Raw genomic sequence first — 265372 nt, 5'->3', positions numbered from 1 at the left:
TGAAAACCTAAAGCAGGTTGGGAGTCTTGGTTCTGCATATAAATCTTACTAGTGCAACAACAGATCCATGAAATAAAACAGAACAATGCTGACAAAAAAAATCATTTATTTCAGTAACTTAAATCGCCAAATAAATAAAAAATATTCACATTTATTTTGAATCTGATAAAACATGATATGTGGCAGAGTAAAGATTACAGATAAAGTCTAAAAGTAAACCTCGTTATAAAGAATTGGGTAAAAGAAGCTTCCCTGCTTTTATTTTGAAGGTCCGCTGTGTGGACCATTTTCCCGTTCTTTTCCCAGGTTCTGATGAAGCTGACACCTGGTGGGCAGCGCAGCAAGGTTAGCCAGGGGGAACGTCTCTGGTTGATTCTGTTCTTCATGTAAGTCAAAATTATTCACAAAGAAAATCCAGACATAAACAAAGATTCTTCTGATTACTGCGATCCTTTCATCAGACACATGGGGTGTCCAGTTAATATGGAGTAAAGGAAGAAGAATCATACAAAATAGAGAAATACACGAATAACTAAATAAATTCATTAATTAATAACAGGAGATTTAAACGCTGACATATAACCATACCTGGGTTTTAATTCTCTTAACTTTTACATGAGAAAAACAAATATCAGGGCTGTTTATTGTTAACATGGAGAAAGTGTCAGACATGTGGACTGAGGGTGTGCATGGATGAATGCTGATTTTAATAAATAATAATATTAAAATCAGCTTTATTTCTTGTTAAAAGCGCCTTCAAGAGGGAAGCTTAAACTTCCCAAATGGGCCATGGAATAAATCACTCAACAATTTGTTGGGTCGTTTGTTTTTTCTTTCCTTTGCTCTGTGCCAATCATCTTCTTGGCCAAACCGATGATGCTTCTGGACAGAGGCGGAGCAACAGCGGAACATTTAAGCGTCTCCTTCTGGACATGAAGGTCAAAGTTCATGAAGACGAGCAGAGCTGCAGTCCAGACAAACTTTGCTTTTTTTCCTTCTTCCACACCTGAGTCAACCAGCGGTGAGTATAGCTGATAATACTGATGGTGCTTCTTGCCATCAACATCAAACTGAAACATTCCACTGAGCATCAAACTGAGGGGGAAATCATCTTTTGTCATTTGTCTTGAAACATGGAAATATTGCAAAAGTGGAATTTCTTGTTTACTTGCAGTAAGAAAAAAAAAACATGTATAGTTCAAAAGTTGGTTTTATTTCAATAATAATAGTTTCAATAATATGTAGTTTAAAGTTCTCAGTGTTTAAAGTTCCTCAGTTTATGTCTCTGAGGAGATTAAATGTTGTCCTTATAACGTGTCAAAGTCCACAGGGAGGTTCTCCAACGTCTTAGGGACCGGTGTCTGAGTTTCGTCCAAGTTCTGTCGTGATGGTCTTGTCAAAGTTTGTCCAGGAGAAGTCGAAGTCTGTCCAGCATCTGGATTAAAGCTGTAAACTCTGATGTGTTTTCTGTGGATGAGAAAACACAGCAGAAAAACATTTCTCTGGATAAGAAATCATCCAGAAAATTATCTCAGTCTCAGTTATTTCTCTGGACCTCTTTGAACTGAGATGTTTCAGTTGGAACCTCTTGGTGAATATTATTTCTCCAAAAAGGGTGACAACACGGTCCAGACCAGGAAGCTTAATGCAGTTTATAGCACCTCTTTCCACACTGTTACTCACCCATCACCCCATTAGGACAGTGCCAAAGTCAAATGGATTAAAGATTAACCTGAAACAAGCAAATGATCAAAAGATAAACACGGCTAACATCAGATCTCTCTCTTCGAGGACTTATCTAATTTATGACTTGATTTGTGACAATCAGATTGATTTGTTTTGTCTCACAGAAACCTGGCTACAGCAAGAAGATCATGTTAGTATGAATGAGTCAACCCCTTCCAATTGTTCAAATTTTCATATTCCTCAAAGTACAACATGATGTGGGGGAGGAGCAACTATTTTTCATTCAGATTTACTAATTAATCCTGCAAGTATAATAACTGCATAGTTTTGAGCTCGTGGCCCTTCTGTAAAATATTCTCCAAAAACTAGAAACATAAGTAAACTCATTTAATGCTAGCAGTCAAGTATGACTGAAAAACACACAAATAATCTTAGATAACGATAACAGATATGCAGTGATACACTAAAGAGATCCGGCTGTTTATAATTCTGGGCCTTTTAGAGGTAGGTTTGGGTTCTCAGTTCTGGACCAGAATCAGAACCAATCACATGTTCCTCTTGCATCACTTTCATGTTCTCTTCTCTTTCTCTGGGCTAAACTGGATCATTGAATATAAATAAAACAGTGGAAAAATTTTTTTTTGTACTATCTTTATACAAATATGTTTCAATATATTTCTCTACTGTTTTACTTCATTGTAACTGAAGTTTAGTTTGTTTTTATTTGATCAAGTCAGATTAATTCTACACTGTGCTCCAGATAGACAAATAATAGTGTAAAGGGAGAGAACTGGTTGGTTGGTAACTAATAAAATGACAGAACAGAACTGTCTAGTCTATATCTTTTATTCTGATGTATAAAGTTGCATCATGATCTGGAAAACTGACCTGATGTTAAAAAAAAAAGTCAAATTATGTTTTTGTTGGAAAATGTTTTTCCTCATCATAATTTTTATCATATTTTGCGCATATATTTTTCTCAATATATTACTTATTTGTCACTTAGTCATTACATTGCTTACCAATTGTTGTTAATGTTCTTATATATCCTTCGTTTCCAGAGAGTATAACTGTGGACAAATATAACTTTGCTCACTGTAACATTTAAACATTTTTTTAAAAGTAATTAGATCATTTTCTGTCTATGATTGACTTCTGCTAGGCTAGGGATTTTTGCTAGATTGAAAAAGCATCTGCTCTCGATCTTTTATGCTGTTTATAAGCACAATCTTTTCTAATGGTTGTTAAAGAATGTTCTGATCTACGAACTTTATGTAATTCATTGTATTTTCTCCTTACTGCAAGTAAAACCCAATGAAACAACTGAATCTGCCTTTTTGTCTTGATTTGTCCCAAATTTTAAGTATATGAAGTACTTTCACATTTTGGATGTTTTTTTTTTGTTTTTTTTTGCCTTTTTGTTTTTACAAATTAGTCATGAACAAAATGTGGCTTTTTTGACAAAGAAATTTACTTTTTAGTAAAATTTTGTAAATTTTCACAACTGTGATCAAATTTAATACTTCTAGTGGGCGTAATACATCTTGTTAATGACAAAGACACTTTTAGAAAGAATTAGTAGTAAAATATTGGACATGTGACTATTCCAGAAATAAAACGACTGAGCTAAAAAGATTTGGTTATATATTAAACTAACAAAATGTTATAGATAAGAAATATTCAAGGCAACATTCCTGACACTGTTTTACCTCATTGACAAGGAGTTTTTGAGGTTTGGTTGGGTTGGCGGGGGGGTGCTGTGTTGTTTCTTCAAAATAAATCATGCGAGTTGAAGATTTCAAAGTCAAATATTTTTAACAAATGCCAACATTAGCAGGGAAACGTTTCCCCGGTTCCGACCTCTATGAATACTGCAATAAAGTTGTATTACATGAGTAAAGTACGAGAATAAAGCCACATTGAGAAATAAAGTCAATATTTCGAGAATAAATAAATCTTCCACCTGCACCTTTTAAATAAATATTAATAATCAAAACAAGACAGCAGGTTCTCCTTACATGAACCATAAAATGAGTTTATTTCACTGGAGGTCCAAACGTGTTTCTGTGTTGCCCCAGGATGCATAGAAGACGTCATTGTCACAGAAATTCAGATTCTACTAAAGGAAACCAGTGTTTACAATCTCTATGTTCATTTGCTCAACCGCTTTATTAGACCAGATTTTCTCTAATATGCTGCTGTGGGAATGGGGCAAAGCATCTTTAACTGACAAAAGGAAATTAAGAAACAGAGGCGTTTTAAAAAAATAAAGTCATTTGCTTTTCAACAACGGACCAGTTGTGGCGTTACATTAGAAGAAAGGAGAGTAAGGCTACTGGTATCAGTTGGTTAAATCCTTGAGTGGGAAAAGAAAACATGATGAATCTAATCTTTGTTACGGTTTGTGCAGTTTACAAGTGGAAATCTGCTCCTGTAGCAGAATACAAACTTTGTTCAGTGGCCAGATTATAGTACAAGCTAAAGTATAGATTGGACTCCAAAGTGGACCAGCATAACCTTCCTTCAGCTAGATTCAACAAGACAAGAGGAAGTGACCAGCATCTGGTGGTTTCTGACTGGTTCACCAACGTTTCAGTCCTCTGGAGTCTGTGTGGGAGGAGAATGGAAAACAGGATGGAGAGGGGGGAGCAACATCTTAACATTCCATTTTTAGAAAAACAAAAATCAGAAACTAGAAGTCCATTTAAGTCTGTGTGTTCTGCTCCCTCAGAGGGGCTGTGGTTCTTCAGCCACTTTGGGGCAAGGGAAGCAGAGGCTCACGGGGAACTCAGGGTGGTGGCTGTCTCGTTGTCCCAGCCTCAGTTTAACCTCTGGACGATGACAGCGTTCAGCAGGTTGGCCTCCTGCAGCGTCTGGCTCTCGTCTACCAGCTCCTTGTTGGGGAAGGTTGTCATGAGAACGAACTCTCTGGCAGCCATGGCGGGTCGGGCCAACACCACGAACTGCCGCAGGTCCGAAACCCTGAGGAACACCGGCAGAAACGAGGAAAACTAACATTAGTTTAGAGAGAAAAAGATAAGGAATGCTTTATTATTTGAGTTTTTCATCAGTTAAACGCCCATGCATTTTCCTCTGTAACTTACTTCTTGTTCAGTCTCATTGTTATAAAGGCTTTTTTAATCTTTGTTTCATTACACATGTTCCAACTTGTTGCTATGACAACTGAATTTTCCTGTTGTGGGACAATAAAGGATATTTCTGCTGACGTTATTTACCCAATAAAGACATCTAGTGGAACACAAGAGATATTTGTTCTAACAACCTTTGACTTTATGTAAAAAAGAAAAAAAAAAACTTGCCCCTCTGTGAAACTGTAATTGCCCCGCTTGATTAATCACTGTTCAGTTAACAGTGATTAACCTGGCTTGTTCCAGAAGCCTCCGCCTCCAACCCTATAAGTGTTCACCTGTGGGTGTGGTTGAACCTCTGGACCAGCTTGCCGCCGTCAGCCAGTCGGATCTGAATGTTAGTAGTAGGTTGAGAGGGGTCAAGGCTGACGGAGGAACTGGCTTGGGCCTCGTTGGCGGCCTGGTCCTGCTGGGAGGTGGGTGGAGCTGAAATCAACTCTGGAGTGGCACTGGAGAAAAAAGAAAAACCACAGCGATACAATTATCAGACTAAATCCATAAAAACTGTTGATATCCAGCCAAATATACACATGGTTAGAAATCTCACCTTCCTAGCTTCTGTCCTTCACCTTCGAATGCTTTAAAGGCGACCTTGGGCTTAGCAAAGTCCTCGTCTCTGTGGTCCTCCATGTCCAGGTTGACCTGGCCGCCCCGAGCACGCTGCCTCAGCTCCAGAGGAATCTCCCTACACGAACACATCAATGTGACTGATGCTGGATCTGATTTATCCACTTAGGACACAGGTATCAAACTCCAGTCCTCAAGGGCCGGTGTGCTGCAGTTTTTGATGTGCCACAGGTACAAAACGCTGGAATGAAATGGCTTAATTACCTCCTTCTTGTGTAAATAAGATCTCCAGAGCCCTGCTAATGATTCTATTTAGAGGCAGCACAGGAACATCTAAAAGTCCTCCAGTTTGAAACCCCTGGCTGAGGACATACGCCCTGTAAAGGTTGTTCTCACCCTCTTCTGATTGCCTCCAGGAAGTTAGCGTTCCCTGGGTCATTGTAAGTTCTAAGTTCGCCGTTATCCAGGCTGAAGCCCGTCTTCCACAACTTCAGAACCACATGTACCTAACACAAAAACACAAAATCACCCTGGGGTTTAATTCTGATGCATTTTTTGGGGGGGGGGGTGAGGGAGCATAATTATTGTAGGGATGCAATAATTGCAATTTGAACACCAACAAAAATGACCACATCATAGACATTAGTTGGGCAATTTCAAAAATGTTTTTGATAAAAAGTTTTGGCACTAGGATGAGGCGTTTTTGGCCATATTGAAATTAGTGGATTTTGCAAAACTGCAAGTGGTACATTTTCTGTTTTGGATTATTAGTGTTCTCTTCATTGCTCAGAAAACAGCCTTTGTTTGTAAGGTGGATTCATGTTTGTTTGCATCCCAGAGGATAACTGGGATCTGATTGGCATGGTAACACCAAGGTAAACACAGCAGGAAGTGAAGGGAAGGAGGATCTGCGCTCACGTCTTGCTGGCTGTTCGACGCTTGCCTCTCTCCAGCTACGTAGGTTGACTCCTCTTCTGGAGCGGCGCCCAGTCTGTAACCTCCGCCAACAAAAGCCTAAGAAACAACACCAGGTTATGAAAACAGAATGAAAGACAAACAGAAAACAGACAGTAAAAATGTGAGTAAACTGGACCTTTGCTTTGCTCGATTCTCCGAGTCCTTTCCCAGTCCGGTCCAGCGGCACGGCTCCATGTTCTCTAGCCCCTTTGAACAGGTCCTCCACGACCTCGTTCGAACTCTTCTTCTTTGGCGGACCAACGATCTGTTGCCCGCTGCGCTCTGATCCCCCCGCAAAAAACCTGTTATGATTGAGACAATAATAAATCTAAATTCTTGTATTTCACAATGATATAAACGATGCGCTAAATGCCCACCTCTGCAAAGCGAGGGAGCTTCCTCTGTAAATTTGAGTTTCACACAAAACTTTGTTTTGTCAAATCATCAGAGTCAAATGAATCAGAAGGAAATGATTCAGTTGTTAGCCTGGCCAGAGCAAACTGCTCCATGGGAAAACATTTTTTTCAGGAGCAAAACATGAGTTTCCATGCTTTTCAAAGACTATTGAGTAAACAAACTAACAACTTCATGTGTGAATTTAATTGCATTTGTTTATTGAAAACACTGCTATCGCAAAATTGTCTTTGTTAAGACACTAGCAGAATATCAACGTTTTGCACACATTTGGAAAGAAAACGCAACTAGTGCAGAGAGTGTTGAGTGAGACACAATGCTGATGTAGAAAATGAAATGGTCATAATTTTGAGTTATTTTGTTGAACATACACAGCATTTCAATGAATGAGCACTTTGATGCTTTTTTGGCAATTGTTGTATATTAAAGGGTCAGTTTAAATTTAGATGATCAGAAATTTCAGTTCAATGTTGACAAGATATTTAGTCAATGTTGACTAAAAGTATTTAGACCACATTAGATATCTTGATCTGGGCTCAGAGTGCATTAAAAGTAATAGAAAATAAAACAGACAGTCTTTGGGTTATTCCACAAAGGTTGAAGTTGTCAGCAGCACACAGAACTGGTTTGGACTGACATACTTTACGTATTTCAAAAGGAAGAAAAAAAACATAATTCAGGTGAGCAACTATTATGTTCATTGTTTAAAAAAGTGAATAAGCAGCTAGTCATACCCCCTCAATTCTGAGATACACAATACAAAAAGTACAGAAAACACCAGTAAACAAACACACCCAAAGGATGACTACCTTTGTTTCCAACAAAAAGAATGATTTAAGCCTGGTATAAGACCATAAAACCACTTCAAGAGTTTAGATTAGTAAAATATTTGGTAACTATTTCTGGACAAAATGTTTGTTTCGTGTGCTGATTTAATCAAATAGCCATTAAATCCTCCCTCAGCCGTTATAAAGCAGCCCAGCGGATCACCCTGGCAGAGGAATCTGTTTATGCAGCAGAAACTCCAGCGGCTCCCTGTGAATGAGGTGGGGGTCCAAAATGGTTTGGTGTTTTCTGGAACCAGCTTCCTAAGGTGTGCCTCTTCCTGTGTCGGCCTCAGTCAGGATGGGGATGCCAGAGAGCGCTGCTATGAATGCAACAGCCATTTATAAGGGAAAGTGCAAATTGCTTTTCCCTTTTTTCATCTAGAACTTATCAAAGTTTCTGAAATATCCATGTGTTTATTTTTATATTTAACAGTAGCTATGTATCCGATTGTTATTTGAATATTCAATACAATTTTAAAATGTTGCAAAAAAGAATAAAAAGAAAACAGGCAAATTAAGTGTGTTTCCATTAATTGGAAGGCGGGATTTTGTCAGATGTTGATGTTATGCATCAGGTTTTCTGAGGGCAACCTGCATGACTAATGTCTAAAAGCTCCAACATGAAGAAGATATTAAAACATACTATGGAAAATATACAATTCATTGATTGTACATTTAAATGACCGCATCATAGACATTAGTTGGGCAATTTCAAAAATGTTTTTTGATAAAAAGTTTTGGCACTAGGATGAGGTGTTTTTGGCCATATTGAAATTAGTGGATTTTGCAAAACTGCAAGTGGTACATTTTCTGCTTTGGATTATTAGTGTTCTCTTCATTGCTCAGAAAATAATTCTACCTAAAAAAAATTAAAAAGCGATTATTAATTCACTTACCTCTGACCCTCCTCTTCATCACTTTCATCCTCTGCCTCATGCATCAAATCTCTGAAGGAGGTCACCCTGGGCTGACTACTGTACATAAATGGTAGTTTTTATATTGTAAAATTACTAAACAATAACAATAAAATTTATACACGACTGAATAGAACAAATGCTGAAGAAAGTAAAAAAGATCCCACCTTGGCCCAGTAGATCGAGACACGGAGGAGCCGCCCTCAGGCTGAGGAAGTGTGATAATGTCATCATCGTTTCCATCTTCAAAGAAACTGCCCAATGCAAGCTGGGGAGAAAAAGTGGAGATGGAAATGAGACTCAGGAATGCTGCCAGGCGGCTTTCACTCAGCACCTGACTGGTGAACTAGTATCACTGTCCTCAGTGAGACCTGAAACTAACATCTGTCCTGGGTCAGGGCGGATAAAGAAAAACTTCACTTCAAACTTTCATTCCATGGTCTACTGGTTCTTTATGCACAGTGAGCAACACAAGGCTCTCTATGAGCCAATATTATGACACCCAACATTGGAAAGCTGAGACATATATTGATCAATGGATTCCTGAAGACTACTATTAAACCACCTATTCTCATATCAAACCAGGGATCTGCAACCTGCGGCTCTTTGGCCCCTTCACCCACTGCTCTTCAAATATGAAATATTTTTCATTAGAAGGCAAAAAAAAAATGTGGTTTATAAGTTGTTTTGTAGGTATTATACAGTCTCTCCATATCAAAACAGAAGGACACCAATCGTCTAAGGCTTTTAAAAAATAACTAGTGGTACACTTTGCTAGTTATCTTTCTTTATTTGACATGTTGATGGGCAGGGCATATTCACTTGTTCTCATATGACAAAATAGAGGGGTTTTTTTTGTTGTCATTTTTAAGAGTCACTTTGATCAAAAGTATAAAGATTTTTGTTGAATTTACTTTGCTTTCCACTGAAGCTCAGTGTGAACATTTACTTTTCCCAATGGTTTTCTTGAAATAAGTTAATTTCCTAGTGGTTTTCTGAAGATGAGTTAATCTTGTGAAATCAAACCTTGTTGACTCAAAACTAACATGAGACGCTTGGTGCGTGCATTAACTTCCATTCCTCAAATGCATGTGGTTGTGCCTGCATTTTAAGGAAATCAACTTAAAAGAAAACTATCAGAAAAAAATATATGTGGAAAACATCTGTTGTGGGCTTCTGTAGACTTAATTTAGTACATATTCAAAACAACATTTCATGTGGCTCTAGACAGGTTTTTAATTTTGTAGCAATAGGGGAAAGGTGGTTTTTGAAAATATTGCTGACACCTGGATTTAACAAACTGTTAGCTAACACCAACACACACAAACATGTTTAGATCTTTGCCTGCTGTGCATGATAACACTGCTGTTGACCACTGTGGGAGGAACAAGTTTATTTTGTCTGTACAGTAATTAACTCAGATCTGATCATTCAGGCCAGAAATCAAAACCAAGTGAAAACAAAGGCACCTTTAGTTGCTGAATGAAACTGAAACTGCTGGGATAAGACTGAGCGCCACTTTAGGTTTAACAATTAAAACCGAGAAGCAAAAACAAAAACAAGTTGATTTATCTAAAGTTTCAAACATCAAATCAGTAGCTGTGGTTGGTCTTGGTTTTTATAACTCAAATGCTTTCACAAAAATGCTGCCAGGTCTCTTATTTTTCACTAAATAGTTTTTGACACTTATTACATTACTGTCAAAGAAATTCTGACTGAACTAAGCCAACACAGTTTGACAATGCCCCTAAGAAAACGTAAATATCTGTTACCCAAAGTCTGCTTTTGTGCTCACATGACTCTGACATGTTTCCTTTTCCATCTATGGAGTCGCTTTTAAGCAGAAACTCGAGATTATTTAGTTTCTCTAAATAACCTTAATTTGGGTATCTTATTAATATGTCTGTAGCCATAAACACAATGTCATTTTTTGAATTCGATTGATGACTCTGCTTTCTTTTCAGATTACAGGCTAGCAGCTTGACCCTTACTGCGTCAACTAAATTTAATCCAACCAAACCTAACAGGGGGCTAACGCTGGCTAGCACGGCTCATTGGAACCACGGCAGACCGGCTAAAACTTGATAGAAAGAGCCCCGTATATAGACGAGTACAGCTGTTCATACAGCCGTGGATGTAACCGCTATTTGGCTGTCCGACAACATCTCTGTTGGTGTCTGAAATCACTCGGGTCGGTATTGTCCAGGGGTGACTTGCACAAATGACTGGCGACACAGGCTAACGTTAGCCGGTAAGCTACACATCAAACACCGTTTAACCGCAGTTTGCTCCTGACAGAGCGCGGTTCTGCCCGACACAGTCGTAGGAAAACCCGCTGAAAATCCCTACCTGCAGGTTCCAACCGGCGGACTCCAAGAAAAAGCGGGCCCTCTCCTCCTCCACACCGGTAACAGCGACGAACTCCCTCACTGACTCCTCTTGACTCGCCATTTTGATTTGCTCCTTCAACGAGCCGTCCGCTTCCACCTGAGGAAACAAGCAACAGTTGTTCGTTCCTGTCTGATTTCAAAGTAGAAACAATAACCAAGAAATATGACTGAACCATAATTAAATTAATAAACCTGAAAATATATAGAAATTTAAAAAGTTTTTTTCCACATTAAAACACGCTCAAATTTCTTATTTCCTAAAGTTCATGCATATCATGTCCAGGACTTACTGAAGCAAGCATTGATAAAACCACAAGGGGGCAGTCTAAGCACACATTAGACAGACCAACCGAACTTTGACATCAGTTCAGATACTCAAAACTAAACATGTTGAAAATACAGAATGTCTGAACCTTATTTGTATTAAAAATATATACTTCTAGAAAAACTCCAAAAACAATGACATTCTTCTTGGTTAGGTAAATTTAAGGTTTCTGGAGAAGAAGTCATATGGGATAGTCAAACCTCATATTCAGGAGGAACAGTGTGGGTTTCATCCTGGCTGTGGAACACTGAATCATTTCTACACCCTCAATAGGATCCTGGAGGGGACATAGAAGTTTGTCCAATCAGTCTGCATGTGTTTTGTGCCCATCACCTGCAATGCATTTCATTGTGTGATTCTGGTAGTCATGGGCATATTTGGGAGTATGCCATAGTATGCCTAGGTACACCTGCTAGGTATTAAGGTGCACCGAGCAGCCGGTACACCTTGATACCGGCTCCTAGGTCCCTACATCCAGGGTCTGAGTTTAATTCACATTGCTAACAGTAAGATTTGCTTACATTGAGAGTACACCTTAGTCAGGTGTTTCCTACCAATTCAGTTTCTAAACTTCATGGACAGAGTTTCTGGGTAGAACCAAGGTGCTGAGCAGATCTGCTTTGGTGGCCTAAAGATCGAGTGTCTTGTTTTGCAGATGACATAGTTCTGTTAGCTTCATCAGATCATGATCGCCAGCTTGGACTGGGAGTGGTTTGCAACCAAGTTTGAGCGGCCAGGATGAAAATCACCACCTCCAAGTCCAAGACGACTGTTTGGAGCCAAAAAAGAATAGAGTGTGCTTTCTGGCAAGGTCTTGCTCCAAGTGGAATAACTTAAGTATCTCAGAGTCTTGTTCAAGAATGACAAAACAATGAAGTGTGATATTAATAGGTGGCGTTGTGCTGTGTCTGATGGTGATGTACTGGTCTGTTGTCGTGAAGAGAGACTCTCATTTCAGGGTGTAAGTTCCTCATCTGTGATCAAGAGCTTTGGGTGGTGACCGAAAAAAAAGACTGTGGATACAAGTGGCTGAAATGAGTCTCCTTTGCAGGGAATTTGGGCTCTCTCTTAGAGGCAATATGGGGAGCTTGGTTATCTAGGAGGGATTCAGAGAAGAGCAGCTACTTCTCTAAGTCGAGAGGAGGCCGTTGAGATGGATCAGTTAGGATGGACACCTCCCTGGTTAGTACACTAGGGAGGTGTACTCCTGGTGGGTATTATCCACCAGGAGGAAACCAAGAGGATTACCCAGAATACACTGGAGGGACTGTGTTTCTCGGCTGGCCAGGTAGTGTCTTGGTATTCCCTCAGAGGAGCTGGCCCAAGCGGCTGAGGAGAGGAAAGTCTGGGTCTTTGTGCTTAGATAGTGGATAACTTCATGATGTGTTTTAGTCTACTTGTTTTGCTTGTATCACCCAATTCATTTATTTATTCAAGCTTTGGTATAGCGCTTCTATGTCAACTCAAAGACAGTTATCTGTCTCTCATCATGTTATTCAGAGACTGTCTCTAATTAACAGATGCTGACTGAGAGTGAGGCCCCTCATCTGTTCCAAAAACTGTCCCAGCAAACACAAGGCTCTGATTTTACTAAGATAAGCAGATGGTGAGAGTATTCCCACAAGAGTTATATCTTAGGACCTCTTTTTAAGGTGGCTGCAGGTGGGGTGGTCACATGTCATAGAGCAGTAGCTGAGACAGATTGAGAGCATCTTCATTGTTTCAGGAGGGGAAAAGACTTGGTGGAAATTTAGAGCAACCTGCTATTGGTTGTTTGATCTTCAACACTAATTAATCTGAGAAAACCTTGTTGGCATTTCACCTTTGATGGCACCACGCACTGTCTCTTAGCACATGCAAATACAAAGCAAGAAAAAAAATGAACAGTGAAGATGGGTAAGGCTTAAACAGTAGGGGTTATGTTTTATATTCCCTCTGGGTGATTTTTTTCCCCTCTTTCTTTAAGGTTTAAATGAGCAGACAAAAACAAGAAAGAGATGAGAAAGACAAAGCAAGAAGAATTCAGATAGAGGAGAAGGTGATGTACCACAAACAATGTCACGCCTTCTGGCCTGAAAAAGACTCATTAAGGTTTAAGTAACACAGCATACACAGTTATGAGTCAAAGAAAATCCACATGACAGGTTGAAATCAGGGAGACGTTCCTCAGGTAAGCCCTGCAGGCATGTGAGGCAGGATGCTAATGTTTGCCTTCCCATGAAACCTGAAGCTGGAGTGTAACATTACGACAAGTGTCCTGTTCCAGAGGCTCAGAGGTGGAGAGCTGGAGTCATTTTGAAGAGAGACTCATGACAAGGCAAGTGACAAGAAAAGCCACCAAAAAATGACTTTCTATCAAAACAGCATTTAAACTTGCTTATGAAGATCAGATGAAAAGTTGTCATTCACATGTCTAAGAGGTTCATTGATGTTTTACTTGGCTGTAGAAATAAGCAACAAAAAGCTGTTTCTTTTATAACAAAAAAATGAAGCATGTAGATTCATTTAAAAATCATTAAAATATAATAAACACACACAATCCATCAAAATGAAGAGCAATTTACTGTACAGAAAAGGAATCATAACAGCATAAAAATAGCATGAAGTCACTAAAAATAGCACATTTTCATCCAAAGGAATGCCCAGCTGAGTTGGATCATTACAGACTATTTACAATGTATGGAAATACAAGAGTGGAAACAGACATGTGAAATACCAGCAGAAATGTCATTTGAGATGGGTAGAACTGTGGAAATCTCAGCACGGGTGTTATTTTAACAAAAATTATTTTCAGCATTTAAGACTAAACATTGTAACCTTAATGACAAAATATTCCACAAGCTATTCCACAAGAACAAGTTATTGTATTTCTGTACCCTGTATAAAAAACATAAAGGATAACCAGAGTCAAGGAGAAAAAAACAGAACTGGTATAAAAATGCTTGAGAAAGAAGAGACCGTAACAAAAAGAAACTTAAGAAAAAATCCACTTCAGTGAGATAAACCCAGATTGAGCCCTGAAGTGACGGGAGAAAGCGCTGGCCATGCTACCTACGAAGATCAGGTTTCAAGTCTTGCTGTAATTAAATTTAGCTCTGGACTTTGACTATGCCATCAAAACGCTGGCTTTGTCAGATTTTAATTTGTCAAACCAAAATCTTTAACAATGCAAAACAGTTTGCGCTGTTTTGCACTGCTTCTGTGCTACCATGGTACAAAATCCCAAGTTTACTCGGCGTGAATATTTATCCAGACATTGTATCTGGGCTCACGACAGGCGTTCATAACCACATTCCAGAAGATAAATGATGAAACATACAATCACACTTTTTGTCTTTAAATCTTATTAGCTGCATGCAGTAGGGTTGTTTCAGTCATCTTCTTACGTTTTGCAACAAGACCTCGTCTAAGCCCCGCTACTATACTTACTACTCTGGTTGTGTCAATGTCAGTGGCTTACTTTAAAGAATGCAGAAGTGTACTGACAGTATGACATCAGTATTTCCCTTGGGAGACATTTTTAGACGGTTTGACAGACAACATCATGCAAATCCAGGTAAAAATGCTTCAACAAAGGCGACACTGGAGGGGCCCTGTCAGTCTGGGTGCTCTTCCTAGCCGTCATCAGCCTGACCACAAGCGCTAAACTGCCAGTCATACTCTTCTCAGGAGCTAGTGGATTTGATACTGCTGCACCATGATAAAGGTGACCTATGGTGGTTTCCTGTTCCATTAGAGTGAAGGACCTCCGGTGCTGCACAACAGTTTAAATCAAATCCTGATGAGCAAACCGAACAGAGTACAGAAATTATATAAACTTAGATTTAAGTTTATTTGTCAAAATAAAAAAGGACCAATAATATGAAAGTTTTTCATAGTCATCTTAAAGAGTTTTCTTAAAGGGGCAGTATTATGTAAAATCAATTTTTTTGAGCTATCAATCCAGTAACACTGTTGTTCCCTCATCAAAAACATACATGGAGTGTTGCCTTGAATCTTTCATGCATGTTTGAGAAATCCTCTAATTTCCCGTGGCAACCATTCAGCAAGGCAGAACGCCTGGTTGGTCCTTGTTTTATATTCTTTTTTTTTTTTTTTTTCAAAAATGTCTGTATGTTATTTTGAAAAAAAAAAACCAAAGACAAAACAGATGGTGCAAGACTAGGGACATTTTTTAAGAGCAATTTTTGGCAAATTTACAGTGAAATGTAAAGTAAAATGTGATTTTAAAGCTGTTAAAATTTTAAACCTGATAAAATTATTTAAAAAAAAGGCTACATGAATTTATGGTTTTAATAAACCATTGTCAAGCTAAACTTAATATTTAACTATTAAAATCCCTGTTTTAATCCCTAGCCCCCTGAAATATATAGTTCAAACGTCCGTCATGTTTAACTGTTTGCCTCAAATGATTAAGTGATGCAGATCAATAGGATTAATAGTTAGAACTGATTTGACCGTTTCCATAGCAACGATCAGAAGCAGGACATTACCCCAGAACTACAGTGAGCTCATTGTAGCGATGACCTCACTGTCTATGACACAGATCTATGTCATAGATCAAAGAACATCTGAGGTTATAAATGCTTCCATCTCAAAACATCAGGTAGTAGACAAGCAGCCCTTTGACTATTAGCCCTGTGTGTTTTTCAAGAGATTTTCAAATGGAGGAGGTTTTAGTAACGATGTTTTTTCCCTGGTCGTTCGGAACTGGATATTTGGTGACCACGGGAGTGAGAAAACTATTTAACAAACTCCTTCCAGACATTGAATTTGATATACGAAGTTATAAGGACGAGACTGAATATGATGAAATAGATGCTTATCTTTTCAAACCTTCTTGGGAAGTGAAGCAAACTTCCCGGGGTGGGGAAAAAGACTCAAGAAAAAAAACGGAATATCAAGTAGATGCTGAGCTAGACGCTGCCCTCAGACGATACAAACGGTTGATTCTCGGTGAAAATGGGAAAATTGAATGTGAAAACTTGACTCCGACAGAGACAAAAGCAGACTTAGAGGATGGGACATATCCGGACAGATATGTCCCAGACAATGAAAGTATCGACGAGATCTTGTCATATTTCAGTTAGTTTGGTTTCAGGATTTAAAGGTGAATTTGTTAAATTTAGATTTAAAGGTGAGTGTGCCCTTTTTTAACTTTGAGCCCCTGACGTCAAAAGTTACTAGTTACTTCTCCAGTTAATATGGAGACACAGACACATAATATGCCTTATTAATTGTCATGAGGACACCGGTGTCCTTATGGACCCACTGACATTCTGTCATTTTGTTCCAGGTTTAGATTTGACCACTAATGAATAACGGCCCTCAACAAACTCACAACGGACAAAGTGTTTTTTAAAAAAAGTCTCTCCAGGAAGACACTGATGCAACTCGCCAGGTTTGTGTGCAAGATGTGTAATTGAATATAGATCCACTTAAAAGGTAAAGCCAGATATTACCCAGCCCAGACGGTGCCTAATTACTCTCTGCCTCTTTCAAAGAACTAACAGCTTCTGTAGGTAAAAGGAATCTTCCTTCTCAATCTCTAAAGCTTCCCTTGGGTTCTGTGGGCAGGGCAGATGTACAGACCATCTTATCTGTAGCTTTCTCTACATTTAATTCAGCCTCTGATGTTTACAGAAAAAAAGAACATCTTCTATCAACAGGAAGGAGGTGCCAGGAAAGGAGGTTATTATCTCCACAGCCATTATGCTGTTAGTTTTAGCGTCCATGTTAACAGATGCTTCTCAGCACGTGCTCATTTATTCCAAATAGTCTCAGTTTTTTGTCTCTTCAAAAAGAAAGAGCCAGCTCTGTTTCTCTCTCATGGCAGCAGACAATCATCTGATACGGTCAGCCAAAGCGGGTCTGCAGAGACTGGGTTTAAGCTACTGACCCACATGCAAAGAGAGTCCATGGATCAAGTGTGAATTAAATTGCAAGAACTCTTCAGGATAGTGTTGGAGATCATAAAATATATAATGGCATGCTATGGCATTAGCTTCTACAGCCAACATGTTTTGTAAAGCAAAATGAAAGGATTCTCCTTATTTCCTAGTGCCAGCGCCAGATTGATGGCTGGTTCCAGTCTTTTCTTTCTGGGTCTTTCTGTAAGATGTCATATGTTTTCTCCTTAGCCCAGAGTTACTAAAGGTCAAACACTCACCACTCCCTCATTTTAACTCATTGAACAGATATTAATGAAACTCTCCAAAGAGTTACGGTCAATTGATTGGCAGCAGATAGAGATGTAAGTTTAAAAGGATAAATCAATCAAGTTTATTTGGTAGGAAATACCACCCAGTCTGCTACTTTGTGCACTTTGATTCTAAATTCAATGCAGATCTTCATACTTACCTTTGAAGCGATCTTTAACATCAGGTGACAATTTTTCAGAGACTTTCTATAGACTTTGTGTTCTTTTTTTGGGGGTCAATTTACCTGATGGTGACTGAGCAGAATGGGGTTAAGGCCTAGTTCAAACCTCCCAGTCCACACTAATGTCCACTTGATAGCCACTTTCAGTCTTTGTAACAGAATCTATCATCTGTACCTGCTAACGTTTTCTAACTGCTGCAAACATCATTGTGCTCCAATCTGTCAGATCAGATACCAAAGCAGATTGGGTGTGTTTAGGGTCTAAGTCTTCAACGGAATTTGGAGGAGTGAATTCAACCAAGTGGAGGGTTAAAGAAATAATTACAATTTAATAATTAAATATGTCCTCCAACTCATAAATTTGAATGTGCTTGCAGTAAAACATAAGAAATAAAATCCAGCATAAATTAAACTCAGTGCCTTAGAAAGGCATCATTATTCAGTTGATGTAATTTCCTAGAAGATCCTGGGAATTCCCATTTTGGAGCTAAAATTGGATTTCCTTTGTGAAACTGTGTTATATTTGGTATCATTTATGTACTCAGATAAGTGAATTGTTACAAATACTATCTTTTTAACAGACTGCTGGTAAAAAACTAAAATTAAAATTTAAAAAGTAGTGAAAACATTTTTAGCTACAGGTGTAGCTAAAATTGTAAGCAGCACTTAAGAAAACTGCTGAATTTTTAGGTAATTTGACCAAAACAATCCAAACTATAATAACTATATTTTATCCAATCACATTAAGCTAATTTATCACAAAAGCTCAGTCTGCTAAAATGATGCGTATTCCACAATTGTCAGATTTGAATTTGTCAAAAAACAAAACAAAAAAAACTATTTAAAACCAGCTATGCAGTGCATTTCATCCATCATTATGTCACATTATGATTATGCTAACAAAAGTATGTCCAACATAACAAAATGATAAAAAGTTTGTCGATGCTAGCAGCAACATAAATTATTCTCATTTACCTGTAAAGTCTATGACTACATCTTACATTTGCAGTTACTGGCAGTAAATATGTTTACGTCTGCCTCACAGTGGAGCCTACAGGTAGAGAGAAGAGGTCTGAGAAATCATTAGCACACCAAGCCCCCTGGCTCTGTGTGCTGCTGTTAATGGCCACTAAATCTAAATCAGACGTTGTAAAAACAGATAATAAAAACCACTATAAATGAATATTGAACCAACAGGGCTCTTTGTTTGTGTTTTATTATCCCGCCCCCCACCCCCACCAAACACACACACACACACACACACACACACACACACGCACACTTTAAATGCCTGACATTTGCTCCACATACACACATCTCTCTCTGCTTGGCGTAATACTGCATGACAAACCACTAACTGCCTTCCAGACAATACAACCTTCCTTAACCCCCTCCTCCACCACCCCCTGGCCCTCCCTCACCACCCAACACTACATCTTTCCAGTGTTTCAACGATGGAGAGGCAAGGGTTACCGTAGTAACCACACGCTCCTCTGGATGCAGGAGCTCATCTGGCTGTGTGGCCGTCCATGCCGTGCCTGCAAGGAGCCTGGCCCAGATCGGAGTTGACATTTGGCAGCCTTCAGGGTCTGCTGAGTGTGTGTTGGTGAACAATTGTGGAGGGGGGGAGGTGAATCCAGTCTGGTTGCCTTTTATTTATTTATTTTTTACTACTTGAGACGACCGGGACCCTCTGGGCACATCAGAGATGATCACAATCTTTGATTTTGTGAGACATGTTTTTTTTTTTTTTTTTTTTTAAAGATTTTGCTAAATATATGAAGCTGAGTGCACTAACTAACAGCTGGAATGAGAAGTCAGGATGAAATGTGAATTTCCTAAGTAGGTTTTTGATAAAGAAAACGAGGCTGGGACGGGTTCTGTGTTCTTCCCGATCCACGATTCCCTTTTCGTTCTTTTTGCGTGAGAGCTTACGTAAGATGCAGACAAGGCTGAGCCTTAGAAAACCAGAGTGAGATGAAAAAAGGAAAGAGAAAGAAAGAAAAAAAGAGAGAGATTGAGAGAGAGAGACAGAGAGAGAGAAACAAGCCAGGAGTGATTAACAGGATTATGCAGATGCTTGACTGGTGCTAAACCCTTACAAATCACTCTCCTCTCAGATGAACAGGTCTGCTACATAACTAAATCAATTTCTACCTTGCAGAGGCTGCAAGATCATCATCCAGTCACAGATTTTGCCCTTTTTTAATCAGAATGGAACATTTTGGAAAAATGTTGTAGTTTTAGTTCTTTAAAGGGGCAGTACTATGTGTTTTCCAGCCACTTTGTGATATTTTTTAGCATAATAAAGTAACTATGTTAACTTCATCATTATAAAAAATAAGGATCAAAATACGACTTAAAAGAAATTTGACTTTATAATTTAACACCTTGAAATTGGGCCCCTTCTCTTTAAGAAACTCCTGCTCCTTCTGACACTCCGCCTTCAGGAAGTCGTCACAACATGGCTTCTCTATTGATCCTTTAACAACATTTTTGCTGGAAGAAATGACAAGTAGCTCCGCTTCCTGTGCAAGATGTGTAATTGAATATGGACCCAAAGAATCAAAGCAACACTCTAGGTGAGTTTCTGATGAGGCAATAACATTACAACATGATGTACAGCTCAAAAAGTAATTTTTTCATTTACTGTCACTTTAAAAATGTGAGCTGAGAAAGGTCAGATTTTTGCCCTTTCTTCTTGAAGAATATGTTAAGCTAAGTCAGACCAGATGAGAGGATATAATCAGAGATCCAATTATTCAGAGCCCAGATTAATTGGATCTGGGTTCTGGACTTTGACTGGGCCATTTTAACAATCACAATGCTTTGATCCAAACTTGTGGTTAGGGTTATTTTCGGAAGGTTGAAGATAAGCTAATTTGCAAATACACTTGTGGTAATGTCAAAAAACATTTTAAAAAGTTTAAGGATGTGAATCATCCCCCCCATGAGCCAGATATTTTACCTCTATAAAATTGTGTTTCCCTCTCTCTCCCCTCCTGATATGTTTAACGACATTTGAATAGCATGACGTGTCAAAAATAACAGTGGAGTCCAGCGCTACTGAGTCTCGCTGGCATCATTCCAGACGGGAGAACTGGGACGCGGAAAGCGGGCCAAAGTTTCAGACGTTCCGCGCCAGCCGGCGCGGAGAAAGCGATCGCCGGTCTGTTGGGCGAGATAAGGAGGAGTCAGACGCTCGGCCCCAAACAGTCATGAAAGAGGTTTTTAGAGGCTGAGTCGGGTTTTTTTTTCCACCCCTCCGCCGCAGACACACCAGGCATCACACACTTCTCTGTCTTCATCACACACTTCTCTGTCTTCATCACACACTTCTCTGTCTTCATCACACACTTCACTGTCTTCCCACCGCCTCGTCTCTGATTCTCTCTGAGACAAAACAAGACCTTGGGTATGCTGACACTTTGTGCTGCCGGGTTATCGCTGGATGTTCACAGCGCCTTCAAACTTTCTGTCATCCTCCCCCACGCGCTTCCTCTCTGCCTTTTTTATCTGCTGGGATTTGACTACACGGTTGCGTGACAGCTCCCATTTTGTCTCGCCGTCATCAATGAGGAAAAAAAAAAGAAAGAAAGGAACATTGGAAAGCGTCATTAAATATATTCTTTTATAAACGCCTCCGACATCTATGGGTTCACCTGCCTGTCAAACTCCACCGCTTGGGTTTGATCAGCAACCAGACGCCCCGCCCCCCTCTGGTCCTGGTTTCCTTCAGGACCAGAGTTAGCAGAGGGGAAGTGATGCCAAGCAGCTTCCTGTCCCGTGAAGTCATGCCAGTCTGGGAGTCCCTCTTTGACGACTTATGGATGCGTTAAATGTCACTGTTTGCGTCTGGAAATCTTAGCACATGCGCACAACGCTGGAGGGCAAAAACTTCCCATCCTTAGCCGCCCTGCCACAGTTTAACAATCCCATTAAGAAAATGAAACCTGCAGATGTATTATTAATTCAGTGCAATGTGCTGCAGCAAAGGGGAAATAGTCCAGAAAAAAATTTACAGAACAACTCAAAACTTCATTTGTTTTTCTCTCTCTCTCTCTGGACGGTAGACTCGTTGCCATGGCAACCGACTGACAACAGCTCCATTAGTGTTTCAGAATCTAACACCAAAAAACAATGCAAACATATCCCACAAAAACAACAGAACATTCAGTCCATTACAGTTTATATGTCGATCTTCTTTATGGTTTAAGTGAATTGAAACACCAAATTTTACAGCGAATGCGTCACGTGTATCAAGTCCATGTTAGATTGTCAAAGTCAAGCTAGCGTAACTGACCTACTTCCCTCTCCCTCACTATTTTTTTTGATCAAAACTTTTTTCAGTTCTTGTTTTCTAGTTGTTGACGATTTGTAGCAAACTGTTGGGTCTGTTTTTCTTTTATAAATCACATTTAAGTTTTAGCGTGTTTTATTGACAACTTTCTCAGCTAAAACCAGTGGTGGTCGGTGAGCAGTTTCTTGCCATCCTGCAGGACACAGTGAGGCAGAATATCTATACGGGTCTTAAGGAACATAGACGAACATCTCACGCAATTAAAACATTACGAAAAAGTTCCATATGTTTTGTCCTCTGCAACTTCATATATTTGTGCCAATTCAAAGGGAAAAGTGAGGCTGTTTATGAAATATTCAGTAGAAACGGCATGCAATCGATGTTTTATTAAAGGTCTCAGGAGGTGTCCTTGTGTGGCATTTTTTGTTCAGAGTCTTTGATTTACATCATGCAAGAGTAATTTGCACGGAATGAAAATAAAATGTAATTTCCGATGCTGTAGATGTCATTAGAGCAATATGATTTTAATATTCAATATTCCACCAGGCCTGCTGAGCTTTGAAGCCTTTAGAATCCATCCCCAACAGAAGGTGCAAATGTTTTGACATTTGTAAAAATTGTCAGTGACATAAACCAAAATACAATTGCAACCCAAAAATAATCCAAATACAAAACCAAAGTGACAGATAAAGCTCAAAGACACATTTGTGTTTTATCACACCATATTCCATTGAAATACTTTGTTTATATAAGTACAAAGAAAACTTTGAGGTATGAACAATTCAACAGAGCATGGAAAGGGTTATGAATAGACCAAATATCTTTTTTTTCTGCAACTGTGTGTTCTTTTATATCTCACTTCAAGCCACATACGACTTCGAGCTCTGAGCATTGGACTAGAGTCTAGTCACTAGAGTCTAGTCACTATACGGAATACGTGAAGTGCTCTGTAAGCACAAATCACAGCTCAAAACCTGCAGTGTGAGTCAGAATAAAAACTGGGCTGATTAAAATATTATCCACTCACACAACAGATTTGGACCTGTTGTCACATTCTGACTGATGATAACACAAGCTCAAACAAGCCTGTTTGTCAGAACACTTACTCCACAGAGGGAGACTCCGTGCCAATAGCCAAAGAGGAACAATGTGTGTGGCATGTGTTAATAAGATTGTGCTGCATTGGAACACAAGAAGAGTTGACTCAAAAGGAAAAGAGATTGGAAGTGTAAACTAAAAACAGGAAGTTTGAAGAGGTTTCACAAGTGCTGGATCCACTGTGTGTTTTTTGTTTGGGTTACCGATGCTGAAAGATAAGAGATTGGGTGAACTTATGGAAAACTCCAAGTTACCTGTGACGCGCCTTTTACACGTGACTTATTTCACCTCTCCGTCATAGTGACGGCCACAGGTGATTCAGCCTCTGAGACAGCGGAAGGGTGTGTGTTTTTCTGGATGTGCTACAATTTAATAATCCTGGTAAAAACCAGCCTCTTGTTCTTCGTTGTGCTTCATCCATAGCGTCTGGACGCTCAGCTATTGAGATTGTTCACCGATTGGCCCTGATGAAATTCTAAAAGGGAAATCTAGCTCAATGGGAGAAATAATGACTTACACGGTTGTGTCCTGCCCTAATGTTTGGGTCATAGTCTCAGAGACTATGGTGCGGACCAGCCTCATAGTCACTGAGGCTCCAAACCAAGAGCGCTTGCTTTGGAGGCCTGTATTTGAAATCTATTAAGTTACATATTTATAAATTATGTTTTGGCATCTAAATTGTTGATGTTCTATTAAAGGATAGTATCAGCAAGATTCCAAAGTTTCCACCACCATTTTTTTAATGAAAATACTGTCTTTGAAAAAAAGTAACCAAACTTGGTCTTGTTTGATCATTAAAATATAGAAAAATAGATTTTAAAGTTAAGTGTAAAAAAAACTCTTGAACTTCCAGTGAACATCAGAATGAGCTCCTATATAGTGCCAAAGTTGAATGGTTGGGACACCACAACAAAATGGCAACACTTACATAAAAACTAGAGCTCTGAGTGGCAAAGGGTTGAACTCACCCTGAACCCAGATTTCCTCATTCACCGCTGTTTTAAGTAAACTTTTCTATTTTTATCTCTTGTTCTACTTGTTGTACTCAGTCTTCTTTGTCAATTATCTCTAGTGCCACCTATTGAATAGGAGGCTTTACCACATACCACATGCTTTGTTGGGCCTGTCCAATGCAACATTTTATTGCCGTTTGGCAATACAGGCTAGAAAATATATGTGACACAAATGTGAATGAAGTTATTCAGTATCCATCAGGATGCTGAACCCCCCCTCCCCCAAAAAAAAAAAAAAACCAAACAGAAATCTTACTTGTTTTAGAAATAGTGTCCCTCAAGCTATTAGAAATTTGTTAATTTGCTAATTTGAGGAACAACAATAAATGTTTGCGTCTATATGAGCCTTGAAAATGGCACAGTGCTTGAAAATATAAACTAAGCTGCAACAGCAGTTCTTTCAAACCTTGCAGCAACAACTGCCATCAGCCTGCGATTATGGGAATCCATAATTGAGCAATTTTCCTTTTGGAAAAATCCATCTGCTCTTGCAGACATATAATTTCATCATTTCTGAACAAAGGGAAGAAATAAAAGAGCAGGAATATTTAGCTCTCAGACAAACAAAGCTAAACTGTTTTAGATGTGAAGAACAATATCCTCGATTCAGAGACACATCCAAACAGAAATGACTTTGGCCGTCACTGCGTCACACACATGCCGGCATCCACACGCTCTCTGGTGAAATTCCACACCAGCCGTGGGTTCTTCCTCAGATTACACTGTGGTGCATGAATAGTTCTTGCAACACCGAATAAAGTCACTTGAGAAACAACTGAGCCCATCAAGAAGGTTTCTATCTGCTGATCATCATTTCAGATTTTTCTGTTTTTGAAAAAATAACAACTTGGCGAGAAATAACAAGCAATAATGTTTAAAACAGCAAACATTTTTGTTTCAGTCCCAACGATATACATGTTCATGTGCAACTTTGTCTTACAGATAACCAAATGGACATACTCATTCATTTTTGTGGAAATTCCCCCATATAGCTTACTTATACCCATATCTAATTATTTGTGTGTCCCCCCGACATACAGATGTCTTTGTGTGAAGGGGGAGGATTTTGGTAGAGGGGCAGATCACTAACGTTAGCAAGTTAGCTTTGCTGGCATCACTGACACATAACTTACCTTTCCTTGTACTGCCTTTCTAAGTGAAAGTTTGTTGTAGTCCCCATTGTCTCTGAAACTCAAGCACAGCAAATGTATGTCATTGTAAATTTGTACAACATTTTGCATGTTTCAAAATATGTTCTTTGATTTGCATACACTAAATTTGAAATAATACACTGAAATGATCCAGGAGTAATCCAAATTCCTTTGAGGCCTCATGTGCATCAATGAAAACATCAACATCAAATGCCAAATTTGTTGAATGATCAGGACTGCAAGCCTAAACTTGAGATAAGTTTGTCATTTTTTCACATTTTTGGGAAATGTCACAAAGAATGTTGGTCTTCTCCAGAAGTGTGCTGGAGCTGGATGGGGATAAAAGACAATGGATTATATGGAAGCAGGTCGGATACATGTAAGAGGATTGGTCATGTGTCCAATACTATGTGGGGAAACAAACAGATGAACAATCAGCCAGCTGTAAGCCCGAACTCAACAACGGTTATTATAATCTGCCTTCATCTCCTTCTCCACAGTCAGCAACCTATCCTTATCGCCCATTGTGTTTCTGGTAACCTCCACCACAAACCGAAGTAGCTGTCCTTCGTCAAATCTCATCAGTTTAACCTGAGGAATTTTTCCTCAAATAAAGTTTCTCTGATGAAATGCCTTTACTTTCTGTTTAGTAGCAACCCCCTCCTTTCATACATCAGCCAACCTCTGTATCCTCTCAACCCCCTCTTGCTGGCCAGCAGACAGTACAAAAGAGGTTTACTCTAATCATTTCTATAATCACCCCCTGAGCAATAAATACCCCCCTTTTCTGTCCAGCATGATACAGAAAATTGTAGGTCATCATCTTAAAGTCTTTGCAAGCTGAACCAGAAGAAACAGGCGTCTTTAAATTAAATCTGTGGCAAAAAAAAAAACAAACAAAAGAAAAACACTGAATGTTTAGAATTGTGAAAAGCTATCCTTTGCATACATTAATAACAAAGAATATAATTGAAAGTTCAGATTTTTTTATTGTTTTATTCATCAAGAGGAATGTATAAATGTATCGAGGATCTATTGTGCTTTCATCAACCACATGATGGTAAATACTTGTCAAAAAGAGAAGACATTAGATAAGTAATGCAGTAAATAAGTTTTTTGATGTATGGTCTTGAAATTGCCCATAGAACTAATTTTAATTTTGAAAATAATAATTCATCAATCATGCATCACTGATTATATACAGACAACTTTCCACTCAGACAAAATTAATTTTTATAATTTTAAAAATTTGTACAAACACTGTATACCTACAAACAATAAAGGGATGAATGGAACCAACTGAAAACCCCCAATTAAATCAAACTAAATCTTTCTGACAAAGATTTCAGTTTATAATGATTAAAGTTGGATACAGAAGACTCAAAGTCCATGACCCAAAGTCAGAGTGTCTGCATAACTTTTATCTCTTTCTCTATGCCTACGTCTACGTTCTCCTACTGCAAGGAGGAAGACCGAAATTTATCACTTGAGAAGATCCAACTGAAGGCCCCTTTTCAGGATTTATAGACGTATAGACTTTTCAGGACAAAACGTTTGCATTGATCCCCAACTTCCTAAATCTAACCAGGGATCAGAACCCTGATCATCACAACATAAACAAAATAAAACCAGAACTTATAAAATTCTAACTGGATTTTTTTTTGCACATGCATGATCCTCACAGTATGGTGAGTCTGGGTGGCTTATAATGGATACCCAATCCTTGCATTATCATCCAATCCAGTGCAAGGATTGGATATCCCTGAACTGGTTAGCACAGGGAACTGGTTATGGTAAGGGGTTAATAGTAAAGTGAACTAAACCTTAGCTATTGAATATTTTTTTGTTAAAATAAGTAGGTCTTCCAATAATTTTTTTGTCTGAGAAACTCTAAATTTCATTAAGTAAAGTGAAATCTACATTCCAAGAAGTGACAGCTTATAGATAAAAGCTGCTTTATCTTTAGAAACAAGAAGCCTGTCTCCAGTCAGATCAGCGTTTGCAGTTCAAAGCAGGTATGCAGATGAGTTACTGAAGATGTGTGGAGTCTAAAAGCAGCAGAGGCCTTTCATCTGGACTTATTTTCTCGTTTGCCTGGGTTCTTTGGCTTTTTATGTGTGCATGAACACTCATATACACAGACACTGTTGTACTAGGGTTTTATCATTTGTGTTGTGACTGAGCAGACAGATGCCTTGCATGTGCACTATTGTTCAAGCAGCAGCTTAAACAACAAAACAGGCTGGGTTTATTTCCACATTCTTCCTTTCGTGTGTAAGAGTTGGGTTTGATAAATTGAGTTCCTATGTTATATGAGAGAAAAAGAATTTGAATTCTCAGAAAATTCAGTGAGCATCTTCAGTTTGACCTTCTTCAGCCATTCCCATACTAATCCTTTTACACCTCAATGTCATTCTCCACCTCTCTGACTTCAATGATCAATTATCTTTTCACAAAGGCTTCCACCGTTCACCCGATCCATAATGTCTTTATACACAAGTCAAAAGAAATCAGTCACGCTATCAGGGAAAGAATAGTAGAATAAGATCCCAATAAAATAGACCGAAGCTATAAATGTCAAAAAGTCTGGAGAGCATAAATATTTTTGCAAGCCGCTGATATTCATACTCCTTACATAGCATACCTCTACCACTAACTTTCTCACTTGCTCCAAACCCTCAGGCCAGAGGATGTAAACACATCCCAGCTTCTCCTCTCCACCTGAACAGAGTTCATCAGCTGCTCCTCCTCTCAAAGCCGCTGTCTCCACAATTCATCCGGAGGCTTTCTACACGTCCATAAACGAATGGACGGACCGCACACATCCATATCTCAAAACTGCTTATGGAGTCAGTGTGAACATATTTCACAACTGAAGTCATATGGCTGAATTATGGCAACCATGCGACTGTCTCACAGGCTGCCACGTTTTATTGGCAACACTTGCATCGACATACCAGCATAGCGAGAGGCTTATGGATGTATCGCAAGTTCTCTGAGTGACAGGAGGATATTAAGAGCCTTGTGGGGTCTCACCTCGTCAAATTTAAAAGCTTCCCAGGTTTGGCACTCAGCTAGGCTATTATCCTCAACTGCAAGAAGCCTCCCATCCCAGACCGGACACACTCACACACTTCCCCCCCCGTTAGGACCGAGAAAGGGCTTTTATTGGTTGGTGTAGCACCTTTTAGTACAGCAATTTGGAAGAAAAAAAAAAGAAAAAGAGGAAAAATGGAGTCCAGGATTTTTAACTAGTTTGAAATATTTCTCCAGAAAAAGTAGAAATGCCTCTCACTTTCTAGTTATATAAGTCACTTTCCTATTGCTTTTGTACATCTTTCCCATTGCATTTCACAAATAAATAAAAGCAGAAGCGTTTATTCAGGTCTGAACCAAACACACTTTAATAATGCACTATTTTTGCCCCTCATGCATGCTAAATTTCAATCCAGTCTTGCAAAAATCCTCGGCTCATTCCGGCGACCTAGTTTACAGCTCCCGCCTCAGAGACACGGAGAGTTGGTGCCTTTTGAAGATGCGCTGAGCAGCTCAGCATGACAAGCCCATTAGAGAGCCGCGGGAGGAGAACCCGCTCAATTACCAAACGGTGAGAGGAAAGCAGTGCACTCCATTCACTTAAACGTGGTTTTTATGCCTTAATAATAAAAATATATTCATGTTTTGATACACGGTTATGTACTCTCTCTCAGTTCCTGTTGGAATCTCATGTGTGCCAAAATTAATATGATTTAGCACACAGAAGCGACCATTTCACAGGCAAACTCACACCGGATGGAAGCTGCAGAGATTTACAGTTTAACCCATTTCCCTCATCTCAAATCTCTAATCAGTTCTTCTCTTCAGAGTAAGAAAATCATTTTGCGGAGCAAATGTTACATTCATTTTCAAACTCAAGTGGCGACCCCAGAAAATTTGTATAGGTGAGGCCAAACCAGACCAGTATGACTTTGGAGGGGGAAAAGCTAAAAAGCAACAAACAAAAAATTATTTAGTTAGTTATTTATTTAGTATATATTTATTTGTTAGGTTTTAGATTTATGTTGTCATTGAAGAAGATGACTATACGTTACTATGACATAGAGAAGCCGATGGAGGGACCAGCATTTTTCAAGAGGGGCCCCAGGCTCCTCCTGCCAACCCTTCACCAGAATGGAAACAGTTTCACAAAAGCTGAGTGAAATTGAAATGGAAAAATGAAATTCTACAAGAAACTCCTAGCTTGGCTGATACTAAACAAAAACTAATAGATTATTCCTTTAACATTTAACCGGTCCAAAGTTTGCAACGTTTGTGACCTTCGACCTGGCCCGTCAGCACAGATTTCAGCGTCAGGTTAACACATTTTTTTTCAGTGGCAAATAAAATCTTTAACAAAAAAAACTGTTATGCACAACAAAAAGTTAATAGATACAAACATATTTAGCAGCTCTTACTCGAAAGCAGAGTTGGGTGTCCCCTCCTCAGACGAGGACCCATGTCCAAATCTTGTTGCTAAACTAAAAAATAGTTTTGGACTAAAAAACAATATCTATCATGGAGCAACAAAACTCAGTTAGTTTTAAGTTTCAGTTTGATCACCAGCAGGGTAATCTTTAGGTTTTGGGAGTTTTGCACAGGAAACAGGACAAGTTGCTGCAGTGATAACATTGTGGCAACCAAGCATTGACAGCGACGCTGCGTTTGGTTCTTTGAATGCCTGCTGTCTCTGCATAACAGTGGATTGTTCACTCATTAATAGAGAATCCAACAGGTTGGCTTCAGCCGAACCGATGATTTGCTACTGCAGCAGGAAATCTGATTTGAATTATGCGTCTCTAAAGCAGTCTTGTTGGAAAGTTGAAAGTTACAATCAGACAGCATCAAATGCAGCCAGTGACTGACTTTTTTCACAGCAGTGACGGTGCAGTCAGCTCCTGCTGCTCAGCGACTTTAAAACTGATCCACAGGTGAGACAAAGTTCCTCTTCTCCGCATGCGGGTCACAAATCGTTCATGCAGATTTGACCCCTTATTGGAGCCAAATTTAATTAGTGTCATAAACAAAAAATAAAAAAATAAAAACATTTGAATTAAGCGTCAAAACCTACTTCGTGAATGTAGCCAAAAATCTTTGAGCAGATGGTGTATTAGACCTGGTTGGAATTTGGGATTCAGGGCGAATTATGCACATTCTTTTCAACATTAATGACGTGTTTTGTTTATGCTGGTATTAGGAGGAGGTTTTTTTTTCCTAATTAGAAATACAACAGGAGCAGTTCTTGAATTCTAATGGGAAAGTAGCATGTTTTTTGCCAGCCAAGTTCATCATCCAGAATGTCTGCCATGAAAATAAATCTATACAAAATATATCTGTGAGCTTTTTTTACTTTAGTGTTTGATTGCTCAAATTAGAGCGTTGTACCACTAAGGTCTTGATTGGCTAATAGCAGCTAGCACTGCCTTGCAACTTGAACCCTCTCAACTGTAACTTAATTCCCAAATCTATCTTTGACTTCTGAGGTAAATCAAAAGCAACATAATTCAAGCAGAGTGAATATTGCATGCATTATTATTGTTGAAAAGATGTTTGTTGCTCAAGGTATGGTTCAAAGTAGAGAATTAGTCAGTCAGTATCTACTGACAGCATTATTTCTCTTTGGAAAAACCAGAAAGAATTCTCATTTGAGAATTTTGTTCATCTTATTTAAAAAGAAATATTCCCACAAAAATATTACACTCACACTTTGGAATCATGATGCCTTTCCATTCAATAATATTTTGTAAGCCATTAAATCACTTTGAGCTGTGGTTATTGTGACCCCCCAACGAGAATCGGTCCTGAACTTTGAATACTGCTGCATACTACCTTTGAAAAAAACAAAAAAAAAAAACTGAACTGTCCCTTTGAATCAATCAAGACTTTGAGAAAGCAGAAGACTGCAACATTGCAGAACCACATTGCTGTACATTTGTACTTCATTAGCTCCAAAAAGAGCATTTCACTGACTCTTGACCTGAATGAATAATGAAGAAGGATCTTAGGTCTGCATGCACACACACTTGGACATAGAAACCCCAACAACATGCGACGAGGCCGTCCACTGAAGCGATCAGTGCATCTGTGCCGCACTAATCACGTCACAAACATGCACATGCACGCACCCCACTGCAAACACAAAATCTGTTCAACAATGCCAGTGAAATATTAATCAAGGCTTGCATTAGGAGTCTTTCCTCGGTGGGGTGAGGAAAGAGACCAAAAATAACAACAGGAACCTCAATATCAGTACTTTGATGTTATTTCTCATATTTCCCGCTCTTGCTATAATTTAGCAAAAGTCTTCCTGCAGGAGGGAGCCACATGAGACAGCTGGGTGAAAATGAGGCTGCGTGTGTTGAAATAGAAAAAAACGGAACCATGACGAGTTGCCATGACAGCTTGCTCTTAATCTCTTTATAACCCGGAAGAAATTGCCATTTCATGAAATAGATTCCTGAAAAAAACCGGAGGCGCAACTGTCAGCGTTGTCTCAACACGCGCAGATTAGATGTGACACAATATTTACACACAGCCTGTATGTGACAGGAAGCTGCAGCTCAAACAACAACATCCCTCAGTGTGTGTTTCTGGAACTCTGCAAGGATGGATCGTATCTAACAGGCTTCACTGCATCCAGGAGAACTTGTACATTTTATCTTAAAATGAACCAAAAGTTTAAAAAAAAAGCATTAAGGAAGCAGAGCTTAGCATAAACTCTTCAGCCAATGATGACTTAGAAAACTCTCTGGGAGCACAGAGCATATCTGAGGATAAACGCCTCACATGGTTTTTATTGCTTATTTGTTCCTTCTTTCTAGCACCAACATCTCAGTACTCTGAAATCAGGATCAAACTAACTTTCAGGATGACATAGAAGGTTGTTTTAGGTCAGTTTTTCCTCAAAATTGGTGAAAATTTGTTCCGCTGGTCAATTTTTTCCCTTACAGCACATGAAAAATGTCTTGCCATACAGTCAGCTAAAAAGTAAGCATTAAATAATTCTTATTATTGCGTATTGTTATCGGAACCACAAATAAATCCATATCCACTCTACTGCAGTCTGAGTTCTGGTTCTCGTTGGTGTTGGATTCATTGCAGGTGTGGAACTTTCACACTTTAAAAACTGAATTCATTTCTTTAAGCAACGTTGGTCACACTGGCAGCTAAAACCAGCTTGATTTTACTTGAACAAAACAAAAAGAAGTTTCCTTAATTTAGAGGAATCCTTCAAGGTGACAAAGGTGAGCAACTTTTTTTAATATTTCTGTCTTTCTATTGGACCTTCTTGAACATAACTTTCATGATGCACTAAATCCTCACTGGTGTAATCACGCTGCAGTTGGCAGGTTGTTGTCTCTGAGTTATTTTCCCATAGTTCAGTTCAGTTCAGATGACAGCTGCTGATGACGGTTTTTACTGAATCCCTAAATACCAGCTGTGGCCCAACGGTCTACTGAAAGACAACTGGCACACACACGCACACACACACGCGCACCCCCCCAGCCCCCCCCCACACACACACACACACACACACACACACGTTCTATTGCACAAGCGGCCTCCGTGACCAATCGCCGTAATGACTCTAGGGACACATGAGGAGTTTGAGGAAATTCTTTGCCAAAACATCCAGATTATTACATCTGCAGCCACCAGTATTACCTTGATATTAGATAAAATAAATTGAGAAATAGCCTTTTATGATATTTACACCACTTTAGGTGATTAGCGAGGGAGGAATTAACCATTAATCCTGTATGGGATGGCTGGAGTTTAATTCTTCTATGACCCATGTTGCAATTCCAAACATTTTTTTATTTGTTGAAAGAAATGCACAAGGAAACACGGATGGAGTGTCTGAGACCTCTAACCTTCATAAACGACCTTCCTGCAGTAATATATCTGTTATGTGCATTTTTGCTTCTTCAGTTCAGATTCAAAATCCATTTTAAAGTAAGAATAAATCACACTCGTCTCAGAAGTCTCTCCTGGCTGATAGGATCATTCCAGTTTGATGCTTTGAAATCTGCACAATACATTAAAGGGGCAGTATTATGTAAAGTCCACTTTTTTTTTTGCTTTACATCTTGTTGTGTCATTCCCTCATCAAAAATATTCTTGGAGTGGGACCTCACTGGTGTAATTCAGTCCCTAAAACAGCTAACTCAATATTTTTGACATTTTCTAGAGAAGTAAACTCAATATTATGTAAAGTCTTTAACCAGCAAGTTTGTTTAATTTTTTATTTTTTTTATTCGTCTTTGTAGCATAGCCAGCAGAGCTATGAATGTTAACAAAGCAGCACAGTGGCTGGTGTTTTTGGTCAGTTTTCCTATCAGACATGAGGTTAGGTAAACATTACACTTCCACTGCCAACTGTCTTTCACTTTCTGTCTGGCTGAGAGCAGCCAGTGTTCCTTGGCAGCTTCCACCGGTGGGTAAACTCCATGTTTCCACTGATTGCTGCTGTGGAGCTGCTGGCCAACAATTCTGCAAAAATGAAGCTGAAATTCCACTTTGAGCACATCTTTTTTTAAAAATTCAACCTTTTTTTGTAATAATTTACACAGAGTGAAACTAAAGTTAATTAATTGTGTTTTTATTTATTATTTTAATCGGGAACTGCCTTATTCAGAGAGAGTTTATCTTCTTCACCTCATGTCAGTGACTCCAGAGTGAAAGAGAATCTGTATGGGAGCAGGGACCGACGGGTCCAACAGCAGCCTGGAGGCCATGTCTGCTTGGTGGGTTCAAAGGAGTCTGTTGTCATGCTAAAGTCCAGCAGATTTGTTTACATCGTACTTGGCAAAATCGGAGGGCCTTCAGGTCCATACAGCTTCTGGCAAGACTCACTGTGACTCCAAGAAGCATGAATCATGAAAATACCACAGGGGGGAAAGATTAACAGCAGCAGAGTTGGGGGGGAAGGACATTTTGCAAAGATGAGAGTCAACATAATAACTTTCTATGTACACTGTATAGAGTCTGAATGTGACGACTGAAAAAAAAAATCTGTCTTCAAAGACGTCCTGTGTGCATGTCACTGCACATAAACAAGCCTGAGCGTTTAGTTTTGAGCTGGCCAGAAAATTAGAAACAAAAATTAGCCTCTTGATGTAGCGTAGCATCTATTTCTGGCAGAATTTCTTCAAAGCTAATTCCTATGTACCAAACTGTGAGGCAGCATGATGAGGAGTCTGACACAAACAGACAATGAAATGATCTAAACACTTTGGATGGATGGATGGATGGATGGATGGATGGACGGACGGACGGATGGATGGATGGATGGATGGATGGATGGATGGATGGATGGATGGATGGATGGATGGATGGATGGATGGATGGATGGATGGATGGATGGGATGGATGGATGGAAAATAACATCTGTAATAGATTGTGAAATAGTATTGAATTGATGAAATGACAAAATTTATACTCAAAGTGAAGATTATTGTTTGTTTTTAATCTAGAGATGGTGACAGGATGGGGGGGGAGCATGGAGCCTTGACAGCAGGACAGTTGGACTAAACATGCAGGCAGAGCTAAAGTGAAGAGGTTCAGATCCAAGAAGGAACAGCCCAGACAAAGTCCAGACATAAATCCAACTTGAAAACTTTCAAGGTGAAAAGCAGAAATCAGTTTCCTTCTGTTGCACAAGGATGCACCACTTTGGTCTGACACATAAATCTCAGTGAAATATAATGATTGTTGTAGAGTGTCAAAATGGGATAATGTGTATGAATACATTTCTAAATCACAGAATACATTTCTGAACCTGTTCTTGCTTTCTTTATATCTGTGGTTGGATGAAAATGTAATCAGGTGTTAGTTGGACATTGGTCCACAATGACAGAAAGTTAATTCCCCGTTATGACATTCATCTCTGATGCAGAGCATCTTAACAACTCCCCTCCGTCTTGCCTCTGCATGTCTTGCTTTAAAAAAAGTCGCTTGTGGTTTGTTTGTTCCTGTGTGTTTTCCAAATGCGGCCATAGGTGTGATGTCACGAAGTTTGTCACTAGATGATTTCTGTGCAGCCTCCCACGCTCTCATGGTCCTGTGGGGAAACTCAGGACTAATCATCCGTCTGCTGACAGACGATCTGTCAACAAAACATGAAGAAATCTGTATTACACAACGCTCCTGTCCTTTACCATCAACACAAACAAAGGCTTACTTACACTGCTGATGCCACTTAATAGTTTTTGATCAATTTTCTTTTTTGTGTCAGAATGTTTTCAATTGTTCACATAAAAAAGTTGATCAGTGTCCAAATGAACCTAAGGAATAAATGAAAAATCTGAGTGTCGGGGGCCTTCAGTCACTGTGTCCAGGGTTCCTCTGGTCAGTTCCTTTGATTTAATTTGATTTATTTAGTTGGAATAATGCACATCAAAGAAAGTCTCTGTAAATGTCCCAGAATTAGTAAAAAAGGCTAATTTTCATCTTTAGTTATTTGAGAACCAACGCTCAATGTCCTTGCTACAAACTGAGGCCATGCAATCTAGTTTAAATTGATTTAACTACACCACTAATCACTTTAAAGCTGCAGTGTATAACGTTTATAAAAAAAAAAATAATAAAATTTCTTGCATATTTTCCCAAAACGGTCCCTGTGTTGTGACAGGAACCGTTTGACACACATAATCTCTGAAAACATCAAGCTCCTCTGCCCTCTCCCAGTCCGCCCAGCACTAACTAGAAACAACCAATCACAGCTAGAAGGCGGGCTTTAATGCTGTCAATCATTCATCTGGTTGAAACACCGGAAAATCTCTTCAAAATCAAAACAGCTACAGGGGTCAAGGCTGGCTCAGGTTGGGGTCTGAAGGAATCCAACCTGGGTTGGGTTTTATTTCCCCAACAATCTATTTATTTCCCCAATAATCTATTGTTATTTCCCCAACAATAAATGAAACTATATATACATAAATATATAAACGCCATAAAAATTTGGAGTGGCACAAAACTGATCATAGCTCTGTACTTAGTTCTAAGGGATGAGTGAAAACTGACAGAAGGGGTTTCTAGCTTGTTTCTCCCTCTCATCCATATGACCATATTTACACTAAGAGATTCACCCAAAATCTTGGGAATGGGGATCATCCTAAAACCACTCTGAGCGTGGATGCACTCAGGCGATCCAACAGAGAGAGAGAGAGGAAGAAAGGCAGATGGGTCCGAAGCAATAACGGATGTAAATGCATCGCTCTGCAACAACACGCTAAGCTAACACAGACAACCCAGTTTTGTTTTCCCATGGGATACACACTCAGTCTCACAGAGAGAGACACACACACAGCTACACACACACGTCAAAAACCCAGAGATCCCATCTGCCCTGACGCTTTAATCAGCTTATCACTCCCTGCTCCGTGGCCATTCAGGCCCTGACATAGTTCTGCTGCACACAGGAGTCAAGTATACTTGTCCCACTGCTGCAGCCTGCATCAGCTGTCGCGAGCAAACCCTGAATAAAGGGAGGCAGAGAAAACGGGAGTGAATTTCAGCCAAAAATCTCAGAAATCTATAGATTAATTTCAGAAGTTTTGTAGAAAAAAACTCAAACATTTGAAAAGTCAAACAATTTCCAAGAAAAAAGTCAGAAAGTTAAAAATAAAATTTCTGAGACTTTTGAAGTTTTTTCTTCAAAAAAATGATGAGATCAATCTCAAAATGTCTCAGTTGTTTCTCCTGACTTTTCAAACTCAGAAAGTTTTTTTCCCTGAAAGCTTCTGACTGAGATCCAAATTTTTTTTTTGTTTCAAGCAAATTTGTAATTTTTCCAACTCAGAAATTTCCAATTTTCTTTCAATCCAGTCAATTTCATTCAAACAGAAAAAAACTCCTGAGACTACAAGTATGTACTTTTCAATGGAGAAGAACTGCACTCTCTGTCCTGTGATGGACTTTTTGCTCAGAAAACGACAGACATGGCATCCAGGCAAGTGAGCGGAGGCTCACAGACATATGAGCGTGTTTGTATTCCAGCAGCATGCCAAAACCCAGCTGATCCCTCGGTAAATATTGACATATGGTCGGTCTGTGTTGGGAGAAGGAGCATTAGGATGACACAGATGATTTCATTGGGCTGGGGGCCGTCCTCATCATCTGTCCACAGGGAGCCATCAGCGGGAGACATCGCATTCTCCCACTGCATGTGTTCCTCTTCCAAAAGTTTCAAGGGTTAAGCGATGTGGGACTTTTTTTTTTTTTTTTTTACATCAAATCTTCCCATCATACTGTTCAGTGGGTCAGAGGTGCTTACTCTGGGTTACATAATGAACCAAATGTCTGTGCTGGAAATAAAATCGTCATCCTGTCTTTTCAGTCAGATGTGTTTCTTACATAAGTGTCCGAAAGGGTTGGACTGGAGGACACATCAACTCCCCCTTTTTGCTTCTGCTTCCTCAGAGCAGGAGTAAAGGTGCTCTCTCTGTTTAATGATTTTTGAGTGGAAAAATATATAAAAATATATATGCATATCAATACATGCAAGATAGACTGATTAGGTCGTGTGAAGCTCTTCTATTTTCCGAGACGTTTTAGTCATGGATTCATGTCTGCAGAAGCTGCGTTGGTGTTTGATCTTAAATATTGAATTATGGATGTAACAGCTTGAAATGGCCTTTTCCATCATTCAGACAGCACACGGTCAGACAGAAATTCAAAGATACTTTATATAACCCAAAAGGAAATTAAATGTGTAACTAGTATCATTCAAGTCTCTTCAAAGAGGCATATGGATGATAATAACGCTGTTGGCAGGATGGATCTCTGGTGACAGTCAGTCTTGCAACAAATCTGGAAAAGTTTGCCTGAAGACTGTTGCTCTGTGATTGTCTCACGATGGTCGTTTATGACAGCAGAGACAATATTCCACAGTAACATCTACAGGATGATACTGTAGATGTTGACAAACACTGCTAGTTCACCTCATTTGCTTTGGTCTTGGAAAGTCAGGTCTTGTAAGGTCTTGGAGCGTCTGGACTTGCTCTTGATCTTGGAAGGCCTGGTTTCGGTTTTGGAAGATCTGGTCTGGGAAGGTCTGATCTTGGTCTTGGTTTCAGAAGAATCAGTCTCAAATCCATCCCTGCTTTCTGCAGCAAATACGAGTCTCTTCTTAAAGAGAGGGTTTTGCAAGTCAACTATTCAAACCAGCCATGAATTGTGACAATGCATGATTACATAATAGTGATAGTACCCTTACATAAGCCTACATTTCTTTTTTAATCCATGGTGGCTCTTGGTCCTGTGGAAGTGGGTGAAGCAGTGCAGCGAGGTCCAGGGACATTATTGAACTGATCCATCTTTCGTCCATGAGGAGAAACATTTATGGAGTTATGTTACAGTTCCTCTAGCTTAGTGTTTGAACCTCAAGCCCTTGAACCGTTGTGGCATGTCGTCTTGTTGGATCTGTGATTCTTCCCCTGAGTGTTTCTGCCTGCTAATGAGGGCTGCTCAGGACAGCAAACAGCTGCTGTCATGATGCCCAGCTTCATCGGTTCACATTTGTCCTTTGGCCACCCATATCCTCCGCCACAGGAAGTAGCAAGCAAAAGGGATTGAGGTTCCGAAAGAAATTCTGTGTACTTCTCAGATCATTTTTTGCCCGCCTCCATCTGTTTCGGCTGCACGATTTAGAGGCAAAACCAATTACGTCTGAACAGCCCTGGAAAGACAGCGTTTTGGAAAATGCTTTGAAACTTGTAATGTTTTAAAAATAACAAATATAATCGGTCTTCTGTCAGTGGTCCCCAGCTCAAAATAGGGGACAGTGCAGATGTCTGAAAACTCCACCTCAGAAGGGAGAAGGCCTCGTCCGATGTGGCGTTGGATCCAGTCCGTGCTGGAAAACGAAAATAAAAAGGAAAGTCTTCATTGGCAAGCCGGCTCGGTTTTTAGTTCTCTGGAAAATCGTTGTAAGGGAGAACTCATTTTCTATTAAAGCGAGCTGAATCATCCTTATAGAAATTTAGGATCTTGGAGAGACTGAATAAAACATTTTTATAAAAAACTTCATGCCCCTCTATTTATCTAGTTTTCTCACAATTTCAAAACATTGTCTGGCTAAAACATATTATATAAATTTTAACAAAAGTGGAATCAGAGTGTGAAAAATAGGTCAAGGCAAGTTATTATCTATTACATTTTTGTTCACCAGGAGTGAATGCTACAAATCAAATCATTTGTTGGGTTTCCTTACGTGCAAAACTTTTCAACCAATTTGAAAAATAAACTGTGTTGTTTAGTAAGTAAGATTCATTGTAAATGTAAAAAAAATTGCATGTTTGGATTAAGTCAACGTTTTTGTGGAGTGCCTTCAGGCAACATTTCTTATGAGTTGGCGCTTCTTTAAAAAAGAAATCTTTAATAAAATTTGCTTTACTGTTTCATACTGAAGCATACATTTGAGCTATAAACATAAACCATTCCATCCAAACAAGTCTATATTTGTTATTTTTAATATTTTCTGACATCACGTTTCAAATAAAAATAGAATTTACTGCCAACATAACCCGTTCACACCCATTTATTTTACACTGCACTTCTTTAATAGTGTTTTATGAAGCAGTTGAGCCCCCAGCCCCACAAAAAGAGTTTTAAGAGCTCTGAAAACTGGTGTGGTTTAGTGTGAAAATGAGAAACCTTCATCTGCTCCCCCAGTAAAGCGAGAAATGTTCTGAATTTTACAATAATGGACTCTTAAGACAGCCACAAAAAGCAGGAAAGTGAAGAAAATCTCCCCTGGGAAACTCAGTCTGAGCGCTGGGTGTCAATTATTGATGCAGCAGAAAGATCCGAATTACCAAAAGCAACACTTGCCTTCACGTAAAAGTGCCCTGCAAATGTTTTCATGCCCCTTCATCTTTTTTTTATTGCACTTAGTTAAATCTTCAGTTTATTTCATGTGATAAAGAAACAAAGTCGTTCGTATTTGGAAGGGAAAAAAGGAAAAGGATGCAGGATTCTCTTTTTTTCTTTGCAAAGTAAAAGTAGGATGAATTTTTACTCACGCTCATGCATTCCTAAATAAAATTAAGTTAAACAAAATACCTTCAGAAATCACAAAATTATGTGCGAATTCTTCTCGGTAGAACTAGATTATGAAAATACTTCATATTTTGGAATCGATGTGATAAGTAAATACAGGACCTGCATCACCGATACCAATACTGATACAGATACTTTTCATTTAAATCTGATATATTATCAGATATGTTGCTTGAGTTGACAGAAAAATTACAAGATTTCAATCTCTAGTTGTGCAAAGCTGTAAACCCCAAAAGACTTGACTGTAGAAACCATTTGAACAATTTGAATACACAAGCCTGACACACTTTTTACACTTTTAATTGTAAAAAATAAAAAAGAAAGAAAGAAAAAAAAATTATATCTGGTTTTAATTGAACTTCACCAACTTATCAAGTCCAACTTGGGTATGGAAGTCTGTGACTATACCATGACACAGCAAAAAACCTCAAACGGTTTGAATACTTTAGCTGAACCCAAAACAGATTTTGCATTATAACCTCCTGAGGAAGTGACACAAAGACTTTTTTTTTTTAAAGCAGATATAAAGACGACAAGTTAATATTCAAACATATTTTATTAATGGATTCAGGATACAACACTGTAAAGCATTTTGGACCTCTTTATCAAAGACTCTTTGGGCATCCAGTGCCTGAAAAAAAAAAAAAGCATATTTTGTTTTCAGACGCTCTCTGATCTGATTGCCACTGCACGCTGCTGCTGATTCTCATGTGAAGAGGAAGACCCGACCAGACTGAACAGTTCAACAGAAGTAGAAGCAACAAACAAGAAGTTTAATGCGATTCTCTCGCAACACATCGCATCCCTTCTGTTCACTCACTGAATGTGTCTCTGTATGTGCATTTAAATGTGACTCAGCCTGATCTCTGTACACAAAAATCCACTTTTAGAACAAAAAAAAACAACAACAACAAAACATTAAGTTATGTTTTCCAAATAAATATTGGTCCATGTTTTACTATGCCATCTTCCTGAGTCACGGACATATTCGTGCACCACAGATCACCGAGCGCCCTCCGTTTGCTTGTGAGATCATCCTTCATCGTATGACTCACTCTTCCCCCCTGTGCCAAGACGCACATGGTAAACCGATTTCCCAGGCTGCACCAATGCAGAGTAATCCAAGACTGCATCGGAGGCAACAAGTAAAGATCAGATAAAAACTCCCCTGTGACTGAAGTGGATGTGCTGTGAATCTGGAAGCCTGGGGATCGCTTCCTGCTTTTTTTTTTTCTTTCTTTTTGATATGACGTGCTACGGTAAAGTGTGTACTAACAGTTCACTTGCATGCTGAAGAAACATTTATGAGAACAGTCTCACAGCCAACCATTTTCTCTGTAACTTTTTAAAAATACACACATATTTGTGGAAGCTTTACTTGTAGGTTTCACAGTATGAACGTGGTTCTCTTGCTGCTCTGCTTTCAATTGTCTCTGTGCTGTGCAACACTTTGGCAGTCTGTTGCCAAACTCTGGTATAAAACACACACATGTACACGCACACTTACAGTACCTATAGGAACCTGATAGCACCCTCTGCCTTCATTCTCACCAGCATTGACAATAATCTGTTATTGCTTGGAAATACCAATGACATCAACGAAAAGAACATAGCAATGCATTGTCCAGTTGCAGTCCTGACTTGCAGCCTTTAGAACAGAAACTAAGGGGTGCACCGACTGATCAGCCGGCCAATCAGCCAATACTTGCATGTGAAACCAATCTTTTGTGATCTGGATATCGGCTGCTGATGTTCTGTCTGTGTACCGTGAGGGACGGTACACAGACAGACCCGCCAAGAGGGTCACGTCTTCATATTAACAATAGTCACTCCGCTATTGCCAACTTAGTGACTTTGACACTAAATTTACCAACTCTTCAAGCAAAACATTTGGTATTTTGCCAAAATTGCTAATCGACCAGAAATTTGCAATCGATGCAACCCCTGACGTAAACTCAGTCATGTTTGTCTTTTTGTCCAGTAAAAGTGAGTCCTCACAGGAAACTGAAGACAAACTACCAAATGATCCGGAACATTGATCCGGAACATTGATCCCAAACGTGGAAATAAGGCAGCGAAACAAGAACGAACAAGCTGTCATCATCAGTCTAGACGTTCGAGATGCCACTGTTCGCCTCTCTTGCCTGCCGGATGCCGTAGAGCCACTTGATGACTCGTGCGTTCCTCTCAATGACCGAGATCCCATAGGGGACTCTGTCATTTGTCCTCAGGGGCCCGTCCTCATCCTCCTCCTCCTCGTCACCGCCTCCGTACCCCCTCATCCGCTCCACGTCGTCCCCACACTCTGAGCTGGGCGTGCTGACGCTGCGGAGCTTGGAGACGGACACAATATCCGAGTTGGCCCGGGTGAAGCGCTCCACGCCGCCCAGTCCCTCCACCTCTTCTGGGTCCAGCCCACAGTAGTTGAAGAAGCGCTCCAGGTCAGCAGTGGCGCGTGAGTAGCGGTCGCTCAGGTCCGACTTGGAGCGGTGCAGAGATGGGTGCTTGCGGGAGGAGCCTTTGGAGCTGGCGTTGGAGATGCGTGTGAAGGCTGGGGAGGCTGGCGGGATGACGCCCGCTCGGACCAGCATCGGGCTGAGGGGTGGGTAGGCAGGAGGCGATGGCAAAGTTTGGGATGAGGTGTTGACCTTGGCTGGTGGCTGATTCTGTGATTGAGGAGGCAGCGGTGGAGGCGGGAGCTGGGAGTGTGCGACCTGACCCTGGGGGATCTGTCGGGGCCTCAGGTGGGGATGCAGTGCAACTCTTGGTGGCTTCTTCACCTCAGCGTGAGGCCGAACGTCCACCCTGCGGACAGTCACTGAATTAGGGGCATTATAGGAGGCCTGAACCCCCCGTAAAACCCGTGCTGGGACAGGGGGTGGACGACAGGACAGTTCTGCTGCAGGGGCGCAACGATTATTGCTGAGCAGGGAAGACGTGCAGGAGGACGTGGATGAGGAGTTGAGGTTGTTGACGAGTCTGTTGCTCTTGTCCTGCTCTGCAGACAGGCTGCTGCAGATGCTCTTTACCCCTGACGATGGAGACGATGAAGAGGGGGAGGTGGAGGAAAATGACTGTGCTCCATCACATACATCATTGATTAGATTACTCAGGATATCCAGATTGAAGGGTCTCCTTTCCCCCAGCACCTCGCCGCCTCCCCGGTTCTCTACATCAGCTGGGCAGCGGGGAATCTTCCGGGCGGTCGGAGTGCCCATGTTGCCCTGGGGCATCATCACTGGGGGGACAAGTGGCTTCCGGATGAGTGGGGCCTGGATGGGCGCCTGCCGAGTCAAAGCCACCTGCTGGCTCTTCACGTACTTGGCCTTGTCGGCCTCCAGGCGCTCCACAGCACTCAGCTTGCGGGTTCCTGGCTCAGCAGGGGGGCGGAAGTAGTTGGGACCCTTGTTGAGTATTCTGAAGGGTCTGCCTGAGGTGAAGGCGACCCCGGCCAGACGGCCATCTGAGGGCCTCAGCGTCTCCACTGGCATCACTGCAGGACCTGAAGCAGAGACAGAGGTTATTGGAGAATTCTTACGTCAAACATCCCACCTCCCCCCTCTCTTGTGCCCACAGCCCACATTAACTTCCTTACCAGTCACTGATTTGAGCGTCTCGCTTTTCTTTAGTTGCTCCTCTCCTCCTCCTTTTCTTGTTCTCTTTCCTTAGGCAAAGACTACTTGTGGGACTGGGTCAGCCGAGGTCAAATTCCACATCAGGACCGTCTGGACTGCCTCTGTCACCTCGGTAGCGACCCACTTGGGGAGTTAGGCAGGAGATCGGGATCAGAGCCTGAATGTAGAACTCAAATGTCCGAAGATGAGCCAGTAGTGATAGCAGTAACACGGCAGCCCTCTCTGATCCTCTTTATGACGTCCTGCTCGTCTGCTGAAGCTTATCCGTCCAGCTGTGATCAGAGGCAACCACTCAGCCAAGTCGCTTCGGTCCTGAAAGGTAGAACAAGGAGTAGTCCGGGTCAGACTCAGATGGAGTTTCTGGTTGTTGCTCAATAAGAAAAAATAAATAAAAATAACCAAAACATCCACACACTCAGATACACACTCTCTCTCTCTTTCTCTCTTCACACCGACACACACAGCTCTCTGTCTGACAGACTCTCTTCAACTCTGGAGTGGAGCAGACTGGGGGGAAGAGAGGCTTTAATACTACGTCTGGCTCCTCCCAGGCGCCCAATCACACCGCAGGCCGGGAGCCGCGGAGGCGGGAGCTGCTCTTGTATTGGCCCGGCTCAAAAAGCACTTCAACCAATCAGACCTCTTCCCACCTCCCCTCCTCCTCAGAGCACAACAAAACACTGAGGCAAGGCTTTCATTCAAATGAAAATTCATTGAAAGGGAGAAAAGGGTGGACGGGTGCAGTGGGGGGGGGGGGACAACGGACGAGACAGATGCAATTTTTTACATTGACTTGCATCAAGCTCAGTGGGGTTCTATGACGACGCTGTGTAGAAAAAAAGACACAATCGCACTTCTTTGTTCGTCTCTGTGTCGAGAGGAGAGAAAACAAAGTGAAGAGTCTGTGTGTGTGTGAGCAACTGATTCTTTAAATAATTAAACAAAGGATAGTGTCATTTTTAAAAGACATAAACTGGTTTCCACACAGTTTTAATAGTTTATGTTGGGTAAAGCATTTCTTGAAGTCAAGAAATGTCTGTTTAAAGTTCAACAAAGGCAAACAGAGAAAGTTTCTATCCATTTATTTCTAGAAATAACAGCGATTAGTTTCAGATTATTTACGTCAGATGTCAAAACTTCAAAGTGTTGCTGATTGGAACGATCCATTTACTCCACCTACGTGTTTCTGGCTCTACTTCTACAGAAAAACAACTTCCCCTCCCCCAGGACAGCCGTTCTTATCATTTACCACATTACCTCTACAGTTACATCACACTCAGTGAAGGGGCTTTCTCCTCCCTACCCCCACTTCTCCTCCACCTGCAACCCATCTATCCACACAAGTTAATGGGGCTTTTTTTTTTTACTGCCATCCTCCCCAGAATGTGAACTCATTGTTTTCCCCCTGAACAACAGCAAATTAGAAAGAAGACAGAGAGCAAAACACATCACCACTGCATTAAGAAACAGGAAGTGGGTTTGCTTTAATTTGAGCCTCAAGAGACAGAAAAACATGTTTACTAAAGCTACGCAATATTGTCCAGTTGAAGTTATCATTGCAATGTGTGCAATATCAATACAAACACACTGAAAAACAGCTTACACCCAGTAGCCATAAGGGCATTAAATGATACCTAGTCCCATTTATAAACCAATTTTAAATATTCAGTAAATATTCGTTATTGCCTGAAAAGGTGATATTGATATTGGATATCTGCATCGGCCCAAATTTTCACATCAGTGCATCCCCAGTTTCTACGTCTCCAATACTGAATCTTTTGCTAGCAGAAAGTTGTTTGAACACAGCATCTAATCAACACATTTTGACTCAAAGTGAATTTCAAATGCTGCAACATGACTAAACTTGCATTATGCAGTAATATACAAATGAAAACATTATGAGAAAAAGTATTTTTACTTTACACTGTAAAGTATCTATGTTTAGCAACTCTAAATAAATAGAGCAAAAACTATCTTTCACAACACTTAGATACTTTGTCACAGTAACTAAGTAGTGTACATGGCAGATTAAGGTTTCTTTAATACTAATGGGCTGAAACTAGTAATCTACATGGTTAGAAATTAAGTCTGATTTCTCTTCTCTGAGAAATTCAACACAATAAAAGTCCATATTTGACACAGTTTCAATGAACATCCCAAGTGTTGGCACTAAATTCCTCATCGATCCAAAGTGATGAACGTGATTCAAAGCGAAGCTCAAACATGACCTTCAAAATACCAACCTTGCTCATTCATAAATTAGATTATGAAGAAAGCTGGTTTGAAATTTCTTAATGCTCAACAGATCTCTTCCTGTAGCGTGGTTGGTAGTTTGGATGACGCAAGAGGAGAACTTCTCTCTCAGTAATGATGGCAATTCCTGAACTAGGTTTAGATGAGTCTGATGAGCAGGAAAATACTTAAGGGAACTTAGAAGGAAAGGAGAGGTTTCAGAGTTTACTGTAGCTGTTGGGAATGTTCAGCTGAAGGAGGAAAATTGATGGAATTACTTCCGTTTATTTGGAAATGATTCCGCTCATCAGGTGACCAAACTGCCTTGTCAAAAGCTGGTTTCTAATGACACACCACCAACAACAACAACCTCTAAAATCCTCTTGCCATTAGATGTAAATATCTGTGGAATTTCTCTTCAACACAGAATCCAGTGAGCTGAATGCAGCAACCATCAAAGCTACAATTTATTGACGCTTTTCATAGATGGTACAAGAATCCTGCAGGTGAAGGAAAATTATTCAGGGACTTCTTCACCAAGCATTTCTGCGAAAGTGCAGCAAATGAAGTCGAAGTACCGAAGTGCAATTATACGTGACACGTTATTGGTTGACGTTTGGAAAACAGCTCAGTTCTTGAGACACTTGAAAGCAGAGAGGGTGGAACAGAACTTTGCTTGAATCTGATGGTTGAATAACCTCAATAACAGGTTAAAAACTATTTGTTTTTGAGCTCATATGTCTATTTAATCACTAATTTACCAGCAAAAAGGGGTTTCAAATTTAAAATGTTGCTTCTCAGAACGGTCACATTAGCTTAAACCCATCTGCAGATGACTTTAACCCAATGACTCATGCATTATTTAGAAACTGTTGACTTACAAGGTAGTCATGAATCGAGAGACAGAGCACCAATTCTCATTAAGCTGCTAAATAAGTTCACCCCATGTGGAGATCAGATTTGGTCAAAGTATTTAAATGTGAAAGCTGTAGAGCTATGAGCATGCAAATGATCTCCAGGCTGGAAAGTCATTCCAGCTGAAAACAGCAGCTATTGTGTGCAAACAACACCTCTACCCCAATGATCAATAAACCACATTAGCGCCAATCGGCGTGAAGCAGAAAGCAAATAAAGTGTAGAAGCATTTTGTGCACACACACAAAACGGCTGATGTCTCCAAAAGCATCAGACCTCAGTCCCAGTCCAAGAAATGACATCTCTTTTCCACAGTGGAAACTTCGATTGGTTTCCTTATTATAAAAAAGTGAGATCCACAGTGGTATGAATAAGACTGCTTTTTACATTTAGTGTTTCCAACCACTAACTGTGGTTGGTGGCTTATGGTTTGTGTCTCACAGTGGATGTAACAATGTGGAGGGTAGACGATGTGTCAGAGGGTGAGTGGGAATGTTGCAAAAGAGCTTAAATGGAGTAATAATAAGATGACATGCCAGCTGGTTTTAAGGTCAAAGTTAGTGAGAGAATAAAAAGAAAGTAGCAACATGTAAGGGAAAATCGTGTAATCCTGCACAAAAAGTGTTCATACCCAGTCGGGGACAGTCAAAACATGCAGATGGAGCTCTACTCAACTCCAGGTGTGATGGAGACCCTGAACACACCATCACCATGGTGAAAAATGCTGGTGGCAGCATCAAGCTTTTCTTCAGGAGTTGGAGGACAGCAGAGCAAAGCCGATTTTCCTCTACATGTGCAAAGTCAGTAGAGGTAACCCCATAAGGCCTTGCAGGAGAAATATCACAATATGAGGTTGTAGGTGTGCACTAATTGATCGGCCAGCCAATCAGCCGATACTTGCATGTGAAATCAATCTTATCTGCCACTGCAAAGGTCTAAAATAATGTCCCGTTTTGCTCTGCTGAGAGACGACAGATGAACCACCCACCAGGTCACATCTGCATATCTGCCATGCTAACCCACTTTAGCATTATATTTTTTTTAAAAATGGTTTAAGCCAAAGGCAGGCTTTTCAGAGACTGGGGAAAGGCTAGAAAATTACAATTGGTGTTTTCCAAATCTCAGCTCTTCAAACAGAAAATGGTACAAAGAAAATTTGTCTCAACATTTTTTTCTCATATGTCACAAGTAAACAACTTTATATAAAGAGTAAATGTGTTAATATTGTCCAAAACAGTTTACTGGATCATATTCACAGAGTTTCTTCTGCTGATATCATTGAGTTTTTGCCCTGAAAACTGCAACTGATGCAGCCCCTAAAAGGCTGTTAAGGGAAAAAAACAGCAAACTTTGAAAAGTTTAAATAATTTTTCATCCAAGTAATTATATGCTACCTACCCAACAAAATACATGGAAGTTTGAGGTTTTAACATTACAAAATCTTAAAAAGTTCAGCAGGGTTGAATATTTTTAGAAACAGTTTACTCGGAAAAAGCAGAAAAAGATAATGTAGCCTTCTGAAGGTCCGCACAGTGAAGGCCGAGGCCAAGCTGAGTTCATGTGTGTGTTCTGTGTCGCCAGATTGTCGGTCATATCACAGCGGCCTTGGGTCCTGCAGACACTGACTCCTGTACCAGTGAGTTGTGAGGGTTTTCCCCGTGACAGACGAGGCAAGCAGGAAACAGTGACACATTTTACAACAGCATAACGATAAGAAAGAGAGAAAAAAAAAGGTGCTCAGCTATGAGGGTGTGTTTGCGTCCTGCAGGATGGCCCTGTTTTTATGGGTTGTCTATTTTTGGCTGCTTGCCATTTTCCAGGGAAGATTTCAAACAATACACTGGAAACATCTGAAAGATTTCAGAAGAATTCATCTGTAGCCTGATAAAAATAACAAAGCAAAAGCTGATGCGGACTTACAACTAGCAGTGAAGCAGCGGTGTTGATCAGCTTTGGAACAGAAACAGATGTAACAGCGTACCGAACATCACCGACCCATTATTGGAAACTTGAGAATGAAGAGAATAGAATCATTTAGACAGGTGGTGCTGACATCACCTTTCTAATTTTTTATCATGCCTGCCATATTCAAAGCTCTAAGCCCAATTTGAATTTTTCAAACCAGGCTCCATTTTATCTTGCCACTCATTCTCCCACAGAAACATCCTGACTTCAACCAATGACAAACTGAAACAGAGTTCAAAAGGCTATCTGCCCGTCCCTTTAAAGGCTAATTTAGGTGGGGGTGCTGAGGGGACCTGAGACGTCTAATGAAGACAGACAGCCAGCAACACGTCTCATTGTCTTGGGCTGGACACACTGAGCTGTGAACTCATTTCCTGGAATGAGAAATGAGCAACATGCATAACTAACATGACCGGACTCCAGAGTTATGCAACTATATTAACTGCAAAAACAACCACTGAACCATGAGTGGGTTGTTTTAGCACTTAAACCTCTCTTTGGCAGCATCCCGACTCCCCCACTCTCTGTCCATCAGGGAACTTCACCCCACAAAAGGTGGGAAAGGATACAAACAAAAAATGTTCGTGTTGTACAGTGTTTGATGCATGCACATGTTTCACTGAGTTGGTTAGAAGTGAAAGGAGTAAGGAGAATTTTAGCTTAAAAAACTAATAATGAAAACAGAGAAGAAATTTGAAACAAGTGTACCTTTCAAAGCAAATTCAAAAAAAAAAATATTGGGAAATGTTTCTTTCTTACTTCTCATGACAAAAGGTTCTTTGCAGCCTGATATTCAGCAAGATTTTGCAGAAGAAGTGGAACTTGGAGAAAGAAGAAGCCACCACAATAATTGTTAGTTTATTTCACAATACTGCTCTGCTGTCTTGGTTCTCAGCTTGATCGTGAGTAGAAACTCAAAAATCTGATTTTTTTTCTCATCAGTGCATGCACCATAGCTAAGCTTGGAGAGACCTCTGCAACAACACTCTTCAGTGTAACAGTTGTTACAGACGAAATACAGATAGTTTCTATTTTAATAACTTAACATCTCTTTACCTTCTTAAACTTTTTCTGCTGCATTAAACAACATGGACGATATACAGAACCTGAATGCCTGGCACAGATAATCAGCTAAAACTTATTGCAATGCAAGTAGTTTTTGGTAAAACATATTGCAAACATTAACATTGTAATAATGTTGAATTTGCAGCCTACTGTGTTTTAATACTCTGAGTTTCTACTCTGTCGTTCATGGAACATGCTGGCTTTAGAAATGTTACAGAAACCAATTTCAAGAGAATTGTTTACATTAGACATGAAGAAAAGTTGGAAAGTTCAATATCCGATTCCTACCACTTCTTTTCTTTTATTTAGAAAATAGCAATAAAATCCTGGTCTAAACCAACGTTTCTCTGTCTTATCCACACAGTGTCACTTTGCCTCTCCTCCAAATATTTACACACCTCTGCTGCAGGAAAAATGTTTCGAATGATCATAATTGGCTAAAGTCAGTTTTAAAGCTTTGCAAAATCAGATTATGAGATATTGGCTCCAGATCAAATGATGCTGTTTTCCAGCTGTTTTGTGTTTGAAGCCTGCAGTTCATTCAAATCACTGCTACCATCAATGTCAATGATTCTAGATGAAAACAGATACAGTTTTGCTTAGGATTTTGTTTTTACGTTTTCCCAGGGATGATTCTAAACACAAGATGATAAATCCCCAACTGATCCGAGAACAGAGTTCGCCATACAGTAGAGCGGGAATGAGAGGCTGAAGGCAACTACTTTCACCTCACTCGACACACACCCACCCACCCACCCCCCCACACACACACACACACAGAGCTCTCATTCTCCTACAGTTAACCCTTAGTAAATCCTGGTCTCTTATCACAGTCAGGTGTTGGCAGCAGAAACAGTTTCTATTTGTTTTAGCCAACAGTCTGACTAAGTCCATCTCTTCGGTCTAAAACAATCACATCATTCGGGATAAGAGAAAACTTTTCCTTTCTATGACATCCTCTCAGTTCCTCGCTGCAGAATGAAAACATGTTCGGGTACCAGATCTATATTTCTAGATATACATTTCTAGATCTGTATTTCTAGATCTACATTTCTAGATCTGTATTCTTAGATCTGTATTTCTAGATACACAGACGTTTTCAGAGGCTTCACAATAAATTTACATGCAGATTTTTTTTTCTCGACGGACAGAAGTATAATGCAAAAAACAAAATCAATAAATGACAAATTAAACTAATTTAAAGTGGAGAAAATAGCGACAGGACGGCTCCTTCTGTTAAGTATCTGAACTCACATCTACGATCTGCTCAAACGTGCGTGATGGAGAAAGTGAACTTACTGTAGCCAATCAGGAAGCGCTCAGGAGTCCCGGGCTGCACTGAAGGAAGCAGGTAACAGAACCTGCAGCTTTATAAGCGGCGTCGCGCCTTCCTGTGAGAAAGAGTTCAGGCCAAATGAGGAGCAAGTTGAAAAGCCTCCCTGCTCCTCAGGCTCCAGTCCACTCCTCCTCTTCCTCCGCTGGCTGAGGAAGACTCCACCCTGCTCTGCCTAGAAGCAGGAAGGGAGTCAGGAGAGCAGGAAGTGAGAGCTTTAACGAGAAACCACATGGTCCTCCCTGCACTTTATGATCTGGCTCTTTGTTATTGTTTTTTTTTTTTGTGTGTGTAAATAGAAATTATTTTACCTTCCTTTTAGGGTTTACCTCATTTTGCCTCCTGGGGCAACACTGCTGAATTGAAAAGTATATTGAGGGCAGCAAAAGTTTGATTTGTCATTATTTCTTATTAAAAGTTGTAAAAATGTGTATGGTACATGAACATTTATGGTGGATCATTTGTGACCAAATTACTTCCCTTCTTCTTAGCAGATAAAAATATCAGTGTTTGAAAATAACCTTTGTGTTAGTCGAATCTATGGCTGTATGCTGTCATCTAATCATCTCCCACACATTTGCCTGGGAGGAATCCAATTAACTCACTTCTAGCACTGAGGGCTGTAAATTTATCTGATCAAAATGATTAAGCTGCTAGTAAATATCAACACAATTAGTCGTTCAATAACCCAACAGTCAGAGTATAACACTGAATGTCAGAAGCCAGAAGACAAGCACTTTCATATGATTACATAATGAACTCAGGATAAAAAGTTGGAGTCCAACTAAATATAATCAAGGGAAGAAATGATTTCAGTTTGGTGGCATGTTTATAATACCGGTAAACATTTCGCCGTTTCCCTTTCCAACAAATTTCTTTGAGTCGGAAAAAAAATTCTAGGAAAAGAAACGCAATGTGAGCCGCTGATGAAGGAAGGCGTATTACTGTAAGCATTGTGTGGTTTGTATCCTGCTTTTAAAACCTGGAAGTAGAGATCCAGGAGGAGCTTTACTAATGCAACACATTTAAGCAAGTAAGCAATTCCTTATATGGTTCCTTGTTCAGATATACAAACTTCAGCATGTTTTACTGAGATGCCCTGTGACATACCAACAATAGTTGATACTTCATTGTGAACTGGATGTTTCTGGATCCTTATTAAAACCTGAAAAAGAGGCAAGATGAGGAAAACTTTAAGCGTCTTAAGCGTTTTGATAAAATAAATTTTTATAACTGTATGTACCAGCCTTATAAACCCACAGGAGAAAATGTATTGTAGCGCAGGGCATTCTGGGGAAATACAACCAAAACAAACGCTCGAGTTTAGCGCTAACAAGAGAAGCTTGTTGTTTTGCCAAAAACAAGAGAGAAAACTCACGCCACTCCATTTTTGTTTACATTTTATAACGCTCACTGTCTTCTTCAGAGGTTTTTGTGTCATTTCTTACAGTGGTTCTTGGTGCACTCGGTGATGTATAACAGAGTTGTCATGTGGATGAAAATATGCATCGTCCCAGATATCCGGCTACATGTTGACTTGGCTTGAGATTCTGTGGCAAGACTTGAAAATTGAGGTTCTAAACAGGCTCTGGAGTATTGATTATTTAGCAAAGAATAGACAAAAATGTTTGGATGGCCAAACCCAGCAGAAACGTACGTCAACAAAGTTGCAGCTGCAACAAAATGAGATCCTAGAACTCAGAAAGGCCAGAAACAAATGCACGTCCCATACTACACACTACTTTGTGTTTGCAATCCCAACACAATATCATAGCTTCAGCAGATTTTTTTTCCTGCACACAGTTGCCGAGCATCCCTCCCTCCTTACAGTCCAAGCATTCAGCGCTGCTTGTTTAAAGGAGTCAGCAGGGAGGGGTGCACCACACTCACCTCCCTGTGGTAAGCACACATGTATAGTGCACATTCTAACACAGAGATTCAGGCACTGCACCCCACATCAAACCCACATGACTGGTCAGTCCCTCTACAGCGCCAGAAACAGCAGGCGGATTTCCCCTGGACTCTTTGCTAAGCATGAAAATAAAAGCAGTGGTAACGTCCAAAAAGCTCAGCGGGAGTAGATAGTGTGTACAATAAACATTTCAGCTGGGTCAACAAATTCCGAAACACCACCTATGGTGCCAATCAGACCCCTGTCCTTTCCTTCCTCCCCTCCCTTCCCTACAAATATTGAAAGAACAACATTGGATCCCTTCACTCCTTCAAAATTGCAGCGTCCTATCAGCTTTCTTTCCCATCTTTTATGAACGCTACAAAACTTTTAAGCCAGTGGATTTTTTTTTTTAGTCACAATACTTTTGCAAGTCTCCTAGCAGCAGTAACGTAACTCCATGGGAACATGAACCTTCTGGCGGAGACGCAGCGGAGGCAGGTGGATTAAAAGTATTAGTGTGAGTGTGCACTGCCTTCTCATTTGGCCAAACACTTTGTGATTCCCAACATTTAGCACACTCACGTGCCTACCTACCCATAAAGTGATGAGTCAATATTGACACAGCGATGGAAGTTTACAAAACACACACACACACATTACTGCTCTTTTCTTATTTCCCTTCCTTGATCTTTTCATAGAGACCACCATAAGAGAGTGATGGTATTAGGTTCCTCTGGCTTCTTTCTCTCATACCCAAATCATAATCTCTGTCACGTTGTGCACACACACACTCCAGAAATGCAAGGCGCGCCAACATTGCCACTCACATTACAGCATGCCTCCACAGGCCCTGCCTGCGACACCCCGCATCCTTGCTGGGTTGAGAAATCAACCCGCATCAAACTGGACGAAATGTCCTGGGAAATAATTGTTAAAAGAAGAGACAACGTTAATATCTCTTCCAATATTAATGTCAGTGGAAAAATAACTTGCGCGAGGACACGCAAGATGAGCAAGAGTAGTTTAGGAGCATGTGGTTTGAAGACTAACTCTGAAATTATGCTAAGTATTTGGCCATAAACCTGGAATTATTTCAGGAATGATAATAGATGGGAGCTGGATTCAAATTTCAAGAAAGACTGTGTTGATATACAGTGTGTGCTGAATTTCACAGTCAAAACAAACATTACAGGTTGGTTCTAGCAGAAATGTTCTTTACAAAAAAAATATTTAACAGGCCATGAATTTATATAAACAGGTAATTTAACTGTTAGAAGTTGTCATTGAATTGAAGAGTTTGTAATTCAATGAAATTGAAGTACAAGAAAATGACTTTTTTGGATATTTTAGCTTGCCATTTATTCTGTAGAAGTACAGAATAAATGTATTCATGAAGAATAAATTTGATCTTTAAAGGCTTCTTAATAATATTAAATTCTCAACCTGTCTTATTCTTGTGAACTCAATATTGTGAGTTTAAGGTGAACTCTGTTGAGGTTTTCAATTTTACCCAATTGCTAATGTTTACCGGCGATGCATGTAATGTGCCGGTTCGATGCCATGAAGATTACTGGAAATTTCCTGCTCTGTAAACAACCATCCTTCACTGCAAAGAGAGAAATGTCAATCTGAACGAGGCAGCTGTAAATGTCAATTCAATATTTGGAAGCATAGCCAACAAGGATCACATGGCTTTGTTCACTTCCTATGGTGCCATTGCTAAAGCTACAGGCGGACTGTAAAACAGCGTGAAAAATTACATTCATTATTCCTAACTTTTCGTTCTGTTCGCCGATTCGCCTGGTAGAAATTCTCCCTGATTGAATTTAAGTGATGGGGGGGGCCGATTGCGGGGTCCTGGCGGTCCAATCCTCGGTTGCAGAAGCAACCCGACCCCAGATAAAGCGTAAGAAAATAGATGGATGGATTTAAGTTCAAGAGAGATTTTCTTTATTTTTTAAGATTTTTTTGGCTCTACTGGCCTTTATTGGATAGTTAATTGACAGAAATGTGGCCAATGAGAGAAGGGAAAGACATGTGGCAAAGGTCACGGGGCTGGGAATAAAACCTGCGACAGTGGTCTGCGCAGGTCAGCCATGTCGAGGCCTCCATATGTGGGTTGTGCTTAACCCCTGCGCGTATTCAGCACAGCCCACTTCAACAGAGATCATAACAGAGCAGAATTGCGTAGGAAGGTGATGACCAGGCTACATCATACCACAAGTTCAAGGCTTTTCTGGGCTTACAGCAAAGTTTCCAGGCACTGTGCACCTATATCTAGTAAAATCATTCCAACACAAGAGAGCAACATGGATCTATAACATAGACATGCTACATCTTACTTGTTTGAACCGTCTGATTAGTAGGTCAGTGGGTCCAGTGAGGAGGGGGCAGGGTAAATAATGGTTAACCCAAAGTATGTCTCTCGATAACGACCTCTAAACAGCCGGAGGCACTGATGACAACAGGGCAGAGTCTGTCTCACGTGCACAGCTGGCGCATGGCCTTATGGGAATAAAAAAAAGGAAGGAATGAGGAGGGGAAGGCCGGGATTCAAACTGTCATCTGCCTCAGAAGGGTGCAGCAAGTGAAAATAAATGGGCAAGCATGCCTACAGACAACTGCTGCAGAGAATTTGAAACCAATTAGTCCATATGTACCAAATGTTGCTCACTTAACCTGAGCAGTCATCTATATTTAGGTCCTAAATGTCTGGTTAACCAGCATATGACCCAATTTGAAATAATGACTCAATTTGAGCCGCCTGCTACACAAATACCAGTAGACCCAAATCTACGCCCACGCTAGGTGGACAAAGAGAAAGCATTAAGGGAGATCTGTTCAGACATATGAAACTGTATTACATAACGCATTAAAAAACTCTTATTCAAGTAGTAGCTGGACCAAAACCTGAAGTGTTTTGGATGGACAAACAAGACTGGCCATCCACACCTGTGAGTCGGCATGTGAGGCCTGAGCCACTGTAGAAACAGAGACTAAAACCTGCCAGGACAAGTCACAGTGTCCTGGCACTGTCCTCCTGCTGAGGACAGGTCTCTGCAAGCATCCAGAGGCCTGAAAGACTGGAGGAAACTCCTGCAGTCAGGAGACTGGGGAATCCAGGACAAATATAGCTTATAGGCTTAAAACTGATGATTGTGTATTCTCCGTCCAATCTCACTAAGAACTATTTTGTAAAGAAGAATAGGAAATGAAATGTCGGATGTGCAAAGCCAGTTGAGACATTCCCTCAAAAAAAACCAAAAACAAAACATAAGCAGCAGTTGTTTGTAAAATGTACTTTGACAAAACATCAAATCAGGATGGACAACACATCACACAGAGAATTTTATTAGAAAACCTAAAATTATTTTCAATTCACTTTACACTAATGTTCTTCTTTGTTTTGGTCTGTCACATAAAATACCAAGAAAAGAAGGCCGAAGGCTAACAAAAGGCTTGTTGCCTTAACCCTAAAGTGCTAATCATTCCTTATTTCCACTAACACTCAAGCAATACATCAGCAAAAGTGGAAGATAAAATGCTGACTTCAATTTAAATAATATAAGATCCTGAGAAACTACCACCCTCAAACAGCAATTTAACTTTCTCTTTATAAATTACATATACAGTCATATTGTATGCATTTATGTTTATATCTTGTTCTCTATTAATTTTTTATTCTCTTCTTCCATGTTTCTTGTTTGAAATTTTTTTTATTTTGAAATAAAAGCAAGAGAACATGATGACAGGAAATGGAGCTGCTGCAGAAGTCTTCACCCGCTTCAAAATAAGAGCATGAATCGAAACGACTATTGAAGAACTCTAACATCCAGAACTTCAACCCAGATGTTTAACTTTGCTTAGCTGAACATTTACAAAACAACCTAGTAAATTAGCACTTAAGAATTTATCCAGAAAAATTAATTTAGATGATGATGAATGCTTCCAAAGTTTGCAAAAGCACCAAATGAAACATTTGTATTAGCACATTCACAAGCTGTTTTGTGGTTTAGACTGCGCACCCACACAATGGGAGACCAGAAACAATCATTTTTGTGTTGAAATTTATTGGATTAATGTTTCAATGTGTGCATGTAAGCAGCATCTTTTTTGAAACAATGACGTTACACCTTGTAACCCGTGTGCATATTACACTCACAAACAACAAACATGACGGTACGCTGTTGATCTGAGTTTTTTTGCGTCATTCTGTGTCAGTGTTGAAGCTCCACAGAAAGGCCCGGCACACTTACTACAGTCTGCATTGTTTTTTCCCTAATTCTCTTCTTTACTGTTTACAAAATAATTGGCATGTTTGACTCCATGTGGAGAGAGACTGAGTTGACAAAATGTGCATAACGTTGCAGGGGTCATAAATACTTTTGCAATTTGCTGTATTTCTGCACTACAAGCAGTGGTGCACATAAAAACACAATGATGCCATGTTGCCTCGTGTTGCATTTTTCAAAAACACATCACTAATCCAAATGTGTCAAAAAAGATTTGTCTGTGGTGTTTTCCAGTTAATCACACATTTTCTATTACACAACTGACTAAATGAGCAACAGTGGCTTCAGGCTCATGCAGTCACACTTCTACTCTATAATATGAGTCTAGGTGGGGTGATGATAGAGCTGGGATTTAATGTTGTAGCTTTTCTGTCTGTGCAATAACTCTGTTATGCCAAAGAGGACATCTACCATAAACCTAAATTAGAAAGGATTCCCTCTTCTTTTTTTTTTTTTTCAGATGAGCTAAATTCAAAAACAGGGCATCACCACAAGGGAGGACCAAAATACTGCAGAGTAAACATGAACAGCAAGAGGGAGAAAAAGAGAAAACCTCACTCCCCAAACCTCAGACATGGTGACGGATAAAACGATGTAAATCTTACATTCTTTCTTAGCTGCGAAGAGTTAGAATTGAAGCAGCCAAAGAAAAAACTCAATGAAAACAACGTAAAGAAGCCCAAAACAAAATAAAAACTAGATATGCACCAATCCCCTTTTTTACTTCTATCTAATACCAATATCTGAGGTTTAGTATCAGCCAATACACAAAACCAGCGCTGAATGGACTGAAAACATTTCTATCTCTAAATAAATGGACTGAATTACAAACTTCATATTTAATAACCAGCACAGCTCACTTAAATACACATATATCAACATGTAGAAGCAACTTTAATTTCTCCAGTTAGGAGTATAGCAACCAAGTTTTAAAATTGTTTATTTAATTATAAGTAAACTTTAGCTGATAAAAATAGGTTGACCACCTTGGCCAAACATCCAACAACTGCAACAAACCTTCTTTCAAATGATCCAGAAAATGAATAATAAAGCATGATGTCGCTCACAGTACAAAGCACGGAAAGCTTTGTACTCTGATACCAGATCTGAAACAAATTTCAATATTGGGACCAATACTTCGGTAGAGCTCTAATAAAAACCGTCTTATTTTTATTGCTTTAAATTAATTTCTCTCTCTATTCTCAAAAGATTTTATTCACAGAAAATATTCATGTGATTAAAAAAAGAAAACTACTTGTACCTACTTAAAAAAAAAAACAGAAATGTTTTTTCATATGTTTTTTGGGGGGACAAATAAAAAGTAAATAAAAATTGATGAAATCCAAAACCTTAAGTTATTGGATTTATTCTGAGATTACTAATAAAGTAAAGGAACAAATTTTTCTACATTAAGAGAGGCGAAATGTAACCACATATTTTAGTTTTTCTATTTGTACATTAGCAAGCGCCACAAGCATTAAGAGGTAGCTGTCGACATGGTGAACCTTTTTGAGAGGGTGGGAGTAACTGGAAAGCAACAGGAAAGAAGTCAAGTGTTAATTCCAAGAAGAAATCCATGCAGACATGCTTTCCCAAAGAGCCCTGTTAAGAGGGAATATTTACTTGTCTAAAAATAAAGAAACATGTCTATTTCCAACATGGGTAGTAGTTAGGAAAACAGCTACCCTGCCGGTAAACTATAATCCTTCAACATGACAAGATGTTCCAAGAGCATGCTGGGACCAAGTTCCCATTTCCTGGGAACGGGACGCCAGTGGGTTGTGGTGGGCCTCTGCCTCGAGCTGAAAACCTCATAAGCTTCTTTCCAGACACCACCAACCCTGATTCCTTCAAGCTTTTCATTTCATTGCCGTATAAATGGGGGGAAAAAATAAAAATCTGCTTGCATTTTTCTGAAAACAAAAGTGAATAAGAATCTGTTGGTTTCTCCCAGCAGTGTCTGAACTCTGTCATGAACTAATACTGACAGAGGAGTGATAGAGAAGCCAGAATAGAATTCCAGCAGCATCAGCAAACCCGCCGTGAGGAACGCTCCCAACACCAAAAGCTCGTAAAACACGCTCCACGCTGACACGTAGACGGACTTCTCCAGGCAGCAGGATGCGCATTCCCGGCCTGGGAATGATTAAGATTGGAAATTACTAGGTGGTGTGTGTGTGTGTTTGTGTTGCTGTGGCCCCGGGGAAGATAATATCAGAGTCATTCACACTTTCTGGTTAATAAGAGTTGAAGAGGGTGACAGCTACAGCAGAGTTTCTGACAGCATGAGGAAGAGACGGAGCAGTTCCAGAGGGATTTGCCCAGCTTCGTCACTCCCGCTGTGAGGAAATCTCTCAGATAGTCATCACTTTTCAGCTGACTCTCAGTCTACTGAGGAAGGACAGCTTGAGCCAATGCAGGAAGGGTCATCTGAGTAATATAAGCACATTTCATGTTCCAACTTCCTCCTGTGACTGAGAAAAGGGAACCATTTCCCTCCCCCTGGTGGAAATAGATCAACAGCTTTACGGAGGGAAGCCCATTGTGACCTTTACACCACATGCATATCCTCCAATGCACAGGTGGACTTCCTCTTCTAACGCAGCAGGCACCATGCAAACACAAATCCGATCAAATTCCACTTTTGACATTGGAACATTTTTTCATCAATTCAAAGCTGATGTTAGCATCCAATTTGAAGGATTCTAGTAGAAGACAGGATTTTGTGATTGTCTTTATGATTTTATATAATCCAAAACAATACTGTTATTTTGGTACTACCTCAGGAGTATTTGCAATTTTTGCACTTACATATGACAGGAAATGTGACTTTTGTGACTCGCCACATTGTATAACTTGGCAACAGGTAAAGCTGAGGCAGCAGTGTAAGAGAAGTGAGAAAAACGTAATCACTTGAAACCAATGTTGTTGATCGTTTTTTGCTCACGATTACAGTTTAGAGCCAATAAATGAGGAACTTGATGATTTTGTGTGAATTTCCACAATTGCATAAAAATGGTTCCCCCAACACATTTTCACAGGGGCAGCCAGACCAGCCCAGTAAGAAGTTTAGTTAGCCACAGCTTAAAAACAAAATTAAAAAGTACATAAACTTATGTCATTTCAATTATTTATTTTGTGTTCATTTACTTCTAGGTTTTTACATTTACATGGGTAACCTAAAATATGGATAAAACCTACACTGAACTAAAGATTGTGTGAAAATGATGTTTTGCAATTTCAAAACTTCGGGCTTGTGAATCAACTTTCAGCAGATTCAAGAGTAAAGTTCAACTCAATCCGATTTCCCACCGTTAACCCTACCACAAACATCCCTCTCTGCTCTTATCACTGTACAGTCATGTCAGGCAGTGGACAAAATATTCCAGGAATCACCTTCAGGAAGCAAACACATCACTGGCTTCACTGTGAATGTTCAGTTAAAGCCCTGGTTATTGTTCTCCTGGTAAATTCAGATTGAAAATAATTGTATTTAACAAAAATTGAATTGTACAGCAGTCTTCAGTCGGAGGTTCAAAAAGGGTTGCTGCAACACAGACTGCTAAAGGAAATTCTTCCTGCCCACACCCATCAACATCTACGACTCTTTTAATTACGACAAATGAATTACATCTGGTTGATGTAAAGTAGGCTTGTTGTGAACTGCAGTAAAACGACACAATTCTTTTGTGTGTGGTTTCACAAGTAGAGAAAATATTTTACATGTTGTGGTGTTAAAAATATCCACTGTCATATCAGAATAAATCAGTCCAGGTATGAACACTCAGAGTGATGCAGATGTTGACCTGTAGCTTTCCCAAATTCGTTAAAACAGGTGGTTTTTCTGTGGTCGTATCAAAATTGTCCTCTAATAAAGAGTTGAAGGGTTGTAACGACCACAGAAAACATTCTTAGCTGATAGCTTCCTCCAGTGGAATCACTCCTTTAGAGAACTATGTAGGTGCAAAAAAAATCTGAAAATCTCATGCTTTGTTGACATATCTCTTTGTAAACTCTTGCTGCAAATTCCAATACAAACCCATGCTTATGTATACGCATGTATGCTCTTCTGTATCACTACAGAATGATTTGCACATACCAGAATTGAATTGAATTTACTTTATTCAACAGACTTATGGTCCACAAGATACACAACAACACAACATAAAAAACAAGAGAAAATGAAAAATAAAATACAATAAGTAGTCATAAAAAAATAAATATAAATCTTATAGAAGACTTGTATACCAATGTTTCCAAAGAGCCGACTGGTATCTTAGCGCACTAACAGAAGGCTGTGAGAACATTACAAGAAGATTGTTCAGTGAGTTACCCAAACGACACATAAACTTGTATATCAGAGATTATATTGGAAGCACTTTGCCACAATCTCATCGTCAGAGATAAGACTTTCTTACCTAACTTACATACTAAATACTTCAATTTGAACCAGTTCTATTTGCCATATTTGAAATAATCATCTCAATTTAATTCCAGATCAATTTGAAAGCAAACAAACAAATTATTTTTATACATATCTGTAAATAAATCCAGGCAGCAAGGGAATATTTTACAGCTATCAAGTCCCACGGTGAGACATCCAGGAAAGATTCTTTCACTTCAGCATCATCATAGATCTCCTTTCGATTCTCGTGGAGATGGGGGCCAAAGGGGGCTCAAGTTCAACTAATGACAAAACAAGCTGCGGGGATGAGCTAATGCTTTGGCAGCAAACTGCTTTAATTAACTAATTCAGGACAGCCTGAGCTCTGAGGAGAGGAGCGTTTTTCTCCCCTTGATTCACGTGTGTGCTTGCAGAGGAGACTGGTTCCCATGAGGAATAATGTTATTTCGTTCTCCTCTGAAACCCAACCGGTACTCCTTGGAGCGCTCTCCTTTGACTCAAGGAGAGGAGGCTAAACGTCTGGATGTGTGTTGATAAGAATGAGAATGATGCAAAAATTTCCACACAGAAAAACTGCCAAGAGCAGCATGGGATGCAATATAACACAAATTATAGCTGCAGATGCTTGCCTTATATCTTTTCTGAATTCAATCGTGAGAAAAACTGTGGTTCTCATTTTTCTTTTTTTTTTATGAAGGGAATGTAAATGTTGTTCTGTTAGCACCGTCGCCTGAGATCTGGGTTCAAGTCGTAGTCCTGGTCTTTATGTGCAGAGTTTGGATGTTCTAACTGTGGCATTTGTGAATTCACTCCCACAGTGGAAAAACATGCATGTTAGCTTATCTTGCAGCATTTCCACTGATCGTATAATTGCACAATATGGCATTTCGAAATTAAATTTGCTTAATGAAAAAATTTTTTGCTTTTTGATAAAAAGGTTTTGTTGCCACAATGAAGTGGTTTTTCTTTGGTCGTATCAAAATTGATTTTTTTCGCAAAGCTGCAGTGGAAACGAAAATGCAACGACGGTGAGCTCTAAATTTAATGAGCTGTTATATTTCTGCGTTGACTTTAAAGGATTCGGCTCCCACTTCTAAATATCCACTTCTGATTCTATTCCTATTTGTTTGGGTTGCCTTTACGTCCTTCTGCAGTTTCTGTCTGTGCTCATTTTAAATGTCATTAAAAAAAATCAACCTTCTCTGACTGATAAGGCAGGTATTCACATGAGGACAAATTATTTCCTCTCACTGAACTCTGTGGAAATTCCAAATGCCGCATCATGTTTGCTATTACTGCTTTTGCATAACATTTGAGCTGCAGCTTCCGCTGTGCGTATCTCCAGCTGACAAACACTTCCATATTGTGCAGGTGAAACCTTAAATCTGTTTAGTTTTGGTTAAAAGCAGGTGTACACGGTGGATTGTTTGCTTTGGGTTTTATGCATGAGTAAGAAGACTGCAAGATGCAAAAGAGGAGTGTGTGAAATTGTTCAGAAGAGATTGGATATTTGAAAGCTGTGTGCAATATTTTGGCACTCCAGTGAAATAATTATTACATGTTAACGTTCTGAGTTCTGACCTGAATTGCTTGAGCAGTAAACACTACGGGAATTTTTGTTTTTCAGATTCCTTAATGTTAGCATTGATAAGGCCTTCAAGCATTTGCTGTTCAATTCTTGCATAAAACATCTATATGGTGCTTTACAAACCTATTACAATGTTTCTTTTTTTAAAAACCTACACAAAATATTCTACGAAGCCAAATTTTACCATGAAACCCATAATTGATCTTCTGTGGATCCATTGATCATCTTGGGATGATTCTTCTACGTCATCTCAGGCCACTAAGCTCAGCTGACTGAATGAGACTTCATATAATACAAATTATAATAACATTATTTAGTATGCACTTTCAAACAAATTTCTGAACAATTAGGGGGATTTAAAAAAATAAATAAAACAGATAAAATACCAAGAAAAGCAGAATAAACAAAATATCAACAATACCAGAAACCAGGCACTAGAACCAGAGGCGTTCTCTGTAGACCTAGAAAGTAAAAAATGTAGAAACTTGTGCTATGAAACAAAGATTTCATTCAAACTCCAAGTGAAAGAAGTTTGGAACTAAACGAACCCTTCAGAGACCCTCCAACCCAACTGAGTAGCCAGAAAAGAAAGACCTTGTTCAGAGAGGCGAGAAATGGAAAGAAATGGTTGTTAAGGTGCACATTTCTAAAGTGCTACACTGAAAAAAGAAAACAGTTGAACCAACTTAACTAAATTGCTTCAGCTGTTAACAAGTAATTCAGTTAATTCAACTTAACTTATTAAGTTGGTTTAACTTGACAAATTTAAGTCAGGCTTGCTCAATTCACTGAAGCTTGTGTCGTGTCATCAGACGTAGGATATGAAGGCAGCATTGAACTTCATTGTTTCAAGTAAAGGCAAAGTGAAAAAGTTCCTTAAAACAAAAAAGTTAATTCAACTCAGAAAGGTAAGTTGTCATGACTAAACCAAAAGAATTAAGTGAGGTTAATGTCAATGAGTCCATAATATGAACTGCAGCCCAAATACACTTTTTAGAGTGTGGGAGGGAACCTGACATCTCTAACTCCCACACGGCTCTCTAATGCATGCAGAAAAACATGGAAACTTGTTTCTAATTGATCAACAGTTAATATCAATCAATAGTATTTAAAGGGTAGTGTCTGGCTGCTACGTTATGTCTTCAAACCCTAAGGAAGTAGCAGGAATGTGCTTAGTTTTTATTAATCATTAAAACTTTTTATTATGGCAGTAAGAGAAATAGCTTTCACTATTGTGCGTAATAATCTAACTCTGCCAATCTTTTAATTTTATGTATTTAATCCCAGACATATATGAGATTGGAGCAAAACATTGCTAAAATAAATTATTGTTGTTTCACAGCTCAGCAGTGAAGTTCATGAGTTTTATTATACGTCTAAAAACACAAGAAGATGTGAAAGATGAAGTTGGAAACACTCTTTGGTTTGTTTTTTGTATCTAAAAAAGCGTATGGTTTTGAAAGTGAATGCCAAACATGTTCAATCTTTACATTTCCAAAGAATAAACAGAGTTACGGTTTCAAATGCGAGACAAACTTCTTCAGCTCAACAACACAAGCCGTGGCGCCTGGCTGTGTGCTGGTGCCTTTATTTAGCGCTTCTCAAACAGACTTCCTCCTAACTTCAGTGCTATGAGGCTTGGCAGCTCCTCATTTTCCAGCTTATATAACCATCTTATCGTTTTATGTTTGGTACCTGGGCTCCTGGCGTCAACACACACCAACTCACAAGCACACACCTTCCAAAGCCAAATGCTCAAAGTGAAAGTATTTATAGGGGAAAACAGCTCGAAGCAACATGCTCGTAAAATCACATTCGCCACCTCAGTCATAAACAATTTGGTCTCTTTACGTTATGCAATGAACCTTCTTTTGCCCCATAAAGATGAACAATAATGTGTTTTGGAACCTGTTGATTAGCCTGTCTGGCTGTTGTTTAACTTGGCCATGTTAACAGGTACGTGTGTCATTTCCAGTCAGGCGAGGATTGCCTCACTTCAGTCAGGAAAGGATTTTCATTCAGGATTCTCCCTGAAATGATTATACCTGTGTCTAATCACAGGGAGGACGAAATCTCACATGGAGGACCTGGAAGTCATTATAAAATCAGGTTCTGTCACACAGGTTATTATACACACTAACACAATGGAAACACATTTCAAGGGCAGTAACATGTGTTTTCTAGGCATACAGAGCCATTTTATAGCACAATCAAGGAACTATATTAACTTCAACCATTATAAATATGATGTAGGCTATATCACTTAAAAGAACATTTTCATTCGAATGTTTTTGCACCTTAAATCTGTTGTCTTGATAAAATCTTGATTCCATTTTTCTCAGGAAAATGAGATAGGAGGGTGTTATTGCAACATACCTGCACTAAAAATTCCTTGGAAGCGTTGTCTGGATCCTGGAATTTTGCTACAGCCGTGACCCAAACAAGCACAAACAACAGAACTCCCCACAAAATAACTGAGATCTGATCTCTTCTTTCTGTCGAACTCAACCCAGATAGTTGTTTTTTCTGATGAAGTACAAATTGTTTTTTTTAAGAAACCTAAAGGTTATCACAACAGCCATTTTGTAGTATAACAAATTAAGCTCTGGACATGAAAACTGAATGGAAAATATGAATCAAGTTCACTACTAAACTCTTTTCTTTTATTTCTCCTGAAGGAAAGGAAAGTTCTATCTTCTCTTTTTCTGGCAAATCATTTCCTATTTGACCATAAATGTTGATTAATGTTGTTTTGATCAGCTCTGTGCATCAAGAGTAACACCAAAGAACTGTTTATACTGTCAGTTTCCTGCTATTCAGAGTCCGCTGCTGGTGAAAAGGCTTGGCTTGGAAAAAAGTCGTCCATCACTGCTGACAGATTTCCTCTTTAACGCTTTTTGCTGGATTCATTCAAGCACTCACCAACACTCCTCATCTCCTTCCAGCGGGATATTTCTGGAGCTTCTCAGGAAGTAAATGTGCAAAAATAACATGCCTTTGTTGGATTTTTGGAATCATGTATGACTATTTATAATTTGGTTTTTCCCTCGGACACTCTACTTGGTTTTGTTTCTTTCACATTATGAATTAGAAGAGGATTTGGAATGAAAGAATAAAAGGATTCAGACTTTATTCTCAGAATTTTGCTTCAATCCCAGAGTTCTGACATTTATCTTGGAATTCCGACTTCAATCAAAAAATTCTGAATTTCTTCTCAAAATTCTGACTTTTTTCTCAGAATTCTGACATTTCTCAGAGGCCATTTCCTTTTTTCTCTCAAAGTCAGAATGATTTTTTTTCTGAAGCCTGTTCCCTGAGAGCCAGCTGAGATTAATTATACTTTGAAACTGTGCTTGATTTCAGACAAATTGGAGGGAACATTACTTTAAGTACACAATGGGCATCGGATATGTCTCCAAACAACAATAAATTGTGGGAAAAAACAAGCCAGAGAAGCAGACTGAGGTCCTCTGTGCCTTGGCACGCCGTTGGAAAACGTGTGCAGAGGACGGAGCCGTGGCCCAGGCAGCAGACGAGGCTTCCAGGGGAGCGGACCGCAGCGTTCCTCTGGCTTTTCTAATAGCAGTGTACAGCTGTGTTACCTCCACTCGCTGGAATGTGAGAAAAACGGAAAAACTGACACACACACACATATAAAAACAGTTGTTTAATGACTGCATTCTGTGCTATCAGCTTGTAAAAAAAAAAAAAAATCAACAAATTTCTGCAACCACAAAGACATGAGTCGCCATACTACAAGTTTACACTAAATGTAAATTAGTTTGTTCTGTGGAATAAATATGTCATTATAACTCTATACTCTATACTTTGCAGGCAGCCTTTTCACTTTCATTGGCACATTTAGTCTGTAAGAATCTTTTATAGGGTTGCCTCATTCTGCCCAGTGTTTGAGAAAAGCACTTTCTGCTTTCTGTAACTTCCGGTTGGGAATCCGGGAAAACTACAACCATCTGTCCATCTGCCCACTGGACTCTGTGAGAGCAGATAAAATGGGATGATATGATATCTAAATGACTGCAGGTTTACTAGAAGCAACGCAGAGTTGGAAAGTCTTATCCTGGACTTTACCTCTGATGACTCTTCACACAATAATTTATTTACCAGTCACTGATTATCTACTGCATTGTAGGGTAACTTTTTGCTGCAGTCTTGCTGTAGTTTATCACCTATATGGACATATATTCATATAGGCCATTGTAATACATGAGAATAGTTTGAACCAAGCCCTCCCTCAGCCTGTATGGTTAGTGCAGGACTTTGGACCTTAGCTGTTGTTTCTAAGTTTAAACATAATAACAAATGCAGGTTTTAACAGCTCTTAACTTTATTCCTATCATATTTACAATGAATTTCAACAAAGAACGACACTAAAAATATTAGTGATATGCTTTTAAATGTTTTTCTTGTCATCAGTTTGGAATGAATATGGGTTTTGTTTTTATTTTATTACACCATTTTTCATCCCACAGAAAAAAATCTGTCATTTTTTTGCTAAATTGTATGTTTCTCTTTATTTCAAATCTCAAAAACAAAAAAATACGGAGGTTCTTTAAAAATAACAACAAATGCCACATAGAGAATATTTATCTAAAACTGTAAGGTGTATTTTTTGTAAGGTGTATCTGCTGAGTAGTGGATCTTTGCAGCTCCTCCGGAGTTACCACGACTTTCTTGTTTGCTTTTTTGATAACTTTTCTCCATGCCAAATTGAACCTTTTACCTTGACAACCATGTGTTGATAGATTTCCAGTTATGCCACACCATTCAGAAGCTAAATTCACTTCTGTTTTAATGGTGAGAGGCTTCAGTAGAAACTGGGCCAGACTTTAAAAAGGAGCCCAGGGCATCAACATTTGGGGGGCGCCAAAGGCTTTTTTTTTATATTTAAATGCATGTTTTTCAATGTATTTTACATAAAACTACTCCCCTGCACATAGGGACAGATTAATAAAGATTGATTGATTAATGATGTGCATTGTTTTAGTAGAATGTTTTTGTACTGAATAGGACATCACAACCGGCTCCAGCCCAGGGATCCACATCCTTGTACATCCAGCCCTGGGTAGATGTTGCATAAATGGAGAGAAAAATGATGAATTTGTGTAGCTTCTTCTACTAGATGTTTTCTTTAAAGGTAAAACTTCAATTCACTTCAATTAAATGTAATCATGTTGTGCTGATTTACGACAAACGTCACCCCACTTCATACAGATACATCTTTTTCACATGCAGAGATATGAATCGGTTCTGCTTCAGAGCTGGTGCTGAACTGTAAAAAGCTCGTGCAGATTGACAAAATCCAGACTGAATGCTGTCGTCTGGACAGCAGGGTGTTAGGTTTAACTAATGTTAGTCAGCGTCGTCCTGTTTAGCATTCGGACGCGTGTGCAGGGTGATGGGCCAGCAGGCACGTGCGGGGGCACAGGGGTAAAGGTCAATTTTGACGGTTTCGGGTCAGGTGAACTCAGGATTTGGACAGATGGTGATTTACTAGAGTTCGGCAGCAGGTTCCCTCTGGGACATCCCAGACACCCCTGGGGCTTTCCACACAAGTCGACTGGAAAAACAGACAAACGGAGTGAAAGTGCTCAAAATCTGACATTTAAACGGAAAATAAAATAAATAGATGGTGAAGAGGTTTTCAACTGAATCATGCTTTCTCGTTATTTGCAGGTCAAAGCATTAGTGTGCATTATGGGCTTCACTAAAGAAATAAACTTTTACTAGGTTAAATTTGCTCATGGAGGATGCTGAGAAAACTTCCCCTCATGTCTGGCTGTGTTTTATGAAGCTGCATGCTGCATTAGCTTTACTTATCCTGGCAGGAGCTTTGGCAGAAGAACATGTAGTAGTTCTTTCTGTAAGGGCACATTATGGCAACCACAGCCGACTCGGCAAACATTTATGTCTTCAAACTTAGAATTTACTGCTCTGCTTTTGCTTGGTAAGAGTGCTGAAGACAAAGAGACAAAGTCAACATGAAGGTTTTCCAGAAGACGTCCTGAGCCTTTCACAAGCCGACTACCGCAGCTGCTCACATTTACTTGAAGACAACAGCAGACCTTAGATCTTGGAATTTTTCAGTTTTTCATAGCAAAAAGAAAAACAAATACTGATGTACACCAACCTGCTTTGTTGTGGAGAATGAAGTTTTCTCTAATAAGCATTTTCATGTTTTTCTTGTTTATAGTTGAAGAAATTCTGTGTGTGCATGTGTGTGCAACACAGATCTTTAATTTTAATTTTGATCTTTCAAACCAGCCTGTGTTAGAAAACCAGCCTTACGAAACAATATGTGCTCTGTTTTTACCATTGTTTAATGTGCTGACTTGATGAAATAACTTGGAATTGAATTGAACATCTCAGAATAATTCTTACCTACACAGACAAATAATCTGTGAAAAAACAAGCTCCTCTGTCTTCTGTAAATGCTAACTAGAAACAGCCAATCACAGCCAGGGGGAGGCTCTCAGCACTGTCAGTCATGGTCATGAGTGCACCTCTCACAAAACCCTCATCTCACCCTCGCTCTCTGCTACAGTGCAGCTTTTCCCCATCAGCAGAGCCTGCTGTGAATACTACGGCTCTGACTGTTGTAAATGCCATTTAGCCTTAGCATTCGCTGTCAATCCATGAGGTTGATTGGTCCCGCTCAGACCCGCCTCCCGGCTCTAATTGGATAGTCACAGTAGCTCTTGGTGGAGGTGGAGGAGATCAAACTTTTCAGAGTCATTATCTACTGTCATAACATGGTGACAGTTTTAACAAACGTGTTTAAAAACAACAACAACAACAAAGAGAAAACACATTTTTACAAAAAGTTACACACTGCAGCTTTAATAGCCCCATCTGTATTTTTTCTGTTCAGTCACATTCAAACTTTTGGTACAAGTTCAAGAAAGTGAGAATAAATGTAAGAAATGCAAGCGTATGTTGTGATAATAACATTAATGTGTGCCAAAAACAATAAAAAAAAAAAACTTAAGGAAGATGAATTTTCCTACATAATACGAATCACTCAGTATAACTCCTCTATCTGCCTGTAGCACTGACAGGCAGCTGCTGCGCCTCCTCTCCATCTAGACAAACAAGTGCCAAGAGGATGAAGGGAGGTGGAGGAGGATGATGAAGGGCAGGAGAGGGTGGGTGCAGCTAGATGCTGCAGGTCATAGGTCAGGCCTGGGATCTTTTGTATTATTTTTGCCTCATGCTCCATCTTTTGCACTGAGTTTTAAAGTGCACACATGAAATAGTCTCTGGAGATTTGTGTCATGCACACACTCACTCACACAGACTGTGGTTGATATCAGCTGCAAAGTTGAGGTCAGAACCCAGGGGAAGGAGCATTTTCTGACCCCACAGATCCACGAGAGAGATAATTCATAATCCACCGATTATGTCATCAGGGCCTTACCACATCCTCTATTCTTTTGCACAAACCTCCTCTAAAGTTTCATGTTTGTCTTTAAAAAGTGCTGCCTCAATCAATTTTGCCTAGTTAGAGAAAAGCAGGTCACAGAACTTCTCTTTGTTTCTGCGCAGCAGACAGGAAGCAGCCATTAGCAAACTCTTTTTTTAAAAAATGTAAAATGCTTTGCACATGTGCCAGAAATTTCTACAACACTGTGCTAATCTTATACCTCTGAGAGAAAACGGCTCATACAGCAGGACTGCAAAGCTCTCACAAGGCTGCACTAAGGACGGCTTAGTGCAGTCTTGTGAGAGCAATTTTTTTTGTAGATAAATAGTGAGTTGAAAAAAAGGGCAGGACAGGTGCTTCATGTCTTATCTGGGGAGGTTTGACAGGATGACGAATGACTAGAAAATCAGAACGTTGGGTTGATTTCCACTGGATGATAACCATGTTTTTAATTCCTTGTGTGCTTTTATTGGATTTATGATGCTATTTGTTCTCCAAAGTTGCAGTTTGTGTATTTTAACAGACGCTGTCTTCAAAACTCCTAAACAATCCCTTTAAGGCTTTGGTATGGCATCCGAATTCATGTGTACAAAACCACTGGACCTTGCACTGTACCATTTAATTTTGTTCTGTTTTCACTCATTTTCTTTTCACCTGATTTTATATCCGGTAGGGATGGACAACATGGACTGAAAAGTTTTATCACTATTTTGTGGAACTGTGGTGTTAATGATACAAGTGAGCAAAAGAACTATTTATTACAGCTTCAGGTAATTAAAGGGGTAAAAAATGTCATTTACATTTCCTTCCCTCTTTTTCAATTCACTATTTATCTGCTGAAGTCATTTTGGCCCAAATTATTTTTGTTCAAAAAATTCGACCTCTGTTTTTTTTTTTTTTTTTTGTTACCATAAGTTGGTTTAAAATGACTTTTGGTAAAAAATGAGTTAGGCTATTATTTTAGTAAGGCATACGAACACTGAAGAAAATCATTGACAGGCGATGATGTAAATATATACCAACAAGCAAGACAGTTTGCATTCATCATTTATCCCTATTTTGAAACATGTTACAGTAAAATATTTATCAGGTCTTCCAGCTGACACACTGACACCCCCTTTCTCTATATCAGCTCTGCAGAATCACTGCATATAAACCACAGCATCAGCAGATGAACCAGTCACCAGTGAGCCTCTCATTCCCACAGTTTATTCTGCGTTTCACCCCCTGGCCTCCTCCACCTCCTCGCCTCTCTACATTCCTAATCTGGGACGTGGAGTGTGGCGCGTGCATGACTGCAGCAACATGGAAACCCTAAGGACCCACTGCTGTTCACATGTAGAGAGATGCACTTCAACTGAAACCATGAATTATGGATCTTATGAAAATGAATAATGAATCAAAAATAATGACCGTCGCTGAAGGAAGCTGTGCAGAGATACGGAGGTGTGGTTTAATCCGCCAAATAAGTGTTTTGTAGCAAACGTGCCGTTTTGGGTTTGAGAACATTCTGTCTGCTCTGCAATCAGAATCCACAGAGAACAGAGTTAGAAAATGGATTACAGTGAAGCCTGGTATTTGCAGGCGTTATACACCACAATGGCCTACAAACAGCTAAAAAAAGCTTACATTTATAACTGCCTATTTTAATAGTTCAAACAATAAATACACCTTAGTATGCATCAACATGAACTGTGGAAACCATCTCAGAAGCTATCTAGTTAATCAGTGTTAAGGAAAATAAATGGCGCTCCTGGATTGGCTGCTTTGCAAAGATCAGCAACATGGGCGTGATTTTGAAACTACATAAAGGCAGCTATGTGTTTGCAGGCTGTCAAAGTGGAATAGATCAGCGTGACGTTCAAGTCAGATATGAAGAAGCGTTGGAGGAGGTCTGATGGCACCAACAAGCCCAGTTAATCTGAGGACATACAGACAGGTCTAATTTCCTACAGGAAGTGTGGATCACCTTCATATGTAGCTGAGTCTCCATTGACCATTTTGTACAATTTGAAATTGCAAAAATAAATAAATAAATAAATGTCCTTAGTTAAAAGTTTTTGGAGTTGAGATGAGGCGGTTTTTCAGCCACATCGAGTACAATTTTCCCAAAACGCCCCATGCATGGCTGCTACCAAGTATAAGGGGCACCACGCAACATTTACCTCCATCTGATAAAACACACACACCTGGTAACCAAGCAGGTTCTCATGGTGAACTGTTTTATTCAAGCCGCAGCTTGTTGTTGGCACTTATCATTTCATTCACAGTCATGACATTACATTTAATCAAGTGCCATCGTTAGATTCTTAATCAATTGTGCGTCAAAGGCAACTCTAAGCACAGGTTAGTTTTTAGTCTAGATTTAAAGGCACTCAGTGATTCAACAGTTTTGCAGTTTTCTGGAAGTTTGTTTCAGATTTGTGGAGCACACAAGCCTTCACAAGTGCTTCTTCTTATTTGGTTCTGGTTCCGGGGATGCAGAAGAGACCAGAACCAGCTGGAGGATTGATTTGCTAGTCAGACCTGTGAAGACGCTGTTGCAGTAATTGATGAAAAGTACTTTTTCTAGGTCTTTATGAGACATTAGTGCTCTAATCCTGGAGATGTTCTTCAGGTGATAGAAGGCCGACTTTGTAACTGACTTAATGTGGTTCTGAATGTTTCGGGCCTGATCGCTGGTTTTAGTCATAATGAGTGAAGCTGTGCATTGACTCTAGATCCTTCCTCTTTAGGTCAGAAGATAATAACTTCAGGGATTTTATCTGACAGACCAACACAAAACAGCGTGTAGTTTTCAAGGGCAGGGCAAATAATACATATTGTTTTTGCTCAATATGTTGCATTTCCCTCATATTATGTGTTTTACAATGATTTAAAGAATTAGTAAAATAACTGAATCAGTGTCCTCAGTCATGAACCTCGTCGGGTCGGGACCCCAGGCTCGTTTCCGCAGGTGATCCATCATGGGAACTGAATGTTTCCTGACATGCAGGGGAAGGCACACAGCTTTCAGGACGGAGACAAAAACTGACCTTTTACCGCCATGGAGACCAACCAACACAGCAGAGCCAGAAACAATGTCACAGGAATACCAAGTGAGGAACAAGTAACCCTGATAATAAACTGCTAGAACTAATTTAATAACTTTTTTTCTGTTTGTCTTAAATACCATAACATGAGAACATCAGCACTGATGGTTCAAGCGCTACGAACATTTCAAGGTACAATATTTAGGAAATAACATTGTGTCATAATGTTACTCCATCCAAAACATTCCTGGAATATTGCTTTGATGAAGCTCCTCCCCCACTCAGCTCCTTCAGACTAGCTGGCAGCAATTAGCAAGCACTTTGCACCTCATTATATGAGCTACTTCTCACTGGAATGCTGATAAAAAATAATGTTGCTAAAGGGATAATAGAAGAGCAATGCTGTGATGACTTCTTGAAGCCAGAGTTTCAGAAAGAGTAGGAGTTTTTAAAGAGATAAAGTCCCAATTTCATGTCACTGAATCACAATATCAAATTTCTTTTAAGTCAAATTGCATATATACAGCATTCTTCATAACAACGGAAGGTAATAGTTACCTGATCATGCTATAAAGTGGCACTATACTGCCTGGAAAACACATAATGCTGCTCCCTTAAGGAGAATTTCAAAATGCTGAGCAGAACTTTGGGTTTCAGTTTTATAAATACGTTCAGGTCCCCAAGAACAGACTCCTCATGGTCGCCGCCAGGATGCAACAAGTAATCCTGTTTTCCTCATTAGAATTCTGTAGATCAAGAACACATATAGTGACTGTGATAGTTAGTAAAAAGAACATGCTAATGCCGAGCCTTCACACACAATGTTATCTCACTGTTGCAGAGTTAACTTTAGAAAGAAGAAGAACTGAGAGGAGGAGCACTGGAGGGAGACACAATAAGAGCATGACTGAGGAAACAAAGAGGAGAAGCTTCACTGCTGACGAGGCACTTTATCCAGGTCAGCGTCAGAAAAAAACAAACAGTGGAAGTCTTTCATCGGGTGAATGGATATTTAGCAGCTGATTTGTGGATCATAATGTGTGGCTCGGCATGAGCCTAATGTCGGCTGGCGGCGTAAGAATGTGGACCGACAAATCTGAATGAAAAACTGCAAGAAACGTTTATTGCTTGAACAAAGAAACCAGAGAGTTTTGAGGTTGCAGTGAGTCTGCTGAAGAGAAGAAAATTGACTCAGTCAGGCTTTGATTTTCATTTCAGGGCTTTAGGAAAACATCCAATTTCGGTGGACTTTATGTTCTTTGTGAGGACTCGTGATCCTGTTGTCTGTACAGCTCATAGACGGTGATAAATCAGCTCTCAAACAACTGTGCGTCCGTCCCTGAAGAGATTTTGTTTCCACATAAATGCTGGGGTTTGTGGGATAGATTATCACCAAACTCTGGAGGCTGAGAGAGCTGCTGCCACAAAATTGTTTGCTTTTTTTCTGCATTATCCCAGAATGATAAAGTCTATCTCATCTTACAGTATGCAAGAAGCAGTAGCACCACGGAGAAGTCACACATACCACCACACCAGACTGAACACAGACAATACCATGCATTACTGAGAAAGTAAAGTAGATAGACTGTTGAAAACATGTTAGCACTCCCACAGAAATGCATGTGCTAAAGTACAAACCAACATCAAAGAAAAACATATGTATTTCTGTGATCCATTGCAGTTTTGTAAAAACTTTATTCAAAAACACGTTTTCAAAATTGCCATGTTTACATTAGGCACATTTATTTTCGCAATTCAATTTAAGTGATTTTTTGGTCAAAGGAAACACATGTGATGCCCTGGGGGACAGAGAATAGGCAGCAGAGTCATTAGCAATGACCTTCTAGGAGCAACTCCATCCTGTTAATGTTAATGAACATGATCATCACCTGTGCAATGCATCTGATTCCAGGCTGCACCAGCGAGCTGGTTGTTAGAATGCGTCAATCCAGATGACAAAACAGTTGGTCTGCTGTGAAACATACTGTACATCCAGATGCTGTGGTGATTGTCTGATTTGAAACTAGACGTAGTAATGGAAGCAGCCGGGACCAACAAGACACATTGATCCCTACTGCTGGTTAACATGGAGGTGGAACACAGACTACTGGATAAATATCCCTCCTCACAACGGAGTTACACTGACTTCTCAGAAAGCTTCCTTTCCTTGGCAATTAAGATGTGACAGCTGCTGCTTCAATTGATATCCTCCCAAATTCATCAATAAGCCCTGAACAAGAGAAAAACCATTTCCCTTCATTGTCTATTTATGATATACAAGTATGCTCCACATAATAACAAGTTATGAATTGAGGTCATACAGACTGCTCCTGCAAACTTGTGCAAAAGAAAGAGCTCAGTGAATTCCAGTGCAGCGTCGTGATGGGAGTTGAAAAAAGTCACCAACCTCCTTCAGAGTCAATGACCGCCAAACTTTATGAGGCCTTTAAAATACCTGGAGCAGATCCAAGCCTCACGTCACCACGTGCAATGCAGTGGTGTAAAGTATGCAGCCACTGGAATTCAGAGCAGTAGAGCTTTTTGTGTCTAACTTCACTATAATGTGTTTTTGGAAAAAGGCCCAGAAATTTCTATAAGCACCCTCCTAAACTTTGTCGAAAGTATTTTTAGGAAAACTGAAACTGTTACTAGTTCAAAGGTGAGCAAGCATGGCTGTTGTGCCAGTGGCTGTGGAGGATCACTTAAAGAAAAACTGATGAACATTAATGAAAGCACTAGATTCACATTATTAATATGTAACTAATATAACAAAGTACACAGTGAGTTGAAACAAAAGAATGAGATGTTGTATAAGTTCATATGTGTAAAACTAAGAGAGTCTTTACTTTTGGCAATATAGCATCTAAGCAAGCTGTCTAAATTTCTAGAAAATAACTGGCTCAAAACAACATCAACCCACTTTTCCATGGATTTTATATAGCTGCATGATTCAAGACTGAGACATATTTTGCTTTCCTTGATTTAGATGATGAGAAAAAAACTGATTTAGAACCATATTTTGTTGCTATTTTGGATTATGCGTGCACTGCAAGCCGCTTGCCGGCCCCTTTCATCCTTAGTCATGCTTTGGATGTTCTCTTTGAGGAGATGCCAGGAAGGGGGCGAGAACACAGGGCCCACCAATGCAACACAAAGCAGCAGGGTAGAATATGACAGCAGTCTTTGGCAATAGGAATGAGGAGAGAGAGAGGAAGAAATGAAACCTCGTTGATACGGGGGAGACAAGAGTATGACCCACTTACGTACAAAGCCTCGAGGGATGGGTCTTGAGCACTCATGTGCTGACAACAGCATACTGCAGAGTCCTTCCAATGTCCACAAACGTTCAGCTGGTGAAGGAAGGTCAAGAGTTGTAGAGGTTAAGGAGCAACAGATCTGAGGTTTCACACAGCAGTTCCACAGATCTGAGGCCACACACCGTCACAGATGGGGGTTTGGCTCAGTGTGACCTACATTTGCAACGAAAGAGGAATTAATGGTTTGCTGCAGACGCATTCTCATGACAGTCTGTGTTCCTGCAGTCTCTCTGGATGTCCTTTAGTGGAGGGAGATCTGTTGTTACAATGATGGACATAAGTGAGACAATGATGGACATAAGTGAGGCACAAGAGTTGGAGAAGTGACAGTTTGAGAGGACTACCATCAGGAGCTTCCTTCCTACAGAAAAACTGAACTGAATTGATCAAAACAGTGTGTGTTCACCACAGCAATGATAAAGCAACGCAAAGGCATCTAGTTACACTTGATACATCCAGAACACCCCAGCTTAGTTAGCAAGACTTAGACAAAGACTGCATTCACACCAGCCCCAATTAGACCTTTAATCAAACTAGTTGATTTGCCTAGAAGGTCTGGGTCATTTGAGGATGTGTAATCAAACGCTGATGTGAACTTGAACTGGTCCACCCACAAATCTCAGACTCAGCTCATTTGGAATAAACTCTGGTGTTGTTCAAATAAATATGTGAAAGCCAAGCTGACTGGAGACCTCTTCAAGAGGGGGAATGGACTACAGCATAGAGAATGCTGGGTAAAAACAACCCAAAAAAACACAAACAGGAAAAATGACTTGTGGTCTTTTACCAAAATAAAAAAAGAAGCTCTCCAACAAAATACACTATTTCAGTTTTTTTTTATTTTGTGTCTTCTTCAGAGGTTTTTGTGCCGTTTCCTTCAGCAGTTCTTGGTGCAGCGGTCCCACAGGTGAGTGGGACACAGATTGCTCAAAGGTTTTGGATTGTTTGATCCAGTGCAGAGTGAAAGCAAACTACAACTGAAAATGTAACAAATTTTGCAAGTTTGATTCTCAATCAAACTGAGTCTACTGGACTATCAGGTGTGAAAACATCCTAAACCTGTCGGTCTAGATATCTGATGGGAAATATACATGAGTAGGCTGAATGTGTTGTATCGTCGGGCAGTTTGAAGAGACGGGTTACTTTGTGGGTGTGTGGCATTTGGACCCAGATTAACTCAAAGTTCTTTACCACTTTTCATTTTTCTGTTCTTCTGTTTTACCGTTAAAAAACAGACGATGGGTGTGGGATGAACACAATAAGGAAGAAAATTGACGGATGAAAAACGTTTCCTCAAGAGAGATGGAGGAACACCTCCATGTTAAATGGGGTGGAGCTGGGTGGGGTGCTGGGGGTCAAAGAGGGGTAAAGACCCCCCAGGTCCCACAGCACAAAGTGCGCGGTGGAGGAGGTGTTTGGGAGGTATCTGCACTGTCACGGTGCTCAGCTAATTTCCATAAATAAATGAGGGGCGCATGCCCTACTGGGCCATGCGTTGAGCTGGCAGCTGCTGTCTTGTTTACAGATGCTTTTGTTAGACATCGTGTTGGGAGCAGCTCTCTGTCTGGAGAGACAAATAGAAACTCTGTGCTTCTATTTACTCTGAAGCTTCATTTTTTACGCTGCAAGTTGTTTCAGTTTCTTTGTATCAAATGATTTTCCAGGATGAAAAACTCAAGTCTGACCTGTTTGGCAGCTTTTTTATGACTCTGACTGTTGACTGCTTTCTAAAATTGGAGCTGCAACTGATGTCAGGAATAAAATCTCTACAAAACAACAAGTCTGGCATTGACCTCCAATATAGGCAGATTATCAAATCCTGAAATGAAAAGTCAACTCTTCAGGAAAATGGTTGTGTGCTCATTGAATATTTGTGCAACTCGACACAATCATAAATCCAAGTATGAGAACCTACTTTGAAGATCTGAAGATTCTTTCTAATAAAACCTTGGCTTGTTGCAAATCCTCTGAATGCCTGCAGTGAGGAGGTTGAAGAGTTAAAAAATGCTAATGTTCCAATGGGCATTATTTCAACTCCAACTGAAAAGGTTTTTCACTTTCATTTTCCTTCAGAGTTAAATCCACCAACTTTTTTCTGTCTTTACTATTTATGTAGTGCTGCCATCAAGTGGACATCTGCGTTATTGCCAACTAAAGAAATCCATCCATTCTATATTTTTTTATGCATTCTTACTATCTGGTACATATTTGATTTGTTCTGACTTAGAAATCCCCTATAGTTGATAGAATTATCTATATCTTGTTCTTTTTTTGTTTGTTTAGCAATGTTCTTTAGGTTGCCTATCTCGTTAGCTAACCTAGTTTGAGAATTGGTTGTATGTGTCTACTTGTTTTATATTCTTTTTTAAAAAAAAAACGTCTGTACTTTATTTTGAAAAAAAGACAAAGACAAAACAGATGGTGCAAGGCTACTGTTTTATTAAAAAATGATCTGAAGATACTAAAGATAATAAAAATGTAGCAAAGTATTGAAATGGGAGAAAATCCCTTTTCATTACTGGGAGGCCCACAAGGAGGGACATTTTTTAAGAGCAATTTTTGGCAAATTTACAGTGAAATGTAAAGTAAAATGTGATTTTAAAGCTGTTAAAATTTTAAACCTGATAAAATTATAAATAAAATAAAAAAGGCTACATAAATTAATGGTATAGGTTCCTAATTTATGAAGCCATAAGCTTGATGCTCTCCGTCTTTCCCCTTCATCTCACTTGACGACAAAAAAAAAACCTAAAACGAAAAACAGACGGAATCTTCTTATTACATTAAACTGTTTACTTCAGAAACAAAAACAGTAAAACATGTTGCATTCTACACTAATAAAGAGTAAATAAAAAAGAGAAAGAAAAGACGAGGTCAAAAAACTGTGGGGCTCCACTCCAACTGCCCAACTTCCCGTCTTTAGCCACAACCCAAATCTTCAAGTACAATTGGATATGCATACTCACAAGATGTCCCCAGAAACTGAATTTAGGTTTCTACACTGTCTCACACTTTAATAAATTAATCTTTAAAACTACTTACGTAAATATGATAAGAACTTCTCAAAACTTTCATCATCTGGGACATAGCTGGATCTTCTAAGTCTGCTTTTGTCAAAGGAGTTGAGTTTTCACTCAATTCTCCCATTTTTAGAGATTCAAGCGCTTGTACTGTCTGAGGGCAGCCTCTAGCTTGGCATTAAATTTATATTCCTTTTTCTTCAAATCAATGATTGAGTCTTCTTCCCCAGCTGGGGAAGTTTGCTTCACTGCCCAAGAAGGGCTAAAAAGGTATGCATCAAATTTGTCATATTCGACTGACTCGTCCTTATAACTTCTTATGTCAAATTTGATATCAGGAAGGAGTTTGTTAAATATTTTTCTCACTCCTGTGGTCACCAAATATCCAGTTCCGAACGACAACGGAAAAAACATTGTGATCATAATTCACCACCTTTAACAGACTGGTGCAGACCATTGATAGCCACTGCAGGAGATGGTCTATTGCCAAAGACATGGACTCTCATACGATATTCGATGATGTCTTTGGAAAGGTCATTTGTCTTCAAACCAAAGGAAACATAAAAAGTTTCTGTCCTCTTCTTTAATTAGAAAGCAGTACAACATCTGCTCGACGTCTGCTGTTAAGGCAATTGCTTCTTCTCTGAAGCTAATCAGAACCCCGAGGAGTGTATTGTTCAAGTCAGGTCCAGTTAACTGCACAACATTGAGGGATATACCATTGAACTGGGAACTCAAATCGAAAACAACTCAAATTTGTTTTGGCTTTCTTTGGTGGTAAACACCAAATGTGGGCAAGTACCACCTTTCTTCGTCTTCCCTGAGTAGAGGAGTTAATTTAGCGTGGTTATTCTTGAACATTTTGTCCATGAAGCTCAGGAAGTGCTGTTTCATTTCAGGCTTCTTGTCAAGGTTGCGTCTCAGAGATGTGAGATGCTTCAGTGCATGAAACCTATTATTGGGAAGCCGTGGATTTTTAAAAGGCAATGGTGCTATCCAACTATTATTTGAGTCTTTGCAAAGTCCGTCCTGCATTATCTTCATGAAGCACCCATCCTGAATTGAAGGCGCTACTTTGTTGTCATCTTTGGTTCTCTGAAACACTTGAGCATTCCAGATGGTCAGCTTCACAAACAAATGACTCCTCTGAAACATGTTGGAATGCGTTCATTGACTGGAAATCCGCCATATGTTGCCTTAACATGAAACACATTTGGACATGGTTGGAAAAGTGTTGGACGTCCAATATCAGAAGCAGTGGTGAAGAAGGTACAAACTGTTGGTGGTTTGTGCACATTGCCCAGGCATACGTTGCCTACTATAATCCACCCCAAATCCAGCTTCTGTGCGTAGGGCAGGTTGTGTGGATCGTTCACCTGTTTCTGGACTTTGTGAACACGAAGAATATCACGACCCAGAAGAAGCATGATTGGTGCTTTTGGATCAACCTCTGGGATCAGGTGTGCCAGTGACTTCAGATGAGGATGGTGGAGTGTTACATCGGGAGTTGGAATCTCGTCTCTATTGTTTGGGATGTCATTACACTCTGAGACTTGGTAATGAGAGACAGAAAGTTCCATCCAGATATTCCACTTTGTAGCTGTTAGCTCTTCTTCTTGATACTTGCTTCACTCCAGCACATGTTTTCAAGGTGTAAGGAGAACTTGAACTTGTGTCACTGAAGACCTCAAAGAAATGTGATGTAACTAACGAACGGTTGCTTTGTTCGTCTAAGATGGCGTAGACTCTCATAGTCTTGTCCCCTATTTCCAGATGGATAAATCTTTACGAGGCTTATCTTAGAACATGATTTGTGAGTGAGATCTCCACCACAAACTTGAGTGCACTGGGCATTGACCTGTGATTAAACAGGGGTTTCAGCCTCCCCGCCGTGTCTTGATGGAGGGTCTACTTCTGCTGCCCAAGGTGCTGGCCCAGAGTGAAGTACTGTGGGATGCTTTTTGCTGTTGCATTCTGTGCACAGGATTTTAGCTGTGCAGTTTTTTGCAACATGTAGTGTGGCGGAGCAACATTTAAAGCAAACATGATTTTCCTTCAAGAAGTCCTTACGATCTTCAATGGACTTCTCCCTAAATGCTTGACATTTGCCCAGAGGATGTGGCTTTTTATGCAGAAGACATTTTGTTGCAATCGTCAGATTTTGAGAAGAGCTCATTTGTGTTTGAGGTTACTTCAGTTTTGTGCGTAGAAACCTCTCTGTGTCTGCTCAATTTCCAAGCTGTCCACTCAGCCTTTGGAGCAATATCCTTGTGAGTGTTGAGATTGAAACTTGGGTCGTTCCTAACGCTTGCTTCTTGACTGATAAACTCCACGAAATAACCAAATGGTGGATATGGGACCTGATATCTTTGTTTGTATAATGAACCTACTGATGCCCATTTTTCCTGTGGAAAAATACGCTTGTGCCCTTTCGTTCGTTTGGTGGCTTATTTCCCAGTTATGCTGATTACTGGATGGATTTATTTACATATCAGCAGATGCTTCAAGTGCTTCAGCGACCCCTGCAGCTGTTTCTTTTTTATGCTCAGAATGTCCATTGATGCTTCCAAAGTTAGCCTTTTGCAGTTTTAAGTTAGCCTATTCTTCAGCAAAGGCGAGGCGTGCTTTTGCTGCTTCCGCTCTTTAGCAGCCGCAGACTCTGTGGTTGACGCTCTTGACTGTACTGAAGAACACGAAGCTTGAGATCGTGTCTCCCACGTTGCAGCTTCCTCTGTCATAATTACTTGTTTTCTTGTTGCGATTTAGGGAGCTGAATGTTGTAATGTTAACTCACTGGCTGGGTATCTTGATGCGTATTTGAGTCTTCCAGCTTGCACTGCGATGTCTGGCCCGTTGAGAAGCTATGGTTTCACTATACTGCCTTCGCTATGTGACATGCAACTTGACAGTACAGCTAAACTTCCTTGATAACAACTCTGAAGAACGTTGGTCTTTGTCCACAGGTTTATTAAAACCAAGGGAGTGTGAAACTAAAGCACACAAAACAGGATACATCACTTTACATTCTTACAATACACATTCAAAAAGATCTAACATCGCCTCACAGACTGGAAATAATGGAAAACTAAAGATAAACAGTGATATATTAAACATAACATACCCATAATAGTTCGTCAGGGCAAAGATGATTGCAGATTTAAGTGGATTCACTGAACACATGCGTAACATGAAAACTAGCTCAGCTTAGTTTGCGAGCCGAAGTCACGTGACATGCAGCTGGGCTGCACGTCTTAAAGGGAAAGCCCCCTCACATAGACACCAACAAACTCCAACACAATTTCTGTACCCTGTATAAAAAACATAAAGGATAACCAGAGTCAAGGAGAAAAAAACAGAACTGGTATAAAAATGCTTGAGAAAGAAGAGACCGTAACAAAAAGAAACTTAAGAAAGCACAAAAATCCACTTCAGTGAGATAAACCCAGATTGAGCCCTGAAGTGACGGGAGAAAGCGCTGGCCATGCTACCTACGAAGATCAGGTTTCAAGTCTTGCTGTAATTAAATTTAGCTCTGGACTTTGACTATGCCATCAAAACGCTGGCTTTGTCAGATTTTAATTTGTCAAACCAAAATCTTTAACAATGCAAAACAGTTTGCGCTGTTTGCACTGCTTCTGTGCTACCATGGTACAAAATCCCAAGTTTACTCGGCGTGAATATTTATCCAGACATTGTATCTGGGCTCACGACAGGCGTTCATAACCACATTCCAGAAGATAAATGATGAAACATACAATCACACTTTTTGTCTTTAAATCTTATTAGCTGCATGCAGTAGGGTTGTTTCAGTCATCTTCTTACGTTTTGCAACAAGACCTCGTCTAAGCCCCGCTACTATAATACTTACTCTGGTTGTGTCAATGTCAGTGGCTTACTTTAAGAATGCAGAAGTGTACTGACAGTATGACATCAGTATTTCCCTTGGGAGACATTTTTAGACGGTTTGACAGACAACATCATGCAAATCCAAGTAAAAATGCTTCAACAAAGGCGACACCGGAGGGGCCCTGTCAGTCTGGGTGCTCTTCCTAGCCGTCATCAGCCTGACCACAAGCGCTAAACTGCCAGTCATACTCTTCTCAGGAGCAAGTGGATTTGATACTGCTGCACCATGATAAAGGTGACCTATGGTGGTTTCCTGTTCCATTAGAGTGAAGGACCTCCGGTGCTGCACAACAGTTTAAATCAAATCCTGATGAGCAAACCGAACAGAGTACAGAAATTATATAAACTTAGATTTGTTGTCAAAATAAAAAAGGACCAATAATATGAAATTTTTTCATAGTCATCTTAAAGAGTTTTCTTAAAGGGGCAGTATTATGTAAAATCAATTTTTTGAGCTATCAATCCAGTAACACTGTTGTTCCCTCATCAAAAACATACATGGAGTGTTGCCTTGAATCTTTCATGCATGTTTGAGAAATCCTCTAATTTCCCATGGCAACCATTCAGCAAGGCAGAACGCCTGATTGGTCCTTGTTTTATATATATATATTTTTTTTTTCAAAAATGTCTGTATGTTATTTAAAAAAAAAAAAAACGATATTTTTTCCCTTGTCGTTCGGAACTGGATATTTGGTGACCACGGGAGTGAGAAAACTATTTAACAAACTCCTTCCAGACATTGAATTTGATATACGAAGTTATAAGGACGAGACTGAATATGATGAAATAGATGCTTATCTTTTCAAACCTTCTTGGGAAGTGAAGCAAACTTCCCGGGCTGGGGAAAAAGACTCAAGGAAGAAAACGGAATATCAAGTAGATGCTGAGCTAGACGCTGCCCTCAGACGATACAAACGGTTGATTCTCGGTGAAAATGGGAAAATTGAATGTGAAAACTTGACTCTGTCTGACAACAACTTGACAAGAATGGGCATACTTGTTGCCCTCCCCCCATCTCGGGGGCTTACTTGGATTATTTGCTGATGTCAAAACAGGAAAACAGAAGGTAACTCTCCGTTTTTCTGGAGAGTTACGTTGGGGTTTACCCCGGTGAATGGGAGGTTAGCCTTCCTCCCCGTACAGGTGGAGGAACAAGTCCTGACTGTTGTGGGTTCTTTATGCATGTTCTCCATGTGCATGAGTGGGTTCTCTCCGGGTGTTCTGGCTTCCTCCCACAGTACAAAAAGACTTTATGCACATTAGATCAGGGGTTTTCAAAGTATGAAAGGGTGAGCCCCCCCTCCAAGGAGCACAATGCCTGCTGCGCCCCCCATACCCCCACCACACACACACAATCACACAAAAACACCTTCTAATTGCTTTTATTTTAGAACCATCTCATGTTTTAAAATGACACTTTATCTGAATGAAATTTAACACATGAACATTTTAAAACATTTCCTCCCATTTTAATTATTTTATCAGGGCCTTTGGATGGCAAATACGCCCTTTTTTCATTTTTCAAATGATAAGAATAACCCCAAACTCATTTTTCATCCGTTTTCTCAAACAAACGTTACATCTGAGCTTCTGAGTTTAATGTTTGAGATACCAACAGTGTTTTCACATCTTAACAAAAACATTTTGATCAGATCTTTGGAACACATCTGTAAATGTTGCACATTTCCTTAAAATTAAAAAATAAATCAAAAACCTAAACAGTTGCAAAATTGTGGAGCTCTTTTTGTGGCTCATCTAAACAATTTAAACAAACAATTTATCTCGAGCTAAAAGAGCATGTTGTATGAAAGAGCAGAGGCATACAAAAGAACAAACATTTACGCACCCCTTTTTTTCTACCACGGTCCTGAATCGTGTGTAAGTCATTTTATTTATGATTTTAACTAAATTGTCAACATTACTGTTCAGCTCACCTTCGTTTTAGTGGGAACAATTTACTTTTGATGCGCAAATCCGGTTAATGCGGGATTGCACTGTGGAGCGGTATAACCGCAGATCATTTTCAACCAGCAGCCCTGACCGGGATTTGCTTTTTATCATTGCGAGTGCGGAAAACCCACATTCACAGAGATAGGTTGAAATGAAGGAGATGAACACGTTTACTAAAGATTTGTCATTTTTGACAAATGACAAATCTGTCTGCAAGCTATCCGCTTGCAGACAGCAAGCGGATAGCTTCTTCTTCGGTTTATTTTTTCCCTCGCACCGCGCCTCCCCTAATGTGCTCTGGCGCCCCCCAGGGGAGGCGCGCCTCACACTTTGAAAACCGCCGCATTAGATCATAGATGGATGATGGAAACATTTTTTTAACTTGTTTATATTAAGTAGTATTATTATTAGTAATAAACTAGCAATATTAATATGAATATAAATATATTAGTATGTTTATCAACATACAATTAATTATATAGTATATAATTAATATGATAATTAGTAATTTAGTAATTATATTGCTAAGTACTATACTAAAATAATTATAATAAATCATAGTAATTATTGTTAATAACAATAAATAATTATTATCAATGTAATAAATGATAACAATTTGAATTATTTGTATTGATAATTATTACTATTGATAATGATTGTACTAAAAGTATTATAAAATAACATTAATAATTTTATATTCTTATCATTGTTATTGTTTTTTTAATAATAATAGTAATAATAATATTGCCACACACACACACACAAAGAAACGGATATCCAGTCCAGGCTTGATGCTTATTTTGCCATTATTAATAGATTAACTACCGCTCCAGTGATGATTTGTCAGAGTTGGTGTTTAAGTTGCCTTTTTTATTTTCAAACTGACCTGAAACACATAGACTCGACCTGACGCCGGCTCTGCCCCCAGGCGGCAGTAGGGCCGTCCTCCGACAACCGCACTGTTATCAGCTGTGTCTCAATTCAGGGTCTGCGTCCTGAGAAGGACGGATTTATAGGTTGATTACGTCATAGCGTGGAGACAAGGCCTGTCCAAATTCAAAGACTCCTTCAAATGCGTCCTTCTTTTCCCCAAATTTGAAGGATGGCTCCGGTGTATCCTTCACAGCCTACCATATCCCATAATTCATTGCGGGTCCCTACCAGGCAGTCAGGCAGAGCAACAGCTTATTTTGCTATTTTTCACTTTAAATGGCACAAAGTGATTTGGTGCAACGGTTGTAGGCGAGAATGTAAGTATGTAGGTCTCAGATATCTGATCTGTTCATCAATACGTCACCTAATTGCAATGTTGCTCTGATATTTTTGGACTTGTCTGCTCCCCCTGTGTGCCCTTTTTTAACTTTGAGCCCCTGCCCCTCCAAAGGTCTCTGCACGGCCCTGGGGCCCCTCACACAGCAAAAAGTCAAAGTCAGATGTTCATTATTCATGGGTCACTCTGTGTAACATACCTTCTATAATTTATAATTAGCTTTTATTTTATTAATGTTACTAGGGCTGTTTTAACATTTCAGGAGTAGATTTTGAAATGCAGAGTTTTATTCAAGGGCTTCATATTATTTTAGCTATTTCAAAGTAACATCAGCTGTAAAATTTACTGTAAACAAGATAAGTTTAATGTCTTATTTCAGCTGTAAGAATTTAATCCATTATCTGTGTATGAACTACAAAAATAATGTCGAAATTGTTTACCCATGTTAAATAGCATGTAGTTTGTATTATGCAATGCTATTAAGAATGTGAACGTATTTTTTTATCATGTTAGCTTTTTGTTCTTGGGGGCCCCCTGGTGGCATAAGAGCCCTAAGCACTCGCTTAACTCACTTGTGTGACTAATACAAATACATATAGTGAGGACTAACCTTTAATCAGTGTGTAATTTGGAACCTAGTGGTATTTATTTTTTGTATACTGAAATGTAAAATCTGGCCAAAACATACCATAAGGAAAATAGAGAACTGCTTTAGTTGACTGTCTCTGCAGCCCCAGAGGGCCCAGTTTCTCATGCAGACAGCAGGAAGCAGAGGCCTCTCCACATCCTGTTTGGACATGTGGACCTCCAGGGAGGAGCATGTTTACATGTTTGGCTTACAAAGATACCCAACACAACAGCTGTGTTTACCTCCACTAAATGAACTATTAAGATGTGAGGCGATCCACCTCTCTAGACGTAGCCTGCTGGTTAGCAGTAGCACATTGGTTACCACAGAGATCAGTTCTTTAACAAAACCCTACTGTGGACCAAGGTTTAAGTTTTCATTGTTGACTCAAGAGTCACCCAGAAAACTTTTGTACGTACGTTCATTCATCTTCTGTATCTGCTTTGCCTTGCAGGGTGAGGAGTGTGTGGTGCTGTCTGTCCACAGCGGTCACTGGATGAAGACCTGGACTGGTCACCAGTCCTTCAAGGCAGCACAAAGACACACAGGACAATCACCCATCCACCCACACATTTATACCTAAGGACTCAGAGAGACTCATTAACCATCAGTCATGTTAGGAAGGAAGCTGGAGTACCTGTTAAAAACACAAAACATACACAGGAAGAATATGTGCAAAAAACTGCAGACTGGGATTCAAACCCAAGACCTTCTTGCTCCATGGCAACAGTGTTACCAATGCAGCAATGACAGCCCTTATTGGTACATTTTAATTCATTGAATATGACAGTATTAACAGAAACAGAGCATATCTTCAGCACTTCTCTCCTTTTCAACACAATTAAAGCTGTGATGTGGAGCTTTTATAAAATGTTTTTATTTGTGTGGTTTATTTATTTATTTATTTTACATATTTGTGAAACTGAGATGCGACGTCGAAGCACCAAAAGATGTTTTGGCATCGAGCTGTTCTGCCTTCTCCCTGTGCTAACCACAGAAATAAACCACTCAGTCAAACAATCAATCAGAGCCAGAAGGAGGGCTGAGCGCTGTCAATCAAGCTCATGTACATGCCTTCATTCTCTGCTATGCTACAGCTGGTTCACCACAACATAGCCTACCACAAGTGCAAGTTACCATAGACACCAATGACAGCACATCAACGGTTTTCCATTTTTATTAGCACATTTAGCAGCACGTACAGCACATGATCTTAATTGAGAGCACTAAGCCCCTGGCTCTGATTGGTGGGCTTTGACCAGGAGTGTTGCACTTCTGCTGATGGTAGTAGGATCACAGGGAGAGAGCTTAATTCCTTGCAGACTGTCTGTCTCATTTTATGCTGTCACGACAGAATGACAGTTTTAACAAATATATTTGTAGAAGTTACCTACTGGATATTTAACTGTTGAATCGTTCCCCAAACTCGCTCTGGTTGTACTTTAACCTGAGTTGGCTGCAGATGCAGGAATCATGTAAAACTGGCAAACTTGGTTAGTTACATAATACATTTGGAGTGCTGACCAGTGACCTCCTCCCTTCAATTCACAAAAATGACAGAAATTAGCATTTTGCTCTGTAGTTAAGCATTTAGTTTATTGCTAAAGTTACTGGTCTTGTCAGTTGGACCAACAGAGGAGTATCTGAAGGTTAACTTGTGCTGTTTCTGTGCTTTATTGTCCTTATTTAACCTTTCCAGGCCAACTGTTGCGGCTGACTCTTGGCTGCCATACTGAGATAAAGGCTCAGGTCCAATCAGAACCTGTAGTCCCCCTTCATACCCACACAAAGCTGCACCTGAAGGACTCCGGCCGCCCCATTGGCCTAATTAAAACCTGAAAGGAGTCTGGAAGTTGCCCTCATCTTACTTGAAACTGAACCCCCTCTCTGTTTTTGCTAGTCCTCTCACACACTCTTCTTGATTGTTTATTTGTCCAAATCTGATCTCTCTCCCAGCCTCCCTCCTCTCTCTCTCTCTCTCTCTTTCTCTCTCTCTTCCTTTGTCGCCCGCCCACCAGTTGAATCCAGCTCAGTGTTAGGAGGCGACGGGAGAGAAGGCCGAGGCAGACTTTTTTCTCACGAACCGTTGCTGCTTTTCCTGCTGCATCTTCCAGTCTCACCATCACCGTGAGTATCCGGCTTTGGTCGCTCACACCAACAAATAGAGAGGAGCATAACGGGACAAAACCAGGAATAGACTCCCACCCACTACCACCACCACCCTTCAACACAGAACCAGTCTGTGTTGAATCTAAATGGGATTCAACCCAGAGAGAGTCCTTGGGGAGAGAGGCGGACATGCAGGGAAGACAGGGACACAGATTGACCCGACAGACTCAGTGTGAGAAGACTAAAGGCGAACTGAGTTTGTAGAAAAAAGTTGCAACATAAAAAATAACTTATGACTCTCTGCAAATTCTAGGAATTTTTTTTTGTCCTTGCAGAGATTAAACAGCAGAGCAGAAATGTAAACATAAAAGGCTCGTTGGTAATCCAAACATTTGGACCTCTAATGTGTTTCAAAGTGTGAGTGACCTACATCCAAGCCAAACCTTTCTTTGGGTGCTACTCTGTTATTTGCAGTAGCATTTTGCATGTTTTGTTTATTGTGGGTAAAACTAAAAGAAATTCACAATCAATGTACTTTTGCATTTCTAATTTATCTATGTCATTTGTTTGACCCTGGAGCATTTTCAACTCGTAGATTCTCAAGTTCTCAGAAATGGAAAATAAATATAAATTAGAAGATATCCACTCCAGGTGTAAAATCCTGTAGCTCAGAGGACAGACTTTAAAATACTGAACTACTTACTTAGTGCCAACATACTTTAAAGATCTGCTGCTGTATCCACCTTCCAGAGGTTCTGATTCAAATCTAGAAAACAGAACCAAGCATGGAGAAGCAGCATTCATCTTCTGTACACCACAAATCGAGAACAAACTTCCAGAAAATTGCAAAACACCCAAAACACTGAGTTCCTTTAAACTGAGCCTAAAAACCCTCCTGTTTAGAGCTGACTTTTCTTAATATTGACTGGAATATCGACTAACATGTTTGATTTCTGTATTATGGTTTAACGGCCTTTTTGCTGAAAAAGAAACCAAAGATCCAATCGTTTTAACACAATGTCTTTAAAATCTCAGAAGACATTGGGGTGAAGTTTAGAGTGAGAGCAGAGCCAGCGATGGCGGCAGCAGCAGCAGCAGCAGCATCTGGAGTGTCGCCTGAGATAAGGCAGACAAACACAGATCTGTGTTAGCAGCAGCACCTGCCGATCGTCACTGCTGCTTCAAAGCCGCCCCTTGTTTAAAGAACCCACACTGATCAAACCTGAAACACCAAATATGAAAGTGAACGTGACGAGGTGGGTTGTAGATTGCAGCATCGTGTGATAAACACCAAGAGCCGGACGGGAGAAGAAGGGATTTGGTTTCTGCCAGGACTCCTTTCTGAAGCAGATGGTCTGTGTCACTGTTGTAAATAACAAGATGACGTGTCAAAGCTTTGATATTTAAAGAGAAACAGCAGCTATTTAAGTCTGTGAAAGCATTAAGCTCTGTAACAGCCAACACACATGTAGAAAAGTTGAGTTTAACTTTATAATCTGGTGACTCTGAGGGTTAACTCCATGTTGTGGTTTCTGTTTTTTTGCTCTTGTTTGAGATGAAAATCCAACTTTCTGCTCATTACGTTGCTTTAGTTCCTATATTTGAAATGATCAGTGTTCTAAAATATGAAGAACTGAGAGGTGCTAGTGTATAGATGCTGTGAAATTTATTAACATCTGTGGTTAAAATATTTGAAAAATATTTTAACCTTCCTTCCTTCCTTCCTTAGGAAGGAAGGAAGGAAGGAATGAAGGAAGGAAGGAAAGAAGGAAGGAAGGAAGCTTGTATTTCTGGTATTGGTCATGGAAACAGATTTCTAGTGAATCACTGCTCTGTCTGAACAGCAGAAGGGATAAAAATATTCACTTGTGTGTTTGCAGATGCTGCGCTTGACCTCGTCTCGCCTGGGAAGTCTTCTGGCCAGGGGTCCCACAGCAGCCCTGACCTCCAGCAGCAAGGGGAGGCCGGCGAGCCAGCAGAGCCATGGTACAAATATTACTCATATTAATAATCTCAAAAAAGTTTGATTTGATTTTTGCATTTTTTCTGTAATAATGCAAGGTTTCTCAATTTTGGAGCAAAATGTGAAGAAGTTGTAAATGATTCCTGTTTCTTTTCTTTGTTGATTCTGAGTGGTAAGAATTTAATATAATACTAGAATTCATATCATCTCTAAATAACGTATTGTGTATGAAGAAAGGTCCTGATTTTCACTGTGCATTAATGAGATTAGTTCATGGTAACTAATCAACTATGTTTGTTTGTTTGTTTGTTGTTTACCTGTTTGTTCATTCATTCCAGGTCCCACATGAGTTCTGAATAAATTTACTTAAACCTGTTGTCATAAATTGAAACAAACTACTGGGGGGAAAACATAAAAAAAACTCAATATTGATCAGAGGAAACTGCACTGAGATCTAATAAACACATACTGATTCCCTCACTGTTCCATATATTTAATCAACATGTTAAATTTCTGTTACAGTACAAAAAGGTTTTGCAGCTACTTTATTAAATAGCTCTCTGTTAACATAAAAATATCCATATCGATTTGAGAAATGTGTCTTATTAAAACTTTGATCTTATTCCATTTTGTGCTTCTTTTGATCACCCAACACGTTTATCCTTCCAGGGCTGAACAGGGAGGCTGGTGCCTATATCTCCAGCATTAATCTGGAGTTATTATTACAAATGTTTTTATTTGTACTTCAATAGAAAAAAAAAATACAAATCCAAACATCAGAACGAGTGTGTATCGGACCAGCAGAGAGCACTGTTGCACCATCTTGAAAACATCACGTCCTTTAGATGGCTGTGAAAACAACAACAAAAACAACAACAATAATAATAATAACCATATCTTCTTGTATTGCTGTCCTTCCAGAGGTGTCAGAGACAGTGGACATGTCTCTGCCGATGTACTACGACCGCGTGGACATGCCTCTGCCTGAGAAGCCCTATAAGGATGAGCTGAGTGAAGATGAAGAGAAGCTGAAGCAGAAGGAGAAAGGACCCTGGAGTCAGCTGACCAATGAGGAGAAGGTCGCCTGTAAGTCCCGCCCCCTTCTCAATCTGAAAGGTTAGAGTTTTCATCATCTGCTCCAAATGAGCCAGCGGATTATTAATACCAGTAACGCCAGTCAGATGAAACCTCTGACTGGTTTCAACAACATAAAGGTTGTTCAGGTTTCATTTCCTTTCTTCATATTTATAAATCATCATTTGCCACAGGTTTTAAATGTGCTTTGAAAATCAACTCAAAGTGATGCTGATTATGACTCAGACAGTTTATACTTGGATGTGTCACAATAATACATCATTTAGGGAAAATTTTGGCAGGGGAACTGAAATTAGTCAAAAAAAAGAAAAAGAAAATAGAAACCGTTACATCAGATGGTAAAAGCTGCAGCGCTGTGTTGTAAATGTAAACCAACTTTCCTTCAGAGAAGAACACATAGGTTGGCTCAGACACGCTAAAATATGCAGAAATATGTCAAACTCAAGATATTTACACAGACCTGTTAATGAACCCTCTGATTTCTTCTCTTTCTTCAGGGATTCAGTAATTCACACAGTTTGATATCTTTTTCACATGTGACCACATCAACACTGAGTTTCATGTGACAGTTTGTGAAGTTCTGCAGATTTCAGCAGATCTCTCCGAACAGTTCAGACTCGGTCAGGTAGGCTGGAGAGAATCTGTGAACTTTTTCCACAGACTCAGTTTGGACATTGACTAGGCCGTTCTAAACACATCCACCACGTTGGTCTAAACCATTCCATGTGTTGGTAGGTTTGTAGTTGTGCCTCCATTGAATATTTTGAGTTTAAGATATTGTTTTGGAATGGGGAAAGCATTTATCATATTGTTTATTATTTATTGTGACAAATGTCTTATTATGGTGAGGATTTTTGATTTATTCTTGTCACAGTAAATTCCACTAAATGAAGTTTACAAAACACCAGAACTCTTTTAGGTTTTGTTTCAATAGGCACCACTTTGTGCTGGTCAGTCACTTAAAATCTCAGTTAAATACCTTAAAATGTTCAGTTGTAACAAGACAAAATGTGGAAAGTTTAAACGGACGCAAACGCTTCTGAAATAATCATTGTATAAAACACTGAATTCAACTTTTAGCTTTTGAACTTGTTCCCTTTTGGGGTTTTATCTTGTTTTTTTTGCTTGTTTTTTTAAATCTTGAATGTAGAAGTTGAAAGCAGACTCCTCTCTGCCTCCCTCCAGTGTACCGCCTCAAGTTCTGCCAGAGCTACGCTGAGATGAGGGCTCCCACAGCAGAGTGGAAGACTGTGCTGGGCGGAATGCTCTTCTTCCTGGGCTTCACGGGTCTGGTGGTCTGGTGGCAGAGGGTTTACGGTAAAAAGGTTTTCACTCTCTTAACAGATTTGGCAGTGAAAGGCGAGACCCGGGGTCATGACCTGTTGTTTTCTCCAGTCTACCCCCCGAGCCCCAGGACGCTGGAGGACGACTGGAAGGCCAAGCAGCTCCAGAGAATGCTGGACATGAGGATCAACCCTGTGGAGGGATTATCCAGCAAGTGGGACTACGACAAGGGCCAGTGGAAATGAGTCTGAGGGCCACAGAGGCTCATTTACTGCTACTGAAGACTTCTGTCAGTCCTACTGCTGCAGCCTTTAATCACAGATTAATAATAAAACTTTATGAGAACTCAGTTTTACTTGTTTTAATTAACCAAACATGTGAAGAGAGTTTTATGAAATTGTCTTTTCTGCAGCATCAAACTAAAACTTAACTTTAATATCAACAAGTTTTTTGTTTGTATTTGATAGTTTTAACAAATAGAAAATTCAATTGTCACATTTTTATACTTCCACTTGGGTTTCTACTGCTTCTATAAACAGTCAAAGCATAAAAAAAAGACAAACAAAAAAAAAAACAGACAAAAAAATACACAGATGTTTCTAGGTTATAAGTTAAAGTTTATTTTGGTGTCTTGAAAATGAAATCCTCCCAAATGTGACGTCACAAATCAGCAACCCCAGCAAGTCCAGCCTGCTACCCAGCATCCCAAGCGTCGCTGCAGCACATTTGGTCAGCTGGATTTACTGCTTATGCAGTAAATGAAAGCAAGGCTGCTGAAAAAGAGAAAAAGTGATTTGTTCTTGACTTACCATCCATAAACCTCTTGTTGTGGGTTTATTGGTTGTGCAGGAGGCTCCACATCTCCAGAATGTGTGGGAGAGACCAGCAGCAGCTTATTTACATTTAAAGTGACAGAAGCCCGAAAGCTTTTAGAAAGAAGCTCCAAATAGGCAGAACTGAGCAGACTCAAATCTCATTATCTAAGAATGATTTGTGCAAAAAATGTGATTAACATGTTTTGTGTCACCCATAGACGTATCCTAAGCTGTTCAAGAAGTCACAATAGGTCACCTTAAAGGCTGAGTGCAGAAACATCCGCCATGTGATGGAAAAGTCCAATTTTATAGTTATGAAATATACTATCAGTGTTATTTGATTGATTACAGTCTTGATACATATAATAATATAATGGGAAAAAAAGGAAACAGATGGAAAGAAAAAGTTATTTAATTAGTTGATTTAAACTATGACCAAGGTCTCAAAAATGACCTCAGTAATGAGCAACATTTTGCTGAGATTTCATCTCCACATTTTATGAGTTGATACAAGTCCAACTGTGGTTTGTTTCTTTTTCTTTTTTTTAATCTAAATTTTATTACATCAGCAAAGAAAACACTTGCAATAACACCAGTTATTTGTCATCACCAGCTGCAGTGTGAAGCCCAGGCTGGAGGTCATGGTTGGACTTCCACTGGGACAAAACATCTCTAATTCATTTCAGTAATGTTTTTTTTTTTTTTCTTATCTGAAAAAAAAAACTTTCTTCCATCTTTAAGTGATCCATGAAGAATTTGTGGCCATCATAGACATTTGTCTGTCATTGAAGCTCTTCTCTCTGGACGGTCTAACGGTTCCAGTTGAGGTTCTGTGGATCATCCAGTTCAGCTCCGGTGAAATGATCTTGTTTTTCTTCAAAGCCCCTAGGATGTTTATGAACTAATTATTTTGTTCATTATACCTTAGCAGTGGTTGGTTGTTGCTACAGACTTTGCTTGTCCAAATCAACAATGTTTCCACATTCAGACACAGAAATCCTTCTTGTCTTTGCCATCAGGGAGACATGACAGTGAGTGTTGAGATTCAATGACATGTAACAGTTTTTTTATTTTATAGCTTGACATTTCCTTTTGTCTGCTTTATGTGTTGGATTTGTTGCAGCCTCTCGGCCTTTGAAAAAGGTTTTCAATCTCATTGGATTTTTATTCTGATAAAATAAGAAATAAAAAGAAAAACAAATCAAATATTTCTGCAGAGATCTGGTCTTTCCCAGGCTGGATCTTCTGACAGCCAGTTTACCAGCTCGGTTTCGTTCCTTTTTGTTTGTGTTGCGTTTTGAAGCTCTGCGTCAAACCTCAGGTACTTGTTGCTTCTTCCCGCTTCAGATCTGGACCAGGAGAGTCCATATGGTGAGGAAGCAAAACACTCTAGAAGACGACTGGTTCCTAAAGCTTTTACTGGCTTTGAGTGTTTGTATTTTTGCATTCAGTCGTTGATGAATGTTGTGGAATAATGTGTCTTTTGATGCAGCTGAGTCTCAGGCTCTCAACTTAGACTTGGGCCCCTACTCTTCAGGTTTCTGTTATAGAGATACAAATCCATTAAGAAACAGAAATTCACATGCGGACACTCAGCTGAGGGCACTTTAGATTAAAAGTATGATTTATATGTATATATATATATATATATATATATATAGAAGCTGAAGAAGAAATTCTCCAATCAGGAGCCGAATCCATGATCATCTCACAGTCAGGATCCAGAGCTACCCAGTAACGGCAGTGTGCTGTGAGAACCACTCAGATCACAAGAAGACTGAAAATTCATTTATTTCGGAAACGCAGCTCTCTGAGTGAAATGCATCATGTCAGGGGTCATTGTACCAAAGTGCAGCCTGGGGGCCACTTGCAGTCTGGCCCCTATTCAGTTGAGCCACTGTCATCAAGACTTCAAAAAAAAAAAAAAAAAAAAAAAAAAAAAAGAGACTAGAAAAACTTAAAATATCTTTAAACATTGTTTTATTGGGTTCAGTGTTATCTCAAAGTTTACAATGGCATTCTAAAGACATACTAAGAGACAATTGGACATAAATATGATTTCCTTTTTTTTCTTTTGCTTTTTTTTTTTTTTTTTTTTTTTGCTTCTTATTGATCGGCTTGTTTACCCAGCATTGAAAAGACTCAAATATTCCTGTCTTCCTGTCTACCAACATTGGAATAGTCCTTAAACAAAAGAAAAGAAGAACTCACAGGTGACGACACACATCAATGCAAAGATGGAGTTTAAGGCCATTTTGAAGGGGCACAAATATGCTTTTTTATTACTATTATTATTATCATTTTTTACATCAAATATAAATTAGTTTTAAAATGCCATCAGTTCTTTACTTAAATATGTCACTAAGCTAACTTACTAACCTAATCAATTTAAATAACAAGCATATCCATAGATGTACTGGAGGGCCGTGGCAGTGCTGACACGGTTCCTTCATATGTGCCGCCTTCAGAAACGGGTTGCCTGACAAAAACACACGTTCACACACACTCACACCAACACACACTCACACCAACACACACTCACACACGCATGCACACCTACACACACAGATGTTTGAGTTGGGGCCCAGACAGCAGAGAAAACTGAGCAGCTTCTTAATGGAGCATACACTAGAAAAATAGCTATATAAATATACTGTACTGGAATGTATGACAGCAGACCCTGGTTTATAGGAGGAACAAGTGTTTTAAAATCAATATGGATTCCATTTCTGCTTATTAGTGAGAGATTTCTCTCAAAGATATTGATTATGGGAGAAATGGAGAAGATGTGGGGAAACGTGAGAGAAAACATGTGAGAGGTGGAATGGTTCTGATGACTGTGACGAAATGAGAATGAATGATTAACCAGGACGGTTTTATTGGAATTCTTGACCCGCGACGCAACATGGTGGCACGCTGACGTCATCAGGAAGCGGATCCAACTCCAGCAGCGCGAGGGGACAACAACTCTGAATTACAGCTGGATAAATGTTCAGAAACAAAGCAGAGCTCTTCCGCCCGTCCTCCTCCTCCGGTTCTCTCCTCATAAGTCTCCCGTGGAAGGTTTCTCGCCGAGCGCGCGAGGCGGCAGGTGGCCCAGCCGTGAGTGACACACACGAGTAAGCTGCGTGACAGCCGTGGGACCCGCGGAGGAAGAGGAGGAAGAGGAGAAGGCTCGAGGTTTGACAGCTTCCAAGCGTCAGGGGAAGAACGGAGGAAGACGAGGGAGAGGACGGCGGACTGCGGGAGCGAATCACGGAGAACCTGAAGTGATGCGGTTTCATGGTCCTGCGGCGCGAGACGTTTTTCTAACAGGAGTTTTGATGACGGAGCTACATCATCAATCTGAAGGCTAATATTAACTGTTAGCGATAAATGTCAGGTCTGAGTAATGGCTCAACAAAACGGGCTTTTGTTCAGGACTCCATTGCGACCCGATTACTGGAAGTGACAGCAGGAATTCATCCCTCTGTTGTTCTAAGAGCTACGGATAGCAGGATGGAACAGTCTGCTCACTTTTAAACCCACTAAAAAAATATAGATCAACAGCAACTCAGAAATCAAACTACTGTAAACAGATACAAATAAGGCTAATTCTCTTTGCTCCTTTAGTGAGTGCAGCTCTGCAGGCTGCAGAGAGATGATGATTTATGGCCTTTTAATTACCCTTAATAAATCAACAAACGCATTTGTTTGTATTTACAGCAGCAGTTAAGGGGTCTGACACCTACTGCACCATGATTAGTTCATTTATTTCATGCTTGCAGTGGAACTTTATGGAAGCTTTTTACTGCTGAAGGTTGGAAAGAAATTTAGGAGAGGTTCATTATTAAGACGAAAAGACTTTAGTTACGAGACAAACCTCTTTAAGATGAATTTTATAACTCATAAACTTGTCTCCTTACAATATAGACGTATTGTTTTAACTAGTTTTACATCTTAAGATGTAAAACGTCTTGTAGTAACAGAAACTCAAGAGTTTCTCCATGTAAGGACAAAAAGCTAGATAAATCAGTTGAAATAAGTTTTATACCTCGTTATAGAAAAAAACTGAAAAAGTCTCCTTTTAATGAGTTTTATATCTCTTAAGAGTTTTGCTTATATCTCTAAAGAAAAGAACTATATAAAACTCCTTAAAATGAGAATTATTATTTTGTCATAGAAATGTAAACCTCTCATTTTAATGAGATAAAATGAGACGAAACTCATCTCATTATGAGAAACTTGTTCAAATGAACAAACAAAAGAAAAGCCTTTAGCATAACAAAAATATTTGTTTGAAATCTCGTCACGATGCTCCATTTACAGACAGACCACATGTTAAAAATGCATGAAGGGGCTCAGTAATCTCCTTGTTCTCATCCTGGGTCGTCTCGTCTCGACCACATCTGAAACCCCAAGAGGTGTTGCTGTTTTACTGTGACTGCTCTGAGTTATAACGAGCTTATTAATCTCGTTATAAACATGTTTTTTCTGTTTAAACAAGGTACTGCTCCTAATTGCCCCGCAACTCCCAACCTTTGCCGGCTAAACACTTCTGTTGGACTTAAAGGGTAAGTTTAGTATTTTTGTTATTTGCACAAGCATGTGTCGCATGCCGTATTTTTCAGGTTACACTAATGATGGCGGCAGCCTGTTGGTGCTGCTCTTCCGCGTTAGTTTTGACTTGTTCTTTCTACAGACTGTGACCAGAGTTTTTGGTTGACGTGTTGCATGTTTGGACAATTTTTCCCCTGGTTTTGGATGTGGTGTTATATTTTTACTTTTGAGCGCTTGTTAGGATGCTTAACCATGGCAACGAGGCATTGTTTTTTTATCATCTCAAAGCTCAAGTAACACCTGAATTGCAACGCCGAATCCCAGAGGAGTTGAACAGGATGCTTCCTGGAAGCAGACAGGAAGTTTAAACCATCTCTTCCAACAAGCAAGAATCATATCTCAACTCCAGCCAGAGGCCTCTTCAGATTCACCGCGAGACTGACTGCTACTGGAGACCCTTCCGGTGCACAGTGACTATTTGAAGATGCTTTGATATGAGTTAAAGCAGCATTTCCATGTTAAATTGTAATAAATTTTTTTAAAACGTTGCACTTCACTAATTACGTTCTAATGTGTGTTGGTCAATTGCATTAAGCCCACATTAAAATACATTGAATTTTATGATTATAAGGGGGAATGAATACTTTTACAAGGCGTTGTAAACTGCTTGATGTTTTCATGTTCACCTGTGTTCCAGTAAGTCATGCGTCGCTACGGTATTTCCTGGATCCTTTACCGCTCATAAGAGATCCTGACAAGCTGCCAACCACATCGCTGCGGTAACCATGAGGCAAACGGAAACACCGACACTATGCCAAAATCCAACAACGCTTTTCTCAGCTAGACTTTCCTTTAAACTGTGTATGGACTGATGGATGAGGATGATGATGGGGATGGCAGACGGGAATTTGGAACTACAGAAGGTAGTTCACTCTCCATATGGCACAAACAAAGCTGCTTTCTGTGGGGGAGGGGCGAGGGGGGGCAACAAAACACACCGACTCGATGCGACAGGCTTTCAGCGTCACCGTTGAAGCTAAACTCAGTTTTGTAGAAAACTAGAATGGCAGAGAAAAAAATGTGTTAAAACTAATTCCAAACATTCGAAAAGAATGATGAAAATAAGATCTTTAATAAATCTGAGCAGCAAAAAAAAAAAAAAAGTTTAAAGGAACAAAAGGAAAGTGGCGGAGGGGAGAAAAAAAGGGAACAAAGGGCTCAGTGAATGAAAACAACATGCCAGTCTTTGTAGAACCACAAAATCGTATCGAAGAAAAAGTGAACAAGAATACTAAAAACTTTTTTTTTTCTTATTAAGTCTTCTGGCAACGTTTTGGATTCTCAGTTTGGATTCTCGTCACATCAGCAGTTCTGATGAGAGGAACAGGACCTTCATGTTTAACATTGGGCGTAGTGATTGGACAGCGGGGCGAGGCGAGGGCGACTGTCCACTCCACTCACAGGCGCTTCTGGGCGAAGATGGACCCGGCTATGAAGGCCGTCACCACACTCATCCCCAGCAGCAGCCAGTTTTTGAAGCTCTCCTGAGATCTTCTGCTCTCTGCTGCCGCGTTGCCCCCAAAGATCTCAGCGAAACGTTCCTGGAAGACAAAGAGAGAGTAACAAGACTTAATTTGATATTAATGTAATAATTAACTTAAATCAGTACATTTGTGACTGTTTCTCAAAAGCAGAAACATTTTAAGTAAATTCAGCACCGATATTTTGTACTGAATGTGTGTCAGCTGCTACTAAACCTCAGACATCAGTATCAGTAGTGAAAAATGTAGACCGGTGCATCCCTAGTGAAAAGCTGGGGGGGGAAGCACACACTTTTTTGAAAAGCACACACGCATTTTGCAAATGACAAGTCGGTAGATTCCCTTTGTAAATGTCTCCAAACACTCAAAGATCTGTCACAACCCACAGACTCGCATGTGGAACCAGGCAGGTGAATCAAAACCCCCGAAAAATCCCCTGCGAGATTCCTGTCTGGACTCTAACAACACGGCCCTGCTAATTAACAGGAAGAGGCTCCGCCCCTTCCCGCTGCCACCTCTCTGGCACCCCGTCAGCCCCACACAGGTCCCTCCAGAACAGCCACCGTCGTAGACAGCCGTCTTCTGTCTGCCAAGTTCGCACTGCCTCACCGCCCACTGACTGTCATTTCCTGGAAATCAATCAGCAGAAGTTGCGGTTTCAAGGTCTTGCCACACAGAGGCACCAGCGAGGCTCCAAATGACACACAAACAGGATGGAGACTTTCATCAGCTGACACGAACAAGGACCCGGTTCAGTCATACTAATGTCCTCATGTTGTCCAAACTTCCAAAGTGAAGTGATTTATGGGGCTGGTGTGTCAGGAGCAGATCACCAAAACAACAGTGACAGTGACTGACTGAGGTGGATCAGTGTTAGTCAGAGTGAACTCAGCAAAAGGGCTTGGAGAGGAGTGGGCAAGGGGGGCTTGATTAAGTTTTAAGCATTCAGATATGTGGATTTATGTGATTTTTCTCAACATCTGCACGATTTCTACTTGCATAGAGAAAAAAGGAAATAAACCACCTGACCAAACAGAAAAAGGGAAAAGCGTCTAAATGGAACTTTGTTTACTGCTGTAAACAAAGTTTCAGCTGACAGCAATGTATTCACTGGAGGTGAAATGTCACGTTGTCATGATGTTCTAAAGTGATGCATGAACCAATAAAATATAGTGGACAACGTGTCAGATAAAAAAAAACAAAAAAACATTTGATCCATAAACTAACAGCATTTAGTTTAAAATGTGCTTTTTAATAATCTGACAAATCCAAAAGAAGATAATAGCCACTGAAAAAAAGATGAAAAAGGAGAAAAATGTTAAAATTAGGTTTCCCCTTCACCCACCGGTAACATAAGGTATCAATCAATACTTTACGTATTGATTGATAGAATGTATACCATTGATGGCGTGAATAGCAACTTTTAATCATGTCTGATCAAAATGTGGTGTTTTTCCTATGATAGTACAATAGGATAGGAACAATAATAGGTTAACAATAATAACAATGTCTTAGGAAACATACTATGAGTTGACAAAAGATTCTTGGACGGACAGATTACTGCATTAACACAGACATTATATGTACATTTTCTTTATTTAACCAGGTGAAAACACCACTGAGATCCACATCTCATTTTCAAGAGGAACCTGAGCTGAAATCTGCAGCACCCAACAAGCTGGTTACACAAAAAATAAAACAAATTAACACACACACAAACATAGAACACAAACCTCAAAGAAAACTGGAAATGGGTGAGCAGTGGTGATTTTGAATGAGTATGTTTATCTGACAATAACTGGAAAACCAAATGCTGAGCAAGATGGACAAAAACTTGAATATAAAAGGTAATTTTATCATCATTAATACGACAGCGTCCCCTGGGGACATAAAGGTTCTTTTTTCTTACTACGTTCCATCACAATAGTACTGTATTCAGTAGTGATTGGGGAAATTCTTCCTGTTGAAATATTTTTGCACATGTATGTGAATATCTCCTTGTAAGAGACATTGAAGTTTTCCATCTTGGTCTCTGGTCAACCATGGGGCTTTCCATCCTGCTCTGAAACATGAACATGACAAATTAAATGTAAAATAACCTATTTGTAATTTTGAGTTGTGGAATCTTCCTCGTGTTTACGGTCTGGTTGGATGAAGGGATGAAGCTGCTCTGCAACAACCAGATTCCATAGACGCCGCAGGACTATTAAATTGCCATTAATTTAATCTTTTATTGTATTTACATTGATACTTTTATTATTATTTTATAATCATTGGTGCCTTGCAACAAAATCTCTTTCAGTATGTACATATTTAAATTTACAATTTAATGGCAATGAAATCTGTCTGTCTGTTTGTGGTTATCAATGGGCTTGTTTTCATGCGCTTCCTCATCATCCACTACTTTTTTCACTTGAAAAGCGAAAAAAAGAGAGAGAAACTAAGCCTTCAACAATAATTTACTGATCCATTTCTACAGAAGATAAAGTTTATTATTGAAAAGATAACATAAGAAGGGCACAAAAAGTTAGTTTTAAAAATGTAAGATTATATAAGGTTCTAAGATTTTTGTGGTCTCGTGCTTTCAAGTTTGCTATTACTTAAATTTTGGCCACTTTGGTAAAAAGCCTGGACTCTAGGGAGCTCCATATAATAAATACAAAACTTCCTTTATTATTCAGAAAGTCCAGCTGTTATCTTTCAGATTATGAACATCACTTTTTATCCTCAACTCATCGTTTTCCATGCTGGTCAAGTGTCCTTTGAAAGATTTACAAATAAAAACCCAGGCATTCAGCTGATTGCCGGAGATCCGCTGAATCACTGGAGCTTTCCTTGGAACAAAACCATTCTTTTCTGACGGGCTGGCCATTTTCCAAGCAACAACGCCGGGATTCATGACTGGTCCGGAAACCATGAGACATCATGTTACCAAATGTGTTGGAAAAACATAAAAGCACTTCCAGAAAAACCTGAATGACAGATACAATGTCATCACTGCATATTCATATGAGAAACAATTACTGTCATAACAGCTATTATAAATGTCACTGTATCTATTTAATGAAGTTGTCAATTATGGTATACTGACTTAGAAAGAATTTCATTGGCATGGAAATATGAATGCATTGTACCAGATTTAGAAAATGCTAACTAGTTAAGAATGTTGTAACAAAGTCAACATGAAGAGTAATTTATTGGATGATGCTACTGATGTTAGAGGGGATGGTGTAAAACTAAGTTTATGTTTCTACCCATTGCTTTGAATGTAAATATACTCTACTACTGTTCATCCTTTGCTTGTTTTTTTTTTAACTGATTTCCTTTGTATATGACTTGGTTTATTCTTTAATTACAATATGTTCAATAAAGTCAAACTAAAAAATAAAAACAAATCCATTCCCAAATCAAAGATAAAGAAGACTAAACAAAACATTACAGTGCAATCTTTGATGCTCCTTTGCAAATTTTAAGTGGGTAAGTTTGAGGTGTGGAAAGACAGGCGGTTGTGTCAGGGTTTTTGTTTTTTTTTTAAACTTTTGCTCACAAATGCCTTCTTATGATTATTGGACAGTACTTTGAGTAAGGGATCTGTCTTTTCGTCCTCCAGCTCAGCACATGTGAAATTTACTTGGGTTTACTACTTGATTCGATTGTCCCAAATTACTCCAGATCCTTTAGGAAACTAAAAATGATTGCATCCAACATTGGAAGCGATTGGTCTTTACAAGAAGCCTCATTTATGATTCAGACACATTTATGAGTCTCTGAGATAAAATGACAGAGGTCCTACTTATGATTTAGACTTTTCAGGGCTATGGCCTTAAACTGCTGATAATCTGATGAACAGCTTAAAAACTGTTTTGTCTTTTGCTTCAATGCAAGATACAATGCAGGTTTTGATACGGTGTATAGTTACGCACCATTATTTTCTGTTATACCGTATTCCTCTAGAGGGAATACGGTAATAAAAAAAAAAACAAATTCATTTCAACTTTTGATAGATCTTCATTACTGTTATGCACTGCAACTTTGAGCTCTTGGAACTGCAATATCATACACATGGGACATGTTAAAGATTGAAGAATATTCCATTAAAATCCATTATGGTAAGTATAACACGAATACTCCATCACTGCGACCAATTACAACATGACAAATATGAGATCACCCTGCATTGATTAAGAGTGTGCTGTGCATATAAAGCTTCTCTCTGAATAATTCATTATAATATATCGGCAGAAAATTACAGTAAATTGCAGTATAGTGGACTGTCCTGATGTCAGCGCATTACACACAGATACACATGTGATGCAATACTCATTTTAAACCAGGAGAGTCACTGTAGCTAAAAGTGAGAGACCAGATCACCTGTGACACATCCTGCTTATGTTGACATTTTAAAAAGATAACTGTGGAGAATGATGTAATATCGAGCCAATGGCACTCTTGGCTTTCTAATGTAAATCTTAAATTAAAGAGCTTTAATGAAAAGACGATCAATGAGGAGATGGAGCTGTGAGTCTGTCTTGTGAAGGGAGGGGGCCTCTCAGGAACACCTCTTTCTTTTCCGGGACATAGAGGAAGGTAATACCAGAACCAAAGGCAGAAAGCAACATGGGTGTTTTGCCTGTGCAAGAACAGATCTCTGAGGTGTAGTTCTTTTCATGCTATTCATCGTAGTCAGAAAAGTGCCCGACGTTTACAAAGGAAATGAACCTGCCTTCAAGTTCTCTGGAAACACTGGTTGCTCAAGGTCTGGAAACACTAATAATGGCAGAACATGGAATACCATACTCTGGAGGGTAGGTGTTGCAATGTCAAAGTTCTCAGGAAACCAAAGTTAACTTTCACAGGCATTAGACTGCTGGCACATGATCTCACCAACGTATTGTCAGAAAGAGACACAGACATATTTCTATGCAGTGCAGAGCATCACAAAAAGTGTTCATACCACTTTAACTTTTTTCCACATTTTGCTACTGAACAAAACTGAATAAGATTTATTGGGATTTTATGGAGCAAACCAATATAAAGTAGTTCACATTTACAAAGTGGAAGGAACTACAACTACATTGTCGTTCTTGGAAGCTGATGAAAGATGTGTATGTCAATTCTGAATTGATTAACAAACAATTACACTAATGTTGATTCCCATCCCTATTTTGGAAGTACAGAAAAAGATGAAACTTTGAGTCGGGTAAATGTTGCTTTGGGACAGTTTCTGATGAATACATAAACCCCTGTTTCAAGCTTCAGCAGAGCCATTCGCTTGGAGTTCAGTTTGTGGGATACTAAAATAAGCTAATCTTGTTGAACAGTAGCTCTATTCATTCATGGTTTAATTCTATGTAAACAGAAACACTTATGCTGTAAAATATTACCACTTCTTCAGTGTGTGAACACTTAAGGAGCTTTTTTTTTTCTCCCCTCACGTCAATGTCAAGTGTATAACTTGGTTAAATACCTAGGATCTGTGGAATGTGATAATGTGTAACAGATCTGAACAGAATGAAGGGTTTTAGGCTTCATCGACAGCCTGCGCTCATGAGGCTGGAATTTGTCCTTTCATATTTCACATTTCTGACCTCTTACTCAATGAAACCGTTTGTCTCAGTAAAGAAAACTCATGACCCATTCTACCACAAGGCCTGGTAATGAGTGTGAGGAATCAAAAGGTCTATTTACTCTGGCTATGGGCGGAAGCTTCCAGAGTAAAGTAAATATTTAACTTCCACCTCACCAGAACGCAGAGCACAGTCCGGATGAAGCGGAGGAATACCATCAGACAGGCGGACACTTCAGCCTATGATTTATGAAGACAGGGTGAATAGGCAGGCGGCGTCCAGGAACGGAAGCAAATGACGTCATGTCCAAAATGTTTATTTGAACACGTTGCTTTGATTCAACTAAGAATGCTCAAATGGATGACTATGCACTTAGAAAGGTTTCTATTGGCTCTACAGAGTCAAGGAGAGGCAGTCTGATCCTGGTCTCTCCCTGTGAAACTTTCTACAACAATGTGAGGAATGTGGGTGTAAAACTCTTGATAAGGTCTGAAGTCTTCTGAAACAGACAAGCCTGGACACGTTACCAGTCAGTGATAAGGAATCATTTCTGAAACAAAGTTAGCTAATTTTTGTGAACCTTTTAAGAGCTACCTGAACGTAGTATTAAGAATTCAACATAATAGGTGTCTGCCTGTTTTGTGACACCGTCACTCAAAATTCGTTTTTCACTACTGATAGTCCGGTAGACTTGATTTGATTGGGGACCAAAATTGTATTCGATTTTGATTGGGGAAAATTTGTTCCATTTTCAGCGAATGTTGTCTTTCACACTTGATTGTGTCAAACAAACCAAATCCTTTGAGCAACCCGTCCACCTGGTCTGTGGTGATGATACACTAAGAACCACTCAGGGAAGCAACACATGAATCTCTTCAGTAGACACTGGGGTGCAACTCTGTTCTTCACAAAAATGGAGAAGCGGTTGAGTTCACCAGTTGTAGCATTTCTCCTTCATCTTTGGTAAAAAAAAAAAAATTAAATAAATAAAAAACAAAACAAAAATTCCAACAGCACTACACTTGCACAGTTATTTTGGTTGTATTTACCCAGAATGCCCTGCGCTGTAGTTCACTTCCTGCCTTTAAAGTCTTCAGCTCGCTTGGCTTTTACATTTGAACCGCACCAAAGTTCACTTCAACCAAACTGAGATCTGGTTGGCTTTTTTGGTCCGCATCAGTTTGATTGCATTCACACCTCCCCAACAAACTGGACTTTCTAGGCAAACAGACCAGAGTTTGATTAAAGTTGACTAGACAAGGCTGGTTTTTCTGTAACTTTAATGTGAAAAGATACTGCTTTAGTTTGATCCACAACTAAAGTAAGAATACTTAAACAATAAACACAATAAGTTCAAAATATTTTAGGCATTAAGTAACTAAATCTAAATGACTATACAATCAGAGCACACATGGCAACCTCTGCTATATATGTCATTCCTCAGGAATAGTTTCTTAGAGTCCTTTTACTTTTTAATCATCCTTAAGATGATACTATGGCTTTATGATAATAATTAGGGATGAACAATATAGGAAACGTTGCAGTGAAGCAGGACAGGATTGTGGGATGTTTAACTGGTTCAGAGAAGCAATGTTGGTGGTGTGATCATTATTAAAGTGGTAGGGTTATATAGCATTGATTAATATTGGTTATCGGCTAATAATATATCAGGAGGATGTAATGTTAATGTACATATTTTCTTTCATATTCAAGGTGAATTATATAACTAATTATGCAACCAATTCTCCATTGGAGGTTCTGACACACATTCTGTTAGGCAGAAAAATATATGATTCCTGAACAATATGTCAAATTAAAGCCATCAACGCCATATCAAAGTGTGCACTATCAAAATCACAAAGCACTGCTTGGATGTAATGTCGAGTGGAATTTCATATTTCAATGTCATGCCTGCACATTCTGTATTGATAATATTTTTGGTCTGTTCTACCTGTAATGCCCACAGTTGATGTACGTTTTTAGTGGTAGAGATCCTAACTCTCACAGTCTGTGTTTGGGACATCGTGATGAAGGAAAAGAAAGAGTTGTAAAAATGGGGGGTATAATTAATATACCATATCATTAGAATGGTAATGCAATTACATATTTTCTGCAGCTCTACCACTTGCAGATATACAAGGTCTCAGTGTAACCACCGCAAACGTGGACAGTAAGATAAATCAAATGCTTTAGCTCAACCTTTACGGTGGCAGCATCATTATTACCAGGTCACCGTGGCCACACTGTACATTTAAATACAAATTACCTGCAGCTATATTCCTCTTTGCATAGTTCTGCAGACATAATTGAAAACATGACTTTCCCATTGTTCGTCTCTTAACTCAGAAAGTAAATACCAGTAGCGTGTGTTTTCCTTTCAGAATGCCTTACTCTCCGGCCCGTTGAGATTCCAGCTTTATTTCTATCCTGTCTATTACCTATGCACATATCAAGTTGGGACTATTGGTGTAATAGGCTCTCACTCAAGCTTCACCTGACAGGTAAACCCCATCTTTATCTTCTCCTTTGCTTTCTCTTTCACACGGTCACGCCTTTTTTCTTTCCCTTTATCTCAGCTGAGTTCCCAGAGGAAATCAGATGCTAGGCAGCAGCCTGCAAAGTGCTTTAAGACCAGACCTGCTTTTTCTTTTAACTCAGTGTTTTCTACATCTCTAACTTCCCCTTCCTTTGTTAGCTGGGGAAGACTATAAAAGGATAAAGAAAGGATTAGCTCATGAAAGCAAAAGGGCGAACATTAAAAAAAAAAAAAAAAAAGAGAGAAGAGAAGTTAAAAGTGAGGGGAGGGATTCCTTAGCTGGTTGCCATGGCTACCAAGAAGCAGCTGATTAGCGAGTGAGATGTGCAAGAGTGTTGTCTGGATCTGCAGGTCCAACTCTGCAGCTGATAAATGGCCCGGTTCTGTGTGTGGAGAAAGGAGCGTTTTAACGATCATTAGAGGCGTCTTCCCATTCATCAACCCCTGACTTGTTGTTGCTTCTATGTTGCAACATAAACAAGCTGCAACGCTCAAATCCCCTGATGGTGAAACCTCCTGACTGTGACGCGTACAAAAACGTTGATTAACGCTTCACGTCCTCTTCCTCTAAAGCCAAAGAGGACTGAAGATGGATCGGAGTTCAATAAGTTGGAGACGCTTTGAAAAACACTGTCTGCAATTGATGACTGTACTTCATTTAAATCAATTCTTCAAGTCTTTCGGGGAAAAAAAAGCTTCAATGTCGCTACATTAATAACTAACTTTTACTTAATTCTGGAACTACTAAGTAATTAACTTCTGCAGTTCACTGTATTTTTTTCTACTACTTAGTTTTATCAGTTTTTTGGTTGATTTTCTTTTGAACAACAACTTATCAAAATCTTCAGGAAAACCAACATTCAAGGTAACCTTCAACACCTCAGTGAGGAGAGAGCTCTTCCTGTTATTCACCTCCACAGTAGCGCAATCTTTACTATCTTTTGTTCAGTATAGCTGTTACACCTTTCTGCACATGTCCAACCTTCCCAGTTCTGCCTTTTTGTATACTAATTTTTCCATCTTAACTGTTTCCGATATTGTCCACTTTGGTCAATCTAAATAAAAATCTCAACATATTTAGCTCCGTCATTGTTCTCTTCGTAATGCCTCATTTTTATTGAGCAGCACAGCACAGACCCTTACGTTTGCCCATTTTATGGTCTGTCATATTCAGGATGCATTACATTGTGAGTGGGACACTCACTGGGCAGGAAGGGTTAAACTCAAATGACTCTTAGCATTTTACTACTATAATAGCATTAATATTTTTATCCATATCTTCAAGGTATGATACATTGCTCTTATCCTTCTGCAGTAACTACATCTTTCCACGTTCCACTCTTTGGAAAGCAAGGCCTTCCCCAGGCATTCTTCCACTCAAGGACTGTGTTGAACTATCTTGGTAAAAAGCCCACTGCCCTCTGGTCAAGGTGTCCTTCAATTGAAGGACACCGGTTCATTCTGAATAGTGCTAGGTTCAGTCTATGCAGGCTTAAATGGGATTTATGTTCACCACTTACTATTCTGAACCATGTTCAGCGCTACAAAAAGTAGATCTTGCTCATTTATATTTTTTCTGAAGAAAAGGTTTAAGAAAGTCATAATGCCTATTACGAGGATATTGCTAATAAATGTCCTCACTAAGCTGACCATAGCCTCAGCCTGAGGGAAAATGCTGCCTCTCTTTCTCTGTGAAATATGCAGTTTGCTCCTAAATCTTTTGGGAACCACTTACAAACAAACTCGTTAAGGTCAAAGTTCTCAAGTATGAAAACTCCACTCAACAATTGACAGTTTTTCCACTTTTTTTTGCAGTCGGTTTTAAAAAAATATGCGGAAATGTGTCAGATTTCTCTCAGGTCATATTTGTTAAAGACTGACACTACTGGCCTCTATTAAAACAGTAAGTTGACAGTAAAGTAGGTGGAGAGAGAAGACGATGCATTGAGGACTACACACACCCTCTGCACATGGCGCATGCACTCTACCTGAGCCACTTAGCACCTTAAATAGAAAGATTTTAATTTAAAAATGCTGTAGTTACTATTGTTCAGTGAAATTACTGTCCTCACATTAAACAAACCTAAATGATAAGTAGACTTGGAAAAAAAAAATTCTAAATACTATTTATGAAGGTCATCGAAAGTCGGAGGACCTGTTCTGGTGTGATTTTCTCTTGGCTGCATATGTGCTTGGAACTCTCAGTTTTTTATCTTTACAGGTTGCTGCATCTGTTTGCAACATAAGATTTAGAGATGCAGTTCTTGACAGACACAACCCACAAGGCACGTGATGCACCACAAACTGACTGCAAACCGACTGCAAGACGGAGATTCTGACAGAGCTGTTGGCAAGGCGATGCTCTAGGTGTCAGTCACACGCAGAGAACAATCCCAAACAACCAAGCTTTACCCGCTAGATTATTGGCTGCAATACAAGCTGACAAAGACTTCTCCTCCACTTGGAGACATGTATGTTCTCAGACATCTGCTTTTATAGACTATCTGCATTTAAAAAAAAAAAAAACGCTTTATAAAATACAATCCGGATCAACCAGTCCTATCCACAGAACAAGTGGAGGAATGAGCCTTCAGAACAAAAAGGAATGTAAAAGCAGTACATGTTTTCTTCCAGGTCTTATGACATAAAAAGTTATGTTGGAAGAGCCTTTATAGAGATCATTGGGTAGAGTTTGGCAATCTCAGTTTATTTAATCTAGTTGCAGACATTTTCTTGAGGAGGGAGTCGAAAGGAATCAACGATCCAACAATAAGTCATCATGCAAGTCATCAGAGAAGCTCAACCATCAATGAGCACATGCACACACACCTGCATAACTATGAAGATGGTTTTCATTCCATCCAAGTGGTTTTATAAAGCGTTGGGTCACAGCCATGAAGGAGACGAAACCAAACAAAAAAACAAAAACAAAAAAAACAACCTGTTCAAAAGAACAGTTAAAGTGACAAGCTATCTGGGCAGAGAAAAATCAAAGTATTGTTTATTACATTGTGGTTTTTTGCCATATTTGATGCTTAAAGTACAAACTGGCCACTGAGCTTCAGGCATAAATTTGCTTTGTAAAGATAATGCCTGGTAAAGAGTTATTTTACTCCTGTAACATTTGAAGAGTTTTACTTTCCTTTCTTCTCACTAAACTGGACCAAAAAAAAAAAGGTTCACATGCTCCTTAAAAACATGCTAAATTGTGTTTCTTCTCAGCTGCAACTGTTTATAGCATAGCTTTTTCCATTTGAAATCAGCCATAGCATGCCACCGGTGACCATAAACAGTTAGCACTGGTGAATAAAAGTACATGCAGGGCTGAAGGGTTTGCTAAAATAGCTCTAAAATGCTAGTTTACTTCATTGACGAGTTGAACCGCTTAATTCTGGGTGTGACCTCATCACTTCTAATGCTTCTAGGCAAAAATTGTCCTTAAGAGTCTTCAGATCGTCTCTAATCAGTCGATACAAGGGTAAAATCAATCGTATCCATCAATCTCATCTGTAAAGGTCTGAAAGTAAGCCACTATAGCCCTATATGTAGAAAATTGGTATCGGTCAAATTGGACTCGGCAGGTGAGGTTTTCTGAAAATCGGTGATCAACCAGAAAACTGTAATCGGTGCACCCTTAACAAAACCGAAATCTATTTTACCATCAGGAGGTGTCCTCACCATGGGTTATAATAATTTTCAGATTTTTTATGATAGTTTAGTTTCATTTCAAGGTGACTTTTTCTTTGTCTAATTAGTTTAAATTACTATTTTTTTAGTTAAATATTGCTTTGTTTCAGTTTAGTTATAGTACAATTTTTAGTTTTTTTTCATACTTTTTCAAAATTTTTAGGTGTAAAGCTCAAAAAGGTCTACGTATCGCAATGTATGTTTACAATGATTGAGTAAGCAATACTTTACTACCCAAGTATCTTCATAATTTGGGTAATGAATATACGATTTAAAAAAAAATTGATTCAATTATTGTCAAACAACCAACTGAATCTGGTGTTTTCTCCCAACTTTTTCCGGTGCCATTTTGCGGAACAGCACGAGTTCCGTCAGGAGAAGTATGGAGAGCTGTGATTTTCCAACTGATTGTGTAGAAAAAATATATTTTACACAAGTACAAAAAAACTGATAAATAAATTCATAGACAGAAACACAGAGGATGTCATGTCTCTAATTTAAATATGTTTTAGTTTGATAAATGCTGTTAAAGTTTTTATCCATTAACTACGATTATTTCAGTTAAAAATGTTTTCTTAATTGTAATTTTTGTTATTTCGTTAGTTAACTATAATAATGTTGGCTCTCACTTGGCAATTTTGTTAGCTTAATAAATAGCCAAAACAAACAATCAATTATGACCACGTCTACAAGATCCGAGTTGGCCTGGAGAGCGATGAGCCCTCAAGTCACAAGAATCAAAGTCTGATATTTTCTTTCTGCATACATTGATAAAATGCTTTCTTTTGAAATTAGGATAATGCAAAAAAAATTTTCTTTATTTACCAAGATATTAAAACTGAAATGATCAAGAATAAAGGGAACAGTTCACTCAAAGGGCAAAAGAAAGCCTGATCACAGCTCACCAAAGCCTGATGACCCAGAGTGAGCTCGTCAGAAGGACCTTTGCAAAGCTGAGCAACACTTTCCCCCAAAAAATTGCAACACTTGCTTGCTTCCACGCAAACAACGCATGGGCCAGAGTGCAGCGTGCAACACTATTGCTTCATGTGTTTTTTTTGTGTTTTTTTTTAGCAAAAAAAAAAGTTTCAGTCATATCCGACTGCATGATGAAACTGCTGTTTACATTACCTCACACACAGACACGGAGGCGACTCCCTGTTCTGCCCGGTGAAACCGATTGTGACGTGAGGTTGGGAGGTGATGCGACCTCTGATTTACACCGTGACAAACGGTCTATGACGGGATTAAAGGATCGGCAAGATGAAGAGATGTGGATCAGTTGCTCAGCTCTGAGCCACATACAGCTCCTAACGGGGTGCTGACGTGATGTGAAAGTGCAAATCAGATGATGCTCTGACTGGCTTACTGTATCTGAGATGATAAACATGCTGTACGATAAACATTACCAGGAGACACACTGAGCCACAAACACACAACGGAGAAAGATTTTCTCAATCCAACCCCAGATTCCCTCTCTATTTACTGTTATTATCTCTGGGATAGTCCAACAGTTTAATTACAGTTCACCCTCTTAAATTCAGTATCTTTAAAAAGACTCCCTTTATTATTCTATACACTCGCTAATTAAGCTGTGCCAGACTATATGTTTACAGAGGGCACAACTGGTTATTGAGAAAAGTTTTTCAAGGAGGCAAACATCTGTCAAAATACAGCTCAGGCCCAGGACAGCACTAGCAACAACAACAACCCACTTTTAGGACGGTTATGCCAAGGAAGTGAGACTTGATGATAAGATGTCTGTCTGTTACTGTGTGTGGGGTCACTTCTGACTCCTGACAGAAAACCTTGGACTTTATTGAATGACTGGAGAAAAAAATGAATGCTCAAAATATTACTGCACATTTGTTTATTCATCAGCTCAGCCAAAACCAGGACTGTCACAGTCTAGTTTAGGGTAGCTTTTCCCTCCTAGCATGAACTGAGACACACAGGATTTTCATTGTAAATGTCCTCAACTGGACAGGAAAACACCTTGAAGAAATGCCCGGATTAAGGTATGTTTACATTTACTACATAGTAGTACTTTATGAAACAATTACACCTGTTGTATGTGGCTTCATGAATCATGAATTTGCACTTTGAGCAGTTAAAAAAAAATACACCAATAAAGTTTGCATGCGTAAAGTTTGCAAAACTTTATTATAGGTATTGTAATTACTTTTTCAATTAACAATTGGGATTTTCTCCATTAATTTATGATTTATGACATTTATTGTAATATATATATTTATAGGCTGCTGCAGCATTCAGTCTGTCATGTGACCTGCTGTACAAATAGGAAAGCAGCTGAAACAGTACAATTTTAATACATTCAAATAACTTTCTACCAGATTTATCTATAAACTGCATTAAAATACATTACAATCTGAAATATAAAATGAGTGAGAAAACATGTTAGCATTAGCCTGGCTCTTCATCCAACTTCCAAAATTAAAAACATTGTCAGCAGGAGCAAGAGATGAGATTATTGAATACTAGTGGTCCACCGATTGGCCGATCACTGTTCATTAAAAAGCTTGATCTGCCGATTTTGTCCAATACGAATATTTTTGTCCAAAAGTTACTAAATATAGCGACTAATTCGGGAGTTGGCAACCATGGGATGACGCTTGTTAATTGTTATTATGACTAATGTTAACCACGCACAGTTTTGGAGGTAAGATCAGTAGATGAGATCAGATTCTCATAGAAGTATTGACCGATCACTGACCTCTCAAAATTAGGGAAATCTGAGCCAATTTATCTGTGAACATTTACTCAAGACTGTTTTTGTAAACAACATACCTTTTACTGTGCAGAATAACTGATACTGCAGAAAACAAAACACATCAGTAACTAAATGTTTGAGTTGGTTACTGATGAAATGAGTGGGGGGAATTACAGGAATTTTAAAAAACATTGAAGTTTATAGCAGATATGTGGCAAACTAAGTGTTATATTCAGAATCAACAAATGCTTAATAAAAAATAAAAACAGAGTCAGGGACAAAATAATGATATTTTAACTAAAAATGTTACATTTTTGGGAAAGGTAATCACTAAGGAATGGTAACATTCATACACAATGACTGAAAATGGGAACATCTATAAAAAGGAAATCCTGCTTGAAACAGGACATACAAAACATTCAAAGCCAATCTAAGAAACTGAAGATTCTTCGGTGTTGTTGAAATTCAGATTTTGATGAATAGTTTAAACATGGGTCTTCCCTGGTTTACACTTAGCTCCACCCACCTAGCCACTGTATCATCTTGCTCTAATACAAACAGACACAAAACAGAACGCACATTGTTTCTACTTTGTGCATTCCTTCGTCTTCCTGGACTTTAAATTATGAATAACTGTTACAGTTTGGATATCATACAGCCTCCTAAATGCGATGTTTATTCACACTGGGTCGTCACTATCATATGATAAGTTCATTATACCACAAGTACTTAAATCGTTCCAATCAAGTTGTGGTTTCAGGATGCCTGTTTAAGTCTTTAAAGCTTCATATCTGTGTCCAGTTAAGATGTGAAGCCAACAATGAAAAGGTCTGTTCCTGTGTCCTTATCAATGTTCTCATCATCTCCACGAGTTCCATTTCTTCCTGCTCCTCCTTATGGACTTCCGTCCCCGTTTGCATCTTATCGCTAAGGCAGTTGAAAGGATAAGATCGTCAGGTCCAATGCCAAAGATCCCACATGACCGCCAGAGGAAGGAATTTGAGTGGAACGGAGCTCTGACGAGTGAAAAACTACTTTGACCTCACAACTCAGGCATTTTGGTTTAAGAGGTTTTTAAGGGTAAGCGCAAAAACTGGTGCAGAAAAATCCTGGCGAAAGACTAATACTGCTCTATCAACTAGTCAAAAAACCCCAAAAACCCAACCACTGTGAAGAAATAATATAACAAAATGCATGTTAGATTTATTGATCCCTGAAGCAGAGTGCATCCATTCGGCTTGTAATGGCAAAAATGTGCATGTCTTAAAGTCGGATGTTCTTTTTCCATTGCTTAGTATGCCTGGATGTGGTTCCCCTCTGCTTATTTCTTGGATGCGCTCCTCGCAATATGAGAATGTGACACGTTAAAGCTGACAGGCAGCAGCGGCATTCAGAAAAGGATCCAACTGAGAATTTTAACAACTCCATATTTAAACAAATCCACAGTGGCGCCAGAGATAAAATGGTGGGACAAAAACTTTGAATCTCATTTTATGTTTGAGGGGAGAGACTCAGCGGAACTCTTCAGGGTCATCCAGAAAAGTTTCAAACAACCCACAAGACAGATTACTTGTAACCACAAACAGCCGTTTGAAACGGTGAACTTTTATATCTACTTGTAATCTTGTATTGAGTTAGAGACCTCTGTCTTATTTGTGCTTCAAGACCTCAGAGCTACTTTTAATACGGTACACCACAGCATTCCCATTGCTTTTCAGCAATGTGCTGCTGGGATTAAAGGATCGGCACCGCAGTGGTTTTATGTGAGCAGCAAAACTTTTACAATGTCTTTTGTGGTGTCCATCAAGGATCAATTTGTAGACCTATTTTTTTTACTTTACTCATATGCTATCTTTAGGTTCAATTTGAAAAATAATCTCATTTTATAGCAACATGTCAGACAGAAGTGTGCAACTAAAGCATAATGTAAATTTATACTAAACTTTATTCTCACATTTTTACACCTTTTATTTTCACAATTTTATTCTCATATTTTTAAGTCTTTATTTTCATATTTTTGCTATTTTATAGTATGAAAACTTTCTTGCATTGTTTTGACTTTGTGACTATTCTCATATTTTTGCCTTTTTTTCATGTCATTACGAACTCATTCTCGTACAACTACAATTTTATTCTCAATAGTAGGGGAATAAAGTCTTTCTACTTTTTTTGATAATAGTCGTTTTACTACGACTATTATCAAATTATTATTACTTATCGACTTACTTGTATTGTTTTGACCTTGTTGACTTTATTCTGATGTTTGCATGCCTTTACTATCTATTTGTACTTTGTTTGCATTTTATATTACTCACGTATTATTACAAGTTTATTTCCATATCATTTGGTCTTTATTCTCAAATGTGTAAATTATTAGACAGTCAGAACATAAACCTTTTTAAAATTTTTAAAAATGGCTTTTTAACTCTTGCTGCCTGGACTTTTCAGAACTGATTTGTTTGTTTAAACCCAAATCTCTTTTTTTGTTCCCCATATCCAGATGAAAGCAGAGGAGATGGAGCTGTTGTTACTAAATGTCTCTAAACAGTTGAATAAACCACCTCTTCATGTGTGGATCTCATGAGGTTTCTTCTTGATAATTTAATCTGTGTGATGTGATTTTCTTGTCCTATGATGTCGCTGAATTATGCAGTCCTATGGTCAACTTTTGTTGTTTAGAAACATGCTTTTTGAATTCCTTTCATGTGCCGAGTTTGGCAAGGCGATCAGAAAACAAAGCACCAACCCTGGGCTTCATGGAATGGCGCAGGGCAAGGGAAGGGGCGGTTTAAAGTTTGATGGATCATTTCCAGGCAGAAGAAAGCATCATCAACACAAGGAAATTAAATGATTAAACCTCCCCTCGGTGATAACACGTGTGGTAGTTCATGCCAAGCAAAGAAGTGCCAGAAAGTAGTCTTTCTTCCACTTTCTGGACCTTGAAGGCGACATCGCACATGTCTATGTGTGTGTGTGCCTGAGCTGAGCCGGTGGTGAGACCATGAATTAAAGAGGAGATTAATGAGTCAGGACAAGGAGGCTCAGACTCCAATCTGTTCCCCGCCACACTCTGGGGGCTGTTTCTCTACAGAACCTAGTTCTGTCAGCAAACACACACGCGCACACACACCCATACACACACACATATCTAGTGTGCACACTGATACGACGCAGCAGGAACACTAAGGACTCTGGACCATGTTAGAGAGTCTGGCAGAGACAGCAGATGTTTGGACAGAGGAGAGAATGACAGCAAAGAAAACAGAAAGGCTACCAGGAAAGGATGTGTTCAGCAACAAAACCCTTCACCCTGTAGGCCTTCACCCCACCCTGACACCTCACCATGACCCACAGACCTGCCATCTGTCTGGAGGAGCTGAAGGAGAAAAACAGGGAACGGCGAGCTGGACTGGGAAGAGACGGAACGAAGGAACAAAGGGAGGCAGAGTAGACAGCGATGAGATAAAACCAGAAAAAGAAACAGAAAAAAGGAGGAATACAGTTAGCAGCTACGAGTTTTGTTGCACCTGATAGTCCGGTACTTGGTTTGATTTGGGACCAAAGTTGCAACATTTGCTACATTTTCAGAAGGTGTGGTTCTCTTTCTGCACTGTGTCAAACAAACCAAAGAATTAAGAAACCTGTTCCCTCTGCCCCTCGCCTGTGGTGGCGCTGCACCAAAAATCACTGAAGGCAGATGAGATGAAAACCTCCAAAGAAGACACTGAGCGCAACTTCCTTCTTCATGAAACGTAAAACAAAAATGGAGTGGATTTTAGCGGTTGCAAGGTTTCTCTTTTGGCATTGGGAAAAGATCACAAGTCATTTCTTCCACTAGTACTAGACTTTGATTTGGTTGTATTTACCCAGAATGCCCTGTGCTGTAGTTCTCTTTCTGCTTTTGAAGAGGTTTCTGGTCAGCTTGGCATTCATACATGTATTGGAACCCTGCCAGAGTTCACTTCAATGGGTTTTTAGAAAGCCAACGAGAATTGCTTTTTTGATCTGCATCAGAGTTCGATTACCCATCCACACCTCCCCAAAAGAACCAGACTTTCTAGGCAAACCGACTGGAGTTTGATTAAAGTTGACCAAACGTGGCTGCTGCGATGCACTCTCAGAAGGGGGAAACCCAGACAGAGAGCATCGTTCATATCTAAGAAAGTTGGAAAACTTGAAAGACGCATTTCCATATCTGATTAATATCTATCAGCAAGTGACACGTTTCCTTTTTGTTCTCCAATTCGATTATTTTCCCTCTCTCTGGAAACCTGCTGATTACAGCTTTTTCCATCACTGCCTCCCCCTGGCTATTCATTGGTGAATATAACAGTGATGGCTCTGATGCTCTCTAGCATCATTTATTCCCCAGGAAGGACTCTGCATTATCATGAAAGACTCATCAGCTGTCTTTATCCAGCCCTCAGTTCCCCAAATTTAATACAGACCAGGAGATTTACTAATCCCATGATATGCTCCATAATCTGATCATGGATACGAACACAGAAGAGGGTAGAGAGGAGGATGGTGGGGGGAGAAAATGCAATTAGGAAGGAACGGATGCGTATAGATGCCCAGGCTGCATTAAGACAAACGGGAGAGAGAAAAATCCTTCCCCAAAGGAAGGAGAGAAAAGGTGGGAAAAATGAGGGGACGACCAGCAGTAGAGAGTGAGAAAGAGGGGAACACAGACAGAGAAATGAACGGTTATGGGAGGCGGGGGGTTGTGTGTTCTCGCTGGTGACCCGATTTTCCCACTAAGCTCTAAAAAAGTGGAGCAGCACGTAGGCATCTGAGGCTCACTGCAGACATTCAGTCGCTCTGTCACACAACATGCGCGCTGCATGCGGAGCGCATCATTTATGCTGCTTCACCTCTTGACCCACATACTGTTTCCTCACGTAGCTGAGTCACTAGCATCTTCTTCCTGAAGCCCTTTGCCTCCTGCATCAGCCTCCCTGCATTCTCATCTTCTCCGGGCTTTAAAAAAACAAAACAAAACAAAACAAAAAACCCAGTTTGACCCGGACGAAGCCTGATCTGACAAGACTGGTTAACATTACTTATAGGCCAAAGCCTAAAACAAAACAGACACTTCAATTAAGATTTCTGCTTTTAAGTCAATTTATAAGTGGGACCATAAAAACAGCCAGCAAAATTTACTGCAGTAAAAACTTCAGCAAAAAAATACGACTTTATAATGTATATAATACATATGAAGGACACCCAGAGGAAGACCCAGGACAGTGCAGGGATCGTCTTTCTCAGCTGGAACTGGTCCAACTGGCTGGGGAAGTCAGGGCCTCTCTGATTAGGAAGCTGCCTTGGAGGGAGGAAGGGAGGGAAAGAATGAAGTAAGGAAGAAAGGATGGAGAAGGTAACAGATGGGCCCAGCTGCACACACACACATTCACACACCAGTAGGTGACTTGTGTCTTAGTGTCTTGCCCAGTGTCATGTCAACATGTGACAAATTGAATGAAACTCACAACCATCCAATATCCAGTCAACTACCACTCCTACTCAGCAACTTTCATGTTATTTTAGGGACATTTCTGAAAAGAAAACATTGTTATTGCTTAGCGATGCACCAATTGCATTCTCTGGCGATTCCGATTTTGACCAATATCAATTTTTTTGTCTGAAATGTTGCCAAGCAACAGTCAAACCTCTCTCACAGCAGAGCAACAGATGACAGTGGCTGATTTTTAGACCTCTAGACTTAAATAAGATTGGTGGATAAAATCAGCTTCACACTTAAGCATAGGCTGACCACTGAGCTTCCAAAACTAAGGAATTCTGAACAGATATGTCGGCGCGTCACAACTATCATACAAAATTGGAATCAGCAGTCTTGACTTTTGAAAGATCGGCTAGAAAACTGTAATTGGTGCACTTCTGTTTATAATCCGTGGAAGCGTAGGCATGAATGCCTTTGGAAGGTTCCACAGTACATGCAACAGAAATTTATTCTCACAAAATCAAAAAAACAACCATTGCTCATAAGGTCATAGGCGAGTGAATCAGAGTGTTTGCTGCTGTGACCCTGACTTTTGACTCGCTTGAACAGGCGGTCACCTCTGATGTCACCAAACCGATGCTCGGCTTTAATATATGCATGCAAAAACAATAGAGAAGGGAGCATGGCTGGGCGTGTTATCTGCATAAAGCCGCCCACCACACACACACCCATGCACACACAGAACCGCTTATTGATACGATTTGAACAAAAAGTGTCCGCCATTGATCCGACGGCCGTGTCAGGAAGAGACAAAGGCGAAACTGGCTTTTCCATCATCAGGTCCTTTGTCTGCAGAGCTGTGACACACCTGTGTGGCATAACTAAAGAGATGGCGAGGCGAATTTCTAGTTTTGTGTGTGTGTGTGTGTGTGTGTGTGTGTGTGTGGCCGCATGTTCTTTGTTTGAAGAAGTCACGTGACCCAGTCTGACTTGGCGCCGTCCCCTCCCCTCTGCAGTGCGCCACCATACAATAAAAAAACAATAAAAAAAAACACTTCTATAAAAAAAGACAACAACAATGTTGCAGGTCTGGCTCTGTACACCCACTCAGTTCTGGAAAGTTCATTAGCAAACACAAAACTCTGGGAGTTGATTGGGGTGGGGAGGGGTTAAAGTGATGAAGGGAAAGACGAAGGTGGTGAGGATGGGAAGGATGGTGAGCCGGAGAGGGTCGAAGCAGTTTTGGATGTTACAACAATATCTACTATTTAACAAAGTGATCAGTGGGAGAAAACTCTGGAAAACGGTGGAATTTAGAGGGTGGGCGGTTATGGGTCCATGGCGGATTTAGTGGCTGGAGTCAAAAGACGATAAAGAGAGACTGCCGGGACAGGAGGAGCCAAATCAAGAACTTCAGAAAAAGATTATCGACGTGAGGATGATGCAATGCAGATTGAGGTGCACAAAGAAAAACACAGTCCAAAAATCAATCGGTGGCAGGAGGAAGGAGAGAGGAAAGGACACGCAGGGGGAGATGTAAAGAAAACGAAGCCTGGGCTGGGGGTGGAGACAGAGAAAGGGTGGGAGAGGGAGTGGGTGGGGGGGGGGGACCCGGATAAATCCCAAGAGTGAGATTTCCTCCGTCGATTTAACCGCGCATCTGATGTGCATGTTAATTACAGACGAGGAGAGACAGTAAATATGTCTGCCAGACAGAATGGTGCACTGGAAGCTCAGGTGCCCCCCGAGTCAAAACAAGTCAATGAACAGACCCTCTTGGAGACTTTGAACTCATTCTCACTGTCCACTTTAATGTACAACCAGCCTGCTTACACTCACAATTTATCAGGACCCTCAGTTCAAAGAGTGAAAATCCTTCAAATTTGTGAAACTTGTGTCGACATACCATCGTCGTAGCAACAAGAAAATCAGACATTTCATTCGAGAATAGTCAGGAATGAATCCCAAGATCATTTTCACTAAATAAGGGGATTCATAATTATTTACATCTCTTCTGGTAATCTTATTTATAAATTCATATAATAGCATAGTGGATGATGTTGAGTTTACCAGTGGGATTTTCTGGTATTTCATTATTTATGCTGAGCAAATCCCCATTTGTGTTAGCAACAGGAATCACTCCTAAACAAGCTGTTGCTATGTAGATGACATCTAATGGTTGTTATGGAGACTCCAAGATGTCACTCTTTGCAGCACTTTATAACAGTGAGATGTTTTTTGCCAGTTGTGTCATAGGTCGTCAATAAACCTTGTGTCAAAACAAATGGGTCTCTATGTTGCATCACATTTTTACATTTTGGCCAATACTGTTTGTTTGTTTTATTCCCCTATGATAAGTCAAGTAATATGGCTACAAAGTCAAAAGGTTTGCAACTGTGGGATGATTTTCAACATTTGAGGAGATAATGAAGATCAGTTTCACAGGTATCTCATGTGTTGGTGCTGATTTGTCGGTGCGACTTTATATGATCCTGTAAAAGCCTATTAAAGTCACAAAGTCTAAATGTCTTTGTTCCATTTATTTTAAAGGGATTCTTGAGGTACCAATTATTATCTAAATGAACAGTAGGATTTTAAAAAAAGTTGACGTATATGCAACTAGAGTAAAAAATAATAATTTTACTCTAAGGATCACATAGCAACTACATCAACAGATCTGCTCATGACTGTATTACACCAGCTCTATAAACTGCTTTGCATATCTCAGTCTACAGTAGGTCAGTTCCTACTAAATACATAATAATTTGCTCAGATGAACTTCTTTTTTTAAAGGGGAATTTTCCAAAATTTCTGGTAAAGTGATACACATATACAAGTTGAGAATACTTTCGACAGCTACGGTGTGCGTGGGTCAGTATGTTATGGACAATGGAGAAACACAATGTACACTGTGTGCTTGTAGAAAGGAATTTGTTTTATTGACGGGGAACTTTTCACCAAATGGGTCAGTCAAAGTTGTTTTCCCTTCGGTTCAAAACGACAGCTTTAATATTTTTATCTTGTTTTCAGATGCAGCCCCACAGATAGATGTGACACACTTTGGGACACTCCGGTGATGTCTGGGTAGATCGTGCGACACGAATACGGAGGCCATAGTCCTCAACATGGCCGTCCCGGGTCGATGACCCTTGCCGCATGTCTTCGCTCTCCCTCTCTGTCTCTCTCCCTCTCTCTCTCATAACCCTCTTTCCTGTCTTACCATTCACAAATAAAGCCAATAAAATGTGTTTGTCACATTTCAAAAAATTTAACAAAATCATCTAAATGTGGAACATGTCAGAGCAGTTGCTACAGAAGTTCAGGTGACCAAAAAATAAATAAAAAAATAATGCAAGCTCGTTCCTCTTGTAGTTAACTTTCCGTGACCTCACTGAAACCATTAGTGCAGCCTGCCGCCTGCAGTAATGTTGTCCCTTTTTTTCTCGTTTTCCCACTGAAACGCTCCCTTGTTCCCATCAAGCTGCAGCCAAGCGTCCCTAGACCATGGCAGCGAGGTTTGCCTTTATTAGGCTGTCAAAGGAGAAAAAAAAAACAAAAACAAAAAAAACACTGCTTTCCCCAGTAGCTGCTTGAGATATTATTCATCTCTAATTGGTAATAACCCCATCCCCCCTTCCTCACCCCCACCCTGAGGCAGCTCAATCTCCACCAAGTAATCACTGCCATCGCCTCCTCTGGTGGAAGCGGCATTATTAGGTCGGTGGCACTGTCTCTACCTCTCCGCTGTCTGCCAAGGAGGTTTATTATCCCACAATATATGGCTTTACTTGGCTGCTTCTTTTAAAAGCGCGAGCTGCAGAGGGAGAATTCTGGCTGAGCCCATTTATCTCCCATCCTCAGCTCCAATCAGATATCTCAGCAGCCCGGACAGGGAAGACTCCAAAATAGGCTCCGACAGGATCGTTTAAGCTCAGGCTTTCACTTTTCCCCATGGCGGAGGATGCTCTGTTGTGCAAAACACCTTTCACTTTTCAATATGCATCTCCTCCTCCCGCCCCCAACTCAACTATTTCCCCAGTTTGGGAATCTGATTTTCTGTTTTCTTTGTCTTTTGAAGAACATTTTATGAAATATGCAGCAAAAAAGTGCAACCTCCTATTGCAGTATACTGTAGGTAAGACGGGGTTTATGCATATTTCAAAATTAAAATTTCACTTGTTTCCGATTTCTGAGATTTTGCAGCGTTTTGGACATTTGAGTAAAAATAATGTTAAAGGGCTGAGTGCTCGAATAGTAATCCGGTCTTAATATTTATAGAATCGACGAACCCTGAAGTAAAACAATACTGCAAGTGTATTTCAACTTAGTGCCATCTTCTGTGATTCCACTGCTGTTCTCGACATCTGAATAAAAATAAATATCAATAGCTTTCATACTTAGAACTTGTTAAAAAAAAAAAGAAAAAAAGAAAAGGAGATTCTATAGAAGGTGTTACTCTTACTCTTGCTTGTAAAAACCACCAGTCCAGTTCAATCTGAAGGAAAAGTCGCAGAGTAAATAGGATGAAATAATCCTTATTTGACTTCTGGAGGAGTTTTCATTCAGTCAGTGAAGAATCAAAAATACTTTTCAGTTAAAAAGATGAAATAAAACTTTGAATAAGGAAACTCTGCTCAATCAGGTAAAATAAAAAATAAGTATTAAACAATTTTAGAACCACGAATCTTCAAAAACTGTTGCATTGTGGTTTAGAAACTTTCAATTCATACATTTGCAGTGGTGGTATCAATCTGCTGATGCGCTACTCTCCGAGTTATTTTTTTTTTAAGCTAACATTTTGGCTAATTTTGAAAAAGGTAATGCACTTAGCTTCCCCAAAATAATTTTTCCAGATAAATTCTAAAGGCCAGTAATACTTCAGTGTGGAAGCTGTTAGAATATGTTTTAAACATCAGAATATGTTTAAAACCAAAGGATGAGTCCAAATTCAGAAGTTGCACCTTTGAAGGCAACATTTAAAGGCTGATTATGTCACAACGAAGGCTGTCGAAAATCGATGGCTCCTTCACAAAAGCGTCCTTTTCTCCAGATTTGTTCTTGTAATAGTAGACCAAGTAGTTTTTTTAAATATCATTTTTGCTAAAAGAAATGTATATATATTAATTAATTTAAATGGATTAACTAAAACAAAAAACTTCAGCAAGATTTTGAGTTCCATTTTTATCAGCTTATATTTAGTTTCTTCACAGTTGCTAGGTGACAGAACATACATTGAAGTCAGGGCAGGAGTATATCCAAGGGGATCAATTTAAAAAAAGAAGGAGACTTTAGCAGATGGCGAGTTTTCACAAAGGCTTGATGTATTACAGCAAGTTTGCTGTTTTATCAGCCAGTCAAAGACTCACTAAAATCTCCTATCAGTGCATTTCTACAACACAAAGAATTGCTTCACGTGACTCATTCACATCGAACATGATGTCGACTTTTTTTTTTCTCTTCAGTTTCAATTCCTTTAACTCATTGCTATTGTTACAATAACAATGAATTAACAGGTACAAGGACTGAGAAATATTTCAGCGCAGCAGAGAGAGTGACCTTGCTGCTTCTCAGGGCAGACTGATATTTCATCAGCTAACAGTAAGAGCACACCTGCCTCACAGCGATACCCACATCTGCCAACGGCTTTGACTTCCCTCCTCTGAGGAGGCGTCGGGGGAGGAGAGCGAGGAAGAGAAGAGGAAATGAAAGACAGAAGAAAAGAAAAAATCCCACAACAAAGTATTATACGGGTTTTCACCAAGAGACCGATATAGTTCAGAGAAAGTGTAGGCAGAGTCTGAGGAGAAACAAGAAAAAATGAAAGGGGAAAAGTCACAGCACCAGCGGTAAAACACCTGGCAGTAGATCTTAAGTTGGGCTATCACTGGAAGTGGCCCAGATTTGTCACAAACAGATCAGAACCTAACAAGTTTAATGAGCTGAATGGATCTAGAAAATAAGATGAAGACAAAAAAAAAAGGAAGGAAGCAACATCATGTGCTAACTGCAGTTGCAGGAGAGAAGTGAAACAACTGTAAATGGAAACATCCATCATCCTCATCCATTCAAAATTTTTAATGAAGTCATTCACGTCTCCCAGTCCGGGTGACACTGACACGCTAATCGGTTAGCACACCACACCCACTTATCTATGCCTAAAATAGTACTGATGTAGCTTATGTTAAGCCAAATGGAGGAAGCTTGAGCTCATTGGTAATGGTGAGATATGTTTATTAACAACAACACTGACGTTAACATGTGGTTATGTTGGGAAATTTCCACATGGTTCATGTTTCCAAATAGCATACTCACTCTCACATCACTCATGTGAAACTGCATTCCAAGTTATTGTTAGGTATGCCAACAATGTAGTGCTGAAGTAGTTGTAATATTTTTTCAGGCAATGATTACACAGTCTTCTTCATAAAACATGGTGATTAGAGTCGTACCGAGATGTGATTGGAATGAGCTGGTGTTTGGCACCATCGGCTAGTTGAAAACTAAGAACTGCAACCTTGCACAGGGTGTAGACATTTGCTTACAGTATTCGGTATTAAGGTTGATACTGATAGTTGGCAAAAAGCATCAAGATGCATTTTAAAAATCACAACTCTATTTGTTTTCCTCATTTGTTTTAAAATGATTGGAATAATCAGAATCTGGAGCTTTGATAAAGCTTTCTATAAACTAAGAGTCAAAAATGGGTCACAAAATTCTGATTGGAATATCTCCTCTAACTCATGTTAAGTCTAATTTAACCCTTAACTGCCACCCCAAAAACACTTATATGTTACCCAGAGGGTAACATATAAGACTGGTGTCCTCGTGGTTTAACAACGGGGTTTTAACAATGCATGCACGATTCACTGTATGTATGGAATTCCTCTTGAGATCCTAACACTAGCAGGGGTTAAAATCTGTCAGTGCAGACCACCAACAAAACGTAGTGCAGCAGGAGTGTAATCATGAGATCAGCACATGCTTTTTTTTCTTTTTTTTTTATAAAGGTGGGAACTCAATTATGTAACAACTAACAGCATGTTGTAAAGTTTTATGGTTACAAAACATACCCTGTTAGCTGGTTGCTAAATCAGACTCCTGCAAAATCCAGGTAGCTAACCCTGAAATGCGTTTCTGTGCACAAACAGCAGGGCTATGCCCACCTAGCTGTAGTTTCACAAACATGCCTCCGAATGCTGAGATGTTGGTTTCTATAGAACCGACCTCTGACCTGTTGTTATCCAGCAGTGGGTGACTATAAACAGCTCCTCCCTCTGGTGCTCTATATCATAAAATCAAATGGATGGGACAAAGGAAAACCGCTGACCTCGACTGTCCTGGAGGTGACACAACACAAAGAAAACAACAGTGCTGCGCTGCACTAGACAACTACACCCCGAAAAAAAAAAAAGAGGCATGCATAGCTTTCATGTGAATGCAGCTGCTTTGGCAAAGAGCACAAGAGAAAAACACTGTCCTGATAAACTGGTCAGATGGTGAGGGAGTGGAAGCACAAAGCGCGGAGCAATCAACTGACCGCACAAACAAAGGACTATCTGTAAAAGCCCTGGACTTCATCTTTCCCTATGAGGAAAACTTCCATTGCGCTGAGGCAGGCGGGCTGCAGGACGGCTCCAAAGCTCGTTAAGCCCCCCCACTTCGATCCAGCTCATCGAGTTCCCAGATGCTGATCAATTAGTGGACAGCTGAAACAGCTGCTGACCACGCAAACATCCTGCTCTTACTGGGTTCTAAACACAGACGGTTCTCCGACACCGTGTGCTGACTCCTGCAGCACGTTCCTCTCAACCAATGCAGCTAATCCGGACGTCTGTTCCCGTCTGCCGGTCAGGGCGGCCGACCGGACGCCTGGCGAGTCGTCGAGTCAAAGGCATGTTCACGGCTGGGTAGCAGAGACACAGCGTGTGATGAAATGAAACCCGAGCCCTGCAGGTCAACATCGGCAGGCGGCCAAGACTCAAAGCATCCGACACATTAACACTACACAGTGAAGCAGGTGTAGTCCTGACAGAGATACACAAGGAATGCTCCCATCACGCTTGTCTGGCTCATGTCGATTTCTGGTTTCTATTCTCATTCCTTGGTTAACTGTAACAGCAATCTTCAGCTAACATGCATCACATTTATATTGAAAAGAAAAGAAACATTCTATTGTTTACCGATCATACTTGTCTGACTGATGCCACTTTTGTGGTTGAATATAACAGTGGCTGTCAGCTACCAATTTCATTTATTTTTAGTTTTTACATTTAATCAGTAAATTAACATTTTCTAAAGGACATAACAGGAACAGACAATAATTCTACAAGTTCTTTGACGGATGCTGTGGTTTAGAAACTTAAAAACAATAAAGAATTATCTGCATTTATGTTAGACACAGTATGTTCATAAACTTTTTAAAACACTTTAATTGCCTTGTTGCTGAAAATATGCAATATAAATAAAATTACCTTACCTTTCAATCAACTCAAAGTACATGCTCTTGCCCTTGTAGATCAATCATCTTTCTTGCATTGAATGAGAGGCTCTGATCGGCTTTCTTGCGATCAGAGCCAGTTCCACCCTCTTATTGGTGCATCGCATCAGCAAAAAGTGTTTCATTTCTAAACCACACATCTAGCTCAAAAATCAGGAAGGTATCTATTTCTGTTTTTTAATCTTATTGCTGCCAGCAGGGTTCCACAAACAAAGGTGTCGACATGGAAATCTTCTATGCGGGAATCTGAACTGAACTTCCCCATGTAATCAAACCAGCATATCAAAGTATTCTTTATGAGTGTGGCAGCACAAGCAAACAACATGAGCCTTAACAGACTGTGTGTGTGTGTGTGTGTGTGTGTGTGTGTGTGTGTGTGTGTGTGTGTGTGTGTGTGTGTGTGTGTGTGTGTGTGTGTGTGTGTGTGTGTGTGTGTTCTTAGAAGACTCACCCATCCTCCTTGGCTCTCCACCCAAGGTTCAATCTGCTCATCCAGGTAGACGGTCATCCACTCTACAATCCTGGCTACCAGGTGGCTCATCTCCTTCTCCACGCACTCCACGCACAGCGCACCACCAAACGCGAAGAGCCCCACGATGCGGCCCCAGTTGACGCCGTCCCGGAACACCTCGTCCATCACGTTCTCGAAGCTCTGGTAGGCGGTGGCTGGTGTGATGTGCAGCGTGCTGTGAAGGTCGTTGAAGGCGCGGGAGTAGCGCAGCTCGAACTCGCGGGCCGTGTCTCGTAGGGCCACTTTTACTGCGTCCATTGTTGCTGCCGACGCCGCCTGGTGCCGCCTAGGGGATCCTGGACTCGTCCCGTTAAAAGTCCCATTAGCGCACCTCTCTAACGTCTGCTCGTCGTCCAACCCTGCGTCCCCGGCACCCGTGCCGTCCGGGGGCTCGGTGGGCAATATGTGTTGGATCGGATAGTTCCTCTGAGACAGTTTAAATCTAATGTAGAACAGCACCAGTTCTTTGTTTCGTGACATTTTTTTGTCTAATCAAGTTTCTTGATCTTTCTTCTGGTCCGTGTCTCTCCCCGTCTTCTGGTCCCTACCTAGTTGTAGTGAGAGCGAAAACACACTGTGCTTCTTCCTGGGGTTCCTCCGTTTAGACCATCATGGTCAGCTGACAGCCACAGGACTCTTGGAGGTGAAAACCCAACCCACATAAGGCTGACGGATCAAATCAGGCCCTGCAGAAAAAATAACAAGGAAAAGGTCAAAGTCTTCGTAGCCGATCCATAGAAGATACTGCAACGGTAACAGGAGGAAGGGGGAGCATGAGGACAGTCCTGTACTTCCAAATTGAATTTGGACAGGTGGGGTCAAAGATCAACTCTCTAATTGGGCTGCCGCATATGGAACAGATGGCAGCGACAATAAAGATACAACGGTGGAGTGAAAGAGAGCTGGAGAGAGGAGAGAATGAGGGCGAGAGTGTCAGGAAGGTGGCGAGAGATCCAGACAGGCCTCCTTATCAGTGACCTCTGTCCTCCAGTTTGACCTACCTCATCTCCACGTCGTCTCTGTACAACTCACACAAACTCATCTGTGTGGTGTCACACTTACTCATCCACTTCAAAAACTGGATTTTTCCAAACTATTTCAAGTGCAAACCCGTGTGCCTGGGCCAACACAAGGTATCTTCATGGCCTGAAAGGTGTGTTGTCAATAAAGGTTTGGCAAACACCACAGAGATCCAGTTCCATCTGATCTAAATCAGACTATTTTTGGGGGCGCAGGGAGGCTGTTTAGCTGTAATCAGTTGGTCAGAAGCAAAAAATCTGATATTTTTTTCCCCCAATTAGTAAACAGCCTTGAAACACTAACTGCTGAAGTTTTTGAAAATATCTTCACAAGCAATGACGATAACAATGGAGCAACCCCCGGTATTCACAGTGGTAAGTACAGACGACATCTGTCCGTAAATACTAAAAATCCACAAACACTTAATCCCAGGCCCCAAAAAACTCCTTATAAATGATTATTTAAATAGTTTGACCAATAAATATACTGGAGGTACAGCCAATCAGTGCCATGAAAACAAACATAGCTTCTAGATTAGCTGCTTTGCCAACTTCATCCTATAGTGTTTCCTGTAGCATTTAGCTTCCTGTGCTGCATTTTTCTTTTCAATATTTCAGATACAATCTACAAAAAAGTCTGCAAATAGGCAAATTTTTCCCAAATAAAGTGAAATTGTGTTCCACTGGAAAGACCACAAATACTGAGCCGAGAATAGGTGAAGGGGTCTACTGTAAATTCATCCTTCCATTATCTAAATTGGTTTATCCTAACAGCGTGGGGGTGGGACTACACCTTGGACACATCGCCAGTCCATCATATGGGACCACTTGAAAGTGATTAATAAAGTCTTGAATACAACACAAATAAAGAAGCCCAGAAAAATCAGATGGTGACTTAAATCGGCTGAAACTTGACTCAACTGGTTCCCCAACAATTTAAAAATACAATCCTTTACAGAAATGAATGCGTATTTCACTAAAGTGACAGACTGACAACACCCTATGGAAAGAAAGTTGTGACTGAGCGAGGAACTCAAACAAAACGCATTCCTAATAAAATAAGCTAAACATTTTGTGATGTCAGACTTCTATATTTAATTTGTCTCAGTCTGTTTTATTAAGAATTAATGGAGATGTCCTTCTCTTGTTTTCATTGGGCTTTTTTGTACAGATATCTCTGTCCCATCTCCTGTTGGATTTTTAGAGATGTAGAGCTCTGAAAATCTAAAACAAAAAATAAAAAAAAGTCAATGCTTTGCTTTATTTTACAACACGAATGTCTTCTTAAAGCAATTATGCTTAAAATGCATGTAGAAAGTAGAACAAAGTGAACAAACATCCCCGATCGGTTACTATGACAGATGTTGCCAGCCTCTGCACACCCACAGAGAAATTCTACACTTTGTTTTGCTGCACTGGTTGAAGGAAGCGGTTTAAATGTTAAACCTCTTGGCAGGAGGTATATCTGAATACCAACAACGCCCTGGAGTCCAAATCACATCTTTCTGATGGGCTCTGGATTTATGAAGCGCCTTTTGGACTTTCAATAATGAAAAATCTACTTTATCGTTGAACACAAAATAATAAATAAGGCAGGTTTTGAAAGAGGAAAAAGAAATGACTCACCGCTGGGTCATATTATGAAACAAAAGTCATTAGCAGATGAGAATCAACGCACTAACATAATCCCTGTTATAAAAGAAAACAAGCAGATTTTACTTGTATAGTTACATTCCAAGTGCTAGATAACATCTGACTGAGACATTCTGTAACAACTCTTCTGTGGGAGAAGTTACCTTCACTCTGTTCTCATTCATTTGACTCTTTTTGTTTCACAAAAGGATCTGGCTGATGATCCCAAACTACCTCCAAGTTATCACGTGATAACCTGACATTTCCTGCAACAGTAACGCCATTTAAGCCTGTTAAGCACATGAGCCTAATAATTAGTGTATCAGACAGATGGATGCAAATCATCCTTGCATCACCTCATCACACAATGGAGAATCAGGCACTGACTAGCAAGTAAGGTTTCAGGTAAGGTCGGGAAAAAAAACTTCAGCTCTCCGTCCGGAACCTTCCAGTTCCAGAGAGATCAGGACCAGCCCAGAGTGGCGGGTGGAAAGCAACAAGACTGCAGTGTTTACAAAGGCCACATGGTCCCCAGCTGCCAACACGTGGCTCGGCCTGGAACGGCGCAGTGGAGATGTAAACACGGAGGCTCTATAGGAATAACAGCGAGTCCAAATGTGGCGTTTGAATGTTTCCACGAGATCCGACAGTAAGGGTAATTTGACCAAAGTAAAGTCTGTGATCATATTGATTATGGGGGAATGTTGGCTGGACTGGCTTTTGTTTGTTTGTATTAAAATAAATAAATAAATCCGCCCAACTTTTTTTTTTCTGGATGTGTCTATTTGACGACAGCCTCAAAATTAAATGTTCAGAGCAGTCCATAACATTCGCCTGGTGAGAACAATAAATCCGATTTAACACGATTGTCTTACCAGAGCTGGATGAAAAATGATAGAAAAGGGAAATCCTGGCTCCAGGGTAAATGGTTCTTTCCGACTCGTTCGAAGTGTAGAAACGCTGTCAAAACGCTTAAATGTAAACACTAGCACTCTGTTTACTGTGTTGAGTAGGTTTGAACATACATTTCAACATGTGCCCCTTTTATGGACCCTCCCCTGTTGCGTAACAAGAGACGCGATTAGCTGCATTCAGTGGCTGAGCTTCGTTTGTCATCGACGAGGCAGTCCGCCCGCCAGGTATGGGAAAGGCGGGGAGGAGCGAGTCAACAAAAAGCTCATTTTTAGCCGCGCGTGAGAGCCACAACAAGCCCCTGTACGGAGAGTTTTCAATTAAAGAATGACAAACACTATTCCAGGGACGAGGAAGAGTCCTCCTCCTCTTCGTCAACGCTTTCGCCGGGTCATTCACCGGCGGACAGTTGGGTAACGCATCCGGTGTGGTTTGAATCGTGAGCTGGACCTATCGGCGCAGGACCGCACGTCTCTACTGCGAGCAAAAAATGTACCAGAATCCGTAAAATAGAATAATCAAAACAGCGCTGTCTGAAAATCTTACATTTGTTGTCCTCAGGTCGATGAAGTGTTATTTATTAACGGAAACGAGATAATATGAACAAAACATTTAACGAACTGATTTTTTAATTGACTACCCGTCTTAGTAGTACTGTCTAATAATGATTCAATTTTTGGAGAAATTACAAATTTTATTTTAAAACGATATTAATAAAGCTTATATAGACTTTCTTTTGCCGCATTATGTCCCGAATATTTCATAATGAAAAAAAAGAAGAAAAAAACCAGAGTGCTGCGGATGAACGAAGGGTCCCTGAAGGCATCATCACCAGGCCATTCTCCTGGTTTAACGCACCGGGAAAGGAGCGTTAATCACGACACGTGAAAATTAAGCCACTTTGAGACGCCACCATGAACCACATTTAAATAGTATTCACCACACCAGCATCTTAACAACAACAATGACATTTTAAACCCGGTGATGAAGACTAGCACAGCTCCACCTCTGCTATCCCAACAGCGGCAGCGATCCAGAGAATATGGCTGTCACCGCGTCTCATAGAAAGCTGCGAGCCAACAAATGTGTCCTAAAAAAGCAACAAATAGTTTACAGAGCCGCCCGAGCACATTTGGGCTTAGGCGGAACAACGGAACCTAAACAATCTTGGCAGAAACAAAATACAGATCTCTCGTTCATCCATATCGGCCGACCTCTCTGCGGTGGGAAGATTCACAAGCAAAGCCACGGCAAAGCGCTCCCTTTACACGTCATTTCCCCAATGAAAGAACACACGGCTCGGAGTGAGACTCGTGGGATTAACTGGAACTCTTACTTGTAGGGTGGTCTCCACAAACTCATGTCTGTCGGAACACTATCCGAACCCCGGTGGAACTAGGAGCGATCCAAACCGTCATTGCTAGCCTGCCTGGCTAACGCCGACGGAGCTCCTTATTGGTTCCCAGTTGCACAGATCCGCCCACCGTTCTACGTGGTGCGTGACCAAACCACAGCCTGTGGAATAAGTTTATTTCACTACCGTATACTGATTTAAACCCACGGCGAGGCTCTCCTGGTCGGAAGTCGCGGTTGTTGTGAACTGCACTAGGCGAACTGTCGTTAAAAAACGGGGGAATAACAGCGAGTCCAAATGTAGCGTTTGAATGCTTCCACGAGAAGTTACAACTCTCAGCCAAAATACAAAACCGTACCGTTAACAGTTAATATTTTCTTACTTCTTCATTTGTAATATTAGCTTTACAGGGGTCCATGTAGCAGCTGTCGGGCGCCTTTACACTTAAGTGGACAACAAAAGATGTGAGAGGTCTCCATAGTAACCTTTGTTACCCCCAAATCCAAAGGCTCATGGGAATACCAGAAGTTAGACCACACTGCCATCGTGTGGACAAAAGTGAGAATGTCAGAAATCTGTCACAACTGGACCAACGGATTAAAGACTCTTTCTCCAAACAAGTTTTGGAAACATACTTAAAAAAAAGTAGACTATTGAACTGGATTTGTGATGGAATTGTTTTCCTCATCATGTTTGCATTTTTTAAGTTACATTCATAGTTTGAGTCTTGACATTCACAAAATGTCTCCATTAAATGTAAAAGTTCTGTAAATTCTTTTAGAACCTTTACGCCACTCATAAATGGATTCCTGAAGCAGAAATATTGTTTTGCGGTTATTTAAAACAAACAAACAAACATCAGCATCAACTCAGACGTTGAAAACAGTTCAGAGTAAGTGGCACTGAGTCTTTGTGGATCCGGGGAGAGCATGGAGGGCATTTTCACCAGGCTTCAACTTTTGTTTCAAAAACGTATTTAACACTTTTTAAGTGCACTAGTTCATAAATCTCCATAAAACTCCAATGAGTTAATTAGTGCAATATCTACATATTAACATTTCGAGCCAAAGGTTTTACTTAACCAGTACCATTTATTCAGGGGTTGTGTTAGCTGAATACTTTTCGTCTTTGACAGGTTTTTTAAACGGTTAAAATCTGATGGTTACCCATGAATTTTGACAGATTACACACACCGATCAGACCACTTGGTGCTACTATGGAGAGAACATCACGGAGATAACTAAATCAATCAATATAAGGAAAACCACCATCAGAGTATTATCTTGATCTGGATGCTATTGGAGAGCAGACGTTGAAAACATATGAACCCAGAAGCTGAGGGGAGCGTTCGCTGGATCAGCTGACGTTCAGATTCACCCCATTCTGACCACTAACTGGTGAAATGTTACCTGATTTCAAAACTTTGTCACTGCAAAGGAAGACCACAAAGAGGAATCGGGGATGAACTGAATGAGAACCTGATGAAGGATATGACTTAGCTGAGTTTCTCGAGACTAAGAGCACAATGATAAATTTTGTATTTGTGAGGATCCATTGAAGGAACAGTCCGTCTCCTTTGAGACAGACAAAATGTTGTTAAGCAGTACACCAAAAGTACCTGGAACAGACCAGAAATCAAATTTATTGATTACTTCACCAAATGTTTGGAAGATTACATCACAATATTATGTATAGAACCATATAAGCACTTTCATTTCTATGTATCTTACATGGAAAACTTTACAGTCTGTACTTTTGTCATTTACTGTATAATATACATATATATTTATTTATTTATATACTCCCTGGTATTGGGGAAGAAAAAGTAGACATCCATAGTTGCAAGGGAAGGAATACTTTTTCAAAAAAAATATATTTAAATGCACTTGAAATAATTACATACATCCTTCAGAAAAGCCGTGGAACAAACCGAGGTCGAACGATGTTGATGGACTTATCCTGAACGCTTTTGTTGAACTGCAAGGTTAAAGTAAACCGACACTGATGGACATTCGAAACTAATAATTGAAAGGGGCATACAGATGTGCAAAAAGTGTGGAAATGGACTGTAAACCTGACTGAGAGATGAAGGCAGAGTTTTGGGAGCTAACAGGGATTCTCTAACTGTTAGTCTGGATGGGGAATGAGCAAGAAGTCAAAAAACAAAAATTACCTTTTTTTCAGCGTAAACGTCGCAGTTTTCACGAAAAAAACAACCAATAAGACAAACAAAAACAAATAATCAAGATAATAAATAAAATGTTGCTAACAAAGATGACAAAGCGAAGTCCCATGTAAAGCTGCTTGAGCTCTGATAGTGTTGCGTGCAGCAAACGGTTTAAAGTCTGTTAATGGGAATCGGTTGCTACCCAAACAACTCAGATATGGAGGTGGAGCGGAAACAGATAAGATCGTCCTCGTCCAAACAGGCACAGTTGGCGGAAAGCCATTTTTCAACAAAGGGAAACCTTTAGATTCCCGTCTGATTCATTCCCAATTTCTTAGATTAGCTTTAAAAATTAAAACAACAAAACAGAAAGCAATCCAGGAACATGAAGAGGATTTAGCAACAATAAATTATATCTTTACAGTTTTTGTCAGTGGGACAATGAGAGATGAGAGCCAGTCACAGTGCTGTTTATCCCAGAGAGTGAGGATGGAGGTTTCTCTACAGGCTGAGAAACGACAGAAAAGTTGAACACTGATGTAGAATCCTGAAACGAGACCGGAAACGCACTCTGACTCCATTCCCTCCATTCCCCTCTAATCCAATCCAGTCTGACAGACGAGAGGAAAGTTTATGCATCAAGTCCACCTTTGATCCTCAGGTCAACTTTGTTTTCATTTATTTAAATTTTTTTTTTTTTTTAAAGTTTTCTCTCCCTTTGCTAAACCCAGACATGCGCCGAACCCTCCTCCCCCACCGTCTCCTAGGAGACAGGGGTCCGGGCGGGCGCCCCATCGGGAGCAGCGATTTGGAAGACGGAGCCGATGCGCAGGAAGAAGCGCCTGAGGACGGCCCGCAGCTCCGGGATCAGATCGAACTGCATCATTTCACACAGGTGGGGGTAGTAACAGGAAGCATGGGGCTTGAACTGCAAGACAGAAATATGCTTATGAGGACAAATGGGGAACAGATGGGCATCATGTTCATAGTCAGAATATTCAGAGCTTAAACTATACATATTTAACATTTAATCTCATTCCAATCAGTGGAATTGTAGGTAAGAGATTGAGTAGCTGAAATGCAATAAAACTATGTTGCCTTCAGTTGTTAAAAATGCTATGAAAATAAAACATACCATAAAAAAATTTGACTGGGTATTTTAAATTGAAATTGGGCTTCTATCTCTATCTCTGCCTTCAGGAAGTCATTACAACACGTCTCCACTATTAACCCTTCAATAACATCTTTACCAGCGTTGCACTGAGAAGTGGCTCATACAATAAGTTCAGCAGATGTGCAGTTTCACCAGGTGTTTGCTAATTGCTGCTGGCTAGTCTGAAGGAGCCGAGTCGGGGAGTGGCGGGGGAAAAGCTGCTCTGTGAGGAGGAAGCTCGAAGCTTGGAATCTGCTGCTCTGAGGAGGAGCTTCATCCTCGAAGGCGGAACAAGATCCAACAAGGTGTTTTGCACAACTGAATGGTTGCTATGGAAGATGAATGATTTCTCAAAGATGCATGAAAAAAATCAAAGCAACATCTGTTTTTGATGATTGAATGACATCACAACATAATGAAAAGCTCACAAAAGTAGATTTCATATAATACTAACCCCTTTAAATTTGAACTGAAGAATTTCACTAAAGTGCAGATTTTGCTCCTTTTAAACACTTTACTGTCCCCAGTTACATTTTGTAGAAACAGAAACTGTAGCTCTTTTGGCCTAAAATTCTCAGAAAATATCTGAGTCACATTGGGGGGCAGTGACGCATCGATGATTCATGGGCTCACACCAACAGGACATGAGTCATGGAAAAACATGTCATTATTAACATTTTAAATCAAAAACACCTCTGATCCCACTTATTTAAAACCAGTAGGCATTTCACTCATTCTCCAAGCCTCTCTTTAAGGTTTACTGACGGTTAATGTGTAATCACAGGTAAAATGTGTGTGTGTGGTGTGTGTGTGTGTGTTCATGCCTTGTCGTCGGGCAGCCGTAGTGTCCTGGTGAGCAGAAGCATCAGCAGGCTGTTCCAAGCCTCTCTGTGGCTCTCTGAGGTCAAGCTGATGAAGTAGCTCAGCGCTTCCGTACACACCCTGAGAGACGGGACACACATACGAACACACACACTTTAACGACAGCTGAGTGTCATAGGTATGGCAGGAAAATCAGCAGCGTTCCTTAAAATCTTAGGATTAAGACACCAGTGGCGCTGCCTGAGACAAAAACTTCCACCTTTCCATCAGTGAGTCAGAGAAGGGACGAACACAATGAGAGGATTTGCATCAGGCGTTTAAACGCCAATATATTCCACTGCCTGCACCAGCTCATCCATTTCTAATGAGGTATGAGACATGTGTGAGAAAAACAAACAGCTCCACTTCATCTAACAGCTGCTATTTGGCATCAGCCCATTCAGGTCCATTGAAAGTTGAGCATTTGTGTTGAAGCTAAAACCTAGAACTAAACAGGATGGAGTAACTTGTTGTGATTTTCAAAGAAATGTTCCCATATGAAATATTATATTGAGACTTCAGTAAACACTGGAAGCTTGTTTTTGGTTACATAAAACCAAAATAGGAATTTGATATCAATTCACCAGAACATTACTATGGGGGCGCACCAATCCATTCGTTTCACCTGCGATACTAAATGAACTGATTCACAAAGATATTTGATAACTCTGTACAAGAATAGAACACTTAAATACATCAATAGCTTCACATACTTAGTCAAATGTGCCAAAAACAACAATTTTAATCTGTCCTATCAGTGTAATTAAGAGGAGAACAGTCAACATAAAATGAATGATGAATTGACAAAAACAATAGGTGTTTTGTTTGACTGCAACAAACTTTCTTTCAAATGGTTCAGAAAGTGCAACTAGAAATTCTAAGTATAGTGTAAAATAAATAAATCACTCAGAGCACAGGGCATAGAATCAGACTGAACAGATCTGCCCTTATGGATCAGGCACATTGTTCCTGATACCCCATCGAGAATTTTTTTCAGTATCAGGACTGATACAGATACTAATTTGTGCATCTCCAAACAATACAGTCACTGCTTGTTGTTTTGTCTGAATAGAAATGAGTGTGAAAGCTTGTTTGGTTTTCAGAACTTCAGATTTCTCTCTTTCTGGTAATAAAAAGAAAACTTGACTGTAGAATCTCTAACTTTTCCATCCTAAATTTAAATTTTCCACATTCAAACAAATGTTATAGATGTCATTCAGTAAAACAGTATAGTGAGAAGTGAACCTTCATTTGCTCTGTATCTGAAAACTTTTATCAGCTTTACAGATGAATGGAGAACACAGATTCTATGAAAAAAAAAAATTCTTCCAACAAACATCTCAAATTTGTTGTTTAATGCAACAACCATGGAGCAATCCATTACTCAGCAGCATGTTTTTGTAACTCAGTCAGTAATGGTTATTTACTTGTATGTAGCTCTTTCTGACAGCAGTATTCTGAGATGAGAGGAGTTCTGTTCATTGATTTGATTATGATCAGAATCATCTGTTGTACTCACAGCAGCAGGCGTGTCTGAATGTCCGGCCACGAGTCCTGCAGCTTGGGGTCCGAGTACATCCTGAACAGGATCCTCAGGCTGCAGGCCAGACTGCTGGTTTCCTGCTTCAACAAGTTGGGCTTGGACTTCCCCTTAAATCCTAGAGGCAACAAAATAGAAAAGGTTAGGTGGTTTAACTGTGGTCTGCTCTTATTTTGATAGGAAAAAAGAAAAAAAATGTTCTGAAAAGGAATCTTCCTTCCAGAAAAGGATCCAAAATATTCATTTGTAGCGAGAATTTAACGTTTTGTTGATAGTAATTAAAGAGCCTCCATCTACCTGCCCTCCACAGCGCCGTCCTCTGCTCGTTGTTGGAGTTGAACTCCTTGGCGAAGTTGTGCGACTCCAGCAGACAGTCGAGCAGCTTGAAGAGGTGAGCGGACGTCATGTGACGGTACATGCCCTGATCTGGAGACGGCTCTTCTTCCGCCGCCTCCGACTGCTCCAGAGCGTCTCGCTGGGACAAAAGGACAACACATTCGCTCCAATCACTGAGGGTAAAGGCTTTCTCTTTGCCACAGATTTTATAGAATGATCTGAGAATGTAGAACTTTTTTGGTGTTTGAAGACAAATATGAATTTTTTAAATCTCATTAACTTTCCATAGTTCGGAGTAATCAATAAGTATCTCAATAATTTCCACTTACATGATGTATCGTTTCTCTTTTCTTCCTCTCTTTCTACTATCATCTAAACTGGATGATGAAAGTGTTCAGTCTGGTGCTATGGTCTCAACTCATCCCTTCTTTTTCAGGGACAATTAAACTTGATGTTTCAGAATTTATTTTATTTGTTGTTTCTGTAGTTTATTTATTTATTTTGGATAGTTAAAGTATCTTCCAGTTCCCGTGTTCGATGTTCATTAGAATTTAAAGTTTATTTTTCTTTGAGAATGTGTTCTTGTATTATTATTCTAATACCTTCAGGTTACTTAAAATGGTCACAAACAACAACATTACTATTTATTGTGATAATTTCTGGGACAAGTTTCCGTCCCAGAATGGTGCCGTCTTGTTTGACAAGCGTGTTTTACAGCTTTTGCTAATTCAGACTCCGAAAAGAGCCAGGCTAAGACTTTATACATTGTTTTTAATTCCAAGAATATAACATTAATCTTACAAGAAGACAGTCACAATATCAGGGGAATAAAATTGTGATTTTATGAGAACTGCAACACAAAAAAATACAAAATTAAAATAAACAATGTTGAGCATCTTTTACATATAATATTTAATACTTAATAGAAATATCTTATATTTTAATTATTATTATCAGTAGTAGGACTAAATAATTGTGCAAACAACCTTCTACTTCAAAGAAAGAATTCCAAATCTGAACTGGTCATGTCAGATCTCTTCTACCGAAGCTTTTTTCTAATTGAAATAATATTGTTATTATTATTATAACTTTATCATTTTTAGAGGGTTTTCTTTTGAAACATTACAAGAAAAACTTGCCAACATTATGACTATCTTCTCATAACCAAACAAGCATTCTTGCAGCCAGGTCATAACGCTGTCATATAGAAGAGACGACTGAAACTAAAGCCAGTTCTTGAAAATATTTTCTGCCATTTGCAATTTCTGTTTTAGAAAAGAAGACAAGTTTCATAGTACAATATATATATATATATATATATATATATATATATATATATATATATATATATATATATATATATATATATATATATATTCAGTTCAAGATACTATATCTTCTGTTGCAATCATGTAAAATATTTGCTTTCAATTTCTACTGAGAAACATTTTCCCATCCTGATAACGACTGAAAAGCTTCCAGATAAACAGCATGTTGACATAAAGCAGCAGGTTGCTGTCTGCGTACCTGTGCGGCAGCCATGTTGTCGGCATCCTCCTTCTTGCTGGTTGCTGGGTAGAAGACGATGTTGTCAACGGTCTGGATCAGTTCCAGCTGCACAACGCATTTAATGAGCAGGCCCGCAAACAACCTCTGATCCGAGACTCCTGGAGGACGGAGGGACGGGGGAAAGAAAATCTCAGAAGTCTTTCGGTTGACCTTGGGTAAAGATGGCGGCCGTGTTTACTCACTGGCACTGGACTTGCCCTTCCAGGTGTCGTCGCTCGACATCTGGCTGTGCCCCCTCTCGGACAGAGCTCTGTCGAAGCTGCTCTGGGACTGACTGTCGAAGTCGGCCTCCTGCGAACGCAGCAGAAACATTTTGACCGGTGAAAACGTAACGGGGGACGTGTTGTGAGCGATACTGCAGATTGAGTTCCTTACAAAGTGCTTTCCCTCAGCAGCTTCCTCATCCTGTCCAGCCGGTCGCCATGTCAACAAGCTGATTGGCGGAAAAGACAAAACACAGTGATTTACACAGAGGGCAACGAACAACCTCAGCACCAAGACTGACGCATGAGCAAAATGGCCACATTACAAAAAACTAACTGAATGAGTGTGTGATGCGAGTGAGTGATGTGAGAGTGAAGTGAGTGAGTGGCGGCTCACGCTTGTGGGCTGGTGTTCTGGAAGATCTCCAGCATACAGGAGCAGGTGACGTCCCAGACCTCAGGACTGAACTTCTCCCCGTTCAGAATCACCAGGTTCTCCAGACAGTTGGTCCCCGACCGGGCCAGCTGCTCGTTATCTGCAGCACAGAGGAACCAATCAGAGAGCGACTGGGATTCAGCGGCGACCACGGGCAAGACGTAAAGCGTGCGGCGCATGGATTTATGGACGCATGAATAAATAGATGTATAGACAAATGGATGGATGAACACAATATAATTCAGTCATTTTTTTCCATACTCCTGTTTTCTATTCCCATTCTTCTCCCAACCTGGAAAAAACTGAAATATAATTCCATCCTTTTCCAGGCTGTGAAGGAACACTAATATATGCAGAATACATTTGTTTTAGCACCATCTGATAAAGTTTAGTCAGGAACATTTGTTCTTTTAGAACTTAAAGTCTACAGCTGTGTGATGCGGATCATTCCTTTAACTATCACAGATATAAGAATGACACTCGTGATGTCATCACCTTGGCGGACACACCACTGCAGCTGAGTGAAGATGTCCTGCAGCAGGATTTCACTGAGCGGCTCATAAAACTGGGTGAACACGTCACAGACAGCGTACAGAGCGTGGTTACATGTTGTCGTCATCCACTCGATTTTCTGAAAAAAGAAAAAAAAAAAAAAACGTCATTCATAACTTATTCCACCTATTTAGTGCTTTTTATTAACCCGTTAGTTATTTCAACTCTGACCTCCGTCTGCTGCTCTGGGAGTTTCATATTGTCGAAGATACGGAAGACGATTCTGAAGAGGTCGTGCCACCAGTGCTTCTCAAAAGAGTGGCCGTAACTTTTCATAATTTCAAACATAACCGTGAGGCCTCTGCAGAGCAAACACACACCAAACATCAGCTCTGTTGGATTATGGTGACAAAACGAAGCGAACATGATAAAGAAATACGGATAGTTAATGTTTTAGGGCAGAAACCTACAGACTGTGGCTGAAAAAATCAAAACTTGACCACATTTTAATAAAATCTAGATTAGGTCACAGACTATTATGACTTTCTTCCCATCCACCATATACCGCCACATGTTGGGGTTGTTGTAGATAGAACAAGAATTTCTTAGTTCCAAAAGTCAAAAATGTGCTTGTAGTGACCTTTTATGAGCCAAACAACCTAACTGCACAACTTAAATGTTTTTAAAAGATGTCTGCCTTTTACTGCAGTGGAAACCGCATTAGTAAAACCCAGACTTGGAAGTGAAAAATTTTATCTACTTCCATTCAGCCCTGCTATATTAACACAATTGCAATTTGCTACTGTACCCTAATGACTCATTGTGTTTTGGTTTTTTTCCCTGTCCTGGAAGTCATAAAACCTATTTTCAAAAAACTGTTTTCACCTCAACGAAGTGGATTCAAGAGTTTCAAAGAGCTAAGCAGGCTACCTCCATGGAAGCAGCGTGTCGGTGATACACAAAAACCTGAGGCTCGTCCGTTTTTTCTACCTGGTGCGGACATCCAGTTTGCAGCGATTGATGATGCATGACAGCTCGAAAAGGATGGGAAACCAGCCGCGAACCCAAACCCGATCCCCAGGCGCAACATTCATGTCATCGCTGGTGTACTCCCTCAGTGCCTGAAGAGGATATTTATAGGTTACAATTAGAGCAATTAATTGGAAGTAATTTTCTTAAATTACTTACAATTAAAAAAATTGTAAGTAATATACAATCAGTTACAATTTTAAAAAATTGTAAGTAATATACAATCACTTACAATTTTAAAAAATTGTAAGTAATATACAATCAGTTACAATTTTAAAAAATTGTAAGTAATATACAATCACTTACAATTTTAAAAAATTGTAAGTAATATACAATCACTTACAATTTTAAAAAATTGTAAGTAGTTTACAACCACTTACAATTTTAAAAAATTGTAAGTAGTTTACAACCACTTACAATTTTAAAAAATTGTAAGTAATATACAATCACTTACAATTTTAAAAAATTGTAAGTAGTTTACAACCACTTACAATTTTAAATTACTTAAAATTTAAAATTGTAATTTTTTAATTCAAATACCCTTTTTGCTGTTAAATTAATGAATAAATAGACACATGAGCTAAACAACAATTATTGTTATTTTTAATCTGTTATTTGGGTTATGAAACTATCAATTTAGTGCACGGTGTCATTCTACCCATTCAGCTTTCTAGTGTTTTAGAAACTCCTGATCACTCATGGATCTTCAACAAAGGTTCCCGCAACAACCTTCTTTGTAATCTTTGTAATTAAAAAAAAAATTTGCCTAGAAAATACACGACATGGCCCCTTAAAATATAAATGCTTTCTTTGTCAGTTAAACATGTTACAGACTTATCACAATAAAAGCTGGGGAGGGGTTACCTGAGGTCGTTCAGAAACGTATTTGGCACAGTGCCGGATGAGCCGGATTGCCTCCATGCTGGTGTCAGGAAAAGCTGCGTTGCACACAAACTCAGATAAACACTTCACGGCATCCTGAAAGGAGTCAATGGCAGCAGCAAAATGCTCCTGGAAGGTTTTCACTGAAGAGAAACAGACAAAAAAAAATTTAAAATGAGCACACAGGAGTAACACCGCACCCTGCCTGTAATGCATTTAGGTGCTTTTCTTCCTCCACAGCTTAAAGATGGCCGCCCTGTTGATGCACTCACTGACGATGTGGCCTGTCGTCTGGAAAGCTAGCTCCACTATGGTCTCATCGTGATCAGAGGCAGCCTGGTGGAACACGGAGAAGATGTTCTTCCAACCAGAACGGATGTTGGCTGCCTGGGAGTTCACCATCTGAGCCACACACCTGATCACCATGTCCCTGATGGTGGGAGACCTGACACATGGAGGGGAGAGAGAGAGAGAGTTAGAGAGCGAGAGAGAGAGGCGCTGGATGTGATGGCCAAATAATCCAAGGTGCTTAAACAGGAGAGATCAGAAATAATGCTCTGTTCTTAAATCATTCATTTTTTATTGGGAAGTCAAAGACTAAATTCTGTTTAATTTATTGCAGAGTAGGATGGCAACTAATGATTTTGCTGGTCATCAATTATTCTGATAAATAATCAGATGAAACATTTGCACATTTTGCAGGTTTTTCATTTAACTACTTAATCCTCTTTTACACACTACAAGATGTGAATAAGCAATACAGTTCTTTAAATAGGAAAAATAAACTGTTTATTGCCCTTTAGTGAATGCTTAATCATTTGTAGCAAAGGATGCAACTAATATGGTGATTTTTTAGATCAATAAATTGATAGCAAAAGGTACTTAATAGATTTTTTTTCTTTTAATTTGGACCTAAAATACAATGTGCTGGATAAAACATTGTATCAGACGAAGAAGGTTTTTCATTTTAAATTGAAAATGTTTAAATTTTATTTGAACAGAGTTTTGGCTGAATTACCGCTCAGAATGTGTTGTCCTGTCAGCCATTCTCCAGTTAAATAATCGAATAATAAATTAGTTGACGATTATTTCAATCATCAACTAATTGTATTGTTTATTGTTTTTATTGTTTGCGCAGAGGGCTAAGAGTACTAACTCCTTTCTGAACTCATATCATCCACATCTTCACCTGTTCTTCTTCATGATGTGCTCAAAAGGCCTGAGGAAATCCTTCTGGAAGCGAAAGTTAGCCAGTTCTCCTTTCTCCAGGAACTTCATGGAGAGCTGTCTCAGTGAATCCACGGCAAAGATGGCGACGTCTTCATTGGGGTTACAGCCCACCTACAATAAAAACCAGAGTCATTATTGAAAGTGAGCTTTCAGCTCCAAATTAAAGCTGGAAAATATATCAACTTGCTCAATACATTTGCACAAAAAAAATAAATAAAAATAATTTAACACTACCACAATGTAGATTAACAATAATGTGACTTTGAGTAGTAACCTTTTCAGTCAGAGGTAACCAAGTATGAAATTGATAGCAAAAGGTATTTACATAACTTTTGTAAGAAGTGCAGGGATCAGTGCTTTACATGGACAAAAAATAAGTACCTGAATTCCCTTTATTGTCATGCTGATGTGCGACAGAAACATGGGTGATATTTTTTATATAGATTTGTTTATTGAGCTATAGATCAGTATTTTATAGTTCTAGATCAAATCCACATGTGGAGAACATTTTATTATCTTCAAATCTCACAGCATTAATATTAAAATGAAAAACAACAAAAAAATGACAATATTAAATAAAAGCTCCTTAAAAACAAAGTAGTAAGTAGTTTTCTTTAGACTCAGGACTTTAATAAGCTTTTTACTATTTTGGTTTAAAAATTGTACGAGGTATTAGCTCTGGTCTCCACGGCACTTTAGCAATATTATTTTATCTTCAGCACAAAAAGAAAAAAGGAAAAATAGTTGGGTAGTTGTTCAAAAAATTACTACCTCATTACGTTTTAATGGCCTTAGTTTTTTCTAATTTTCTGTACTTTGATTTGTTTGGAGCCGTTGAGACATCAGAGCAGATTTTGCTGTGGAGAAGCAGAACAAGGTGGGGCTATATTAGGGAACAGGAGGACCCTGCCAGACATCCCGGACCGTTCCACTGACCTTGTTGAAGTGATCTCCGATAACCTGCCAAATTCGAGACCACTGCAGCCGGATGCGGTTCATGTTGTAGTACGAAATCTCCACGATTTTTTGCAGGCTGAACATTCTGGGCTGATGTGCTGAGGCCAGCTCGTCCATGGACACCGCACACAACCAGCGAACAAAGTCCACTGCACAGAAACAGACACATGGTGTTTGGATTCATTTTCTAACCTGCAGCTAATCCCAAACAGCGTTGGCTTACCAATTGCGTTTCCATCTAGTCGGGTGGAGCCGGTGAAAATCCTGAACATAGAAATTTATAAGTAAAGCAAAAGACAGCAAGGAGTGAAGTGTTAACTTTAGCTGTTGTCCCACCTGTCAACAGCCACCACCACACTCTGAGAGCTGGTCTCTCCCACTGATTCCTGGATGTGAGCCATTTGTCTCTTGTCCTGACTTCCAACCAGGTTTCCTGCAACAGCAACGCATTAAACTTCAATCAAAACCCACAGCCATAATTGGAGACAGGAAAGCAGAATTAACCACATCAGTGTAAAATATGGGCGTAAAAGTACGACAGCATATTAGAGCCGTTGTAGACAGAACATTTTTCAAAAAGCTCAAAAATTTTGAGATTAATCTCAGAAATCTTCTAGAAAAATTTTTTGGGAATCTTTTTAGTTCCAAAAGTTGAAAAACTTAAGGAAATTTAAAAAAAATCTTTAGATAAGAATCAGAAGAAAAAAAAAAAACTTAGAATGGTTCAAGTTCTTTCAAGCAAAAATATTGATACTATTTAAAAACTTTTGTGTTTTCCAGACACAAAGTTCATAGCAATTTCATAGCACATTTTTTACAATGTTTGTAAAAATGTTAGATATATCAAACATGTTTTAAAAGAAATTTGACTTTGTAATTTAACATCATGAAATTACACTTCTGTGTCTTTAAGAAACACTTGGTCTTTCTGAAACTCTACCTTCAGGAAGTCATTGCAACATTGCTTCTCTATTAATCCTTCAGCATCGATTCTACCAGCATTTCACTGATAAGTGGCTCTATAATGAGCACAGCAGTTTTACCAGGTGATTTCTAGTTGCTGCTGGCTAGTCTGAAGGAGCTGAGTGACAGAAGGGAGACAGAAGGGTGGCGTGCTTCCAAGTGGCAGCTTGGAAACTTTTTGCATAGCCGAATGGTTACCAGGGGAGATTAAAGGATTTCTCTAACATACATGAAAGAATCAAAGCAACACTACAGGTATATTGCTGATGAGGGAATAACATTATAACATTACATGAAGCTTAAAAAAGTCGATTTTACATAATACCCTTAAAAAATATGTTGGTTCTGCACTTTTTCAGCCAAATATCAGAAGTTGTTTTGGAAGGTCCAAAGAGCTGCAGGCTGCAGATCCCCATTTTGGGGGGAACCTACCCAGTCCCAGAGGCATGAACTCCTCCGTACCAGGAGGAAGCCCCCTGATGCTCCCCTCTCTGTCTCGGACCACTCCTGAGATGTAGCGCGTCTTCACCCCTGTGCCGATCAGCTGGGCCAGTTCCAACTGACTAATACATCTCAGTATCTATAACAACAACAAAAATAAAAATCTATCGTTAAGGTGGAAAAACAGCAGAGCTTTACTTTATGTGTAGGTTTCTGCACCTCATGCCAGGAGTTGCCCAGATAGTTCCCGTCAGTGTGAGCGACGGTGATCAGCGTCTTTATGGTGTCGATGTTCTTCTGCTTCATCTCGGTGATGCTGGAGCTGGCCGTCAGCAGCGTGAAGCGGGCCAGGGCTTGGACGTAGGCATCTCTCTCCAGCTGAGAGCAGAAGCTCAAGTCATTACCTTCACTGTAATGTTCTCACCGCTGCGTGTGTGTGGGGACAGTGTGAGCAGACCTGCATGCTGAAGATACAGGCGATCCTGACGGCGCATCGGATGCCCTCCAGACACAGCGAGGCCACTTCTGGGTCGTCACAGTCCTGCAGTCCCACGCTGAAGGCGGCCAGCAGTGGCGTCCAGGCGAGCTGGGATACACACATCAGAGGTCGACTCACTTTACTTAGCAGGAAATACAGAATACCTTTAACTACCCAAAGCATTTTAGCAACAGGCTATTAGGTCCAGATGAAATGATTTTCATTTTAATTACAAGAATATTAGCAGAGTAAAGACACAAAACTATCATAGGAAAGTTGTAAAATTACAAGAAAATTCAAAGCTTCTATAGAGTTATGAAGCTCCGATGTGAGAAGTTTATCTAGTCTGTGGATCTTCAATTGTTTCAAAGTTCTGCTGATGATAATAATTTGATCCTGATGTTTTAAAACACTTTACAAGTATGTCCTACTTCTGAAGCGGACACCAAAATATAACTTTACAAAATGCCCAACATTCTTCATTTTACTTTATTATTTTTCCTGTAGGAGTTTTTAAGAAATTACTATTTAGTTCTTTGTATTATGACTTTTTCTATTAACAGTATAAATTTATTCTCATATTAGTTCAACGGTAAAGCTCTATGACTTTTTTCTCATATTAAGAGGATTTTATGATGCAAAGACTATTTTCATAATATTATGACTTTTTGTTGTGTGGCTTTATGACAAAAAGTCAATGTAACTTACAACAAACAGTAAGTCATTTTTAAACTTACTTATTATTATTCTCTACTAATGAACCATTTAATTGAAATAGGTGTGTGGTACAGACATGTCTTTATCGAAGTGAACTGCTCAATAAATGACTACATTGATTTTAGGCCATATTATCCAGCCCTACCTGTGAATATTTATGTAAAGCACTGAAATTCTGTAGTTTCTGACTAACTAAAAAAAATAATGATCTTTTTGTTTTGCTGCCTCATTTTGATATTTTATTTTGTACAATAGATGGAAATGTGAAGATAACTGTTACCTTGAACATGGGTCTGACGTGCTCCAGGTGTTTGGCGCTGAAGAACGGAGCCTGAGCGTGGCTGACGGCCTCCATTAGCGCTTTAGCTGTCTTCGCCATCTGCTCCATCTCCACATTGTACAGCAGGCGGCGCTGCTTCTCACTGGCCACACCTGGAGGAGGAGCAGCGTCAATCTAAAAGCTTAGGGTCAACAATCCAAATCCTAAGACTGGAATACAATTAAATCTGATGTGTCTGTTAAATCGTTTAGGTAAGAAATATCCAACACTGGTCTTCAAACAAACTTGTAAATGCAGGCATAGAACCCTGATTAAATTACTCACTCTGCTTGGTTGACTTTGGAGTGATTGAAAACTCTTTGCTTTCCTTCATGGCAATTTTCTTGCCAGCGATCTCATCGTATATGGAGGAGAGGTAGTCCTCGGGGAGGTCCTTGCTGTCATTAATGCCCCGGTTCATCTTGATGTACTGCTCCTTTGTCATTTTGTTCTTCACCTAGAGACATAAAGACCAGGCTGATTTGGTGGCTTAAGTCAAAAGCTTTCAGAGACTATGTCCATTATCTCAATGAAAATGGACCCAAAGATGGCCAAAAGGTCTATTTACACCCTTTTGGCTGATTTTATTGAGTTGGCAGGAAGAGTAGGCCACTAGTTCCAACCTGAGGACTGTGCAGGTCTGTGGTTAGCATGATGATGGAATACGCCAGCACATATGCGGTGTCTGCACTGGCAAACATGGTTTGTCTGCAAAAGACAACAGAGTTCATGGTAAAAGTTAGAGCATCAGAATCAAACCCACAAAGCTCTAACAGTCATTTCAGATGAGCTCAAGTGAATTCTCCAACCGTCACAGGCTAACCGTACCCTTGGTTACATTCCAGGTACCGCGCAGCAAACTTCTCCATGAGCCTATCGATCTTCTGGGCCTCCCCTGGCAGCCGGAAGCCTTCAAGGAACGTTCTCAGGGCTGAAACAAAGTCCCGGCCACAGAAGTCCAGCTGGTCCACGTAGCAGTACATCACCTCTTTGTTGAACTTTGTGTTCTCGCCGAGAAACTCCCCCACCTGCGTCTGTTGACGGGCACACAGAGAGCATTTAGCTAGCTTACACGAGGAATCCATCAGGGCAGATGTTAAGGTTGCTGAAGCCCTGACCGTATCCAGCCGGTCCTCTTGGTGAAGAAACTGGGCAATCTCCTCTGCAGTGGAGCTGAGCATGCCCTGGTCCTGCAGGTACTGGATGCCACGCTTGGGTTTCTTGTTGAACCTGTAAAGGGAACGGATCTGATTGGTCCCCATAACACCAGGAGGCCTAGATGCAGTCAGAACCTTGCAGAAACATTTTTGACCCCTTAAGCCTTCTCACATTGTCAAGTTTCAAATATTGGGATTTTCTGCATTATAGAAACACAAAGCAGTGAAAAGGTTTGGCATGTATTTGTATTCGATCCCTTTGCTCTGAAATATTTAATATAATTAAAGCTGCACTGATTGCAGTAGTCTAGCCAATCACAATCTTTAAAAAGCTCGAGTTGCTGAATCTGATTTTGACCGATATTAGGGAAGCACCAATGTGAAAGCTCCTAAGGCTAATTTCTAACCGTGCAGAGAAAGTGCTCACAGTTCAATGCCGTGCTCGATGATGTCCTTCTGCTGCTTGATCACCTCATACTGCTCTGGGTGGTCTGCCTGTGATATGGTGATGCTGGAGTAGTTGGAGTCCAGTGAGCTGACACTGTCCCGGCGTCCTGCTGTCTGTTCAGGAAGCTTCAGCTCTCCTCCTTCTGAGTCGGGTGGATGCTCCTGACCTGAACATAAAACATGCCTGACGTCACCGCGCATCCAGACCACCGCGCTGGTATGCCCTGTGCAGCATACCAGCCGTGGATTTACCCTGCACTCACCCAGGTTAGCTTGAAGGTTGGGATTCACATACATATCTTTGCTCCACTCCACCATGCATTTGAGGATGGACACAAGGCACTCCAAGCCTTTCTTACGTAAACTCAGCTCCTGCAGGAAACCCGAGGGGGCAAGTCAGCTTTGATTAAGATTTAAATTTCCAAATAATGACTACATGCGCAGAAGAAACAGAAAATGGCAAATGAATAAAGAAAACCCGGGTAGACAGATTGCAGTTTTTTGGCCAATCACTGATCATTAAAGGAGCAGTATCATGCATTTTCCAGGCAGAGTGCCATTTTATACTACAATCAATTAACTATGTTACCGTCACAAATATGACTTCAAAGTTTAACACCTTGAAATGGCGCCTCTATCGCTTTAACTCATGCTCTTTCTGAAACCCAACCTACACAACATGGCTTCTCTATTAACCTTTTATCAACGTTTTTACCAGCGTTGCACTGAGAAGTAGCTCCTATAACGAGCTCAGCAGATGCGTAGTTCCACCAGGTGTTTGCTAATTGCTGCTGCCTAGTCTGAAGGAGCTGAGTCTGGGGAGTCAGAAGTTTGGAAACTGTAGCTCAGAGAAGGAACTCCATCCTCAAAGTCGGCACAGCTGACTGGTTGCCATGGAGATTAAAGGATTTCTCAACACTCCATGTGTGTTTTTGATGCGAGAATAACTTTATAACATGACGTAAAGCTCAAAAAAGTACATTTTACATAATATCACTGCCCTAAAAAGCTGATTTATCGGTGGCACCCCTGACAAAAAAAAAAAAAAAAAAAAAAGCCGCTGATGTTCAGAACAACAGATCACAGTGAGAGGAATCGCACCTGCAGAGGAGTCATGCCAAGCTCCTGCCCACTCCGGCCCTGAGCGATTTTAGACAGGTCGTTGACAAGACGCTCAAAGATGTTGGCGGCATTTAAATCACAGTCGTAATTTACATAGATGTCGACCACACACTGGGCGTCTGAGAGAGCAAAAGGGAAAGCTTTTAACACAGTTCACCTGGGATAATCTGAGATGGTTTCCGAAGTGTTTTTCAAATTTAATGAAGATAGAAAACCAAGAAATCACATTTGTAAGTAGAAGGAATTTTTTTGTATTCATTACCTGCACAAATGCGTGTCAGGGTCTGGATAACCATCCACTTGTGTTCAAAGGAACTGGTCGTCGTCTCCAGGATGGTAAGGAAGATTTCCCGGAAAAACACCTGATATGGAGAAGGTCAAAGCTCATTATCATCTCCTGCAATTAAGCAGCATAACCAGAGCAGCGGGCTCAATCTGCGCCTTTGTACCTCAATCTGCATCTTCAGGTGGACCTTGAAGTGTGACAGTAGAGTTAAGAAGATGGCCAATGAGAGCTCGAACACCTCTGGCACAGAGGAGACGCCGTTTTTGGACAAGGCTACGCACAGATACTGTTTGATGGCGTTCACAAACATCTCGTGGGTGCGGAACACTGGCCCGGCGCCCTGCAGCACAGACAGCAGCAGCTGCAGGGACACGATTTTAGAGCGCAGCTCATGGGACCTGCAGGTGAGAGCAGCAAACTTAAATTTATTCACCTACCAACCAAAACAAACTAATGAAATATTCTGGTTTGCTAGTAATTTAGTGAGATGTCTAATGAGGTACAGGCAGTTTGCTTTGTGATGTACTTCCTGTACTCATTTCACTCTGACCTATTTACACCGTCTGGCCTGAAGTCTAGTGTTACAGTAACCAGAACCACACCTGCAAGGCTGGAGGCCAAATCAACCCTTGGTAAACAAAGAGGCACAGTGGAGGTTTCAGCTGAGAATGAAGGGAAAATCTTCTGCAACTCAATTAAACTTTTCCATGTTTTTCCATGTTGCAAACACAACATTTTATGTGTTTTACTGAGATTTTATGATTCAGACCAACACAATGTAGTACACTGTTACAAAGTTGAAAGAAAATGATATGGTTATCAAGAGCCATGTTTCCATCAATGCTTTTTTTATTCGCATTTGAACGGTTGATGGAAACGGCAAAATACAAAATAATTTTTCTGAACTTCGCAATCAACGTCTTTACGCTTTCTTGAGGTGGTTTGTGGGCTTTTTCGAAAAAGCACCAATAAGTTCTGACGTAGCAAATGTTTTCTTCCACTTGCTTGACTGTCCCTTTTCAGAGGCACAAAAATCAGAAAATTTCTAGGAACTCCAAACCTCTAGCAAAGAGGGGGGAACTTCCAGCTGAAACACTCTAGGCTGCAATTTGTGCTCTATGATTCTTAGCAACCTCTGCTTCCAGTTTAGGACAGTCACCCATAACGTCAACATCGGACAAAATCACACGCGAACCCTGGTTGATTCACTTAACAGCAGCAGTTAATTCCACTTCAAAATGAACCACTTTGTGTTGCTTTATTACATAAGATCTCAAATCATTTGTGTTTGGGTGAATCATGTTAAAATTTTGCAGGGCACTGTAAAGCATCAGTATAGAAACACAGTGTACATTTTTTTCCTAAGATGAAAAACATCTAAAACATCAACCTGAAAGAGAATAAAGAAATGTGAATTCAGGAAGAAAACAAAAAGTATACTTGGGGTCAGGAGGACCGTCGGCCAGAGGTTTCATGGAGAGTTTGCACAGAGAGCGGAACACCAGAAAAGCATCTTTCTGCAGGATATGAGAGAACCGCGCTGCATTGTTGGGTCCATGCAGAGCGTCCGCATCCTGAGACAGAACAACAACATGCACTTTATTTTGCAGAACTAATTCTGTTAATGTGATTCATTAACAGAATGAATCACATTAACACATTTTGCGTTTCTACCTGAAACGCAAAACTACTGATCTGTCACTAAAACTTCAGTTTAAAGGGTTTTTTTGAGAACTCTGTCAAAAGATTAGTACAACTTTGTCAGTTTATGTCTCATTTAAAGCAGAAAGCTATCAACTTTCACATATTTAGCAGTGAAACTTTCCAACTTAAGGCTAAATGAATATTTATGAATGAATAAATAAATAAATAAATAAAGGGTTCCCCACCAGAATGTCAGCGGAGGAAACAGAGGTGCGATCCTCGATGATGCCGTTCATCTGCTGAGCCTCTGTTCTGCCTCTGGATGGCGCCACCTCCGTCTGCTCAGGAGCAGAATGAACTGGGGGCTCACCATCTGAAACACAGGACCCAGCAGAAATACTAATGCTGTAAAAACACCAAAATGTATCAAGTATTTTTGGTCTAATTTCTAGTGCAAATATTTGAGTATACTTGAAATAAGACAAAAGGCATATTAACGTAAGTTCACCCACTTTGATTTGGTAAAGAGCGCTTAATACCGGAACTCAATTTTTTAAATGTCCAAAATAAAAACACAACTAAACTACTACAATCAAATAAAACAACAATAAAAATCCCACTTACAACCAAAACCACAAATAAAACAATTATGATGTCTATGAACAAAATTGCCCTTAAAAAAATATTAACTATCAGAATGAAAATTATTAACCTCATTTTAATTTATCATGCGATTAATTGAATAACTGCTTATTGCAACAGGCTTCATCCGGCACATCAAATAAAAATAAAGCAAAAACAAACCTGTTCCGGTGTGAGTCTGCCCAGGCTCTCCGTCTGCTGCCACAGACTCTGCTGGGTTTGAGTTGTTCCCTTCCTGAGCTGCTACGGGATGCTTCTCAACACCTTCATCTTCAAACACTGAATCTGATATTAATAAAAAAAATCTCCATGAACCAATCCACACTTTTAAGCTTTTTTTTTTTTTTTTTAATCTTGTATGTGACGAACCTCTAGATGGCGTGACCTGCTCTGAACCTCCGTCTTCAGCTTCTCCGTTGACAGAAGGCCTGTCTGTGTCAGGGTCAGCTGCTGGGGGTGGGGGTGTGGTGGAGTGGGTGATGTCGGTGTTCGTGCTGAGGTCGGGGGTACTGATTCCTGGGGAGGGAGAGTTCTGAGGCTCAGGGGTTGAGGTCCGGTCAGAGCGGGGGGAGCCAGACCTCCTGCCGCCTGGAACCGGGGAAGGGTTCTGATGGGGCAGCCGGAGCCGCTCCTTCTCCTGCTCCTGAGCCTCCAGGGCCTGAGGGCACCACCAGGGGGAGAAATGACAGGCATTTGTAACAGAGAAATGAAGAAATAATAATTATAAAAACAGGAATGGGGCTTTTTTTTAGCTGGCTGACATGTTTTGCCCTCACTTACAGGAAGGAAATTTGCCTTTTAGGAACAAATTATGATTGCAAAACACAAAGATCCCCCAGCCACCCTTAATTTAGCAGGCATTTATGTTCTAAATCATTATAAATGTCGTGTTTGCAGGAGTAGGCAATATTTGTTTTTTTCTGGGGTTTTTTTTTTAAGTGTTTAGGTTACATTTCTGCGACAAATTTAATTTAGGGACTTTATCATATTAATGTCAATTAATTAAGTACATAGATTTTAACACATGAAACATTTGAATCCAATTAATTGCTGAGGTTTTTATGTTTTTAATGTGGAGGGGATCCTTTGTACCTGCATGTTTCTGGTATGCCTGTAACTCTGACATACAAGTGAAAACATATACAGTCTATTTTTCCCAAAGAAGTTCCATAAATGATCAGGGGTTCCTGAAACACTGGAACTTTGCACCATCCAATGGCTTCAGAAATTAAGCAGAAGATTATAAACAATTTATATCTTTGTTGTGGCGCTCATATGATATTTATTATTTATTTGATTTTGAATTGAAAATGTTGCTTACTTTGTTGTGTTGAATCTGAAATTTGGTTAACTACAGACCCTGCAATTAACGCTCAAATTAACATGTGCTGATTGACAGTGCTAAGACCCTCCTCCTGGCTCTGATTGGTTGGTTCTGACCAGAAATTGTGTATTTTGTCAGTAGGATCTCAGGGAGGAGTAACATGTGTACTAACAGCCTGGTTCTCCATGCGTGTGAAGATGACGTTGAGCATCTGAGTGAGAGTGGCCTTGGCTGTGGTCTGGTTGATGAGGTTGCGGCTGGCCAGGTAAATGTTGTAGCAGGTCCTGACGGTCAGCAGCACCGTGCCCTCGTGGATCTCTATGTGCGGGGAGGTCACCGCTGTCAGTAGGGCCTGGACAAACAAAACGGGAAGTGAAGACTTCATCACACAGGATGCCTCTGCACCTGCTGAGTCACCACTGTGCTTCCCTTTATCTGTGACTTCTTAGAGCCTTGGTTAGAGTTTCAGAGTGGTTGCTACAGTGTTCAACTCTTAAAGCTGAAACAAAACAAGTTTTTTATTCTTTGTATATAATAGAAAGTCTTTGGCAACACTTCAGCTTAAAAACATACTGATTATCAATCTATAAATCTTGTGTCAATAGTTCCAAGTCTGAGTTTACTGCATGACAGACAATCCTGTTCTTATCAGCATCTGTTTAAGGATCCTGCAGTAGTAAAAGAATGATAAGATACATGTTACATCTTCAAAGCTAAATTATGCTGCTACACATGGATCAGCAGCACCATAATCAAACTAAGTTGGCTTTAGTCAAAGAGTTTAAATCATCTGACCAACAGGACTATCACAATACATTTTATGAATGTTAAATTGTCCCAGAAGTTATTGCGATAAGTAATAATATTGTTATTTTGAGAATATCAGCCATTGTGCAATATGTTCGGTGCGTACCTTGATGATCTGTAGCTGGACTCCCTCATCAGTTTGTGGGCCCTGGAAGCAGTTGCAGATGGTTTCCACCAGCCGGTCGATCAGCCTCTTGCCCGGCGCTTTGCTGTCTGGGGCGTTCCCGGTGATGTGACCGTATGCAATCAGTTTCTGCAGAGGAGACACGTCAGGGCAACAGAAGCAAAAAAGGACATCTGATGATACTTCAGGAGTTTATGTTGTATGCATAATAATACTTTGAACATAAGGTTAAATGAGATTAGATGAGAACATTAAATGGCCTGGCAGCAACCCTAACGCGTGTTAAACTAAAGGCATCCTGAAGAGGTTATGAGCTAATCCCTCCTCAACCATATGGACATCATCAGATTAAAGATGCAAAGATCAGATATCAATATTGGTATTGGTCCCGATATTAAAAACATAAATAAATAAAAATTCTAGCTCGGATATGGGAGACAATGTGCCCGATCCACAAGGACGGATCTATTCAATCTAATTCTATCCTTTGTTGTCTGAGCAACATCATAATTTATTCGTTATTTTACATCATATTTAGAATTCCTAATTGCACTTTCTGATCTATCTGAAAGAAGGTTTGTTGCAGTTTATTTTTACACGTTTGTGTAGTCAACATATTTGTGTCACTTTCAGTTTCCTTATTGTTTATTTTTACATTGGCTGTTTTACTCCAAATTGAGCAAATTAAAATTGTGTCATTTTTACATGTTTGATCGAGTTTGAGGAGCTGTTTGTGTATTTAAGTGTGCTGTACTGGTGCAGAGTTACCAAAGAAATTAATAATTCAGTACATTTATGTCTGTGTTTATAAAAAAATAAAACCCTTTAGGTCAGTTTAAAGTGTATCTGAGTTTTTTTTACCTCAAATATTGGTATCAGAAGTGAAAAAAGTGGATCAATGTATTTCTATCAAAACCCCACAAAGCAAATAATAATGGTGGAGAAACTCTGTATTGGTTTGGTTGTCAACTGAGGTTGTCAAATAATTTTTATCAATGCATCACCTTTTTCACCTGTGACGACATCGTTTGGTGTGTTAGGGATGTAATGAGGGGTGGTGCATTGGCTCATTTATAAAGCACATGTTTTGTGAAATAAGCTACTGTCATCTTGTGGGAGCATCAATGCACTACACATTGTAAAAGAAGGCTTTTCACATCAACCACATAGCAGAAACTGCAACAGAAACATTGAAGTTTTTATTTCTTAAAATATTACCAAATATAAATGCATTTTTTATCCTTTTACCACACCACTAATTCAAAAAAGTATTAACTGGATGACAGAACACAGAACTGTGCCTCATAAAATCATTACTGAATGAAGCCATGAGGTCAGATGAGATTCAGAGCTCAAGGAAAGAGTCTTTGTTTTAGGTGCACACCAAGCATGTTCCACATGTGGAACAGGTGGAACAAGATTTCACCAACACACCCCCCTGCAACATACTGACATGTAACTGAAAAACACCTGTTGTGGAGAGGAGACAAAAAGAGCTTGGATCTAAGTATTTAATTGCCCAGACAAGCATTTTTATGTGTGTGGAAGTAAAAACAAACCTGCAAACAGTCCAAAGAGGTGCTAACTATCCGGGGGGACTTTGACTGGCAGGCCAGCTCAAAGGGCAGCACATATTTGTCGGCTTCGATGTAGTTTGCTTTGGGTGGGACCACTGTGCCATCCCTGGAAGACACACAGACAGCTTGAAAAACAAAAACAAAGAACCACATTCTTCATTTTAACATTTTGAAAACAAATAAAGTACCAAATAATATGATTCACCCTTGTTCCAACATTGCAGAAATCCAGATAACCAAAATTTAAGCTTTAAACCTTAAATCTTTGTTATCTGATTTAGATACCGAAGACCTGAGCTGCCGATGCACTACAGCTACAGTCGCTACTGATTCATATGACCGTTCTTTGCTCCTCCACATCCAGGTAGGAATACTTACTTTTGCTTTTCCAGTTCTTCCTTGATTTCATCTAAGACAGGGGAGACAAGAAAGATCAAATGAGAACACATATCCGAGGGTTAAAGGGTGAACATAACATTTCTTTGCCAGGCACATGGTTTAGTCTGGCACACAATCCTGTTACAAAGCATAGTCCTGTCATGACAATATTTAATGCCAAGGCTTAACATACACTCTAGTGCCCAAAGTATTTGCTCACCCACCCAAATTATAGGAATCAGGTGTTCCAATCACTTCCATGGCCAGAGGTGTATAAAATCAAGAACCTATACAAGCAGGATGTTTTTACAAACATTTGTGAAAAAATTCCATTCCAGTGAGAGCGCAGTGAATTCCAGCATGGAACTGTGATAGGAAGCCACCTGTGCAACACATCCAGTCGTGAAATTTCCTCGCTCTTAAATATTCCACAGTCAAATGTATTATAAGAAAACAGAAGTGTTTGGGAACAATAGAAGTGTTTGGGAACAACAGTAACTCAGCCAAGAAGTGGTAGGCCATGTAACCTGACTGAGCGTGGTCAGAGGATACTGAAACATCAATTTAAGACTAAGGATGCAGGCATCCTGTTAAGACAGGAAAAAATAGGAGGTAGCTTTTAGCACCACATAACACAGATGTGTCAAAGTATCAATCATTATTAAATGTTTTGCACAAATGTGATTTAAACTATACCAATTCCATCCAGATATTTTTTAAGTACAGTAGGAGGACCTTTTGCTTTCCTTGTAGATAAAAGTAGAATTATGTTTTATTGTTTAATAAAACTGAAAGAAGTGAGAGGTTGCTGTATGTTATTAAAAAGGACATCATTGCATAAAATAACAATTTGTGCAATGATGCCATTTCATTGAGATTTAAGAATGCAGAGACTAAAATTTGACAAAACCATCTTACACCAAAATACAGAATGCAAGATGACATGATGTATGAAATCTGCAAGGTCACGGAGGAAATGAAATAAGAACTTCTCTACAGCTAAAGAGTGAACAAAAGAAAAACTTTTTTTTATGTTTAACACCAGAATAAAACTGCTGAGGTTCACTGCTAAATTTAGATGACAACGGGCAAATGAAGACATTCACAACTGTATTAGAAAATACAGCAGTAGTATAGTTTGTGTTTTACCTCTTAGGTTAGTCAAAATTATACATTCAGGCTCATTTGTATGCATCGTCACCCTTGTTAATAATTACCTAAATGTCCATTGTCATGTTGTACTGTGACCACATCCTTATTTTAGCCATCAAGAAGCTACTGGAATATATTTGCCAGTGTGTGTGGCCATTCTTTTGGCTTTTTCAACTTTAAAGATGGAAAATTTGCTATTATGTTCAGGAACTGCCATGTTCATGTCACCCCATGAATATGATTATCAGTGAAATTTGCAGATGCTCATAACATATACATATGGATGAGACAAAGACAATTGAGCTTTTTGACCACAATGACCAAAATATGTTGAGAGGGTGAGGGGTTTGTTTCTCTGCTAGTTGTTACGGGTGACTGCAAAAAGTGCAGAGTAATGAAGTCAAACACTCAACTTCTTCTCATGTCAGTAGGTAGATGGTTGAAACTTGGACAGAGTTCCTCATATCCTCATCTTTCCAACCTTACAGCCGCACAAAGATTTAAAGTGGAGTGGCAAAAGCAAACGAGGTGGATTAGCGATGTTTGCCAGATGATTGTGTCATCCAGGACGTGCTATTGTGGAATATCGTCCCTGCTGCCTGGGGATTGAGCTGCTAGCATTTCGTCACACTATCATAAAGCAAAAGTCTTCAGTCAGAGGCCTTTTCAGATTTGTTGCAAGCCTGACTGCTACCCGAGATCCTTCCTGCCAACAAGGACTCTTTGAAGATACGAGCTATGATGTTTAACTTCCCTTTAAGAGAAAATATTTTTGAAATAGCTCTAAACTAATCCCTAAAACACATAAGTGCTGGTTTATGCAACAGACAGAAGTAAGTTAACATTAATCTTTTGGGATATCTATGACCTCAGAGATGTTGCAGATTCATGGATTATGCACGAAAGTAACACCTGCACAACAAAACAGACCAACTAAAAAGTTTTGCTAACAGCAGTAAAACATCCAGCCATCTTGTTGATGGATAAAAGAAAAAGCATTTGATCAAAGTGCATTTTTCTAGGAAACATTTGCCTAAATAATAGTAGTGTTTAGTTATATTTGAATCTGGATGTATTATTTAAGAAGATCTACAAAAGAATGAAACTTGTGCACTCAGTCCCTGCTATTACAAATCAATACAGTACATTTGTTTAATGTTGTTTAACTGTTCTACCATGAAAAAAGAAATGTATAATTGAAAGTCTAAATTGAATGTTTGTAAACCACTGAGTAGCACATTTTTAGATATATACAGCTGCAAAGGAAGCTGTAAATTAAAAAGACCCTCACTATCTGGTTAATATCAACCAATAAACATAAACTCACTGTGTCATTTCTGATAGTGGGTTACTCATTTATGATTAAATTCACACTCAAATAGAGCCATGGAGGCTTTAAAACACCACTATCTGGGTCTGACACTTAAATTAAATGATCAAAATAGACAAAATGCCCACAATGAAAGCTGGGAGAAATTAGGTGAGTAAATTGAGTGTTTCACTTCAAACTGGTCTTTCAGGTGACCAAACAAGTTATCAAATCCCGTGAATACTCCTGAGCGTAAACAAATGCAAGACTGAAGGAGAAAACATTAACACACAAGAATAGCATGCTCTCGTCAGACCTGATAGGCGGTTTAGCTAATAAACACCAAAGACACCGTGAGCTCAGCAGCCTGACGTGTGAAACACTATCTGTAAGTGTGTTCGATGGAAAAGCACACCGGGTAGAGTATCCGGGAGTTAGATAGCTCCTCTGTCTGTGTGTGCGGATATGTGAGTACGTGCGCGCGCGCAGCAGGACTGGACTGTCTGGCTGGATGACAGTGCTACGTACAACGCACCGATTGGTCTGTTTGGCTAAACTAGCCACGGAGAGCTAACGACAGCTACATTACAAACCGATGATAATAGTCATAGTTTAGCACCCAGAGGGGAGCCATTATCAAAGTGTGAGAGTGGTGGCAACACATAGCGACACACCACTGGCTTTAATCATTAGCTGACAGCTCAGCATGCAGGGAAGGCCGTCAAAGTGCACAAAGCTGAAGTTAGCTTCCTATATGACGGTTAATTAAAGGGCTATTTCGTAATTCTTTTTTTTGGGGGGGGGCCCGGGGAGTCTAAATACATTGTGCGCGTTGTATTTTTTTATGCATTACAAATTGTGCTTAAAATTAATACATAAAGTAAAGCTTAATTGAGTGACACCATAACTCCATTTGTGTACATATAGAGAGTTTTTCAATGTTTTCATTTTTTGGGAGTGGGGGTTCCCTTTGGAAAAACACATCTTATTAGACTCGTTAAACCTGTTGTGGATTAACCTACTCTAAACACATTTGATTCAAATCACAATAATTGGGTTATGAACAGAAAATGGCTAATTCGGGTAGCTCATCCAATATACCCCCCTAACAACAAGCTCGACACAAAGAAATATATGAAATGTGACAAATAAAACGGTGTGTCGGAACCAGAAGCCCACATAAAGCACCTACCGAGCGCCACCTGACAGGCTTTGCGCAGCTGGCTGTGTTGGCTCCTCTTCACCTCCTTATCCGACAGGATTTTCTCCAGCGCCCTGGACAGAAACATGCTCTTGGTTTTACTGTTTTCCGACTGCGAGTGCTGCCGTTGCTGCTCCCGTGGCGGCCGCTGTCGCTGCTCCTGCATCTCTCGGTCGAGTAACCGTCCCTCTCCTCAGGCCGTCATGTTCGGCCTGGCCCCCGCGAAGAAAGCAGGTAACGGAGGAAGCTAGCAAAAGCCAGGCTATCGGTGTCTGTCCAGTAGGGGTTCTACCTCAGCTCCAGCGCCGCCATGCTGGCTACACGTCACGTCATGTGATGGTGACGCTCAGCGACTGGTGTGTCGCTCGAAACCGAGCCGGTGTCTTGTGTCCTTGCTGTTCACCCTAATCAATAACAACTATGTCCTGTTTGTTCCAGCGGAAGTCATTCTGGCAAAAAAAAATATTTTAGTATTTTCTTTTAGACATTACATTAGCACCTAAAAAGTAAGACGCATTACTATAACTTTTATTGGCATGCTTGCATACAAACACACTCATTAAGTATCAGAACTTGGCTTAGCTACTAGCTAAGTAATGAACTTGGGAATCGCTTGCTTGCGTTAAACATGATCCGAATCCAGGAAAATATCCGGAATTTCCATGGCACTGAACTTTCATGGGCAGACAACAGAACGACAGACCAAGTTGGACAAAAACAGTCTTTTTGTCCAGTATTTTGTTTAAACGAAATAAAATGGTACTTAATGCGATCGAACTTTCAAAGTATCACTTTTTACAACTTTTCCAATCAGTACTGTGAAGTAAAAGTAAAAACCGACGTAAAATACAGCGAAGCTATTGCCAGCCCATTTACTACCATTGTGTCAGTCTGTTGATACTCAGTTCATTCACTCATTAAACGTCTAAATGAACAAAATGTCGAAACAAAATGTCATATGGCTCTAATAGTTTATCTGAACAATAATCTCTTGTATTAGATTGTTATTTTAGGAGATTGTTCTGGTCAGGGATATTCTTATGACAATATTTTTAGCATATGGTTTCCTTTTTTTATTTTACTTATTAGAAAACATGTTAAAAGGCCTTACAGGAAAAACAAATGTTCCACTGAAAAGCTAGCATTAATTTTCCATAATTATGATTCTGCTCACAATTCAATTTAAGGGAAAAAGATCAGATTTCTCCACGCTGGTGTCTGAGGCCTTGCTTTCTCAAGTAATAACTGCTCCTCTCATACATTTTCCTTAAAACATTTTTGAAGAACTCTGTGTGGACTATTAACTATAATTATTTATTCATACTTGACAGCGTAGAGAGTAAAGAACGACTTTTCTTTACGTGTCTGAAAACTGGCTAAAGGCGTCACTATTATTTTCTCACCGCCTGAGCCGCTCAACAATTTCGCAGGTTATTAGGTTTTACAAAATGTCCACCAGAGGGCGATAAAACACAGGAAGGCATCTTCCTGAACATTCTGGGTTTGTGGATTTATAAAAGCAAATAAAATGGTTGTGAATGGTGAATAGAAAAACTATGCAGCTGGTCATAGATATCAGAGTGCAATTCTGAAAAAAAAACAGGTTGAGAATGGCTTTCTTTGGCTTTTATTATGTGGACAAAACTCTTCATGATTTGTTGCATCGTTTCCTGGAAAATTGGAAGGTGCTTTGCTTTGTTACGGAGAAAAATGAAATTATTGTTAAAAACTACTATTGTTACTAATCTTTTAATTAATCTACACTGCTCATCAGTCAGAATTACTTGTGGGCCAGAAAAAAAACAAAAACAAAACATTTCTAAAACAGATGCTTGCCCACAGCTGAAAAATCACAAAGAAATAATACGACTAATTTCAAGGGATAGTACTTTTGCAAGGCTCTGTATGTAATTTGTTCACACATTAAAGACAAAAACAGCAAGTATTGCTACATTAGTTTATTGTATCCAGCTCCGCCAGTCAGCAGTTACAAGTGTGCATCTACTTTTTCTTATATTTCCAGTTCAATCTTATAACAATATCCTTCAGATGATAAAATTGTCCATCGTACATATAGCATTGATATGAAAATACTGACATTCTTCATTACAAATCTACATCACAGGATTTATCTGGCTAGAAAAAGAAAGTTATTACCTGATCACTTAAAAAAAGTCGACACCAAACATCTGCCTATGTGGTTGTTAATATGACTGTGTCGCTGTCACCAAAAATAATAATTCACAGTATGAGAAAAGAAAATAGAAATAGTGTTGAATTTTTTTTTTAGCAGAGATTCTCCTGAAGCTTTAAACAGAGCGGTAAAATCAATAGAAATTAATTCTAAAGAAATCTCTACTGTACCTTGAGATTTACGACCAAAAACAAAAAAGAAATGATCATGAATACACAACAAACATATCTGTTATAAAAAATATAATAGCATAAAATGTGTACAAAGAAAGAAAATATGAAGATTACAGAATAAATAAAAAATATGTTGATGTAGTTACAATTCCAGTGTCCTGTGCTGTAGTTCACAAATAAAGCTAATAAAGTAATAATTATAGAATTCCATTTAGAGTATGGTTCTTTGCTATGTTTAGTGCTGGGAATGCTGCATTTTGTGGACCAGACACAAGGCCAAAACATCAAACATAGTAAGTACCCTGTGCCGTTATAAAAACATCTTTTAATCAGTCATGGAATTTCACAATCTAAAAGTCTCAGATTGTAAACACAGCTACAAATTATGGACATAAGCGTAGCGTCAATTTAAATGAATCTACTTTCACTTGCATAATTTGCTAAAAGTGACAGCGTGGACCATGGTTTTATGTGCAACAGTAAAATAAATGCTAAAGTAAGGCTTAGCACTTCAATAAGGAGAACAGATGCTTAAAAATCCAGACCATGTGCTCTCACTTCACAGAGGGAGTTTGCAACAGAAATGGACCTGCTGTTTATGGTTCCGTCTGGAATTGAAAGGCTTTCGATTCAATTATTTTAAGATATTGTTGTAAAAGCATTTGAAATGTTAGATCAAAGGAGGACAATTTTGAAGATTTTGTGAAAACAATAAAAACCACCAACATTTCAGTACCACCTGGAACCACCAGAGGGGGTCATTTTTTTCCCAGATGACATTTTAAAGTCTTTAGTCTTTATCTTTCATTCATTATTTTGTGCTTACTTGTGTTTTTACTGAAGTTTATGAGTCAAACTGAGGTGTGAAGTATATGAACTGGAAAAATATTACTGTATGTTATCAGATTGTTTAAGGACATGATTACAATGTGTGCACCCTTCAAAAATCAATATGTTTATCATAATTATTCCACATAATGAGCAGATATTTCACTTTGATTTGCTGAGTATGCGTCATTTCAGTTTCAGTGAGGCATAAATCCACAGTACTTCCTCTGTGGATCTACTTTTACATCACCATAACACTTTCATTTTAGTCATTTACTTTTGAGATGATATAGACTTTTTAAAATAAAAAAATACAAGACACTGGAGGTTAAATTCAAGAGAATTAAAGAAAATGGAGAACACAAAGACAGGGCAAAAATGGCTCCTTTGGCGGTTCTTGGATAATTATCATGTGGTTCATATGACGGCAGGGCCTCACCTTTAACAAAGAGAGAGAGTTTGTGTCAGCTGTACCTAGCTGTGTGTTCAGCGGTGACTCAACCTCAGCAGGGACATGGACACGTTATCTAACTCACCTCAGAGGTAACATTTAACAACATGGTTACAGGAACGCTATTTCTGGACCGTCAGCACGCTTGTCAATATATTACAACTGAATGGAAATGCGGGATTAGTTGGGAATGATGGTAAATGGCAGAGTTAGAGAAAATCCCGTTAGTAAAAAAAAAACAAAAACAAAAAAAAAAAAACACTAATCTAAAACCCATTTCTGGAAGCATTTAGGCATGTTTTCAATCATTATCATACACACATTTTTGTGGTTTACCCTTTGAAGAGTTCATGCTAACATGCACTCCATATCAAAATTTTATTTATAGGGATTTTTGTTTTTTCGGGGACTTAAATTTTGGTTTCTTTTACGTTTCGATCTGTTTCACTTAACATCTTCACCAGTGGTGCTAAAAAGTGTATCTTTATGAAGTCATGGCATGATTTAGAAAATGGCTGAATAATCTTAAATATATTGATCCATAAAGAACCATGAAAATCACATTCACATTATTTTACAAGTCGACCAAATGGCAGAGGAAACAATCATGAGAAGCAGGAGTGCAATATGAAGGACAGATTGTATGATTCATTCACAGATTTCTTATTCTGGAGTTAATCACCACTCAAAATTGGTCTTCTGAGGAAAAAAAAATCTCCATGAATAGCAATGAAAATAAAGCAGGTTTAAGAGTAAAATGTTTTCACTGAGGCCATCTAATAATAATGATAACCTTCTTTTTGCAGTCAGTCACCCTTACGAGGTTCAAAAAGGAAGAATAACAGTGGTTAAAAACCATCAAAACCACGACTTGCTTGGTTCCTGGAAAGTGGTGTTTACCATTTGAATGAAGTAAATGTAAATAGGTGAAAAGCAGGTGATTAAAGGCGATTGTCAACTAATAACTGAACCAGAGAGAGTAGGGGTGCACTGATAAATCGACCCGATTTCCTTAATTTTGGGAGATCAGCAATCAGCAGATACTTGCATAAGAAACTGATCTTACTCACCAATCTTATCTAAAAAATGATATCGACCAAAATCGGAAAGAGTGTTTGTAATGCCATGGAGCCAACTTGTTCACTGAAAATATTTGAAGACCAAATGAGGATGTTGAGTTTACCAGTTAAAAAGCTAAAACCTATGAACTGCACTGGTTTTGAGATGAACTGGAGAGCAGCTGTGGTGCTGTGTTCCTTCTGATCACCACTATGGCACTCCAGCGTGATGATTGGCATGTAGGGAGCAGCATACGATGTGGTGTTTGACATTCAACACATACACTTGTAAATGTGCTCCTCAGATGAGGCCACTGAATGCGTTTGAGACGCTGCTGCACCTCCCAGTGATCAGTGTATTGAAACCCAGTCTACAGCGTGATGACTGTGCCCTCCTCCTCTAGGCTCCGCCTCTCCTTTGCTCTGTCGGGGGACGGAGTGGTGGAACTGGCATTGGTGTTGGTCAAAGATCCGCTGCTGCCACGCAGGTTCCCGTTGGCATTTATGGAGAAGGCAGAGCCGGAATTGGTGGCAGTGGTGGTGCGAAGATTGAGGTGCGGTTCATAGCGAGGCAGAGACGGCATGCTGTAGTTCGACGGAGTGCGCCGAATGGTCTCTGCTTCGCCCCCCACTTCGATCACCAGGTCCTCATCATCTTCGTCGCTTTCCAGCTCCCCAACAGGGAAGTTCTGGATGATGTGTGTCGGCCTGGCGGTGGCAGCTGCACCATGGGGTAAATAGCCATGGTAACTGGCACCACTGTCCGACGAACTACCAGAAGCAGCACCGGCTCCTCCTCCACCGCCGCGAACAACATTGTTCCGCTGATTGGCAGGCTTAACAGTGATGATGAGGTTGTGGCTGTTGGCAATCATCATGTCCGTCACCTGGTCCAGAGACTTGCCCACCACCTCGATGCCATTCACCTCCAGAACTTCGTCGTTGACAGCCAGCAGGCCTGTGCTTTCAGCCAGGCCGCCGGGCACCAGGCGGGAGATGAAGATCCCTGGGACCTTCTCCAGGCCCTGTGGAGTCACTCGCACGCTTGATCCGTCACGGATATAGAAACCCAAGGGCTTCTCCTGACCATGCTTGTACAGACGGACACGCCTGTGCGTCTCCGGGAGAATGTCCACGTCGATGATGGACGACACAGGGCGGAAGTCTTTCGGGAGGCTTATGATCACTGGAGGCTTCTTCTTGTTGGGGTCAGGCCGCAGAAGAACCGCAGAAAGCACTGTATTCTTCTTCCTGGTCAGTGAGTCTGTACCAAATGTTGTATAATCAGCTTCCTCTGCAAAACACAAGAGAGAGGAAGTTAAGAAAAATAGGTGAAATAGAGAAGAGGAAGATAGAGGGCAAAAAAAGTGAAACAGAATGTCAGGTGTAGAAGCAACTTCTTTTTATGTATGCATTTCCCAGTATATATAAATATATAAATAAAGTGTATATATACAAAAATATAAATAAATAAATGGCTATCAAATTTTACTCTCTAATTTGACGTCTTGTAAGTGGCCTGATGTCTCTGTGAGACGCTACTCCTCTTTCTGAAACGCTGTCTTCAAGAAGTCATCACAACAGCACTACTCTATCAACCCTTTAACAATGTTTTCACCAAAACTGTTCTGAAAGTAGCTCCTCTAATGAGCTCAGCAGATGTGCAGCATCACTAATTGCCGCTGGCTAGTCTGAAGGAGCTGAGTGGGGGAGGTGTGGAGGCAGAGTCACATGGTTGTCATGGAAGATTAAAGCATTTCTAAAACATGCATGAAAGAGTCAAAGCAACACAAACTAAAAAAAATGTTAATTTTACATAATACTGCCCCTTTAAGGCTGCTACTCATGAAGCAGTTTCTCCACCTGACATTCTGTTTCATCATGTAATTTGAGACCAATGTTTTTTTCTTGTTTGCTCTCAGCCTGAGGCATTGCTGGAGGAAGGATTCTGACTGCTCCCTTTGAGTCGCACTGATGAAAAAGTCCACCACAGCCAACAAGTCGCTTGGCAAGTCGACTTTTGAAAATCAGGTTTTTCCGTCTTGCTGAAGCCAAAAATATCCCCTCCTTATGCTGCACCGAACCCTGCAGGTGCATGTGGTGAGCCGATATTCTGCATTATTTATTTACCAAGCATATGGTTGGCTTGGCGGATTGTTCACATGAAATTTCTATTCTAACTGATGAAAATAATTTGCAAACGGTGAAAATCTCATAAATCATTAGGGTTGTTGTGATGTGAAAACTCAATACTGATTCTGGAGAAAATCTTCAATTTCATTTTAGATACTACACAGTAGAAATGCACAGAAAAAGCTTTGTTGACCAGAAAATGAGCATTACTAGCTTGATCAGGTAGCCAAAAACTCAAAAATCCATTTATTTCTATTCAATGAATGCACATACCAATCTCAGATTTTTTTTTCTTTTCTCAAATTTTCATTCCTGCTTTTCTGGGGGGAGGGATTGCGTTATTTATTTATTTTTATTTTTTTTTTTTACAAACATTCTTTCTCATTTTGGATGCAGTGCAGCTGAACTGATTTTTGCCAATACTTTTAATACTTTGCTCTTTCGTTATGATGCATAACCATAGCAACAGATTGGGAGTGCCTGATTGACATGACAAAATCTGAAATAATACCAATAACTCTGAAGAATTGTGAATTGATGAGTTTCAACAATATTGAATATTCCTTTGAGATTAATAAAGTATTCTTGAATTTGAATGGAAGACGATGGAAGAAGACTCAAGAGCTTTTATTAGTATAAGCGAGGTGTTTAAAAATGAAGTCAGATTATGCAGACAGGTAGGAAGTAATTCAAAAGGAAACTGTTTTAGTTCATTTCAAATCTTGCAGAGAGATTATTTTCATTTATACACAAATAGCAATCAGAAAGTTGGAAGGACTGTCACAGTAAGAAGGTCCTGGGTTTGAATCCCAGGTTGATGGATAAATTACTGCCAAATGTTTTCTGCATATTTTTGGTTTAATTCAAGACAAAAGCTAGAGAAAGTTGAAAATATAAACTCTATGTCATCATTTTGTCTTTTGATTGAAATGTCGATCAACTGTTTCATAATGGCACAAGTCTGATTAACAGCACTAAGACCCGCCTCTTGGCTCTGATCTGTTGTCTGTGATCAAGCGATGTATGACAGTAGGACAACAGGGAGAAGGTTGAAGACCTTGAAGTTTTCACAGATAATCTGTCTCGTATTATACTGTTGTGACATAGTGATACATCTAGCAGTAAAAAACAAAAACAAATTCATAAAAGTTACATACTAAAATTAGTTATTAAAGAAAATTCTGAATCTTATCTAATTAGCATCAGCATGTGAAAACTTTGCAGAAAATGGAGTTCTAAACTTGACTCTGAAAACTCTGAATTACTACTCAATAGATATAAAATGTTCTTGATCAATACCTGGCTATAGATTTTCTTTTGACAATATTGTTGCTTTTGCAGATAACGCAAATTTACTACAAAGTTATCACAAACAACTCACATTGATCCTAAAACCACATCTATCTGTTACCTACCCATTTATTTGAAACCAATCTGAATCAGAGATCAGTATCTGCTGCAGACCACATCCTCAAACAGAGTTAAACTGATTTGTCATGGACTCTAGAAGAACGGATGCACCTGAAATCACTAAGTAACACCACTACAACCTTTTATTGTTAATTAAAATAAACAAGCAAAACTGGCCAGTTTATTTATTGTATGTGAATATCATAAAAAGAGGAACAAAGAAAACAGAACTCTTATTATGAGTTGTGGTTTAATGCTTGTATGAGTCTAATCCTTCTGCGGTTTCCTGGAATCATCTCCTATTTCTTCATGTTCCAACAATTTACTAACAATGAACCCCTCTGACTGGTTTGGACAGAACAAAAAGTGTACATCTTGAACCAAAAACACTTTCAAAGCATCATAAAATAACTGCTTTTCAGAGCACAGTGTACGCTATCAACAAACAACAGCAGAGCATGGCTTACATTGAAAGAAACTGAACCTTGAATCTAATAGTTAACTAGCATGTAACAAGCAGCTAAACATTAACATCTGTGTGTTTGGCTGTGTCATTAATGTCCTGCTGGGTTTTAGATGTTATTTTTACTATTTTTTGAAAAGTCTTCAAAGTTTTCATTCTCTCCATTTATGGGACTCAGTACAAGCCGATTTAGATGAAGGAGCTCTATAAATAGAGCGTTAGTGACACTTTTTTGAATATCTGCCCCCTCTCCGAGTGTGTGAAAGTAACCTCGAAACGTATCCGCTCTGGTAGCTGACAAAAATTCCAGCTCTCGGGTTCTGACAGGTACGTGTCGCACCACTCCCCGTTCCATCCCGAAACCAAAACAAAGGATCGATTGTCCCGGGAAAGTGCGGCCGGCTCGCCTTTCAGTTCCCACAAGGCACGAGTTTAACGTATTCACGCCTATGATATCTTAAAAAGCCAAAACGTACAAATGTGTCAGCTGCAAATTCTGCAAGATTGCAATGTTTAAACAACCTACCGCTGGCTGTTTGAACACACAAACACATCTTTCCTCCATCGCTGCCGCAAAGCCTTTTCGGTCAGAGCAGTCATGCGTGTGAGAGGGCCTGAGCGCTACATCTTGTTTCACTTTTACCAGTTGTCTTTTCATGTGAACCACCCGTCTGTAACTGGCATATGAGAGACCTGACTGTCAGTGATGCTCACACACACTAAGCAGGACCAGATGACATGAATTTGGTATCTCCAACACTCTCTCACTGCACAGCTCAGCTCTTAAACACTTCATGTCTACAAACTCAACACCGTGAAAAACAGTAATTTTGTAGCTGGCTAGAGCACAGCATTACCTGATGAAGTCTAGAGGAAGGTTACTAAATTATATGAATTATATTATATATCCTTATGCTAGTTATTAAAGTCTAAAACAATCTGACAATCAGTTTTCTTATTCACAGAAAGGCCTAAGGGTTCATGCCATAAATTAGATTGCCTTTAGTCACTCGGTGCTTGGTCAACACTACAAAGATTGACTGTGGTGTGGTGCATACTCACTGTACAGGTATGTGGTATATTTGGCCAATAATTAACCTGCACAGTCATAGAGGGAAGAAATAAAAGGTTTCTTACTGTCATCCAGTATTTTAGAAAATAGATCTACTTAGAAACTAGCATCAGCGCCCTCATGTTTTTCTGTTGGTAACAAAAGCATTTTTGAAATATTCTACAACCCTTTCAAAACCCCGTCTGACAGCTTTTTGCAGTGCACTCATAGCAGTTTTCTGGCTGATTAGCGATATTTAAAAAAAAAACATTTGCTGATTCAGATTTTAACTTACAGATTTTTCTTTGTCTTAAAAGGCACTTAAGGAAATACATTAACATTAGAATTTTGAGTTTTACTAAAGTGGCATAAGACACTCTATTGGTAGTGTCTTCAAACTTAATTCAATCTAAAGGAGAAGTTTTGAAGTGATGTTCTGAGAAGCCATTAAAGGTAATCGTTTCCGTACAGTAAGCAGACATTGGTGACTACTGAAATTTGCCATTTTTACACTTTGTCAACCAAGAGATATTCCATTTTACGTACACATTGAGCTATTGAATATGGGAATAAATGAGAATGCAAGTTAGAGTTTGAATATACAAAATTTGAGCTAGAATTAAACACCAGTAGAGAAACTAGTTTATACAGGTTTATAATACTATCAAATCTGGATTGAATATACATTCCCTTCATGAAACAAGCTGATACGCATCATGACTTTTACTGTATGAAAATGAAAATGACTTCCAAGTCAGGAATGTTTGCCTTCAAGACATGTTGAATTGTGTTTTACTCCCCACTGTGAGTCATTAGACTCGACTAAAAGGCCAAACTGAAATCATGATTAATCCAAAGTTATTTCTGAAAACAGCTCAGTGGGTTTCCTTTGTCACTCTGTGGGCTCAAGCCAGTAATACAAACAGAGACCTGTGGTAGTTGCTGAATTAGGGTTCAGCACGTCGCACAGGTTAGGTATTCCAGCAATGCATTGGTTGTTTTGACTTCCCACACTGTGAATGGGGTTAGTGAGGAGGGAAGAAACCACATCAATGGAGGAGAAAATGACCCCCGGGGAGAACGCATGAGGTGGTGCTCAGTTTTCTGCTGATTCCTGTTTGTCACCTGGATGTATAATTGTGTTCGAAATAATGGTAGTGCGTGAGCAAGTAGAGTAGAGCTCAAAATCATTGTATTTCCACAAATGCATTGGGAATAGTGTGTACTCTATTGCAAAATATGAGGAAAAAGAGAAAGTTTTTATTTACACTGTTTGCAACTCAAACATTTGATGTAAATTAAATAATGCATGAAGACTTAACTCAACCACAATTATTGTGGTACACAGATGCTTCACATCTGTGTACTATGCAGCTGACCAACCTGTGAACAAGTAATTCCAGACCAGCACCTTTACACAGCATTCCTGGTCTCTTTGCCTTTCTTGATTTTTGCCTCAGAAACATGATTGAGGTCACATGTAGCTTTTATCGCGTTGTATGAGAAACACCCCGATAACTGAGCCACTTTACTCATCTCACTTTGAGCTTGAAATTTGTTTAGTCCAGGTAAGCAAACAACTATTGTATTTATTCCTTTTCTTATTCCTTTTGTGAACATTCGATCATCTGTAGCAAAGACTACATCTGCAGCTAGAAAAATCCTTTTAACACCAACATGTGACAAGCTCAGCCCTTTCTGCTGGACTTAACATTAATAATCTAGTGATTATGTTTTGGATTCACCAAGTAATTTTGCATCATTTGAAACAGGTGATGTTAAAACAATGACACTTGAAGATTTCAGGGAAGAACATATTTTCAGACAAAGGTTTACTTTTTTTTAATTTCAAATGCAAAATGTGTAAATATTTTGTACAGTTTTGGTTTAATTATGGCACAGTCTTTCAGCAAATGGCCTTTTTTAATCTGTATGCTCCTGTTAACAATTCATCAATTACTAAATGAGTTGATTATTTCAATAATCGATTCATCACTGTTAATCATTTCACTACTACACCGTTCTCATTTCAGTTTCCATTTCAGATCATTTTCAAACTACTTTTTAACCAAAGTACGCCTCTATGAAAAAAATCTGGAAAGACTAATCTTATCCACATTAAACAAAGATGAATGCACTATAAGCAACATGTCAAACAGTCTCTGTTATTCCTTTATAAGAGCCACACAATGGCTCACTGATCAAACTTCACGCTGCTATTGCCTCTTTCAATTAATGATTCACTTGCACAGAATGCCATAGGAAAATTTGCTATGTAAAAATATAATTTCTACCAAATTCTGATTAATCTGGTTAGTGGTGTTGGACTGCCATTATCTTAAACACAAGTGGATGCATCTTCACATTCAAATAATTGCAATATTACCCAGTGATAGGTCCTATATACACTCTGGATGAACCTATATCATGGGCTTAACATAAAAAAAAAAAACACTTCTTACTAGATCAAATCAGCTGAATGTCCTGATATTTGGAACCCACAACAGAAACTGCCTTGTAACTTAAAAAATATAAACAATAAAACATGAACATAAGAACATATAATGAGAATATTAATAGTTTATGGGGTAGTAGTTTATAAGTTTCATACTTCTTCCTACTCCTTTTTCAATCATTTTAAGATTAATGTAGTACAAATATCTGTCTTTTGCATTCCTTGTTTTTATGTGTGATTTATACTTTTATCATATTCTGAATTAAATAAATTCAATATACTTCCTGCTCCAGCAATGCATTCATGCATCCGCTTTCTCTCGGTACTCTCATTACAGCCACTCCTTGAAATCTACTTTGCTGCTGGTATTCAGTATCAAAACTACAAAGATCCAGAGTGATAAGATGCTTTCTCTGCAGCAGAATTATCTCCAGCAACAACTCTAATGAGCCATTATTTCTCACTACCTGTAATTCCGGAAACTTGACACTCCTCCCAGTTTTCACCATGACAGAACACACACGAAGAGAACCATTTTCACAGCTGCAACAAATGTAGCTTTTTTGATAATATTTTAGTTAAAAATACATCAGTTTGAACAGAGAAGCCAGAACAATCTGCAGAGTAACATTAACAAGAAACAGGAGTGATGAGAAGCCCAACAGAGTAACAGCTGGAAGCCTGACAAACATGAAAAGCCTTGCAAACGCATTCATTCCCCTTCAACCTTTTCATACAGGTCTTTAAAAAGCCTGACCAGCTGATTTCAATTTTGGACATTACCAAAGTCTAAAAAGTTTGTAAATATAGCAACAAAGTCACTAAGTTGGGAGTAGCCGGGTGAATATTTTTAACTATGCATGTGCAGATTGTCGTGCGGTACTGATTTTCTTTTTTTGACCAATCAATTTATAGTCAGAATTGGTAAAAAGTTCATCCATCAACATTAGCAAACAAAAAGCATCACGAGAACCAAAAAGTCCACCTAAAGTGCCCTGCTTCATAAAAAGATCAACAAAGAAGTAGCCATGATAACACTGGAGGGAAAAATCAGCTGAAAGAATAACAGATAATAATCGTTCATGTACTTCACAAATCCAGCCGTCATGGAACAAAGTAGGGTTGGACGATATGGCTGGAAAACATATGATGAGGGCATTTTATATCACTTGATATTGACAATTATTGATTAGCTTTGTTGTTTTAAATCTCTAAAACACAGCCAAACTTTCCAATTTTTAGTCCAGGCTGTTTTGTATTTTTACACGGTTATGAGGCATGGTGGCAAAACCTAAAACTGCTGCTGCTCAAGTTACTCTGTAATTTCTGCACACTTTTGTTACAGTGAGTGTCCTGGTTGGTGCAACCAGCCTTGCTTAGCTCGAGGTTGAACAGGTAAATTACTTCCTCTGGCTACATCCTTAAGAAAGTTGTACTAAGGTACGATCAGAGTTCAGTGAATATTCTATATATTGAGAACTGAAAATTCTATCAAACATATGAATCACGACGTAAATTGTTATAAATTTATTGTCCAGCCTTGGAAGAAAGCTACAATGGAAAGAAAGCTAAAAGAGGACCTATTTATACTTTATACTGGAAACCCTGAGGACAACATTATGGCGGCGACGGCATTAAGATACACGGATGTTGTTCTTTTGTCTGGGCAGAGGCTCCCCTTCTAGCAGGAAAATAATCTGAAACAGCCAGAGCTACAATACAAAGATTAATACTGAATAATATTTATGTGTTGGAATGGACCAGTTAAAATCCAGGCTAAATTAGCAAAAAATAAGATACAAAAGTCACATCGAAAAATAAAAGGTTGAGGAAAAGCTATTTAGTATATTAAAATGAACACACTGTGTTCACTATTTATGTAATTAGTTTGAAATAGCCACATATAAGACATCAGAAGGGCATGATGAAATAAAAACAAGCAGAATGTGGGGTTCTGGAAACAGTCAGGTTTGTTGATGACAAGCTTGGATGTTCACTACTCAGCCGGTGTCATGATGTTCCTAACACGGGCTGATACCAGAGGAGGAGGGGGGAGGAAAAGAAGGAGGAGGATGTGTGAGAGTGTGTGTTTGTGTGTGTGTATGCGTGTACTTTCACACAGCAGAAGCAAAGGTGGAAAACAACACAATACAGGACACAGACAGAAACAAATAATGCAAAGAGACAGGAGAGCTGGAACACTACTGGGATGGTGAAGAAATAAAAATGCTTTCAAAGGGGTAAATTCCAGAACTGTTACTATTCCTGGTGTGGTAAGCATACCTCCTAGATAAAAACGCCTTAATGCTGCTGATAAGGAGGAAGAAGAAGTTGAAGAGGGAGGTCAAAGAGAGTCCTGAGAGGAGGCGGCGGAATAAGGCCAGTGGTTTTACAAACTGAAGTAGAGCGCAATGGACCGATGTGAAAAGGTTCGCCCAACTGCTGGCGATGTGAGGCCAGAAAGTCGCCATGAGTAACTCGGCTGGCACCGAGGAATTAGACCAAATGTATTATTTAAGGCTCCTCATCATTAAGACTGATCATCCTGCTTCCAGGCCTCCTGATACAATGTCAGACATAACTTCTCAATTACAATCATCAGTCTTGTCTTATTATCTTTTAATCTAGTTGGAAAAAACCTGAATAAAAACCCGAACTTGATAGAAAAGCAATGCACTGTAGCAGCAAATACAGAATTACTTAAAAGGGCAGAAAAGAAATGCATTTTTTCACCAGTTTGTACTTGAAGGAAGAGCAAGTTTTAAACATTTTAGGCCGGCTCTGTTCCCATCTTGTTATTGCGGTATGAAGCAGTACCATCAATTGTGTAGTGCTGACAGAGACATTTTTGCTTCCTGCATTGGCTCCTGTCTTTCTTTCTCATCAACCTGTCCCTTGGCCACTCTGGTCCACCTCTCAGCAGAAACATTTCTGCTTTCAGCTGATCCAACAGATTCCTATTTTGGCTTTCTTCTCCATCTTCTCTTCATTTAGCCATTTGTTCTGTAATTGCCTCCCTCTTGGCACCTACTGCAGTGTTTTAAATGGATTTAAAAGAAACACTTAACTAATTGCAGAGTAAAATTAAATGTGATTGCAACATTAATGTCCTGTGTCTGGCATAGATAAACCCAGTCTGTAACCTCAAGACAACCCTTCAGGACTTCCTCAGCTCAGTGTGACCACTTTCTCATGTTTCTCTATATCACCACTGAACAAGGGATTTATATTTTGAGCAGAGAAAAATAATGTGACATGTTAATAGCCACCTTCTATTATGACAGACTACATAAAGGATTTGAAAAGAAATTAGATGAATTCAATTTGTAAAACAAATCAAACTCTTAATTTACAAATAATTCAATTATTTAACCTTAGTCTGGGGAATTAGTGGAAGCAAAATGCTTTCTGACAAAAATAAACAGAAGTTAATCAAAAATTGGTCACTAGGCTGCATAATTACTAGAATTAGTTTACTATAAATTAGTGTGAGGACTTTAACTGGATGCTGTGAACCTTAAGCAGAAAGTGTCCCAACAGCAGAAAGGCAACAGTGTTTGGGAAGCTGCTTGTCTGAGCCTGCTGACTATGGAGAACAGCCAGTCAGATGAAACAAGCTGGAACAGATTGCAAAAAGAAATTTACAGATAAGCATATCAGTTATTATGCTGGCATATCAATACAAGCATGACACCAAGGCCACAGGGCAGAACAAATGGGTTTTAATTAAAGCTCAGCAAGAAGCAAATCTGTCAACTTGACTGTCTAAAAAAGCAAAAACAAAACATCACCTTCACATCTGATGGGCAAAGAACTCCATCATTTCCAGTCTGAATCTAACAAATGTAATAAAAGCTGACTGCTTTATTTGCAACACTTGAGCTCATCACAAAAATACACAACACAGACTTTAAGCTTGTGAAATGGGAAGGAGCTCTCCAGCGAGTTCATCAGTTTTTGTTTCTAACATGAATCTAAGCAGACATGGTTCAGCCGTCTTTCATCACACATCCACCTGACATTGTGACCATTCCTTCATGTCTTCTGGCTCTGTACAACATCCAGCTCACTCACTACCTCTGTCCTCCTTTCATCACTTCGTTATTCGTCTTGCTCTGCAGATTATCCCTTATGAATCGTTTGTGATCAAGACTTTCCCTTCTACAACCACGCCCTACACCTAAGCTTTACCTCTTACCGCAGCTCAAATTGGATTTTCCTACAGCAACCCCTTTTTCCTTCCTGCTCTGACTCATTCATCTTTTCAGAGCTAAACGAACTCAGCAAGCCTAATACCCCTGTATCCCATCTGCTCCCTTTCCTCCCTGCCTCCATTTTCTTGCAGTTCGAATAAAGTTTCAGTAAGTCGGATATCACAAGAGAAGGAATAAGTTCTCAGCTTTTGTCCTCCTTTTAAATCTCTCTCCACCAGTCTCTCGTTGTCCGTTTATAGCCCTTGATGACTGAGCCGTGCTCTGAAGCTCAGGGTCCAGTCTGGCCTGCTGTCTTGTCTAATCTACCCAGTGGACGTGATCAGACGCTAGCCACATACCACCCAGAACGCCTCCACCTCCTCTGCTTCCCCATCTCCCTCCCACTCTTCATTTCTTCCCCTCTTTCTCTCTCCCACCCACCCTATCTTGGGCCTCTCTCTGCATTCCTCCCTCACTAATACTATTCCCACTATCCTGCTCCCTTCCTCTTACCTCCTAGTGCATTCCTATCACACTTAAAGATTCCTCGCTCTCGTCTCGCTGCATCACTAATTACACGACTTACCAAAACAAGCCTTCTACGTTACTCCTGCTTTAATACGTTTACTCTGCCTCCCGTCCATCCCTCCGTCTTTCTCATTAGCTTTAAGATATGCACTGCTTCCTCCACACATTCCTCCTCAAGTGCTCTGAATCCTTCGTTCCCTCCCTCAGCATCCTTGGGAGTAATTAAAGTTGATCTGAAAACTTTAGAACTGGAGGTGTGTGCTACATAGGGAAGGAGCATGGTTTTTACACCTGCCACTTTCATGTCCATCAAGCTTTAAAGATTTCACTCCATTGCACCACGACATACCTTGTTGTGCTTGTTTTGTCTGTTTTCACCTTTATTTTACTCTACTTTGCTCTGTATATGTGAATTTTTCACTCCATTAGTGTCACTCTGCTTCTACACTGTTGCCTCTCAACAGACTTGATGCGTTGCTTTGCTTGTGTACTGAAACCACAGTGTACATTCCCCCCACTCTGACTCCTGCATGTATTGGTTATTAAATCCTAAGGCATTCTCAAGAGGGACTGTGAATCCAAGCATTCCTGCCCTCTGCTTTAATGAGCAATGGTTATGATTTAACCGTCATCATTCACAACTCCTGCTTTTGCTTACTGATGGCCAGGTTGAAATTCATGTGACCAAACAGCCAGGTTTTAATTTTATCAGACAAAAGGACATCTCTACAGAAACTAACATATTTGTCTCTGACTAATTATTAACAGTAATTTGGCTTTTTATATTGCTTCTGAAGTAATTGTTTCTTCCAGCTGAGTGGCTTTTTAGTCAGTGTTGATACAGCACTGTGGCCAATTAGACAGGGCCTTTAACTCTTGTTTTTGTTCTATATTTTGCACAACAACACTGATACACCAATGAGCAGATCAGTAAAGCTTGGTGGCATGAAAAAAGATGGATTCAAACCCACAGGGACTGCTATTTCCACCAAAAGTGAAAGCTAAAAGTGATAAAATGGTGTTTGTAATTGCATGTAAGTTTTTGAACACTTCAACGTGGTAGCTTCGTAGATTTTTTTTTGGTACGGATATATTTAAAATAGTCAAATTTTCATGACTATATCCATAATTCATTTAAGTGTTTTTCTAACTAGAAAAATAAAGTGCCTATGGTTTAGGTACATCAGAACAAAACACAAGTCAAAAGTGTTAAGAGCACCCGCCAAATGTATTCACAACCCTTAAAGTTTGAAAACGAGCGAGTATATGAACTAAACAAGCTGAAGTTCATTTTTTCAAAATCAGAAATATGTATATAGTTTTAATCTGCAAGATTAAAAAAACAATGCGTATACTCAAAACAAAGACAAAGCAAAAATGGGGACATAGGAGATTTTTTCCTCTCTCTAGTTTTTGCAGTTTTCCAAACACGGCAAGTTTTGACAACTAGAAATTGACATTATACATGTTGGAAAACACCAGCAATGCATGCAAAAACATTTCTGATCAGAACACATCACAGCCAGCTCAGTCATCATCAACACATTCATCGCACTTTATGCAAGTTTAAAAGTTAGTCTATATTAACTGATATACAGGAAAACAAAAAAAAAAACTCTTTCTAGAAAAAGCAAATGGCCACAAACTTGCAGCCTCACATCAGTGCATCTATCAAAATGTCTGCAGAAATGAAAAAACCCATTGATCACCGAGCTAGTGTACAACGCCCGAGTCAGTCTCCCAGAATAAAAAGTCACATCGGGAGCAATCCTCATTAGCTGCAAACGGATCTGCACTGAGACTAAACACACACAGCTTGTGGAATTGCCAGTTTGAGAATGATAAACAAGCGTAACTGGAGACAGAGCTGTTTATATTTCAGAGCTAAACACATTTCTAAGCCCTCTAATAAGAGTTCACTGCTCCACGAAGGGAGAGGAGCACTTTGCCAATGCTTTGAAGGTTTGCTTTATCCAGTAATAACATCACATCTGTCTAAAAGTTTATACAATTTATAGAAATATGACAAGTGAATCTCAAATGTATTAGCAGTAGGTTAGGAGTGGATTCCTCTGTGGACAATATTTAACAGAAAATATAGAAATAACTCAAAAGTACACCAAACTTTACAGTCCACCTTGGCAGTCATTTGATTTCTTTATTTAAAATTGCCCCACACGTCACATTCAACAGGCTGCACTGTCATTTGTCCTCAGAACACCAATGAACACATACACACTGCGATTTCAAGGACTATCCAAAGATCTAAATATCCACACTTTTAGATCGGAGCAGTCCTGACTTCCTTCAGAACAAACAAGATCACTTAAAGTGGCAGTATTCTTATTTTTGCAACCACATAGTGCCCTTTTAGAGCACAATTAAGTATCTGTTACCTTCGATTGTAATAAAAATGTATTTGTTTACGAAAAGTATCAAATATGATTCAAAAAATGTTTGACTTTGTAATTAGCGCCTTGAAATTGGGCCTCTGTCTCTTTAAAAACGGCTACTTTTTCTGAAACTCCGTCTTCGAGAAGTTATCACAAGGCTCCTCTGTTAACCCTTTATCAACGTTTTTATCAGCATTGCACTGAGAAGTAGCTCCTATAATGAGCTCAACAGATGCATAACTCCATCAGGTGTTTGCTAACTGCTGCTTGTTGCTCTGGAGGAGCTGGAAGGGAGCTTTGCTGGGGAGGGCTGCTCTGTGAGATGGAAGCTTAGAAACTCCAGCTCCAAGGAGGAATAAAAATCTCGGCAAGCTTAATCAGAAACTAAAACATCTCATCTTTTTATGATCAGAAAACTCATCGTATCCAGACAGGGTCTGGTAACAATAACACTCTTTCAAATGGAAGTTGTGACAAAGGGAAGAAGACTCAAAGTAAACCACTTGTGGTATCACTGAGGTGTTTAAAAAGAAGTCAGTGTTGAATGAATGAAACATCTACAAAGTGAATGTACTGCAGCCGCACACTGTGAACTTAATCCCGACTGGTGCCTTCTGGTAGGGTGAAGAGCAGGGAGGGCAACAAATCAGGTGGGGGACAGGAGTGTGAGGTTAATAGGGTCTGTGGGGGGTTGTGGTTGCACTGATGGGCGAGCGTTGTTGGTTTTTATTTCAGCGCATGCCTAAGAGTGTGAGTGATGTGCACTCCCTGCTTGGCTCCACCGCCGTGTTTTCATGTTGTTCCGGTGCATTTATGAACAGCAGTGAACCCAGCGTGGGGCTTGTGTCTGGAGCGTGTAATTCAAACAGCGTCCCATGCAGCGCTACGCACTCACCTCGCTAATCTCCTCCTGACAAAGTGGCTTAGCTTCTATAGGGTTATATGGCACAAGGAGACAGCTTAAACCCCACTTCCCCAGCCCCCCTTGGCCACCAGACCGTGGGCTCCTCCCAACATTCAACAGGTCACACTTGGAAACTCACAGGGTTAAAAATCCAAACAGACAGGAAAAGTGTTGCAATGCCTGAACATGAGAAACATTAACTTTAAAACTCTCACAAGTAAACTCACTGAAACCTATCATATATTCTGAAAGCTGGAAATTGTCATGCACCGTAATGGGAGGACTACGAGAGAAGAACATTTGAGTCCTAATTAAAGTAAATAAATACAGATGAGCAAGAAGGATTTTGTGACACATGCACACCTGGCATTTTCCATTAAAATCCTGCAACCTTTGACCTAGAGCTAATAACAGATTTCAAAAATGAACTAAAGAATAAAACATATGCAGAGTTCAATTAAGCATGTAAGATATAATTATTCAAAGGGTTCACCGACTGCAGTTTTTGGTGAAGCCTGGTCTTTATGGTTGGTTCTAATGTTGGCTAATAAAATGTTTGATTTCTGAAAATTCCCTAAATATAGCCACGAACTTGCTAAGTAGGCAATAGTGGGGTGATGATTATAAACTGCAACGTTTGCAGAGTTTGATAAGATCCGAGGAAAAGATCAGTTTTACGTGAAAGTATCGGCCAAATGAAAGCAATCACTCAAACTGAAGAAAACCTGGTCAGGGAGGGTTAAAAACAGTCAAACCAGAATAATTTTCCTCCTATTTTAGATTCATCTGAATCTCCCTCATCTTACAACCCCAGTGGAAACATGCAACACCCTGGTCAACAATTCTAAGAAAGGTGTGACTGCTGTAATGCCAATCATTTTCCCATTATTATTGGTAAGAGTACAACTAATTTTCAACATGACATTTCATTTAATACTTTTTTCAAAAACTGACTCTCCTTTAACATTGTTTCATTATATTTTGCCTTTCTTTCTGGATAAAACATTTCTTGTTTGGTCGACAAATATTTTAATGCTAAATTTTCCAGGAGTTGTGTATGTATAATTTCAAATATACAACAAAACTATAACTTTTTGATTGTCCAGAGTAAAAGTGTTACGGTTCCGTAACCAGCATTGTATTTCTAAGCTAGATCATTAAAAAACACGCAGAACCTGAAGTAGATGAAATGTTACCTTTCCTCTGCAGGAAGAGCCTCAGCAGAGGGTTGGCACTCTTGACGGCCTTGAGATAATTGTCATCATTGTTGATGGGCAGCAGGTCGCCGTGCACATCGGCGTAGGCCACCAGCAGCTCCACGTTGGGGATGCGATGAACATGCTGCAGAAGGCCATAGAACTCATCAAAGCGGCCTGGCTTCGAGCGATCCAGAGAGAACCGACGGAACTCTGCGCCAAACTGGGACAGGACACAAGATCACAGTATGAATATTAACATGGATAATATCGGAGAGGTCAGAGCGGAAACGTATTCAGAAAAAGGTGTGCGATGGGAATCAAGGGAGTTTTGCTAAACTATTCTGAGGAATCAAACTACAAATCCAGTAAATTATGGGATGTGTTCTTATGGAATTTGATTTAACAAAATAAAACCTGATTTTCAGCATAATAGCAGACAGGGTCAAACTATAGACGTCTGATCTCATCAGCACATAGAAAGCCTCCCTGCTGATGTTGACAAGTTGTGCTTGTTGTGGTTACTGTTGCCCAGGTGGACCAAAAAAAAAAGCTACAATTCACTGCCAACTTGGATGCTTGTTGCACATCAGTGCACAGCAATGTAGAGATTAAGTTGAAAGCAGTCGGACTTTAGAGCACACAATGATTTTGTTCAGTATCTACAGGGAAGTCTGGAGAAAAACAGTTAGAATGCACTGCTGGCTGCTTCAATAGTCTGACTTTTACATCTAATTTTTAGCTATCCAGTCTGAATTTATGGCATCAATTAACTGAGGAGCAAATGACTGCTGTTCATGTAAAAACATTTAAAAAGAAAAAAAAAAACAAAAACATTTAATTCTGTTTGTTTAATACCGGTAGGCCTGATGCAATAAGCAATAAATCAGTTAATTCCATGAAAAATTAAAACAAGCTCATTAATTTCCATTTGCAGGATTTATCATTTTTCTTTTCTCTCTTTCCACCAAAAACTGGATAACAAAAGTCTTCAGTCTGGTGCTTTGGTCTCAATTGTTTTTTTGACAGACAATTTTGTTTGCAGAGGCTTATGATTATTTTTATTTGCCGTTTCTGTTGCTTTGTTTATTTATTTTGGATATTTAAAATGTCTTCTAGATCCAGTGTTAGACGTTGATCTGAATTTAAAGTTTATTGGTCTCTGAGAACGGATTCTGGCATTATTATGTCACTACCATTTTATTACTTGAAAATGGTCACAAAACAACAATATAGACATTTATCACAATACCTTCTGAGAATCTCTCTTCTGGACAGGTCAAGATTTGTTATTGTGACAGGCCTAGATACAGGTGACATATTGTTGCTAAAATATGAAAGTGTTTGTCTAAACATAGAAATGCTCCAGAAAGATCATTCCATTACAACAATTCTGTTTACAATAAGTTGCAGCAATTTCACACACATTTAGTTAAAGTCACAATTAATAGTTGTTAACCATATTAATACAGAATGATGTCTACCATTTAAGCATTTAAATAGGTCCTCTGCCTGCTGATTATAGGTTTGACAAATTAAACTGTGACCTGTTGGCCAGAAAGAGCAACCTGAAGCTTTTCGTCTGTCTCTACTTGGAACTACAAAGACTGAAGTCGTTCCCTTTTCCCTCAAAAGGTTTCCTCGTGTAAATTTGCATAGCATTGTGGGAGGCAGCAATATAAACAAATGAATAAACAATTGAGGCAAGTTTTTTTTTCAAAGCATAAAATTCTATGTAACTTAAATTTACAATTAAATATTGTAGAAAATGTTGAATTATGATAAATACACATGTTTCTAGGTGTGGATTGCACAATACATCACTACATTAGCTCTCTGTTTGTATTAATAATAATCCAAAAGACTGTTTAGAGTTCACAAGTCCAATATGTTAAAGTCACGGGTTGTTGGAAAAAAAAAGATAAATAATAGGCATTTAATAAATTGTTTTATTGCGACGCCTGAAACATGTTTCCGTTTGTTGCAAAGCCTTGTATCCTAGTTACACAACACAACTTCGCTGAGAGAGCAGGGAACGGCGGAAGGAGCAGTGACAGGTGAAACTAGCTCGCTGCGGAGTCAGCTGACATTAACCTCCACCTTCAAACTTAGCCAGCCATAAAACTTGGCAGATACAACCACGAAATAGTTACCTCAAAATGTGTCGAGCTATCAACGAACTCCCCACAGTAAAAACAAAACAACCGCGCGGAAAGCTCAGGTTTATATGTCTGTACTCGGAACATCACAACCTGCTACCGAGCCACTTAGCGGGCTAAATTAGCAGGAGTAATAATGTTAATCACCACAGTGAGTTAGCATCGCACACAGAAAAAGTAAAACTGACAGTAAAAAGTATATATGTCACCTTGCTTTTCACCTCCACGGCACTCAGAGAACGGCTGCTCGGTACTCGGTGGTTTTTGTTCATGTTTCGCTAGCACCAGGACCATCGACGCCGCCAAAGCCCGCTCACTACGCCCTGCTCCAGCCGCCGCCGCCGCTTCAGCGACCGCTGCTGCCACCGCAGAGTGTCCGAAAAGACAAGTTGTTTCACCGGGACCCCGAACTATCCCAGGAACTCTCGGCTACCACCAGTTTCAGAGGTCTGTGTCGAGAACGTCACAACTGCTGTCAGCCAGCTCGGCTCAGCTGGTGAACTTATCTCCTCTCATAGTTCTTATCTTTTCCGATGTTATCCAAGCGGCAGCCTGCGCTGTGTCTGAGCTGGCCTGGTCTCTGCCTCCGGCTGCCTGTCTCCTCTCAGGACTGGGAGAGCTGGAGGCTTCAAAATAAAAGCCGCTAACTCTTAGCCTGTCAAAATAAGACTGAACAAGAAACCAACGAAGTACACTTAAACTTCATCTTTGCAACATAAACTACAATAAAAAGAAAAAAAAACGTTATTTAGGAAATTATATTTTAATTTATATTACTACCAATTTAAATATCATTATTTATGACATCCAGGAATATAATGATAGTAGTTCTGATAAAAATAATAGTTATGAAGGCAGGATGAAATGCGGTTAATGTCTGCTGCCTTCTAAAATAACTTTTATTTTGTATACATCTTATCATGAAAAAATTACAAATCTCAATATGATATAAAAATATTGATTTAAAAAGGCAGGAACTGTTAACCACATTTTTTATTCTTAGAGTGCCACCTCCTGGCCAGAAACTACAGTCGCTGCTCTTGACAAAAAAAACAACAACAAAAAAATCACAAAGTGAAACCCAGGGTGTTTTGTGAAAAAGTAAGTCAAATTAAATTAGCTGTGCTTTACTACGCATTGCATAGATTATTATAAACAAGTGAAAAAATAGCACATGGTTTTAGTTTCATGTTAACTCTGGCTTCAGTCCAAAATTAGAACTGTCAGGTTGATTGGTCTCTAAAATTCTCCCTATCCACCCACATCTGGATGGCCAGATGTGGGTGGATGGATGGATGGTTTTGTGTTTGTTTTATTTAACTATTAGAATATATGTGAAAAAGATTTTTTTAAAAATTTGTCTACTGTACAAAGTGGTATTTTTTAACAAATTTGAAAAAAAAAAAACTAACAAAAAAACATTTTATTAACCATCTACTTCAGATTCAAAGCCCACATTTGAAATTATGAAGACCAAAAGAAGTGGCAGAGTTTTTTTTGGGGGGGGGAATTTTAGTTATTTTTGTTGACAATGAGAGCAGGAATGAAGTTTGGGGAAAATAGTTTTGTCCAAATTCCAGTTAAATGAAAACATCAACCTGACAATGAAAGGTGGTGGCAGCGTCATGGAAGCTGGTTAGTGTTGATGGGAAGATGGATGGAACTAACAACATGGCGGTCCTTCAAGAAAACCTGGAGGCTGCAGATCACTCTGGAAGAGTTTCATCTTTAAATCAGAAAAAGGAACTAGAACATCCAGGCAGATCAACAGTAGAACTGTGAGATCAAAGCAGATTTGTGTGTTAGAATGACAGAATCAAAGTCTAGGACTAAGTCCATTTGAGAAGCTGTGCCAAGATTTGAATATTCAGATGTTTTTTATGTAATTTGACTGGACTAGACTCATTTGCAAAGAGGGATGGACAAAAATGTAAGTCCTACTAAAATAAGGTTTAAAAGCACACATCTTTTTTTCCATTCTACCACATTTCCATTTTATTGTATTTTTTTACCTCCTCAATGTTTCGGCCTGACACGTTCCTCCTCCCCTGTGTTGTTTGTATTGTGCAGCAAGACCAATGTAACTGCAGGAGACATGCAGTGCACAGGCCTGCAGCAGTCCCTGTCCACCGGCCCCCGGCGTTCCCTAGACCCACCTCCACCCCAGTCCTCCCTTTTTCAGCCTCCATCACCCAGCTCTGCAAAGGAGGAGTCCTCGCAGCGTGCCTCCCTTCGTCTGTCTCCCTCTCTTATTGTCCCAGTTTTCGTTGCACCCTGATCTTTGACAACCCTTCTGTTGACAATGTGTAGTATTGATTTGTAGAATTGTTTAGTATTATTGTTTTTATGGGTTGTTTTTCTGTGATGTCACACATCTCTTTTGTAAATGAGACAATGAGTCTTGAGATTATTCCTGTATGAATAAAGGATTACATCTACAGCACATGTCCTTTATAGTTGCATGTGATTGTCAATGAAGTTGTACCCATTACCAATGCTTGTCCAGATGGGGAATATTAACTCCTCTTGTGAAGGACAATCTGTGGAAATGTCCCGCTTCCTTTGCTGTCCTGACTGTCACTTCATTACCCTCCCTCCCTATTCAGGTGGATTTGGGCAGCTGGTCTGGTCGATATGACCAGTCCAGCCAGTTAACTAGGCCTTCATTGTGTCTAAGATCACACTTATTTATCCCCTGCTGTACCACATCTCCATGCACAGGGGGCGCAGTTTTGGACTCACCCCCACTGCTGCCATCTCCTCTATCTCCTCCTTCCCTATCACCCATCTTAGATTCTCTTGTGTTCTCCGACTCCCACTTTCCTCCCCTCCCCCTCGCAGCTCCGTTCGCCACCCTTCTGCCTCCCCCTCGCCTCTCTTCTTCTCCTCTCTTCCCCCGTTCAGTGGTGTTAAGCACTCCTTCTGCACACAGCACTGCAGATGAGGCCCCCGCCTCCCCCACAGACTCCCAGGCCTCTCTCTCTCCCTCTCCCTCCTTGCAGCAGCATAGCAACACGGCCTGGCCAGCCAAGGTTCTCCCTTGCACTGGGGTAATTTCCATCCATCTTATGTTATTCATTCCACAGGGGCAAAGGACAACACTGTGATGAAAATAATGATATAAAGATGTTCATCCAATTTCTCATAAGAAACTTGAGTTGCAAAGATAGGATTCATCTGAGCATGACTAATAAGTTTAGATTCACAGCAGCTCTTCCATATATAGTTACTGATATGAGGAAAGTTAGAGATAGTTTTGTATTTTTTTCAGAGAGCAACCTCAAGAACGACAGGATGGGGTTTAGTGTTGTCTTTTGCACATTTAAACAGTGGTACTTCTATGTGAGCCCTGCCTCCTGCCAACCCAACCAAACATCTGGAGTTATGTCCTGACTCTGAGAAAGTTTATATTCAATTGCAGTATCTGGTGCCTGTGCACCATCATTGCTGATGCTGCCCTGGGTAACTGCCCACATGGCCAAGTGGGAGGGCCACAACCAGAACAAAATATTCCCAATAGGGCAATGTACAGTACTGTGTGTGAAAGATTTACTGAGATACAAACATCTCCAATGCATACATATTCTAAATGTGTTTAATTATTATTACAATATAATAATATTACATTAAGAGGTCGCAGGTGGTGAGAAACCTCAAACTTTCCCACAGCGATTTCCAATTTGATTGGGCCTCTGTGATTCCCCCCACCCAAGTTAATAAAGAACATTTTAACATTAATATTGAACATGTAACTGTTGTAATAGTTGCCTTCATCTAATTATGGATTTCCAATGGATACAATTTATATATATTCCTGTTTTTCTATGACAAATAGTACATTTTCGAAGTCTATGTCTTGTTATTTTAATTTTAACTATCTTGTTATTGTTAAAATAACAAGACATAGACACATATTTCAGTCCTGATTCAGTTCTGATTAGTCACTTGTGAAAAACGTGAGAACAATCATAGAGCTAACAGAACCAGAACAAAAAACAACATGAAATTAAAGTGTCTTTTTGTTTGTTGGATGGTTAATATCGGATTATCTTTGAAAGAGACAACTCTGTGTAGGAAGTCATCTCAAGAGGATTCCGTTTGTAAAGTTACTCAAGTAGAAATGAACAATAATTTGGGTTATTTAGTTTGTCAAGAGAGAAAAAAACGATCCATTTTCAAAGTCATATTATTATAATAATATTTAGTTAGCTAGTTACACATTTAGCTTCAAGCTAAATGTTTGAAGCTGAAAATATTCAGCTCAGAGCTGAATATGTATTCGCTTGCCAGTAGGCGGAAGTAAATCACCAAAATAAAAGCGTAGACTTGAAACCTTTGTATACATTTCTGCTGGTGTGCCTGATTAGATTCAGCTGTTGGTTCAGGTCACCTTTGTATGATCATTTCTTTTCGTCTCCTCTCAACACGTACAACATTTCAGCTTAAAACAGGAGATGAGTCATTTTAACAGAAATGCAGGCGTTACAGTGAATCTAAAGCTACGGAGGCCGCGCTGGCTCATCGGCAGCAGGAGTTAAGATTCACAGCTTTTATTTTGGCTGTCCACTTCCGGTTGTCGGTATGTCAATTTGCATAATAGATACTTAAAATGTACATATTTTAAAAATATTTACAAAACATTTAACTTTTAAGCTGCTAGAAATACGTATATATATATATATATTTTTCCCCTTTTTTTGGTTTCTGCTACTACAGCAATAACTGACCACCATAGTAACTTATTACATTATCTGCAAAATGTTATGGGCTTAGAAACGTTAGTATATTGTCAGTCATCATATTATTGGTTGAAACATCATGTCTACTGTTTACCACAGTGGGGGAATCTGATGCTGTGGGACCATTTATTCTGCGGCCCTGAAAACCTCAGCATACTGAACGGCATCCTGAACTTACTGAACGAAAAGAACCTTTAAAACTGGTTGTTTTGAACAGAGAAATGATTCAAATCCGCAAAGAATCAAAAACAAACCTTCTTCTATGGTCATCTCAGCTACTATCCCTGCATCTGAAAGCTGCAGGATGGTACTTCTCGCCAACTGGACTTGGCCACCCCTGAGCTGTATTCCACCAACTTGAATTTTGCGGTTTTCCAAACTCATTTTAGCTTCAATTTTCAGGAAAATGTTAAAAGATGTACACAAAGATTAGTAATTTCTTAAACCAAGGGTCTGGTAAAGCATCCGGCCCTGTAAAAAGTCACAATTACAGCACTTTATTGTTCATAAATGCTTGGGTGAAAAATAAAATAAAAATAAAATACACACAATTCAGAGAACACATGGTGAACACAATAATGTCCTTTGGAAGCAAAACCAGAAGCTTTCTTGCCAGTATCCCAGTTACTTTCCAGTCTTGTGGGTCAATTTCTGACTGAGAAAATAGAAAACAAGCACAGTATAGTGAAAGATAAAGAGCAATAGATGCCAAAGATGGATAAAATGATCCTTTATGCCAACAGAAATAAAAAGAGCAATGTTGCCAAATAATTACAAAATAAAACAGTTACAATAAAAGAAAATGTTCAGTTCATTTATATTTATATATATTTATTTGGCAAAAAAAAAAAAAAACTAATTTAGTTAAAAAAATAAGCATGAAAATGCCAGTCCACAAAAGCAACACCTAGTTTTTAAGCATAGCAATGGAGAACATGAGGCTACCGTACACACAGGTGATATTTAAGGATACATGTACAGCAACGTCTGTTCAAACATGTTTAAAAGACTGTACAAATTTACACTACCTATCTTAGTATACCTACATGAAAATGGTGAATTATATGGTCAGTTTCTAAAAGTTTTACCCCCAAACATTGCTTCAGGAATACTGAGGAGCTCAGTGGCTAAAGCAATGTTAATAACTTTATTATCTCAAAGATATAAAGAATATAGAAGGCAAAAACTTCCCATTTTTGTTTGGTGTAATTTTCCCATCTTTGCGTGTCTCCTGTAGATTTTAACTGCTTGCTTAGTCCTGCGTTCTAACATCAATAAATGGCTTCTTTAAATTTATTTACTTATTTGTCCCACTTGCTTCACCCCAGTAAACCAGTGCAGCTGTCCTTTAATTCAGGTGAGGCAGATTTATTGATGTGATCGTCTCAGACTGACTGCTGCAGTCAGGACTGCTGCAGTCAGGACTGATGCAGTCAGGACTGATGCAGTCAGGACTGCTGCAGTCAGGACTGATGCAGTCAGGACTGCTGCAGTCGACTGCAGTCAGGACTGATGCAGTCAGGACTGCAGTCACTGTCAGGACTGATGCAGTCACTCTGCAGTCTGATGCAGTCAGGACTGCTGCAGTCAGGACTGATGCAGTCAGGACTGCTGCAGTCAGGACTGATGCAGTCAGACTGCAGTCAGGACTGAGCAGTCTGATGCAGTCAGGACTGCTGCAGTCAGGACTGCTCAGTCGATGAGCAGTCTGACTGCTGCAGTCTGACTGCTGCAGTCAGGACTGCTCAGGACTGCTGCAGTCAGGACTGCTGCAGTCAGGACTGCTGCAGTCAGGACTGATGCAGTCAGGACTGATGCAGTCAGGACTGCTGCAGTCAGGACTGATGCAGTCAGGACTGATGCAGTCAGGACTGATGCAGTCAGGACTGATGCAGTCAGGACTGATGCAGTCAGGACTGATGCAGTCAGGACTGCTGTTTGCCCAGCTGGGCTCCGTCTCTCTGGTTTCTTGCGGACGACGGGACAAACTTGGGGATAATGATGGGCAGACTGTCTCTTCCTGAGTTCTCAGTAGTGCCAAAACCATTCTCTACATGTTCCCCTTCATCATCTTCGTCATCATCGTCGTCATCATCTTCGTCGTCATCATCAGACATGTCGTCCAGATCTGAAACTGTTTTCATGTCTGTCCTTGTGTCCAGTCTCTCTTGAGATCCAGTAAATTGCTGGTTACCATGGATATGTGCTGCTGCCCCTGGTTTCTTGTCATTCCTCTGCTGCTCCTCTTCATCACTTTCAGAGTCTATGGAGATGGGCTCAGAGAGGTCTAGAGGCATTTTCTGTGGTAAGGTGCTGCTGATTGTCTTGGTTTGGTCTCTGCAGACATTACTTGGTTTGGGAAGCAAACCTTCCTGTTTCCACGCCAACTCTCCCTCCTGCGGCTGCTCAACTCCACCGTTGGCAGCCATGAGTTCCCTGTGTCTCTGCAGAGCCTGTTCTGATACACCCATGCGTGTCCTGGAAGTCCGCTGCTTGCCATGTTTGCCTTCGTAAGCAGCGTCTGCATCAAACTCCAGGTCGTGGCGAAGCTTGCTGAGGTCATGCATGCTGAATCCCAGCAACACACTGGGCCGCTGGCTCTCACACTCCTGTACGCACTTTCTCCTTGTGCCGACAAAATGTCCAGAGACATCCGACCTCCACAGCCAGAGACTAGATGCCAGCTTGTCCACCTCTCGTTGGGTAGGGTATGGCGCACGATTGAAATATTGCGTCAGAAACTCTTTCCTAGACTCGTATGACTTACTTTCCTGACCTTTGGGGTCAAGAGCAAGGACTACAGGTTCGTTTGGATTTTCTTCAAAGTAAGATGGACCGTTGAGGTCCCCAGGGTGTGCCCTTTGTCCAGGAGGTCCTGGCCTCCTTCGTTTTGGTGCGCTGGTGTCAGAGCTATTGAAACCAGGCCGTTTCAGTGCGCTGCTCTGAGACTGGCTGATGCGAGAAGATTGGGCGACCCTGGTGTCCTGTCCGTTCTGCGACTTCCCCACACCTCGACAGTGTACTAAGTGGAGCGTGATGGTAGACGCAGTCATGTTACTTGTATAAACCCCCAAGCAGTGGATGCATTTATAAGTCAGCTTCTTTTCTACAGGATGAACGGTCTGAATCACCTGGTGCCGCTCTCTTAGATGGTGGGCCAACGAATCTGAGATCGGGCCCTTGAGGATGGAGAAGCAGAGAGGGCACAAAGTCTTTCCGACGTCTCTCTTGTAAGGAACGGAAGCTTGCGGTGCGCTCTTGATTTGAGGAATGTCTGAGAGGCCCGATGATGTTTTAGATGGCTGCTGAGGTATCAACCTTTTCCCCCCTAGCAGGGAAGCAGAGAGATTTGACGAGATGGAGGAGGTGCTGTTCTGGGCATGAAATGCAACTGACTCTTCAGGAGCATCCCTCATGTTATATGTAGTGACAATCAACTGAACGTTTTTGGGGTTTCCCTGCTGCAGAGTGAGGTCAAAAGTCAGTGGAGAGTCGGTGCGAGGTCCGACCTTTTCCTCGGGGTGCGACAGCCGCATGTGGGCAACCATCTTCTCCACGTCGTTGAACGTTGCCCGACAGTACGGGCAGGACAGGCCGTGGATTAGCATGTGGTTCAACAGCGTATCACTGGGGAGATAGCGGTTGCAGTACAGACACTTGCTGGTGAAGTTGTGAATCTTCATGATGTAGTTGGCCACAGCAGGCACCTTCTCTGCTTTGTGCTCCTTCTCGAAGTGAGCACTGTAGACGTTCTCTGGGAACAGCTCGTTGCAGATGGTGCAGATCTTCCACTTCTGGGTGTAGGACGTGCCGAGAACCGAGGAGCCACCTTTCTTTGCTGTGACAGCCGCTACCGTAGTAGCAGCCGCCTGAACTCGCGAGCCCAGTGGATTGGATTTGAGGGAGGAAGAAGCGCCAGCCACAAGCGGACTCCGCAAATTATTGGCGGAGATGAGCTGCTTTGCTGCATGCGACTGCTGCGGCACAGACACCTGAGCATTTCCTGGCAGAGTTCCTCTAATGTGGTGGTTACCCAGAGAGAATGGCTGCACGCTGCCTGCCTTTAACCCCAAAGGGTCATGTTTTAGTCCAGTTAGAAAACTATGGGAGTTAAATGCGGCCTTTGATGCTGCGACAGCAGCGGCGGCGGCTCGACTAAGCTGTTGGGACGCAGAAGACCGCGGCGTGGCCAACACCGCTCCTTTGGGGCCCATCCCGATTATTGTTTTGTCTCCTTGAGCTTTGGCCGGGAACATAACGAGTGGTTTTGGTCGAGGGACTATCACACTGGTATGGCCTATCATGGCGGTGACCTGATAGCCAATCCTCTCGTGGTCCTCGATGACATGTTGGACCAGAGCTTCGTAGGTCCGCGGGACAAACAGACATTTCTTGCAGTGAATTTGGTTTGCATTACCAGCGTGCGTGGTATTGCTCTCTGTTGTGCCACCGTTGTGACTGTTTGTTTTCTCTCCTGGCTTTACAATGTAAGGATGGGCCACTTGTTGAAAGTGTTCCCGGTAGATGTGCTTTCGCACCACATTGTACAAAGGGTCCCTGTAGGTGCACTTCTTGCAGTAGTATACCGCCTGTTCCACATTATCCACCGTCCTCTTCAGCAAGCCGTCCTTCATCATAATCCCACCAGCTCCCGCCGCTGCCACTGCACCAGGCCCCTGCCGCGCGCTGTTATTAGGCATGTGGAAGAGTTTAATGTGCGTTTCCAGGGTCTTCTTGTTGCCATTGAAAGTGCAGTAGGGACAATTGAGCAGAATGTTGTTCTCAAAGTCCTCGCTGTGGACGTTGCGGAAGTGGCTCTTGTATGCTGAGAAATACTTGGATGAAAATAAGCAGCCAGAGCAGCAAAAAGGTTTGGATCTGTAGTCCTGGAGACACAGATAAGAAGTAAAAAAAAAAAAAATTACTTGAAAGAAGAAATTAAAAATCACAGTATAGAGGCCACATATGGCAAAAACAATTACATGTTTCATTTGAATGAATCACCCACCTGGACTTTGGTATGGGATGGTTCCCACATGCACACATCTTCCCAGGTTGTGTGCTTAATATACACTTCAGGAGGGTTAAAATCTTTATAGTCCTAACAAATAAAAGACAGATTAATACATATTTATGGTAGATCTGAACAATACATCATCAGAGTGTGCTACACCTCTCAATCCAAAGGGCCTGGTTTTAAGCAGCAGATGGCAGTATATAATATATACAGTGATTAAAAGTCGCTAAATATAACAATAAAGTTGCTAAGTACATTGGCAATATTGTTAACCATGAGGCCTGATGTGTCTGTCAGGCCTCTCTTATGACAGAGCAAAGAGAATAACAGTTGATTCTCAAACCTTTACCGAGATAAATAAGATAGGCTTCATATGCGATCAGCCAGTCTCCCAAAATTAAGAAAATCATAGTGAATTTATTGGTGCACTCCTGAAAATTACTATGGTGGTATTACTCCTTGCTTGGGAAACTGTTTTATAACCCATTACAGCTTTAAGTCACAACAATAGCATTTTGCTCCATTCTTCCCATCTATTGCTGATGGCTCATTATTATTCTGTGACAAACCTTTGAGGCTTTTACAGAACAGCTGGAGTTACAGTGAGATTAAATCACACATGGATGGACTGGATTTAATTTAGTTGCTTTAGCACAAAAGAGGCTGAACTGACATGTGTGCCACACTTTTCAGATTCATCTTGTGGACATTTTGAAATCCATCATGTATCATTTTTCTTCCACTTCACAACCATGCACTAATTTAGTCCATCTGCTAGCAAGCTTATACTAAAGTTTTCAGTTACAATGAGACTATATATATATATATATATATATATATATATATATATATATATATATATATATATATATATATATATATATATATATATATATATATATATATACACATAGCACTTAGGGAGTGTAAATCTTCCAGCTTTAATGAAATAAAAGATTGATGAATTATTGAATGCAGAGAGCATCTTTTTTCTCTTTTATACATTAAGTGAAGCATAATTAGAGTGGGAATACAGGTTCATCCTGGGTAATCACAGTGCAGTGTGTTCTGGTTTGTAGATTTAAATGAGGATACATCATCTTAATTCATGCTGCAGTGCCAGAAGCTCTGCAGCAGAAGCCTTACTTCATGTACAAAAATCTAAATTCTTGAGTGCATAAAACTCAATATGCCATTTTATGAATCCAGCCCTCCTGAATCCCCCCCCCCCCAAAAAAAAAAAACAAACCTTATGTGGCAATTTAGAAAAGGACTACTGCCATCTATTGTAGATATAGCCATGAAGGCTAATTATTAACAGTGTATACTTGGAGCGTGCTCACCTGTAGGTGATCTCTGCAGAACTCCAGGCCGATATCTCCCAGGACTTTCTTGACATTTCTCCTGGCTTTCCGAAGGCTGGTGAGGTTATTGACTGGGAGCTGGAACATTCTGCCCGCCTGAACAGAGGGGGGCAACAAACACAACATGTCTTAAATAAGTGTGGACATTTATCATATTGTTCATCGCTAGGTCTGTTGCAATAAGCAATAAATCAATTAAAACAAGCTCAACTATTTTTCCAAGGTTTTGGTGGCTCATACTTGAAAGTAGGCTGACTGAAAAGAGGGCAAAGAGATACAGCAAATGTTGCTGGGTCCGGGAATCGAACCCACAAAGGCCACGTCGAGGACAAAAGCCTCCAAACATGGGTCGCTCTAAACCTCTGCACCACCACAGCACGCCAAACTCAAATAATTCTACTGCAGCCTTTATCGTTTCTCTCTTTCCACAGCGAGTTGGTCTCAACCAGCCCGCTTTTTTTTTTAAACGACTAATTATGAAGTTTTAATACATCAATTACATACAATTTGTTTGTTATTTCAGTCTTATTTATTTTGGATATTTAAGATGTCTTCCAGTTCCAGTGTTAAATGCTCACTAGCTATTGATCTTTCAGAATATGTTTTTGCATTGCTAAGCCAGTGCCATTACTTGGAAATGGTCTCAAAACAACATTATCGTTCACTGCAAGAACTTCTGGAACAATTTGTCCTTCAACAAAATGTGTTATTGTGACAGGCCTATTTAACAAGATACATTTCTTATAAGCATTTCGATTTATTGTTGTCACTTATTAATGACGTTTAAAACTTCAATGTCTGTTTTATTGCCAAGATTTGCAATTTTACTCATTTCTCCACTGTATTTATTGATGAAAACATCAATAAATATTAATGCATTTGAAAGTACAGATATGTGCAGTTTATTGTGTTCTTGTGTTCTAAAAGAAGCAAAAAACAAATGGGAACGTTTCATAAGAGCATTATTTGTTTGTGGGACTGTAATTGCTCTGACACAGTAACAGTCATACAATTACCTAAAAACAATATTATAAAACATGAGAAAACTATACGTACATATGACTGACCTCTAGCCAGACAGTCTGATGTAAAAAGTGAATTTATATTGGATAAAACGCATCATTCTGCTGAAATTGCCTTGTAAAATTAGCAACATTTATCAACCTTTTAGCAAGTAGATGTTTGTTGCGCTTGATTATAAGTCATATTTTATACAGCCATCTTTTCCATCTCCAAGTGAACCAGTCTGACATTCTGTATTGTATGATTCGGTGAATTAAGACGCTCCAGAGGCTTTAAAGGCGTCAGTCAAAGTTTCAGTCCCAACCTCTTATACGCGACATAATATTTGAGCATAGTCTACTCTACATGCTGCTGTTAGCATGTCAGGTACATAAGAGTATGGCGTCGCTGAGAAACCAAACTAACTTCAGAGCAGGTTGTGTTAAAAGCATCGGTTTCCATGGAGACAAAGCAGTGTGAAAAATGAACAGCTCTGAAAAATTCATAAATTTATCACATCAATTGACGAGAAGCAATTCAGAAATTCCTGATGTCCTGTTTGTTAATCCCACAGGTGAGACCGTAGTGTTCAGAAGGTTCCCTTGTTCACATGAACAGCTTCTTGCTATCTTTTTGATGACTTTCTAGCTTTCTCAAATGTGTCGTTATTCTCTGAACGTGTGTAGTTATTGTGCCATCTCATTTATTATATTCTTTTGCCAGGCAGTTTTTGCAAATTTTTCTTTATAGCCAAAACAATCAAAGGCATTGTATTGACTATAAAAAACAAAACAAAAAACTACTTTTAGTTGGACTTTGAGCTGCTGGTGACCTGTTACACAGACAAGCTATTTTAAGTTCTTTGGTACATAAATAAATAATCTGAAAGTTCTACTGTTTGATAGACACACAGTATATGCAAAGAACTGTTAGCTTAAAAAAATGTACATACAGTCGCAGGTGATCTGAAGGATGATGCATCTCTCTGGGCGTGTGTGAGGATTCTTTTTCCTATCTATTTAAAGACATCATTTTCATATACTGTTCATTTTCTGGAGATGAAATTAAAGGCCAGACATGCTTTTATCGTCACCATGTAGAAGCTTCATTTTTCAAGCTTCTGCATAATAGATCCTTCAGCATACAAAGAAAAAGTTCAGAATTATTCAAAGAACCACATTAAAGTTTAAGCTAATCTTTAGCTTCTTATGAGCAGAATGAAAGAAACTAATGACATCTGAGTATGACTAAAATACAGACCAATCTACCGGCAGCCATGGAAAATATATACAAAAAAGTGTTTCTTCCTGATAGTCTTCAAGGAATGCTAAGCCTCTTTAGCATGGCCACCGATGACAGTTTATGAACGGCGTTCCTGGAATGACAAGTCCTTTCTTGGCTAGAACATTTAGCAGCATGCACCCCAAGTTGATTGACAGCATCAAACCCCTCCTCTTGGCTCTGATTGGTTTGTTTTGATCAGGAGCTCTGCAGTTCTTCACAACTGTTTGCTTTAGTTTATATAAGACAGATTTTTTTGTTTGTTTTTTTTCACACTGAGCTTAATGTGAATCAAAAGGTGAAATGTAGAAAAACATCTTCTACCCACTAATAATCATGGTGAGGGTGACTCTTTAAACTCCAAAACGAGGCAGCGCCACATAGCCCAGAACGACGAATCCAAAGCAAAATCTGAACGTCGTCCAAACAAAACATTTCACAAGCTTTTGCAGTGTTGCGCTGCACGAAAACAGTTCTGAACTGCAGAAACTGGGGTTCTGTTTGGAGTCGGGTTCTAACATGGTTCACCCGACTACAAACATGGTACAGACAGGTACCCACTCAGGTTCCCAAAGATGGTTTGTCTTGGTAAACGGTCCGTTACCTCCACATCGGAATGAATTGATATCGGCCCACACATCTGTGTCTGTGCATCCTCAATCCCAAACACATCTGTGCCTCCCTGGGCTAACAGGAACTCCTATTAATTTAACAGTGATCTTATTCATTAATAAAAGACCTATCATTAATAAAAACTGCTTATGATTTTTAATTGATATTTCAAAAAGTTCTGCCCCCAGAGAAAATTGGATGAAAGGGGACAGATCATGTCACCAGTTTGATATTAATTCAGATTTTCACAACAAAGAACTAGTCATTATTTATTTATCAGGGCTTTTTAAACCCTATTATATAAGATAATACCTTATTGATCCCTGAAGGGGGGGTATGATTTTGCTGAGCCAGCAAACAAAATATCAAAACATTTTGAATGCTTGAATTTACTGTGTGAAAGTTTGGTGCAACAAAGCACACGTATTCATGTGACTGGTGTCCTACAGAACCATGTGACAAATGTTGATGTTTTTCAAAGTAATATTAGTGTTTGTGAGACTCTTGATTGCTGTGCCATTCAGTCACAGCAACCTGGTTAGCTAAAACAGAAGGAATCAATTGTTTGTATCACTTTTGTCCTTATCACCACAGTAACACAAAATATTGTGACAGCACTTTAAATCTCTGTAGCCCACTATTAGATCCTCTTTTCAAATCAGGAAGGGTCAAAGGTCACCTTCTTCAGGATATCAAAGCAATGTGATGCCAAACAATTACAGTCAACACATGGGCCCCCTCCCCGCTGTGCTCCAGCTAACGTCCTCCCACAAAACTGTTCCAGGTACTCGACACAGACCTCTACCCGCTCTGCCTCCCTGATTTTTATTTTTTATTTTTAATCCTTCATCCCTCCCTCAGATGTTAGATGGCGCTGCAGAGGACTCCCATTATGTAAGCCTCCCTTACACTCTGCCTGGCCCCCTTTTTTCCTCCCTTCCTCGCAGCACCATCACAGAATGGCGCCTCCTATTGAGTTAGCAGCAGCCCCTACAATATGTCTGCACCAGAAGAGGGCTGGGGGGAGGGGAGGGAGAGATGTTGGATGGGAGGAAGAGGAGGGACAGAAGGAGTGAAAGGGAGAGAGACTTGGAAAGAGGGAGGGTTAGTTGGGCGAGAGAGGATGAGCAAGAGGAGAGGGAGGGGTGTGGAAGGCTGGCAAAGGGGAGAGATGAGACGAAAAGGGGGAGGCAGGGAGGTCAGAGAGACTGGCAGAGAGGAAAGGGAGGGTGGAGGGGACAGAAAAGGGAAGAGGGTGAGATAGATGAGAGGGAGGGAGGAAGGGAGAGCCAAGGAGAGGAGGGGGTAGGAGAGAAGAGAGGGAGAGAAGGAAAAGGAAACAGGAGGAGGCTGCTGGAGGAAAACAGGCTTCCCGTTCTGCGGTGGAGCTGGAGGGGAAAGAAACATTGGCCTTCATGGCATTAAACTCCCCGGATGTGATCACCTGGTCCACGTAGATCAGGTTCGCACTTCCTCAATGTCTGGATGCTTAATTAGGGAAGGAGGAGGCACTTCTAATAACATCCACTGTAATGCGAGATTGGGATTCAGCACATGGCTGCAAACCTGTCTAATGTATATAGTGATGAAGGTGAGGGTTTGTTCTTAGGCTCATCACCCCGACCCGATCCAACACCTGGTGTCAGATCAGCCCCACTGTCACCTGGCTGAACTCTGAACACATCCGCAGGGGCTCAAACGCAAACAACTATTGTGCTCAATAACAGTGTTCAAAAACAAACAGTTTAAATCGAAACGGCTCGGATGCTTTTTTTTTTTGTCATTTTTTTAAACAATAAAACATCTGGTAAGATCGAGATGGGCAAGGAGCTGCTGCTGCTGCAGCTGACAAAGAATAGCGGGCACACCGCGCTCAGCTAGCATGCTAAGCTAGCTCCCAACAACATGGGCTGTTTAAAACTAATTCTTCCCAATTCAACGCCTTGCTTCAACCAGACTGATCCATTACAGACAAGCTAACGGGTATTAGAGTTGCGGTGAGCTTCCCAAACACGGAAAAAAAACAAAAACAAAACACGCACACACAATAGCCAGGGTCCCACCGCCACCCTTCACATCACAGCCCCGCAGGTAGAGCACGGTTAACGGCCAAATATTTGCGGCTGCTCTCTCGGCGTCATGACTCCCGGGTTTACCTGCTTTCACATCCAGGACTCCCGTCTGAGCGAACCGTGTCACCTCAGGCTGACCGAGGCCGTGTCTTCACTCTCTAGCGCGCACAGCTGTGTCCTCCCAGGTGTCTTAGGAGGATCATCGGCCGTCGCTCTTCCTTCCCCAAGCCAGACGGTCCCTCACCAAGCGGCGGCTATCCTGTCTCCTCTGGCCAGAGCGGAAACGGAGAGCGCTCCGAGCTTCACCGGACAACCAATAGGGCCGTTCCGCGGAGCGCTGAGGGCGGACACATGTTAGCTGGTTTACTCCCGAAATAGAAATTCACCTTTAGCTGTGCTTATACTTCCCCCGTAGTGAGAATCGTTTTGCCCATTCTCTTCTGACGGACAATACACAGCGAGCCCGCAAACTGCCCAATCCAAAATGGCGCAAATAAAAGAAGCGGAAGTGACATCTACCTCATTAGCATAAATTATCTCGTTGTGAGGGCCTCCTGAAAAAATCATCTCATTAAAACTCCTGATTGGTTTGTCAGTCAGTTTGGCCAATTAAGCAACAGATAATCCATCCCGTCTTTCTTCTTCGACTGTTTATTTTGCGTCTGTGTTGGACTCAACGGGGTAAACAACCCCGCAGCAGTTACCTGAACCCTCCGACAGCGGGCGTCCTTCTGCGCACTCCTCCCTGCGGAGTCGGATGTACACAGCGCCTCAGCACGTAGGTGGAGGTCGGGCCAACACTAGATGGCGCTGTTGATTCCGTTGCTTCCCAGTTAGTGGAAGCTGAAACTGCTAGTTACTTGATGAACTGAATTTATTTGATGGGAACTAGTGGCCCTAGTCAGCCATATTGTTTTCATTATATAGTTTTATGTGTGCCTTAAACACGCACCACCTAATATATCTCTTGTGTGTACATGATTCTGTACCATTGTTCAAAATTATTAATAATGAAGCAAAGCCAGCCACTGGAATACAGATATACTGTATATGAAACGTATGGATGATGGAATGGCATCCATACATTTCATTCATCCAAAGAGATGAATAGACATGATTAATGCTTGGGAAAATAGATGGATGGAAAAAAAGCATTATCAATGTAAAGTTGGATTAATAAATGGAAAATGAGGAAGCAGATGCAAGTACATCTAAAGAGAAATTTAGAGTAAAAGTTCTATATTCACAAAGTTTCGCTCGTGTTACATAGATTCATGGGGTGAAAGATTCCAAACCTTTATTTCTTCCATGTTAGATGAAATACCTAAAATACCATCTCAGAAAGTTGGATTGCAACATGAGGTCTATAAAAGGATATTTTAAGCAAATATATGTACTCTGAAACATAAGTTCATTTTTATCCACTCAGTTCTTGATTCTTTGGTCCTTTTGCAGGAATTCCTGTGTTAATGAGGGGTGAGGTGTAGAGGCAACCAGCCTGTGAATTATTTCTTCAGGCGTAATGGAATCCCAGGTCCCTTAGGTAACTGTCTTTAGGTCATCTGTAGTGTTGATTCTGGTTCAGCTTGACACTTTATTGATGCTGTGAACAACCAGCTTGTGTCAGGTTTCCACGGCAGTCTTCCCAATGACTGTGTATCCGACTGACCCGGAGTCAGAGACCGTTTAAGCCTCAGGTGTTTTGAGTAAAACCCAAGAATAGACATGCCCACAAAAACGTTGTAGGCATCATGACATCATTAAATGTTAAATAAATAAATCAAATACTCGCATAACAAACCAGTGGCAGGAATACAAACTATTTATTATATACAAACAAATCAGGGTTCGGTTCAGATTCAGTGATGGGAGCGATGAGGCACCAAATCAGACTCAAGATAATGGGAATGTAAAGCTTCATCTTCCTTCAGTGTTCGTTCAATGCCTAGTATGGACAGATATCTGCTTTCTGGTCTGACGCTGGAACTTTGAAGAGACGCCAAGTGAAGGCAGGTCGCTGATCACGTCGTGGCGAACAGCGTGAGCAGTCCCTTTACAAACGAAACAATCTCATTCCCTCCGAGTTTGGACTCCCCATAAACCCGATCCACAAAGGAGATGGGCACCTTTGGTACAGGACATAGAAGTGAAGAGAATGATTTAGGCAAAATCGAAATAGAATTGTTTTTAATAGTTGGTCAAACTTTTGTAAAATATTCCCTGTCCTATTTATGATTTTGGAAGCGTTTTCAGAGCTGCGTCAATCTGATGGGAGCAAATTCTAACTAATTCTTAGTCCAAGTCAAACCAAGGCACTTTGTCATGTAGAAAAATAAATTAAGTCACTCATTTCCTGCTGAAAACAGGTTTCTGTCTGATAATAAGATCCAGTAAGAATATCTGTATTGATCTAGATATTGATAAAAATTCTAAATGGGGTATCAGTGACAAGGTGCCTGAGCCATAAGATAAGTTTTAAGTTAATTCAGCTGTTTTTCTGTATCGAATCGGGTGATGCTAATCCTTAGATATCTGTTGTAGGAACCAAATATTTTCAGTCGGCTCTTTAAATACAGAAAGAAAAACATTTTAAATGCAGCTGAGTAAAACTCTAAGGCTGGTTCACCTCTCCCACTGTGTAGTTAAGCTGCCTGGCTCGGACGATCATCTCCATCTGAAAAACGTAGCCTTTGGAGACACACCGCTCAACCAGACTCTCCAACACTTTCTTCTTGTATAACCTGATGCAGGAGGAATGAAAAAAAGATGAAGAATGAAAAAGAAACACTCCAATTTCTTCTTCATTGGAAAAGAAGAAGACAGAAAATAGCTGTCGTCTCTTACTGATGCTGAGAAGACAACTTCCCGCTCCACCCACCTGAAGCTTCCTGTGAGGTCTGAAGCGCCGGGTCTCAACAGCACCTGGGTCAAAAAGTTGGCTCCCCGGCTGAAAGCGGGAGAAATAAACAAGAAAGCTTACAGATAAATCACTCAATTTCAGCTTCCTGCCAAAATAGGTGGATGTAAACTCGAGAAAAACAAAAACAAGAAATACACTATGCATCAGCAATAATATTGATATAAGCCGATGTTAGTCATTTTTTAACATATCGATCCTATAAGATAGATTTTTACAACTGCACCGATATAAAGATTTGGGCCAATATTAATATGGCTGATATCCTATACATATTAGCTATATTAATATGGCTGATATGCAATGTATATATATAATATTGGCCCAAATCTTTACATCGGTGCAGTTGTAAAAAACAAAACAAAACAAACTGTGCTGAGCAGTGTCACCTGATGAGCTTCCTGCGCAAGTCCCAGCCGTACACACCTCCACTGCCTTGGTATCGAGTGCCAGACACAAGATCATAATCACCCTCCTTCTGTTTTCTGAATTAAATAATAATAATAATAATAATGAAGCTTAAAACAGGCAGACTCAAGAAAAATATAACATTCTGCTGTCAATCAGAAAATATCTATTTAACCTATGGTGGGAACCAGAAGTTTACATGCACTGCATAAAAACAACATGAACAGAGATTAAATCAGACAAAACTTTTCCTCCTTCAGGTCCGATTCTTTTTGCTAAAAGTCAGGATTACGACATGGGGAATGTTTTCTTCAACTCAGATGTTAATGTACCTTCCTGGATATTTGCTGGAAGTGCCTTGCTGGAATTCCAATCCAATCTTCCTGACAGAATTGATGCCTCACTCACACATATTTTCAGCTGTGTCCATTAATCCTCTACACACCTGAGACTAGCACTTTGTGGTGGTTTTGTTCTTAAACCAAGCTTGTTGTCGCATTTGGGCCTAAGTTTGATCTCTCTGGTTGATGTTCTAGAAGTTGCTACGTTTCCACATATTGTCCCTTCCTGACAATGTCATCTTTTTTGTTTCAGCTTTACCTGTGACACTAAAATGAAGGTTTGTGTTCCCTGATTGGTGGGTAACTTTAATCTGTTTTTTTTTCTTTCAGCTTCTTCCTTGCACAGTGACCTTTTCACTCATGTTAATCTTTGTTTCATGGCTGATAATGACACTCAACCAGCTTCTTCACCAGGAGCTTTGCTTTTGGTCTGTATTTTGGTCAATGTGCAGATTTTTTGCCTCTAACACACAGAACCCATCTCCTTCCCATGCATCTGAAACTTGTACTAGACTAATTCTCCTCCTGATATATTGGTATTCTTTTTTTTAACTACGTCAAACGGCAAAGCAGCGTGTTTGAGTTGCACCTTAAAATTATGCCTGGGTCTAACGTGTTTATTTCCACCAATTGATTACACAGATTTTAAAGCTTTTTTTTCCCCTCTGTGAATTCAAAGAACATACTTGCATTTGCACATTTCTGTGCAGATGACTGCTTTCAAACTCCTGACTTTAGAGGACAATAATAATAATAATAACAACAACAATTCTCATTTACCAATTGGAGCTGGTCAAACTTTCTGAAACAGAACAAATTCTCTCTGAATTAATGCCTTTTTATACAGTGTATTTAAACTTCTGTATATTCTATTACTAATAAATCCACCCTTTATAATACTCTTCATAAAAACCTAAGTGTTTCAGATATACTTACTTGATAAACTGCGGGATAAACTTGGGCTGAAAGCAAAAGCAGCAGTCATGAAATATGAAATTGAACATAACTAACATCACAATGTTTTTTGGCGGTTTTAGAAATTAAGAGTTAAAAGAAAATAATTTCTCAAACACAAACAATGGTGACACTTTGTGGCCATGAAGGATGCCAAACATTTTCCACTCACATGGTGGGAGAGATCTGCATCCATTATAATGATGAAGTTCCCAGTAGCATGCTTCATGCCATGAATGTAGGCCGTGCCTTTAAAAAGCAGACAGGACGCCGTCACTAAAAGATCAAGTTGAGAGAGTGGACACAGCATGCTGACAGCTTACCAAGGCCCAGTTTTTTTGCTCTCGGTCGCAGAAGCTGGAAAACAACGAGATTTATTCATTATCTTTTTCACATAGCTGTGAGTCACCTTTCATACACATTTTTAGCACTGAGTTAAAGTTATTCATTTACACAGGCAACAAAGAATAACTGCATTAAGCGTAATTAGAACATAATTTGATTTTTCATGCCAATTTATACATCCTCAGATTAGCATGCATACATTACTTGTGCTTCTTAGCTTACTATTTTGTCAGCTCCATAAATTTTCTGCAGCTGTTCTGCCACCTCCAGTGTCCCATCTGGGCTTCCGTCGTCAATGACAATGACCTCATAATCATACCCACTGCAAGATGTACAAATTAAAAGATGCATTTCATTAGTTAGAGCAGTTATACACGTGATGCTGAGCACGACTAATTCAAGCAAGAAACTGAACCTGAAAATGAGAGCAGCTTTCCATTAATTGCTCTGTTTGCTGAATAACAGGTCAACTTCTTATAATCTTAATTATTTTTCTCCTATTATACTGATGAAAACTAAAACCTTGCATCATTCTAAGTCTGGGGGGGTCACCAACACTTCCCCTTGTAAAGACAGTATAGTGGTTTTGAAGCAAACAGAAGATTATAGACTTTAAAGATTATGAAACCTAGAATCTTACCCAAGTTTTCACATCACAACCTGCTTTAAAGGAGTTTTAACATCTCAGATGATCCATATTCCATCTGTATTTCAGCCCTGACCCTCTTGTTAGCTCTGGTTAAGTGACAGCTCAGCTCAGCTCAGCGCTGCCAGCAGCAGCATCAGTTAGCATAGCCGAGCAGATCAGGAGTACAACAAACTCACCTTTCCCCGAAATATTTCACCAAGAGCCACACGATCAGAGGAAGGTTCTCTCTCTCGTTGTATGTCGGTAACAGGACAGAGTACTTGTCTCCGTTCGCTCTCTTTGCCTGCAAAGACTTTCTACTCGCCATGTTGACGTGACCAGACACGAAAACGGACGTGACAATGGAGTAATAATTCTGCGCAGGCGCAAAACCACCCAGCTTCCTGTTCGTAGACTTCAAAATAAATTGAAAACTTTTTAAATCCTAGACAGACAGTTAGTTAGTTTCCGGTTGTACATTTCAAAGTTGTTCCTACCTGGATCTTGCTTGACATGTTCAGTGGTAGAAATTCACACCAACAATCTATGCAGTATCAATCGAATGCCATTTTATCTGAACATAATACCTTTTGACAATAATTCAAAGATTTTATTTAATATTTAAACACTTTTGTTCTCTCAATCATACAATTTGCCAAACTTAAGACATCAGAAAATGTAAACAGGGGCTTCCAGGTGAAATTCAGAACATATCAAATTTACATGAATTAAAGAAGATGCAGCAAATACTACAAAACATATACAAATTATCATACATATAATAAATGCAGTCACAGTATTATTTATATATAGTGTAAAAAAGAACCTTTCATACCACAAAATATGGATTTTAAATAATCTTAGAGACATCAAGGCTTTCAATGAAAACAAAAAAATATTTCAAAGGCTTAACTTGGTACTTTAAGCAGTGCATGAATACATGAAAACATAAAGAAAAGCTTTCAGTGCTAAACTGTATAATATGGAACTCAAATGATTCAACTGAGATTTCTTTATTATAAACAGTTATTCTGGTTTATCCTGGAAAGCTCTCTGATTCGTCTTAGGTTCATTTCTCTGGGCATTTCAAACAGAATGGAGACTGGAACAGGGTGACTGATAAACACACTTCTGCTCAGCTCTGAAGGAGAGTCATTTCATTGGTGACTGCTTGCTTTCTCCTCTCAGGGTTCGTAGCCGTAATAAGGGTCTTCTGGATGAAGAAAGTACAACGAAAGAGAAAATGTTGAATAAAATACTCAATTATAAATTAGACAGAGCGAAAAACCAATTTGATCCTGCTCCAGGATAGTTTGGCTCAAACAGATCTGAACTGTCACAAAGGTCATTTCCCAGGCTTAGCATCATCATTCAGCCATTCTTAGCAGCTAACCTGTTTGTTGGGGAACATTTCGACAGCCTCCACTGCTGTCACACATGCCCCGTGGTCCAATCTCTCCTGGCTGACCTGAAGGCCCAGTGGTCCCTGGTGGCCCTGGTTTACCGTCGTTTCCTTTTGGACCTGGGACCCCTGGCTTGGACTCCCCTGGAGGACCTGCACACACAAAATGCACAACTGTCACATATCCTAATCACACCTGATAGTGTGTTAGACAGTGGAGTAATAAATGGAGCACACAGGTCAAGGAGAGGTACCTGCAAACCCTTTAATCCCTGAGGGCCCCTGGACATTATTCCCCAAACTTCCTTTTTCTCCAGGGATTCCTCGCCGTCCTGCAGAGAAAAAAGAAGCAATTGAACAGAATGTCTTGATGTGTCTGATGATACATCAGATCAAACCTTACCTTGCTCTCCTGGATACCCAGGCCTCCCAGGCCTCCCTCTTGAGCCAACATTCCCCTGGTTACCCCTTGCACCAGGTGGGCCCCTGGATCCTGGTATTCCAGGCTCCCCTGGGGGACCCACCGGCTCCTCAATAGGAACAGGCTTTTGACTAATCTCATTGATGTACATATCAAGCTTCAAAACCTCCTCTGAAAACAAAAGACATCACAGCATGTTGTAGACATCCATTGTGTTGCAGAGACATAGAAAACAAACAACTCATGTGTGTTGGTTTTATCACAGTACTCACTGTGAACTAGCTGTTCACAAGCCTGTGTCACCAGCTGATAGATCATGGCCATAGACTGCGGTTCCCCCTGAAAAAGATCACTAGCCAGTGAGCCTGAAGAAATTAATCAACCAATCGACCAATCAATCAATTCAGCCTTAATTAAGAAAAAATATTTTAAAACACCAAAGAAAATCTTATCCTGCAACATTTTACTCTGCAATAACAGAAATGCTTTCACCCATAAAACTCTGGAATGCTGTGCATATAAAAACACTGAGTGGTGTATTGAAATATTCATTGAAATACAAATATAAAAATACAAAAATGTATTTAATCCTGTTGTTGATTGGGTTATGCCTTTATTTAGAGGATTTTTCCATCATGTTTGAAGGTAACCCTCACAAAAATCATATTGAACTTCCATGGCTGATGGTCAACTGGATGTAATAGCATGATTCTTTAAACATAAACTCAGAGTGGTGGTAAATATATAATTTGCCCTGTTACCCACCTTTTCACCTCGTTCCCCTTTATTTCCTGGCAGACCCTGTGGAGTTAAACATACATGAGTGTGAACTGGTTGATAACCATATATGAAGACAAGCTGGGCAGCTTTTGTGTTTGTCATTGAGTTTTTACCGTTGGTCCAACAGGTCCAGAGGGACCCCTCTCCCCAACAGGTCCTGGGTATCCCGGAAGTCCTTGGAAACCCTGAAGCACAGAAAACGTTTAATGGAAACACCATCAAATATTAGGTGAAAACAGAACAACAGTTTATATGGGCATCCAGACAGTGGACCAAACTGTGCTGGCCAGGAAGCTGAAGGGTAAAAAGGGGTTTTGATTTCAGCGAAACAAAATGTCCCTATAGTTGATTTGTTCAGCTCAGGCTGTTAGAAAAATACACAGAGGACTTTCTTACCCTTGTGCCTGTAATGCCTGGGGCACCAATATTTCCCTCCACCCCTCTGATACCCTGGAAAAGAGAAAGCAAGAAAGGAGGACTGAGAGAAATTTATACTGGAAGAGGACCTGTTACCTTTCGCTGGGATCAAGTGGCTCACCCTGGGGCCTGGGATCCCCTCTTCTCCCTTTGGACCTGGAGGTCCAGGTGAACCCTACAGGAAGAACAGACAAGAAAGTCGAATAGGGAACTTTAAGTGTGTTATGTTATTGATTCTATGTAGCATTTGTGAACACTATGAATGAAGATATTACTGTTATGTGACAGCTAAAGAATGAAGAAGGAGATTACCATTATCTGATTTCAACTCACCTGCACTCCTGGTCTGCCAGGATCTCCTTTTTCTCCCCTCGCTCCTGGTGGACCCTGATCAAGAAAAATGGTTAAAAACATAGGAATATGTTCTTTTTACATATATATGTCTTTATAAATCACATTCTAAGAGAGGAAATGTCAAAATAGGACTCACAATTTTCCCTTGGACTGTTATGCCTCGGGGGCCAATGCTGCCCACAGGTCCAAGACCCCCCTCAAATCCAGCCTTACCTGGGGGGCCCACTTCTCCCTGACAGAGTAAGCATCACAAAATTTTCATGTATGAGTTTAGATTTTCTTTTTTTTTTTTCCTCCAAAAAATTCCTCAAAACTGACGAAATAAACACGTTAAGTTGTCATGTAATTGCCAATTTAAGCCATTAGATGTCACTATAGCATCAAAACCAGATTACCTATTACTTTACCTTCTTTTGTGACCAATCTTTGATCAGTTATCCGTATAAAGGAAGACAATGACATTTCTAAGTAGACGCCACGACAACATCACACATGTACTGGGATGTAAAACAGGCTAAAATTGAATCTGAAGCATGTTAAAAAAATAGTTACAGCCAACTCTATAGGCTTTATAATGAACAAAAGCATTTTCTGCATTGACTGAGACCCAGCTCAGCTCACAAAAGCTGTAGTTGCTGTTTGCTTCCTGTCCCCAATGAGTCATGTGTCTATTTCTACCATGTTACACTAAGAAATCTGTGTTTTCCTGACCAAATACAGCGTTTTTTTACTGCTGAAAGTGAAAAGCACTACATTTTCTCTTCTATTTGAGCAATTTGGAGGAATCACTTAATCTAGCTTCTTTGTTTTTGAAGTGTGGGTGGAACAGAAAGAACCCATGTATGTACAGGGATTTTGTATTTTTGTAATTTTGTAATTTGTATGGAAATTAAGACTGTAATATAGAACTTTAATATAAAGAAAGACTTGAAGTTCATTTTCTCCACAGTTAGAGAATTTGAAGGGCTCTTCTTACTGTTGCCACATTAATGTGTCCCTGAAACTGCACTCACTAAGAAATGTTTCTGGTTGTTAGAGGATTATTGTCCATTAGCAGATAACAAACTAGAAGAAAGGAAGAAAGAAAACTAGCTGTTAAACCTACTGCTAATTTTAACTGTTAAGAATGATCATTGTCATCTTACCTTTGAGCCCTGTTCTCCCTTATCACCTTTTTCCCCTCGAAGACCTGGTTTCCCCTGTGAAAAAAAATATATAAATGCAACATTAACATTTTAATAATCTTTAGAAATATGCTTTGGTGCTTGTTATATCACAAAATATTACAAAGAAATAAAAAAATATGCATGTAGAGACATACAATTGGTCCAGGGGGCCCTGGAGCTCCTTGAATGTTGGAGGAACAGGTACATGCATACGGTGGAGCAGGACAGCTCTCCTCATCCCTCTGAGACATAGTCAGCAAAGGCTTTAGTATGTTCCCCAAGAGGGAAATGTGTTGTTTAAGTACAAATATCTTACATACAGCACATAATTAACATTTCAGTCTGTCATCATACAGAGTCCCTACATCAAAATGAAAAAAAAAAGCTGGTTAAAGATGGCAGTATCACTGACCACTCCAGGCAGGTCACAACAGGTGTCCATTGAAGCCCATGTGTTGTTACAGATGATTTCAAAGGACAGAAGCTGGAACTGAAGATATTAAAGAGACAAAAAACAACAAAACATTGTGAGCACCATTGTTTTATTTGAAGGATCAACTGATTTAATCTCAGAGAGGAAATGTAAGTACTGGGGCTGAGCCGCTTTTAGGTCCTCTGGTTTTAACCAGTTTTCCCAGCATCTCAAATCCATCGGTTGGTAGGTTTCCCAGAGGACGGGCTGGCCTTTCACCAACAGGCTGACAGTCCACAGACAGGGAGACGCTCACCTGGCTGACAGACAGGTGAACCTGCCAGAACCAAATTAAAACACAAACACTGCTAATGATGATGGCAGATTAAGGGTGCAGTTGACTGGCTGATTACCAATCTGTAGAAAGCCTGACCTACCAATTCTGATTCTTGCTGATATCATTTTTTTTTGTCTGAAAAGTTGATAAATATAGCAACAAAGTTACTAAGTTGGAAAAAGTGGGGTGACTTATTATTAACTGAGTACATGCAGTTGTGACCTGGTGATCAGTCAACCCTCTATCAGAGCAAAGCAAAAGGGGACAGCAGTTGATTTTCAGACCTTTGCAGAGGTAAATAAAATCAGTGGGTAAGATTGTTTTCACATTTAAGTATCGACCAATCACCAATCACCCAAAATTAAGAAAATTGGGGCTAATTCATTGGTGCACCCCTACTTTTCTTTTAGTTCGTAGAAACTGAGTTTAGTTTATACTAAGCTTATCTGGTCATTAAGTGAAATTTCTGGAAAAAAATAAGTACAAAAATAGGCTTTTTTGTCTATTCATGTAGGGAACATTGGCATATGTATCTGGAGCTACATATAAACCATTTCTTCTCTGTGTGTTTGATACACATCTGTCTCTTGTCTGTGAAATAGCGAGCTGCAACAAAGATCCATCTGATTTGCTCCTAAATAAAAGCAAACATTGATTCAACATTAAGGAGCTTGGTGGGTCTTATCTCACCTTGTGAAAACTTCCATAGAAAATCTTTTGGACCTGTGGCTGATCAAAGGTGAGCTCCTGCACTTCTCCCCTGTAGTCCAGGCTGAAGTACATCAGACATTGGTTAGAAGCTGAAAAAGATGCAAAACAGTCATCTTTTCATCATAAAAAAGCTTATTGTGTTGTTCTAAAAAGACATTTTTAAAAAGTTGCTGTGAGAATCCCGGTTTAATTTCATGTTGGCAATGTGGTCTGATCTGGCAGTGTGGGGAATAGCTATAGAGTGTAGCTGAAACTCCAATTTATATTTGAGAAGACTTAGAGAAAAGTTTATAAAACAGGACAACAACTTCTTCTTTAAACTTTACATGCATGCTTTTAATAGAAAAAACATTGAAATATACAACTTCCATTGCACCAGATGTACAAAATCCTGCAAAAATAATGGTGAAAAACCTTTGATTACAACACAACATTCCACAGTGTACTAATAACAATATATTAAAGAGAGAAGCAGCATTATGTATTTTCCACTTCCAGGCATATAGTTGCTTTTCATAGCATATAGTTGCTTTTCATAGCATAATCAACAGGCCTGAGATGTGATATTCTTCACATTGAGAGTTCACTGCAACTCCCCTTATCCTTGAGTGCTCGCCCTTGAGAGGCTGTAAATAGTCTCTGCTGTTCCATTAGCAACCTAAAAAGCACTCATCCTGAGGACGTTTTAATGGCCGGGTTTTTATCAAACTGAAATGAAAACTCTCTTCCACCTGTGAAACAAGTGAGAGTGGGGACTGATGGTGCTGGAGAGGCTCAACAAGATTGTTTTGAATGCACAACCTGGAATATGGACAGAACATCCACATTGAAGCCCAGAGCTTTAATATGGATGAGTCAGTGTTATCAAGTAGAAAACCCTGGATGAATGGAGAAGTACACAATATGCTGAGAGCACAGAACAGCATATTGAGGAGGTAAAATGCCTCCTCAATAAAATTAGGAGGAGGTAAAATTAGTCATGGCATAAGGAAGCCACAGCAAAATCCAAGAGTTGTTTTTCTACAACCCTGCTATTGAAGGTGCTATTGAATGAAAAGCTGCAGAAGCATTACTCACGATCAATCACAATTCCCATCCTTGGCTGGAAGTCAATGTCAGTGAGTTGCCAGAGAGCAAAGGCCTCTTTCGGTGTATCCTGCAGCAGGCGAAAAGTGATGCCAATGGTGTGCTCTGGAGAGAAACCGGCAGGGTGAATGAACCTGAAAAAAGGAGGATCGGGAGAAGCACACTGTCATAATAGAAGAGGGAAATTATTTTTCTTTGGAAAAATACAACTAGTTCTGCAAAACACTGCTTACTGTGGTCACCACACAGTAAGCAGTGAATACACCAATATCAATAAGTAAAAAAGAAAAAAAAAATTAAATTATTGCATAAACACAAAACAGAAATTACTCCATGGCAAAACAGCAGGAAACACATTCTGTAATAATTTTTGCTGAGCATAAATGCATAAAAGACGACACTGTAGAAAGTATGCTTTTGAACTCAAATGTAAAATCAGAAAGCCTCACTTGGTGCTCTGTGTCAGTTGCACATCTCTGTACACGGTGTAGGCAGGCAGATTGTTGAAGACAAAGGGCTCGGGTGACACTCCCTCCACTGATGAGTGAGCTTTCCGTGTCAGACCAAATGCTTCCATCATGTTAAAACCTGAACCAATAAATTAAACCACAATGCTCTGCAGAACGTTTATGGGTGAATTTCCCTCATTATTAAAAGAAACATTTTGTGAAGACAGTCAGTTTCACCTTTAACAATGCCATTCTGGGTGGTGACTTCAGGACAGACTGCAACACAAGAGGACAAAGTTGAGACATTATATGAAAAGGCAGGACAGCAAAGTTTCATATCACTATTATTATTATTATTATTATACAGTTTTGTTTGAACAGAATAAAAGACAGAGTTATAAAGTATTTTACATTAAATTGCAAAAAAATTTAAAATCCATTAAATAAATAAAATAAACATGCAGTGAACCAAACACTGCATGTTTATTTTAGGACATTGAAGAGAGTGGTCTAATGATACGTGGTGTAATGACTGAGTCGCTCAGAAATAGAAGATGGGTCAAAACCATTAACTGACTGAAAAACCAGCTATAATCTTAAAATATACTCTTAATATCACAGGTAATAGTTTTCCATAGCATGAACAAAAACAAGACTTGGAAGAAAGCAAGGATGTTATCCTGGAGCACACTTGTCTTTTTCCTGGATGGTTTCATAGAAGCATTAGTAAACAAGCAGCTCACAAAAAGAAAAAATAAACATATATATCATTCAGTTCTGGTCAGAAATTGACAAACTTTTGCCATGGACATGAATGCCATATTAATTTGAGACTTAAGATTTAATTAACTTGTTGTTAATCCATGGCGTTATGATTGTACATGCTAAAAGAACAGCTTAAATGAAAACTCTTACTTTATAGTGATATTATTCTCTATGAGGAGTAAACATCTGACAGCACTGTAATTGTTATATGTTTTGTCTTGCAAAAACTTTGGATTACGTCTTCTTATATGTAAAACAATGTAAGGCTGCAGACTAAAAGAAACCCAGAGCTCCTCTAAAAGCAAAAGAAGCAATGTTTAAGGAGATTCACCTTCATTGTGTACAGGATATATCCGGGGAGGAACGGGAATTCTGGCTGGAGCTGGAGCTGTGAAAAGATAAATCAAAGTAGCATGCAGCATCACTGGAATAACTACTTTGTATTTTAATTTGATTATTTTGGAGACTTTCAAAGTTTTGTGTAAATTCATTTGATTAATGCATAAAAAAATCCCTTTTACTGAACAGAGATATTAGCTGTCGGTTGCTGTTTATACGCACAGTAAAATCTCTAGTATTGAGTCAAATTAAAATTAGACATTTAAACACAAACACAAATAATTAGTCTGAATAAATATATTTCTAAATATATAAATCCCTTTTTAAAAAGAGGGTTTAATCTTATGATTGATCTTTTGAGACTGATAAAGAAAATATTTTCTATTAATGAGACTGTTAAGATTTTGATACATAATTATAATAAATTAGCCTTTTCATGTGCTACATTTATCGCCCAACAGTTAATGAATCTCTTGCATTCCCCCACAAAAGAAATGTTTTGCTTTTGCACAATATCTCAATTGCAGCCATGTTTGTTCTATTTCAAGTCTTTCTGCAGATTCTTAATGGGATTTATATTCAGACTTTGACTAGGCCATTCTAGCACATGGGTATGCTTTGATATAAACCATTCAGTTATAGCTTGCTGGTAGGCTATTTCAATCTACTGTTGGAACATGACAGGCAGTGAAAAAGTTCAAGCAGAGTGACGACATTTGCAAGGCCCTGTGTTTGTTGCACACCTGTAGGATGGAGAATAGAGACAGCAGCGCCCTCTGCAGAGCCGAGAAGCGAATGCACGCTGATGCGATAAAGGGTTTCAGGTTCCAGGTAGTTGAAGCAGTAGCTGTTGGTCGACTCATCCACAGTTTCCTGTTTTATTTGTTTATCTAGAGACCGAGAGAGAACCAACAAAGATGTTCACTCCAGCTAATGTGTTTTCAGAAACATGTTGAGCACAAATGTCTGTAAATATTTGTAGATCACCTTTAACTGACTGAATGACAACATGATATCCATCAACCGCCAACACGGGCCTCCAGGACAAACAGATACTGGAGTGGTCTGACCTGATGACGCTTATGCTGCTCACACGTAGACTGGCTGCAGGGATGGACACACAAATATGATCATCAGTGGAGGGAAACGAAAGTAGGCCACAGATAAAGTAGAAAACCAGATGAAACCTGCAAGGACAAGAATGAACTCATAGAAGTTTAACATTTTTACTTGTTTTTTCATTTATAAGTTTATGGAAACTAATGTCATTTTTGTTAATATACCCAATTTAAATAAGCCACATCTTGGTGTTACTGCAAATAAAAATGTTTGCAAAACCTGTTTGCAAAAATTTATTAAAATTAACTTTTGTGTTTGAAAAATTTTTATATATTATTTTTAGTGTCCTGTTGAACAGAGTTTGTTTCTTTGTTTGTGGAACTGAACCTCTGCTGTGCTGTGATTATAAATCTTTTGTTTAAGATCATTTTTGCAAAGAATTTGCAATAAACTCTCAATCATGCTTTAGAGTGAAAAAATGCAGGGAATTGTTGATGTAAGCCCACAGCCTCTGCTTCTGCTGGCCACCCACTAAAGCATTTTAGTGGAATCTTAAACATACTTCCGGTGTTAACGAAAGTTTTTCCCAAGGATAATTGTTACAACACAGAAATAACCATTTGCAAATGTTCTTACTTTTTAGGTAATGTATATTAAGAATAGTGACCATGTTTTAAAAGTGGTGTGATAATTAAGAGTTCCTCAAGCATTTTGAGGGTCTATGGAGCGGTGACAAAATGAATAATAACAAGCAAAAATACAATAAACTACAGCGGAGTTTTAGTATCTTGACTGTCGTGTGAAGGAAACAGCTGATTGGACTAGGCTCAAATTCACTTACTGGTTTTGCCTTGAGCTGAGCCGCTGCCTCCCTCTCTGTTGCGATACTCTGCAGTGACTAAGATGCTGTAACGTGTATCTGGCTGCAATGACTCCAGCACCACCTGCTTCTGACCACCGGGGACCAACACCTGGAGACAGCAACACAATTTTTCAGACTGCTAACACAGGCAGGAGGATTTTGAGTTTCTCTCTGACCCACAGTGGTTTGTGATTCTTTGGAACGAGGCCCAAAAAAGCCAGGAGTAACACTTAGAGCCCACTCACACTTCCATCCTGGGTCTCAGCTCCGGTTAGTGGTGTGTAAGAAACCCGGTACTGGAGGACGTGAGCATTTGGAGGCACCCAGCTGACCAACATGCTAACTGCAGTTTCTTCTGACACGGATAGACCGGACGGGCCTCCGCCTGACACTGCAGCAACAAACAACATGTTATAGGTTTTTCAGATTCTGCCCAAAACAGAAAAAGAGAAAATTGTTTTTACAAACAAGCTGAGTGGAAAACCTGAACATCTACATTTTGTTTGGTAGAAAATACCCCCAAATTTTGTTTTAACCTTTATCATGTCATGTGTGTTTCTATTCTCCCTGCAACATTTTATGTTTCAAATACGTAAAAAATATTTAAATTTTTTTTTTTAGAAAAGCGCACAAACTTAATAAACATTAGGAAACTGATTTAAATTGAATTAGTGGGTAGTTTATAATTGTTTCACAGTAAAGTGTGTAGATAAATTTGTTGGACTTACAGGTACTATATCGAATGGCAACAGCCTCACTCTGAGCTCCATCTCCATAGAGTGCAGATAGAGAGATCTGGTATTCTTTATCCTCCTCCACTCCCTCCAGGATCGCTCCTTCATTATCTCCATTCACCTTCAGCTAAAACACACGTGAACCCAAACACCTAAACATACATACATATATATACATATGTATGTAAGTATATATATTCCCTTCTCACCTGCCTCAGGTCTCCTTCACTTAAAGAGATCCATTTGATGAGGTAATAGACCACATCATCTGCTGCTGCCGCCCAGCGTACCATAATTTCACTGCCTGAGAAATTAGTCACCTTGAGATCTGATGGAGAAGGCACCTTCACTGGCAGAGAGGAAAAAGGTGGTGAAGAAAACCCCACAAAGAAGAATCAGAGACTAGATATGTGTGTGTATGTTGACTTACGTGTTGTGACGTTACTGGTGAGTGTGGCAGACAGGCCTTGTGGGTAGTGGGATTGGACTGAAACCAAGTATCGGGACAGAGATGAAAGGCTTTGCAGCACCACAGAGTTCTGGCCTTTTACCTCCATCTGGGAAAAAAACAATTTCAAACATTTTCACACGCCGAACTGTCTATGAACTAGCATAATTGTGTATTATGCTTCTATAAGGAGTCATAGACCCCCATTGAAACTCAGAAAAGTAAATATTTCAGCATAAATGGAAAAAATGCCAATAATTTTACATTTCAAATGTTGAACTACAACAGAAGATTAGAGCAACTGTGCCTGACATTCTATATCAAACCCTGTGTTATTGTTCAGTATCACTTTCACAGGAATCAAGTGATAGGTGATGATAAGTGAAGATGTGAAATTCCTTTTATCTGCTTAGATAATGGTTTCCCACATGGAGATAGATGTACATGAAATTATTTGTACTGAAGTACATTGACAGTAATATCCATTGTGCATGCTTGTTTTAACAAAAAACATTACAAAAGCACAGAATCCTCTGTAACATGTAACTTCCTTTCTTTTGTTTGGAACCCCATTAATTCTACTTTTCTGCATCTATTCTTCACAACTCAGAACTAGGAAACCTAAGAGTAATGCTCTCCATCTCAGTTAAATCAAGTCTTTAACAATGAAGCAACACATTAGTATTGCTGCTCATATGAAGTTTCCCTTCTGTTCCATTAAAATATTAACCCTGTTCTTCCGATGTCGCACAGCCTTGTGTTTTCCTAGTATGAACAAAGAAAGTTGCTCAATGTAAAAACAATTGAGCAATTGTACGTACACAATTGTATATGTCTCATATATAGACATATACAAGAAAAGCAGTATTCCTAAATTTGAAAAATAAATGAACACAATACCATTTTACCTGCTTGGTGTCACTGCCATGATTGGTGCTGTAGGTGATTCTGTGGCCTGGGACATCCACAGCACCAGGGACCCAGCTCACCTTTATCATGCTGTGGGTTACAATCGGGAAGTGAATTCCAACCGGAGCTGGGAGGGGTACTTAAGGATCCAGAGGGACACGAATTTAGGAAAAACAGGATGAAGTGAAAAAATATTTCAGTTAAAAATAGACAGAAAAATGGAAATGCTCATGAGAATGCTCAGGGAATCACTTACGTGTGCGGGAAACTGAAGTGACTGGATCACTGGGCTCTTCATCATAAAGAGCATAAAGAGTGACAGAGTAGTCTGTTTCTGGCAGCAAACCTGCAAGCTCCACCACTGTCTGGTCTGCGCTGAATTTCTCCTGTCCATAAATGATACAGAACATTAAATTAGGGTTAGAGCCTAATTTATTTGTTATTGTCTTCCAAAAATAAAAAATACAAAAATAAAAAAATCATAGTTTTACTAATATAATAGATTTGACAAAAGGCTGAATCATGTTGCCTGCAATTATTCCTTTTAGTAGTTAGATATGGAAGCATCTACATTTAGGGGGAAGGCTTGTAAATTTGCAATTGCTATTTATATCTTTAATGTTTGGTCAAATATTTTTTTGTGTTAAAAGTTTTTCTTGGTAATAAATCTTATTCCATTGGAAATTTTTTTATTTCCACTTAAATGTAAATAAGCCAAATTTTATTATGTCATAACATTATGTTACCTGATTGTGTTATGGCACTGTGTCTGGAAAATACATAATAGTGTTAAAATATGGATTTTTTAATTTGACTAATTTGTGATTTGATTAAATTCTGATTTTAGATTTTCACTCCTTACCTCTTTTGCATCTTCCGGCTCTCCGTCGCTGAGTGCTGAGTATAGGATCATGTAATGAGTCGCACCAGGAGCTGGACTCCAACTTACTTGCAGAGCACTGTAAGAGGAGGGAGTCACTTCCAAGTTGGCTGGCATAGCCAGATGCACTGAAGAAGAAGCAGTAAGAATGACAATGAGGACAGAATATAAAACAATGTGGCATCCAATAGAGTATGATTTGTGTTTGTGCTTTAAGCTGTGTGGATCATTTTGGTCTGCTTTAACTGTTTTGAACATGCTTAAGAAAAAAATGGTTTCTATAGTTACCACACAGAGCCAGATAAAGACTGCGCAGAGAAAAAGAGGGCATGAAAAACATGTAATTTAATGAATGTGCTACCAAATTCAAACCAGCCTCTTGAAATTATGAATCAGAAATATATATCCTATTCAAGATTTACAAAATGTTAAATAAAATCACTTTTTATGTTAGTTTAATTTTATCCTTGTGTTAATTGTTGATCACCAAACCCTTAAGTAGTTCAAACTTCCTTTTTTCTGCATAAATTGAATAAGAAAATGATTAATTAAGCATAATTAAAAAATTGGTTTTACTGTGGAATGACTTCATGGAGCCAATTTGATCATTTGTATTTTCTCCTTCTATTCCAATCCTTCTGTCCAGAAATGTTGAAGTTTTCAGTAAAGCAGCTGACATGCTAAATGAGTTTCACAGAAAGCTTTACTGTAACTTTCTAGTCTGAACCATACGATTTTGAGAATATGATTCCTTTTCGTGCAGGAAGATTATCTAATCTGCATCAAACAAGAATTCAAAGATATGGATGAGCTTTCATTTCACATCCAAACACAATCAATTTTTTTGTTTTGTTGTTGTTGTTTTACATCCTTTAATGTACCTAATAAAGGCATTAGTATAAGAGTGCTCAACCCCAGTCTTCCAGAAGTACAATATTTCAATTTTCAGATGCATTCCTGTTTCAAACCACTTGAATCAAATGAGTCCTTTGTTACCAGGCCTATTAAAAGCTGAATAACGTTTAGTGAGCAAATTGAGCCATTTGATTCAGGTCGGTAGGAATAGCACTCAGGGAGCTATTATCGCTTAGCAAAATCATTCTAAAAGCTCCAAATCCACTTGTAACTAGGAAACCTAAGAGCGACACACACCATCTCAGCTAAATTTAACAACAAAGCAACACGCTGGTGTTGATGCTCATCTGATATTTTCTGATCCACTTCTTTCCCTCAATTTGTTGAAAACAGTAACCATGATGTCTCCCAGCCTTGTGTTTCTTAAAACTAGCAAATAATGTCGCTGAATGTAAAAACAGTGAATGCATAGATATTTTTAAGAATATAAATTAGTTCATAACAGCTTAACATATGTATATAAAAAAATATCTAAAATACAAAAAGCATTTGGAATTTGTGGTATGGTTTGTTCAAATTATATTAAGACTGTAATCAATTGTCCTTAATTTCATACAATGACTCACCGACCCTTGGAATAACAATTCATCCATTCACACAAACAGCAGCATATTGATAATGTCTAGTAGCAGACCTGTTTTTTTTTTTTGTCCTAATCTGAAGAGGAAGCCCCTTTCAATTCCAATAAAATACCATATTCATCAGCTTCAGCTATATCATGCTCACATGTAGTGACAGTTCCTCTGAGGGCCAAGCCAACACTGCTGGTGTAAACAGGAAATATGGAGATGTGATAGAGTGTCTGAGAGGAGAGGCCATCGAGCAGAACAGTGGATTCAGAGCCGGATAAAACCACCTGCAGACACATTTTTACAGTCACATGAAGAAATGTGTAGATTGTTCTGGTTTTCTGAAAATGTGTAGCTATATAAAAACACAACCTACCTTACCTGCACTCTGTTCTTTTAATGGTGGCAACAATAGCCTAGCTCTGTAAAAAAATTAAGAGACCGCCCACTGAGCTACATTAAAAACCTCATGGTTATTCCACCAAATATCGAACTCTTCCTGTGTTTCTAAATGAATATGAACTTATTTTTCTTGCATTATTTGAGATCTGAAACCACTGCATCTTTTTTGTTATTTTGAGCATTTTTCATTTTATGCAAATAAATACAACATTTTTGCTTGGAATTTCTTAGACATGTTGTGAGTAGTTTGTAGAACAAAAGAAGCATTTTCATTTTACTCAAATATATCTCTATAAAATGTAAAATCAGAGAAACTGATCATTTTAAGTGGTCTCTTAATTTTTTCCAGAGTTGTTTAACTATGCAGCTTCTTTGCTTCAGTTGAAACACTGCAGTGGTGTATCACTATTACAGTCACATGACCAAGCAAACAGCACATGATTAATGTCCTCCCGAAACATACACAACAATAAGATGGAAAGAAATATTGATTAATATTGGCCAACTTTTACTCATCAGACAGATACTGACAAAGTGACCATCATCAGCCAATATCAGTGCTAAAGCCTGTATATCATCCATGCCTGGATGTAAAAGTGTAGTCCTAACCTCCTGTGGACTCTGACTCTCAGCACTGTGGTAAACCACTCTGTACTGCGAGACGGGCTGGTTAGGATTGGTCCAGTGCAGCTTCACTTGTCTGGATTCAAGTTGGGAAAACCGCAGATCAGTCGGACTGGGAAAGGAGAGGCCTGGCTGAGTGGTGGGTGCAGGCTCCATTCCTAAAAATACAACAAATCACACCTTAAAATGACATATTTTTCAATTCATTTAACTGTACAGTCAGTTTAAGCACACAGACACAGTCTGTGCGTAGGTAGACAGAAGTATGGGCTACGTTTTGAGATGCCGCGGTCCTCTATCCTCCTGCACAGAATGTGAACGAGCCGAGCGACCAGCTTGCTGAGCAGGGGGAAATCATTTACGTTGTAGACGTTCAGATCAACTGGCTCTGATGCCACCTGCCTCAATTCAGCTTCATCAGCATTTTTCACACCTAAAAAACACAAACTTATTAAATTTATCAACCTCATTGGCAGAAGAAAAGGCATCTAAGCAGAGTTAAAATTAGAGTTTGTAAGACAAAATTTTAGAGATTGAAAAAAACTAAAGATTGTAGATTAAACACAGGGGATAATGTCATTAAATAAGAGCTAACAGGGTATCTGGAATTTGGGACATTTGTTGTTCCCAAAAAGCTCTGTGGTATTGTTAAGAAAATATGTGATTTGATAGAATGTAGTCTTAAGAGCTCTACAGACAACTCTTCCTTTTTTGCCTTGATTTCTTGGTTTCTGCAATGAAAACTGTAAGACCTTATGTACGTAATTCAGTACCAGTATATTCCAGTCAAGTTGTAGAAACATCTGAGGGATGATCAGTGGTAACATGGTGCAGCTGAGCATCCTTTGCTAGTGTGAATACTTCTGTAGATCAAATTTTCTTGTTTCTTTTTTTTATTTTATTTTTAACAAATAAAATAAATTTGTAATATTTGTAATATCCCAGAATTTGTGATTCTGGGATATTACAAATAACAACATACTGTAAATAAGGTAGAAAAAGTGACACAAGGTGCATGCTTTCAGGATACTCTCAAAATTCAAAGCAATGTTTTTCACTCTCACCTACAGCGATGATTTCCACGCCTGCATTCTTCAGCCGGTTCGCTGCTGCAATCGCATCGTCCTGAGACTTCCCATCAGTCAACAGAACCAGAAAAAATGGTGCACTGGCTCGGGCTCCTGCCTTAGGCTTCATGTTTTCCTCCATGACGTGGAGCAGTGCCTGTCCTAGGAAAAAACCGGCTGGTTACACACTGGCAGACATGAAAAGAGTTGAAGCTGAATTTCCCTACCTGTGAATGTGTTTCCTCCTTTGTATCTGAAATTCCTGACAGCCTCCAACAGCTGCTCTTTTGTGGTGAAGTTACCGAGGTGCCACTCAGTGCGAGGGTCTCCGCTGTACTGGGTCAGCCCTGCAGCACACAGTGATATTTGCCAGATTTGTCTTTCCTTTAGAGGGTCCAGCTTCAGATAGAGAACCAGTTGATTCCTACTGTTGGCCTGATCCTCACCGATCTGAATGTGCTTTGGTCCAATGTGGAACGGCGTCACCAGACCCTCCAGGAAGTCTCTGACCCGCCTGAAATTGGTGCGTCCGATGCTCCAGGAGCCGTCGACCAACAACATGATGTCTGCTGCTGCGTCACTCTCACACTCATATGGCTTCCTCTGGGGAAAGCCTAAACTCCAAGACACAAAGATAGATTTAGTCAGGTCAACGGTCACAGAACATTAAGACAGCAGTACATAGGAGACACTGGGATAAGTTGAACTACCTCTTGTTACTAGAAAACGGTAAGAAAAACATTAATTATATGACCAATTAGGAGGAAAGCATCACTGAATGAAGTTTGCGAAGGTAAGAATCTCCTGGGCAAAGCGGTTAGACCTTCATTCCTTAAAAAGTGTGAATTTAGTCTTTTTTAAGTTTGATAAGAATTGTGTTTAGATCATAATCGATATTTTTAAATGTGTTTTATCAATTGTGTTAAGTATGAACAAAGTCATAGACCAAAAATAAAAGTGTTGTAATTTAGATGCAGGCACAAATAAAGTTGAAATATTAGCTTTGGGGCAAGTTGAGCCACTGGCAAGCTGTACAGTCTCAACTTCCCAATGATTCTGTTTTAGTTTATGCTCACTTCTCTGGCCCAAAAAAAGCATTTAGTTTTTTGTTGTTGTTTCTGAACAGCTGTTTAACAGTAATTTGTATAAATATATTTGTTTTTACTGCACTAATAAATTATGCAAAAAAAAAAAAAAAAAAAAATCAATTGTGGTTTATTTAGGGAATGCATTAAATTAAAAAGTTGAATGCAAATCCACCCCACACTTTTCAGATTTCTACTTGTAAAAATTTTGAAAGCCATTTGTTAATTGTTTTCTGCTTCATAATAATATGCTGTCTAGTTTCATTGGCCTGTCACATTAACTCTCACTTAAACACATTGACATTTGGGGTTGAAATATAGGAAGTTGTGAAAAAGCTTAAGAGGTGTGAGCTTTTGCATAGCAAAACATGCTGACAGGTTGCATACATGAGCTGGAGTGGGTTTCCATGCATGTGCGGAGTCTCTGAGCTTCCTGAGATCAAAGAGGAGACAGAGGACATGTGTATCCTGCAGCTACACAGGACGGCCTGTCATTATCACCTGTCAGTAAACACTGTCATCATGCTCCCAACCAGCCCTTACTGCTCTGAAATATCATGTTTTTCTAGCATGTATTTTTAGACATAGTAAAAGCCAAGGATTGCCACTAAATTTTAACTTGTTTAGAATCACTTTGCTTGTCAGTAAGACTGTGTTTTACCATGCTAGGGCCATGCTAAGAAAAAAAAATTAAAACAATGAGAACAGTCCTAATATTGCAAGAATAAAGTCATAATATGATTAATATAAAGATATATGAGAATAAAGTATCAATATTGCTAGAATAAAGTCATAGTATTACAATGTTATTTTGGCAGTTTTATGACTATTCTTGAAATTATATCATTTTGTTCTCATATTATTACAACTTTATTCTCATTATATCACGACTCTATTCTCATAGTATAATGGCTTAGTTCTCGTAATATTATGACTTTATTCATCTAATATTATGACTTTATTCTCACATTATTACAGATATATTCTCATACTATTTTGACTTAACCCTATAATCATATGACTTTGATCTTGTCCTATTAAAATTTTATTTTCGTATTACAAATTCTTGTATGAGTCTATTTTTGAATATGACTTTATTCTCATTATGATTACTTTATTCTTATATTATTTTGACTTTCTTCTCCAAATATAAAGACTTTATTGTTGCTATATTATGACTTTATTCTCGTAATATTACTTTTTTCTTGCAATGTTATGACTTCAGTCATATAATATTACTGAAATAATTTAATCTTAAACAAAAGCTGTACAATAAAAAATTTCCAAAAGTTTTTTTTTTAATTTTCTCTGCAGAAATTTTTGTTTTTCTGTGATTTGGCATTTTACCCTGTTTCATCCCATGCTCCTCCTTGTTTTCCACTGTGGAACTATGTCGCTCCTTCTCTTTCTTCCTCTTCCTCTTCTCTCTGGTGCTTTTCTCTGGGGGGTCATCAGGGTATTCGGAAGTGCTTTCTGTGGCTGAGGGCTCTGGGGACCAGAGGTAATGGTAAATACATGGGTGGGGTTAAAGTAAGATAAACAAAGGTTGTTCCCAGAGAAGTTGGGGTAATACAGGAAAAACATCAAAGGGAAAAGTGAGGGGAAAAAAACCTGATTTTGCTTCTAATAAATAAACATTTTCCCTTCAGATAAGCAGTATTTATGGCTTATTTGTCATTTACAGAAACAGGAATACAAAATCTCTTCTTATTTGTTGGACTTATATGTTTCACATCTTCCACTTGGTGCAGTCTTAACATTGTATGTTTTTACCACTTTTGAAAGATCCCACAAGTTTGCATGCAAAAACAATTTAGCTAAAACTACATAAAAAATGTTCCAGAACTGCCAGAAACATCTAATGTCCACCATCAAAAATGTCAGTACTTTCTGTGAAAAGATCTAGGTTAAATGGAAAAATTCATTGTGATGAATTGTCCAGAATCTGTGTGACTCTACAATACTTTTATTGCATTTTGAGTTATTTACATGTTGTATGTGTTTGCCACTTTTTTTTTCTTTTTTTGTGTTCATGTTATGTTTATTTGTGGTAAGGAAGGCTTAGGGAAAAAAAAAAACTAAATCAAAATGAAACAACTTGCCAATTAATTGCATCTTCCCACAAGTCTTGTTGCATAAGTTATATTAAAATCTTTGACTTGTCTCATGTTGTTAGTTCTCTAGTCATTTTACTCTGACAGGAGTCTTTGGGTTCATCAAAGTGTTATTTTAATCTGATAGCACATGACACCTGCAGTTGTGACAGTGGCAACAGTGGTAAGAGTTGGGTCTGGAAACAGAACTGTTGGCAGGTCCAGCAGAACAGCCGTCGAATCGTCCGGGTCCCCCGAGCCCGACCCGCCTGGGATCAACTTCCTACGGTTCTCACGACTACCGCTGCGGATCATCTCCTCCTCTCGCAGACTCATCACTGCAGAACACAAAGTTCAGTGTAAGGTAATTACCCAAAATTAATCTCACACATTAGGTGCTCATAAGTAAAAAAAAATTCTAAAAATTACTACAACATAAAAATACAACTGTTTTAAAATCACCTGATTTAAAACATGTTTAAAGGTCAGAAATTCCTAAGAACAGGAATCCAGTGTCACTGTGGTTCTGACTAAGAACAAGGTCCCCAGGGAGCGAAAAAAAATCCAAAAGACAAAGACACATCAGGAAGGAATTCCCGGACCGCCATACTTCCAGCCCAAGGACTGCAAATTTCCAAGCCAAGGTGTTTTCTTTGTAATGTGCCTGAACACGCTCAAGTCATCACAGAAACCTGCTATCAGCCACGTGTTTTCCAAGAACCTGAAGGGTACACTACGCCCCAGGACAGGAATCCATCAGGCTGACTAAAAACATACAATATGAAAGGCATTCACAAATCAGGAGGAAATCAGCCGGCATGTACCTCAGATCGGGATAAATTTTACTTCTGCAGATGGTAAAAGAAGACAGTAGAGTTTCTATCTGTCACATTTACCCTAATCCTTAAAATATCTTCCAACTCTACTAATCCTCTCACAGTGTATGCCAAAGGCCATCATTAAGGTTGAGTTTGGGTTGTCCATGATGGATAATTCACAATCTAGGAGACACTAAACTCATTATAGTGTATGAAGCAGCTTTAAAATCAATTTAAGGGTGTGTCTGTAATCAAAATGTGTTCATTCTGTATATTCTTGGTTAACAAAAGGAGCACAGACTTGCAGAGGTTACAGTATTTTTGAATACAAGTCATCTTCATTTGTGACTTGGCTGTCCTGCCAGAGTATCTCGCTGTTTCCATTGACCTCTAAATTGCACCAATTGGGATTTGAGCATTTCATTTAATGGAAATACTGCATTTGTGAAATTGTGTTTTTTTGACATCAGCAGAAAGTTGACAAAGTTTTATACACGTTTCTAATGGAACCACAGCTTTTCAGCTTTTCAGCTGAACTGCCAGCTGAACAAGCTGTATTCCCAGAGTTTCTTCCACTGTTTTTCATCCTAACTGGCCTGTAGATGTTTAAGTTCCTTTAGGTCATTACAAAAACATATGAAAAGAAGAAACAAAATGTGATTTTTACATGTGAAGCCCATCTTATCCACCAATATTAAAACTGCAGTCAGTGCACCCCTTATTTTCTGTCCACAACCTTACCACTAAAGTCAAACCTTTTAAGGTCCATTCGAATAATTGCTTTCTGAAACATTCAGACAAAAGACAGAAATTAAACTCAAGTGATGAAGGTGATAACCAGAGAACTAATAACTGAACACTTGGTGTGGTAGATAATTAGCTGATGGATGTCCTAATGACTTTGGCTTAACTTTAAGAGAGAAATTCTAAAACTTAAGCAAAGTATGATGAAATTGACCTACTCTCAAACTCTACATATTATATCCTATTAAATTACTCTAAATGTTTCAAAAGCTGGTCCTGAATAAATATGTCCTGTAATTTAATCCATGCTGAGTTTCTTACAAGTGAATCGCCTTTTTGCCAGAAGCTTCTCTGTCGTCCCGTTCAGAACGAAGATTTGGAGGGAATATTCCTGACTGGAGTCCAGTCCCGCCACTGTCGCCCGGCCTCGGGTGGTAGTCAACATCAGCTCTGGTTGCTGCTCTTCTAGAAAGAAAATGAAAGACTCATCAATCTGTATTCTGCTGTCCTTTCAATCAACAGTGAAAGCTCCTTAGTTCCTCGCAAAACTATTGATATCTCTTGAATGTTTTTACCTTTTTACTTTTTGTCACACTGTCACAAATTTCAATGTAATTTATTGTATTTAATGGAATAGACCAACAAAAGGTTAGATGATATGGATGAAAATGTATCACAAAATAAGCCTTTCAGATTAGTCAATATCAATAATTGTCAATCATCATCAATCAATAGAGTTGATTGATAATTGATTAGTTTCATGTTTTAAATATCTGAAATACTGCCAAACGTAACCTTTCCTGTTTTACCCGCAGTTTTCACTTCACACCGTTATTTATTTTTAAGCAGTTAGCCTATGGGGCAAGAAAGTGAAAAATGAAACTGCTGCTGCACAAATTTCTCAACAGGTTGTTGCTAGGTAACCAAAGAGTCAGTGATTTAGTTAATGCCACCAACATCTCTTAGCTTAGAGGATAAAGTCTTTCCTACGCCTTGATGAGAAAGGCTTGGACTTTTGATAGTTCAACAGACTTCACTGTCAACATAAAGCAAGGGTCATTGCAGCACTATTTTATTCCAGTAATATATTTATTCAGGAATCTTAGAAGTTATAACATTCAACAGTTTAGCACAGCTTGGAAAATATTCTCACCTGACATTGTTCTGACCCGAACTTTGTATCCTTGAATGGGACCATCGGCCTCTTTCCACTTCATCTGCAATCGGTCCTCAGACAGAACGGTCAGCTTCAGACGACCTTGGCGGTAACAAAGATTTGGAAAAGATCAACATTTAAGATTTAAAAAGGATCTCTGTCTGTTGTTGAGGTGATTATTCGAGATTTTTTTAAAATCAAAGGCTCAAATTGGGATGCTATCTTGGTTCCTCTTGTTCTCCCATGGCGGTCTAGCCCCTCTCACTTCCTCCTACACAAATCAAATCCCTCTCTTGTTCTGACTTCATCTGCATAATTTCCAGCAGGGATTTCTCAACAAGTGGTGTCTTTCATGTCCCTGTCGTCCTGCCCTCTAACTGTCCTCATCTCCAGCTGCCCCCCATCCGTCAAAGCAAGCCCTGTCCTCTGGACTGCAGCAGAAACAGGAACAGGACGCCAAGAGGGTCAAAGGGCATGTCAGAGCAGCATCACTCAGTTACAGTATGACAGTGTACTAAATGTAACTTGTAGTGGTGTAATAGAGGGAGGGGAAAGCGGAAACAAGTAAGACAGAGGAGAGCAAACATGAGCATGGTGAATCCCAGCAGACTGTTTACAGCTGATCTGTGAACCTCCAGCTCTCAACAGCTCCTTTTCTGACTTGGATTTACGCACGTCTTCATCCATGGACAAGGGGGGAGGGCCACGGGGGTCTGATGGGTCTTTGCAAAGAAAGGGTCAAGGTTTCAAAGAGAACCTCTAATAACAATAGCATTTCCAGACATGCAGAAGAAAACAGCATCTGTGCACCGATTTAAGATTTAAACCTCATATGTATTTTGTAATTTACAAAACCCTGTTTGGAAATTTCAAATTAAAATTAAAATTTGAAAAATACTTCATTGATGCCAAAGGGAAATTAAATGTTGTTACGACTCATATTAATTCAAATTCTTCAGAGTTATTGTAGATGCTGATGACTCTTGGCAGGACAGATCTCTTGTAGCGGTCTGTACTACAGCAAATATGAAGAAGCCTCTGACTGAAGACATTCTGTTTTCCAAAGTTTCATGAAGAGAATGTCCATAATTTTTTTTGATTTTTTAAAAGAATTCCTCTTTGCACCATCATCTCCTGAGTTTCCACAGATGGAAAAGCAGTTAAACACAGAAATACATCTTAAAATTGGTACATTTACTTAAAAATGGGATCAAACTTTCTAGACTTTCTTGTAATTTTAAAGGACCAAAGCATATTACCCTGGCCATGAACTCCTGAGGACAGCAGCAGGAAGACACTGAACAGGAAACACAGCATTAGCCTTAGAGACGATGGTCGGGATGCAAGAAGGTGAGAAGACATGATGGGGCCTGAAACAATAAAATAATAAATGTTCAACGTTGACTTATAGTGTGTTTTGTTTTCATTTTGGTCTCTTCTTTCCTTTTATTCACAGACTCCCAGACATTCTTGTAATCATTTAAAGAAGTATTAGTCCACACTTCTCCATTTCTCTCTGTGGAGCAAATGCTTTTTCATTAATCATTCATTTTCTCTGCTTTTTCTCTTTCTTACATTGTTAAGGAACATGCCCACAATTCATCTTTCATTGTCAGGTACAGCGAATGAACTCGAATGTTCCAAAACAAGCAACCGGTTCTACATCATATCCCACTATTTAACATTTTATAGAAACACAATCAGCAACAAAAGCCCAACATATTTGTTTTATACAACTTAATCAGACTTTCGTATTGCTGTGTTTACACCTGTTTTGCTTTGTGCCAACAAACTCCCATAACTCCTGCTTTAATAGAGGTGGTCAAGTTGATCAATCATTGCTTGATAAATGCAGAAACTTTATATTTATTTACTAAGTAATGACAATGAAATCTGACTGTGTTCATCTGAAGTTAGATTTTTAAAAAGTTTAGGTCCTGCAGTTAATTTCAATGTGTCCTTATAAAGTAAAATTCTAAAAATAAAAGATGGTGTTATTTTGCAGCTTTTAGTTGGTTGCACTATGAGCTGATGATGAAAATGACTTAGGTGAATGCTATCTGCAGTTAAACAGGAGGTACAAAAAGAAAAACACTGTAAGTTTTTATGCAGATTATTTTCAGCCTGGTGGTTGCACTGTTTGTGTTTCTTCTGGTCGTTGAACCATTGAAATTGTGTAGCTTTGCAACTTTCCTCACAGATTCTAACCTGGATCACAAAAAGTCTGGAGAAGGTGACACTTAGGAAGCACATAACATTTTTGAGGTGATCTGGTCTGGATTGTAGGCCATCTATAGGACTTAAATTGCCCTTTAGGTTTTAATGATCTTTTCAAAGCCACAGACTCCAGTGTAAACATCCTTCATATAGCTTCACACATCCCTGTTAATGGATCTCTGTGCTGCCTTACTGCACTCTCTGTACTGTGAAAATCTTTTCAACCACCTTTCATTCTTTATATATGAAATGGTAAGTCTTCCAACAAAGACTTACCATATTCAATGTGATTCTGATTAACAGATAGTTCTTTGGACTTTGGTCGATTTCTCACTCATTTTTACTTGTAGTTCCTGAACAGCGCTGTCCTGAAATATTAAAATAGACTCTTCTCAAACAAAAGATGCATTTAATTATTAGAAACTTCCTACAGCAATAAGAAGCAGAAAAAACCTTTCAAAGCACTAACACAACCTGAAAGACACTTAAGAATCACACTATAATTAATTCGCTTATAGTGGCAGAATATTGGAGCAGTTCTGTTATGTTAACTGAGATTTGTTTTTTTTGTATACTTTTATTTTTAAGCTGAGGAAAAGTTTTTTTTTTAGGACAGTTGGTTTATCGCTCTGGTTTGGATAATGTCCAGCTAAAGGACAAAGACTTAAACAGGAGCGACAAAAGCAAATGAGATAATTAGCAGTGTTTGCCAACAGCTGATGATGTCATCTAGGACAAATATAATCTCTTTTGAGATGATATATTGAGCCATTATGCAGGAAAAAAAAATTGTTGACCCAACTTTATTCCTTGTGTCTTTGACTCACTTAAGTTGTATCAACTTTAACTGCCAAGTTCAATACCCTTAATAAAAGCTATTGCTATGACTTTTGTTATGTTTACCTGACTGTCCTGAGGAATTACATAAAATGTTTACATTTTTTATTTATTTATTTATTTTACTTTTTAACTAATTTCTAAGTTAAGTTGTATTAATTTTTTTCACGAATAGTTAGAAGCAGTCATGCAGTAACAGTCTTCCGTCAGAGGGTTTTTCATATTCATTGCTTAGATGACATAAGTTACATTTCATTTCCATTTGAGTTGAAAAACTGAATTAACTGAATTAAAATGGCTTCTTTGCTGAGTTGCATCAAATAATTTAGTAAAGTTTATTAGGTGTGAATAGCAAACTTTAGACTTAGTAGCCTGATGATTCATCTGTCATAACATAAGGGACAAAAAATACATTCCTCCAAAATTGCTTAGATAATGGGATAAAAAAGTTCAATGAAAATGCCTCAGAAAGTGACAAGCTGATCAAGATCACTTTGAAATATTCTAAAAAAAAAATACTAAAAATAAAAACTTTAAAAGTCTAACATCTTGGAAGCAAAATATATATAATAGTAATGCCCCAAGCTTTTTTCCTACCATTGTTATTTGAATTTTACCACAATGTTCTTCCTCATCAGCTGCTTCCTGAATAAAACCAACTCGTCACCTTTTCCCATGGGAACTCTACTTGAAAGGATTCAGACTACAGATTTGTCAGCGCTTGCCCCATCACACACCCTGAAATCTCAGACAGCTAATGACACACAGGACAAACGCTCAGGACTTTAAGGGCCCATAAAGCAACCACGCCTCCTTCTCAGTGGGCTGATTTCTAACAATACAACAAGCATGCTGTCAACACTCCTGTGAACTTTCATTTGTAAGTCTTGCCTGAATATGCTGACTTTGCCAAAATCAAGTTAGTAAAAAACATTGCTCAAAATCTTAAAATCCAACCAGGTTGAGCTAGTGTTGGGAGAGTTTATAGTTTTATAAAAGCCTGACTGAAATCAAATGAAAGCAGTTGTAGGCAGATGACCTTCACAGAACGGGTTCAGAATTGCTGATGATTGTTTTCTGTGAATAATAGAACTGTGTAGCAAACAAAAGTCTGATTGCAAAAAAAATATTCCAGGCTTGTGAACAGAGTCAATACACAATGTATTTATTTTTTTATGTTTTTTCTTTATTTTTTATTTTTTACAAACTTCAACACATTTTACTTTAGATTTTATGTGACAATACATAGACCAGGTACTGTGAAATGGAGAGAATAGAGGAAAATGGTAAAGAACTTTCTCTTTGACAAGAAAACCAGGTTGTGAGTATGTGAGTATGGGGTGCCATCTGTAAAGTTACACAGTGAAAAATTAAAAGCAATATTCAGCTGAATTTAGCTTGTCATAAAAAAAATCACTGTATACATTTCTCAAAGTCATATTTTTACTCTGTTATTCATTGTGACGTACAATGTCAGGGCTCCAAGCTAAATACTTAATTCACGGCGTAAATACAAATCAAGTAGCTTACAAATTAAATATTTAGCAAGGTAATTGGCAAACTAAATATTTAGTTCCAATGTAAACATTTAACTCTGACTGAAATACTTACCTTTTTAGCCCCGAATTAAATATTTATTTTGCTAACTAAATATTTTGTCTGAAAATTAAATTAAGTGTTAAGTTTCAACTTAACACACTTAAGTTGGAAACTTAAGTGTGAATGAAATAGACTAAAGCAAAGCTGTAGTGGCTGTGGGTGATATGCTTTGTCTCGATTTTTTTCTTTTAATCATCTTAGCACATGTTTTTAGAAATAGATTTGAGCCTTGGAGAACAACTAGCAGAGACAGCAGAAAGAAAGCTCTGGCGAAGCTTAGGAAGGGATTCATTATATGGCAAAACCCCAACCAATAAGAGAATAAATGTGAAGCAGACAGCAGTCCCATAATAACTGTGGTAGGTGCAGATCCATAGCTCAAGCTAACTGGACATTCCCATGGACAACCGTTTGTCTCGAGATACATGATGACATCTAGACTTGAACGATCTCCATCTTTTCTCTGATCTGCTTGCTGTATTCCTTAGTCTTGGTGATGCTGTTTGTTCACTACTGTTCTCCAACAAACCTCTGAGGCCTTCAGAGAAGGGTTGCATATTGATGAAGTCTTTAGTACATAAAGACTTCTGGAAGCAGACAACTGAACTGGGTTTTATTTAGTGTCAGACTGAATACCACTGTATGCCACATTTCAAAACGTTTTAAAAAGCAACTATAATTTTTCTTCCAATTCGGAATTCCACAGCATTTTGGAATGAAAAATACTTGATGTGAAAAGAGCCACCTGCAAAGCACATGGGCCTACTATCTGAGTAGACTAAACACCAGGTCATTCCTGTAGCTTAAAGGCCTTTGTAACGCTTGAATGATTTTGCTCAATTACTAATCTCTAAGAAATCTTCTGAGAACAGTCAGGAAGTCATGATTTAAAAAAAAAAAACATTTTTTCCACAGAAAAGTTATTCGAAATATTTAAGAAACGTTTATGGGGAAAACCTTTAAAAAAGCTCAAACTGGTTTCTTGACAGGAAACAGTATCTTCATAGTAGTCAAATATATTTAAAAAGTTATAACTGTTTTTAAAAACACACCTTCACTTTGAGAATCGGACAAGGTGGCCAAAAGTACACATTTAAAAAGAGATCTATTTAAAACTGCAGTCCAAATGTAATTTTACATTAATTTAAGGATTTTAATTGACAAATAAGGCCCAGTCAACCTAAAACATGTTTCACATGTTGCATAGTCAGAAAATCAACTTAGCATAAGTTTGAGTTAATCTCTGAAGCTTAAACAACAATAAGTACTTTATTATTTATTATTTACGTAAGCCTGCTGCTTATTTAAACAATGTAGCTCAACGTAGACAATTAAAACCTAAAAGGGAACTGACCTGAAGCTACCAGAGGTCAAGCCTCTGGGATTCACCTTACAGCTCAGGTGTTGTCCGGTCACGCAGGTGTCCGTTCAGGTGTTTCCTTCTCTTCAACAGACGGTGGAAGCTGAAAAAAAGGTCCGGAAAAAAATAAAGATGTCCCACCATCTTAGAAGCTCTTTGTTCAGGGAGCTGCCAGGTGATGTCTTACCTGGCCCGGTCGACGAATTTCAGGTTATCCCGTCAAAAACTCTCCAAACCGCATTCCACTGGAGGGGATGTCAAAACGACTCCGCAGAACCTGGAAACGAGCTGTCCTCGTGCCCGAACTGGAGACGGAGCTGGGTCGTCCTGCTGCCCCGCTCCGCCATGGGAGTGGCTCTCCAAGAACGTCTTAAAAAGTCAGAGAAAGTCGGCCCAGAACGTCAACACCAAGTTTCAAAACGCGGCTCTGCTCCAAACCTTTTTACTTTACTGCAGGTTCAGTAACACTTATCGGTAACTCTGATAATCACACGGCTCAGTGGTGGAGCACGCGCACCGCTTGGGGAGGTGAGTCCTGAGGGTTTGATCCTGGTTCGATTCCCACCCGGGGACTTTTGCTACGTTTTACCCTCCTTTCTGTCCCACTACTGATGGAGAAAGGCCACTAGTGCCACAAAAAATCTTTAGAAACATAAAGCACATGCTTGTTTTTGTCATTTTTATTTGTATGAAGAGTAGGCTACGTTTAGAATTGTACTGACCCAACTGAAAACTTAATGCTAACAGTAATGAACAAATAGGGTTTCTTAGGGCAAACAAAATCCACTTGTGTAAGTGCAAAAATATGTGAAAGTAAATCTCAACTTACACATTTATGTTGCAACACAGCAACTTGTGACAGGAAGTGAGAAAAGTAGTTATTCAGAGAAAATTCAACGCGAGAAGACACTGCAGAAACGTTGGACCTGGGCATTTTGTGCTTTATCTATCCCATCCTGCCTAAAAATTGAACAATTCTACTTTCAACTAGACATTTTCAGATTTTTATGCAGTTATAGCAAACGTCTGTAAGTCCATGTTTTTCAACCTGGAACCCCCTAATGTACACTTCACTTGATGTGAAGATCCAATTATTTCATGATTTGGTTTGGAGATAATGATGGAGCAGCAGCTTTTACCATGACCATACATACAGGGAGAAGGGCCCATTTCTGCTTCAAGAGGACGGTTTTGTTCTTCATGGTGAACAAGTCAATATGCAGCCCCCACTTGATCACTGAACATGGCGCCCAGATACTTGAAACCGTTCTCTTGAAGCAGAAATGGGCCCTTCTCCTTCTTCTCCCTTACGGAAAAATTGAATGTTGAGTTATAGAAGCAAATGACTGAAACGAATTTATTAAAAATTTTAATAAAATTACACTTTACACCCTTTTCATTAGTATCCTTTTACTGAAAATTATACACATCAAAATCCTTTAATAAATAGCTATGCAAATTATCGACATATTCATTAGCATAAATAGCTCATAAGGCACATAGCTTTGAAATACAAGTAAAAGCCTGGAAAATGTTAGTAACCCACCCAACATTGAACCAAGCTTTAAATTTACAGGCAGAGCGTTTTAAATATTGGTCAATGATCATTTAACCTGTATCCGGTATCATGATAAACACAATGACATTAAATTTAGGTCTACAACATCTGATGGCTGCTTAATGTCAAGCCCTATGGAAGCATTAAAATTGATGCAACAATCAATGTCCAGAGATGTGAAATGGCTAACTTTCTCTTAATTATCAAGTGGAATAATAAAAAATTATTTTTCCTCCCATCCATAAAGTACATCAGAACTAAAAAAATGTGAGCACTCTTCTTTTAAAGAATGCTCTCAGGAATACACACACAGGATCTTCTTAACCCTATTAATCTGAAAAAGGTTGACAACTTTATGGTACAACACATAAAGTAGAGATGATTATGTAACTTAGTCATTTTCTGATGGATTCAAATATCTCACTTCAAAGAACCTGTAATTATTATTTTTTCATATTCTCCATTATAGACCAAAAAAATATGTGAATATTGAAACCACAAACTGGTATCTTCCAGAATTAATAGAAATATTTTTCAGAATTGGTAGATTTATGTTACTTGCTTTTTTTTTGTCCAAAATTATTCTCCAGTAACTATCAGAATAACATCGAAGATATCTCGGATTTGGCTGATGGAAAAGAAAAAAAATAAGTGCCACCATTTGATGCATCAGAACATTGCTGTAAAGATATGACACTGTTTCCTCACCTGTCAGACATTGTAAATTCATAATATTTGACTGTATTTGCAACAATTAAATATCAAAATATTTTTTTTTGTTTCTTTTTAAGTCCAGAGAGAAATGTATAGCCAAGGAAGCAACAACTACAAAAAAAAAGTCATACTGAAGCCCTTCAGATAGAAGAAAACTGAAACAAAGAAGCTGGAAGAGCTTTTCTAAAAGTTAAGGAATGATCTGAGTCCAAGTGGGGTTTTGTCAATGTAGTGAGATTTCTTGCTCCTCCTCTTCATCGTTACAGTCGTCAGCGGCTGAATCCTCACATTTATCTCCGTTCTGCCGAAGTAATGGCAGCTGAAGCTCTGAACTTTTACTGCTGAGCTGTCGAACAGAAGGAGTCTTATCTGACGGGGGAGAAAGACGGGTTAGACGCATTTCAAAAAGGGAAAATTGTTCCTACCTCTGGCAGAATTAGATTTCAAATTTACATAACCAAAAGAGTTTCGTTTTGATTGGAAACATTTCTCAAAATGTTAAACAATGTAATTAAATTTCAATTTTGATTTTTCATTTTTATTTTATTAAAAGAATGGCATGTTGCAAAACTTTCTGATCTCAATAACGAATGGAAAAATCTTCACTGGATTACAGGAATGTAACACTTGACGGTGTTTCCTAGTTGCACTAATAAGATGTGAATAAAACCATGACCTGCATGAAATCTGCATGTAGTAGCGACAGCTTTAAAGCTCAGTATATTTTGTAGATGATCATCAGAATAATTTCAGACATTAGAAATGGACATTAAATTGAAATCTAGGAGATGCCATGGATCATTGAGCCTGCAGGGATGCAGGAGGAAAAATCAAACTGGACCGGCAACATTCTCGGAAGCTAGACATGGAAGGCAACGTCTTTTATATACTTACTTTTGGAATAGTATGTTTTGAGTCCCACGTGTAAAGAAATCCCACAGAGACACACTGCGAACCCCAACCAGTTCAGTTTGCTCATTTTGTCTCCCATCAGAGATGCTGCCAAAAGCAGCATACATATCTCCTACAGGAAACACCAAGCAATAAGTACAAATGGGTTAGATTACAGCTGGAAGACCAGAAACCACAATAGGTCAAAAGAACAAGAGAAAACAGCAACGTTGCTGTATCTCTTGGATAACTTTGACAGATGGATGCACTATTAAACATTAAAGCTCCAGTCAGGAATGTTAATCCTAACGTTACAGTATTTGGACTAATTCAGCTACATGACTGACAGATAAACTATTCCAGAAAGGTTTAGGGTGAGCATTTCACACTGAAGCTAACAGCTGAGCGTTGACTGATGGGACTTCTTTGGAAATGCCACCGTGGAAAAAAAAAAAATGCACATTGTACACAAAGTACCTTACAAAGTTCAATTCAAACACTTCAGCACTTATAAAGTAATTTTTCAAACTTTTCCAACATCACTTTGGAAATAAAAACAATACAAATTAACTATAAAAGAAAAAAAACAAAAAAAACCCCACAACGGTTTCAATTCACTATTACCTGATATTTTTATATTTATTTTTGCTATTAATATCTTGTGGTATTATTTACATTTTACAGTAGGCATGAGGTTATGGGAGAGGATTAGGGCCACTGGGAAAAAAAAGAAAAAGAAAGAATTCTTACATTAATCTCAGAAAAACAGTTTGAATTCTGAAATAAAAGTCTTAATTTTTTTCCCCCAATGGCTCTAATCCTCTTTCATACGAGAAACTAAAATGCAACAAAATGTCTCACTCACACACATACACTTTCAATTTGACTAGTCTGAGAACATAAGACTAATTGAACAAAAACATCCCCCAATAATAATAATGATGTTCAATGTGTTAAACATCGTTAAAGAACATTTATTGATCATTACACAGATCAATATGTCACTGAGCCATTAGGAGTAAAAATATTCCCTACATTAAGACACTTCAAACAATTTATGTTAAGATAAATTACCTTCATTCTTAAATTAAATTGTAAATCATAATATACACAGAATGTTACAAAAAATCTAAAAAAAATGTTCTTGCAAAGTTTTCTGGCATTTAGCAATAATTGTATTGATTCTATCCAACTTAAAACAAGAAAGGTTTAGTCTGATTGAATTTCAGACAACAAGAAATTAAATCAAAAGGTTTATTTTTATAAACCGTAAATAACACTTTCCAGATTTAGGCTTTTAATCAAATGTTAGACTGCACTCTATTACAAAACTGTTCAGAAATGAAACAACTTCCAAACCTTGAGAACACCTAATTGAAATTCAAACACTTTCAAGGATTTCAAGCACCCTGACCTTGAAGATTCCTGATATGGACAATGTGAGGCTGGACGTTTTGGAGACCAGGAGAAACTCAGAAAAGCCCAACCCGAAGGCCAGCATGCCGCCTACGCTCAGCGTCATGAGGGAATAGAGGAGTGGAGAGAGCTCTGTCACCCGGAACAACTTCTCTGAAGAACTCAGGCTCAGCGCTGCAGAGAGAGGATAGAAACAAGACAAGGATGAATGTAGTGGATACATTACAATATTTACCAGATCAAGATATCTACCTAATGCAAGGATCCTTCTTTAAGGTTGTTCTTCAAATTATGTTATCAGAAAGAGCAAGGATCATGGCTCCTTAGTTTTCAAAACATCTTAGAGTATATATTTGTTACCAAATTAGATCAATTTATCAATAAACATAACATTTTATGTAGTAAGCAGCAATATGTGTTTTGTAAAAAAATAATTGCATTATGAATATGCTTGAAGAAATGTCAGCCAGAATAGACAAGAAATATTATTTTGTAGATTAAAAAATAAGCTTTTGATAAAACTGATGACAATGTACTGCTGGAGAAGCTAAGTAAATATGGTTTGAGAGATCTTGCTTACCAATCGGTCTAACAAATAGGTGAAAGAAATAGATTTTTGATGGAAGTTATAAATTGTCACTTTGACTATACTCACCTTCATTGTAGAGAAAAAGGGGGAAAAGTCCAAGAAACATGAGAGGCTGGAGGTGGTACATGGTATCGATGGGATTCTGAAGACCTGAAAAAGAACAAAATATCAAACAAGCTTAGCTGACTTTGTGTTTTTAAAATTCAACAGTGACAGTCCACCTCCAAACTAATTGCACAAATGAAATTGAAAATGACTCAAGACCGACCCAGCTCCGCTTTCTGCATGAGGACCTGAGTGAGGGTCCAGCGGATTCCCCCGATGAAGGAGGCCAACAGCACCATGATGAAGCCCTCCATGTTGAACTGAGTCGATTCAAATGTAAACAAAAAGAGTCCGCTGGAGATCAGCAGGACCACAAGGATCAGGAGGGGATTCTGGGTAAAAATGGGAAAGAAGGAGCAGACAGACGCTGTGGTCAGATTGGAATATCTGTGTGTTAGAAAAGTTTTACTGACATTCTCAAACGTCCATTATGCAGTAAAAAGAAGACTCAGTTATTATTTTGCACTAACAGGATAATAAAGCATTTATTTGATGTACTAAGGAGTAAAAGAAAATAAGTATCATTTTGAAACAGACACTTCTTGAAGGAAGAAGCTGTAAAATTCCAAAAATAAAGGAGACATTTGAGGGAAAATTATTCCATCATTATGAAAATTTCTGGGATCATTAAAATGTTTTCTAATGATTTCTAACAGTCTTCCCCTCTTTTTATGGAGCTAAAAGAGAAAAAGAATGAAAAAAATTTTCTCCTGTTAAAAGACATTATTCTTTGTTTATTTTAGGCCAATTACGGTCAAAATAATTTGAATCTCTTTCAAATTTAAATAATCTTTGCTCACCGGCTCCTCTAGTTTGAACACAAGGGAGAAAAAGAGAATGAACAGCACTGCTGAGGACTTGGTCATGGTGTACCTTCAGCCGTAAAGAAACAGACATGAGGACAGGACATTACAACAGTTCAGGTGACAAGGCTGTGATGCTCTTCTTCCTTTAACTTACAAACTGATGGTGATGAAGAGGAAGCTCCAGTTGGAAAGCCCTATATCCAGTGTTGTTGCCAAGGCTGCAGAGAAAATGAACCTGTTCACAACTTTTTCTAAAATTACAAGCCAAATGCACTTCATGTAGATACAGTATGTATGGCCACCAATGTATCTATATTACACTGGATATAGAGGGAATGTACATGAATGAAACATGATTTTCTAATAAATGACCTGTAAGCTTGTCATATGAACTATTTCTCAGACCATCACTCCAAGAATGGTTGTAAATGGCATTGCTGTCTTGATATGCTGAAGGCAGAGAGTCGGGAAGAGGAGAAGCTTCTTAAAGCGACAGAGAGAAACTTAAACAAATTACACTGTCAAATCAACATTTTTATACCAGCTGAAGGTACCGGTTACTTGACTGAGAGATAAAAGAATACTGTGTGCCTGAAAAATGTTTAGGGCTGCCTTTTTAAAAAGCCAGAACTGCTAATTTTGATTTTGGCCATTATAGATTTGTTTTGCAAGAAAGGTTGATAAATACAGTGACAAAGATGTTAAAATGGCAACAGTATTAACTGCGCATGACGTGACCAAGTGGGCGGGTCTATCAGTCAACCCTCTATCACAGCAGAGAAAAGGGAACAGCCGCTGATTTTCAGACCTTTGCTCAGGTAGATATGATCGGTTTAACATCACCTGATACTTCCATGTTTAGATGTGTGACGAAACTTATCAATTTAGATTTTAGTCAAATAATTATTGAAGAGGAAAAAAAAATCCATCAGTAAACATGATAAGATCTGACCTTCAACCCCTGGTTCTCAAAATTGACAATCAAAACATTTCAGAGTCCAAAAGTAACAAGAGCTTCAGAGTCCAAAAGTAACAAGAGCTTGCCTGTTGGAGCCACTTTACGGAGGTAGTCTGGCCAGGTCAGAATGATGCGAGGTTTCCCTGTCCAGCACTGCATCGCCCGCCGCGTCAGAGCTGACAGACAGAAATTGACGCCAAGATGAACCAGCGTCATGAACAAGGGATAGTGGAAGCCCTGAGAAAACAGAAGCAGACAGAATAAACTAGACTGCCTCCCACTCCGTGAGAAATGCTAAGATCCGACATGATACCTACTTTTTTTTTTTTTTTTAATCTACAGATTTAGGGGATTTCTTAGGCCATTTTTCACAAACACTCATTTTGGTGCTTAAAAGATGAGCTCATCGTGTAACTCCCTGTTCAAATTCTGAGTAAAATATAAAAGTAGCCCATTAAAGTTGGAAAAAAACTCCCCTGAAACTGACAAGTTGCTTTCAGATAACACATTTTGTATCTAAAAACAGCTTCAAAGGCTTTATCATCTCTATCTGCCTTGATTTAAGTGTAGTTAGAAGGTATGTGGGTTGTGCTTCTGGTAAGTTACGACTACCTTCTCAGTATTTGAAATTATTTTCAAATACCAAAGTTTAATTTTCTTTTCACACCAAGAAACGTTCAGGGGACTTCTTTCAGACAACTGACTAACAGTGTGGTAACAGTGTGGTATCTCTCTGCTACCTGTAGGTGCAGAGAGATACAAGCTGCATCTCTCTGCAGATCTCTTCCAGCTGTTTTCTCAGAGCTGGAAGAGATGTTACGTTTGCACTGGCACCTTCACTGCTTCCTCTTTCTTTATTTCTAAATAAATTTCCACTTTTGCATGTTATTTGGTGTCTTTATAAGCAGATTTGTTTTATTTATTGTTTAAGACTCAATATATATTTTAAGTGATGGTGGCTTCGTTTGCTTACTTCTCAGTTTTTCATCCAAATAAAAAGGAAGACAGGTTACCAGTCGAGCAACGACAAACACAAGTTGCATGGAGGTTCTTACTTTCATCAGCCATTTGTTATAGAAGGTGATGCCCATGGAGAAGACATAGTAGAGGAGAACCAATCCGAGAGTGCGAAGGCCCCGGAAGAGAAACTGGACCGGCCACGCCATACGGAACCGCTAATGAAGACAGACCACCGTCTTCACACAAACTCTGGACCCACCCATTACTGTTCGCTGTGACCGGGACAACCTGCGTTTGGAGAAAGTTAGGGGAAAAGAGTGAAGCAGTATTAAAAGTTCACAGTGAGTGATGTTTAGCGCCAGCTGACTGTCAAACACGGCAGAGCCACTCCTTTACAGTCCGCCGGCGCAGGACCAGGCCGAAAACAAGTTGAGCGATAGAGGAGGGTTTCCTTCCTCAGAGCGAACCTTTTCTCCAAGTTACCCCCAAATTCTCTAATTATGAGATTTAGCAACCATAAAGTCAATATTGTGATTGCGACGCGCTCGCTCTGGAACAGAGCGGGACATCCCGATGATGCGCCAGCGTGTAAATGATGCGGACCCAGATCATTTTCCAACTCATTTTTACCAGGGTTTGTGTTAACAGCTGTTAGACAGACTGAATGCTTTGGTAACTTGTTAGACACTCGGACATAGTTTTCCACGAAAGGAACATGTATTCCCGTATTATGCGCACCGACAGAAGGTTAAAGACATGAAAATGACAGTTCAACAGCACTTACCATCTGTTGTGCGACTATCTGCCTATGTTGTTTTTTCCTTCTTCTTTTTCTTCTTCTTAGATTAAGCAAACAGTGTGCAAAAGTGTGCATTACCGCCACCTTCTGAACTGGAATGTCAACCAGAATGGAAACAAACAGGAAGTAGTTCAACTAAACTGTAATGTTCCTCTTTGTGAAACTTAGACTGGCTTTCTCTGAATAATTCCTCCAGTCATTAGGAATATAGATTTTCTCCCACTACTTACGTCACAGCTCAAAACACTCTGGTTGTTCACTTTAAACATAGATTTTAACTGTTGTCCAACCTTGTTTATGGACGATCTATTTTTTTAAATTAATTGTTTTATTGATTCCATATTCATTTCTTTGTTCTTTTCTGCAACGTGACCCAGAATTTCTATTACCATCCTGCCATTACTGGATTCTGATTGACTCTAGGTTCAGATACTGACAATGTAAATTATTACAATTATTTATTTATTTCAACGAGCTGTCCAGGGTGTTTCCCTGGAGACAGGCACCACTGGTGACAAGGGTGTAAGAAAATGAATGAATGGATTCATTTCAACGCGATACCAATTGCAAAACTCAAAGATTTTTCAAGTTTATGTCCTGCTGCGCTCCAGTCCGACAGGTGGCGATAGTGCACCGATAATTTGTTTACAAGTAGCCTATGACAGACAGGAAGTAGAAATTCAGACGCTCTGTTGTTGTCTCGCGCTTTCAGTTGAACAAGGCAGTTAATGTAAGAGTTGTCTTTTTCGTTACGTTTTTATAAAAGTTTAATTGACTTTAATTATATTTGTGTTTATTTCTAGAGTAATGGCGGAGGAAGAGGACGAGCCGGGCTTCGAGGAGGAGCTGGAGGACGGCTCCGGCGGGGTGGACGCCGCTGGCCACGGCAGAAGGAAAAGGCTCTTCTCGAAGGAACTCCGCTGCATGATGTACGGCTTCGGCGACGACCAGAACCCGTACACAGAGTCCGTGGACATCCTGGAGGACCTGGTTATCGAGTTCATCACGGAGATGACCCACAAAGCCATGTCCATCGGGCGGCAGGGCCGCGTCCAGGTGGAAGACATAGTTTTTCTGATCCGCAAAGATCCCAGAAAATTTGCCCGCGTCAAAGATTTGCTGACCATGAACGAGGAGCTGAAGAGAGCCCGGAAAGCTTTCGATGAAGCCAATTATGGCTCTTAATGGACACACATGTGGACACATACTGCTGATGCATCTGATTACAATATTCGTGAACTCTGTTTTATTTTTTTCAACTTGACTTCCTCTATTTCTCAGTGGCTTAGCATCATAGCTCAATACGCAATGCCAAAATCTCTCATATATTTTATAAAGTTATCTGAAACAGTTTAAATAAAGTAAATGACTTGTTCTTTTTATTTACTTTTATAAATGACCGATCTATGTACAAATGGTTCCCAAGACAGCAGTTGACAGGAGCCATGTTTAGGGTTCCATTGGTGCCAAAAATATGTTTACGAGCAGTCTGTGCTGATTTCTCTATGTGATGCAGATTATGTGATATGCTGAACTACAACAGTTCTAAATGAAGACTCTTGCTCATTTATCATTGCTGTATGTCAGCATGCCACATTAGGTGTGGCACATTAATGAAAATGGACACCTGAGACACATAAATGTATATTTTGGTGCTACTGCAACCCAAAATAGTTGTGGGCCTTAATATGATTCCCAGAACAGAAAATTTAATACAAGAATACAAATCTTTGCAGGTGACAAGATCAAAACTACTTTGGGGAATTTTTTTTTTTTTTTAACTTTTTCCAACCAGAGGAAGTTTGTCTCCGCTTAGGAAAAAAAAACATACTGAATCTGTGTTTTGTAGTGGAATTGAGGTGTTCCAAACCACAACGGGACAGATTTTTATTGTCAGTGTTTGGGCCACTCTGGGTTTAGGAAACAACACAACAGATTGTATTTAATATTCATTCAAACTGAAAAAACAGACTTTGGCATCGAAGATGTTTCTGCTGACCCATGCTCTGAAAAGTGACATTGAAAAAGGACATAAAAAAATCAATTTCTATGCTTAAAAGAGTTCAAAGTAGTCAGAGATTAACCTGCCTGATCACATCCAAGAATGATAGACATTAAACTCAATTAACGAACACTGAACCTGAACTTCTACACTCGTGACACCGTTTAATTTTTTCAGCCGGTGTATGCTGGGATGAGTACAAATTCTGAAATTGACAAAGGTAAAGAAACAAAAAAAGATTTTATTTAAATTCCTCAAAACAAAGTTGTTTTTTTGTTTGTTTTTTTACACAGACCATAAATATGACAGACCAACTACCAGTGAGCATGTGTTAGTTCATTTATTCTGTTCAAGCAAGTTACTTCTTTGTACAGTAAAGTGTTTGAAGTCCTTGGTCTATGCAGCAGGTGACAAGCTGCCTATCTCTCTAGACTAGATCTAGATCACAGCTTCACCAGCAGAGAGGAGAGAGCGGGGGGGCTCGCCATGCATGCAGATGGTGTTTGGAGACAATCTCCTCACTGCAGCCATGCTGTCCACAGGATACAGCATCAGCAGCAAATATGGCTAACTGTCTGCGTCTATCAGCAAGTCAGGGATTAATGTAGCTCAGATAGCGACTCCCGCTCCAAAGCGAGGTGCCCTGCTGTCTGTTGAGGATGTCTGCAAGGCTGGAGAAGGAGGCAGGGAAACAGGTGGACAGTGTGTGAGTGCTTGTGAGTCAGTGAAATGGAGGTAAGGGTAGAGCGTGGTGCAGATTTATTCAGAAAGGGGTTTTCGCAGGAGGTTGGAGGAATGTCCATTGAGTCCTATTTGTTTTACTGCACATTCTCCATCATCTTGAGGAATTCTGGAAAAAGAGATTAAAGAGGAATTTTTACCCAACAGGATCAGCAACAGTTGAAGTCCAAAAGCTGCAGGTTTAGTCATTCCACCCAAATTCTATGTTTCTGCTATGTAGCCAGAACAAGCTAAGAGGGTATGTTTAGGCCCACTTACAGGTGATTCAACAATAACATTTGTTTTAGCTGTATTAATTCAATATTGATTCAGTCCTGTGTTTCTAATTACTTCATTCTTGTTTGTGCTTCTACATTGCTTCATGTGCAAGCAGATAAAGACTGAACCCATTCACAAATCACTTATTTTTCATGTTTTCTATTGTTTAGTTGACAATAACATATGATATAGCTATCTTACTGACACAATGAAGGACCGAAACACTTAAATAAAGGAAATGTTCTGGCACAAAAATCCTACTGAGAAAAGGTATCTTACAAGATAAGAAGCAAGCTTAGACCCCTTTGATCTAAGATGTGTAATCTAACTTAGATTTCACTTTTTGCAATGTTTTGTTCGGCCAACCGCCATGTTTTAACCACAACTGTGTTCCCAAAATAACCCAAAAAAGCAGTTGTATGTACCACAAATTGTTATTTTTAACCATTAGTTTTTATAGTGTAGAGACTCTGTAAATCAAGTCAATCAATTGGAGCAAGAAGTTAATCTTGCAAATTTCAAAATGATATAAAAGAACAAAACATCTACATTATTATTATTATTATTATTATTATTATTTTATTTTATTTACTTTTAAATCTAGTTGTTCAAAGATCAAGGTCAACTTCTCCACAAGGACTATTTCATGGTTAGGCATCTCTCCCATCATCCACGTACCGTCAAAGTCCAGCATGCCATCAGAGTTCTTGTCTCCGTCCTTCAACAGCTCATCAATTTCATCATCTGTGATGGTTTCCCCGCTGCTGCGGATGATCAGGGCGAACTCATCTCTGTCGATGTATCCATCACCGTTCCTGCAGGAACGCACGAGAAAAAGCGGAGCCATATGCATAAAAGAGAAGGCATCTTGTGAACAGGCTCTGATCCAAACCCCCGCCGCAGTGGACGCACTTGTCGAACACGCGGAAGCACTCTGCCAACTCTTCCTCGCTCTTGCCGGCCTCGTCCTCCTTTAGCAGCCTCACCATCATGACCAAGAACTCCTCGAAGTCGATGCTGCCGCTGCCTGAAGGTTAGCACAACAAATACAAAGAAGGAAATCAGAAAATCAAAAATCAAAATAAAATAAAGATAATAACAAAAATAAGGGTAAACCCCCCAAATGCCTGGTTAGATGTGAGCTGTGTTGGATTACATCTGAACACACTGGATTTCCGAATTTGAAAAAGATTTTAAAATATTCAATAATGCTTCACAGAGTCAAGCTGAAATTTATTAACACCCACATCAAAAACATTTATTAACAGTAACTTCTGATCATTTGCTTTCCAAGTGGCCACTGGCAGCGCAACGCCTTTGTGCGTAAAAGTAAAACAGTTGCGTGTTTTGCTCACCATCCTCATCCACCTCCTCGATGATTTCATCCAACTCTTCTCTGGTCGGGTTCTGGCCCAGCATCCTCATCACGGTGCCCAACTCCTTGGTGCTGATGTCACCGCCACCGTCGGTGTCGAACAGGTCGAAGGCGGCCTTGAACTCTGGAGGGAATCAATGTGGGAAACATTGTGGGATCTGGGCTCAGAACTTGGCTAATAGACATTCATTAGTTGTGTGATTAGAACTTCTAAGCATCACATCATCAAGGTTGGACATGATGATGTAAGAGGATTATGTGTTTCTTAAATTTATTTTATCAGAAACATTGCATATTGCTATGGCAACATATTGATGAACTGCTGTCTTTTGTGATCAACTGAATGGTCAAAAGCTGCTCCTCATTTGTCTGCCTTGAAATTCTATACACTGTGAGCTACTTCTGTATTTTACATGTACTCATGATCTGAAGCAATAATGATGGGATATTTTCCAGTTTATTAAAAAATCAGCTATTCGAAGAATTCAATGTTCAGCCCAGTATTTTATTCAGTGTTTAACATGAGGAAAACAATAACATTAGCGACTTTCTTTTTGGAACAAATCCCACCTAACATTTTTTGCTGAGACATCTTAGACATTGTAAAAACATAAGGAACTATCATTAGATCTGGGCTGGAAAAGGCTGGTGTTGGAGGAAGTGTAGAGTTGGACTCTGGCCAAAGTGCTCATGCTAACTCCAATGCTCAGCAGAGCTTTCTTAACCCCTCAGACTGTTAGTTGTTTCCAGAAATCTGTGATTGTCGAGGTTTACATCTCGCCAAACTCAGATTGATCTTGAAAACCACAATCACTATTTCACTGATGTTTTATGCTCAAATTCTTATTTTTTCTTTGTTTGTTTTGATGATAACTGATCCTAGATTTATTTAATTAAATAGGCATTATTGCAACAATTTATTGGAGTCTAACTTATTTAAACAAAGATCCCAATTGTCGCACCAGCTTTTTGTTTTGTTTTGTTTTTGTTTTATCAGTGTACTCACCAGCCAGCATTTCCTCGCTCAGATAGGAGCGGGCCTCTTGTTGTGCGTCAGTCTGCAAGAAAACAGGGGTCACTTCACTCCAGACTTCATTTCTGGACTCTATAAATTTGCGTTCAGCTGAATTGTGCTTCAATCCAGAGCAGTGGAGCAGACTGACAACTTATCAATCATTTTTTGACACCAGGTAATTGATTGAGAGAACAAATGCTTGAAATACAAACAATAGCTACCACTTGTGTAGAGTTGTAGTGAAAATAAGAATTCTTGGGGTAAAAAAAAAAACTACTATAGAGATGAAATTTAAGCTCTCGTCAGTTTGAGGGGTTTATTTCAGGTTATGTTTGACATTGTTGTCAAGTTTGCTTTTTTGTGATTCACATGGTGCATCATAAATGCCCCGGTCTCAAAAGGACTTCATGGAGCTTGTTGAAAATTAGTCCAGCTATTTCAGGCTCAACACATTACACTCCCTGTATATGGCCTGGAGACATCCAATCCCCTGGAATCTGACTCCTAAGCAGAATCTGCACTTTCTCAGCTGACGCTCCATCCTGATCCTCATCAACATGCAATGCTCAACATTAGGAGTATTTGCAGGAGACTATCCTGTTAAGACCAAAATCAATCCGTATTTTAAAAAGTCAATTAAAATGTTGCACAGATGATCCAAATTAGAAAATTTAAAATTCTAAATTCTATGTGCAAAAGAAAAAAACTAATCAAAAGAACAGATAAACATCCTCTGGAAGCCAAAAGAAAAAAAGTTGCATCTCAACATCTCTGCCGAAGGATCTTTTTAATTATTCCATCATTACTACAGAACTTTAATATGACTAATGACCAATTAAATACCTGGTTCACCGATAAACACTGAACACCCTAGAATGGTCATTTACGCAATAAATTCCTCTTACCATGTTTGTGGATTATGCTTTCCCCCCCAATTATCCGATGTGAAAAGAAAAGCCCAAAGGAGTGGTCAATCCGTGTGAACCCCAACAGAGAGACTAGACATCAAGACAAGGTTCAGACACACTTTAAACGGGGGTGGCCAGGCCCCGCCCACTGCATCTCACAGGATTCCAGATTTAGTATCCTGAACTTTTAGGGTTCTGGGGGGCCAGAGCTAGACCAATCACTCCTAGGAGCCTGACGCCATAGGTACATGAAGCGACGAAGCTCGGAACAAAGGAGGCCTTTCAAGCAATTCTGAGATCGAGGCAAAACAGAGGAAAGTCGGAGACTCAGGAGACGAAGGAGGCATCAGGGAGGGATCATATCCCAGCATGATGCTGACAAGAGTTGATGGAGCAAAGACAAACTGAATGGATTCTGCGTTTTTTATTTTAAACTTGTGGATCCTGATAATTTTGGCAACAGGTTTATGTGATGACTAAAAAGATAACAGAGCTCTGATCAGCTGGGGTTTCTGGTCAGGCCTTCCAAACTCATGAGGGTCAACAAGGGAGGTGGAGGTCTTCAGTTGACTGAAGTGGGTTGTTGGTTTTGTGATGATCAACCTTCAACTTGTGCAGAGGCCAGGGTGCCTTGCGCAACCAATTGATTTTCAGCTGAATAGGAGTGCAGAGAGATAGAGTCCCCCACCCGTTACATCCAAGGGGTGAGAAACCAAACCTGATGCTCCAAGTTTGGCTCCTGGGAGGTGGGGGTGACTTCACAGGCAGGAAACTGAGAAGTTGGACAGAGGAGCCAGCAGGGGAGGGTTTTTCAGAGGTAGTGTGGGGGCAGAGAGGGTTGCAGGCTATAAACCCTGAGGAAGACCAATGTTGACTGATCCGCGCTGTGACTGCCTGTTTTATGCCTCTGACAGCAACTGAGACTTTGGTCTCCGCGTTGGGAGACCTGTTTGCGAGCGAAAGTCATCAGATTTTATTCTAATCAGATGTGACGCCTCAGAGGTATTAAATAATTGTACAATTACCTTAATGTACATCAAGGTGATTGTGCAGCAGGGAGGGTCTGATTGAGTTGAAAGTGGAGACAAAGTAAGATGGGGCTTGAATTTCGTGAGACTTTGTGTGACTTTGTGAGACCAGCTACAGTCGTGTCTGAGAAAAAGGAGGTTACATGTTTAAACGTCCCAGCAGCAGTGTTTCCATTTACCTTAAAATTGTGCTAATTGGAATTACGAAAATTAAATTTGCTTGATGGAAAAGCGGCAATTTTTCTATGAAATGTTTTTGCGCTAGGGTGAGGTGGTTTTACAGTCGTATCGAAAGTAGTGTATATAAACTGAAACATTTTTTTCGCATCACACCAGTCACATGCAGCCAGTTGTAACTGGTGGCAACAAAGACAAAGAAAATAACCGGGAGTGATAGGAAGAAAATGGCACGGCATTTTTTTAACGACTGATGATGCGAACAAACTTACTCACGTGATTTTAACTGTATTTCTTATGTTAGGGAAACGCTGCAATTACGAAACTGTGTTTTTACAATATTAGCAAAATGGAAATACAGCTAGTGAAGGTGGGTAAGATGTGAAGAGTGACGGAGGCTAAAACCTGTCAACTCACCTGTATGGTATAGATTTAGAAAAATGAGGGAAATAAGAGTAAGGAAGAAGCTTGGTGTATTTATAGAGCAGAGGTCATGGTGCGTAAGAGACTCAGGTCTGAGGGTGAGCAGGATGAAAGTGGGGGGTTGAAGCCAGCTGGTGTTGCATTTCTGGAGACACGGCAGCTGCCAACAGCACAGCTGAGGGGCCGGTGTAAGAACGCGTCTTCGTCTTAAAAGGTCCGAATGTATATTTATAGAAATCTTTGACAACACTCTGGGTTTTACATGAGAAGAAAGAGAGGAAGCGCTGACTGAGGGGGGAGAGGCATGGAGATGTTTAATTCAACTAGGTTTGTACATTTTGTTAACCGTTCATATTTGTAGCCTTCAGTTTCTTCTTGGAGGGGTTTATTTGATTTCTGAGGAAGGAATGTAGAGCTGGGCTCATCACTGGACATTCTCCATCATTTTGAGAAACTCTGAAAGGAAAGAAGAGAGTTCAGCATGTCCATTATTCATACCAGGACATATATTCAGACCATGCAATGAGCAATTAAGCACCTTTATGTTATGTTCAGTCCATCATTTACAACCCACACATCGTGGCAATAAAAGTATAAATAATGAATATTTATTGCATTAGTTTCACATTTTTGTTGAAATACATTTGGTGTATTATTGTTATGATTGCTACCCACATTCACTAGATATTTTTTCAGATTCACTCGGTCATACATTATTTCTTATTAAATCCGTGCACGTTTGTGAGAGTATCTCAGTGTTTTGTTTTTCAAAATATTCAACCTTTTGTTACCTCATAAGTATTCAAAGTTTTTATGTTTTTACAATCATAAGCTTTGATGTGTATAATTCTTTTTTTATTTCACTCTTTTTCAGCTTCAAACTGTTTATTTTCAGTTCCAATTTTCTGTTCAGTTTAACAAAAACAATGGCCCAATCTAGCTATGTAGTTTTCCGTTTGAAAATGTCAACAATCTTACCATCAAAATCAATTTTTCCGTCTTTGTTTGAGTCTGATTCGCCAAACATTTCATCGATGTCTTCCTCTGCGACCTGCTCTCCAGTCATGTGGAGAATATCTCCAAATTCTTCCCGGTCAATGAAGCCATCTCCGTTCCTGCAGAGACAGAGAGAAAATGTGTTCAACTCTCATCTTATTATTTATTTTCTTTCATATGACCACACAAGCAAAGAATTTATACATATATTTAAAGGTCAGGTCATTTTTTATCAATACTTTTATTGTTGTATCAGGATAGTTCACAAATAAATGTTTGTGAACCATACTGAATCTCATTACAATGTTGTAACAGCAACATTGTCATAAAAGTGATTTACTTCAAGCAAACAACAAAATATGTTGAAATGTTTGAGTGAGACAAAAACTTTCTTCCATCACATTAGAACAATTCATTCAAACAAGCCTAATGCTATTAACTCTCTGAACTCTGCAGAAACTCCAGTTGGCAAACAAGATGTGTCATCAAATAGTGTTTCTACATCGCTAAGTATTTAACATTCTTACATTTAAGTCTGACGGACCTCAGGGTTTACATACTGAATGCGGTGGTTAGCTTAGGGAAAATCATACTTGTCGAAAATGCGGAAACATTCTGACAGCTCCTCTTCGCTCTTTCCGGCCTGGTCCTCCTTCAGCTGCTGCACCATCATGACCAGGAACTCCTCAAAGTCGATCGTACCGCTGCCTGAGAAGACATGGAGTCAGTGGGGTGGTACCCTGCTTCAGATAACTCTCACCCTCAACTAAACAAAACACATGAAACTACCTACATAAGATAAAACAATAGTTTACTTTCTCAAAGTACAACAACAAATTACTTCTCCCTTTTTTTTTTTTTATCAGTGTGCATGGATCCACCCCTCCAACCAATCAAATGCGTTCCTGGGAATCTACCTATATAAGAATCAATAACTCAAGTTTATTTGTATAGCATATTTCAGCAATAAGGCAGTTCGAAGTTATAAAAACAAACAAAACAAAAAGAAAATAGAAAGTCCTAAAATATACCAGTCACCAATTGAGAAAACCGGTAACAAATATTACATTGTCATGAGTACCATCATCATTACCATCATCAATAACCATCATATATGCTTGTCAATGTCCCATTTACTTTGGTTCAAAAGCAACTCTAAACAGGTTGGAAATAGCCTCGATTTAAAGAAACTCGGTGTTTCGACTGTTTTGCAGTTTTCTAGACGTTTGTTCCAGATTTGAGGTGCACAGAAGCTGAAAGCCGCTTCTTCATGTTTGGTTCTGGTTCTGGGGATGCAGAGCAGACCAGAACCAGAAGACCTGAGAGGTCTGGAAGGTTGATACAACAAAAACAGATCTTCAATGTATTGTGGTCCTAAGCCGTTCAGTGATTTACAAACTAACAGAAGAATTTTAATGTCTTTTTTCTGAGCTTCATGGGGCCAGATCAAACGCATCCAACTCCAGTTTTGGCAGGTCAGTGTCCTTCAAGTCTGAAATGTTTCCCTTGTTCATCACTTCTGATATACATGATCCACATTTGCAGAGCCTATTACATCCTGATCAGTTCATCCATCACTTCTGATAAGATGTGTTGGAGCAGGAAAACGTCCAAACCATAAATGACACCCCCGTCTGAGCAGTCATGCATTACTGTTTGGATTTTCGGGCGTAAAACCAAAGTACAGCAGAATCCATACCGTCTTCATCCACCTCCTCAATGATGGCATCCAGCTCCTCTCTGGATGGATTCTGGCCCAGCATCCTCATCACGGTGCCCAGCTCCTTGGTGCTGATGTCACCGCCACCGTCTGTGTCGAACATGTCGAAGGCGGCCTTGAACTCTGACCAACAGGACGACAAGATTGAAATTCAGACAAGATGCATTTGCTGCAATGTCAGTTTTTCTGGTCCCTGTATTTCTAGAAGCACAGCATAAAGGACATTATTTTATCTCAGTTGGTTCAAATCAACAGATTATTCTGCAAAACTGACAGAATTTATACAAGGGAACCAGACCTGAAATCATCTCCTCGGTCAGGAAGGAGCGGGCGTCGGTTTGGGCGTCAGTGGGCTTGGAAGATCGTACAAAGCCGGAGAGGAAAAGAGGGAAAGGAGTATAAAGTGTTTATAATGTCTTTTGAGTGGCATCGGAGCAGTTATGACATTATTATACATTGCATTTTGGCTTACTGGAAAGAGAAAGAGATGCTTAAATTATCCCTGAGTAAAATTAAAAATGTACATCAAAGTAATGAAGGTAAACACTCAAATAAAAGAAAAAAAACTAACAAAATGATTATGATGAAGCTTTTTGCTATAACTGATTGTCGTGTGGGAGATGTCTGAAGTTTGGATGGAAGTCTTGAAGTTTAAAGCTTTTTATTGTGATGCTTCAAAACAAAAAGCTATTTACATTTCCAAAATCAAACTGTAATTCCTTACAAGATCAACTGCACACTCAACTTCTTTGAGCTCCTCATCATTACGTCACTGATTTGATTTGTTTTTCAGTCAGTTTCAACATTTACATAGCAAATTCAAAAACACTTCATAGCCTATAAGCTGAAAAGAAGAGCCAGAAGGAGAACTTTATTAAAGTTAATGATTAACTCAGCTAATTTAATTTCCAACAAAATTTCTTGTTTTTCCTTTTTAATTGAATCTCAACGCTTTCTGAATAATCAGTTACGTAAAATTAGCCAAGTCAAACTTTGCTGAGTTGTGATTACATATTAAACAATGTGTGGTTTCATTAAAGAACCACGTCTATTGGCTCAAACTTATTTTTCTGGACTTATTCCTTCTGACATGGTAGAAGGATTTTTTTTTCTGTTTCCCCTCACCTGATACCAAGAGCATTATATTGCTTGTCTGTTTGTTTGCAAGTGATCTATTCCGAAACGTGGATGGAATAATAATTTTAAAAAGTCTATAGTGGGTATGGTGGTGATGCGGGTTAAAGCATGAGACCTATGTAATCTCAGTCCTCTACGCGGCTGTCATGGGTTTGATTGACCTTTGTCGCATGTCTTTCTCTTCTCTCACAACCCACTTTCCTGTTGACTGACAGTGAAATGAAGGCATATAGAGTGAAAAAATACCAACAAAAAGCAAGAAAAAAAGATATAATTCTGTAAGCAGACATCTGTAAGCAGAAGCATGCTAATATTATCTCTGGAAATGGCCACAACTGCAGTTACACTATAAAAACAAGAGCAGTGCAAAGAAAACACAACAAAAAACAAAAAGCATTTATGCAGGCTTTGGATATTGTCCCAGGAAGTAAGACCAAACATCCAGAATCAGCCATGGGCTTGTCTATGGCTACAAATGGCTTCTTTTCAGATTTCTTAAGGATATTTAACTACCATACACATCAGTGAATTTATACATACATATAGTGTATATAATTCTGTAAATGTATAATTTTGAAGTCAAACTTGTGAGTCTCATACTCAATTTTTAGAAATCAATGAATTTGTCTGTTTTACAATCAATCCCCCTCCTAAAGGAATGGATCAAATCAGTCCTATGCACAAAGCTATATTAAATTAGATGGTTTCAAAAACATATGCCTTCAGATTTCTCAGTGCAGTAACATCAGTAAAGATGCACCACAAAAACGCCAGTGTTGGAGCGACTAGTGACCAAGGAGCAGGACGTTTCTGAAAATAGCTTTCTATAGCCAGACGCCAACTTTAATCCTGCCGCAGTTGGCTCAGCCCATCAGCGTTGGCTCTTCAAGTGGAACGCCATGCAACTTCAGACCTGCTGTTCTTTATCTCCAGAGGGATATGTGAGCATGTTACATTCTAAAGCTTGTAACTTACTTGGGATCCTTCAAAGCTTGTTTTACATTTTATTTGTATCAAATAGGCAGATAATGTCAAACTGGGTTTGGTTTGGAACTTGTACAGCTCCAGGAAAGCTACTTTATAAAGAAATGTATAACTCACCTCAAGTCAGTGTGAAAACTAAATTGCCAACTTTTCTAGAAACCAGTGAGTTATTTTTTTATTTTACTGAAAGCATTTTAAAATCTTTCAGATGATCATACGAGCCAATAGCCATCAGTTCAGTTAGAGCTATTTATAAGGTGAGACTCGGATGAGGATTTGAAAGGGATTTTCTCAAGGTGACTGTCCAAAATTAGAAAGACAGCACATCTTCTCTCTTTACTCAGCTGTGCACGTTTATATTTGCATGGCTCCCTCCAGTATGAATGATGATCTTATGTAGTTCAGCTACTGCAGGGCACAAAAGCAGGTTGTATATAAAGAGCTATCAAAAGTTATGGCGACTTTAAAGAGAAGTTGCAGGAATAGTTGTGCGCTCAGAGGATCTTAGTTTGGAGCAACGACGTGCCTCAACTTAAACTCGAAAGAATTTCAGTAATTCCAACATCCAAAAACCCAACTTGTGTGTAAATCCTGCCGCTCCCCAGAAAAACAAATGAGTTGAAATCCTAAAATTTGATAAAACAGTCTTTTTGAGTTAATAATTTCCATCTTCTGGTTTCTTGTTGCAATGCCATCAAGATAAATCCTTGAAAATAAAAATCTTTGCGTGTCTCCTTCTGTCTTCAGGTTCTTACCATGGTTCCTGGTTTGGCTGGTCAGGCACTTGTAGAGACAACAGGCAAAGGAAACTTTTCCCTCCACGCAGTTCAGGTGGCACTGTGCCTTTCTTTTTTCCACTCCATAAATACCCTGTGTTCCACCTGTCATTTTATTAAAAGTGATCAGGATTGGGCCAGACAAGCCCTCCTCATCAGAGCTGGCCAATCAAGTCTGGCTTTCGATTGTGCCCTGTTACAATCTATTCCTCCCTTGTGTGTAACCCGCTACCAGCTCTCCATTCTTAGACCACTGACATTTATTAAAAAAAAAAAAAAAGAGGAAACACAGGGCAAGCTTCAGACAGCTGCAGCTTATTGTCAACTGAGCATCTCCTTAAAGTTGGACTCTCGATTTCATATGCTGTGCAGGAACTGGAGGATGCGCCCACTCATATTGATTTCCCAAAATATGCAGGGATTATCACCTCTCTATAGGCACAGATTCTTAATCCCCCAACCAATTCCAGCTCCGTTGACACACCCATGTCTCTGTTTTGCTGTCCACACTGCTGACTTACTTTTGTTTCTACAACCTCTGCAACCTGAGGAGTGTTGTGCTCTCATTCAGCTGCACCACACGTTGTATCTCAGTTTAGCAGTTTTGCTTCTGTGCTTATCGACAATGGAACAGGATAAAAATCTTCTTCTCTATTTAGAACAAGATTTCATTTCAATAATACCTTTGGTGGCCATTTCCACTCAGTCAGAAGTATCTTAATCAATCAATCAATCAATCAAATTTTATTTGTATAGCACATTTCAGCTACAAGGCATTTCAAAGTGCTTTACATCATAAACACAAAACACAAAGGCATGCAACATAGAATAAAATACCAAGGGTTTTTTTTTTTTCTTTTCTTTTTGTCACGGAATTTAAGCGTCTGTTACCGCCGGACTCCACCGTTCGTTTAACCACGGGTATTCGTCGGGCCCCGTTCCCCACAACAGGAAAAAATAAATAAATAAAAAAATTACATACATATCCACAGATACAAATCCATACATATTACATTTCAAATACAATTCTAAACAGTCCAACAGTGAAGTTGTAAAGGATTCTCTGATGCAAGTCATACTAATAGACTCTGGTGGCAATACTAGTTCACAGGTGTGATTACTTTTGCATTGCACTGCAAAAAAATGGTAAAGGTGTGTATCAGGGATGGTCTGCTCATCTACTTATATGTGCTAATTTTTAGCTTAGCACTTTTGCTAACTTTGAAAAACGTTTGTACACATCCATGCATCCGTCCATCCGCCCGTCCATCCGTTCGTCCATCCGTCCGTCCGTCCATCCATCCATCCATCCATCCATCATCATACACGCTTATCACTAGAGGAGTCTTGAGGACTAAGTGATCAACGGGTGGGGTCACTCTGGAGAGGTCACCAGTCCATCCTGGGGGCAACACAGACACATGCATGCACACTCACACTAATCAAACCTTTTGATCAACACATCTTTTCCCACTCCCACCTTCTCTCTCACTCATATCCCACCTCCCCCAGAGGACTCCAGCTTCCATTCTGTTCATCTGAGGTCACCCCCTCTTTCAGAGTCAGTCTGCTAACTGAGTGACGGCGACAGCTGACTCTCTGCCTGGCCCAGAACTTCCTACAGTTACCCCTCCTCTACAGCAGGTTGAGAGAATGGGGGGTGGGCAGGTGAGAGGGCCTGATTTGTTAAAGAAAGACAGAGAGAAAAATGTTTTTCTTGTTGTCCTTACTGCCCTCTCCTTCACCCCTTATTCCTGGACATTCCCTCGAAGAGCAGCAGCTCCCTGTAGATGAACAGGGACCTGAACAAGACTAAAGGTATGCAGCTTCACGTCCCATTCATCTCCATGATCTTCAGTTCTTATCATTTTTGCTCCTCTAATATGCTTTTGCTCGACAAGTCTTTCCTTTGAGGTGACACTATTATGTGAATTTGGACTGAAGCCCTCCAGTTCTTAGTTGCAAACAGCAGGGGGAAGTCTGCTCCTTTCTAAAAGAGCAGCCTCCTTTAAACGGGATTCAGAAGTATATATATATATATATATATATATATATATATATATATATATATATATAAACAATTAGTACTGCTGGGGATGTTTTTATGTTCTTCAATTAAAAATAAAATCTAAAATACTTAAGAAATGGCTTGGTTTTCATTTGTGGAAAACATGAGGATCATTAATTATTTCTCAGTAAAAAGCAGATAGACAAGCTGCATCTCAGAGCTCCATGGGAATCCATGGCTGACATCTTTGCTGAGACTGAGGAGGGAAGAGGTCAAGGTTATTTGTATGGCACATTTCAAATACATTTACATCATAAAAGCATAGCACAATGTAAAAAACAAAACGAATAACAAACATTGCCTTACATTGGGAGGATAAATAGAATAGAAAAAGTAATCTAAAGTTGTGACCCACACCAGAATTCTTTCAGGTTTAGTTATTAATTGAAGACAGCTCTAAGCAAATGTGATTTTAGCCTTGATTTAAAGGAACTGTGTTTCAGCAGTTCCAACAGGTACATGAGATATTTTCATAATTCATTCATGATGCTGGTGCTCATCATCTATCAGCCATCAGAGGAGATGTCAGAGTCTTATCCAGATGTTGGAGGACAAGGCAACACCTGTGGATGTATTCTACAAATTTATGGAATTAGAAATCCTTGAATTAAAAATTGAAGCCTTACAAACATTCAACTTCATAGAACGTCATGCAGTCCTCAGCTCACATGTGGTATTTCAGATCTTCTGCATTGTGATATATGCGTTTGTTTCCTGTCCACATTCCCAAATATATGCAAAACAACTCTGATTACCGACTCACACAAAGTGATTTTCTAAAGCAAACAAAAAAAAATTCAGCTGTCTTGCCTTTGTATATCTGGAAATGGTTGCAAAGATTTATTATCAAACTCATTCAAAGGGTTCATCCTGTCCTTGAGTAATTTTTTTTCTTGTCTTCGTAGTGGAGGTCTTTCAACAACAGAATCATTGTCACCAGGAATCATGAAGTAAACTGAAGTAAAACCAGAAAAACTGAGCGCATTGCTCCAGTTTTAAAGTCCTTAACTGGCTCATGGTATCTCAGATGATGGACTTCAAAATGATTTCGCAAGTTTATGTCACTGAATTTCCTATTACCACAATACATTAAGAATTTACTGTTGGCGAATCAACCTTCCAGACCACTCAGGTGTTCAGGTTCTGTTTCTGGTCTGCTCTGTGTCCCCAGCACCAGAAGCAAACATGGAGAAGCAGCATTCAGCTTCTGTGCCTAACAAACTGTTTTGCAGAAAACTGGAAAACAGCAGTAAAACCAAATTCTTTTATATCAAGCTCAAAACCCCACCTGCTTAGAGGCCACTGGAAGAGAAAAATCAAGAGACAGAAATACATGTTTTAAAGATTTAATATTCTTTCAGCAATTATATGATTGTATGAAGTTTTACAAGCATAATAGCAATGTTTTTTGCAGCCTTTTTTTCTTTGATTGTCACAGCTGCCGCTGAGCTGTGACCACTCGCACCTGATCGGCATCCGCCTGATCCTCAGCTGCTGCCATATTAGGACGGAACTCCTCCTGCACGGCGTCAGATTGTTGTGAAACCCTCAGCGGTAACACCTTCAGGCCTGCTGTAGTAACTGGAGCTACTGCACAGTATCTAACCTGTCTGTCTCTACCTAGATTCCTCTCCTGTCCCCGATCCCTGACTCTCCCCGCTGGATAAGGACCTCCTGGCTTCGACCCCCTGTCTGTCTGACCCTGAGACTGCCTGATCCCGATTTGGATTCCCGGTTCTGACCCTGGCCTGTCTGACCAAGAATAAGCAATTTCCCAATAAATGTCTGGTTTGGTATTCACTGTTCAGTCCCTGTGTCCATCCGTGCCTGGGCGTGACATTGATTCCTCCTGGGGCCTTTGGTTTGCAGCTCTGTTTGACTCTCGAGTTATAAGTGCTGCAGTACTCATTTTGTTTATCTAATTCAATTAGTTTTAATTAGTTTTGTGTTTCCTGGTTTTTATCAATCAATCAATCAATCAATCAATCAATCAATCAATCAATCAATCAATCAATCAGTCAATCAATCAATCAATCAATCAATCAATCAATCAAGTTTATGTGTATGGGGCAGTTCAAAGTGCTGTAGATCATTACAAAGACTCACAAAAAGTACAAAAGTGTAGAACACATCAAAATGTTGATTAATGTTTCATTGATTGCTTTTCAAAAGGATCTATCAACAGGCGGGTTTTCAGTAGAGACTGGAAGGCACTCAGTGTTTCAGCTGTTTTGCAGTTTGTTGGGTGTTTGATCCAGATTTGTGAAGTATAGAAGCTGATTGCTATTTAGATATTGTTTAGTTTTTATTAGTCACAGTCGTTCGCTTTT

At 39.5% G+C, this 265372-nt stretch overlaps 13 protein-coding genes and 1 long non-coding RNA gene across 17 annotated transcripts; 3 read left to right on the top strand and 11 right to left on the bottom strand.

The window, feature by feature from the left end:
* Positions 1 to 3694: 3694 nt before the first annotated feature.
* On the bottom strand, positions 3695 to 11005 carry nsfl1c (NSFL1 (p97) cofactor (p47)). 2 transcript variants are annotated; one of them, XM_055048677.1, is made up of 9 exons: positions 10864 to 11005; positions 8682 to 8782; positions 8497 to 8574; positions 6496 to 6661; positions 6321 to 6416; positions 5799 to 5908; positions 5383 to 5520; positions 5114 to 5284; positions 3695 to 4668 (listed from the first exon to the last, which is right to left on the bottom strand). In XM_055048677.1, exons 1-9 carry the CDS (start codon positions 10963 to 10965, stop codon positions 4506 to 4508), a joined length of 1125 nt encoding a protein of 374 aa, XP_054904652.1. In that variant the 5' UTR covers positions 10966 to 11005; the 3' UTR covers positions 3695 to 4505. The 2 variants fall into 2 exon arrangements, with proteins under 2 accessions (XP_054904652.1, XP_054904653.1); XM_055048678.1 differs by having other exon boundaries at positions 8497 to 8571.
* A 5575-nt stretch (positions 11006 to 16580) lies between these two features.
* LOC129371799 (uncharacterized) lies at positions 16581 to 20792 on the top strand. Its single transcript, XR_008607204.1, has 3 exons — positions 16581 to 16630; positions 20028 to 20192; positions 20640 to 20792. It is a non-coding gene; the product is annotated as an uncharacterized LOC129371799 (long non-coding RNA).
* Positions 20793 to 40805: 20013 nt separating this feature from the next.
* On the bottom strand, positions 40806 to 51460 carry wu:fa11c10 (protein FAM110B). 2 transcript variants are annotated; one of them, XM_055048632.1, is made up of 3 exons: positions 51380 to 51460; positions 43864 to 44215; positions 40806 to 43770 (listed from the first exon to the last, which is right to left on the bottom strand). In XM_055048632.1, the coding sequence occupies exon 3, from the start codon at positions 43757 to 43759 to the stop codon at positions 42377 to 42379; it is 1383 nt and encodes a 460-aa protein (XP_054904607.1). In that variant the 5' UTR covers positions 43760 to 43770; positions 43864 to 44215; positions 51380 to 51460; the 3' UTR covers positions 40806 to 42376. The 2 variants fall into 2 exon arrangements, with proteins under 2 accessions (XP_054904607.1, XP_054904606.1); XM_055048631.1 differs by lacking the exon at positions 51380 to 51460 and having other exon boundaries at positions 43864 to 44388.
* Positions 51461 to 90149: 38689 nt separating this feature from the next.
* On the top strand, positions 90150 to 94956 carry LOC129371755 (cytochrome c oxidase subunit 4 isoform 2, mitochondrial). The gene is made up of 5 exons (XM_055048538.1): positions 90150 to 90283; positions 92146 to 92251; positions 93150 to 93314; positions 94509 to 94640; positions 94719 to 94956. The coding sequence occupies exons 2-5, from the start codon at positions 92146 to 92148 to the stop codon at positions 94850 to 94852; spliced, it is 537 nt and encodes a 178-aa protein (XP_054904513.1). The 5' UTR covers positions 90150 to 90283; the 3' UTR covers positions 94853 to 94956.
* Positions 94957 to 101305: 6349 nt separating this feature from the next.
* On the bottom strand, positions 101306 to 135893 carry bcl2l1 (BCL2 like 1). Its single transcript, XM_055048549.1, has 3 exons — positions 135792 to 135893; positions 130433 to 131178; positions 101306 to 101562 (listed from the first exon to the last, which is right to left on the bottom strand). Exons 2-3 carry the CDS (start codon positions 130970 to 130972, stop codon positions 101419 to 101421), a joined length of 684 nt encoding a protein of 227 aa, XP_054904524.1. The 5' UTR covers positions 130973 to 131178; positions 135792 to 135893; the 3' UTR covers positions 101306 to 101418.
* Positions 135894 to 137024: 1131 nt separating this feature from the next.
* On the bottom strand, positions 137025 to 164701 carry arfgef2 (ADP-ribosylation factor guanine nucleotide-exchange factor 2 (brefeldin A-inhibited)). Its single transcript, XM_055048546.1, has 39 exons — positions 164344 to 164701; positions 160691 to 160721; positions 160295 to 160418; positions 158718 to 158864; positions 157977 to 158156; positions 156850 to 157138; positions 156643 to 156765; positions 156084 to 156211; positions 155635 to 155768; positions 154358 to 154592; positions 154171 to 154270; positions 153888 to 154027; positions 153050 to 153158; positions 152767 to 152953; positions 152301 to 152412; positions 152011 to 152216; positions 151806 to 151890; positions 151468 to 151639; positions 151144 to 151295; positions 150126 to 150254; positions 149888 to 150046; positions 149660 to 149807; positions 148601 to 148697; positions 148488 to 148528; positions 148244 to 148413; positions 147267 to 147418; positions 146350 to 146522; positions 146060 to 146220; positions 145157 to 145287; positions 144398 to 144527; positions 144170 to 144305; positions 143636 to 143774; positions 143411 to 143468; positions 143218 to 143326; positions 142994 to 143133; positions 141428 to 141605; positions 141110 to 141248; positions 139554 to 139671; positions 137025 to 138504 (listed from the first exon to the last, which is right to left on the bottom strand). Exons 1-39 carry the CDS (start codon positions 164516 to 164518, stop codon positions 138340 to 138342), a joined length of 5502 nt encoding a protein of 1833 aa, XP_054904521.1. The 5' UTR covers positions 164519 to 164701; the 3' UTR covers positions 137025 to 138339.
* Positions 164702 to 166295: 1594 nt separating this feature from the next.
* On the bottom strand, positions 166296 to 188264 carry pard6b (par-6 partitioning defective 6 homolog beta (C. elegans)). The gene is made up of 3 exons (XM_055048548.1): positions 188151 to 188264; positions 185783 to 186005; positions 166296 to 170350 (listed from the first exon to the last, which is right to left on the bottom strand). The coding sequence occupies exons 1-3, from the start codon at positions 188211 to 188213 to the stop codon at positions 169428 to 169430; spliced, it is 1209 nt and encodes a 402-aa protein (XP_054904523.1). The 5' UTR covers positions 188214 to 188264; the 3' UTR covers positions 166296 to 169427.
* A 6167-nt stretch (positions 188265 to 194431) lies between these two features.
* adnpb (activity-dependent neuroprotector homeobox b) lies at positions 194432 to 204545 on the bottom strand. Its single transcript, XM_055048547.1, has 4 exons — positions 204113 to 204545; positions 199041 to 199157; positions 197689 to 197781; positions 194432 to 197566 (listed from the first exon to the last, which is right to left on the bottom strand). The coding sequence occupies exons 2-4, from the start codon at positions 199146 to 199148 to the stop codon at positions 194606 to 194608; spliced, it is 3162 nt and encodes a 1053-aa protein (XP_054904522.1). The 5' UTR covers positions 199149 to 199157; positions 204113 to 204545; the 3' UTR covers positions 194432 to 194605.
* Positions 204546 to 205832: 1287 nt separating this feature from the next.
* dpm1 (dolichyl-phosphate mannosyltransferase subunit 1, catalytic) lies at positions 205833 to 209976 on the bottom strand. The gene is made up of 9 exons (XM_055048337.1): positions 209819 to 209976; positions 209216 to 209315; positions 208972 to 209005; positions 208821 to 208897; positions 208631 to 208656; positions 207335 to 207430; positions 206907 to 206975; positions 206655 to 206769; positions 205833 to 206154 (listed from the first exon to the last, which is right to left on the bottom strand). Exons 1-9 carry the CDS (start codon positions 209947 to 209949, stop codon positions 206050 to 206052), a joined length of 753 nt encoding a protein of 250 aa, XP_054904312.1. The 5' UTR covers positions 209950 to 209976; the 3' UTR covers positions 205833 to 206049.
* Positions 209977 to 210221: 245 nt separating this feature from the next.
* LOC129371638 (collagen alpha-1(XX) chain) lies at positions 210222 to 239084 on the bottom strand. 2 transcript variants are annotated; one of them, XM_055048334.1, is made up of 43 exons: positions 238826 to 239084; positions 238633 to 238741; positions 233885 to 233995; positions 232623 to 232727; positions 231791 to 231934; positions 230066 to 230245; positions 229162 to 229302; positions 227176 to 227343; positions 226957 to 227076; positions 226727 to 226891; positions 225937 to 226095; positions 225648 to 225820; positions 224794 to 224923; positions 223135 to 223280; positions 222529 to 222658; positions 222272 to 222411; positions 221346 to 221472; positions 221125 to 221264; positions 220910 to 221042; positions 220427 to 220572; positions 220161 to 220290; positions 219248 to 219364; positions 219004 to 219150; positions 218253 to 218309; positions 217394 to 217432; positions 217157 to 217295; positions 216699 to 216841; positions 215601 to 215710; positions 214752 to 214910; positions 214574 to 214651; positions 214317 to 214403; positions 214141 to 214194; positions 213132 to 213227; positions 212975 to 213028; positions 212763 to 212816; positions 212621 to 212674; positions 212338 to 212409; positions 212210 to 212245; positions 211717 to 211783; positions 211427 to 211615; positions 211278 to 211355; positions 211015 to 211176; positions 210222 to 210834 (listed from the first exon to the last, which is right to left on the bottom strand). In XM_055048334.1, the coding sequence occupies exons 3-43, from the start codon at positions 233985 to 233987 to the stop codon at positions 210806 to 210808; spliced, it is 4701 nt and encodes a 1566-aa protein (XP_054904309.1). In that variant the 5' UTR covers positions 233988 to 233995; positions 238633 to 238741; positions 238826 to 239084; the 3' UTR covers positions 210222 to 210805. The 2 variants fall into 2 exon arrangements, with proteins under 2 accessions (XP_054904309.1, XP_054904310.1); XM_055048335.1 differs by having other exon boundaries at positions 231791 to 231931.
* A 908-nt stretch (positions 239085 to 239992) lies between these two features.
* slc35c2 (solute carrier family 35 member C2) lies at positions 239993 to 247506 on the bottom strand. The gene is made up of 10 exons (XM_055048336.1): positions 247420 to 247506; positions 246731 to 246923; positions 245762 to 245912; positions 244872 to 244935; positions 244712 to 244784; positions 244075 to 244243; positions 243873 to 243956; positions 243216 to 243391; positions 241805 to 241934; positions 239993 to 241279 (listed from the first exon to the last, which is right to left on the bottom strand). Exons 2-10 carry the CDS (start codon positions 246839 to 246841, stop codon positions 241134 to 241136), a joined length of 1104 nt encoding a protein of 367 aa, XP_054904311.1. The 5' UTR covers positions 246842 to 246923; positions 247420 to 247506; the 3' UTR covers positions 239993 to 241133.
* Positions 247507 to 248025: 519 nt separating this feature from the next.
* taf13 (TATA-box binding protein associated factor 13) lies at positions 248026 to 248816 on the top strand. The gene is made up of 2 exons (XM_055048332.1): positions 248026 to 248164; positions 248238 to 248816. Exon 2 carries the CDS (start codon positions 248242 to 248244, stop codon positions 248617 to 248619), a length of 378 nt encoding a protein of 125 aa, XP_054904307.1. The 5' UTR covers positions 248026 to 248164; positions 248238 to 248241; the 3' UTR covers positions 248620 to 248816.
* Positions 248817 to 249657: 841 nt separating this feature from the next.
* On the bottom strand, positions 249658 to 253811 carry tnnc2.2 (troponin C2, fast skeletal type, tandem duplicate 2). Its single transcript, XM_055048331.1, has 6 exons — positions 253731 to 253811; positions 252817 to 252868; positions 251791 to 251934; positions 251348 to 251462; positions 251114 to 251250; positions 249658 to 250286 (listed from the first exon to the last, which is right to left on the bottom strand). Exons 1-6 carry the CDS (start codon positions 253731 to 253733, stop codon positions 250255 to 250257), a joined length of 483 nt encoding a protein of 160 aa, XP_054904306.1. The 5' UTR covers positions 253734 to 253811; the 3' UTR covers positions 249658 to 250254.
* Positions 253812 to 255650: 1839 nt separating this feature from the next.
* tnnc2.1 (troponin C2, fast skeletal type, tandem duplicate 1) lies at positions 255651 to 261070 on the bottom strand. Its single transcript, XM_055048330.1, has 6 exons — positions 260954 to 261070; positions 258376 to 258430; positions 258057 to 258200; positions 256951 to 257065; positions 256340 to 256476; positions 255651 to 255817 (listed from the first exon to the last, which is right to left on the bottom strand). The coding sequence occupies exons 1-6, from the start codon at positions 260954 to 260956 to the stop codon at positions 255786 to 255788; spliced, it is 486 nt and encodes a 161-aa protein (XP_054904305.1). The 5' UTR covers positions 260957 to 261070; the 3' UTR covers positions 255651 to 255785.
* Between the last annotated feature and the right edge of the window lie 4302 nt (positions 261071 to 265372).

Source organism: Poeciliopsis prolifica, unplaced genomic scaffold (genome assembly GCF_027474105.1).
Source record: "Poeciliopsis prolifica strain line A6 unplaced genomic scaffold, Auburn_PproV2 SCAFFOLD027, whole genome shotgun sequence".
Taxonomy (NCBI): Eukaryota; Metazoa; Chordata; class Actinopteri; order Cyprinodontiformes; family Poeciliidae; genus Poeciliopsis; species Poeciliopsis prolifica.
This window is presented reverse-complemented; position numbering and strand designations above follow the sequence as displayed.

Coding starts and splice junctions, on each gene's coding strand:
- bcl2l1 (XM_055048549.1), bottom strand. CDS start 130,972: ATGTCACGAAACAAAGAACTGGTGCTGTTCTACATTAGATTTAAACTG. Junction 101,563..130,432: donor TGGAGAGCCAAGGAGGATGG/GTGAGTCTTCTA, acceptor TTTGTCTTCCAG/GAACGTTTCGCTGAGATCTT.
- pard6b (XM_055048548.1), bottom strand. CDS start 188,213: ATGAACAAAAACCACCGAGTACCGAGCAGCCGTTCTCTGAGTGCCGTG. Junction 186,006..188,150: donor CCGTGGAGGTGAAAAGCAAG/GTGACATATATA, acceptor GTCCTGTCCCAG/TTTGGCGCAGAGTTCCGTCG. Junction 170,351..185,782: donor GCTCTTCCTGCAGAGGAAAG/GTAACATTTCAT, acceptor TGTGTTTTGCAG/AGGAAGCTGATTATACAACA.
- adnpb (XM_055048547.1), bottom strand. CDS start 199,148: ATGTTCCAGCTCCCAGTCAATAACCTCACCAGCCTTCGGAAAGCCAGG. Junction 197,782..199,040: donor TCTGCAGAGATCACCTACAG/GTGAGCACGCTC, acceptor TTTATTTGTTAG/GACTATAAAGATTTTAACCC. Junction 197,567..197,688: donor CATCCCATACCAAAGTCCAG/GTGGGTGATTCA, acceptor CTGTGTCTCCAG/GACTACAGATCCAAACCTTT.
- taf13 (XM_055048332.1), top strand. CDS start 248,242: ATGGCGGAGGAAGAGGACGAGCCGGGCTTCGAGGAGGAGCTGGAGGAC.
- LOC129371755 (XM_055048538.1), top strand. CDS start 92,146: ATGCTGCGCTTGACCTCGTCTCGCCTGGGAAGTCTTCTGGCCAGGGGT. Junction 93,315..94,508: donor CAATGAGGAGAAGGTCGCCT/GTAAGTCCCGCC, acceptor GCCTCCCTCCAG/TGTACCGCCTCAAGTTCTGC. Junction 94,641..94,718: donor CTGGTGGCAGAGGGTTTACG/GTAAAAAGGTTT, acceptor TGTTTTCTCCAG/TCTACCCCCCGAGCCCCAGG.
- LOC129371638 (XM_055048334.1), bottom strand. CDS start 233,987: ATGTCTTCTCACCTTCTTGCATCCCGACCATCGTCTCTAAGGCTAATG. Junction 214,911..215,600: donor TCTATGGAAGTTTTCACAAG/GTGAGATAAGAC, acceptor TGGTTCTGGCAG/GTTCACCTGTCTGTCAGCCA. Junction 214,652..214,751: donor CTAAAAGCGGCTCAGCCCCA/GTACTTACATTT, acceptor TAATATCTTCAG/TTCCAGCTTCTGTCCTTTGA.
- wu:fa11c10 (XM_055048632.1), bottom strand. CDS start 43,759: ATGCCAGTGGAGACGCTGAGGCCCTCAGATGGCCGTCTGGCCGGGGTC.
- dpm1 (XM_055048337.1), bottom strand. CDS start 209,949: ATGGCGAGTAGAAAGTCTTTGCAGGCAAAGAGAGCGAACGGAGACAAG. Junction 209,316..209,818: donor GTGAAATATTTCGGGGAAAG/GTGAGTTTGTTG, acceptor TACATCTTGCAG/TGGGTATGATTATGAGGTCA. Junction 209,006..209,215: donor TTTATGGAGCTGACAAAATA/GTAAGCTAAGAA, acceptor GTTGTTTTCCAG/CTTCTGCGACCGAGAGCAAA.
- tnnc2.1 (XM_055048330.1), bottom strand. Junction 257,066..258,056: donor TGAGGAGGTGGATGAAGACG/GTATGGATTCTG, acceptor ATGTCTTCTCAG/GCAGCGGTACGATCGACTTT. Junction 256,477..256,950: donor TGTTTCCGCATTTTCGACAA/GTATGATTTTCC, acceptor CTGTCTCTGCAG/GAACGGAGATGGCTTCATTG.
- tnnc2.2 (XM_055048331.1), bottom strand. Junction 251,935..252,816: donor GAGCGAGGAAATGCTGGCTG/GTGAGTACACTG, acceptor GATTCCCTCCAG/AGTTCAAGGCCGCCTTCGAC. Junction 251,251..251,347: donor TGCTTCCGCGTGTTCGACAA/GTGCGTCCACTG, acceptor GCGTTCCTGCAG/GAACGGTGATGGATACATCG.
- arfgef2 (XM_055048546.1), bottom strand. CDS start 164,518: ATGCAGGAGCAGCGACAGCGGCCGCCACGGGAGCAGCAACGGCAGCAC. Junction 156,212..156,642: donor GCAGACTCACACCGGAACAG/GTTTGTTTTTGC, acceptor CCTGTGTTTCAG/ATGGTGAGCCCCCAGTTCAT. Junction 146,523..147,266: donor CACATCATGAAGAAGAACAG/GTGAAGATGTGG, acceptor TCCATGTGTCAG/GTCTCCCACCATCAGGGACA.
- nsfl1c (XM_055048677.1), bottom strand. CDS start 10,965: ATGGCGAGTCAAGAGGAGTCAGTGAGGGAGTTCGTCGCTGTTACCGGT. Junction 8,783..10,863: donor CCGCCGGTTGGAACCTGCAG/GTAGGGATTTTC, acceptor TTTTCTCCCCAG/CTTGCATTGGGCAGTTTCTT. Junction 4,669..5,113: donor AGGTTCAACCACACCCACAG/GTGAACACTTAT, acceptor GGTGTTCCTCAG/GGTTTCGGACCTGCGGCAGT.
- slc35c2 (XM_055048336.1), bottom strand. CDS start 246,841: ATGGCGTGGCCGGTCCAGTTTCTCTTCCGGGGCCTTCGCACTCTCGGA. Junction 243,392..243,872: donor CCTTTTTCTCTACAATGAAG/GTGAGTATAGTC, acceptor CTCTCTCTGCAG/CGCTGAGCCTGAGTTCTTCA. Junction 241,280..241,804: donor CAAAACATACTATTCCAAAA/GTAAGTATATAA, acceptor CTCCCCCGTCAG/ATAAGACTCCTTCTGTTCGA.